Source organism: Staurois parvus, unplaced genomic scaffold, assembly GCF_062004578.1.
Source record: "Staurois parvus isolate SC_StPar_1 unplaced genomic scaffold, SC_StPar_1.0 ptg000410l, whole genome shotgun sequence".
In the NCBI taxonomy this organism is placed as follows: domain Eukaryota; kingdom Metazoa; phylum Chordata; class Amphibia; order Anura; family Ranidae; genus Staurois; species Staurois parvus.
The window spans coordinates 111805-355597 of record NW_028318206.1 but is presented as its reverse complement, the minus strand read 5'-3'; the positions used below and the strand labels follow the sequence as shown (position 1 = coordinate 355597).

General features: G+C 43.4%; 5 protein-coding genes and 1 pseudogene across 10 annotated transcripts in view; 3 read left to right on the top strand and 3 right to left on the bottom strand.

Moving 5' to 3' along the window:
• Nucleotides 1-1822: 1822 nt before the first annotated feature.
• On the top strand, nt 1823-24934 carry LOC149455012 (embryonic protein UVS.2-like). Its single transcript, XM_089686761.1, has 10 exons — nt 1823-1956; nt 5880-5997; nt 8488-8663; nt 10108-10189; nt 15204-15331; nt 15722-15837; nt 17576-17801; nt 20238-20356; nt 23108-23330; nt 24813-24934. The coding sequence occupies exons 1-10, from the start codon at nt 1824-1826 to the stop codon at nt 24824-24826; spliced, it is 1335 nt and encodes a 444-aa protein (XP_089542887.1). The 5' UTR covers nt 1823; the 3' UTR covers nt 24827-24934.
• An 11079-nt stretch (nt 24935-36013) lies between these two features.
• LOC149455011 (uncharacterized) lies at nt 36014-37707 on the top strand (annotated as a pseudogene).
• A 949-nt stretch (nt 37708-38656) lies between these two features.
• Nucleotides 38657-63764, bottom strand: LOC149455010 (astacin-like metalloendopeptidase). The gene is made up of 9 exons (XM_089686740.1): nt 63731-63764; nt 63129-63188; nt 58966-59100; nt 55837-55954; nt 55273-55451; nt 50395-50476; nt 48604-48731; nt 47432-47544; nt 38657-38902 (listed from the first exon to the last, which is right to left on the bottom strand). Exons 1-9 carry the CDS (start codon nt 63762-63764, stop codon nt 38657-38659), a joined length of 1095 nt encoding a protein of 364 aa, XP_089542866.1.
• A 28534-nt stretch (nt 63765-92298) lies between these two features.
• Nucleotides 92299-140527, bottom strand: LOC149455009 (astacin-like metalloendopeptidase). Its single transcript, XM_089686739.1, has 15 exons — nt 140438-140527; nt 134835-134859; nt 132310-132378; nt 130168-130236; nt 126902-127036; nt 123300-123420; nt 122934-123112; nt 121875-121956; nt 121097-121224; nt 119946-120058; nt 117649-117862; nt 116677-116795; nt 114078-114300; nt 94602-94772; nt 92299-92315 (listed from the first exon to the last, which is right to left on the bottom strand). The coding sequence occupies exons 1-15, from the start codon at nt 140525-140527 to the stop codon at nt 92299-92301; spliced, it is 1755 nt and encodes a 584-aa protein (XP_089542865.1).
• Nucleotides 140528-197822: 57295 nt separating this feature from the next.
• Nucleotides 197823-232279, top strand: ACP2 (acid phosphatase 2, lysosomal). 2 transcript variants are annotated; one of them, XR_016314130.1, is made up of 12 exons: nt 197823-198107; nt 208120-208215; nt 211054-211140; nt 215303-215455; nt 215565-215663; nt 215746-215835; nt 216394-216526; nt 218730-218815; nt 223078-223184; nt 227064-227239; nt 229155-230525; nt 230581-232279. XR_016314130.1 is itself a non-coding variant. In XM_089686751.1 (11 exons), exons 1-11 carry the CDS (start codon nt 197985-197987, stop codon nt 229289-229291), a joined length of 1287 nt encoding a protein of 428 aa, XP_089542877.1. In that variant the 5' UTR covers nt 197823-197984; the 3' UTR covers nt 229292-232279. The 2 variants fall into 2 exon arrangements, 1 of the variants encoding a protein (XP_089542877.1); XM_089686751.1 differs by having other exon boundaries at nt 229155-232279.
• A 2559-nt stretch (nt 232280-234838) lies between these two features.
• The window catches only part of DDB2 (damage specific DNA binding protein 2), a 58973-nt gene continuing 50018 nt past the window's right edge, over nt 234839-243793 (bottom strand). For all 5 annotated transcript variants that reach the window (XM_089686746.1, XM_089686747.1, XM_089686749.1 and 2 more), the window contains 2 exons: nt 242282-242327; nt 234839-239073 (listed from right to left, as the gene is read on the bottom strand). In XM_089686746.1, the coding sequence (XP_089542872.1) occupies nt 238859-239073; nt 242282-242327 (261 nt within the window). In that variant the 3' untranslated portion in view covers nt 234839-238858. The remainder of the gene's footprint in view (nt 239074-242281; nt 242328-243793) is intronic.

Sequence of the window (243793 nt, the reverse complement as noted above, 5' to 3'; positions counted from 1 at the left end):
TGGTGTACAGAGCGCCCCCCAGAGATATCATGTCCTGCTTGTGTGATTGGCTCACTGATTTTCCCAGAAGTCGGCACTAAGATACAAGTCAGATTTTGGGCAGATTTTTGGTGAAATAGTCCCAATAGGAAATCACGTCTAAAGGGATGCAGACCCTGCCACTTTCCTCATTAGAACCCTGCAGGTGCAGCATCTGATTGATAATTATAAAGCCACTCCCATACAGATTCACATGGACACAGACAAACAAACAGTTATTTCTTCAGAATAACAAAAGGACGGACTCTGCAACAAAGTTTGTAAAATCCCTGCAATGTACAGAGATCCCCCAGAGGGGAATGTTTTTTCCCAGCAAAAGTGGAGTAATCTTTAATCAGATAAAATATATATATTCTGCTTGTTTATCTGCTAAAGCCAAAGCAAACACGGGGTCACTTTAAAGACCAGTTTACACATGCGTTGTCTGAAGAGCGATCTGTGTTTGGAACGCTCTTTAGAGACATTCATCAGGTGGTGAGGTGGAGTTGTATCGCCTCCTCTCTGCCTGATTTAACCCCTTGAACCCGACAATAGCGTGCTGCAACCTCGTGTGTCACATGTTGTTGCATTAAGTTAAATGGGTCGTGTTCAGTGGGTGGTACTTCCCACCAAATGTGATAGCTGGAATGATTTTTGCCATGCGGCATATGTACTCCCCCCTCCGCTGCCTTTGCAGTTTGGGGGCAGTAATACCACAGCTCAGCCACACATTTTTTCCATTCCCCCTCCCTGCCAAACTCAAGTATAAATGAGGCCTAAGGACAGCCTCACCAGTCACTCAGACTTGCCTTCTATTTGCTCTCCTACTCTTGTATAGGCTTCACAGAGACAGGAAGTGACAGACAGGGTGTCACTGCCAAAAAAAGACTGAATATTTATTCCCCACGCTGTCTGAAACTAGAAACAATAATTACAACTGAACTCAAAACACAAACACTTTAATTGAAATATATTTCTTGGAGCCTCTAAGGATATAAATTCACTTTATGTATCAAATTCCTTAACAAACCCAGATATTACCTTGTAAAAGTAGCAGTGACATCATCACTGTGCTGTACATAGTCTTTGCAGACAGGAGAGCTGTAGGAGGAACCCAGCAGACTCCACCCACTACAGGCTGCCTGCAGAAAACTAGAGGAGGGGGCGGAGACAAGACCAGTCACCCTGCACAAGGAGAGAGAGCAGCAGAGAGCGGTCTTTATGACAGGAAGCTCCTGCACAGAGGTGAAGGTTCACACTGGATTTTGAGCTGCGTTTTTGCCACCTGCCAATTGCCCCTCCTTAACCACTTCCACTCCGGAAGGTTTTACCCCCTTCATGACCAGGCCATTTTTTACTATTCAGCACTGCGCTACTACTTTAATTGTAAAAGTAGCAGTGACATCATCACTGTGCTGTATATAGTCTTTGCAGACAGCAGAGCTGTGGGAGGGACCCAGCAGACTCCACCCACTACAGGCTGCCTGCAGAAAACTAGAGGAAGGGGCGGAGACAAGACCAGTCACCCTGCACAAGGAGAGAGAGCAGCAGAGAGCGGTCTTTATGACAGGAAGCTCCTGCACAGAGGTGAAGGTTCACACTGGATTACTGGGCAGATCTGGCAGAAATACACAAAGCACACCAAGATCCAAGGAAGAATACATATGACTCGTTATTATTTATGTATTTAGACAATATTTGCTGATCCCGGAGCTCAGATTTAATTGGGGGTTGGGCTTTAGTCCCGTCTGTCACTTTTGTTTTGTAACTTCTAGCAAATGTCTTCACTGTTTATAGAGAACAAAATGCTGCTGCAGGAAGGAGACATCGCTGTGGATGTTGAACGCAACGCTTTAAAGTGTGATGACAACTCCTGCAGATGGAGTAAAAACAGCACTGGATTCGTGAACGTTCCCTACACCATCTCCTCCGACTACAGTGAGTATGCTGACTCCTCCCATGCAAACACATGAATCTGCAGTGCTGGGGCCCCTGGGGGCCATTTCCCACAAGGACACTATGAGACTGAAGACTTTGCCTACCCTCTGTGTTGATCCTGAAGGTCCTGTAGAAGAGAGTAAGACAGCCGGCTAGAGCAGAAGAGGCAACACCTGGATGAAATGTCCATTTTCAATTATTTAGGGATTTTTGCAGGTTCCTATGGTTATTGTATGATAGCTTTGTGCAGGAAAGGGGCTTAACTATTCCTGAGGGGGGTCACAAGATTCTCTGCAGCTCAAAAGGCACACAGTCATCTCCTCTTTCTCTTCAGGGTCTTGTACGCTGCAGTTTAGCCAGTTGTCCTGCTCAGTTCAGTGGCAGCTTTGCTTCCAGGTAGCAGAGTGTCTCCCCTAGAGCAGAGTTGGTTTAATTTACATAATAATGTATTGATATAGCGCCATCATCTGCCGTGACAACCTGCAAAGTGATAAATATAACAAGGGAGCATGAAGGGGGGGGGGTAATACAATACAGGAAATATTCCAGACACTGGGACTTACAGCTGTTTAGTAAAATAAAGCAATAAAGCTCCGTTTAGACTTCGTTTGGGGGAGCGGACAAATTTGGGCCGTTGAGCTGCGTTTTTGCCACCTGCCAATTGCCCCTCCTTAACCACTTCCGCTCCGGAAGGTTTTACCCCCTTCATGGCCAGGCCATTTTTTACTATTCAGCACTACGCTACTTCTTTAATTGATAATAGTGCGGTCATGCAACACTGTACCCAAACTAAACTTATATCATTTTTTTCAAACAAATAGAGCTTTCTTTTGGTGATATTTGATGACCGCTGGGTTTTTATTATTTGCTGTAGAAACAAAAAAACCTGAAAATTTGGGGGGAAAAAATTTTTTTTTACTTTCTGCTATAAAACATATCCAATAAAAAAAAATCTAATTTCTTCATAAATTTAGGCCAAATGAATTTTGCTACATGCCTTTGGTTAAAAAAAATCTTCAATAAGCGTCTATTGATTGGTTTGCGTGAAAGTGATCGCGTCTACAAACTAAAGTGTATATAAGCTGGAATTTGTATTCTTTTTATTTATTTATACTAATAGCAGCGATCAGCAACCTATAACAGGACTGCAATAGTGCGGTGGGCAATCTGACACTAACTGACACTGACATTACCAGTGACATTAATACAGTGATCAGTGATAATGCTGTACACTGTCACTGTACTAATAACACTGACTGGGAAGGGGTTAACATCTAGGGTGATCATGGGGTTCAATGTGTGCCTCACTATGTGTAATGTGTGTAAAGTGTGCTGCTTTTACTACTAGATCTCTCCGTTTCTCATTCCTGCTTCACAGGGATGAGAAACAGACAGATCGCTTCCTCTGTACAGAGCTCTGTGTTGTTTACTAACACAGAGCTCTGGGCTGTGATTGCACACAGCCGATCAGCAGGTACTGGTCATTAATCACTGGCTGGGTGACAGGCTCCTGCTGTGTACAATCACATGGGGTACCGGGCGGGGGCGCATATGCGTGTGCCCTAAACCCGGAATTAGGCAGCAATGTACCTTTACCTTCAGCAGCCGCCTGTCCGCAGTACATTGCGGGCGCCAAGTGATTAAGCTGCAATAGGCAGCAGATGGGGATGTTAACACGCTATAGCTGCAATGCTTCCGCGATGCAAAGTTCACCCAGCAAGACCGCCAAACGCTACACAGTCAAGCAAATAGTTAAGCGCTGCGAGCGCCCCCCCCCCCCCCAACCACATGCAGTGCACACAGTTGCGGCATGTGTGTCGGCAAAAATGGTGTTAAAACAGACGGTGAGGAGACTTCACATCACTTCCCTACCACCTGTCTCTGCACCATGATGTGAACATGAGTCGGGATTCAGAGGAAAAGGAGATTTAGACATATCTAAAATCTACCCTAGCAATAACATGGAACATAGCTGTGACAGAGCAGCAAACTGTATTTACATTCAGTACATACTTTGATGTATTCTTGCATTGTTTACAGTAAAATACAACTTTTTTATGTTAGTTTCACATTTTTACATGCTTGTCATTCCATAATTTTGATATTGCATTCATTGAGTAGATAATTGTTATTCAGCCACTAGAGGGAGCCAACGCACCATTTTCATTCAATCCCTTCAACTTGTCAACTATAAAGGCTCATGTACACGGGATGTTTGGAAAACTCTTCTGAACGATGGAAACTGACTACTGGAAAACGTAGGTTAGAAAACGTCAGTTCAGCCACGTCTTCATACCACGTTTATGCGCATTTATTTGCGTTTAGAACGGTTTTAAAAGATAACCTCAGGAGACCTTTCAAAATGCCCAGAATGCACTGAAAAATAGTAAATAATTAACTGTTTCAGACATTTTGAGAGGAATAGAGAGAGCAGAAGCAGAGAGAGCAGTATGTGTTGAGATGACCTGTCTTTTCTGGACGTATTCACTATGGATCCCATCATGAGCATAATGCGGTACGTTGTACCATTTTTTCCTTCACACAAACCTGGAACTGACTGCGCTGGTGTACCGGGTCCATTTGAATACATGGAAAACACTTTGCATGCATTTCGGATCATGAAAAAAGGCACCCGGACAGCATCTGGACATGGAACAGTTAAAAAACGTTTATAAACGCAAACGCTTATAAATGCAAACTCTTATAAACGCAGTTAACCCCGTTTATAAGCGTTTGGCGTATGAAACGCCGGTAAATCTACTCCTGAACATATTCAAAAAAACGACTGTAAACTCAACTGCCTGTAAACTACCTGTAAACGACAATGTGTACATGGACATAGGAAAACATTAGGGAGAGTTCAGGGGCAGCTGAAAAAAATGCAGAAAAGCTGAACGTTAGTTTAGGAGCTGCAGTGTACATGAGCACTAAAGGATAAGTTCAACTTTTGGACAAAAATAATAAATGCACATTTTTTTTGCAGGCAAAAAAATGTGCATTTATTATTTTTGTCCAAAGGAGCCTGGAAAGCTTAGCACCAGCAATCAGTAGATCGCTGATGCCATGCAGGTCTCCAGCTTCAATGAACTACCATGGAGCTCCACAATGCCGTAGTAGTTCATTGAAAACTACAAGGCTGTTGGGACCTGCAGTTCATTCATTCACAGAAGTCTGTGGGCGGAGCCCCGCACGTCCGCGCTGTTTTCAAATTTGACAGACAGTATGGGGAAACTTCTCCCGGTATTATCTGTCAGAGGTGGGGGGGCGACAGGTGCGGCTGAAGCTATGAGAACATGTTACATGTTCCACCCTAAAAACGGGTGGAACATGTAACATGTTCCCAAAGGTGAACTTATCCTTTAACCCCTGGGATGAGATAAATATGGCTGCCTCCGTGTATATACATTTACATAGATATATATGTGTATATATATATACTGTGTATATTGTGTGTGTGTATATATATATATATATATATATATATATATATATATATATATATATATATATATATATATATACACTGTGTATATGTATATACACTGTGTGTATATATATATATATATATATATATATGTGTGTGTGTATATATACTATACTATATACTATACTGTGTATGTTTGTGTATATATATATATATATATATATATATATATACCTATAAAATTACAGATTATACATAGAAGCTTGCCTTTTACAACATTACTTTATGTTGATGAACTAACTTACATGAAACTTTTTACATACACAGTATATCCAAAAATAGTTGCAAACACCATTGATTGCCTTTTTTTGCTAAAAAAGTTTTGCTAAATGAATATAGGAAATAATATAAAAATCTGAATAAAGCGGGTGTGGGGAAAACGCAACGCCAGTATTATTTCACAAGATGTGCCTAATAAAGGGATCTTCTGGTTCCACAGGTTCCTCTGATAAAGCGGTATTTCTTGGTGCCATGCAAGAATTTGCGACTCTCACCTGTGTGCGCTTCATCCCACGCACCACAGAATCTAACTTTCTGCAAATTAAGGATGCCAGCGGGTATGTGAAACATTCCTCTCATCCATCCTCCCTCTTTTTTTTATTTTAATTTGATTTGAATGTAGAGCCAGTACTCATATGTATGCAGCTGCCAATAAATGTAAATGTCCCTTTCTTACAACCATCGCAGATGTAGTTAGTTGAGACGTCCTGGAACTGGCATTGCTTCGCTCCTCTAGTTGTATTGCTCTTTCATGGAACACTTTTCAGAGCTTGAGGCCAAATTGCAGACAGCCGCAGTACAAAAAATGGTCTTCTTCATAATGGCTTTATGCTTTTTGCTCCAGGACACCCTTCTCAAAAGGGTCATTCACATGTGTGGCTATAATTGCGGTCCCTCTGAAAAGCGATCCACGGTGGATCAGGTGGTGCTGCCTGTTTCCGGAGTTAACCCTCAAAATGCCACGTGACTGCACAGCAACCACATGCACTGCAATCTTATTCACTTGAGTGGGTGACATTTGGTGGCAGTACCACCCGTGGAATGCGACATGCCATATAATCGCTTACCTACTGGGGTGATTTTCACACCAGATGCAGTCAAAAAAAATCAGAACATGCTGCATTTTTTTCTGCACTGAACTGTACTGGAACATGGCAAAATGCATCAAAAACACACCAAATCGCATCCAAACGCATCAAAAACACACCTGAATGCATTACAGCAAAATAAAAAAAAACCCAGGAACCTTGGAAAAAAACAAGAGGGGAAAAATATACTGGGATGCATTGAAAACACATCAAAAACACACTGAAATGCATTGAAAACATGCATGCAGAAATGCATCTGGACCAGGGGTGGGCAAACTTTTTGACTTGAGGGCCGCAATGGGTTCATATATTGGACCCGGGGGCCGGACTAGCTGCTGGCCGGCCCAGCCACTACCATGCCATCCATAGTAAGTATAGTAATATTCCCCCATAGTAAGCATAGTAATTAATCCCCCATATAGTAATTCATCCCCCATAGTAATTCATCCCCCATATAGTAATTCATCCCCCATAGTAATTCATCCCCCGTAGTAATTCATCCCCCATATAGTAATTCATCCCCCATAGTAATTCATCCCCCATATAGTAATTCATCCCCCATATAGTAATTAATCCCCCATATAGTAATTCATCCCCCATAGTAATTCATCCCCCATAGTAATTCATCCCCCATAGTAATCCATCCCCCATATAGTAATTCATCCCCCATAGTAATTAATCCCCCGTATAGTAATTCATCCCCCGTATAGTAATTCATCCCCCATAGTAATTCATCCCCCATATAGTAATTCATCCCCCATAGTAATTCATCCCCCATAGTAATTCATCCCGCCCATAGTAATTCATCCCCCATATAGTAATTCATCCCCCATATAGTAATTCATCCCCCATAGTAATTCATCCCCCATATAGTAATTCATCCCCCATATAGTAATTCATCCCCCATATAGTAATTCATCCCCCCTATAGTAATTCATTCCCCATATTGTGTCAATTCACTTACCTTTGCTCCGCGCGTTCCTCTCGCCGTGTTCCCGCGCCATTCCGGTCTTCAGGGCGGACTGTGAGAGGAGAGGAGTTCGTCACGCTGCCCCACCTACATCCTGACAGCCAATGTTTGCCACGCTCCGCGGGCCGGATTAAAAGGTCCGCCGGGCCGTATACGGCCCGCGGGCCGTAGTTTGCCCATTGCTGATCTGGACTGTGTTTCTGTGGTGTGAATGGCCCTTAGGAAAATGATTTATATATTTTCTGAAAACAGATGCCTTGCAGAATCTAAAAATATAATGTTGCATCAAGTAAATAGATACCAAACATGCCAAGGTTTAAAATTTGACATTGCCTTTGAATTGGCGACAAACTACGGTACCTAAATTTGTTCATAGGTTACACTTTGGAAGCCTTTCCAGGTTATCAGTTTAGAGTTAAATATGAGTCCTGGAGCTAGAATTATTATTCTCACTCCAATGTTTGCGGCAATACCTCCCAAGTGTGGTGCAGTTGCTGTTTACATACGTGTGCTGGACCGGTGTGTGGTTTTGCATTTGCGCACAAACACGGGGGCACATAGGTGTTTTTAAATTTTTTTCTTTTTTTTATGTATTTATTTTATTTTAATTTTTTTACACTTTTTTATTTTTCATTTAACTTTATTGCTATTACAAAGGGTCAATAAGCTCCCTTAGTAATAGCTTTGGGCAGTCACAGGTCCTTTTTATGGAGACATCATGGGCCTATTAGACCCCTGATCTCTCCCCTGCCCTCATGTTTGGTCAGATGCTTCTCTGGCTGTAACGGCCTGGCCAAGACAGCTCTGAAAGTGATGAAATCCCCGTTGATTCTGGCTTCATTAGTCACAGAGGAGATGGGGGATCATGGCTGCAGCTGCCCTGACATACACTGTTCCCTACACTTTAATGTGCTCGGCTACTGGTTGCAGCACCTGGCGCATCGCCCGTTGTGATGACATAATAATATGATTTCTCCCGTTCCCCACAGATGTTGGTCCTATGTCGGTAAGGTTGGAGGAAGTCAAACTGTATCGGTGACAAGCAGCTGCATGGTCCACGGCTCCGTCCAGCATGAGCTGAACCACGCTCTGGGATTCTTCCATGAACAGAGTAGGAGTGACCGCGACAACTACGTCAATATCACATACAGCAACATCATGCCAGGTATCAGACTGGGTGATCTCATTACATTACAAGGGGAGTATCATTACAAACATTTGCATAGCTGATCGTCCATCAAAACTGCATGTGAATTTGTTCTGTGCAAATGAGGCAAAATGGAATGTTCTAAGGCTATATTGTCTGCAGATCAAACTTGAAAATGGGGAAAATACTACATTGTAGCCACAAGATGGCGCTGGGTATCATAGGAAATAGGTATGCCCATCAGTGCCATCCAGTGGCCATAATGCAGTATTGTCTTCATTGGCATATTCAGTCTACAGAGAATATAGCCTGAGAATATTAGATTTTTCCCAAGATGCACAGAATGACTTTACATGCAGGGGAGGAGGTGGATCAGTGGAATTTTCCTGGAGCTCCAGCCTATAATTTTTAGACCTCATGCTCAATGGGCATCAAAAATGCCTGTTTTTTTTTTTTGCCTCTAAACTCCCCTTCATGTTAGCCTATATATCCATATACGTTTGGCAGAAAAAAAAATGCCTGATGCACTGAACACGCATAAGTGCATTTAGAACATAAGTGTTCATTCATAAAGTAATATTCTGGCCAATGCAATGAATGAACGCCCGAACACTTGTCACACCTAAATACATCTAGACGCGGCCTTAAGCATTTTTTTTGTGCTGCTTTTTTCTGGCCAGGAGAAAAGGTGTTCGGAAGAAGTGGGCAAACACCCCTGTGTGCCTGAGGCCTTCGTGTTTTGGGTGGAGTGTGGAAAGGCTGGAATGTCATTTGGGTTTTTACAGCTATGCTTGCCTAAGTGTGGGGAGATTTCCCCTTACTTCCTGTCTCAGTGACTACACAGGAAGTGGGCAGACATTTCCTCATTGGTACAAGGGGAAAAAAAGAAGAAAACTGTGGCCCAGTGATTATTCATAGCACCTTTGTTCAGAAGATGCCAGTTGCTGTCTCTTTCATTAAGGCCTCATGCACACCGGACGTTTAGCTGTAGGTGGAGGGCTTAGGCGCACCGTCCAGCTTTGCTGCCAGCAGCCTGTCATGCTTTAGGGGACGAATACTCAGAGTGCAAGCAGTCTGTGTTCTGGGCATTCATCCCTAGGCACCTACTACCCTGAACAGAGGTACCACCGAGGGCACTACCCATCCCCATCCCGGCTGTCAGTCTCTCATAGAGCTTCACAGGCTGCTGGCAGCAATGCTGGACGGTGCGCCTATGCCCTCCACCTACAGCTAAATGCCCAGTGTGCCTGAGTCACTGACCCTGAACAAGCATGCAGCAAGTGTTGTGACGACTCCTGACTCCATGTTTGTTTTGGGTCTTTGAACACTGGATCATCATGGCAGCCAGGCAAGTAGCATTTGTAGGGTGTGAGCAATGGAGGCCAACCCATATCTCTGTGAAGGTTTCCTTTTAATATAATGGAATAATGCGATATAATGCTGCAAATTTTGCCTCCTGCAGGGGCCGAGGGGAACTTTCAGCAGTTTGACACACAGAATCAAGGCATGGAATACGACTATGGCTCCGTCATGCATTATCCAAGGTACAGATGGTGACATTACATAGAAAGAAAAAACTTGGCACTTTGTATTTGCCAGAAACACCGTTTTATTCTCAGGCTTCATTCAGATGTGGGGTTGTGGGGGGGGGCAAAAAAAATGAATGTTTGAGCTGCGTAATTTCCACCCCTCATGCTGAACTAGGCAGCGGATGGGGGTGTTTACATGCCGTTGTGCTTCACACCTGCAGCAAAATATACCTGACGTGCAGCAATCGGTAGACGACAAGCACACTCAAGCAAATCGGGAAGCGCTCCAAACGCGTTTGTCAGTAAAAATGGGTTTAAAACATGATGAGGAGGCATCACATCGCTTCCTCGCCACCTGTCAGTAGCCTCTGAAGCGCGATCCCAATTCGGATCAGGCTTCAGAGGAAATTTAGGCACACAGCTAAATCTACCATTAAACTGCTGCAATATCCTTGTACGCGGCACAGCCGGATCTATTAACATTGAAACATTCACTGATCCTGATTCTTCAACCCCCCAAAAATGTAATATATTGCAGGTTATCGGTCATCAGATTCATTTTTTCAGGATTATTCCTTTATTTTCACCTGGTGATCCTGCCAGTAACACCCTTCCTGTCCTATAGTAACAACGCTGAATCATTGCACTGTATCTATGGAGGAGAAGTGGTCACTCTGGGCTGTTCTGCTGATTTTGATTGGACACACACACCCCCTCTCTCCTCATCTCCTTACATTGGGAGGAGGAATTATGTAGTTCACAGAAGATAGTTGGGAAAGCTGAAAATATTTTTGAGATTTCAGTTCCGGGCACATAGAGTTGCATGGACACTGGATTTCTGTCAGGATCAACAGGTTTTTTTTTTTGGACTTGGACTGGAAAAAAAAAAACGACCGCAGCCACCACATCTAAGTACTAGTAAGCTGCAATACATGAAACGTTTGTTCGTGGATTTACATATGCTTTGAAGTGTTTAAAGCGGGATTAAACTCAAAAGCAAATATTTCAATCTCCATAATAATGAATGCTTGTGAAATCTCGAACTTGGTAATCAGCCAGCAGCCCAAAAGAACCTCCAATCAATCGATTATTAGTATCTCCTACTCCGATCTCCTCCCCATTCAGATTGAGAAATATCAATTCCATATGTGGGCAAAATAAAACAGCCACATAGCGTGATACCGTAAAAACAATAATGTATTGCCATAGAAAACCCCCTTTAAGAAAAGCACTCACATTCCCTCAGAGGAAGTTGGTTATGACGAAACGTGTCAGGGCGTGACCATCCGTGACGTCAGTACGCACGCCGGGACCTCGTGATGAAAGCACTTGATCGTTGTTTTAAGATCTTAGTTACCAGTGTGCGGTGTGATTGTCACTAGTTGCTGTGGTCAGCGGCCATTTTATTGGAAGTATATATACAATGTGCATTACCATGTTACTCAATGTGAGTGATTTTCTTAAGGGGGGTTTTCTATTCTTCCCCTTATATTCACCTGGTGATCTGGCCAGTAAGTCTGCTGTTTTTTAAAATAACAAGCTCTCTTGCAGATGTAGCAGTTGAGGGACAAGGGATGTAGCAGGGATGAGACCAAACCATTTACCACTGACAGGGGTGCTTACAATGATCCACTTGTATTTATTTATGTAATATCTTTATCCCAAAAAGAAAAAAACAGCTGCTGTAACTCATTACAAAGTGTTATCTGGAGTTTGGCTTCAATTTGTTTGTATATCTAAATCTGCTAATCAGGGGCGGACTGACATCTCGTGGGGCCCCCGGGCAATATGGGATCATGGGGCCCCTGTGTCCTTGCCCACACTCAAAGCACACCCAAAAAAGCCTATAAATGTACCAGGGGCATTTCATGGGGCCCCCTACTGACCCCGGGCCCTCAGGCAGTGCCCGAGTGCTCAAATGGTCAGTCCGCCCCTGCTGCTAATACATCTAACACCCCCCTCCTCCCAGATTAACAATGCTGCTTCCAAAAGGTGCCCCCTGTGTTCTTTCATCCAGAGTGGGAGCATGCTAATACAGGAGGTGTGTTACTGGCCAGATCACCAGGTGAAAACAGAGTGAAAAAGCCTAAATTGAAAACTAATGCAGCCACCACATCTAATGATTGGTATGCTGCAATATATAACATTTTTGGTTTTGGGTTTAATACGGCTTTCAGGCATGCTAAAGTGGCCTGCCGACCAATGTTATTGTATGTCATTTTAGCATGCTGAAAATGACTGTCGCTTTACAAGTTCATGGCAAAGTGGCAGTTCCTGCAGATAGCTCCCTCCGCAAGCATGTATACTGAACAGGGGCGGTGGGCTGTCAGCAGACACGGTCACTGTGCTCCAAATATACAAAGTGATGGTGTCTCTTTATGCACAATTTAGCACTCCTTCAGTGATATTGGATTAATGTGACACTAACTCTGGTTTAAAAAAAACAATTCTATTCCTGTCTTCTTAACTCAGAAATGTCCTTCTATTGCTGTCAGCCTCCTCCAAATCAAAAAATTATTTTTCTTTTTGCTGTCATCATCCTAATTCCTATTAGAGGTCCCTCTGTATAGAGGAAAGTAGTCACCTTCTCTTGCTCACTCCTGAGATGGACTATGCACTGTTGGGATTTGTAGTGTGCAGAGAGCAGTACACACAACCATAACTATCATGCACTTATCATTCAAAGCAAATGGAAGTGAGGGGGAAAAGGAGAGGTCTGAGAGCTCTCCAAAGACATTATGAGGAGGCAGAAAAACACTGTACACTGCTTAAAAAGGAACACTTTTTAATAAGAGTCTAGCATCAAGTCAATGAATCTCCTGGATTATTAATCCGGTCAGTTAAGTAGCAGAGGGGGGTAGTAGAGGGGGTTGTCAATCAGTTTCAGCTGCTTTGGTGTTAATGAAATTAACAATAGGTGCACTAGATGGACAACGATGAGACGACCCCCAAAACAGTAATGGTTTTACAGGTGGAGGCCACTGACATTTTGTTCCCTACTCATTTCTGACTGTCCAACTCCTCCAAGATGGCACATCAATACGTGTCATTGCCAGAAGGTTTGCTGTGTCTCCCAGCACAGTCTCAAGAGCATGGAGGAGATTCTAGGAGACAGTTAGTTACTCTAGAAGAGCTGGACAGGGCCGTAGAAGGTCCTTAACCCATCAGCAGGACCGGTATCTGCTCCTTTGTGCAAGGAGGAACAGGATGAGCACTGCCAGAGCCCTACAAAATGATCTCCAGCAGGCCATTGGTGTGAATGTCTCTGATGAAACAATCAGAAACAGACTTCATGAGGGTGGCCTGAGGGCCCGACGTCCTCTAGTGGGCCCTATGCTCACTGCCTGGCACCATTGAGCTGGACTGGCATTTGCCACTGAACACCAGAATTGGCAGGTCCACCACTGGCGCCCTGTGCTTTTCATAGATGAGAGCAGGTGCACCCTGAGCACATGTGACAGACATGAAAGGGTCTGGAGAAGCCGTGGAGAACATTATGTTGCCTGTAACATCGTCCAGCATGACCGTTTTGGTGGTGGGTCAGTGGTGGTCTGGGGAGGCATATCCATGGAGGGATGCACAGACCCCTACAGGCTAGACAATGGCACCCTGACTGCCATTAGGTATCAGGATGAAATCCTTGGACCTGTTGTCAGACCGTACGCTGGTGCAGTGGGTCCTGGGTTCCTCCTGGTGCACGACAATGCCCGGCCTCATGTAGTGAGAGTATGCAGGAAGTTCCTGGAGGATGAAGGAATTGATACCATTGAATGGCCCCCACGTTCGTCTGGCCTAAATCCAATAGAACACCTCTGGGATGTCATGTTTCGGTCCATCCAATGCCGGCAGGTTGTACCTCAGACTGTCCAGGAGCTCAGTGATGCCCTGGTCCAGATCTGGGAGGAAATACCCCAGGACACCATCCGTTGTCTCATTAGGAGCATGCCCCAATGTTGTCAGGCATGCATACAAGCACGTGGGGGCCATACAAACTACTGAGGACCATTCTGAGTTGCTGCAATGAAATTTCAGTAAAATGGACTCGCCTGTTGCATCATTTTTTCATTTTGATTTTTGGGGTGTCTTTAAATTCAGTCCTCTGCAGGTTGATATTTTTCATTTCCATCAAACGATGGGGCATCCTTATGTTCCTAACACCTTACCCAGTCCATATCAGTATAGAGATCCAGCTGGAGATTTTTCCCCATTCAGATCCAATGTGTTTTCAAAGTGTTCCTTTAATTTTTTTGAGCAGTGTATAAAGAGACCTGGTAAGCTTTTCTGTCACCTAGAGCAGGGGTCTCCAAACGTTCTAAGCAATGGGGCAGTTTATTGTCCTTCAGACTTTAGGAGGGCCAGATTGTGGCCAGTGGGAGTAGAAAATGCCTCAGACTTGGTGTTCAGTGGGGTAAAATAATTACATAACACCTGTGAGCAGTAGGAGGTATTGGTATTAGTGGGAAGAATAATCTCCATCGCTGGTGTTGGTGGGAGGAATGGTAACCCATCATTGGGGTTAGTGGGAGGAATAGTACCCCATCGCTGGTGTTAGTAGGAGAAATGATGACCCATCATTGGTGTCAGTGGGAGGAATGGTGCCCCATCATTGGGGTCAGTGGAAGTAATAGTGCCTCATCATTGGTGTCAGTGGAAGGAATAGCAACCCATCGTTGGTGTTAATGGGAGGAATAGTGCCCCGTCATTGGTGTCAGTGGGAGGAATAGTGCCCCATCATTGGTGTCAGTGAGAGGACTAGTAGTCCATTATTAGTGTCAGTGGGAGGAAGAGTGCCCCATCATTGGTGTCAGTGAGAGGACTAGTAGTTCATTATTGGTGTCAGTGGGAGGAATAGTGCCCCATCACTGGCATTAGTGGGAGGACTAGTAGTCCATTATTGGTGTCAGTGGGAGGAATAGGGCCCTAAGGCCCAAGTAAAGGCCAGCAGACCAACTGACCTAGAGCACCCCTTTTAAACTAAATCTATGCTGATGATAGTGAATGTATAACATTTGGTTTTCTTTGTTTCTAGATATGCTTTCTCTGTGGATGGCAGTTCTCCCACCATTGTGCCGAAACCAAATGCCTCTGTCCCCATCGGACAGCGTTATGGACTCAGCACCTTGGATGTTGCCAAGATTAACAAGTTATATGATTGCGGTAAGAAAAAGCAGGATTCCTAGAACTCTATAAATCTGGGTGGTCGCTATGGGGGGGATTTACTAAAACCGGAGCACTCAGAATCTAGTGCAGCCGTGTATGGTAGCCAATCAGCTTCTTACTTCAGCTTGTTCAATTAAGCCTTGAGGATAAAACCTGGAAGCTGATTGGCTCCCATGCACAGCTGGACCAGATTTTGAGTGCTCCAGTTTTAGTAAATCCCCCCTATTTCTCAATCAGACGTATTCTGTGATGACCCTGGAGCATCAGATGAAATCCAATCATACCTCTGTATGTAAATAGCCGGATTCTTGCTGCAGCAGATCACTGCTCTGTCTTGCTCTTTATATCTCCAATCACTTTGAATTCCTAACAATGTACCTTTTTCAGGTCTCTGCCGAACATTGCTCTCCAGTCCTAGAGGATCCTTAACATCTTCCAACTACCCCAATAATTATCCCGCTGCCAGCCGCTGTTTGTGGCTCATTCGTGTTCCATCCAACCAGGTAAGGCCCACAATACTGAACCTCAAAGGGTTAAATGGTTATTACTTAAAGTGCTTGTACACCTTTAGATATACCCAGTAAAGTCACTGGCCTCAGATGATACACAGAGATGAAAAAAATTTTCCTACATAAGTTGTACCTGTTTATCTGCAGTCTTCTCTTCTCTACATCCATTCAAAGTGATGAATTTATAACACTTGTCTGAGAGTTCAGAAAAAAGGGGGCGGAGAGCATCATAGAGATCAGTGAGGAAAGCTCTGAGAGCTGATTGGAGGGAAGGGACACCCCCCCCCCCTTTCATACAGCTCACAGGAACAGAGCTGAGGCTGTCAATCAGCTGGAGGTCCCTCCCCTGTCACCTTTTTTCTCTTTGTGTCAGGAAAACTTGTCAGAAGTGATTTATGCTGATAGCAGAGGAATGAAGCATCAGAAAGAAATGACACTTAGTACTCTAGACTGAGACAAGAACACACTATGGAGGGATAGGGCCCGTTCACACCAGAACGTAATTCGGGAAACCCAGGTTCTGTGCGTGTTTCCCGCACTGTATTCAAAACACACTGCACTTGCAGTGGGTGTCAGTGTTAGCTTAGTGACACCCCAAACGCAGCGCGTTTGCCTGCACTGGATCACATGGTACAATAGCGCCATGTGATCCGGCTACTGTGTGTTTGCATACACTACTTTTGGTGCAGACTGGCATGATTTCAGGCCAATCAAATAAATGGGCTGAAATCGTACTACACCTGGATCGCATGTGAATCGCACTGCAATGCACAGCATGTTCCTGTGCAATTGGTGGTGTGAACCGGTCCTCACTCGACATGACGTATTTTTCATCCTTATGCGGTTAGCGTTAGTAAATAGATAGGAAGGTATATTTTATTTACTTGTTTTAGGCTTTATTCACACATTGCACGGTGACAGACATTTGACTGCATTGTAAAACGCCTATCACTGCAAGGTCACACAAAAAACTGTTGTTTTCTGTGTTTCCCTTTCACATTGCAACGCAGCCTGGAGCTGCAGTGCAGCATGCTGTGATTTTATCGCAGCGCACTGTACAGAATCACATGGCACTGTATAGCAGCACAGCACATTGCGCTTCTGTTCAGCGCCATGAATAAAGTGTACAATTTGTACACTTAAAATAAAGTTTGTCCAAAACATAAAAAAGGGGGGGGGGAGCCATGTGATGTGCTGAATCCCGCACCACACTGCACCTAGCGCAGTAAGATGTGGGCAGCAGCCAGACAAGTAAAGCCAGCTTTCCTCTCTAATGTGAAATGGCCATTAATCTTTTTTTTTTTTTACTTCTTCAGTTGCTTCCTGGTATCTGGCCTAGGCCAAAATGATGTCATACATCCCAGGAGTCTTCATGGACATTTTTTTTTAATGTAATCTGGAGGAGGGGTTTTCTCAGCTAAGCACAACCTTCTGTCTGCTTGCCTGAGCTATGGGCAGATGGATTCCCGAAATTAACAGTTACATGAATCATCTGCCTTTACTCAAGATGGCCACAGCTAGAAATGCTAGGGGATGAGTTCTCAGCAGAATAAAGCACAGAGACCTGGATAGATGGGGGAGTTTGTTTTGAATATTAAAAATGAAAGTAATAGCAGTTTGTCTTTATGGTGCTCAGATACAGTTTCATTGCTTTTTAATAACAGAGAGCCACTATTCACGAAGCCAATGCCCGAGGTTTCCTTCTCTTGCTGACATCTCCTTCTTCCGCCAGGTCTTCCTGCAATTCCTTGCCTTTGATGTGCAGACCTCCATGGACTGTACTTCTGATTACCTGAGGATCTACAATGGGCCCACCACTTCCTCCCCGGTGTTATTGGACAGAGCCTGTGGATCCGGCCAGCTTCCCCCGATGATCTCTACAACCAATACAATGCTCCTTGAATTTGTCAGTGACAACAGTGCCGAGGCCACTGGATTCAAGGCTGAATACAGCACTGGTAAGACTTCACACCACAGTGCCGAGCTTTACCTCATTTTATGATATGAAGTTCTGGAAAGAAAATAATAAAATGTAATAAATGGGAACCTTTAGGACTCATTCACACAAGCTTTGGTCTCTGAAGGGCAGTCACATTCAGATTGCTCTTCAGAGAGCATTTGACAGGCAGCGAGGAGGGGCTGTATCATTGTATCTCCTCATCACTGCTTGCTTTAACCTTTTGAAAACTGCATCCACTTGAATGGGTCACGCTTGGTGGGCGAAAACCAACAGGGGTATAATTCTTGCTACAACCACAAAGCAAAGCATGTGTACAACCCCAGCCTCTGCCTAGGCAGCTAAGAGGGTGCATTTGATTTGGGGGACAGTAAAAACACAGCTCAACTGTGGGGTTTTCTTGCCCCACATCCACTAGTGTGAATGAGCCCCCAGTGAGAGCTTTACATTTTTCCCATTGCTTAGCTTCCTTTGAACTGCTGTCTGTCACTGTCCTGGTCACTGATGTCACCAGCAGGGATAAGCATGCAGATCTGGAAGAGCAGAATGACGTCAGTGCACCAAGGCCCAAAATGGGGTGGGCAGGAGGGACAAGTGCCCTGGGCACAGAGGAGCAAAGGGGCAGAGAATGGACACAGGGCAGTAAATCTATTCTACAGCATGTATTAACAGTGGGGGAGGGGGCGCAGTCCCACATCCTTGCCCTGGGTGCTAGATGAACCTATCCCAGTGCTGAGTGCACCTAATTCCATAATTCTTCTATGTCAGTGACTCAGAAAATGCTGCCTTGGAATCAGATCCGGTAGAAACTAGAATTTCTAGAAGGGAGGGGGCAGCATGTTATATCAGTAAGGCCTCATGCACACAGGATGGTTTTTTCCTTCCCTGGATGCCTTTGCTCCGGGGGAGAGAGAAAATGCAGCTTAAAAGCTCCCAAAGCTGCGTTTTGCATATGTGTTGGGCGTTAATGCATTCTATTGGCCAGAATATTTATTTATTTTGGCCATTAGGATGCATTATTGCACAAACGCCCAGTTGCGCCTAAGTGCGTCTAGTATTAATGTGTGTTTGTAGTTTTTTCTGCCCACACGCACCTCTTTTGAATGTGCAAGTGATGTTGCGCCTAAATGCATCTAGTGTTAATGTGCCTTTTTTAAAAACATGTAGTACAGTTTTTTTGCCGTGTTTTGCATTTTAAATCTGCCTAGCAACAAGAAATTTTTTAAATAGAATAAAAAAAAAAACGCAAAATCACCGCAGAAACAGATCAAATGCAAACTGCATAGGAGTGAACCTAGCCTGAACTGGCTGGAATTCCATCCATCTTTGGCCAGCTGGCACTAATAGAGAGATAAATCCTTCCAGCAGGAACATAGACAGCAATAATAACCTGATGCTTTACAAGTGGACTCTTTATCCTTGGCTGAAGGCTGCACTTTAAGTCTAGGTTCACACCTATGCGTTTTACGTTGCGTTTTGCAGAAACGCAAATCAGTCCATTTACCATGATTCCCTATGGGACACATTCACATCTCCGCGTTTTCACCCGGGGTGTTTTTTGGAAAGGGTCAGGGACTTTTTTTTAAAAACAAAACGTTGTGTTTTTGGTTCAATAGACTTCAATGGAGATTCTGCAGAAATCATGTAGTGCATTTTTGACACATTTTTGATGCGTCTTTTATGCATTTTGTGTTTTAATATGCCCAGCAACAAGTTGGAAAAAAAAAGCATAAAAAACGCATGTGCAAAAACGCACTGCAGAAACGGATCAAAACCAAACTGCATAGGTGTGAACCTAGCCTAAAACCATTTATCAAAAAAATGTATTATATACACATAGGGGAAGATTTACTAAAACTCGAGAGTGCAAAATCTGGTGCAGCTGTGCATGGTAGCCAATCAGCTTCTAACTTCATCTTGTTCAATTACGCTTTGGCAATAAAACCTGGAAGCGGATTGGTTTATCAGCAGAGCTGCACCAGATTTTACACTCTCCAGTTTAAGTAAATCAACCCCATAGTACATACAGTAGGTCATAGTTGCATGTCCTTATAACCATTTCAGTAACAATCTACTGTGATATGTATAATGTCGATCTAGATCTGTCTTAGCTCAAAATGACTGCTTAGCTTCCACTGTTGGCTCTGCCCTTTTGCTGTCTTGGAACACTGGGGTAGATTTACTAAAATAAAAAAAATAATCTGGTACAGCTGATTGGTTTCTATGCAGAGCTGCACCAGATCTTTTACCATGCAGTTTTAGTAAATAACCACCACAGTGTTGCAGTCATTTTTTAGAATGTCTGAAATGTCTTTACCAAGAAATAAGTCTGACTGCAAATATAAATCTTTTATTTCTTTTTATCTTATCTTTGATTTGTTTGACAGTCCTGGTCTGATTGGTTTATATTCCAGTAATGATATTTTCATTATTTTAGTGACTTGCGGCTCAATGCTGACCAACCCGCAGGGAACATTCTCTACTCCCAACTACCCCTCTAACTATCCCACCAATATGGACTGTACCTGGGTAGTGACGGCCCCGGCTGGTTATCTAGTGAGTACCCAGAATGAAAGAGTATAGAAACCCTAACAATGTACTTTTCTAATTAGGTCTTATTTGTTGTGTAGCTGGTGATGGGCTTTATGTAGCACGAGAGCACCTTGTATTAAATGTGAATTTTATATTTATGGTTTTTACAAAAATAATGTAAATGTGCAAAAAAAAGCATATAAGCTTGCAAACTTTAAAATTGTAATTAAAATAAATGATATTTAAAACCACTATACCTTTCCATTAAAAGTATTTTTTTTAATTATGAGGTGGTATCAAAATGTTTAGAGACTAATTTTGTAACACGCCAACAGATGGCAGCACAAGGCTGCATGCACAGTAATAGGGAGCACCGACCTTCATAAGTCAGTGTGGCAGAAGACATCATCCTGTGTAGATCAGAAGCTGTGCAGCTGGTACTATTCTGACCACATGCATTACCACATCTGCTATTTCATCATGGACAGCAAGTTAGAACAAAGAGCAAATGTAAAATTCTGTGTGAAACTGGGCAATTCTGCCACAGAGACGTTTGACATGATTCGGCAAGTTTACGGCGAAGCTGCAATGAGCCATTCGAGGTGTTTTAAGTTGCACGTGCAATTCAAGAAAGGAAAAAAAATCACTGGAAAACGATGAGAGATCAGAAATACCTTCAACAACCTCAACCCCCAAAAATGCCCTCTTCCTGAATATGAAGATCCAGCTCAAAGGTTGCCATTTTCACAACCTTGTGGAGATCTAGTGATTTGCATTATTCACGCAGAATTTCACTTTGTTCTAACTTGCTGTCCATGATGAAATAGCTCTAACTTGCTGTCCATGATGAAATAGCTCTAACTTGCTGTCCATGATGAAATAGCTCTAACTTGCTGTCCATGATGAAATAGCTCTAACTTGCTGTCCATGATGAAATAGCTCTAACTTGCTGTCCATGATGAAATAGCAGATGTGGTAACACACAGGGTCAGAATAGCTCCAGTTGCACAGCTCCTGATGTACAGATGATGCCATTTGGCACACCGACTTATGAAGGTCGGTGCTCCCTGTGACTGTGTGTGCAGCCTTGTGCAACCATCTGTTGGCGTGTTACAAAACTAATCTTGAAACTTTTTGATATCACCTATCTAGTCTTGAACCTTCAGTGGATGACAGTTTCTGCAGGATTCTGGGTTTTCTGCTGTAACTCACCCTAATGATCCCTCTTATTTTACTTTTTTCTGCATAGTAGCGGTGGGGGGAAGGGGTAGCTTTGGTGAACCCTCTCTGAATTGCAACTGCTCAGAGATCTGCCATCTGCTCTTCAAGAAATTGAATATCTGCAGGGCAGCAGGGACACATAACCTCAGCTAAGATGAAACATATTAAAGGCCAATTATCAGTTTATATATAGTTGAACTCATAATTATTATTTTAAATTTAAAACATGTCATCCTACTCAACATAGAAGGGCATGTGGGGAAGAACTGAGCAGGTCCATCACAAGATTACAGACAATAGTAATAAACGGGTCCCTGGTTTATAATTCCAATACTACATGAGAGCTTTAGTTAGGTAACATTATGTTCTATTCATTTTAATTATTTTAAACAATATGGTATAATCTGGAATTACATTTCAATAGATTTGTAGAAGTAGACAAAAAAACAATACAAGTCGTAATGGGTGAAGGTGAGCCTGTTCCATCATGTTCTTCAAAGGAAAGAGTCTGTAGCATTCATTCTGAACCAGGATTCCATAGCACCCTAAGGTTCCATCAGAGGTTGCTAGGGGTTCCTTGAACAATAAGCAGCTTCTGCCTCTCAGTCGAGTAAACGTTGACACCATTGATCTTTTTAGCTATCCATAAGGGGGAAATTCTTCCAATGACCACCAAAGTAATCAGCATTCTTCTTATTGACCACCAATGTAAGAAACATTCTTCCCAATGACCACCAAAGTAAGGAACATTCTTCTTATTGACCACCAGTGAAGGAGAATTCTTCCTACTGGCCACCAATGTAAGGAGAATTTTTCCCAATGACCATCAATGTAAGGGGAATTCTTCTCATTTACCACCAATGTAAGGAACATTCTTTCCAATGACCACCAATGTAGAGAGAATGCTCACTACTGGCCACCAATGTAAGGAGAATTCTCCCTACTGGCCACCAATGTAAGGAGCCTTCTTCCCCCTGACCACCAATGTAGGAAGCCTTCTTCCCACTGACCTCCAATGTAAGGAGAATTCTTCTCATTAACCACCAATGTAAGGACCACCACACTAATGTATCATGAGCTGTAGATATAGTAATATTAATAGGAGTTCCCTGAGACTGGAAAGATAACTTAAGGGTTCCTCCATGTTAAAATGATTAAGAAAGGCTGGTGTGCTAAAGCCAAACATGGGATTGGTCAAATGGAATGGTGGAAGTAGATAAATGTGTTTCTGTACTATGTATTTGGAACCAAAACGTTTGTTGGCAAAAATAGATAGTGTACAGTGTCTTGCTTTATAGATTAGAAAACATATTGGAGATAGGGACTCTCTGGGACTATCCATTACTGTCTAAAGGTGCCCATAGATGTGACAGCAGTCAAAACACTTGTTCAGTCAAGCATACATGTCTATACAAATCTTAAAAGAATGATACAGATTGGTAAGGAAAATCCAACTTTAGTTGATCCATTTAGCCCTTGAAACTATCCAGGGAAGTCCGCCAATATTGCTGAGTGCAAGTATCCAATAATTCTTATGTTTTCATTCCATTACAGGTCTCTTTAAATGTGACGGACTTCAATCTGGAGGTCAACAGCAACTGCAGGTTTGACTATATGCTTGTTTTCAATGGACCAAAGACCACCTCCCCATTGATGGGAAAATATTGTGGGATAAGCACCATACCTACATTAACCTCCACAGGCAATAGCCTTGTTATTCAGGTCCACAGCGATGATTCTATTCAGCTCCAAGGGTTCTTCGCCAAATATGCCTTTGGTAAGTATATCAGAAATGTGTTATGAAACATTTGAATGTGGGGTATTTTATCCTGTCGGTAGAAAAAGGAAGAGATTATTATTACAGATCAGGGCCAGCTAAAGGATTTTATTTATTTTGGAAAGAGAGTGGAATGTGCAGTGCCGCTGTTAGGTTTGTATTGCCAGTGTCCATATTGGAGAGATTTTCCCCCATTTCCTGTCAAGACCAGAAATGATGCTTCAACAAAAGAACAAGCTGTACTGGGGACCCTGTATGTAGATAGCATACTAGTAGAACACAAAGAGGTTGGCTTACAAGAGACATAGAGGCTCTTCACTTTGCAGATTTGTCTTTAGTAAATCAAATCCAAAGCAGTAATGATATAAGTGTGTGTAAACCCTAACAATGTACAACTCTTATTTGTTCACTTTTGGTCAGTTAAATATCCCATTCAAACCATTTCTATTGCAAAAAAATACCAATTGATTCTGCCAGAGATCTTGTCAGCTGATAACTTCTTGTAGGACAGCCATTCCCAAACAGGGTTCCTTGGAATCCTAGAGTTTCCTTGAGCTGTGGTTGATTGACCTCCCATTTGATGATACCTCCATAGTTGTGCGGTCAATGCTACTTGGCAGAGACAGCTGCAGGATACTAACGCTCTTTTTAGGGGGCATTTTGACTACCACCACCACTATTAGGAGCATTTTTCCATTGACCATCAATGTGAGAGCTATTTTTACCAGTGACCCTCAAAGAATTGATTTTAGCAGGTGTTCTCCCAAGACCTAAAAATTGTTTCAAGGGTTCCTCTGGGCTAAAACGTTGAGAAACTCTGATCTAGACTCAGCCTCTCCTGAGTTACGTTGTTCCCAATTATCTCTATGGACTTCATTACCCCTACCCTATATGCCAGCCATTCTCGACCTGGGTTCCTCCATAGGTTGGTAGGGGTTCTTTGAACTATGGGTGACTGGCCTCCCTTTTGATGGTGCCTGCATCGTTCTGAAGCCAATGCCACTAAAATTTATTTCAGGCATTCCTTTTGGCTAAAAAGGTTGAGAAAGACTGCTCTATGCTATGGAGAACGGAAGGTTTCTATAGTCCTGGTATAGGGTGACAACGCTGCTCTTACCTAGTTACAATATGATTAGTGAGTGTTGTCACACAAGGACAGGAAGTGTGTTACTGGTAGGATCACAGGTTAAAATAAAGGAAAACAAAAGCCTAAAAAAAGAAAACCAAGGTAGCCATCAAATCTAAGAACCAGGAAGCTACAATATATTACCTTTGTTTTCCTGGGTTTGGATACGCTTTAATTTAATGATTGCATAGAAATCTTTTGTGCCTTTCAGCGTGGCACAATACTAATTGTTAGCAGCTATAGGTGAAATTTGGAGTTACAGCTCCTAGCCTACGTATAGCCAGTGGGAGCCTCTCTTGATCCTTTATTTAAACGTTGATCAATACTTTAAATCCCTTTATATGTTTTCTTTTTAGTGAAACAAACATAAGAGGAGGAAGCTGAATCTATAGGAGAAGATATACTGCAATTCAGGTTTTGGTATTTTTGTTATTTATACATGCATACTCCTGGCTGTGTTCACATGTTGATAATTAAGTAAATTGTAATGTGATTTTTCAGTGATTTAATAAATATTTAAAAACTGTACAAGTTTTTATGCTATCCAAAAAACTTGAAAATAATTTTTTGGCTGGAGCTACACAGAAAATGTGCCTGTTCCAATGTACATACAAACCTACAGACCCTATTGTGTTTGTAGCCCAGGGACCGACTGTATGAATAAACTTGCCATCTGGAATATGTAGGCATTCAGTGCCAATGTAGCTATGATTGAGATTATTCTGTACAATCCATTTTGATAGGCAGCCCAGGGTGAAGAGTGAGAGATCTTGTGATCCCCCAATTCTCACCAGTTAGAACCAACAACTGAGGCACTTGTATCATGAGCATGAAAAGAACAAGGGGGGCACCACTACCTGTAGTATTGAAACACTCATTTAATGGGCAAGTGATGAAATACTGTCAGGGCAGGGCTGTGGAACGGACAGGTAGGCCTAGTGGCAGGGTAACGCACTGACTGACGACAACCACCACCAATAGACCGAAGTCCCTCAGGGTGCGGAGTCTAAGTCCCAGGCTGCCCTTCACCAGGGCCCCTGATGGTGGGGATGGACTTGACGCAGCCAGGAACCAGGTCGCGGCCCCCGAGACACCCCGGCTGTGGTAATGGCCGCCGCCAATGGCATGTAGCTGGTAGGAATGACAATAGCGTAGTCAGGCAGGCCGGGTCGACAACAACAGGACAAAACGGTACAGAACAGTAGACAAGAATCACAGGTCACGGGCCGGGTTCAGCAACGGAAGGTCAGGTCAAAGGAAACCACAGAGAATGGTCTAGTCACAAGCCGACTCAGATACCAGAAGAGTCACGAGAGTATACACAGAGCTGTAACGACACAAAGACACAAGACACAAGTGCAAAGAGCATGTGCGGATCACAGGCTTATATGTACTCAGCCACACCCCTCTGGGGGATGGACCTCAGAGTCCTGAATGCATAAAAGACTCCCGCCATGCTCTGCAGAAACCCAAGATGGACGCCAGTACATGAAGCCGCACAATCTCTGGGAAAAAGTAGGACCTTGACAAATACACTCACAGAAAGATAAGAATCATTTTGCTTGTCATAGGTAAATCACTGTAATTCCTTCCCAGCCTATAGGATCCATCTGTGTTCCACTGAAGCCTCAGATAGGGGATGGAGAGGAGCCGGGACGATGTCAGGAGACCCTGGGCCGGCTTGAAACGCATACTCAGGCAGAAGTGACATCACAGTAGGAGGATCAGTGCATCGAGAGGCAGGCTACATGCTCGGAGATCTCTGCTCCTTGTACTGGCCTCCCATCTGAGGCTTCAGTGGAACACATAGATGGATCCTATATACAAGTAGTCAGGGCTTTTTTTTCAGTGAGAATGCGGGGGAACACAGTACCTGCACCTCCAGCACTGAATGTATGTAATGGCAAGGGGTACTGGGGTGTGCTGGAGGATCTATTGATGCTGGCTGCTGGGGGATCTATTGTCACTAGAGGGATCTATTTTTGTGTGGCTGTCTGTTATTGCTGGGGAGGTCTATTGTTGTTGGCAGGGGATCTATTGTTGCTGGAAGGGGTCTAGTGTTGAGGGAGGGGTCTATTGTTGCTTGCTGCTGGAGAGTCTATTGATGCTGGCTGCTGGGATATCTGTTGTTGCCACCAGGGGTCTATTGCTGCTCGGATGGTATTTTGTTGCGGGGGTTCTTTTTTTGCTGAGAGAATCTACTGTTGCTTGGGGGGGGTGGTCTATTGCTGCTGGCTAACAAATCCTGTACAAATTACTTAGTATCACAAAATGATAGTTGGTTCTGTATTCTCCAAAAGGGGCAGTACTGGGAGGTGGGCAGAGGGTGGAACCAAGCAATGGTGCTTGGAGGTGGGGAGGGGTGGCTGAGACTCAGAACAGGGGAGTTCCTGCACCTCCTCTATGAGAAAAAATGCCCTGCAAGTAGTATACAGGTAGAGTGTATTGTGTAACGTGTGATAGAGCTGATGGAGAGACTTTGTAGTCGGTGTCGGGACAGATGGTAGATGGTATCCTTCCAGTGTAGGAAGTAATTTGGCTACCGCACATGAGGGTTCTTATCTCACACAAGAAATAATCGTGTAAGTTATCACCATGCATTTCCCAGGTGTCTGTATACATATATATATATGCTAGAAAAGTGTGGAAACTTTTTGATATATTTATATGCAGTATATTTATTTATACACAATATATTAACTACATACAGTCAGGTCCATAAATATTGGGACATCGACACAATTCTAACATTTTTGGCTCTATACACCACCACAATGGATTTGAAATGAAACGAACAAGATGTGCTTTAACTGAGGGTATTTACATCCAAATCAAGTGAACGGTGTAGGAATTACAACCGTTTGCATATGTGCCTCCCACTTGTTAAGGGACCAAAAGTAATGGGACAATTGGCTTCTCAGCTATTCCATGGCCAGGTGTGTGTTATTCCCTCATTATCCCAATTACAATGAGCAGATAAAAGGTCCAGAGTTCATTTCAAGTGTGCTATTTGCATTTGGAATCTGTTGCTGTCAACTCTCAAGATGAGATCCAAAGAGCTGTCACTATCAGTGAAGCAAGCCATCATTAGGCTGAAAAAACAAAACAAACCCATCAGAGAGATAGCAAAAACATTAGGCGTGGCCAAAACAACTGTTTGGAACATTCTTAAAAAGAAGGAAAGCACCGGTGAGCTCAGCAACACCAAAAGACCCGGAAGACCACGGAAAACAACTGTGGTGGATGACCGAAGAATTCTTTCCCTGGTGAAGAAAACACCCTTCACAACAGTTGGCCAGATCAAGAACACTCTCCAGGAGGTAGGTGTATGTGTGTCAAAGTCACCAATCAAGAGAAGACTTCACCAGAGTGAATACAGAGGGTTCACCACAAGATGTAAACCATTGGTGAGCCTCAAAAACAGGAAGGCCAGATTAGAGTTTGCCAAACGACATCTAAAAAAGCCTTCACAGTTCTGGAACAACATCCTTTTGACAGATGAGACCAAGATCAACTTGTACCAGAGTGATGGGAAGAGAAGAGTATGGAGAAGGAAAGGAACTGCTCATGATCCTAAGCATACCACCTCATCAGTGAAGCATGGTGGTGGTAGTGTCATGGCGTGGGCATGTATGGCTGCCAATGGAACTGCTTCTCTTGTATTTATTGATGATGTGACTGCTGACAAAAGCAGCAGCATGAATTCTGAAGTGTTTCGGGCAATATTATCTGCTCATATTCAGCCAAATGCTTCAGAACTCATTGGACGCCGCTTCACAGTGCAGATGGACAATGACCCAAAGCATACCGCAAAAGCAACCAAAGAGTTTAAGGGAAATAAGTGGAATGTTATGCAATGGCCAAGTCAATCACCTGACCTGAATCCGATTGAGCATGCATTTCACTTGCTGAAGACAAAACTGAAGGGAAAACGCCCCAAGAACAAGCAGGAACTGAAGACAGTTGCAGTAGAGGCCTGGCAGAGCATCACCAGGGATGAAACCCAGCGTCTGGTGATGTCTATGCGTTCCAGACTTCAGGCTGTAATTGACTGCAAAGGATTTGCAACCAAGTATTAAAAAGTGAAAGTTTGATTTATGATTATTATTCTGTCCCATTACTTTTGGCCCCTTAACAAGTGGGAGGCACATATGCAAACTGTTGTAATTCCTACACCGTTCATTTGATTTGGATGTAAATACCCTCAAATTAAAGCTGACAGTCTGCAGTTAAAGCACATCTTGTTCGTTTCATTTCAAATCCATTGTGGTGGTGTATAGAGCCAAAAATGTTAGAATTGTGTTGATGTCCCAATATTTATGGACCTGACTGTAAATAATTTTTTTTATACCTGTTCCAGACTTAAGCTTTCCGCACACATCAGCTTTGCATCCATTTTTTTTTAGTCCCCTCAATTATTCAGTTTTGCTGTTCAGCGTATTTGTTTTTGATTCGCTCTGATTGTGCTTTCTGGTTTCTTTCAATTTCATTCAGATGACAAAGGTCTTCCATTTAAACAATTTTTATCCTGCATGCAAACAATTCATTAAAAAATGATTAGATACTAGACATGCCACAACCCTGCAGAAAACGTTCACAAATTTTCAGACCTGTTTCTTTTTTAGTCTGACTTCAGGAGAATGTACTGAAAGGAATTGAATCATGCCCACACACAGGGCTGATGTTAGAAACCATGGGGCCCCTTACAGCCAACCTGACAGGGCCCCCCAAAACCACAGGGCCCCATACAGCCAACCTAACAGGGCTCCCCCTATACCCACAAAAAAACCACAGTTTCCTATGCTTCAGTTAGGAATGAACACAACGAGTGATCAGCACCGATTGTGTTCATTCAGGAATGGAAGGGGCTGGTAAATTACAGTTACCGATCCCCTGTATATTTTTTTCTGCAGCAACTGAAAGCCAGCCAGGAGCAGAACCCAGATTTCAGCTGCTGCAGAGAGAGCCATACAGGGGATTGGTTCCAGTAATTTCCCCGTTCACCCTTCCTTCCCACATCCAATTCACCCAGCTGCCTGGGCCTCCCTTCAGGCCTGGGCCCTGTACAGGAGGACTGGTGGTACCTCCTTATCCACGGCCCTGCCCACACATGGGGTTTATTTACTAAACCTGGTTGACTCAGAATCTTGTCCACTTCTGCATAAAAACCAATCAGCTTCCAGGTTTTATTGCTGAAGCTTAACTGAACATGCTGAGGTTAGAAGCTGATTGGCTACCATGCACAGGTGCCCAAGATTCTGAGTCAACCAGGTTTAGTAAATAAACCCCATGGTGTCATGCACTGGTCAGTGATGAAGGATCCCATCTGTTCTTCCTGTGGGTCATCCGGGGTAAATGTGCACTATTGTCTGATGAAATAATAGTTATGGAATAATGAGCATCAGATATGGATGTGCAGGTTAGCACCTTCATTATGGAAATGACAAGCCCCGGGGAAAAGGATGAAAAGGGCAGCAGATTTGCATCTAATTTTCTGATGTTGATTTGTTAACTTTTTTAATTACCTTTCCCCCTGGAATCAATTATGCAAAGTTATGAGAGTCCTTTCTAAACCTGGCATACCTGAAATGAGGCTTGTAAAACCAGAAAACGATGATGCTTTTCAAGGCTGCTGACCTTGGGTCAATAATGGTGGAAAAGGCAAGCCCCAATGGAGAAATTGCAAAAAGTAAACCTTACATTTTTTTTAGCAGTAAAAGTTTTGAGAACTGACTACCGCTAAACAGTAAAGAACTGATTAAAGTGGACCTGCCATTTGCCTATAATAGCAGGTTTATTGCACACCAGGCCTCACACAATGGCTGTATAATACTATCTCTGTAAACCGCTGACACCATATCCCCTCCATAAACTTGTCCCAAGCTGGGCTCAGTAGGCTCTTTCCCAGCACTAGTTGTTGAGTGTTGTATTACAAACCATATTCCCCATACCTTTTAGTATTGGGGGGGAGGTTTTCAGGGGCCCAGTGATTTATCAAGTTGGCAAGGGGGTGCAGGAAAGGGTAAGCACTTTATGGTGCCCACTGTTCTGCTTTGCCTAGTATGGAAAAACGTAAGTGCGTTTTTGAGAGCAGATTTTGGGCATACAAAATGCTTGATGCGCATAAATGCGGCAATAGGAGCGTTTGAAATTCTCAAGTGTGAATTGATTATAGTGAAAAATGAGCAGAGGGGAATGTTTTGGAAAAAAATGCTGAAAAACAAAAATACATAAAAACACGTGTGCAATATGGGCCATTAAACAATAAATAATAGTGCAGCGCTAAATAAATACTAAATCAATATTAGATCAAACTAATTCATAAATATAAATACTTAGTGAAAACAAGTGTATCAATAATTAGTGCTCACAGATGTAAATATTAACCCCAGCACTAGGGTCATATTAAGTGAATAACATAATTCATGCATGTGTATTAAACACTCAGTGAAACAATTAAATCTATGTATCTATATATATATATATATATATATATATATATATACACACATACACATATATCCACACAATGTCCCAATGATAAAAATAAGTAAATCCGTGCTCCACAGCAATAACTCGTGTGTAAATAATGTGAATCCAGTGCCCACAACTTGTGAATCCAAAAACTTCCAAGGTGGCCCCTCACCTCCCAATAGTGACCACAAAGGTCAGCTCACTTTAGGGAAAATATGAGCCATTGTCAGCATTTTTTCTGATGCTTTTTTTCTGCCTAGTGTTCATGGACCCTTAGGGTTCTTTCATACTATCAGTAAAACTTACTGTGGATTGCATTTTGGAGGGTGGTAAAGCAGTGACTGACAGGCATACCGGAGGTGCTACTGATGCATTGATTTACTTTTTTAAATTGCCGAGTGGCAATTTTACTTTGCAGGACTGGTGCCACAACTGTGAGCCAAGTGTTCGGCTAGCATTTGCATTGTGGCCCCACTGATCTCAATGTGCGAGTTTGACATGTGATTAAAAATGTTGTGGTCGCAAAGCATTGCAACATGTGCCAAGCCCTGTTAGGCTGAAATGTTAGGATTTTGATGGGTGACCATGGGGCAGTAAAACCGTGGTTCAGCCCGTGTGAAAGAGCTGTTATTATTATGAATAAAATACTGTATATTTGAATCATTATAATGATACATGTTTATTAGACAAATTAGAGCAACTTTTAATTGATATAGTAACATATAAAACAAACATTGTTACAAAGTTAGATACTCCAATTGTCTAAAAATTGTAGTCTTATCCATCTTTCTTCAAAGCTTTAGGATGGTATATCTAAAGCCAAAACATGTTTTTTTTGTGTTGTTTTTTTCTTTTTGGATGGGGTAGGCAAAGGTTAAAACCCTGTCAGGTATTTTTGCTATTAGGGTGATTTCTCTTCACTTCCTGTCCTGTAGGCACAAGGGGAAGTGAAAGGAGATCTCTCCAAAGTAATGGAAATCTGTTCTCAGACAGATGTAATTGCAACAAGTGTCCCATTTGAGAGATTTTTCCTCTATTCCTGGTCTAGTGGCAACTCAAAATGTTGAATTTCCCCCTCACATTCTTTCCTAGGAAAATTGGTCCTCAGGAGGGGTGACCCTTCCCAATGGGGACACAGACAGCAATAAGAATGTTAAAATCATCAATCTAAGACACAATTTCTCGAACCACCAAAGAGAAGTGATAGGTGCTCGGCCAATGGTTGATATGCAAGGGTGCTTGGTCACTGATGAACACGCCAGTGTGCTTGGCCATTGGTGCACAAGCCAGGGTGCTTGGCAAATGACGAACACACCAGTGTGCTCAGCTAATGGTGGCCATGCCAGGGTGCATAGCCAACAACGAATACACCAGTGTGCTCAGCCAATGGTGGGCATGGGAGGGTGCTTAGCCAATGACAAACACACCAGTGTGCTCAGCCAATGGTGGACATGCAAGGGTGCTTAAACAACGGCGAACACACCAGTGTGTTCAGCTAATGGTGGACATGCAAGGGTTCTTAGCCAATGTTGAGCACACCAGTGTGGTTAGCCAATGTTGGACATGCCAGGGTGCTTAGCCAAAGACATACCAGTATGTTTAGCCAATGGTGGACATGTCGGGGTGCTTGTCCAACAATGAACACACCAATGTGCTTGGCCAATGATGGGTATGCCAGGGTGCTTGGCCAATGATGAACACACCATTGTGCTTGGCCAATGGTGACATGCCAGGGTGTTTGGCTAACAATGAACACACCAGTGTGCTTGGCCAATGGTGAACATGCCAGAGTGCTTGGCCAACAACAAGCACACCAGTGTGCTCAGCCAGTGGTGGACATGCCAGGACACCTGTATGACATTTGGATAAATGTTATTCAAGTAGGCACCTTTCAGGTAGGCATACAAGCTATATTTGCTTTGATGACGTTTTCCTATTTCTGGTAGTTTTTTTTTACATTGCCAAGGAGTGGATTTAACAGATGCGCAAATGAACGGTCCCAAGTGGATCTTGTTGGTCATTATTTAGTATGTATTTTTTTGGATTATCATTTGTATGTGGTTGTTATGTGTTGTCACCTTGATAAAGAGGATCTTTTGTATATTTTATGGATCTCCATAAAAACGTTGCATCTGCACATGGTATACTGGCTTTTTCTAGCAATAACAGTTAGAACGTAGCATGGGTTCTAATCCTAGCCTAGTCTTTTCAAAGCTAATAAAAAAAATCCTTTACCCTGTCCTATTAAAGAAAGCCTACCAAGTCATTTTGGACATTATACAGCCAAATATTGTATTAGTATTATTCATCAAATGGAATTAAGAAATAATTTGGAAATAACGAGGAAGCTACATTTTCAGTATGGCCTCAGGAAAGGGACAGAGGCACAAAATACTTCCTTATCAGTGTCCTCCAGCAACAGAAGACAGCAGTAATCCACTCAACTTGGTGAACTATCAGTTGTGGATAGAGCTGGTGCATAAGAAGAATTGAACGTCAAGTCTAGCTTGCATTCGTTTGCATAGGCCAAGATACAGGAATTTTCATTAACTGCTGCAGCCATTCCGTCTCCTTTTGTTCAGTCATACTCTTCACCTTGAGGACACTGAAATGAAGATAAAATACTATTCAGATATGCTGGAAAGATTGGAAATTGGGGTTATATTTCGCAGAATATCTTATAAGAACCCATACTATAATGTACCCATACTATAATGACATATATCCATCCACCATAGGTATCTTCTGTTATAAAGTGTTAAACACCGCAAAATATAAAGTGTTGATCTCCACAAATGGGTAACAGCCCCACCTTTTTATCTGAACATGTACATCAATAAAACTTATAGATAAAAAAAATTCATTAGGTCCTTAATTAACACCATAGTTCACTCATGTGTCAGTGCTCATTGCCTGTTCCAATAAACATAAATAATGGTGATAAAAAATGTACTCCATAAATTTGTGCTCCAAAGTTGGAATGGCTTCAGAGAAAGACCACAAAAGGATTTGCTCTCCAGATGGTAATAACCCCTTGTGTTATCAAGTGAGTCAGTCAGGCATGTCAAAAAACTGGATCCCGGCTTGTTCTGATGATCAGCTGTACTTGGTTGGCTTTCATTCAGCTTCCTGGTATAATGTAACATTGCCCCTTTAAAGTGACTCCCAGCTTATCTTCCAGGTATATACACCGAAGATGGAGAGGGAAGCCATAGAGAAAAGGATTCCTTTATTGGGAAAAAAGTATTGCACTTACATCACATAATACGTCAATAACCTTTAAAACAACCTGGAAGAAGCATTTCCCGTATGGCCACCCTATGCCTCAGGCGACCGGATATGATGTCAACCAGTCGTACTGCCCTACGCATTTTATCATAGAGACACAACATCCTCAGGAGCTCTGGGATCCACAAGCCAGGATCCTGTTTTTTGAGATGCCTTACTGACTCATTTGCTAAAACAAGGTGTTATTACCATCTGGTGAGTGTGGTATGGAATCCTTTTGTGGTCTTTCACTTGAGGCATACCTACCTGAGAGCACAAATTTCTGGAGTACATTTTTTATCACCGTTATTTACGTTTGTTGGAACTGGCACTGAGCATTGACACATGAGTGATCTATGGTGGTAATTCAGGACTTATGAATAATTATTTTTGTATGTGTTATGCTATATGTTTTATTGAGGTTCATGTTCAGATAATAAGGCAGCACTGTTACCTATTTGTGTAAATCAACAATTTATTCATTACACAGAGATAAAATTGAACACAGTCAAAAAATATAGTTTAACAAAGGCTTTACATCTAATAAGTTCTGTATAATATATTCAAAATACAGTATATGTAAACCCAATCACTAAACCCTCAAAAGAGCTTAACATATTAATTCTATTTCAAAAGACATTTTCAATATTTCTTAAATCTACAGTTTTCATTAAATAAATACCATGGAGGTCCTTCTTAAAGCGGAGTTCCACTCACTCTGTAAAAACATAAAAGTCAGCAGCTGCAAAAACTGTAGCTGCTGACTTTTAAAAAACAGCCACTTACCTGTCCCACGATTCCGTATTGCCCCCGCCGCAGCCCGTTTTACCGGCTGTCCTGTATTCCAGGCGCCAGCATCTTTAGCGCGGGAACCCGGCTGTGATAGCTTTTGGCTTCACAGCCGGGTGCCCACTGCGCATGTGTGAGTAGCGCTGTGCTTCCTGAATGGCCCCGTCGTCTTCTGGGACCTGTCACGTATCCCACAAGATTTCGGGGATGGAAGGTAGGAAGTAGGAGCGAGTACCCATCAAATTCGGGTACCCGTTCCCCCCCACTCCCCAAAAGGTGCCAATCCTTAATGGGGAGCGGGGGACCAATCTTTAAAACATACCTTCCCCATTTGGGTGGAACTCCGCTTTAACACTTTTTGTTATAGGGTGACAACATTCTGTCCTTGCCCCTTAATTATGCCCCTGCGTTGTCACCCTGTCATATAGGCTCCTGTGTAAATGTAGCCTAATATTATTAAGCCATTTAGATCCACAGAAGTCATGGTTTCCATACACTGGACTGATGATGCCCAAAAATCCTGAAACATCTGTATGCAGTTTGGAATGAATGGCACTATGATATGGGGCTCTGCCCCACTTAGCAGTAAAAACCTATCAAGGGTTTTAATCTATCCATAACTAAGAAAAAACATTAAACTTGACAGATTTTTTTTTTAATCTTGTTTTCATTTTCATGATCTTTTATCTATTGATCTTTATCTTAAAATCAGAGAGAAGCATTTAAACACAATAATCATTGTTGAATTTTACATTATTCAACATTCCAGAAAATTGCCCAGAATCAACGAGAACATGGTTTAAAACTGTCTTTCAAACTTATTTTGAGATGCTACACAGGGGCTCTGTTTTAAGAAAGTTTCAAAGAGGGATCTGGGTACTAATATAATATCAAAACTCAGGTTGGGTAGTTCAATGTGGATTAGGGCTGACATAGAAAGTTTAAATATAAGAAAACAAAATGTTGTGGGTGGATTACTGCAGATATTGCCTAAAGGGGAAGTGTGGATTTTAACACTCTAGCTGGAATGAAAATTGACATTCAGAACATTCACACAATTGCTGAAAATTTGCATAACATTCAAATGTCGAAGAGTGCACTGAATAAAACACTTCAAACCAACAATGTTTTCAAATCTATGGTATGTGGTATTATAGGAAACTTGCTGAGTGAACACCTGAGCCAAGGACTTCAAGAAATTAAACAAGGAGAATGGCCAAGGATAATGAACTCGACTCTATTACTCAGTCTAATCAAAGATAGTGGTGTTACCTGTACCTGGTGTACTTGTACTGTTACTTTGATCTTGCTAAAATAAGGAGTCTGAATACTCTTTGTAATAAAGATCACATCGGGAAGCAGGAAATACCTCCGATGTGGACATCCCTACATGGCCAACAACACCCTTACCTGTGTTAGATGATCATTCTTGGTGAGGTGGAGGTGACAAATGGCACTAACGTACCGAAACAACTGCTACCACAAAGCAGACTCATCGTTAAGGAGAACCAAGTATGGAAAACCATGGACCCCCAACTGCTGTACCAGACGTGGCCAAGCCTGGCTCTGTTCCTGTACTTTTGAGTACATTGATGGCTGTGCTGCTACACATTCTGGGAGCTGCATGGTTCAACTGCAGAAATAGGAACTGGCTTGGAAAAGGATAATTCATGGAGACAACTGGGTGGCCTGTGCATTAGGGGTTCCCTCATTTACCTGGCAGAGACAAGTTCAGTGCCAGACACCTATCACTGGTTGGTGTGTGAACCTCACAGATGGACTTTTGACAATCGTAGATGAGGACATTCGAGCAAATATTGAGATGAATCAAGTATCCGCGGGCATTGAGCAAACTGATCTGGGAAACTATGGCCTCTCCTTTATTTAAGAAAATACCACCATTTACAGTTGAATTGGATACATTATTTAAAGCTGAGTTCCACTCAAAAATGGAAGCCCCCCTTGTTTGCCTCCCCCCCCCCTCCATTGCCATATTTGATACCTTTTGGGGGGGGGAGCGAGTACCTGGTTTTGACAGGTACCCGCTCCGACTTCCGGCTCATATCGCCGCGGCGAAGTGAGCCAAAAGTTCAGCCCCCTCCTTCTTCCTGCAGTCTCCTGGGGACCTTCACAGCTCCCAGAAGACTGCTGGACCAATCAGAATGTGCAGCACGACTTGCGCATGCACAGTGGGCACCTGGCTGTGAAGCTGCCTGTTGCCCACAGTTGTGATGCCAGCTCCAAGGAGAGAAGGGGCAGAGAAGGGATGGCACAGGTGAGCACATCACTGGACCCTGGGACAGGTAAGTGTGTGTTTATTAAAAGTCAGCAGCCAAAGTTTTTGTAGCTGCTGAAATTTAAGAAACACAAAACTGACTGGAACTCTGCTTTAAGAGGGATAATAGGAAAATTACAGAATTACAAGAACTGCTAAAGGAAAATGTCATCCGTTCTAACAAAATTTCAAAAGAATTTCAGGAGCCCTGGTTGAGCATACCCAATAACACTTTTACACACCCGATATTGAGAACTATTTCCATGATTTTTGTGATTATTCAGTTTATATTAGTATGTTTACTGTTTGGTTTATATTGTTGTTGGCAAAGGCAAATAAGAAAAATCCAGGGAAATAAAAGCCTAGAGCTGGCATCAATCTTAAAGCGGAGCTCCACCCAAAAGGGGAAGCTCTGCTTTATACCCTTGTCCCCGGCTCCCCGTTAAGTATTGGCACCTTTGGGGAGCGGGGGGGATGTGACAGGAACCCGCTTCCACATCCGCAGTGATCGCCTAAGGCAATCGGAAGCGGAAGTTGTCCTCCCCCCCCCCTCCTCCCCATAATCTTCAGGGACACATGACAGGTCCCAGAAGACTACGGGACATGCGCAGTGGGCACCCGGCTGTGAAGCTGTCACAGCCGGGTGTCCACACTGAAGATGCTGGGCGCTGGGAAGAGAAGACAGCCATGGTAAGGACTCCGCTGAACCGAGGGACAGGTAAATGTCTGTATTTTAAAAGTCAGCAGCTACAGTTTGTATAGACCTAATTCAAGTGGGGGCACAGTCAACTAATGCGTATTTAATTGTGTGGCCCACAGTCTGCTCAGAGACTATAACTTGATGGACTTTAAGGAGGAAGATGCCGTCTGAGGGTCTCCCCTTCCCCCTACTCTCCGTTGCGTGTCTTTGCCCTTTCAATAAAGCTTCGGGCCTGTCAACTTTGTCTCCCCTCCCTCTGCCCTCCTTCCTACCCCCCAACACACCCGATGCTTATTTGAATTGGGGTTTTTTTCGGTAATGTTTTGCATGCTATGGTTATGTTGCAGTGCCATGTAGGATGTGTGGGACAGGGGTTTAATCCAGGCACTGCACATCTGACATTGCACCGCCAGGCTACACTGGTGGAACCTTTGGGGGCCACAAATAGTCTTGGGGTACGCAGTGTCATGCAAGACGTGATGGTTCAGGGAACTTTTTATTGCCCTGCACACCACGTTAGGCATCATACCAATGAGTGAATGTATTTATGGTATGATTGGAACTGTATTGTTATGTGGTGTGTTTTATGTGCTGCGTCGCAGTACAAGATGGAATGTACCCCAACTGAATATCTTGTTTTTTTATACTTATGTAAAAAAAATAAAGTATATCTATCAACAAAAATGCTTACTTAATCACATAAAATGTACCAGAGTTGGATACATACCTGTGCTATAAGATGCACTGAAAATGCTCAGAGTAGATGGGTCAGTGATATATTCCACCAGCATCAAACTGTCCGATGAGATCAGCTCTGGAAGAGTCTGGTCAGCCCTGACTGTGGCAAGCAGAGGGCTGTTCTTGCTCACCCCATCGTATACATTGATCTCAGCATTACAATTGTTGGATGAACAAACAAACATGGCAAACTGTAGCAAGATCTGTAAAATTGTAAATGAAAACGTTAATGACGTAAAGGGAATCTCCACTTGCATGGAGAGGTTTAAAAGCAAAAACATCCAGGTTAGCTCTGCCTTCTTCAAGAAATTCAGCAAAACTTTATACAGTAGGGAAAATAATAATTTTATCCCCTGCAGATTTTGTAAGTTTACCCACTTACAAAGAAATTAGGGGTCTATAATTTTTATCATAGGTGTATTTTAAATAATAGAGACAGAATATCAACCAAAAATCCAGAAAAAACACAATACAAATGTTATAAATTGAGCTGACCTTCAAGAATTAAAATAAGTATTTGATCCCCAACCAACAATAATTCTGACTCCCACAGACTGGCTATGTGCTCATGCAGTACACAGATTAGTCCTGTCAATTTAAGAAGGTGCTCCTAAGGACAACTCAGCACCCGACGCCTGGCCTCAACAACTCCAGTCACCGAGCCGCCAGCATCACCAGTCGCCGTGCCTACCAACACCCCCAGTCATCGCACCCTACGACCCCTCCGCTCGCCGAACCACAGGACCCACTGAAGACGTGCCACAGCACCCACGGACGCCAGCTTACTGCACCCACAGACTGCAGCCAACCAGCTGCCGCCCTCCACCCTCACTCTCCCCTACAGAAGGACTCAAATGGACTCTCCCACGGTGATACAGATTCCGCACATCACCTTGCCCTGACCTGTATCCCTGATGCCTGACGTCGTGCCGCCGTACCCACGGGCATCAACCTACTACACCCGCAGACTACTACCAACCTGCTGCTGACCCTGCTGCCCTCCACTCTCCCTCTCCCCTCACAGAAGAACGCAATAGACTCCTCCACAGCGCTACAGACGCTCTGCTTTACCATCCCTGACCTGCACCCCCTCACCTCCCACAGCGTTTTGGACACTCTGCTTCGCCATCCCTGACCAGCACCCCCTCACCCGCCCCGACCTTTCCAACATGCCACCCGCGCTCCTCCTCCTCGTCCTCCTCTCCTCCATCCCTAAAACCGCCTCCCTCTACCCACCCACCCCCGCTAAGCAGCTCTATATCGCCCCCTCACTTCTCCCCTCTCCCCACTACGGCACCCACCACCTCCTCCTGCTACTCCACTTCCCCGCTGACCCACTTGCCGCCACTTTCAGACCCACGCGCTCCTACACCTCCCGTTCCCATGCCACCTTCCTCACCCTCCTCCTTCTCATATCAGCTGGAGACATCTCCCCGAACCCTGGTCCCTCACCCCCCCTAGTGACCCCCCTGCTCACGCCAGCCGATGCAATCCCCTCAACCTCATACATGTACCCCTCCTCCCCATATCTATCCCCCCTCTCTCGGTTGCACTCCTGAATGCCCGTTCGGTTTGCAACAAGCTTACCGCCATCCATGACCTCTTCATCTCCCGCTCCCTCAACCTCTTAGCAGTCACCGAAACCTGGGTACAGGCCACTGACTCCACTTCCCCTGCGGCACTCACCCAAGGAGGTCTGGACCCATTCAGCAAGACTGAGCGATCGCAGAGGTGGTGGCGTCAGCTTGCTCCTATCACCGCTTAGCACCTTCCAGGTCCTCCCTAACCCACCCTCTCTATCCTTCCCCTCCTTTCAGGCGCACTGCATCCGACTCTTCTCACCCACCCCCCTCAGGATCGCAGTGATCTACAGACCTCCTGGGTCCATACCCCACTTCCTGGACAACTTCGCCGCCTGGCTCCCCTTCTTCCTCTCCTCTGAGCTACCGACCATCATCCTCAGGGACTTCAATATCCCCATCAACGACAACAACCCGGCTACTTCCCAATTCCTCCACCTAACCTCCTCCTTTGCGCTCACACAGCACACTCAATCCTCCACCCACATCGGAGGGAACACCCTGGACCTCGTCTTCTCCCACCTCTGTACCCTCAACCAGTTCTCTAACACCCCCTTCCCTCTCTCCGACCACCACCTCATCACGTTCTCTATCTCCCCTTCCCCCAACTCCCCCCCCCCAAAAACGCCAAACCATCACCAGCCAAAACCTCCGCAACCTGAACCCGGTCCCCCTCCACTCGGCCGCCGACCGCCTACACGACAGCATCCTCTCACTGTCATGTCCTGACATAGCCACCACCTTGTACAATGACTCACTGTCAGCTGCCCTAGACTCTGGCACCCCTAACCACACGCATCATCAAACCTAGACCACTTCAACCATGGCAGACTGACAGCACTAAACGCCTCAAACGTCGCAGTCGCGCACTAGAGAGACTGTGGCGCAAAACCAGGGCCCCTCATACGTTCTCCCTCTACAAATCTGCATTTCTCACCTACACCTCCTCCCTCCACGCGGCCAAGCAGGCCTACTTTGTTAACCTGATCAACACCCTCTCCTCCTGCCCTCGCCGACTCTTCTCCACCTTCAACTCCCTGCTTTCTCCCCCCCTCCTCCACTCAGTACCTCTCTCACCGCCCACGAGATTGCCACCCATTTCCACAACAAGATTGACGCTATCCGTAAGGACATCGTCAACTTGCAATCTACCTCCCCACCTAGCCTCCCCACCCCAGTCACCCCTTCATCTCCCCCCTCCTCTGCCCACACAACCGCACTGCCCCCCACCTCTCCCAAGGCCTCGCCCACCATAACCCCCCCTGCACTGCACTCCCTCAGCCCTGTCACTACTGAGGAAGTCGCCAAAGTCCTCTCAGAAGCCCGCCTCACTACCTGCCCCCTAGACCCTATCCCCTCTCAACTCCTCCGGCCACCCCCCGCCTCCCTCATCCACTCCCTCATCCACATCTTCAATCTCTCCCTCTCTACTGGCGCATTCCCCTCCCCCCTAAAGCACACGCATATCACCCCCATCCTCAAAAAGCCCTCCCTGGATCCCGCGGACAACAACAACCTCAGACCCATCTCCCTGCTGCCACTCACCTCCAAGCTCCTTGAGCGCATAGTCTACGATCGCCTAAGCTCCCACCTTACTGACAATAACCTCCTTGACCCACTACAGTCCGGCTTCCGTCCCCTTCACTCCACTGAAACTGCCCTCCTCAAAATCACTAACGACCTACTAAACGCCAAAGCCAAAGGCGACTACTCTGTCCTCCTTCTCCTGGACCTCTCCGAGGCCTTCGACACAGTTGACCACCCCCTCCTCCTTAATAAACTACTCTCCCTTGGCATCAGAGATACCGCTCTCTCTTGGTTCTCATCCTACCTATCCCGACGCTCCTTCAGTGTCACCTACAATGGTGCCACCTCCCCCTCCCTCCCCCTCTCTGTTGGGGTCCCCCAAGGCTCTGTTCTTGGACCCCTTCTCTTCTCCATCTACACCTCCTCCCTGGGCAAACTCATACACTCCCACGGCTTCAACAATCACCTCTACGCTGACGACACCCAAATCTACCTCTACACCCCTCTCCTCACCCCCACTATCTCCGCCCGCATCACTCACCTCCTAAACGACATCTCAGACTGGATGTCGCTACATTTCCTCGAGCTCAACCTCTCCAAAACCGAGCTCTTCATCTTTCCCCCTGCCCACCCCCCCCCCATCCTATCCATCATCACCAACAACTCCACTATCACTCCCGCCCCGCAAGCCAAAGTCCTTGGCGTCATTCTTGACTCGAACCTCTCATTCCAACCGCATGTCAAATCACTTACAAACACATGCAGGTTCCACCTCCGCAACATTGCCAAGATACGTACTTTCCTCACCCCTGACACCACCAAACTTCTAGTACACTCCCTCATCATCTCACGCCTTGACTACTGCAATTCTCTTCTCACCGGCCTACCCAAGTGCAGGCTCTCCCCGCTCCAGACCATCCTGAACTCAGCGGTTAGACTCATCCACCTCACCACCCGCTCCACCTCTGCCACCCCCCTCTGCCTCTCCCTGCACTGGCTCCCGATTGCCCAACGCATCAAATTTAAACTTCTAACCCTGACCTACAAAGCCGTTCACAACACTGCCCCTGACTACCTCACCAACCTGATCCCCAAGTACCGCCCTACCCGTACCCTTCGCTCCTCACTGGACCTCCTTCTATCCTGCTCCCTGGTCTCCTCCTCCCATGCACGACTGCAAGACTTCTCCAGGTCCTCCCCCATCCTCTAGAACTCACTGCCCCGATCCATCAGACTGTCGCCTTCCCTCCTCACATTCAGGTGCTCCCTCAAAACCCATCTCTTCAGGGAAGCCTACCCCACCCTCACCTAACGGCCATTCTCCCTCTTTCCTCCCACCCCTCATTCCCCTCAGCCACTTCCTACTGTACCATTACCCCCTCCCTCCTAGATTATAAGCTCGAAAGAGTAGGGCCCTCTTACCCCTCGTACGTTGTTTGTTATTGTTGTACTGTGCCATGTATTGTCCCCCCCCCCTATTGTACAGCGCTGAGCAAACCCTTTGGCGCTATATAAACTCGATGTAATAATAATAATAATAATGTGTATAAAAGACACCTGTGCACAGAATCTTTTTTTTTCCATTCTAACCTCAACACCATGGGCAAATGACCAAAGAGTTGTCAATGGACGTCAGGGACAAGGTTGTAGGCCTGCACAAGGCTGGAATTGGCTACAAAACCAGCAAGTAGCTTGGTGAGAAGGAGACAACTGTTGGAGCGATTATCTGCAAATGAAAGAAATACAAAATAACCATCAATCACCCTCAGTCTGGAGCTCCATGCAAGATTTCTCCTCATGGGGTAAGGATGATCATGAGAAAAGTGAGAAATCAGCCCAGAACTACACGGGAGGAGCTTGTGAATGATCACAAGGCAGTTGGGACCACAGTCGCCAAACTATTGGTAACACAATTGAAATCCTGCAGCACCAGTAAGGTCCCTCTCCTCAAGAAGGCACATGTACAGACTCATCTGAGGTTTGCCAGTGAACATCTAAATGATTGCGAGAAGGATTGGGAGAAAGTGCTGTGTTCATATGAAACCAATATTGAGCTCTTTGTCATTAACTCGACTCGCCGTGTATGGAGGAAGAAAATTGCTGACTATGACCTTAAGAATGCCATCCCTACAGTCAATCACAAAGGTGGAAACATCATGCTTTGGGGTTGTTTCTCTGCTAAAGGTACAGGCTGACTTTGCAGCATTGAGGGGCCAATGGGTGGGGCTATGTATTGTAAAATTGTGGATGAGAACCTTCTTCCCTCAGCCAGAAAACTGAAGATGGGTAGTGGATGGGTCTTCCAGCATTACAATGACTCAAAACATACCGCCAAGGCAACAAAGGAGTGGCTCAAGTAAAAGCACATTAAGGTCATGGAGTGGCCTAGCCAGTCTCCAGACCTTAATCGTATAGAAAATTTATGGAGGGAGCTGAAACTTTGAGTTGCCAAGTAACAGACAAGGAATCTTAAGGATTGAGATAAGATCTATAAAGAAGAGTGGACCAAAATCCCTCCTGAGATACAGGTAAAACTTGAAAAATTAGAACATGGTGCAAAAGTTCATTTATTTCAGTAATGCAACTTAAAAGGTGAAACTAATATATGAGATAGACTCATCACATGCAAAGCAAGATAGTTCAAGCCGTGATTTGTCATCATTGTGATGATTATGGCTTACAGCTCATGAAAACCCCAAATCCACAATCTCAGGAAATTAGAATATTGTGAAAAATATTGTGCAATATTCTAGGCTCAAAGGGGTTTATTTACTAAAGCTGGAGAGTCCAAAATCAGACTCCCTTCTGCATAGAAACCAATCAGCTTCCAGGTTTCATTGCCAAAGCTTCATTGAACAAGCTGAGGTTAGAAGCTGATTGGTTTCTATGCAGAAGGGAGTCTGATTTTGGACTCTCCAGCTTTAGTAAATAAACCCCAAAGTGTCCCACTCTAATCAGCTAATTAAGCCATAACACCTGCAAAGGGTTCCTGAGCCTTTAAATGGTCTCTCAGTCTGGTACAGTAGGAATCACAATCATGGGAAAGACTGCTGACCTGACAGTTGTGCAGAAAACCATCATTTACACCCTCCATAAGGAGGGAAAGCCTCAAAAGGTAATTGCAAAAGAAGTTGGATGTTCCCAAATTGTATCCAATTTAGACAGGAGCCAATTCACCTATTATCGTGTCTTTGCAGCGTGGGAGGAAACCAGAGTACCCGGAGGAAACCCACTTACAGGGAGATCCCTGTCTAAAGATCTTGATATTTTGGCAAGATCGCCAAAATACACACGTTCCTAACCTCAGAAACCACTAAACAGCTCATCCACTCCCTCATCATATCACGACTCGATTACTGCAACTCCCTCCTCACTGGCCTGCCTTGCCGCTGGCTATCCCCGCTTCAGTCGATCCTGAACACGGCTGCCAGACTCATTCACCTTTCCAACCGCTCCATCTCCGCCACCCCCCTTTGCCAATCCCTCCACTGGCTTCCGATTGTGCAACGGATCAAATTCAAAATCCTAACACTGACGTACAAAGCCGTCCACCACACTGCCCCGAACTACATCACTGACCTAATATCCAAGTACCGCCCAGCACGCACACTCCGCTCCTCACAAGACCTCCTTCTCTCTAGTTCCCTGGTCTCCTCCTCCCATACCCGCCTCCAGGACTTCTCCAGGGTGTCACCCATCCTCTGGGACTCCCTGCCCCAACCCATCAGATTATCACCTCCTCTCCTTTCAGTGCACCCTGAAAACCCATCTCTTCATGGAAGCCTACCCCACCCCCTGCTAACTTGCCGACCTCCTCCACTCTTCCTACCACTCCATCCCCCACAGCTATCTCCTCCTGTACCACCATCCCCTCCCTCCTAGATTGTAAGCTCGAAAGAGCAGGGCCCTCGATCCCCTCATGTCTTGCATTGTATTGTTGTTGTTCTGTCACGTGTTCTGTCCCCCTTTGTAATGTACAGCGCTGAGCGAACTATTGGCGCTTTATAAATACTCTATAATAATAATAAAGATTCCCAAAAGCAGAATATACAGCGAAGAAAACTATTATTTGATCCCCTGCAGATTTTGTAAGTTTACCCACTTACAAAGAAATGAAGGGTCCATAATTTTCATCATAGGTGTATTGTAAATGATAGAGACAGAATACCAACCAAAAATCCAGAAAAAACACAATACAAATGTTATAAACTGAGTTGCAGTTCAGTGAGTAAAACAAGTATTTGATCCCCAAGCAAAGCATGACTTAGTTCTTGGTGGACAAACCTTCGTTGGCAAGCACAGAGGTAAGACGTTTCTTGTAGTAGGTTATCAGGTGTGCACATACAGGTGAAACTCGAAAAATTTGAATATTGGGCAAAAGTTTATTTATTTCATTTAATGCAACTTAAAAGGTGAAACTAATATATGAGATTTATCCCAGAAATATAAATAAAGCAAGTGAAGGCCACGGATGGCGTCACTCTCCTACATGAGCGCACACACCGCACCATACATACACACGCCCCGTCTCATTCACATACACACACAGGCGCATGGTGTGGCAGTTCATGTATATTTGATGAGTTCCAAATGGGCAGGGGTAAGGGTAGTCCAGTAGGCACTAAGGGCAAGCTGCGTAGGAGCGAAGCATAACTCTGCAGAAGGGAAACAAAGAAACACAGCGCCTCTAAGTGTGTACTGTGAACGTATTTAGTAGAAATATAAGTAATAGCTCACATCTTAGAATTTAAAAACAGGCTCATGGATGAGAGGGTGAGACGTCTGTAGCCAGAAGTTGTTGTGTGACTGATCCACAGAGATGGATTGAGTCCGCCAGCAGGTGGTGCTGTGCATGTGCACCATGGATGGTAAGCCTGGTGGAATCTCCTGTCTAAATTGGCCCTAGTATGTGTATGTATGAATGTGAGTTAGGGACCTTAGATTGTACGCCCCTTGAGGACTGATGTGAATGTGCAATATATATGTAAAGCGCTGCGTAAATTGACAGCACTATACAAGTACCTGTAGTAAAAATAATAATAATAATATTGACGGACACTTGCTGAAATATTTTTAAAGGTGTGTACGTATGTGTCCGCATAGGAAAAGTTTTCTGTTTGTGCATTTTACTACAAATTCATTAAAGTGTAACTCTAAATCGTTTTTAGGTTAGTACCCATTTCATGTTTATTTAATACTGTCTGTGCCCCCAGTTCACCCTCTCTATTTGATCTGGTGACCACTGTTACTAAGGGTGGATAAAAATGCTAAATTTCTAGTTGTCACCAAATCAGGAAGAGAAGAAATATTCCAATGGACACTTGTTCTGATTATATCTATCTTAGAGGGGATTGCCCTCAGTCAGTCTGACCTGATCTTGTCAAAGTTTGAAAGGCCTGTAGGGTATTTGCACCCTTCCTGTCTTGCCTCCAAGCCCCGAAGGTCCGGTGTCACTTTATTCTTTCCCCCAAAGACAAAACAATTCAGGAGACAGCCAGAGGGTACCAGCTGAAATAACATTCTTTTCGAGTATTAGAAATAAAATTATCAATTCTATTTTTGTTGGTCTGCTCTATGGCTACAGATCTTAATACAGAATGAATTACAGAGCACACAAAAATATACCTGCTTTGATGGAACATGTAGGAGCCATAAACAGTTGTCATCGTTGTTGGTGGGAGTAGCGTCACTGGAAGAGAAGTTCCCCGAGGCACCCAGCAACTTTGTCCTGCATAGATCTTCATGAAAAAAATAACTTTTAGAGCCTGCATTATCAATTCCCACAAATTTCAGTGCCAGAAAAAAGTTAAAATTTGCATCCTCGGGTGGGACTAATTTCCACCTATCTTTTTCTTCATGCAAAACTGTGCTGTGCCCATGCAATGTAAAGCATGCAGACTCTCAGGACAGTCTGAAGATGATGATGACTTCTTTATTGATGAGATACCTCAAATGGCAAAGAGGAAGAGTTTTTAATTTGGGTGACTTCAACATGCCTGACATTAACTGGAATTCCAAAACTGGAATTACAAGCAGGAGCCGGGTGTAATGGAAGCACTGAATGGGGTTTCTCTGAAGCAGTCAGTAGAAAGCCCAACCGGAGAGGATCATATTCTAGCCCTAGTACTGACAAATGGGAATTGATTGTCTGATGTTGTGGCAGGAGAAAATTTGAGTTCTAGTGACTAACAATGTCTCTGGTTTGATATTAAATGCAAGAACTGAAAAATCATAATCAAAAAGTAAAGTTTTTGAACCTTCCTGCAAATGAAAACAACCATGCGGTATTATTCCTCCCCCTGATACCAACAACGGTGCACTATTGCTCTCACTGATTCCAACGATGGGGCACTATTCCTCGCACTAGTACCAACGATGGGGCCTATTTCTCCCACTGATTCCAACGATGGGGCACTATTCCTCGCACTAGTACCAACGATGGGGCCTATTTCTCCCACTAATTCCAACGATGGGGCACTATTCCTCGCACTAGTACCAACGATGGGGCACTATTCCTCCCACTGATACCAACAATGGTGCACTATTCCTCCCATTAAAACCAATAATGGGGCATTATTCCTTCCCTGGACACCAATTATGAAGCTAAGCCAGTTTTTACTTCCACTGACCCCCCAAGCCTGATGCATTGTTTTCCTCTGCTGACCACTGATGTTATTGCATTTGTTACTCTCATTGTCCACAGTCTGGTTCTCTAATTCTGAGCGACAGTGGACTGACCCTTTGTTTAGAAAGTTTGAGGACCCCTGAGTTGGATGAACTGTTTCCTGGAAACTTACTGCAATTATAAAGCAGGTTTAGCCTCTTCACGTCCAGGCTGCTGAGCCCAGTTCTCTGCCCAACGGGTGTATTGGGATTTCCTATTTGTGTGATTGACATCTGCCCAGATGTATTAACAAAAGTTTTGCTAAAAGTAAAAAAATTAAGATGAAGATTTAGGACACCGTAAAAAACAAAAAATTAGATGGATGTACTCTGATTTATTCAATTATGTTATAATTATACATTGTATACCAGGACCAAATAAAATGGATATCGCTCAAATGCCTCAATCTGTTGTCCCAGTCGTTAGGCCACAGTGTTTGCAGGTGCTGATTTGGTTGAATACTGGCTCGTTAGGACCATTGAGGACTACAACAAAATGGCGTCCATAAAAACTGTCTTCAGCTTGATCTCCTACCCATGGGAGAACCCCCTCTAACATGTTTTGTCCAATAGGGGCTTAATCAAAGAGGTCCCATACAATTAAGCCCCTGTTGGACGAAACATGTTAGAGAGGATTCTTCCACAGGTAGGAGTCCAAGGTGAAGCCATTTTTTACTAAGAGGAGCTCACTATATGCTGAGGCAGTGTGCAGACAGGCGCCATTTTCCTATTTATACATCAGTTAAGCAAACTTGAGTGTTTTGTGTATAAAACAGCAGTATGGTATTATAGCTGTATCAGCCTATTATCATTAATACAGTAAAAGCGTAGCAAATGTAGACAACAGCCTTATATTTCCTGGGAAGCCAGAACTGTATTAAACCTCAACTCTACACCAGGCAGACCCCTCGTATTGTGCTATTAGTATAGTTCACACTAATGCTAGCATGTGCTTTGGGGGGCAGCATGCTATCTGTCTATGTTCAGAACTACTTTTTACTTGTACAGGGCAACAAACAAGAGAAAACTACTAATAGGGTTATTCCTTTGATCCCTTTTAACATGCGGGCTTGGTGTCTGTTTTATGCCCTTAGTAGGGTGATGTCTGTAGCATGTTTCATAATGGTTTTCTGTATGTCCTCATGGTGGCTGGCATTGATCGAATGCAGAAAATTGCGAGTCACCACCAGGGGCGGACTGACAACTCATGGGGCCCCCGGGCAATAGGGGATCATGGGGCCCCTGTGTCCTTGCCCAAACTCAAAAAAGCCTATGAAGAAGGTACCAGGGGCATCTCATGGGGCCCCCTACTGACCCCGAGCCCTCAGGCAGTGCCTGAGTTTCCAAATGGTCAGTCCGCCCCTGGTCACCGCACATAGTGTGAATGAGCCATAAGAGTCTTCTGCCTCCTTATAACTATAACATTCCCTGCACCCTTACAGTTGTGCTGTACATTTTAGACAGAGGTGCCCAGATTAAGGGAACAAAATTAAAAAGAAATAGGAAAAATTTTGTCAGTTTTAGGGGTTGTGCTGTCCCCCTTACCCTGCTGCCCTAGGCAGTGGCCCATGAGTGCTCTTATGTTAAATACAGCTCTAAAGGATGCATACATATCCTGTTGTTCTTGCAAATATACAGTACCTCTCAAGGACTATGGTGACAGATCTCTGCACTTGTGTTCCCAACTCCACCCCTTCATGGGGACCCACTTTCCCTGTTGGGGGGTTCTTCTTTTATGCTACAACTTTTCCTGCTGAATCGGGATGCAGAAGGGAGGATCTACTTTTGAACTGAAATGTATGACATACAGGATAGAGGGAACTAGTTTGTGATTCAACAAGCAACCAAATATAAACAGATTCTGATGCTTTGGTTATTTTTTCCCATCTAGAGCCAGAGCAGGATTAAATATTGTCTTTTCTTACCTGCCAAAGTGCATCACCGAAGTATAGTCATAAGTAATAATGGATTTGCTTTCATCGTCTGTCCTAAATTGCTCTTGATCGTCTGTAAAACAAATTATCTGTTAATGAGCGCATTCAAACTTACAGAAGTGAGCATGGGTGGATACTGATATTAAAGGGAGCTGTCAGCACAGGGTCACTTGTGTCTAATAACTTGCTAAAAGAAGATCAAGCATGCTGCATATTGCGCTTTCTGCTGCTGTCTCCTACATCACTACAGGACGTCCAGAGGGAGGAAGCATAGGGTGTGCAGTGGGAGTAATAGGTATTCGAACAAGTCCAAGCAGTCGAATACTTGCAGTGGACAGGGAGCAGCAAATCTGTGGCATTTCAAGACACAGTCCACCCAAAAAATAAGTATATTGGGTGGCGTGGTCTTACGATGGCGGCGTGTGGGCACTCTTTCCGGAGCTCTGCAGGGACCGGGACTGCCAGAGTACATTTTGAGCCTCACCACCCGGCTGCTCTCGCATGCCTGGGGACCGGAGATTGCTGGGAACGTACGGGGGGGGGTGAGATCACCCATTATTTCCTCCACCTGCATTCTCTCGCCTCTCCTGCTGCCTCCCCCAAGGTGGTGCCGCCGCAGCCCAGCTCCGCTGGTGCGGCCTCAGCCAAGAGCCCTCGCAGTGTTCCCCCTAGTGTGGGAGCTCCGGCACCCACCGGGCCAGCATCCCTCATCATATCTCCTCTCCTGCCCTCCCCCCGGAGAGCTCCCTGTTATATATATTATATTTCGGTGCCGGATGCTATGATGAGCCATCTTCGATCTCTGTTTCCCTTTCGTTGGGCTTCTGAATCCATCTGTTAGTTGGGGGTTCACATTACTCCTGACCTGGCAGCTCTCTATTTGGCTAACTTTGAATCGCTTTTTCAGTGTACGAGATTGGACCTGTTGCATTGGCACTCTCTTGCCCTCACGTTGTTTGGGCGCTGCAATGCTCTCAAAATGACTCTACTTCCTCGGATCCCCTTTTTTTTCAAGAAGATACATGCTCTCTATAGGACCTTTGTTTTGTCCCATAGGAAATCTCATCTTCAATTCCGGCTTCTACACCTGCCCCTGCGTCTTGGGGGGTTGGGTCTTCCAGATGTCCGAGCCTATTACAGAGCAGTTCATCTGACAAGACTGGTAGACTGGCATTACCATGCTGAGACGAAACTTTGGGTGGCTATGGAGCTGGAGAATTCTTGGGGTACTGCTAACAGCTGGCCTTGGACTTTGTTGAAATTGCCTAAGACCTTGACAGACCACCCTACCATTGGTAGCACCTTGCTGGTGTCCCGGGAGATTTTTCGGAACTTCTCCATCTCTCCGTTGCCCTCTCCTATGCTCCCCATTTTGGAGAACCCTGAATTTTCTCTGGGAATGGAGGACCCCCAGTTTCTTCACCTGGAGGTCTTGAAGCATCTACATTTCTTTGATTTTTTGGATGCAGATGGTAATCTTGCTCCTTCTGCTTTGCTGATAGATGCAGATCACCCGTTGGCCTTCTGGAACAGTCTGCAACTTTTCTTTGCAAATGCTCAGGGGATCGGCCGCCGTCTCACAGTCTTAGAGAATATCTGTCACAAGAGGGAGCCTGTTCTTCATTGTCTCTCCACTCTTTACTCCACCCTGATCAGTCCTCAGGACGACTTCATACCTACTTTTCTCACTCATTGGGAGCGGTTCAAGCAGTCCCTGACAGCCAGGTGCTCTTTTTCCCGTGAGTCGCACTAGGTACCTGTAAATTTAGAGTCCAAAATGTCTAACGAAAGGTACACTAGTGAAGAGGCCTACAGGATTCTGAGCATGTCAGGTGAGAGCGAAGGGGAAGAATCCCTGAAGCTAAAGTGCTAGGATCGCATTACTTGTCTCATATGCAGCAAAGTGCCAGTACTAGTGCCATACTACCTTTTGGTGAACTGGAGAGCACCAGCAGCCTAGTACATCCTGGTCTTTCACATACCAGCACTACAGTATCACTTGGTGACGTGGCGAGTTCCGTAAGTGCAGTACAAGCTGGTGCCCTGGCAAGCACAAGTAGTGTCCCTCAGCCACCTAGAATTTGCACACAGGCCCGTACAGCCACTAGTGTCCTTCCGGATGTGCTTGCAAATCCTGATTGGCAGCCCACAGATTCTGCAGCACCCGTACTTCCCCCATTCACTGCCCAACCTGGAATTCAAGTGGAAACAGCAAATTTAACTCCCCGTTTAGATCCACAGACCCGATTCATCATATGCCCGTGTTCTCTGCTTCCATGAGCAGGCATAGATATGAGACGATAAAGCGCTTCATGCATTTCAGTGATAACACACTCTGTCATCCTCGGGGTAACCTTGAACATGACAGGCTCTACAAAAATTGTCCCCTCATAAACCACCTCACTTAGAAATTTGCAGATGTGTATATGCTCCGGCAAAACATCTGCGTGGATGAGTCCCTCATTTACTTTACTGGCCACCTTGCATTCAAACAGTACATCAGCAAGCGTGCCAGATAAGGGGTCAAATTGTATAAGCTCTGTGAGAGGGCCACAGGCTATATGTACAAATTTAGGGTTTGTGAGGCAAGAGACAGCGAAGTAGAGCCCCCTGACTGCCCAGACTAAATGTGGAGCAGTGGCAAGATAGTTTGGGACTTGGTATCATCTTTGTTCTGTAAGGGGTACCGCTTATACGTGGACATTCTCTATACAAGCGTGCCACTATTTAGACATTTGTACAATCCTGGAATTGGCTCATGTGGCACTGTGCGACCTAATCGCCGGGGCTTCCTCCAACGGCTTGTAAACACCCAACTTAGAAAGGGGGAGAAAGCCTGCTTGAGTAATGATGAATTGCTCGCAGTGAAGTGGAAGGACAAACGGGATGTTTTCATCCCGTCTTCTTTTCACACAGACGCGACAGTCCAAATTAACACGGTATCTGGCGTTGTTGAGAAACCCCTCTGTGTCCACAACTATAAACTTAACATGGGAGGGATGGACTTCAATGACCAAATGATCAATCTGCACCTTGTTTCTGGAAAGCTCGACACTGGTAAAAAAAAGGTGTCTATTTATTTCAATTGGCTATATATGACACTTTTGTAATTTACAAAGCAAGTGGACGAAGTGGATCCGTCCTAAAATTTCAGGAAGAGATCATCACTGCCCTTTTGTATCCAGAAGGTGCTGTGGCCCACTGTGGCACACTTTTTCTGGCAGAGATTTCTTCTCTTTTTCTCATTCAGTCCACAGGCTGCATACAAGAAAAGAACATAGCATATACACACAACAAGGACCAGCGACATACTGGTATATCACTGGACTTTGAGTGGTTATACCAGGCATCATCCTGGTATTGTTTTTTTCAGCTGCAGGATTGCTTTTACAAGCAGCGGGAGAAGACACCCCCCTCCTCCCGCGGTGCCTTCCACGGCCTTCTCAGGCAGTCCCGTGCCATCGGGGGGAACCTGAGAATGCAGCCGGTGTTTCTGGCAGCTGACCATAGAACTGATTGAAGACCAGAATGGTGCCAATCATCTCTATAGTCTAAGAAATCAGAAGCTACGAGCATTTCATCACTTCAGTTTCGCAGGATATAAACAGCGCCATTTGTAAATTGGGAAAGCATCTGATCACACCGATCTTGGTTTGATTAGATAATGTAAGGGCAGAGGATATATCTAGAGTCTGATGGAACCCAGATTTCTGAAAAAAAAATATATGACAATGCCCATTGAAGTTATAGGGGATATTTGCATTCCCTGTGATAGCATTAAAAGTGATAAAAAAAATGAAAGGGACAGTGTAAAAATAATTTTAAAAAATCAAATTAACTTAAAAAAAAAAAGCACCTTCGCCTCCCCACGCATGCACCTGCATGCAAGAGCGTTGATCCTGTGCCAGTATGTAAACAGCAGTTGCACCTTGCATGTGAGGCATCAGCGCGATAAATAAAAAGCACACAGGTGGTCAAATACCACCGAAAGGAAGCTCTATTTGTGTGAAAAAAAGGAATAACATTTTGTTTGGGTACAGCATTGCATGAATGCGCAATTACCAGTCGAATAATGCATAGCAAAAAGAGGCCTGGTCAGGAAGGGGGGTAAATCCTCAGGAGAACAAGTGTTTAAAATTACTAACAAATGTTGTTATATATTAAAGAAATCATGAATGCATTTTATGTGTGACTAAATGCTAATCATTGTCCAATCACAAACTGAGGGAAAGGAGGTGACCTAGCTGTGTTGTTTAACTGTGGCATAGAATCATCAAATCTCCAGGCTGGCTGTGCTTTTGTCCCTCTGCAAATATATTACATTTTGGGGGATTTAGATTGATTATTTCTTAAATTCTGAGATTCCAAAAATCAGCCCACCCACCAAATGAGTACCTATTTCCACAGATGTCAAATGAGGTCTCTCTAAATGCTCTCTCATTGCTAACTAGTGAGTGACACCTAAACAATAGTATGCATTGAAAAGCTTAATACACACAAATGCCAAACTTTGAGGATTGGTGATTGTAGTATCATACACGCCTTGAGCAGGGGTGGACTGACAACTCATGGGGCCCCCGGGCAATAGGGGATCATGAGGCCCCTGTGTCCTTGCCCAAACTTAAAAAAGCCTATGAAAAAGGTACCAGGGACATCTCATGGGGCCCCCTACTGACCCCGGGCCCTCGGGCAGTGTCCGAGTTTCCAATTGGTCAGTTCGTCCCTGGCCTTGAGTCAGTGGCAACTATTTCTGACAATGGCTGCATGTAACTTGAGTGGTGACCAAATTGATTCTGAACATCTGATGCCTTCTGGCACAGGTTCACACATGGACACCATATCATGTGTATACCTGACCAATCCACCTACCTGGTGAGATGTACTGCCAGCTGATGTCCACATATGTATCCCTGTCTATTCTGTTGTGTTCATGGAAGAAACCCAGTGCATGCAAAATTTCATGTTGAATAATGCCGTAGTTCATACAGGAATCTTGTTTGAGGCTCACTGTCTGTCCACCGTTTGTCCTCCCAATATATGACCAGCATCTGCACATAAACGAACACAAATTACATTTTTAAAATATAATTACTACTTTGCAAACTATATCCTTTCTATTTTTGGTGGGTCATGGATTAAGATATTTTCCTAAATTGACGTCAGGCCACTATTCCAATGTCGGGGTCGGACATACTGCCCGTTCAGGCTTAGTTTGTATACTTGCCCCCAAAGAAGGATCTATATGACACAGGATCGAGGAGAGTACATCCCTTTCATTGACAATCACCTGGATTCCCCTGACATGGGACCTCTAGGACTTTTTTTTTTCTAACTGAAGTCTAATTGATTTTCTAAAAGTTATAGTATGAAAATAAAATTGACGATTGCTGCTAAGACAAAACAGAAGGCCATTTCAATATTCTTGGTGCTTACCCTTGTCCATCTTGAATATTGAGGTAGTTGGACTCCTTGTTTTTCACTTTGAAGATCACACAGCTCATTGTTTGAAGTTCTAACATGGCAGATGTGATCAAATCTTTATATGTATCAGCTGTTGGGATAAAAAAAAAACAGCTAAAGGGCCCATTCAAAACTATGTATTTTATTGTGTGCGTTGTAAGGCATATACAGAGGTTTGCTACAGATTTTAGTGGCACTAGGTCATACACAATAGTGTGCTGGCACAAACACAAACGCCTGTGTCTATTTTTGATGAGGGCTTTTGATAGGAGGGGCAGTACATGACAACGTACTTTCCCAAAGGAATGAAAGAAATGCAGGTAAGGGCAGATACATAGACTTAAAATCATCCTTACCGGTCTGTCAATGGGCATAATGTGAAATGAACACTTTAAGGAACACATAAAAAAACACATGTAGCGGAAAGTTGTCAGCAGGACAGCAAGAGAGTTATGCTGACCATAGATGATGCGATTTTCTTTCCTGCAACCACGGTTTGCAGAAAAGAAAGTCGCTTGATTCCCCCATCAACACTTTCTTCCCTCCCATGGAGCTATTTTGTTCTTCCTGATGGGAAGGCCTGGTGTGAGCCGTCCCCACCGGGAGAACACAGTGATTACTGCTAGCGGCTATAGCTGCTGCTAACAATTGCATGAAAGATCAGACAGGCTGGTTGTACCAAAATTGTACAACAATCAATTTAAGTGCAATCAGCCTGATCAGTTTGACCCACAATCAGTAGTTCGAATCTTGGCCAGTTCCTGCTGAACCGGCCAAAATTCAAACCATATATGGCCGACTTAAAGCTCTTAACCAGCAGGATTGCTAATCTATCCTAACTCCATCAGAAACACAGAAAAATATTTGTAGCTGGACTTAGATGGGTTGAAATACGGCTGTCCCCATTCAAAAGTTGATCATTAATTGATCATTAAAAACACTTACCTATGGCCAGCTTAACAGTGGCCATTGCACTATGCGCTGTGTATGGACCAACCACCCTCAATTCTTGGGAGTGCAGCCACTATATAAACATTGGACCCCAGTTTGGGGCACAGGAAGTGGCATCATCTTTCCCTTCCCTAATTATTATTATTTTACAGGATTTACCGTATTTTTCGCTTATATTTACCTGAATATAAGACGCACCTGACCATAAGACGCACCTAGGTTTTAGAGGCGAAAAACAAGAAAAAAAATATTCTGAACCAATGGACTGCAGACACAGTACAGGGGATGACCAGAGACTGCGGACACAATACAGAAGATGACCAGAGACTGCGGACACAGTGCAGGAGATGACCAGAGACTGCGGACACAGTGCAGGAGATGACCAGAGACTGCAGACAGTGCAGGGGATGACCAGAGACTGCAGACAGTGCAGGGGATGACCAGAGACTGCAGACAGTGCAGGGAATGACCAGAGACTGCAGACAGTGCAGGGAATGACCAGAGACTGCAGACAGTGCAGGGAATGACCAGAGACTGCAGACAGTGCAGGGAATGACCAGAGACTGCTGACCTTTGGGGAGGGAGGGGGAGCGGGTACCTGAATATAAGACGCACCTGACCATAAGACGCACCTAGGTTTTAGAGGCGAAAAACAAGAAAAAAAATATTCTGAACCAATGGACTGCAGACACAGTACAGGGGATGACCAGAGACTGCGGACACAGTACAGGAGATGACCAGAGACTGCGGACGCAGTACAGGGGATGACCAGAGACTGCGGACACAGTACAGGGGATGACCAGAGACTGCGGACACAATACAGAAGATGACCAGAGACTGCGGACACAGTGCAGGAGATGACCAGAGACTGCGGACACAGTGCAGGAGATGACCAGAGACTGCGGACACAGTGCAGGGGATGACCAGAGACTGCAGACAGTGCAGGGAATGACCAGAGACTGCAGACAGTGCAGGGAATGACCAGAGACTGCAGACAGTGCAGGGAATGACCAGAGACTGCTGACCTTTGGGGAGGGAGGGGGAGCGGGTACCTGAATATAAGACGCACCTGACCATAAGACGCACCTAGGTTTTAGAGGCGAAAAACAAGAAAAAAAATATTCTGAACCAATGGACTGCAGACACAGTACAGGGGATGACCAGAGACTGCGGACACAGTACAGGAGATGACCTGAGACTGCGGACACAGTGCAGGGAATGACCAGAGACTGCTGACCTTTGGGGAGGGAGGGGGAGCGGGTACCTGAATTTGACAGGTACCCGCTCCCACTTCCGCGGAGTTGTCCTTCCCTCTTCTTCCCGGGCCGGCTTCTGTGACAGCCGGGTGCCCACTGCGCATGCGCGAGAAGCGCTGCGCTTTGTGAATGGCCCGGTGCCTTCTGGGACCTGTCATGTGTCCCAGAAGACACCGGATCATTCACAAAGTGCAGCACATGCGCAGTGGGCACCCGGCTGTCACAGAAACCAGCGCGGGAAGACTGTGCAGCGCTGGAGCGAGGAACAGGTAAGGCCCTGCAGGAGAGAACAGCAGAGCGGCCGGCCCGGTATTCTGACATGGTGGCGGCAGAAATACCGGACCAGCCGCTTTATATTCGCTCCATAAGACGCACTGACATTTTCCCCCCTTTTTTGAGGGGAAAAAAATGCGTCTTATGGAGCGAAAAATACGGTATATAGAGCCAACAGTTTGCTCAGCGCTTTACAATATAACGGGAGACAATACAGCAACAATACAGATCAATACAAGAGGGTTAGGAAGGCCCTGCTTCTTGGAGCTTACAATCTAAGAGGGAGGGGCTAGTGGTACAAAAATTAGTAACTGTGGGGGATGGACTGGTAGGAGGAATAGAAGATTCCATTATTAGCTGAAGGCAGGATAGCCTTCCCTGAAGAGATAGGTTTTCAGAGAGAGTTCCATAGGATGGGGGAAGCTCTGGAGAAGTCCTGGAGACGAACATGGGAGGAGAAGATAAGGGAGCTAGAGAGCAGGAGGTCATGCGAGGAGCGGAGAGTACGGTTTGGGGGATATTTGCAGACAAGATTGGTGATGTAATTTGTTGCAGAGTAGGACTACGGTCCTATAAAGTGATAAAATATCTAATCGTTCAATTTATAGTGAGGCCAACTTACAAAAAGCAGAAGAGATGACGTAGGGGACAATAGCGAATCCCTGATTTGATTTGTCCCACTGACAATAGTTGCACTTCCATCCACTGCGATCAACCACTACCTTAATGTCACCCTCTTTAAGAAATATAGGGATATCTGAAAAGAAAACAATAATGCGTTGTTTATGTCTCCTTTTTAGTGGTTGTAGGATAACTACAATTTTGTTTTGCTTACATATTTTGTGTGTCTATTGCTCAGTATAAAAATATATACATATGGAATTGTTTCCATTATAATCAGGTTAATATGAAAGTATGAATGTGAACAGTTTATATTTCCCACTTGCAGCCAGCCGGTGGAGCTATGTGCAAGCGATATGCCTTGTGAAGTCTTCTCTATAGGAACCTTTTTTCACCTATGCGTTTTAATACTTTTTAACACATGTACCCAGGTTTGCCATTGTCTTTTTATAGTATTATAAATGATAAGCATGTCTTGGCTTAAAAAAGTACATGGTTCTCTCCATACGCCGGGACGCTCGGTATGCTTTGCTTCATTGCCCCATACCAGGCCTCTTGGCTCGTCAGCAGCGGTTGGCTTCCTATTTGTTTTTATCGGCCACTAGGACAATTGCTCAGGCCTGGAAGAGTCCGTTTGTACTTTTCCAGGGGGTGCGGGATCGTATGACTACTATGATGCTCAACGAACAGATGTCGAGTATATGCAACGACTCTCAACAAAAATTTTTGAAAATATGGGAACCGTGGTTGCAATACGCCTTTCCCACGCTCCCCCTGGCCAGTGTGGGGAGGTAATGGAGTTTTGATATTGGCGCTTGTGGACCCCTGCTCTTTGGTGTTTTTTTTTTTTTTTCTCTCCTTTCTTCTCTGCTCTTCTTCTCTCCTTTTCTGTTTGTTTTGATGTGACAGTGGACAGCTGTCTTTAGTTGCGATAGTCAGAGTCTCACTGATATTATTGTAACCTATGTGCCATTGATAGCCCCTGCGTGGGCATACGTTTTGCTTTATTGGAATTAGAGTGTTGTCTGCTCTATTTTGCCTTTTTTATCAGTGCAATTGATAGCCCCTGCGTGGGCGTGTTTTGTTGCCTCTGTTTTATACTGTTTAAAATTAATAAAAAAGTACATGGTTATTGTTTCATGTGCTAGGGGCTTTTGATGGCAGCACAATTCATTGCTGAATTATAAAAATAAAATAAGAAAATGCAGATGCATAGGCCTGAATCCAGTCTGAAAGAATATAAATATACAATAAAGTTAGGGGAAACTTGCCAATGGGGGCATAAGTAGCAATAAAAACCTGATGGAGGTTCTAAACCTTCTACACCAGGGGTGGGCAACTGTGGCCCTCCAGCTGTTGTAGAACTACAAGTCCCATGAGGCAATGCAAAACTGACAATTACAAGCATGACTCCCAAAGGCAGAGGCATGATGGGACTTGTAGTTCACCAACAGCTGGAGGGCCACAGTTGCCCACCCCTGTTCTACACCAATCATTTTAACATGAAGGAACCCTTGAAATAACTTTCCAGGCTGACGGAACCCTTAATAATAATTACTCTATCTATAGCTCACAGTACTTTAGCGTGATGGTCAACGGGGAGAAAGCTTCTTGTATGGGACGTTGGGAATAATCACCCTTTACAGATAGCTATAAATCTTATTGGTGTCAATGGATACTTATTTGACAGGCAAGAATTGCCTATTTCTCAAGGAACTCTTGGCAAGCTCTGGAGGTCTAAAGGAAACCTGGTCCAGAAAGTCTGTTCTACACTCTATCCAAGATGAAAACATTATGGCTGGTGGTCTACTTTAGGTATCATACTATCATGCTTGAGATGTCTCCAGAGCAGAGATCTGGACAATCCTGAAGGGAACAATGGCTTCACCATTAATGCATTCACAAGCTATACAGCAATTTTGGCTTGTCACATTTCATTGTCAAGATGTTTAGCTCATTGGCACCTGGGCAGATTATTTTTTAACCATCCTTTTCATGGTCTTATACGTGAAAAAACCGACAGGACAATTTTTATGCATTCTATTTACTGATAATTACACAGGATAATCAGTACAATTTTATGGCAGTGTTACGGCACTGTGAATGGGGCCTAATAGCCAGATAGCTCTCTGGCTGACACTCTGCTGCTGGGGACCTGTACATTACAGTCTAGACACACCTTGCCCACCTGCCCCCATGTCATAGTGGCTCAGCTTGATGTGTTACTGCATGCCAGGGACAGGAGGGACTTGTGGGAAAGACCTAGACTGGGAATCAGGCATCATTAGCAGCTACGCCATGTTAATAATACCTTTAGTATCAGGAGCAAGGCAGTGCAGAAATTAGGTTCTATGAGCTATAGGCAGATAGACAAGGGTAAAAGGTCTAACCACATGGGTGGCAAAACCCCCTAAGTGGCAGTATCTGGTGTGGTCTGACCCCCTGCAACTGTTTTTGCCTAGGAACACCAGTGGCAGTCTACGAAACATTTGCACATAAGTGTGGGCAGCCCAGCATTAGATTCTTACTAGCCAAGCTGTAGACAATGTTGGAAGCTGCTGCTTTTTTGATAAGTGAGCACCTGGGGGGGGGGGGAATTAGTTCAGTTTATGCTAGTTTAGAGGCATAGGGAGGGGGCTGGGAGGTTAAAATACCGTATTTTTCGCTCCATAAGACGCACTTTTTTCCCCCCAAAAAAGGGGGGAAAATGTCAGTGCGATTATGGAGAGAATATGGAGCGGCCGGTCCGGTATTTCCACTGCCGCCGTGTCAGAATACTGGGCCGGCCGCTCAGCTCTGCAGCGGGACCTTATGGAGATGACTGCTGACCTTTGGGGAGGTGGGGAGCGGGTACCTGAATTTGACAGGTACCCGCTCTTACTTCCGCGGAGTTGTTCCTTGACCTTACCTGTTCCTTTATCCAGCGGCGCGCTGTCTTCCCGGCTTCTGTAGTGTGGGCGCTGGGCTTGACAGCCGGGTGCCAAGTGCACATGCGCAAGAAGCGGTGCTTTTTGTGAATGGTAAGTCGGTACCTGGGACACATGACAGATCCCAGAAGCCGCCGGACCAATCACAAAACGCAAGTGCTTCTCGTTCATGCGCACTGGGCACCCGGCTGTCATGCCGAGCGCCATTACAGAAGCCGGGAAGACAGCGCGCGGCTGGATAGAGGAACAGGTAAGGTCAAAGAACAACTCCACGGAAGTAAGAGCGGGTACCTGTCAAATTCAGGTACCCGCTCCCCCCCCCTCCCCAAAGGTCAGCAGTCATCTCCTGTACTGTCTGCAGTCTCTGGTCATCCCCTGTGCTGTCCGCAGTCTCTGGTCATCCCTGTGCTGGCCGCAGTCTCTGGTCATCCCTGTGCTGTCCGCAGTCTCTGGTCATCCCTGTGCTGTCCGCAGTCTCTGGTCATCCCTGTGCTGTCCGCAGTCTCTGGTCATCCCTGTGCTGTCCGCAGTCTCTGGTCATCCCTGTACTATGTCCGCAGTCTCTGGTCATCCCTGTGCTGTCCGCAGTCTCTGGTCATCCCTGTGCTGTCCGCAGTCTCTGGTCATCCCTCTGCTGTCCGCAGTCTCTGGTCATCCCTGTGCTGTCAGCAGTCTCTGGGCATCCCTGTGCTGTCCGCAGTCTCTGGTCATCTCCTGTGCTGTCCGCAGTCTCTGGTCATCCCCTGTGCTGTCCGCAGTCTCTGGTCATCCCTGTGCTGTCCGCAGTCTCTGGTCATCCCTGTGCTGTCCGCAGTCTCTGGTCATACCCTGTGCTGTCCGCAGTCTCTGGTCATCCCTGTGCTGTCCGCAGTCTCTGGTCATCCCTGTGCTGTCCGCAGTCTCTGGTCATCTCCTGTACTATGTCTGCAGTCCATTAGTTCAGAATTTTTTTTTCCTGTTTTCTGCCTCTAAAACCTAGGTGCGTCTTATGGTCAGGTGCGTCTTATGGAGCGAAAAATACGGTAAATATATAAACTTGTCCCTTAAGGTGAACCTCTCAGCTATAATATGTGATCAATGAAACATTTGCAACATAATAACATAATAATGCAGCAACATAATTCTTCCCATTGTGCAAATTAATCAGCCCTATACATTGAAAATTTAAGGCTCAGACATTAGACATCAGTTGAATACTTGTCTGGAAAGAACATTTGGAGAGTAATCTTGGCATCACCTTTATTTGTTTGCACGATTTGATCAAAAATGGTCCAGTGGTCATCATCGAAGGCAACTGCTAAAGGGAAAAAAAGAAAAAACAATTCAGTTCAAAACAGAAATTAAAAAGCAAAACATGTGCGTAGATATAAAAAATATTTTTCTCCCTTTTTTTTAAGTGATCTCATACCGTCTGTTATCAGATGCATAGAGAGGTGAGGGAGGAGAAACAGCAGTACACTAGATTTCACTTGAATGGCTGTGCGGGGGGGGGGTCAGGACAAATCTGATCATCCATAGCTAGAAAACTGACCACACTTTGCTCCCATGCCTAGTGTGATCAGTTTTTAATAGGAAAGCAGAGGCACTGGCAGGGACACCAGGGATTTCACACAAAGGAAGCAATACAAAGAGACAGGATATTTTTCATAACAGTACATGGTACAGCAGGCGCATAACCGGAATATGAAATGATGGGATTATGTATTCTTTAAAGCAGACCTTCCCCACTTTTCTTATGGTCCTCCCTCCTACGTACTCCCCCATTACACAATTGCAAACAAATATGTAATTTTTAAATTTTTTTTTTTTTTTACTAAAATTCGTGTCCTTAATTCTCACCTAGATGAAGATGATGTACCCATATCCCTAGCATGCTCACAAACACGATGGGTCACTCTGGAGGTCCTTCCAGAAATCCTGTGCATGTTTGAGATCCTGAGAACGGTCTCCTGGGGTTTTACACCGCAGATCCCAGGTGGTAGTTTGAGGGATCTCACGCATCTGCAGAAGCCTGTTTACAGAGACCAGACATACTGCAGGGATCTGCTAGAACCCATCGACCTGGCAAAGATCCCTGCGGTGTGCCTGCACATACGCCAGATCCCAATTGAAGATGGCAATACCGTCCTACGAGCAGGACAATACTGGACTCCATGGACAAGTAAGTACCGTATTTTTCGCTCCATAAGACGCACCTAGGTTTTAGAGGAGAAAAACAAAGAAAAAAATATTCTGAACCAATGGACTGCAGACACAGTACAGGGGATGACCAGAGACTGCGTACAGCGTACAGGAGATGACCAGAGACTGCGGACACAGTACAGGAGATGACCAGAGACTGCGGACACAGTACAGGAGATGACCAGAGACTGCGGACACAGTACAGGAGATGACCAGAGACTACGGACACAGTACAGGAGATGACCAGAGACTGCGGACACAGTACAGGAGATGACCAGAGACTACGGACACAGTACAGGAGATGACCAGAGACTGCGGATATAGTACAGGAGATGACCAGAGACTACGGACACAGTACAGGAGATGACCAGAGACTACGGACACAGTACAGGAGATGACCAGAGACTACGGACACAGTACAGGAGATGACCAGAGACTGCGGACACAGTACAGGAGATGACCAGAGACTACGGACACAGTACAGGAGATGACCAGAGACTGTGGACACGGTACAGGAGATGACCAGAGACTGTGGACACGGTACAGGAGATGACCAGAGACTGCGGACACAGTACAGGGGATGACCAGAGACTGCGGACACAGTACAGGGGATGACCAGAGACTGCGGACACAGTACAGGGGATGACCAGAGACTGCGGACACAGTACAGGGGATGACCAGAGACTGCGGACACAGTACAGGGGATGACCAGAGACTGCGGACACAGAACAGGGGAGGACCGGAGACTGCGGACACAGTACAGGGGATGACCGGAGACTGCGGACACAGTACAGGGGATGACCGGAGACTGCGGACACAGTACAGGAGATGACCAGAGACTGCGGACACAGTACAGGGGATGACCAGAGACTGCAGACAGTGCAGGGGATGACCAGAGACTGCGGACACAGTACAGGGAATGACCAGAGACTGCGGACATAGTACAGGGAATGACCAGAGACTGCAGACAGTACAGGAGATGACCAGAGACTGCAGACAGTAAAGGAGATTACCAGAGACTGCGGACCTTTGGGGAGGGAGGGGGAAGGGGTACCTGTATTTGACAGGTACCCGCTCCCACTTCCGCGGAGTTGTCCTTCCTTCTTCCCGCGGCGGCTTCTGTGACAGCCGGGTGCCCACTGCACATGTGCGAGAAGCACTGCACTTTGTGAATGGCCCGGAGCCTTTTGGGATCTGTCATGTGTCCCAGAAGACACCGGACCATTCACAAAGCGCCGCGCTTCTTGCGCATGCGCAGTGGGCACCCGGCTGTCACAGAAGCTGCCACGGGAAGACTGCAGCGCTGGAGCGAGGAACAGGTAGGCCCTGCAGGAGAGAAGAGCTGAGTGGCCGTCCCGATATTCTGACATGGTGGTGGCAGAAATACCACACCGGCCGCTTTACATTCGCTCCATAAGACGCACTGACATTTTCCCCCCTTTTTTGGGGGGAAAAAAGTGCGTCTTATGGAGCGAAAAATACTGTATGTTTTTTTTACAGGGACAAGGTTAAGGGTTCATGTACACTGCAGCTGATAAATTCACGTTTAGGAGCTTTTCTGCGTTTTTTCAGCAGCCCCTGAACTCTCCCTAATGTTTTCCTATGTCTCCATGTACACATCGTCATTTACAGGCATTTACAGGCAGTTGAGTTTACAGTCGTTTTTTTAAACACACCAAACTTGCGTTCAGGAGTAGATTTTATTAGCATTTCAAATGCCAAACGCTTGTAAACGCGGCTAACTACGTTTATAAGCAATTGCGTTTAGAAGCATTATTTAACTGTTCCATGTCCAAATGCTGTCCAGAGCCTTTTTTCATCATCAGAAATGCATGCAAAGTGTTTTCCATGTATTCAAATGGACCCGGTACACCAGCGCAGTCAGTTCCTGGTTTTGCGTGAAGGAAAAAATGGTACAACGTACCGCATTATGCTCATGATGGGATCCATAGTGAATACAACCAAAAAAGACAGGTTATCTCAACACATACTGCTCTCTCTGCTTCTGCTCTCTCTATTTCTCTCAAAATGTCTGAAATAGTTATTTTTTACTGTTTTTCAGTGCATTCTGAGCATTTTGGAAGGTCTCCTGAGGTTATCTTTTAAACAACGCTTCTAAACGCGTTTATAAGTGTTTTTGTTTATAAGCGTTTTTTTAACTGTTCCATATCCAAATGCTGTCCAGGGCCGTTTTTCATCATCAGAAATGCATGCAAAGTGTTTTCCATGTATTCAAATGGACCCGGTACAAAAAAACGCTTTTATCCACTTGCCTACCGGGCACTTATACCCCCTTATTTACCAGGCCAATTTTCAGCTTTCATTGCTGTCGCACTTTGACAATTGCGCGGTCATGCAAGATTGTACCCATATGAAATTTTTATAATTTTTTTCTCACAAATAGAGCTTTCTTTTGGGGGTATTTAATCACTGCTGGGCACTTTACTTTTTGTGCTATAAGCAAAAAAAGTGCAAAAAAATTTGAAAAAAAAAAAAAGTTTCTTTGTTTCTATTATAAAATTTTTCAAACAGGTAATTTTTCTCCTTCACTGATGTGCATTGATGAGGCAGCACTGAAGGGCACTGATAGGCGGCACTGATAGGCAGCACTAATGAGGTGGCATGAATAGGCGGCACTGACTGGTGGCACTGATAGGCGACACTGATAATGGGTACTGATAGACAGCACTGATAGGTGGCACTGACTGACATCACTGCTGGGCACTGACTGGCGGCACTGTTGGGCACTGACTGCCACAACCGCTGGGCACTGACTGATGGCACTGACTGGCAGCACTGATGGGCTGCACTGATGGGCACTGGTGGGTGGCACTGGTGGGCACAGGTGGGTGGGCACAGGTGGGTGGCACTACTGGGCACAGGTAGGTGGCACTTCTGGGCACAGGTGGTGACACTGCTGGGTAGCACAGGTGGGCGCACTGCTGGGCACAGGTGGGTGCATTGCTGGGCACAGGTGGGTGCACTGCTGGGCACAGGTGGGCGGAACTTGTGTGTGGCACTGCTGGGCACCGATCATCAGGGCACTGATGATCAGTAACCCTGATGATCGGTGCCGATCCCCGTTCTGACAACTGCCGGTTTTCGGCAGTACTTTCCTCACGATCTGACAGCGTGAGGAAAGTGCAGCCGAGAACCAGCATTTGCATTTCCCGGTGATCAGCATGTCATTGGACACAGCTGATCATGGGGTAAAAGGCCGCTGTGATTGGCCTTTTACCACGCCACGTGATCAGCTGTGTCCGTAGGACACAGCGATCACAGAGATCACCGGGGGCGCGCCCCTGGGGGCGCACAGGAGAGCGCGTTCTGGGAGGACTTCATATGACGTCCACCCAGAACTGGCCGGCCGCAGTGCAGCCGTCATTCGGCTATCTGCGGTCGGCAAGTAGTTAAACGTGGCTAAACAGACGTTTTTTAATCTATGCTTTTCAGCAGTCAGTGTCCATCGTTCAGAAGTGTTTTCCAAACATCCCGTGTACATGGAGCCTTAGGAATATGAAATTTTATTTAAGTAAGGGTGGATTTCCTATTTAATTTATGAGGGCAAGTTTGCACTTGTAGAACAATAGAGAAAAAGCAAAACAGCTCTGGAAGATGCTCCAAGGAGGTGACAGCACATCCTTTATTTCTGCCCTAACAGATCCTCTTTAATATCAACCATTTATTCCTTATCATACAGAAGTAGAATCTCCAGACTGTCATCTTTATACCACACGAAGCATAACACAGACTGAGGGTCCAAGTATACTGGGCTTAAAAAGGCCAGTTATTTTAGCAGAAAAAAAGAAAACCTCATATAGAACGCTTTGTATAGGCGTTTAAGGGCGTTTAGCATTTTTTTTCTGCTAGAAAATTCCCCTCAAAAATGCAAACCAGATGGGGGGGGGGGGGGTTTCTGCCTCTAAACGCTGAGCTTGAAATATGCCTCTAAATTTCCATAAGTGAACTGACACATAGGATACCATTAAGCTGCTTCTACAGGCACTACACAAAACTCCTGTGGAAGCAGCGATTTTTTTAAGCCAGTGTGCATGGACCCTGATAATGATGGACACAAAGTATAACTGATCTATAATATGAGCGAACGCCATATTTTTATGGCCGGTAAAATTCTGAACACTTGAAAGTGCCCAGATCATTTACCATCGAGTATTGATATGTTCAGAAAAAGCAGTAAAATCACTTTAAAACAAACCCTCATTTATCTCTGTATCTATAAACATTGTGAAGAAAATAATTTTCAAAATTCGCAACACAAGGATTGAAGCTCAGGTTTCACAGCTAACTAATACAGTAGTTGTTCAGGTCAGGTTTACATCAGGTTCAGGACCAGATTAGCTCAGGATTATCCTGTTCACACATATGTGGTTTAGAAACAGTTCCCATAGAAGTCAACAGCCTGTAATCTTCACCTAAACCGGACCGCCCTACTCAGAAATCGTTCAGGACTCTTTTTCAAACTGCACTGAATCTGCACCGCCAGTGCATGGGACATATGTGAACAGGCACCATAGGAAGCAATGTTTTTTCACTTGTCATGTGGATTGGATGTGGTTCAAACCGCATCCAATTCGCATTTATAAGGAAACCAGCCAGGGGCGGACTGACAACTCATGGGGCCCCCAGGCAATAGGGGATCATGGGGCCCCTGTGTCCTTGCCCAAACTCAAGAAAGCCTATGAAAAAGGTACCAGGGGCATCTCATGGGGCCCCTTTCTGACCCCAGGCCCTCGTGCAGTACCCGAGTTTCCAAATGGTCAGTCCACCCCTGGAACCAGCACTTAGCTCTTTCTCCATTACAATTACAAGAAGTCCCAGTCTTAGCTGTTAAATAGTCAAGGGATCTGTCAATCAACCAGCAGGAAGTATTGACTGCCTGTAGTGCAGCCAAGAAGATCACCACCATTTGAAACATTGGGAGCCAGTGGTCACTCTATCAAAGAAGTCCTCAGAGAGAGCAGAAAGTGTCAGGATGTACAGGGGTTTATGAAACATTAACTCACACCAACAAAAGAAAAAATAAATTTAAAAGGCAAAAAGGTAACTATACAGTTGAACCCCCGGTTCACATCTGTGTGGCTGTACGGGCCGCGTTTTGCACAGGCACAAGAGCCCATTCATTTGAATGGACTCCCGTGCCCGTGACAAGCAGGGCAGAATTCCCTGCACTTCTTTGGAAAACGCATCCCGTACGGTTGCATTTTCCAGTGTGGGCGGCGTGCCAATAGAGCTAATGGCACCCGTCCGCAGGTCCGCATTTCTCTGTGCGGGTGGTGCGGCTGCACGGATTTTCATGCGAATCCGCACCACCCGCACAGATGTATTTTTGTTCACATAAGCTTTAATTTTGACACCAATCAGCCTTACAGTATGTTTTTGGATTGTGTCAAACACCCAAGACTTCCAAGAGGAAAACATATATTCCCAAACCCAGGACCCCAGTGCTGCAAGTCAAAACTCACACGACCTACATGTGTAATACATTTTTACTAAATATTCCAAACTATTACTATTATTATAATTTCAACCAATATCTTTGCATCCAGAAATATAAAATGCCCATTTCAAGCATGAATATTATAAAATGATATAATGCTCTACTTACGTAAGGTGTCATCCGGGTGGAATGGCTATACAAAAAATAAGAAAATAATATTCAGCACCTCATTATGGAAACACTGCAATGATAAATCTCTCCTCTTTACAATTTTATGATCTGCTTCTTCCTTTTTTTCCACACTATACTAAATATTTTCCCTCTGATAGATTATTATTATGATCTGTGCATTCCTTTTCTGGGGACAACCCAACATTTGGGATTTTGTTTTACTTCCACTCTTGGTGATAATGGTAAACAAGACAAATAAAGAGGATGACTCTCCCTAACAGGGACACAGACATCAATAAAAACCTGACAGGTATTCTAATCAGGGTGGATAAAAATCAATGATTTTTTTAAAAAAATAAAAAAAAATCAGATTTTTTTTTATTTAAATCAGATTTTTTTAAATTAAATCTGATTTTTTATATTTAAATCTGATTTTTTTTAAATAAAATGCTTTTTGAGGAAATATATTACCATCCAAAGGTTATTCCATCATGAAATAAAGATTAGTTTTTTAATTATGTAGAATAAGGCTGTATATAATTTTTTTGGTAAATAAATTCCATGAATCCATTCACAATGTCATGCTCTTCCAGAGGTTTTTGTAAGATTATTGGGCAGTTTCTCTGCCTACAAGATATTATCACAGATGATTGGTTTACTTTTGCAGTTCTCAAAACTGAATTTGACTCAGCGGAGATCACATGCCTCTTCTTCACAGCAAAAATGTTATAACATGAACAGAGTTAAGAAAAAGACCTTCATCCTAACTTCTACAGACCTATGAATACAGAATCAACCCCTTCAGTGCTAAGTTTCAAGAAGTTCAGTAAATAGAATAGAAACAATATTTTTCTGATTGTTTGGAGTGGAATAGATCTGCACAAGAAGAAAGTGAAACTAAGTGTGAGGAGGAAGGGGCTGACAGTCTACGTTTCTTAAAATATATAGATTTTGTTTAGCCAAATTAGTTACCAAACATGGATGTTTAAGCAAATCACATATGCTGGAATGTTATTGTTTCAGTTGAATAAATCTATTTAAATTGTTATTATTAAGGTAATGATATTTTTTCTCCTTCCTAAATACAACAGAAAAGTTGTCCAAATATGAATGATTAACCTATTAAACTGGGGATAAAAAAACTAATATGAAAAGTTGTTATTCTAAAAATCTTCATCTACTTGCATATTAAAGTTATACCAGCAAGAATTAGTCTTTATGTAGAAAACTAGGATTTAAATCAAGCCTTACTGACTAGTGATTTAAATCGTGATTTAAATCGTGATTTAAATCAGTTTGATTTAAATCAAATCCACCCTGATTCTAATCCCTCTCCACTCCATCCAACATTAAAAACGAATGTTTTGCCTTTAGTTATACTTGAAGCCAAACTCCAAGCAAAGCGTTAAATCCAGATATGAAATTCATATAAGGTAGCCGTTTTCATGATCGATTTTGACTCTACCAACATGAATGGCTGTGACAAAATGTTTCTGATCAATCAGAGAAATATCTCCATGAGAACTGATTGAAAATCTCAGCATACACATTATAATTTGACTGCACAATCCCTGTACAATTTAATTTAAATTTACTAAAATTATGCATTATGAGGACCCACCTAAACTATCCAATGAATTTGTACCCACTCAAGCAGATCCCTACATGATCCAGTCATTGGTAGACATGAAGGTAATTGTACAGTTGGATTGTAGAGTGTGTGCTGAGCTTAATACAGATCAATAAAACAATCATTTTTAATAGTTCATTACTTTGTCACTCACAACCGCTTGTACCTAGATCAATCAAAAATCTCTATTTGTATGGACACCATAAGAAGCATTAAAAAAATTGTATTTTCTCTTAAGCTAGCCATATACTTGTTGAATTTTGCTACACATTTTTCATTTTTAGAGCGTTCATTCTACTTTCACAGTTATGAGAATATTCGATGGAGCACAATGGAAATGTTTTCTCGAACAAGTGACTGTAGCTTTCATTTGATAAAGTCCATCTGTTCCAAAATTAAAGGTTTATAGCAAACAAAATTTTGCAATACTTCCGAACGACATTGGCCAAGTCATCTAATGTACTGAGAATTTACATACAACTGGTGATAGAAATGTTTGTTCAAAAATCTACTAATCAGCTTTAGACATCCTTGAAGGACACACTATAGTAGGACACTTACCGGTACCGGTACTGTCAGTCCCGGGGACCAGAATGAAGCAGAGAAAAGGAGGAATAAAGCTCTGGGTACCATGTCTTCTTAGTCTCAGTCAGCGGGTGTGGGAGAATAAACCCAACAGACCATGGGATGGAGCTGGCTTATAAACCTATGGGGGGCTTAGTCTATCCAATCAGAATACAGTATCTGGATTTGGTATGGTAATTCCACCCTTCCTTCCACTCCAGAGCCGAATGAGAGGAGCGTGCCAGAGGCAAGGATCACTACTGTAGTATTGAGATGCCCCTATAGAAAGAATACACATACATAGACTCAATATACATTAAATGCTGCTGACAACCATCAAAGCAAAATCACTAGGACACATATACAGTATATATTATGTATGTATATATATATTATTTATTTATTTAATTAATTAATTATTTTTTTTAACAGTTAATAATAGTGAAAGCTCTTGATAAATGAGTTCATTTCAAAATAATTTCCCTCATTTATGCCTATATGTATTATAACGATGTATGGTTTGTGTAGATGGATGTTACATTTTTTGTTGCGTTCCTCATTTTCTGGAAGAAGTTTCCCTGGTGTTGGTAAATTGGGGCAAGTAGTGTTCAGTTTGGACCTGCTTGGTTTTAGCATGGCAGCTCGTGGTGCAGATTTGTTGAGTGTGCTGGAAAAGAGATTTGGTTGGCATTGGGTGCCAAATTAGGTTATTGTTGGGGTCAGGGGCGTAGACAAGGTGTTTGCCTAGAGCGGCATTTTTCAGGGGAGGGCCCTCGGCAGAAGTGACACATGTGACAGCCAATGACTGATGATGCGGAGCAGGTGAGCCACAGCAGTGGGAGGGTGTCCAACTCTCGTTCCCAGATCAGAAGAAAGATGTCGGACTTTCATTCCTCATGGCTCCCGGGGTGGCCAGTGGGTGTCATTCCAAAGGTGAGTGCTGGAAAATCTCTCTCTCTGTCTCTCTATCTTCTCCCCTCATGGAAAGGGGGAGGGGGGCAATTTTACTCTTGTGTATAGCAACGCCCAAGCAACATACACCACTGGTGGGGGTCAGGGATTAGGGGGTGCTCATGCACCATAATACTTTTACAGTAAATGTATGAAGGAGCAGCATTTTTACCCTATGGCAGGAAAGCTTTTGGGTCTATAGAACACTTTCTTCTTTTCTTGTCTCTATATTATAAGGAGGAGGGAGGTGTTCTGTAGTTTACAAAGGACTGATAACACTGCATAGTGAACAGGACAACACTAGATACATGGCAGGATTAACAGGTATTTTTTGCACATAGTGAACAACAATCAGTGATATATTTAACAGACCAAATGGGATCAAATAAGAGAAGTTAATTGTTGGGGTTTGCACACATTTTTGAATGCCCTTATTGCCCCATAAATGCTGAGTGTGGTGCATACAATTGCCTGTGTTTGGAGGCAGTGCCAGTCACATCTAAGGCCATGCCAGCTACAACACTCGGCTGCCTCTGCCTTCAGTACTTTCTGAGTCGTTGTCGTAGAACAAGCATGGGGCAAATAAAGTCAGAATACCAGACGGTCACACTAGTTTTGCTTCTGCATCAAAATTGTTAGATCAGCATGATGGCCGGACAAATAGCATTTCCTGGAAGTCATTAATAGTAGCCTCCATAGCTATATAGGTTTCCTTTAATGTAAGAGTAAGGGAAAGGGTGACCTCCATACAGTATCAAGCACTCATTTCCCAGCTGATGCTTTTCCGGATGAAGTTAAACCATAAATTCAATTATCTGATATAGGGAACGTCCTCACTGTGACACCTTCACTGACCAGAGGTGGATCATCCACAAGACAACCTAGACAAGAGCCTTGGGTGGATGGATGTTTAGGGGGCCCAGCTACAACCTTCTGCAGTAAACCAGAGAGATGATATGCCTGTCACCTCACATGGAAAGATGTACTTGAAGGCAGTTGATGTTTGATGGGGCCATGCTGGTACAGACAGTGAAAATGGGGCAGCCTTTTCGTGCCTATTGTAATTGCTATCAATGTCAATGGTCAATGGAAGAGGTGGGGGTTCCACAGTTGCTACCTTGCCCAAGGCCCCATTCTGCCTTAATCCATCTCTGATTTTGACACTTTGGTAAATATGTATGATTTGTATCACACAGCAAGGCAATGATAAACAGGACATTGAGACAGATATTTCATAATATTGCAAATTGATTCTTAAATTCCTCCCTCATCTATTTTAAAGTTGAAATCCGGACAAAGTTTTTTTTCCCCATGCAGTGGGGCTGTGGTCACACAATACAGGTAACTGCTTGTTTTATTCAAGGGGAGAGGACAGCAGAAATATACTTAGCTGATTCTCCAATCCTCCTTGCACAAGACCAGTCTGGCACCCCCACGCATCAGTGGTCTTGAAAATGAACTGTTCCTGACATCATCACACCCAGAGCACACTCTATAGACGGGAACAGTCCATGGCTGGACCATGTAGGGGAACATGTTTTTTCAGATGATCAATGGATCAGGTGAGTATAAACTTTGTGCCTACCCCTAGAAAGAATTAGCACAGCCCCACTGCATAGGTTAAAAAAAATTGTCCAAAGTTGGGTTTTAATGTAGTACTGCTCAAAGCAAAACGTGCCCATGAACACATCTGAATTGTACCTCTGGGGTGTTAATCTGTCTCATCTCTAGGGGTCTGTTCATCAGTGTGTTCACCCAAAATTCACACAACACATATTCCACTTTACACCCCAGTCACATTAAACCCTACTTTGAAATTGTGCGACTTACAGTGAAGTCGGATGACATGCCGATTTCAGGTGCGATTTGCAAGACATCTGATACAGATGTCTATGCAAATCACACCAAAAGTAGTGCATGTACTACTTTAGAAATCGGTGCAGCTCTGACCAAGTCGGAACCGCACCGATATGACTGCTCTAATTGGAGAAAATAGGCTGCGATTTGGCATGCAATTTGCAAGTCGCATGGCATATGGCATGCAAATTGCATGCTAATTCGCATCCAGTGTGACCAAGGGCTTAGATTCAATCCCCAAATTTCTAGGGTGAACGTTATGTGAATCTTCGGTGAAAATATAAGAGAATTTCTAACCCCTCAAACTTCTAACGCTACAAAAAAAAAGTTTTGGCTTTCGATTTTTACCTTGAGGAATATTTATAAAGAAGTGAATGTGGCATTCACCAAACATTTAGTGCAGGTGCCTCTTTCAGGTTCATTTATTTTAGCTGGCATTGATTGATTCCCTACCGTAAATGTTTGGTGGAAGTCATATGATCAACTTCTGTCGAAGGAACATATTGGAAATTTGTTTTTAACCAGCTGCCGCAGCCAATTGGTTGTGACGGTTGCCACTGTCAGAATACAATGATTCTTCCATACACCGTGTCCACATAGTTGTTTAACCTCCCTGGCGGTATTCCCGAGTGTAGCTCGGGGTTAACTTTTAGTACCAGAAGTGGTAACCCCGAGCTACACTTGGGATTACACTGCAGCGTTGCTCTGGGATCCCTCCAGCACTTACCTTGTCCTGCGCTCCCACGATGTCTCCCCTGCAGCGTTCCCAGGCCATGTCTTCCGGACAATGCTGGTATCTATCTTCCGGGTTCCGCCCCTGCGACCATCGGTACATATGGGGGGCGGAATGGGCGGGAATTTTAAAAATGTAACATTCATTCAACACACTAAAATCTGACATTACTGCATCAAACCATTTCACATACATTTTGTCCCGAGTACTTTTTCCTGTGCCCTGCCTGCATTTTTACTGTTCTTTCTGCCTGGAAACTGAGAAAAGTCCATGGCGTCCAAAAAGTGTCCCTTTAGTTCAAAAGCGGTTTTAGACCGGCTAGAGAACAGCGATAGTAAATTAGAACTAATTGCAGAAACTGAGTGATAATGATTCGTGGGGGAAATTCGTCATCAGACACTGAAAACAATTTTGCGACTTTGCTCAGCGATGTGCGAACTTGGCGCTATATTTCAAATTTCAGTGCTTTTGATGTGATTACATGATTGAATTAAATTTATTATAATTTTTTATTATTATTTATTATATTATAATTTATGATTTCGTGTTTCAAATTTTATCACACCCGGGATGTTTACTAGACTCTTGTTTGGACAGATTTCAGTGAGTTATTCCTAAGAAATATAGGCCTACAATAAAAAAACAGCATATTTCCATTGAAAACAATGTACCTCTTTGAGCACAGGAATCGTGCGATAATCTGATCATTAGTACACTTTCGACAGCCGATCACGACAGTTCATCCGAAATTATCTGAAGGGACAAACACAAAACGTTATCGAATCGAATGATTTTCATTCAATCAGCACAGTTTTCATCTGAAAATACAATACAGATTGGTTTTGTGAACTTTGTGGCAATCTGATTTTGCGCCTAGTTTTGTCGCTTATTTGCTCAGTACATATCCCTCCAGACATGCTTCCAAACAATGTATCTGTTGTGTGAACTCTGGATGTGTCATTATGTGCATTAACAGTTTCGTCATTATATGCTCTTTTTGTTTGTATCTTTTGATGATCTGTAAAGAGAATGAGAGCTTTTGTGTTTGACAGTGCAGAGTTCCTGTCTATTCCAGTCTGATGCAGAAAAACAGGAAAAGCAGGAGCCTAAGCATACAAAAATTGTCACGTACACCATGGGGTTTATTTACTAAAGCTGGAGAGTGCAAAATCAGACTCCCTTCTGCATAGAAACCAATCAGCTTCCAGGTTTCATTGCCAAAGCTTCATTGAACAAGCTGAGGTTAGAAGCTGATTGGTTTCTATGCAGAAGGGAGTCTGATTTTGGACTCTCCAGCTTTAGTAAATAAACCCCCATGACTCAACCTCAAAGCCAATATTAGGGTTTTGGTATTTTATCTCACGTTACTATTCTTTGGGAACTGCTTCAACCCAACCTGTAGGGCTTGTTAACCTAATGAACTGATAGATTAATCCCAACATTGAGCAACCAACAAACAATAAATGACCCCGGTCAGCTGCTCAGCTCTGACAAATATATCATAAATGGTGTCAAAATAAGATAGCACTTTACTGAAATTGATGTGTATACAGTAATGATACTATAAATTGTATAAAAAAAAACTAACTTTGATTAAACAAAGAAATAAAATATATAACAGTCCAAATTAAATATCAATATATTTTTAACAGGTTAGTGAAGCTATACATATGACAGGCCAAAATCCCTGTACATGGGTCATTCATAACATTTTGTGATCACTGACAAGTAAAGTGAATAACATTGATTGTTTTGTTACATTGGCATCTGAAAGTGGGTGGGATATATGAGACAGCAAGTGAACATATATATCAAACTGTATAACAGTACACAGAGTAACTAAACAAAGCCAGCTGCTATCATCTCTACCCTATACCTCAGGATGAAGAAAATATCTAATAGTGGATGAAGCGCTCAGCTCTGAGGGTAATAAGCTAATTAACCAGCTGCCGACCACAGATAGCCGAATGACGACTACACTGCGGCCGGCCAGTTCTGAGTGGACGTCATATGACGTCCTCCCAGAACGCGCTCTCCTGGGGCGCGCACCTGGCGATCTCCGTGATCGCTGTGTCCTACGGACACAGCTGATCACGTGATGTAGTAAAAGGCCAATCACAGCGGCCTTTTACCACGTGATCAGCGGTGTCCAATGACACGCTGATCAGAGGGAAATGCAAGTGCCGGTTCTCGGCTGCACTTTCCTCACGCTGTCAGATCGTGAGGAAAGTACTGCCGAGAACCGGCAGTTATCAGAGCGGGGATCGGCACCGATCATCAGGGCACTGATGATCAGTGCCCTGATGATCGGTGCCCAGCAGTGCCACCCGCAAGTTCCGCCCAGCAGTGCGCCCACTAGCTCCGCCCACCTGTGCCCAGATCACCCACCTGTGCCCAGCAGTGCACCCACCTGTGCCCAGCAGTGCACCCACCTGTGCCACTCTGCAGTGCCACCTACCTGTGCCCAGAAGTGCCACCTACCTGTGCCCAGCAGTGCCACCCACCTGTGCCCACCCACCTGTGCCCACCAGTGCCACCCACCTGTGCCCACCCACCAGTGCTGCCCACCAGTGCCACCCACCAGTGCAGCCCAGCAGTGCTGCCAGTCAGTACCACCAGTCAGTGCCCAGGAGTTGTGCCAGTCAGTGCTGCCAGTCAGTGCCCAGCAGTGATGCCAGTCAGTGCCGTATATCAGTACCCATCATCAGTGTCACCTATCAGTGCCGCCTATCAGTGCTGCATATTAGTGCCGCCTATCCGTGACACCTCATTAGTGCTGTCTATCAGTGCCGCCTATCCGTGCCACCTCATTAGTACTGCCTATCAGTGCCCTTTAGTGCTGCCTATCAGTGCCCATCAGTGCCGCCTATCAGTGCCCATCAGTGCTGCCTCATCAACGCACATCAGTGAAGGAGAAAAAATACCTGCTTGAAAAATGTTATAATAGAAACAAAGAAACTTTTTTTTTTTTCAAATTTTTTGTACTTTTTTTATTTATAGCGCAAAACGTAAAGCGCCCAGTGGCGATTAAATACCACCAAAAGAAAACTCTAGTTGTGAGAAAAAAATGATCAAAATTTCATATGGGTACAATGTTGCATGACCGCGCAATTGTCAATCAAAGTGCGGCAGCGCTGAAAGCTGAAAATTGGCCTGGTAAATAAGGGGGTATAAGTGCCTGGTAGGCAAGTGGTTAAACTAGATATAAACAAATTAATACATGAAATAAAAATAAAGTGACTAGTGCTCCAAATAAATATACAAAAATATACAAAAAAACAAAACAAAATTATACTAAATAAATACAAAATCTCAAATACAAAAATATTTATATAGTGAAAGTAACTGGTGCTTTGAACCAATCAAAATGTGCAAGCAAAACAAACTACCAGTCTGCCACCCAGTGGCTAAAACTGGTACTAAGTGTACACACACTAAGTGTATAAAAAGTGACAAGTGTCCAAAAAAACTAAATATATATATACAAATACACACATAATCATGTATATAAAAAACCGTAAATTGATACAAAAGTGAACAATCACTGCCTAAAGTGACAAGTGTTGAGTAAAACAAACAATAAACAAGTCCAAATTAAAGTGCAACAATTGTGCTAACACTCTTTTAATGTGAAATAAATAAATAAATGCTTTTCCACTTCAAAGTTTTGTGCTCAAAAAAGCTGACACTCTAGTGGCTAGAGTGCCTCCTCACCTCCTTTATTCGACCCCTAAGGGTCACAAATCATATAATAAGATGTTCCACCCCGATTGGAATCATTAACTTCCGATAATACTGATGACGTCACACCACCTCATCTATCACTCCGATATCCACTCCAAATGTATTAGGCATAGAGAGACTCAGCAGTATAATATCAGGGCCATGGAAAGGTAAACAAAGAGAAATACTTCCATAGTGTAGTATGTCAATATATTTAATCAAAAAATGCCAGATAAATCACTCACATGGTCCAAGTATACAACCCACGGTTTCCCATATGTTATGGGTGTACTAAGGGACTCAAGATGGTGAAAAACCGGAAGTCCGTCACCGGAACTGCGTCGTCAAGCTCCACCCGGAAATGACGTCACTGCGCTCTACGCGTTACGCCCCGAACACGTGGCTTCTTCAGGAAAACCCGAAACCTGACAGATCTAGAGATCTGTGTGGAGGAGTGGGCCAAAATCCTTCTGTTCCTCACTGTATGTATTACATATAAAATACATTATGACCACTCATCATAACCCCTCATGAGATCCAATAGACCTCTGAAGGTATACTGTGGTATCTGGCACTAAGCTGTCAGTAGCAGATCCTTTAAGTCCTGTAAGTTTCGAGGTGGAGCCTCCATGGATCGGACTTCTTATTTTAGCACATCCCACAGATGCTCAATCTGATTAGGATCTGGAGAATTTGGAGGCCAAGTCAACATGCCAAACTTGTTGTTGTGTTCCTCACATCAGACCAGGCCACCCTCTTCCATTGCTCTGTGATCCAGTTTTGATGCTCACATACTCATTATAGGCACTTTTGGATGTGGACACATTGGCTAAAGCATCACACTTCCTCCACCAGCTTGCCTTCTTCATCCTGGTGCCATCTCTTCCCCAGGTAAGCGATGCACTGGCATCTGACCATCCATGTGATGTAACAGAAAATGTGATTCATCAGACCACCACCAGACCACCATCTTCCATTGCTCTGTGGTCCAGTTTTGATGCTCACATGCCAATTGTAGATGCTTTTTTCTGTGGACATGGGTCAACATGGGCACCTTAATTGGTTCACTGCTACGGAGACCCATACGCTGCAAACTGCAATGCACTGTGTGTTTTGCACCTTTCTATCTGAACCAACATTAACATTTTCAACAATTTGATCTAGATCTTCTACTGGTTTGGACTACTTGGGTCAGCCTTTGCTCTACACCAATATTAATGGTGCCCATGACCCTGTTGCCAGTTCACTGGTTCTCCTTCCTTGGACTACTTTTGGTTGGTTCTGATAACAGCAACAACATCCCACAAAACCTGCAGTTTTGGATATGCTTTGACCCAGTCAACCAACCATTACGATTCGGCCTTTGGCAAAGTCACTCAAATAATTGCGCTTGCACATTTTTTCTGCTGTCAACACATCATCTTCAGGGACATCATGTTCACTTGCTATCTAATAGTGGATGAAGCGCTCAGCTCTGAGGGTAATAAGCTAATTAAACTAGATATAAACAAATTAATACATGAAATAAAAATAAAGTGACTAGTGCTCCAAATAAACATGCAAACAAAACAAAATTATACTAAATAAATACAAAATCTCAAATACATAAATATTTATATAGTGAAAGTGACTGGTGCTTCAAATCAATCAAAATGTGCAAGCAAAACAAACTACCAGTCTGCCACCCAGTGTTGCTAAAAATACTTCTGTTCCTCACTGTATATTATATTAGAATATTCTTCAGATTAGTGACTTCAGTGAAGTGATTTAGATCTTTCTCTGTTCTCAAGATATGCCACACTACACTGTGATGTGACCCTTCACCTAAAAGACCAACATTCAGCAGAATTATCTGACCTACAAGCTATAGGCAGGTCAAATATCACCAAATCCATTCCATCAATGGATATAACATAGCTCAAATATATATCCCAGTAATCAGACGATCATATATCCAGAAGTGACCTGTGGAGCTCAAACAATACAGAAGCACTGGATAATAATATTGTTTTATTTAAAATTTTACACAAAAATGATTAGTGAAATACTCCTCTTCCTTCATGGACTGGATAGTAATGACCTTTTTTCGGTGAATTATACCTGACTGCTTAGTATTGGCGCTAGTATAGATTTCAGACACATCCATTTATGACCTATTGTATGAACGTTGACTCAAATGCCACAGCTCCCGCCTCCTGTTCCTCACCCCAACCTACTGTTTTCCTCATTCACCTCACTCCCCCTCCCCCCCTTTTTCTTTTTTTTTTCTCTTTCTCTCTCTCTTCTCTTTTTTTTTCTCCTCTTCCTTTTCTCTTCTCTCTTAGACAGGCTTCTGTACATATATCAGGGTTAGTCATTTTTGGTTATTGTTTATGGAATACTTGGTATGCGGATAGTCTAGCTCAGGGGTGGGCAAACTTTTTGACTTGAGGGCCGCAATGGGTTCATATGTTGGACCCGGAGGCCGGACTAGCTGCTGGCCGGCCCAGCCACTACCATGCCATCCATATTAAGTATAGTAATATTCCCCCATAGTAAGCATAGTAATTAATCCCCCATATAGTAATTCATCCCCCATAGTAATTCATCCCCCATAGTAATTCATCCCCCATAGTAATTCATCCCCCATATAGTAATTCATCCCCCATAGTAATTCATCCCCCATATAGTAATTCATCCCCCATAGTAATTCATCCCCCATATAGTAATTCATCCCCCATAGTAATTCATCCCCCATAGTAATTCATCCCCCATATAGTAATTCATCCCCCATAGTAATTCATCCCCCATATAGTAATTCATCCCCCCTATAGTAATTAATCCCCCATATAGTAATTCATCCCCCATAGTAATTCATCCCCCATAGTAATTCATCCCCCATATAGTAATTCATCCCCCATAGTAATTCATCCCCCATATAGTAATTCATCCCCCATAGTAATTCATCCCCCATATAGTAATTCATCCCCCATAGTAATTCATCCCCCATATAGTAATTCATCCCCCCTATAGTAATTCATCCCCCATATAGTAATTCATCCCCCATATAGTAATTCATCCCCCATTGTAATTAATCCCCCATATAGTAATTCATCCCCCATAGTAATTCATCCCCCATATAGTAATTCATCCCCCCTATAGTAATTCATTCCCCCCTATAGTAATTCATCCCCCATATAGTAATTCATCCCCCCTATAGTAATTCATTCCCCCCTATAGTAATTCATCCCCCATATAGTAATTCATCCCCCCTATAGTAATTCATTCCCCCCTATAGTAATTCATCCCCCCTATAGTAATTCATCCCCCCTATAGTAATTCATTCCCCATATTGTGTCAATTCACTTACCTTTGCTCTGCGCGTTCCTCTCGCCGTGTTCCCGCACCGTTCCGGTCTTCAGGGCGGACTGTGAGAGGAGAGGAGTTCGTCACGCTGCCCCGCCTACATCCTGACAGCCAATGTTTGCCACTCTCCGCGGGCCGGATTAAAAGGTCCGCCGGGCTGTATACGGTCCGCCGGGCCGTAGTTTGCCCATTGCTGGTCTAGCTCCTATATGTTCGTCAGTGGTATTCACGACATCCACATTTACACTTTGAGCTTTCCCTCGTTTCAAGATGGCGTACTGCTTTCGGGGTAGGCATTGAATGTTTCACTCCCCCATGTACAGATTAACACGCTGACACGTACTTGATGGGGATACACTGCTGTTATCCTCCATATCGCATTATAGTGCCGCCTGAGTATCACAGGCCTATTATGGTCGTGACCTGACATGTTTATGTTACCAACAGTGCCGCATTCTGCCTTGTTTTTTCCTGTATTTTGTTCATGATATATACATTCCCTGATTGTTGCTTTGTGTGTACTTTCCTTGTATTATGCTGTCACCTATCAATAAACTTTTATGGAACAAAAAAAAAAAAAATGATTAGTGAAATGCACATTAGATGAGTACAGAAAAAGCATTCTTTTTCAGCACACTCAAATGTATATTGCTATATAACAACAACAACCTCTACAACAGCAATTTCCATGAGTCCGCTTAGTACTGGGTCAAATACAGGTGAATAAACATCACACGGACAGTGTGATGATGCAAAGCAGATGCCACTCTACGCATTTTGTCATTCTGACTTCATCAGGAGCATAATGGAGGCCAATGTTGTTGTATGTGAATTTACATTAAATGTGCTGAAAATCTAATTTTTTGGGCTTTAACCACTTCCCATCTGGCCCATGTATATAAACGGCCGGACAGGAGCAGTGCAGTTGCGAGTTGCCGTTCATAAACGGCTCCCGCCATTTTAGCCTGTGCACGCTCCCTGGGAGCGCACGGCACTGCGATCCAGTGCCCGCTGTGTCCAGAGGAATACAGATTGCTGTATGGGACCTCTGTGTGAGGTCCCGATCATGTGGTCACTGATTGGCCAATCAGTGATCACATGAATAGTAGTAAGCAAGATGTCACTTCTGACATCATTGCTTACTACTTGTGAAATCTGTGAATGATCACAGAGATCACATGGTACAAGGCTATTCACAACAGCTTTGTACCATGTGACAAGCTGTGACCAATCACAGCTCTCACAGTATTTCTCAATGGCTGCAGAATGCAGCCAGAGAGAAAGAGAAATGATTGCTTTTACAGTTCTTATGGGTGTAAAAGCAATCAGTGTATAAAAAAAAAATCTTCATCACCCCCCACAAGTAGTACAGTGTCACTAGGGTGACACTGCACTGCTAGGGTGACAGTATGTTTAAAAAAAAACAAAAAACATAAATAACAATATAAAAAATAAAATTAAAATGTAAAAAAATGTTTTTTAAATTATAATTTTTGGTTATAAACTAATCTGGGTTATTTTTTTTACTAAAAAGATAAGCAAATAAATGTTGGCAAAGATTTATGAAGAAATAATATTTATTTGCAAAATTTTATAAGAAAAACACTTTTTTTCTAAATTTTGGGACAATTTCATTTATACAGTCAGGTCCATAAATATTGGGACATCGACACAATTCTAACATTTTTGGCTCTATACACCACCACAATGGATTTGAAATGAAACGAACAAGATGTGATTTAACTGCAGACTGTCAGCTTTAATTTGAGGGTAGTTACATCCAAATCAGGTGAACGGTGTAGGAATTACAACAGTTTGCATATGTGCCTCCCACTTGTTAAGGGACCAAAAGTAATGGGACAGAATAATAATCATAAATCAAACTTTCACTTTTTAATACTTGGTTGCAAATCCTTTGCAGTCAATTACAGCCTGAAGTGTGGAACGCATAGACATCACCAGATGCTGGGTTTCATCCCTGATGCTCTGCCAGGCCTCTACTGCAACTGTCTTCAGTTCCTGCTTGTTCTTGGGGCATTTTCCCTTCAGTTTTGTCTTCAGCAAGTGAAATGCATGCTCAATCGGATTCAGGTCAGGTGATTGACTTGGCCATTGCATAACATTCCACTTCTTTCCCTTAAAAAACTCTTTGGTTGCTTTTGCAGTATGCTTTGGGTCATTGTCCATCTGCACTGTGAAGCGGCGTCCAATGAGTTCTGAAGCATTTGGCTGAATATGAGCAGATAATATTCCCGAAACACTTCAGAATTCATCCGGCTGCTTCTGTCAGCAGTCACATCATCAATAAATACAAGAGAACCAGTTCCATTGGCAGCCATACATGCCCACGCCATGACACTACCACCACCATGCTTTACTGATGAGGTGGTATGCTTAGGATCATGAGCAGTTCCTTTCCTTCTCCATACTCTTCTCTTCCCATCACTCTGGTACAAGTTGATCTCGGTCTCATCTGTCCATAGGATGTTGTTCCAGAACTGTGAAGGCTTTTTTAAATGTCGTCTGGCAAACTCTAATCTGGCCTTCCTGTTTTTGAGGCTCACCAATGGTTTACATCTTGTGGTGAACCCTCTGTATTCACTCTGGTGAAGTCTTCTCTTGATTGTTGACTTTGACACACATACACCTACCTCCTGGAGAGCGTTCTTGATCTGGCCAACTGTTGTGAAGGGTGTTTTCTTCACCAGGGAAAGAATTCTTCGGTCATCCACCACAGTTGTTTTCCGTGGTCTTCCGCGTGTTTTGGTGTTGCTGAGCTCACCGGTGCGTTCCTTCTTTTTAGGAAAGTTCCAAACAGTTGTTTTGGCCACGCCTAATGTTTTCGCTATTTCTCTGATGGGTTTGTTTTGTTTTTTCAGCCTAATGATGGCTTGCTTCACTGATAGTGACAGCTCTTTGGATCTCATCTTGAGAGTTGACAGCAACAGATTCCAAATGCAAATAGCACACTTGAAATGAACTCTGGACCTTTTATCTGCTCATTGTAATTGGGATAATGAGGGAATAACACATACCTGGCCATGGAACAACTGAGAAGCCAATTGTCCCATTACTTTTGGTCCCTTAACAAGGGGGAGGCACATATGCAAACTGTTGTAATTCCTACACCGCTCACCTGATTTGGATGTAAATACCCTCAAATTATAGCTGACAGTCTGCAGTTAAAGCACATCTTGTTCGTTTCATTTCAAATCCATTGTGGTGGTGTATAGAGCCAAAAATGTTAGAATTGTGTCAATGTCCCAATATTTATGGACCTGACTGTATAGCAAAAAAAATACAAAAATCCCAGCGGTGAATAAATACCACCAAAATAAAGTTTTATCTGTCTCAAAAAAATGGTAAAAAATTAATATGGGTAAAGTGTTGCATGACCGTGCAATTGTCATTTAAAGTGTGACAGCGCTGAAAGCTGAAAAATGGCCTGGACAGGAAGGGGGTAAAAGTGCCCGGACTGGAAGTGGTTAATTGTAATCACTTTACATCAGGGGTCCTCAAACTTTTTAAACAGGGGGCCAGTTCACTGTCCCTCAGACCGTTGGAGGGCCGGACTATAGTTTTAAAAAAAAAAACTATGGTCATCTCCTGTACTGTGTCCGCATTTGTTCAGAGACTGCGGACATACAACAGCGGTGGGAATACTGGGCCGGCCGCTCTATAAGAAGCACAGACATTTCCCCCCAAGTGTGTCTTATGGAGCGAAATAGTGTCCCATCATTGGTGTCAGTGGGAGAAATAGTGTCCCATCATTGGTGTCAGTGGGAGGAATAGTGCCCCACCATTGGTGTCAGTGGGAAGAATAGTGCCACATCATTGGTGTCAGTGGGAGGAATAGTGCCCCATCATTGGTTAGAGTGGGAGGAATAGTGCCCCATCACTGATGTTAGTGGGAGGAATAGTGCCCCATCACTGATGCTAGTGGGAGAAATAGTGTCCCATCATTGGTGTCAGTGTGAGGAATAGTGCCCCATCATTGGTGTCAGTGGGAAGAATAGTGCCCCATCATTGGTATCAGTGAGAGGAATAGTGTCCAGTCATTGGTATCAGTGGGAGGAATAGTGCCCCATCATTGGTGTCATTGGGAGGAATAGTGCCCCATCATTGGTGTCAGTGGGAGGAATAGTGTCCCATCATTGGTGTCAGTGGGAGGAATAGTACGTCATTAGTGCCAGTGGGGGGGGTTGGAATAGTGCCCCATCGTTGGTGTCAGTGGGGGGAGGAATAGTGCCCCATCGTTGGTGTCAGTGGGGGGAGGAATAGTGCCCCATCGTTGGTGTCAGTGGTGGGAGGAATAGTGCTCCGTCATTGGTGTCAGTGAGAGTAATAGTGCCCCATCATTGGTGTCAGTGGGGGGGAGGAATAGTGCCCCATCATTGGTGTCAGTGGGAGGAATAGTGCCTCATCATTGGTGTCAGTGGGGGGAGGAATAGTGCCCCATCATTGGTGTCAGTGGGAGGAATAATGCCCCATCATTGGTGTCAGTGGGAGGAATAATGCCCCATCATTGGTGTCAGTGGGGGGGAGGAATAGTGCCCCATCGTTGGTGTCAGTGGGGGGAGGAATAGTGCCCCATCGTTGGTGTCAGTGGGGGGGAGGAATAGTGCCCCATCATTGGTGTCAGTGGGGGGGGGGAGGAATAGTGCCCCATCATTGGTGTCATTGTTTGGAATAGTGCCCCATCATTGGTGTCAGTGGGAGTAATAGTTTCCCATCATTGGTGTCAGTGGGAGGAATAGTACGTCATTGGTGCCAGTGGGGGGGCGGGTTGGAATAGTGCACCATCGTTGGTGTCAGTGGGGGGAGGAATAGTGCCCCATTGTTGGTGTCAGTGGGGGGAGGAATAGTGCCCCATCGTTGGTGTCAGTGGGGGGAGGAATAGTGCCCCATCGTTGGTGTCAGTGGGGGGAGGAATAGTGCCCCATCATTGGTGTCAGTGGGGGGAGGAATAGTGCCTCATCATTGGTGTCAGTGGGAGGAATAATGCCCCATCATTGGTGTCAGTGGGGGGAGGAATAGTGCCCCATCGTTGGTGTCAGTGGGGGGAGGAATAGTGCCCCATCATTGGTGTCAGTGGGGGGGAGGAATAGTGCCCCATCATTGGTGTCAGTGGGAGGAATAATGCCCTATCATTGGTGTCAGTGGGAGGAATAATGCCCCATCATTGGTGTCAGTGGGAGGAATAATGCCCCATCATTGGTGTCAGTGGGGGGGAGGAATAGTGCCCCATCATTGGTGTCAGTGGGAGGAATAGTGGCCCATCATTGGTGTCAGTGGGGGGGGGGAATAGTGCCCCATCATTGGTGTCATTGTTTGGAATAGTGCCCCATCATTGGTGTCAGTTGGAGGAATAGTGTCCCATCATTGGTGTCAGTGGGAGGAATAGTACGTCATTGGTGCCAGTGGGGGGGGGGTTGGAATAGTGCCCCATCGTTGGTGTCAGTGGGGGGGAGGAATAGTGCCCCATCATTGGTGTCAGTGGGAAGAATAGTGCCCCATCGTTGGTGTCAGTGGGGGGAGGAATAGTGCCCCATCGTTGGTGTCAGTGGGGGGGAGGAATAGTGCCCCCTCATTGGTGTCAGTGAGAGTAATAGTGCCCCATCATTGGTGTCAGTGGGGGGGAGGAATAGTGCCCCATCATTGGTGTCAGTGGGAGGAATAGTGCCCCATCATTAGTGTCAGTGGGAGGAATAGTGCCCCATCATTGGTGTCAGTGGGAGGAATAATGCCCCATCATTGGTGTCAGTGGGAGGAATAATGCCCCATCATTGGTGTCAGCGGGGGGGAGGAATAGTGCCCCATCGTTGGTGTCAGTGGGGGGAGGAATAGTGCCCCATCATTGGTGTCAGTGGGGGGGGGGAATAGTGCCCCATCATTGGTGTCAGTGGGGGGGGAGGAATAGTGCCCCATCATTGGTGTCATTGTTTGGAATAGTGCCCCATCATTGGTGTCAGTGGGAGGAATAGTACGTCATTGGTGCCAGTGGGGGGGGGGTTGGAATAGTGCCCCATCGTTGGTGTCAGTGGGGGGAGGAATAGTGCCCCATCGTTGGTGTCAGTGGGGGGAGGAATAGTGCCCCATCGTTGGTGTCAGTGGGGGGAGGAATAGTGCCCCATCGTTGGTGTCAGTGGGGGGGAGGAATAGTGCCTCATCATTGGTGTCAGTGGGGGGAGGAATAGTGCCCCATCGTTGGTGTCAGTGGGGGGAAGAATAGTGCCCCATCATTGGTGTCAGTGGGGGGGAGGAATAGTGCCCCATCATTGGTGTCAGTGAGAGTAATAGCGCCCCATCATTGGTGTCAGTGGGGGGAGGAATAGTGCCCCATCGTTGGTGTCAGTGGGGGAGAGGAATAGTGCCCCATCATTGGTGTCAGTGGGAGGAATAGTGCCCCATCATTGGTGTCAGTGGGAGGAATAGTGCCCCATCATTATTATCAGTGACACCAATGATGGGTCACTATTCCCCCCACTGACAGCAATGACACTTAACTAGCGGACCCCTGTTCCAGCATGGTGCTGCTGTAGCCAGCATCCTGGTTGTAGCAGTACCATCTGCACGGCACACTTACCGGGCGGTCAGCTGTCCTCCTTCCTTCACTTCTGCCTCCCTTGATTTTTGCGAGGCCGCTCGGCTCCGCCTTCTCGCCGGTGATTGGCCGCCTGTGTTCCTTTCCTGAGCTACAGTACTGGCGCCCAATCACCGGTGAGGAGGCGGAGCCGAGCGGCAGCGCGGACATCGAGTGAGGGAGCGGCCGGAGTGAAGGAGCGGTGCATCGTGGACTGGATCGTCGTGGGATCGGAGCCAGGTAAGAGACAGCAGCCCCCTGCCCGCCCCTGTACTTAGTGTCTCCTGCCGGCGGGCCGGATGAATGTGCTCGGCGGGCCGTAGTTTGAGGACCCCCTGGTTTACATCATCACTTTTTCCATGAGGTTGCTGTCATTTGACCCACTACTTGGAGAATCTTAGAGATTGCTGTTGTAGAGGTCGGCGTTGTTGTTTGGGATTATACATTTGAATGTGCTGAAAAATAATGCTTCTTGTGCACTTGTCTTACTTGAGATTTTGTTATTATTGTCTTTTAAACATTAAAAAGCCAGATAATGCTATAAAATGCTTCTGTGTTGTTTGAGTTACATTACAGGTCACTTCTGGATACATTACAGGTCACTTCTGGATACATTACAGGTCACTTCTGGATACATTACAGGTCACTTCTGGATACATTACATGTCACTTCTGGATACATTACAGGTCACTTCTGGATACATTACAGGTCACTTCTGGATACATTACAGGTCACTTCTGGATACATTACAGGTCACTTCTGGATACATTACATGTCACTTCTGGATACATTACAGGTCACTTCTGGATACATTACATGTCACTTCTGGATACATTACAGGTCACTTCTGGATACATTACATGTCACTTCTGGATACATTACAGGTCACTTCTGGATACATTACAGGTCACTTCTGGATACATTACATGTCACTTCTGGATACATTACAGGTCACTTCTGGATACATTACATGTCACTTGTGGATACATTACATGTCACTTCTGGATACATTACATGTCACTTCTGGATACATTACATGTCACTTGTGGATACATTACATGTCACTTCTGGATACATTACATGTCACTTCTGGATACATTACATGTCACTTCTGGATACATTACATGTCACTTCTGGATTATATGATCATCTGATTACTGGAATGTTTTTTTTTTAAAGTTATGTTCTCTCCACTGATGACATGAAATTGGTGATATTTGACTTGCCTCTGGCTTGGAAGCAGGGGCAGACTGATCATTTGGGGTCGGGTCAGTAGGGGGCCCCATGAGATGCCCCTGGTACATTTTTCATAGGCTTTTTTGAGTTTTGGCAAGGACACAGGGGCCCCATGATCCCCTATTGCCCGGGGGCCCCATGAGTTGTCAGTCTGCCCCTGCTTGGAAGATAAATGATTTTGGTGAGTGTTGGTTGGTCCTGTATGTGGAAGGTCACATCACAGAGTAGGGTGGCACACCTTGGGAAAAGACAGCTGTTAGGCTACGTTCACACTAGCGTTGTGTGCAGGTGGCAGAGAGGCGTTTGGGAAGTGTTTTTACCGCTTCCCAAACGCCTCTGCCAATTCTGCACATTACAGCACATGGTGCTGTTCTAAAGGGAGCGTTTGCGTCGCGGCAAAACAGACGCCTCTGGTCGAGTCAGGAGGCTTTGAAGCTTCCTATTCTCGTCTATGATGCCGCTCCGCAAACGCCCGGCCGGCGTTTGTGGTGCGGTTGTGACGCAGTTGCAGGGCGTTTGCGGAGTGGTAACACCACTCAAACTGCATTATAGGCGTTTGTGGGGCGTTATTAACGCTCGGCAAACGCCTAGCAACCACCGCTAAACCGCGTATGCGGCGTTTGTGGAGTGTTTGATGAGTGTTAAAAAACACTCCGCAAACGCCGGACCAACGCTTGCCTAACGCTATAGGGGCGTTTGGCAAGCGTTGGTAAAACAGCCAAGTGTGAACGAGACCTTATAAGGAAGATCTGGATCGTTTTGGCTGAAGTCACCAATCGGTGGAATATACAAGGATATTTGACTTGGATTGTTATATGTTTTGTGTTTAACTAATCTGTGGAATAAATATGGATGTTCAACTTGCCCCGTTATACATAGGGGTTGATTTACTAAATCTGGGGAGTGCAAAATCTGGTACAGCCGTGCACGGTAGCCATTCAGCTTCTAACTTCAGCTTGTTCAATTAAGTTTTGACAATAAGACCTGGTTCACACTGGATGCGACTTGCAAATTTCATGCGACTTGCAAATTGCATGCCAAGTCGCACCCTATTGTCTGTAATTGGAACGGTTATATCGGTGCGGTTCTGACTTGGTCGGAGCCGCACCGATTTCTAAAGTGGTACATGCACTACTTTTGGTGCGATTTGCATAGACATCTGTATCAGATGTCTTGCAAATCGCACCTGAAATCGGTAATCACTGTAAGTCGCACAATTTCAGAGTCAGGCTTGATGTGAATGGAGGGTAAAACCTGGATGCTGATTGGTTTCTCTGCAGAGCTGCAGAGTGTTTGTGTTTTCCCATTGTGTTTCTTTGTTTTTCTGAAGTTATTTTATAAAATCGTATATAGTATAGTTATTAATGAACTTTTTATTTTCTTCAACTTTTTTCATTGAACGCTACCTGTTGTTTTGTTACAATATTACATAGTTACATAGTTAGTCCGGCTGAAAAAAGACAAAAGTCCATCCAGTTCAACCATAGAAAAAAAAAAAAACTGTTGGGAACAAAACAATTCCTTCCTGATCCCCCGAGAGGCAATCGGATATTCCCTGGATCAACTTTACCTATAAATGTTCTATCCAGTTATATTCTGTGTATCTAGGAAACAATCCAGGACTTTTTTGAAGTAATCCACTGAGCTGGCCAGAACCAACTCTTGAGGGAGTCTATTCCACATTTTCACAGCTCTCACTGTGAAGAAACCTTTCCATGTTTAGAGATTACATTTCTTTTCCTCCAGACATAAAGAGTGCCCCCTTGTCCTCTGTGATGACCTCAGGGTGAATAACTCTAAACAGAGTTTATTTTATTTATCAGAGGTGAGCAGTTAACATCACTCATCTTCACAGGTAGATCCAAATCTGTGTGCTCTACCTGTTCACTTTTAATCTCCAGTTTAATAGATTGCCATAGCCCTTCAGGTAAAGATGAAAATGTGAGATTAAAATACTAAAATTCTAATACAGTGTTTAAAGTGGAGTTCCACCTGAAAAAAAGAACAAAAAAAGTCAGCAGCTACAAAAACTGGATCTGCTGACTTTTAAAATACAGACACTTACCTGTCCCTCGGTCCAGTGGTGTCCTCACCACATCTGGTTTCACCGGCCGTCTTCTCTCCCTGGTGCAGGCATCTTCTGTGTGGGCACCCAGCAGTGACAGTTTGCGGCTTCACAGTCGGGTGCTCACTGCTCATGCGCAAGAATAGCTGTGCTTTGTGAATGGCCCCGCAGTCTTCTGGGCCCTGTCACGTGTCCCAGAAGACTACGGGGGGGGGGAGGACAACTTCCTCTTACGATCACCTTAGGAGATCGCTGCAGACGTTGGAGCAGGAAACTGTCAAATTCGGGTACCCGCTCCCCCCTTGCTCCCCAAAGGTGCCAATTCTTAGTTGGGAGCAGGGGATAAAGGCTTAAAGCAGAACTTCCCCTTTTGGGTGGAGTTCCGCTTTAAGTTCCAATCGGGGTGCCAATGCTAATTGTGAATGGTTAAGTTTGTGCTTTTCCTGTTTGTCTGCATTGGACAAGATTTGATGAAAACTATGCAGCTCTGAATACAAAAGCTCCTTATCTTCAAGGGAGATTGCCAAAGACATAAAATGAGCGCACAATGAAGAGAAGTTCATTTTCTACACATTCTATAGTATAGTTGTATGCAAGCTTTTTTTTGTCTCTGTTTAGTTGAACATTACCTATTATTATAAACTGAAGTTAACATGAGTGATATTAGAAGTACACAAGGAGATCACACAGAATTGAGCCTACCTATGAACATTATTATTATTATTATACAGTATTTATAAAGCGCCAATAGTTTGCTCAGCGCTGTACATTACAAAGGGGGACAGAACATGTGACAGAACAATACCAATACAATGCAAAACATGAGGGGATCGAGGGCCCTGCTCTTTCGAGCTTACAATCTAGGAGATGTGATGATAGTCAACACACCTTCCCAACTGTCGGAGATGAGAAATATGGACATATTACAGCACAAACGTTTTAACCACTACTTTTCCCTTATTTTTTTATTATTATATTATTATTATTATATTATATTATATATTATTATAAATAACTAATGCAATTTAGGTGTAAGAGTTAGTATAGCATAACTTATACATTTTATTACAGATGTGTATTTATCATCGTAGGGGGGTGCTATTCCCTCTATTTTCCCATTCTCGTTGGGAGCCAAGTATGGGTCACACTGGAGGACTAGCCCGGGGTCTATTCTTCTGGGCTATGTTGGGCACCTTGAACAAGGGTCACTGCCTTACACATGGGATATCTTTCTCTTGTGTTAGATGTCATGTACACCTCTAAGCTGTTCTTCAGTTTACTCTCTCGATCCCATGTCATCATGTACCTTAACTTGTTGTATTTAGAGGGACATGCTAAGCCTATGCCCACTCCACCTGTCCAGTGTATTTCCACTCAGGGGCTTATTTACCACAAGGCAAACAAGGCATTTGCCTAGTGCAACATTTTTCAGGGGGGCAGGAAAAAAGGGACTAAAGAAGGGGCACATGCAGCATGGGGACCAGGTGGGATTTGAGAGAGGCTGCAGGTGTACGCAGAGCCCAACTTTTGTTTTTGGAATGCCCGATGCTGTAAAGGTGAGTATTTTTCTCTCTCTCGCCAGGAAGGCTTGTATGTTAGTGGAAGGCTCTCTCGGGTGGGGTGGGGGTGGGGTTGGTCAATGTCATGCTCTCTCCACGGGGGGAAGGTGGGGTGGTGTTGATCAGTGTCAGGCTCTCTCTCTGAGGAAGGGGGGCGTCCAATTTTTTTGTTTCCTAGGGCAGCACAAAACCAAAATACACCACTGCTTCCACTACCTCACTCCCAGTAGTGGAATGAAACCCGGCATGCACTCTGCGTGGGCCCCTTGCGTGCACTCGCTTAACTCTTCCTCTACCATACACAGTGAACAGGCCAGGAATCTCTGAGCCCTGATCTGCTCCCATTGTTATTAAAGACGGACCACCAAGGGAGATATGCCAACAATACTCCCTCGTGTCCCACCTGTAACAGATACATGCTTATCAACAGAATTCTTGTTTGACCTTTGTTATCTTTGGTAATCACTTGTTGTCTTCATAGCCCAATGTGTCTTAACTGACCTGAGCTGAAGGTTATGTTACTTGCATTGCACCTCTTTTGTAACTTTAGACCAGGCTAAAAGCAATGTTTAAAGGCTTTACAAAAAATTCAGAGTTCAGAATACAATACAGTTATTTCCCTACATCCCTAGTTTGTGTGTTGCCCGGGCATACCTGCATAGGTAGAGTCCTTTGTCCCATGGCACAGTCCACAGATGGCAGAATCCAGGAAGCTGGTGTCTGCAGGATGGACCAGCAGTCTCCCTACGTAGTGGAAGGCTTCGAAAGGTAAGTGACCTTGGACTCCAACATCGTTGGTGACATCCAGCTCACGGGTCGGGAACTCTGAAATCAGGAACGTTTGCAATGCATGGTTCAAATACTGCAACAGCTACCACTCTTCCTCCTCCCCTCCACACTCTGGCTCTAGACCACTGTCCCTTTTTATAGGCACAGGGCCAGTGGGTCAGACCCATGAAAGCCCACCAAAGAAAACCTGGGAAATAACATTAACCCTGACCCTCCTGTCCAGGGCAGCATCTATTTAGGCCACCATAAGCAACCTGCTTGCATGTTTATTTCAGACCATATAAGATGGAAAACTAGGGTGGAAAAAAGGCCAGAGGGACCTTCCAAATGAAGGATAGGTCCTCCAAATAAAGGACAGTTAAGAGCTATGGGTAACTATTTCTGGCCTTTAGGCCTTTAGCAAGAAGGCTGTGCAACAAATCCCTGAGTCATCTAATTTACTATTCGCTCCGGAGTGCTATGAGGACACACTGGAGGCCACAATGGAGACACGCTGACACGTTGCATCACGATCCCTGATGAAGTCAGGTGATGCGTGACACAACACGTAGTATGGAAGCGTGGTGACGTCAATCTGCTGAAGTTCCCTCCCCATCACCATTTTTCTCTTGGTGTCAGGATAACTCATCAGAAGTGAATTATGCTGATAACAGAGGACAGAAATGACACTTAGTGCTCTGGATTCAGACAAGTACACACTATAGAGGGATAAGCTTTGTTCATATTTCATGTCTGAGGTTTACAACAACTTTATGTGCTGTCTCTTCTTACTCCAATATGCTACTGTCCCAAAGTTGTAGGAATGTGCCAGTTACTTGCTGTGAGGGACCGCTAGCACTCCACTGGTCAGGCGTGCCCAGAGCGCGGAATCTAAGCCCCAGGGTACTTGTTCACCAGGGCCCCTGATGGTGGGGATGGACTTGTAGTACCCCGAGACCAGGTCGCCTCTACTGAGCACACCTGTCCGTGGTAGGGGTGTCCGCCAGGGGTTCCAACCAGGGAGAGCCAAATGTGAGGAGGTCGGGTGACCCCGATGGGATGGATGGATGGCTGAGCAAGTGCGTAGTCAGACAGGCCGAGTCGGTAATGTAGAGGACGGTAAGGTACAAGGGAGCAGGCAGAGAATCGTCGGGTCGCACGCCAGGTCAGCAACAGGAGGTCAGATCTAATGGGGGGCATCCAGGGAGAGATGTCAGGCAAGCAAGGGTCTGGGCAGGAGAAATCAGCAAGGTCAATAGCAATCCGGGTCAATAACTTACTAGGCACAGGTACAGGAACGCAGGAAGCAGGTAAGACCAGAAGGCAACGAAATGACAGCTCAGGGACATTTAAATATCCCGCCCTGCGCTGCCATTGGTGCCCAGCGGGCGGCCGCGGCTTCTACTGCGCATGCGCGAACTCGAACGCCGCGGCCGGCCCGGAACTAGTGCCCGTGTACTGGGAGGAGCAGTGCGCCTGCGCCGGGACCATCGAGGCACGGAACGAGGGGATCCCTGACATTGCCCCCCCCCTACGGGCAACCTCCGGATGCCCACCCGATCCCTCCACCACGGGTGATCACAAAGAAACCTCCAGACAAGCCTAGGTGCATGGACATTATGGGCTGGTTCCCACGATATGTCCTCAGGGCCGTAGCCCTTCCACTTGATGAGAAATTGGGTCTGGCCCCCCCTTCGACGGCACTTCAAGATCGCCTCCACCTCGAATTCTTCTTCCTCTTCAACCGTTACGGCCTCCGGGGGCCTGGATTCCCGTTCCGGGAAGGCATCAGGGACTACCGGTTTCAACAGGGACACGTGGAAGACAGGGTGGATCTTGAGTGTGTCAGGGAGAACAAGTTCATAGGCCACCTCATTGACCATCCGTTTGATGCAAAAGGGACCTATGAATTTAGGTCCCAACTTTTTTGACGGGCAGAGCATCCTCAAGTTTGACGTAGCCAGCCAAACCTTCTCTCCGGGCTGCAACACCAGGTCCCCTCTTCGCTTTCTATTAAAAGCCCTCTTGTAGTCTTCTTGGGCTTGACGGATGGCTTCCTGTAGTTTCTTATTGTTGGAGGTGAAGAAGGTCAGTGCATCCTGTGTCGCTGGAATCGGGCATTCCGGGACCAAGTCCGGGAGGAAGACAGGATGAAACCCATAGTTGGCGAAGAACGGGGACTGCCCAGTTGCTGAATGGCAAGCGTTGTTGTACGCGAATTCTGCCAAAGGGAGGAGTGGCACCCAGTCGTCCTGAGAGAATGATGTGTAGCATCGCAGGTATTGCTCCAGGGTCTGATTAGTCCTTTCGGTCTGGCCATTGGTCTGAGGGTGAAATGCCGAGGAAAGAGACAGCTTGATATCCAGGGCTTTGCACAACGCCCTCCAAAACCGCGAGGTAAACTGCACCCCTCGGTCCGAGACGATGTCTTCGGGAACCCCATGCAGTCTAACGATCTCTCGGATAAAGACTTGCGCCGTCTCGGCTGCAGATGGAGTCTTCCGTAAAGGGATGAAATGGGCCATCTTGGATAAGCGGTCCACGACCACGAGAATTGCTGTGTGGTCCAGTGAAGGTGGGAGCTCGACTATGAAATCCATGGAGATTTTCTGCCAGGGCCGTTCTCAGATATTCCAGGTTCTTGTGGTCCGTGAAAAGCAGGATGGGATGGGAGGCACCTTCCAGCAGGTACCTCCATTCCTCTAAAGCGGCTTTGATAGCCAGTAGCTCGCGATCCCCAATGTCGTAGTTCCTCTCCGCCGGGGTAAGTTTCCGTGAAAAGAATGCTACTGGGTGAAGTAATTCCTTGGCGCCCTTCCGCTGGGAAAGGATGGAGCCAACCGCGTTTTCAGATGCATCTACTTCTAAGATGTAGGGCAGGGAGGCGTCGGGATGACCCAGAATGGGTGCTGAGGTAAATAACCTTTTTAGTGCTTCAAAAGCTTCCTGTGCCTCGGGCGTCCATCTGAATCGCGTCCCAAGTTTAGTTAATTGAGTGATGGGGGAGACCAGACCCGAGAAGTTCTTGATAAACTTCCGGTAGAAATTTGCGAACCCAATAAAACGTTGGACACTTTTCCTGTCCGTGGGTTCAGGCCAATCTAGGATCGCTGAGACCTTCTGAGGGTCCATTGCGACCCCCGTGGCGGAGATAATCAGACCCAGGAATGTAACGCTAGCCTGTTCAAAACAGCATTTCTCTGCTTTAGCGTACAACCCGTGCTGCCGCAACCGCCCCAACACCTTCGTTACATGTACCCTGTGCTCCCCCAGGGAGGATGAGAAAATCAAAATGTCGTCTAAGTAGACGATGACAAAGATGTCCAGGAAGTCCCTAAAGATGTCGTTTACAAAGTGCTGGAAGGTGGCTGGCGCATTGCATAACCCGAAAGGCATGACCAGGTATTCAAAATGGCCGAAACGGGTGCGGAAGGCCGTCTTCCACTCATCCCCCTCCCTTATGCGAACCAAATTGTAGGCTCCCCTTAAGTCCAACTTGGTAAATACTACTGCAGCTTTTAAGCTCTGGAATAATTCAGGTACCAGCGGTAATGGGTAACGATTTTTAATGGTGACCCTATTCAGCTCCCGATAGTCAATGCATGGCCTCAAAGTCTTGTCCTTCTTTTCTACAAAGAAGATCCCTGCACCTGCTGGGGAAGTGGAGGGACGGATGAATCCCTTTCGGAGGCTATCCTCAATATAGTCCTTCAGGGCCCCTAATTCTAGCTCAGAAAGGGGAAAAATTCGCCCGAACGGGATTTCAGAACCGGGCAACAGATCAATCGGGCAGTCATATGGGCGGTGGGGGGGTAGAGCATCTGCTCCCCGTTCACTGAACACATCAAGAAACTTGTGATAGGCTGCAGGAATCATTTGTTTCAGGCTGTCATCCCCTTCAGAGCACAGAAGAACCTGGGGGACCTCCGGGCCCGAAGTTCGACACAGTTCCCGACAATATGGGGAAGGGAACGAGACAACCCCAGTTTCCCAGTCAATTTGGGGGTTATGGGCCCGCAACCAAGGGAGCCCCAGAATGACTGGGAAAAGGGGTGATGCAATAGCATCCAGGCGGAGGAGTTCCCGGTGCTGACCGGCAATGGAAGTCATAATGGAAGGGGTCTCCTGGTTGACTACTCCTGACTTTATCCGGGAACCATCAGCCAAAAAGATATGAAACCCCTTCTCCTTTGGGCGGAGGGGAATACCCTGCTGGTGAGCAAAATTGATATCCACAAAACAGCTGCATGCCCCCGAATCAACTATGGCCGTCACCTCCACGGTCCTTTCGGAAAGCTGAAAGGAGAGGGGAACAACTAAGTACTGGGACGGAGCCATATCGCCAACAGATAAAGAAGATGAAGTGAACTTACTCAGTTTCTGCGGGCAGGAACGCACCATGTGACCAGCTTCGCCGCAGTACAGGCACAGATTCTGGGAGCGTCTGCGCTGGCGTTCCTCAGGCGATAGTTTAGGCCGAGCCAGGCCTAGCTGCATGGGTTCGGGAGCATCTTCAGGCGGCAGGTTCTGGATGCTTGGCCTAGTATGTTGACCGGATCCCTGAAATGACCCCCAGGGATTTCCGCGACCCTGACCAGACCTCTCCAATCTGCGCTCCCGTAGTCTACGGTCAATTTTAATAGTGAGTGCAATCAAGTCCTCTAATATCTCGGGCACCTCTACCCGGGCGAGCTCGTCTTTCAGAGCCTCAGATAGGCCCATACGAAACTGGTGTAAAAGGGCGAACTCGTTCCAACGAGTGTCACCCATCCAGCGCCTAAAGTCAGAGGCGTATTCCTCAGCCGCCCGCCGACCTTGTCGGAGTGCGTATAATGTGGCCTCGGCCGAGGCCGCCCGTTGTGGGTCATCATATAAGATGGCCATGGCGTTAAAGAAGCTGTCGACCGAAACCAGGTGAGGGTCATTGTTTCCCCTTAGTCGGTGGGCCCAGTCTTGGGGTTCACCCTGCAACAGGGAGACAACAAACCCCACTTTCACTGACTCTGTCAAAAAGGTCCGTGGCTGTAGTTCAAAAAAGAGCAGACAAGAGTCACGAAATGACCGAAAGCGTGTGCGATCCCCATGGAAGCGCTCGGGTAAGGGTACTCGGGGTTCCGCCATAGGGAGTGATGTGGGAGGCCCAGGAGCCGGCTCGTGGGCTGCTACGATTGGTGGTGCAGGAGCCGGGGCCTGTGAAACAGGAACAGATATGGTGCAGGCCTGAAACCGATTCTCGATCTGCAGACATCTGTCCTGTAATGTGTTTACAGCTTGCGTCAGGGTAGCCAGGTGCCTGCAAACCTCGTCCAACGGGGAGAGTCCTCCTCGAGGCTCAGTCATGGCCTTCTGGTACTGTGAGGGACCGCCGAGCGGCACCACTAGCACTCCACTGGTCAGGCGTGGCCACAGCGAGGAATCTAAGCCCCAGGGTACTTGTTCACCAGGGCCCCTGATGGTGGGGATGGACTTGTAGTACCCCGAGACCAGGTCGCCTCTACTGAGCACACCTGTCAGTGGTAGGGGTGTCCGCCAGGGGTTCCAACCAGGGAGAGCCAAATGTGAGGAGGTCGGGTGACCCCGATGGGATGGATGGATGGATGGCTGAGCAAGTGCGTAGTCAGACAGGCCGAGTCGGTAATGTAGAGGACGGTAAGGTACAAGGGAGCAGGCAGAGAATCGTCGGGTCACACGCCAGGTCAGCAACAGGAGGTCAGATCTAATGGGGGGCATCCAGGGAGAGATGTCAGGCAAGCAAGGGTCTGGGCAGGAGAAATCAGCAAGGTCAATAGCAATCCGGGTCAATAACTTACTAGGCACAGGTACAGGAACGCAGGAAGCAGGTAAGACCAGAAGGCAACGAAATGACAGCTCAGGGACATTTAAATATCCCGCCCTGCGCTGCCATTGGTGCCCAGCGGGCGGCCGCGGCTTCTACTGCGCATGCGCGAACTCGAACGCCGCGGCCGGCCCGGAACTAGTGCCCGTGTACTGGGAGGAGCAGTGCGCCTGCGCCGGGACCATCGAGGCACGGAACGAGGGGATCCCTGACACTTGCATTGCACTCCTTGAAATACCTTCAGACCAAGCAGAAGGCAAAGTTTCAATGATTTACTTAAGAAAGACTCCAAACATTCAAAGCCCATAAAAACAATTCTTGTCCCTACATACCTATTCTTAATTCAGACTATGTGCTGCTCTGTCATACCTGCAAAGGTTGAGTCCATGTATCAAAAGGTCCATCAGTTACATACCCCAGTGGCTGGTGTCTTCAGGGTGAACCCCAGGTCCCAGTAACATTATGGCAGGCTCCCAGAAGTTAGTTTCAGGTTCTCTCTGCATATCCCCAGAGGCTCTCGGTCTCTCTTTTATATCACAGGACCAGTGGGTTGGACCCAAAGAAACCCACCAAGTGAAAGACCTGGGAAAAAACATTAATCCTAACCCTCCCATCCAGGACAGCACCTAATTAGCTCAGTTGCAACCTGTTTCACACTAACAGGAGATCTGTACTGATGTGCTTTCATTTCTGACCTGTATTATTAAAAATATTTTTTTCCTGACTAGCATCGTGATCCAATTGTTTCAAGAATTTGAAGGTTTTTGGATTTCATTTGTAGTACCATCTAGTGTGCTAGATAGGTAAATTTAGCCTGGCTCACAGAGTAGGTGAAGTGAACATGTCTGTGGGGGAACTCCAGCTCAGGTCAGGCTGGAAGGCTGTACAGGTCAGGCCTCTTTCGCCTTCCCCTGGTTCTGGAGGTCCATGGAAACTTCTGGAAACTAGTGGGTAGAGGGACAAAAGCAAGAATTTGAATCTGACCAATCCAAGGCAGGTGGCCTGGCAGTGTGGTGAGAAGGACTTATAAATATTAAAGAGCCTAACCAGCTGGAGAGTCTAGTGATTGGGTGGAAGACGGAGTGCTGAGGGCCAAGAGGCCTGGGAGGGGAGCCCAGGGAAGGGGGTTCTGCCTCCAGGCAGAAGCTGAGGAAGGAGAGGAAGCAGGAGAGAGGGAACTCCACTACCTTAAAAGTCCTATCAAGGAGACACCCTGCCCAGCATGGAAGACTAGCACAGCAAAAGGCCTGAACAAGCAGTCTTATCCAAAGCAGCAGGATACAAGGGACAGTGTGAGTACGTTTACACCCCCAGGGCCTACAAGGGAGAAGGCTGCCAGATGGAATATCCAGCATGCTTTCACTGGGAAAGTGTCACATCTAACCTAAATGCCTTGCTCTGGGGCACTTCACAAAGCAGCCAGATGGGCTGGTATTTTCTTACAAAGTGTTGAGGCTTTGTGGGTCTCGTTCAGGGGACATAGAGCTCCTAAGAGAGGAACCTTTGCTACTGATCATCTAGAGCAGTGGTTCTCAACCTTTCTAATGCCGCGACCCTTTAATACAGTTCCTCATGTTGAGGTGACCCCCAACAATAAAATTATTTTCGTTGCTACTTCATAACTGCAGCAGCTCTTCTCATTCCCGCCATACAAGGCATCACACCTCCCCCATCCCCACCACACAGAGCAGCCAGCTCTCTTCACACATGGCCCGCTCTCACCTCCACACCGCCGCCATCTTGGATCCGCACTTCCCTATCCTCCACCCAGTCCCCAGCTAGCCAACTTCCTGACAGAGGCCACACCCAATCTGAGGATGTCAAAACTTCTTCATTGGCGCTTCCCATTGACACGTCACCTCGTCTGGTTGGTCAAGTTCTAGTTTAATCCCGATAAGCCCCGCCTCACATTTACAGCTGGGGATGATGTCGCCGCTCAGCGATGATTGATGATGAGCAGTGCAGACAATAGGCGGGGCAGATGTTGTGGGAGATGATAAACTGGGGCTGAGGGGTCAGGTGTCATCACTGCTGACTGTTCTCTTACTCGTATGTGGGCATATCTGCATGTGGGCTGACCCGTCTGGAGACGGATAGAGGAGCGATGTCTCATTTCCTAAGACCATCGGAAATATGTGTTTTCCGATGGTTTTAGGCGAACCCTGTGAAAGGGTCGTTCAACCCCCAAAGGGGTCGCGACCCACAGGTTGAGAACCACTGATCTAGAGACTGATTATTCCAGAGGGAGTACAGCTCAGGATCTGCATTTTTGTGTACATAGAGACGGAAATATGTCCTCTTGTTGTTCTACCAAATCAACTTGGACATCCCATAATCCCTTATCCCCATCCAAATTGTTTTCCCCCCTCAATAAATCAACAAAAAAATAAGCCCATGGACTAGTCATTGACTGTGGATGCAAGTTGAAAATGCATGTTTCCTGGCTGTGCAAGAATCGGGGGGACCCAAAATTCCAGCGGCCCTCAAGGGGGTAGCGCTACAAATTTAATACTTGCTCGTGCTAGGTCAATGACTCAAAAAGCACCTAAAAGTCGTATTAAACCCTCTGAATTTTTTAGCCTAACACATTGAGCACAATAAAATAAATGTTGCACCCCTCTAGTTAGCCAGGGGCAGCTATCTAGTTTTATTTTAGTTAGAGGCTAGATAGCAGCCTAGCATGAGTCAGCCAGGTTACCTTCAGGTCAGGGCTGAGGGCTCTGCAGGTCAGTTCCCTGATACCTCCCCCTGCTCTACAAGCTTGAGACGTTTCTAGAAGGCATACGCAAGGGACTATGACCAATCCCCAAGCAGGATGCCTGGCATGGAGTCAGGACAGCCCTTAGGTATGAGAGAGCCTGATTGGGAAATGGTCAGTGTCGGGTGGAAGATGGAGTGAGAGGCTGGAGTGTGGAGCCTGGGAGTGGGCCCAGTGAAGGGACCTACCTATAAGTAGGTGCTGGAAAAGGGGATCTCCACTGTACCACGGTCTACCAGGAGGGACAGCCTGAGCAGGGAAGGAGCCAGCCTAGCGGAAGGAAGGACAGTGTGTGTAACCTTACACCCCCTGGGCCGGATAAGAGGAGAGGGCAGTCATGTGGAGAACCCAACTGGCTTCTCAGCTGGGACTGTTAAAGTTGGCAGTTCACAGTTCCTTGGGCACCCCATGCATCCCTCAACCCTATCCAAGTTCAGTATCCCTTAATAAAACTACAAAACAAGCCTAAGGACTGGTTATTGTCTCCAGTGTGCAAGCGTGGAGGAAGAAAATGTGTTTTGCCTGGCTGTGCAGAACTATAGGGGGACTCAAAACTCAGTGACTCCTATAGGATTAGCTATACGTAAACATGTCCCAGTAAATTATTTGTTAAAATTCTAACACAGCATTTGCAGCTTACAGTCTTCATTGCTGCCAGCTACTGCTGTCGCAGTGCTGCTTCCCTGAACATCCAGTCTTCACAGGAAATAATTAGTGCAGTCTCCAGTCAGTCTTTTAGTTTGGAGAAATAGGGGGAGGAGGAAGAAGGAGCGGGAGGGGTGTCCTTGCCATCTTAGCTTATGGGGCTGTGTGTTTCTATTGATGCACACAGTGTAGGGAGACACAGCTCTGCGTGCAAGGGTGGCTCATAGGACACTACAAGAGAAAGGAGTCACCCTGAAACAGGAAGCCTGGGGCAGCAGTCATGACACAGCTTAAATGGGAGCACAGGCAAGGATTAAAAGATGAAGAAGTTGCATACTCAGTAAGTGGTTAAATCAGCTGCTGAAAGAGCCTAAATAGCTGAGGGTTTAATATTACTTTAGACCAGAGACAGCCAGGCAGCCATATTTTCAGCTGCAGATCACCAATTGCAGCCCCTGTATTTCTCACAGTACAGGTTTTCTTAAGGGTAACAATTTCCAAATCTGCCTAACATAGCTGGGGCTAACTTTGTTTGCATTGTGTGCAATAGCTGGTCTGATGTCCTGAAAGCACGAACAGCAGGATGCCATTTGAGATATGCTACAGAGCTTTCTAGGTGTCCAAAACAGAATGGGCTATCAATTCATAATTGTCAGATATGCTGGCCTCAAAATACCACTGCAGGAACCTTTATCTTTTAAAGACCAACATTAAGAATATGTTCACCCTCACCTTGTAAAACAAATAATTCAGTTTAAAATAGAAATGAAAGGAAACACTTTTCTGTATAGATATAAAAAAAACCCATTAAAACCACTGTTTTCCCCTATTTTTATATGTCATCACATCTGCCTCTTTTCTCAGCTGCATAAGAAGCTCAGAGAGCTGGGGGTTGGGGAAACAGCAGCACACTAGTCTTCCTTGATAATGGCTGTGAGGGGGAAGGGGAAGGGGGCGGGGGGGGGGGTGTTTCAGGACAAATCTGATCATTGGAGGAGAGCATGCTGAGTTCCCAGCATAGCTAGAAAACAAATAAAAGGGTCCCCTGCTGTACCTTGTACTTGTATGAAAATTGAATGCCATATGTGACGGTCCAGCTGTGATTCATAAGTGGAAGATTGTACACAGAGGAGCAAGTTACAGTTGTGCTCAAAAGTTTGCATACCCTGGCAGAAATTGTGAAATTTTGGCATTGATATTGAAAATATGACTGGTCATGCCAAAAATGCTCTTTTATTGAAGGTTGATGATCATATGAAGCCATTTATTATCAAATAGTTGTTTGGCTCCTTTGTAAATCATAACAGAACTCACCCAAATGGCCCGGATCAAAAGTATCCCTCCCCTGGAATGTTTGGCCTTGGTACAGACACACAAGGTGACACGCGGGTTAAAATGCCAATTAGAGGTTAACCGCTAGCCTACAGGGCACTTATGCCCCCTTCCTGCCCAGCCCTGTCACACTTTGAATTTGCGCGGTCATGCAACACTGTACCCATATGACATTTTTTGTGACAGATAGAGCTTTATTTTGGTGGTATTTAATCTGAGTTTATTTTTTCTTAAACAAACCAAAAACCACTGAAAATTTTGAAAAAAAAGTTTTATTTTTTGTTATAAAATTTTGTAAATAAGTGATTTTTCTCCTTCACTGATGTGCGCTAATGAGGCTGCAGTGATGGGCACTGATAGGCTGCACTGATGGACATTGACAGGCATCACTGATGGGCACTGATAGGTGGCACTGATGGGTGACACTGAAAGGCAGCTCAGATGGGCACTAATATGTGGCATTGATGTGTACTGGTAGGCACTGATATGTGGCACTGGCACATGGCACTGTTCAGCACTGACAGGTGGCACTTCTGGGGCCACAGTAATCATCAGGGTACATGTCCCCTCCGCAGAATGCCAATTACCGGCTCTCCTCTCATCTCGAGCTGTCAGTGTGACAGTTCATGAGGAGAGAAATGCCGATAACTGGCATTACCGTTTACATGTGATCAGCTGTGATTGGACACAGCTGATCACATGACCGATCCGACATCTTCGGCTCTTTCCGTGGATCGGTGATCCGCTGTGTCCAAGGGACACAGCGCACAGCAGGCACGGTGAGAATGGGAGGACGTCATATGACGTCCACCTGGAACGAGAGAACCACCTTGCGCCCATCATTGGACTATATGGTGGGTGGGAGGTGGTTAATATCCCACATATGTGGCTTTTTATATTGCAGTTCGTGTCCATGTATAAATAGTCAAGGAGTTTGTTAGCTCTTACGTGGAAGCATTGACTAGGCTAGATACTGAGCCATGGGAATCAGAAAAGAACTGTCAAAAGTCCTGCGTGACAAGGTAATGGAACTTTATAAAGATGGAAAAGGACATAAAAAGATGTCCAAAGCCTTGAATATGCCAATCAGTACTGTTAAATCATCTATTAACCACTTGCCTACCAGGCACTTATACCCCCTTCCTTACCAGGCCAATTTTCAGCTTTCAGCGCTGCCGCACTTTGATTGACAATTGCACGGTCATGCAACATTGTACCCATATGAAATTTTGATCATTTTTTTCTCACAAATAGAGCTTTCTTTTGGTGGTATTTAATCGCCACTGGGCGCTTTACTTTTTGCGCTATAAATAAAAAAATTGCAAAAAATTTGGGGAAAAAAAAAAGTTTGTTTCTTTTATAAAATTTTTCAAACAGGTATTTTTTCTCCTTCACTGATGTGCGTTGATGAGGCAGCACTGATGGGCACTGATAGGCAGCACGGATAGGCGGCACTGATAGACAGCACTAATTAGGGGTCACGGATAGGCGGCACTGATATGCAGCACTGATAGGCGGCACTGATTATGGGTACTGATAGACGGCACTGACTGGCATCACTGCTGGGCACTGACTGGCACAACCCCTGGGCACTGACTGGTGGCACTGGTGGGCAGCACTGGTGGGTGGGCACAGGTGGGGGGCACTGCAGAGTGGCACAGGTGGGTGCACTGCTGGGCACGGGTGGGCAGAGCTAGTGGGCGCACTGCTGGGCGGAACTTGCGGGTGTCACTGCTGGGCACCGATCATCAGGGCACTGATCATCAGTGCCCTGATGATCGGTGCCGATGCCCGCTCTGACAACTGCCGGTTCTCGGCAGTACTTTCCTCACGATCTGACAGCGTGAGGAAAGTGCAGCCGAGAACCGGCACTTGCATTTCCCTGTGATCAGCGTGTCATTGGACACCGCTGATCACGTGGTAAAAGGCCGCTGTGATTGGCCTTTACCCACATCACGTGATCAGCTGTGTCCGTAGGACACAACGATCACGGAGATCACCGGGTGCGCGCCCCCTGGGGCGCGCAGGAGAGCGCATTCTGGGAGGACGTCATATGACATCCACCCAGAACTGGCCGGCCGCAGTGAAGCTGTCATTCGGCTATGCGCGGTCGGCAAGAGGTTAAGAAGTGGAAAGTTCGGGGATCTCTTGATACCAAGCCAAGGTCAGGTAGACCAAGAAAGATTGCAGTCATAACTGACAGAAGAATTGTCTGGGATTCAAAGAAAAACCCACAGGCAACCACAAAAGAAATACAGGCTGCTCTGGAAAAAGATGGTGTGGTTGTTTTTAAGGAGTACAATACGGTGATACTTGAACAACAATTAGCTGTTTGGTTGAGGTTCCAGAAAGAAGCTTTTACTGCACCAATGCCACAAAAAAGGTCAGTTACAATATGCCTCACAACACCTTGACATGCCTAACCGGGCCTTTGTGTCATTGATGCAGTAAAGGCTTCTCTTTTTGGTACCTCCACCATGCAGCTTATTTTTGTTCAAGTGTCATCATATTGTGCCCCTTCAAAACAACCACACTGTCTTTTTCCAGAGCAGCCTGTATTTTTCTTGTGGTTACCTATGGGTTTCCCTTTGTATCCCGAACAATGCTTCCGGCAGTTGTGGCTGCAATCTTTCTTGGCTTGGTATCAGGAGGTCCCTGAAATTTCTACTTCTTAGTGGAAGTGATGACTGGCATATTCAAGGCTTTGAACATCTTTCTATGTCCTTTTCCATCTATATAAAGTTCCATTACCTTGTTACTCAGGACTTTTGGCAGTTTTCTTCTGATCCCCATGGCTTAGTATCTAGCATAGTCAGTGCTTCCATGTAAAAGCTAACAAACTCATTGACTATTTATACACGGACACTAATTGCAATTTAAAAAGCCACACATGTGGGACATTAACCTCTAATTGGCATTTTAACCCATGTGTCACCTTGTGTGTCTGTACCAAGGCCAAACATTCCAGTGGAGGGAAACTTTTAAATCCGGGCCATTTGGGTGATTTTTGTTATGATTTAACCACTTCCTGTCTGGCCATTGTATATAAACGGCTGGACGGTGGCAGTGGCCATTTATAACCAGCTTTCCCGGCCCCCTGCTTGTGCGTGTGATCACTGATTGGCCAATCAGTGATCACATGCAGAGTAGTAAGCAAGATGTCACTTGTGACATCATTGCTTACTATGTGTGAAATCTGCATGATCAGAGGTCACATGGTACAAGGCTATTCACAACAGCCTTGTACTCAGTGACAAGATGTGACCAATCACAGCTCACTCAGTTCTCAGTGGCTGCAAGAATGCAGCTAAAGAGAAGGAGAAAAGCAATCAGTGTTCTTAAAAAAAAAAACTTCAATCACCCCACACAAGTAGTACAGTGTCACCATTATGACACTGTACTGCTAGGGTGACCGTATGTAAAAAAAAAAGTTTAAAAATTATAAAATTTTTGGTTATAAACTAATTTGGGTTATTTTTTTTTTTTACTAAAAATATAAACGAAATACATTTTGGCCGAGATTTGAATGAAATATTTGCAAAATTTTATAAGAAAAACACTTTTCAAAATTTTTGGACTTTACCACTGGGATTTTTTTTTGCTATGTAAATAAATACCACCAAAATAAAGCTTTATCGGTCTCAAAAAAATGCTAAAAAAAAATTATGGGTACAGTCTTGCATGACTGCACAATTGTCATTCAAAAGTGTGACAGCGCTGAAAGCTGGAAATTGGTCTGGGCAAGAAGGGGGTAAAAGTGTTGACTTGAAGTGGGTAAAAAAGGAGCCAAACAACTGTTTGATAATAAATGGCTTCATATGATCATCATCCTTCAATAAAAGAGCATTTTTTGGCATGATCAGTCATATTTTCAAGATCATTGCCAAAATTTCACAACTTCTGCCAGGGTATGCAAACTTTTGAGTACGATTGTATGAGATACCCCCACTAATAGGGGAGATTCTTTTCTGACCTGTGTTCACATACAGGTCCATGTAAGATGAGAGTCCACCTGGAAGTCTGTTCACTGTGGTGATTCACGTTTATTGAAAATTTTACAGCACTGGGATTTTGGTTGCAATCACCAGCAGGAAGATATTTCACTCATTTGGATTTTTTGAAGAATTTCATTATTTAGGTTTCATTAACTATTAGTCGCATTTGGCTGTATATTCATATTTATGGTTTTTTGTTAGCTGAATGAATACAAGGTAATGAGCTGCTGCAAACTGCTATTGGCAGTGCACATTGTTTTTCATTAGCTAGAAAACTGACCACAATGTGTTCTCATGCCTAGTGTGGTCAGTTTTTAATAGGAAAGCAGAGGGATTGGCAGGAGCACCAGGGATTTCACACAAAAGCAGCAATACAAAGAGAACTGGATACCTTTTCATACAAGTACACAATACAGCAGGCACATAACAGGAATATGAACTGTTTGGTTTACCTATTCTTTAACCTCTTCACGCTGGCGCCCCTGGCCCTTTAAGGGGTTTCAGACGCCGGGGCAAGGTTGTAGGGTCATGTGACCTCCATGATTCGCTGTCACAGGATCAGAAAAGGTCTCGATCGCAAGGGGAGATCAGGACCTTTCTGTGAGACACCGACATGTGCTGGGAGCACGCAGGGTATGTGTTTTCAAATGTTACGCAAATATGCAGCCGCTTGGCTGCAAGGCCCAGCTGCCGAGAGGCTGCATATTTGCATATGGTTGGAGTCAAGGGGTTAAAGTTTGTTGATTTCATATAGCAAGGAGAGGTTTAAACGCACTCCGGGTTTTACTGTAGTCCAAGTCCTCATTAAAGGAGATTTCTTCTCACTTTCTGCCCCAGTGACAGAGCGTCATTGGGAGAAAGTGATGAAACCCTTGTCCAATGGGGATACAGCCGGCACTGAAGACACATTTCCTTAGTACAGTGGGGAAAGGACTCATACTGGTGGTGCCCTCTGAAAAGCTTTTTAGAGTATTGCTCCTCAGAGGGCATTTGACAGACGGTGAAGGGGAGTTATGTTGCCTACTCACTGCCTGTTTTAACCCCTAAAAACCTGCAAAACCATGCCGCAACCAAGTGCATTGCATGCTGTTGAGGTTGAATGGCAGGCACTACCAGCTGTTGAACCCAACCCAAACGTGACGGTGGGCTGGTCTGCATTGCACTCAAGGCTGCTGTTAGAAACCATGGGGGCCCCCCCATACAGCCAACTTTACAGCCTCCCCCAAAAAAAAAAAGTTAGTTTACTATGCTTCAGTTATGAGTGAACATAGTGAGTGATAAGTACCGATCACTTGTGTTCATTCAGGAAAGGAAGAATCCTATTGTGTGCTTGCAGGTGCCAGTGGGGAGGAGATGAGGGAACCTGGCAGCACTGTGGGGGCACACAGAGGGGTCTGGGCTGCAAGGGGAAATGTATGGATCCCCTGTACGGCTCACTATGTAGCATCTGAAAGCCAGCAGGAGGGATAGGAGAAGAAGCCAGCTTTCAGCTGCTGCAAAGAGCCATACAGGGGATCAGTTCCAGTAATTGCCTCCTGCTGTGCCGATCACCCTCCCTGCCACATCTGATTCACCCCTGCTGTCCTGGGCTCTATACAGGAATACTGGTGGTACCCCCTTTAACCATGGCCCTGATTGCACAGCAGTAAGTTTACAAGCAACGTGGCCATGGCAGATGTACTCCACTATACACTGCCTTTGCAGCTTAAGAGGGAGCGGTTGGGGAGAGGGGGCAGCAAAAATGCAGCTCAGTTTCATATTATTGCCTCTCAACCACAGGTGTAAACCTAGCCTGAGAATTTTATTGCTCACTGTCACCTCCGATTTTGGACTTTACTGGTAAGTTCAAGGGGGCTTAGATAAATCTTTAGGTAAAGAATTACAAAAATGAGAACAAAAAAAACAAACAAAAAACAAAAAACAAAAAACAAAAAAAAAAAACAAAAAAAACAGCAACACACCACGAGATACATTTACGGTTACAAAAAATTTATTTTGATTATAATATGATTACACTAATTACTACAATACATGATTACACCAATTAATACAAGATATTATATTGTACAGGTTTCTAAAACAAAGCAGTTCTAGCCGATACTGAGAAAATCTATAAAACAATTATAAAGTTAGGTACTTCCATCCTTCATACATTTTTAGCGCCCATTTAAATTTTATGTTGTGGTAACACAAGCATTACGACGCATGTTGGTGCAACACTTGCAGCATTGCAGTACCATTTTGAATGGCACCCATCACATTGAGGCAATGCACCATCGGTGTTGTGTTCTGCGATTAGCATGCATTGCCATATACCGCAAAAAAGGGTCATGTGCTATTTTCAGCACAGTAGGGTGCATTGGCAGTCCATTCATTAAATGCACTAATTTTTTCTATGTGAAAAATAAATTGTTAGATGGATGTCAGACATTCACTTAGCTTTCACGAATTCTGTCTGTATTTTGGCTATAGTGCTTTCCGATGATGGCCAGCTCCATTTACTAGCCAGTGGCCATGATGTAGTATTTGCCTAATTGGAAGTTATTTCAAGGGTAACTTGAAATGGCTCAGTCTCAGGAAACCCCTGCCAATGATGATTGTATCTAGAGCTTACTGTACATTAGTGTGATGTCGGTGGGAAGAATCCCCCCTTACAGATAGTGATTGGTGTCAGTGGGAGCTTATATGGAAGGGAGATATTGGTCATTGACCAAGGAACGCTCATCAACCTCTGGAGGAACCCTAAGGCTCCACAGAACTCCGAATGAGAAAAATGATAGTACCTTCTCCCATACTATAGAGACCATCTATAGTATGGTCACTGAGGATCATAGGAAATCAATGTGTTAGGCAAACATGGCTAGAAATTCATGAGGGACAGGCAAATACGTATCTAAGGAATTTTTTTATATCTAAAATTTCTATATCTTAATTATCATTTCTGACAGTTTAAAGTATATCTAAAGCTTAAATCTTTGTTTTGTAGTTTTTGGATTGGAGTAGTTTAACCCCTTGGTGCCGGTGCCCCCTGGCCATTTAAGGGGTTTATGACTCTGGGAGGTGGGGTTTAGGGTCATGTCACCGCTGTAATTGGTCATACCAGTCACATGATCGGAAAGCTCCTGATCACTAGTAGGGATCAGGAACTGTGAGGCACTGGTAACTGTGCCAGGAGCATGCAGATGTTTGTTTACATTGGGTACTCAATATGTGGCCACTTGGTGTCAAGGCCCAGTCACCGGGAGGCCACATTTGCATACTGTCGACCTGACGGAGCTAAAGTGGTTGTACTGGCAGAAGGTTTACCTTAATGCATCCTATGCATTAAGGTAGGAAAAAAATAAAAAACCTGTGTGTAGCTCACCCCCCCCAGCCCCCTCTAATACATATCTGACCCTGATCTAGAGACTCAGCGCTGTGCCCAAGATCAGAGTCTCTCCTCACTGGGCATGGAGGCAGCATTGGGAGCCATTGGCTCGTGCTGTTATCAATCAAATCCTGTGAGGAGAGATCAGGGCGTGGAGAAATGCTTATGGACAAACACAGCCTGGCTTGAGCCCACATGAGTGCTCCCATAGCAAGGGGCTTTCTATGGGGACACTCAGCAGAGGGGGGGAGCTATGAGGGCCTGCAGGGTAAGTATGACATGTTTGTTATAAAAAAAAATATCTTTACAATCATTTTAAACCTGTCAAGTTTTTTTTTGCCATGTTGCATTTGATGAGATTTCCCTTTACTCTGTCCTGTAGCCAAGACAGGAAGTGAGACGAAATCTCTCCAAAGAGAAAAGCTCCCTCTGACAGTTGTCAACGTAACTGCAATTGGAATATTTTCCCTCTATTCCTGATCTAGTGGCAGCTCAAAATTTGGGATTTTCCCAGTGATGATTACCAGGACAAATAGAGGTGAATCCCCCCAATGGGGACAAGCAATAAGAATCTGACAGGGGTTCTAATCCTAGCCTAGTCTTTTTAAAGCTAATAAGATTGGGATTTCAATATATTTTAGGATGCTGATGGTGGAGATGGAGTTGTCAGTCACGGGTCAATAGATGTTTGTGTAGACCAAAAAAACAGGAATCTTCACTATCTGCGTCGTTCTATTTCTCTTGTTCAGTCAGACTATGTTGTGGCTGCTGAAATAAGAATTGTAAAATACATTTCAGATATGCTGGAAAGATGGGAAATTGTAAAATAGAATGCAGGTGATGTTACATGGAGATACAATTGAATACGGACACAATTTATCTTTTAGATGAAGACTTTACATCGGATCAGAATTTCCTAAACTCAGCATGTTAATGTCAGTTCAAAAATCAATTTCAATACGATTAAGTCTGCAGCTGATTTTAAAATAAATATTTGGCGATCCTGCCATGAAAGTTCCCATTCCAGCATTGCCTGTTATAGGGTGACCCAGTTCTGTCCCTGCTTCCCAATAACGCTCCTTCCTGGTCACACGGGGCCTCCAATGGAGGCTACAAGTGGCCATTTCATCACGTTACAAAAGGCATGGGGGTTGATTTGCTATAGGCAAATATACGGTGCATGGAAGTGCATTGGCTCCTGTGCTTAGTAAATGAGGTAAAACTTCATTTTGAAAAGACTACCTAATCACATGCAAGGAAAATTAGACAGAATTTGGTCCCCTGGGATAGTGTTTCGATTGGCTACACTGTTTCCAGGTGGCCCCTGCGGCCACCTTGGGTCATGCAGGATCTTTTTAAGTCCTTGCCTTCAGGTTTTGTTTTAGCCTTTGCTAATAACTCTAAAAAGTATGTCAGGGCATCAACTTACCAAAGTAATAATTTACACTAAATCCTCTTGTACTGAACCAGGCGTTGGTGGAGAACTGGAGCAGAACCACTGGCCCCTTGGATCTTACAACCAAGTTGTACATTAGTCCACAGTAAAGACCAAGGCGTGGCGCAGTAAAGTTCCCACCCTCTCTGATCATCAAGTTGTCATTCAAGCATTGGAAAGATGGCTCTAAGGCAAAGTCGTTGAAGTTTAGGAATATCTGAAAATATAGTATTCATTATTGTAAGACTGAAACATTTGTAGAGCATTGAATATAACATTCACCAAGAATTCACTGCAGGTGTATCTTACTGTTGCGTGTATTTTACGTTAAAGTGATTGATTCACCTATCATCAATGTTTAGTACAGCTTCATAAATATGCCCCAATCATGAAGTCACATTTCATACAGAATATTTACAAAGTAGCAAGGTAGCATTTAAAAGCAATGTACAGTTAAGCCCATGTCACACTTGAGATCTATAAAATGTGTAGGAGAATGGAATAAGGGCTTCCGTGGATTCAAAAGGCAAATATGGGTCTGTTATAATTCGATTATAATTGCAACTGCTGATTCCATTCTTAGAATTCCAATCCAAAAGAAGGCTCTGCACCAGATCAGATATAGAGCCGTTTGGTTATGGTTTCCTTTGAAACCATTTGAGTCCCCATTTCATTTTTCTAAGCCCTGATAGAGGAGGTTTGTTGACCCCAAATGTGTTGGCTGGTTTTATGTGACAGCTAGCCTGAAAGTGCTGGGGACCCCCATTTGTAATATATATAAATATACATACTGTAACTATTTTGGTAAAAAGAATCAATAGATGACAAAGGATTCCCAGAGCAATGTTGCCAAATATGAAATTTAGCTCTTGAAAATTATTTCCACCCTCTTCCATACCTTACCATTGGTTCATAAATATAATGAGCCACCTTACTTTCCAACAGCAGGCTTCGCATCAGAACGAATATTTGGCATTTGCATAGAAAGCTACAGAATAGAACTTTAATCCAACAAATGTTAGGTATCAACCAAACAGGATTGTTTAGCTTTATATGCAGCGATGGAAGAGCTTTAAAAATGAAATCTAAAACACTAGTTAAAATTTTTTTTGTCAGGATCTGAACCCATGACCTCTGCCATGTCTGACAACTCTTCTTGCAAAGCTACCCCAGTTGCTGGACTGCTCCTTGTCTGATTTATTAGACAATCTTGCCTTGTATCTTGTTTTTTGTGAACCTTAAACTCTTTGCTCTTCCCATGAACTTCCTTTTATTTAGGCTCTGCCTTTGCACTTCCTTTTTCCCCCCAGATTATTGTGCTCTCTCCAGTCAACATCTCACCTCTTGTCACTCCTGCTACTGTCTGTAGCTTTACTACCAACAACCTTTGGTGTGTTCTTTGACTTCGCTTCTGCTTGATCCCAACCACTTGTTATAGACCTTTGGGTTGTTTACTGACTACACTTCTACTTGATCCCGAATTGCTATATCTGCTAATGGACCTCGGCTTGCTCACTTCTTGGTGGGGAGATCCTGAGGACCGCGACCTGATACTTACATGCAGCAAAACCCATCTCCACCATCAGGAGCTCCGGTGAATGCCAGTTAGTGCTTACACACCACACCTTGGGCGAACCCACGTCATCTGCCGGGGTGACCCGCTTGTATGCTTATCTTGTTGGTCAGTGGGAGCCTCTACTTCTATAGCTACTGATCTCCAAGCCTGACTGAATTTGAATAAAGCCAGGAGAAAGTAAGACTGTCAGGCTTTATTTACATCTGTGCCACTTTTAGATTTCCAAACACTTCCCGTCTTCATTAGAAGTGAGAGAAATCACTCCAAAAAGGGACACCTTGTTAGTTGAGTGAAGGGTTGAAGTTCTGACAATATTTTTTATTGCCGTCATGCCATCCAAAGATGATATTCCCCTCATTTCTAGCACATTTCAAGAACAGGAAGTTAGGAAAAAAATACTACCAAAATGGTCACTGACAGAAAAAAAAAAACTTGGTAGAAATTTTAACCATTCTAACCAAAAAGTTAAAAAAATTGGAGTTGAGCTTTACATAATACAGAAATTTATTATTTGTAGTTTTAACTTCTGTTGCTATTTGACTTTGTAAAGTAGGACAAATCCAGCATGGTGTAGAAATAGTACTGAGGTTCATGTTGATGGGTGTTCTTGTCAAAAGCTAATTTTCCATTTGAATGCATGCACGCATCTATGTTTGAATAGAAAATGCATGGTTGACAAGAAAAGCTTGGATTGAACCCGCTTTGCCTACAGTTCAAAAAGTTAATGCTGCATCTGAAAAAAATTCAGTGAAACTAAAAAGCAGATTGGATGCTCCTTTAATGTCAATTGGATTTTGCTCACTTGCATTGATGAGTGTTCCAAAAGCACATCAAACTCATGAAAGCAAGGCCCATTGACAAGAGCCCCTACAGTAGATGGAAAGACCGAGATACAGTGTGTTGGAACCCATTGCTCTATTGTGTCAATATATTGGACAGGGAAAAATACTGCAATAAAAAGGGTCTTAACATTTTGGAAGGAAAGTTCTCCATTAATAATTTTTCCAATATACTCACTCGATTTCCTGGAGGAGCAATGATGATATAGGTGACATTTACATTGTTTGGGTAGGAGGAGGGGTAATTTGGGGATGTCACAGTCCCAGCATTTGTGGTATAGGTACCGCCATATGCCACTGTAAATTAAAACCAAAAAAAAAAAAAAAAAAGTACATTAGATACAAAACTCTGCATGATATTTGTAGGATTCACATTGATTGGCCTTTGCCTCTCCCAGACATCTTTGGCAAATCTTATTCTACCTCATTACCAGCATGTTTCTTCATTTACAAAAAAAAAAAAAAAAAAAAAACACACACACCACACGAGAAGGAGAAGAGAAGGAGAAGAGAGGAGAAGGAGAAGAGAGGAGAAGGAGAAGAGAGGAGAAGGAGAAGAGAGGAGAAGGAGAAGAGAGGAGAAGGAGAAGAGAGGAGAAGGAGAAGAGAGGAGAAGGAGAAGAGAGGAGAAGGAGAAGAGAGGAGAAAGAGAGGAGAAGGAGAAGGAGAAGAGAGGAGAAGGAGAAGAGAGGAGAAGGAGAAGAGAGGAGAAGGAGAAGAGAGGAGAAGGAGAAGAGAGGAGAAGGAGAAGAGAGGAGAAGGAGAAGAGAGGAGAAGGAGAAGAGAGGAGAAGGAGAATTACCTTCAGGAGTCTACTTTCATAGAGGGGTATTTTCAGGAGTTTTATACTGTCCTGGCAATTCTCTTTGATATATTTTATAAGAGAAAGTAAAGGAATTTTCTGTTTGTTTTTTCTCCTTTATACAGTAAATATCCATCAGTTATAAATACTACCAAAAAATATTCTCCTTAAAAGAAACTATATAAAATTATTTTGGTACACCATTGTATAAGCAATTGTCAGTCAAATTATGGCCATTGATAAATGGCCTGTCATGAAAGGATATACTGTATAGGCTGGTTCACATGTGGTTAGGGTACAATGAATAAATGTTTGACCATATAATACATACCAGAGTTGGATACACACCTGAGGTATAAGATCCAGTAAAGCTGCTTGGAGAAGATGGGTCGGTAATATATTCCAGCAGCATCGCTGTGCCATTTGCGATGAGCACTGGAAGAGGCTGGCCAGCACTTACTGTGGCTAGCAGACGGCTGTTCTTGGTCACCCCATCATACACGTTGATTTTAGCATTACATTTGTTGACTGTACAAACAAATGTGGAAAACTGCAGCAAGATCTGTAAAATTAAAAAGGTTTATCAACTTAAAAAGAATCTCCACTTGCATGGAGACATTTAAAAATAAATCCTGAACAGCACTGAGTAGATTCACCCTCTATTTATCCTGGTGACCACTGGTATTGCATAAAAAATCCAAACTTTTGAGTTGTCACCAAAAAGGAATAGAGAAGTATTCTTCAAATGGTGACACTTGTTCTGCTTACAACTGTCTTGGAGGAGACTTCCCTCACTTTAGAGAAAGTCAGTTTCGACCAGAGTTCTATGGAACTGTAGGGTTCCTCCTATGTTTGCTAGTGATTCATTAGGCCATTGCAGATTGACCACATATTTGAATGTGCCAACATAATTCCAGCACCAATTTGTATTAACAGAACCAGTGGCATAACGCCAATGATCTTTACAAGAGAAGAGTAACCAATCCCATGTCCAGGGTTCTGGGGAACCCTACGATTCCTTCAGAGGTTACTAGGGATTCCTGTGGTAGGCTGACCTCACATTTTACTGATCATCATGTAAAGAAGCCTTCTCCCACTGACCCCCAATGAATGGTGTATTCTTTCAAACTTACCCCAAACAAATGATGCATTCTTTCTACCAATCTGCAATGTAGGTGAATTCTTCATTTCACACTGCAGAGATGTAAGTGGACACCCCTCCCACTGACAACCAGTGTAAGAGGAGCCTTCACCAATGGAAGGAGGCATTTCTCTATTGACCACTAAAATGTCTTTTTATCTTAAATTTTTACAATTGCTATTGAAAATTTTATCATACAGAGCAGAAGGTGTTGGAAAAATGACCCACCTTAAATGGAAAATACAAAAACTTTGCCACATTTTTTTTAAATTATAATAATGTGCTGTGAGCTATAGATATTTTTTATTAAGGGATCATTGAGAAATTAAAAAATTAAGGGTTTGAGGGTAAAAGGGTTGATATTGCTGCTTTAGAGGGATTTTTTTACTTCCTGCAGAGTTTGATCTAGTTAAAAATGTTTTAAACATTTTGGCTTTGCGTATCATTTAGGATTAGAATTTAGGCTTAGGTTCTTGGTCTGGCCATCTGTTAAAATTTAAAAAGGTCTAGGAGGGCATTTGCACCATTCCTGCCTTGCTGCCAACTAACCCCCCCCTCCCACCTCACCCCAAGGTCCTGCATCACAGTAGACTTTGGTTTAAAGTGAAGCACTTTTTAGGTGAATATTGTGTTAAACGCATTGCATATAGGAGTGTTAATAGTGTGGGAGGTTCACTGCAATATAGTATCTACTAAACAGCTCACAAGGTTCATTGGATTTATATATTCTGTCAACTGACCCCAAACGAATGATGCATTCTTTCCACTAATCTGCAATGTAGGGGAATTCTTCATTCCACACTGCAGAGATTTAAGTGGACACCCCTCCCACTGACCACCAGTGTAAAAAGGACCCTTCACCAATGGAAGCAGACATTTCTCCACTGACCACTAAAATGTGTTAAAATTTTTGCAAATGCTATTGAAATTTTTTTTAACATACAGAGCAGAAGGTGACCCACCTAAAAAGCTTTGCCACATGCTTTATTTTTTTTAAATGTATTATTGTGTACTGTGAGATATATAATTTTTTTTTTTTTTTAGCAAGGGTTCCTTGAGACATGAACATCTTTTCAAGGGTTTTTTGGGGATAAGAAAAAAAAAAAGTTAATTGCTGCTTTAGAGGGATTTTCTTTTACTTTCTATTGAGTATGATCTTTCAAAAATGGTTTTAAAAACATTTTTGCTTAACATATTATATAATTTAGGATTAGAATGTAGGCTTTGGCTCTCAGTCTGGCCCTCTGTTAACAATTTAAGAGGTCTAGAGGGCATTTTCACCATTCCTGCCTGTCCCCCAACTACCCCCCCAAACCAAAGGTCCTGCATCATTTCATCCTTTTACCTAAAATATACAGAAGCTCAGACAGACAGTCCAGTAGGTACCTACCGGGACAAGATTCTTTTTGAGTATTAGTAATGAAATAACCAAATCTGCATATTTCACGTGGTTCTACGGCTAAGTATATTAATACACCATGAACAGAGCAAACTGAATAATTACCAGTTGTGATGGAGCCTGTAGGAGCCATAGACAATTGTCATTGGGGTTGACAGGAGTAGCATCCTTGGAAGAGAAATTTCCAGAGGCACCCAGTAACTTTGTCCTGCATAGCTCTGTGTAAAAAAAAAAAAAAAAAAAAAAAGGAAGGTGATGTATTAATGTAAAACCTAGGGCTTTCCCAATGGCAAGATTTGCTTTGAACCTTTGTATGCTAAAGAGCTATACATGCCTCCAAGGATCATTTTGCCCCAAGCCCACTAAAAGAGGCTGTCCAGCATTAGATCCACCATTAGATCAGCGCTCACTCCTTTGTTCTAGAAAATTTCTAACAGCCCAACATTTATACTGCCCTACCATTTTTTTAAACTGGGGTTCCACATGCTTTTCCCACTCAAGGTTTAATATATGCCAGACTAAGCACAGGGATAGTACAGTGAGGATGCCAATTCAGACAAGAAACACAGCACTCATAGGGCAAAGCATGACCATTACACTTCTATTATTATGTATGCCGTCCTAGGTCCCCCAGTTAAGGTGCTTTCCTTGGTTCCAACCCCAGCATCAGCCAGCCAACTGAGCACCCTCTGAGGCAAACAAGACATTTTTCGTGTCAGCATGGTCAGGGAACAGGACATTGCTGGGTTGAAAACTGACATACTCTGACCTCTGAACCACCAGGCTTTACCCTGTGTCTTAATGAAGCAACAGGTCCATGGAACATTAAGATACACTGGGACCTTAATTTCGGTGCAAAGTGCTTGGCCAGTTAAAGACCAATTTCTCAGATACACTGGTTCTCACGGAGAGTTATAGGGGTTATATTTTATAGTGTCGCTGTCAAGTAACACCTCTTAATTCTGGTATTAAACAGAAGCGTAAATTAGAAAATAAAAATTCTAGTTCTAACACCAAGTCTATCCTGTGATTATAATGAGGTCTAATAAACCCCAAATATTTCTAATCCCATTAGTCACAGGCACTAAACCATTTTCACCAAGCCTGGGGCATTTTTTTTTTTTTTACATCCATGACCACCAATACTAGATCATTCTCTACTTCCACTTGCCTTCTCCCAACTGAATTCTCATGGCCGTTATGTTTAGAAGGTTTAAGGACCCCAAAGTTAGATACATTGTTTCCAGAAAACTTACTGCAATCATAGAGCACATTTATCCTCTTCACATCCAGGCTGCTCATCCCAATGGTCTGACCAATAGGGACATTGGGGTTTGGTATTGGTATGATTGACATCTCCCCCGATGTATTAACATATGATTGCCTGGAAATATAAAAAGACATTCAGATATAGATTTAGGACACAGTAAAACCACAGTAATTATACAGTATTGTGCTATTGTTCATTCAAGCTACCAGTATGTGCTTTTAGAAGCAGCATGCTGTCTGTTATGTTCACCATTTCTCTTTTCTTGTGCAGAGCAACAAAACAAGGAAAATTACTATTAAGAGTCTCACGCCTGTCTGGATCCCCTGCCCCCTACAGTTCTGTTGTATATTATAGCCATAAAGATGGCCAGAATAGAGGAACAAAGCAAGATAAAATAGTATCAGTTTGGCAGCTTTATGGGTTGTGCTGCCCCTTCTACCCTACTGTCCTAGACAACAGCCCATTAGTGCTCTTATGGTAAATACCACCCTATAAAAATGTGTGCATATCCTGTTTAGTGTAGAGTGGTCTATTGGAATCAAACATCTTATATATCTCAAGGACTCTGCACCAGAGTTCCCAGCTTCACTAAAAGGTATCCACTCCTTGTTGGGTGTTCATTTTAATGCAGCAACCTTTCCTACTGCATCAGGATGTGTGAGCATCTACATTTACTACTAAAATGTATGAGATACAGGGTTCTAGTTTGTGATTTGTTTTTATTGTCAAGATTTAGAACAGGATTCCATATTTTCTTCTCTTACCTGCCATAATGCATCACAGAAGTATAGTCATAAGGAATATTGGTATTGTTCCCATCACCAATCTTGAAATAATCTTGATAATCTGTAAAATACATCACCTGTACATGAGCCATCAAAACAGCATGGATGTTTCATACCCCTACATTCTTCCATCCTATCCCCCTACCTTTCTCCCCTCCCACCAAACACTCCCCAAATTGGTTCGGTCTCTTGTATGCGAGATGATCCAATGAGGTCTCACTTCTACACTGTACACCACTCAGCACTGCTGGTTTATTTCAGTCAGCGAGAACCATTTCCACTATAAAATCAGTTAAGTATTTTGTTCTCAAGAATCGCATTCATAGTAACATCAGACCTGAGATACTGTATTCTATTCTTTTTTGTGTATGCAGATTTTCACTTTACTTTTAAAGTCGTTGAATAAGAATGACAGCCAGGTAGTTAGAATTTTTTTTAGAAGCAGAGGTTAGCAGTGGCAGCCTTGTTATTCTCAGCCTTGATATGCAGTCTCCTTTGAAGTCTTTGGGTGGTTATAAACAGCTGCTTCTGGCGGAGATACCAGTCAGAAGTACACATTATTGCATACAAAGATTTCCCAATCCTCCAAGGAGAGGTTGTAAGATTTCAATCTTTGTATCCTCCCTATGCTCAGTTCATTTTGCATTTTTTCAGCAGCCAAAGCAAGCATTCCAACTGCAAGTATGATCTAAAACTGGGTGGTGCCCTGGAAAAATGGGAATTAAACACTAATAAATTAAATGTTTTGGATTTCCTTGGGTTCTCCTAATGTTACAGTATCTCAGCACTTCCTAGGCATTGTTACCTAAACTGCTGTGAGATGAAAAGCTTAATACACGCACATTCCCAGCAAAGTGTCCGCTTCACCATTTACTTGGAAGGTTGGCTCCTGCAGCATCATAAAAGCCTTGACTCTGACACCCATTTTTGTCAATGTCTGCCATAGAAGACCTCCACTTGAATGATGAGAACCACATGGACCATCTAGGATGTTTTACACATGGGCACCATATATTTATAGCTGACCATTCCACCTACCTGGTGAGATATACTGCCAGTTGATGACCACATAATTGTCTCTGTCAGTTCTGGTGTGTTCATGATAGAAACCCAGTGAGTGCATAATTTCGTGTTGGATTACACCATTGCTCATACAGTAATCTTGATCAATGCTCACCGTCTGTTTGCCACCCAACCTCCCAACAAATGACCAGCAGCTGCACATAAAAAAAATATGCAAATTACATTTTTAAAACACAAATAAAAAAGGTAATTCTTTTGATCTAAAGGTGGATCTTGGTCATCAACCCACCGTCTTATAGTTGGAATCAGACAAACTACCGGTTCAGCCTAGACTTGTACACAATTATGAAACGGAAAGCCAATAACAATCTTGGTACTCACCCTCCTTGTTTGTCTTCCAAACTGATGAAGTCAGGCTCTGTGGTCCTCTCTTTGAGGCGCACGCAGGTCATGGTTTCAAACTCTAACATGGCAAATGTAATCAAATTTCTTTTTGTAGCAGCTGTTGAAAAGAAAGCAGTTTAAGGGTCCATTCACAACCACCAATTTAAACAAAACACACTAACAACGGTCCAGCAAACACAAATGCTCCTGCGCTTGGGGATGGACTCGATGCTACAACCACATTAAGAATGTCCTGGAACATGCACACCTTGCTGCCCTCAAATGGACCGGGGGAATCCAAATATACTGAATGGGGAAAGAACAAAAAGAGGGCGCACAGGCCAACAGCTGCTACAAATTTCTTTGTAGCAGCTGTTGAAAAGAAAGCAGTTTAAGGGTCCATTCACAACCACCAATTTAAACAAAACACACTAACAACGGTAACGCATATGCAGAGTTTGCACAGGTGTAACCTAGCACCATTAAAAAGAATGGCAGTGTATGGATATATGTTGGCCCAAAAATGTTTGTCAATTTTTATTTATATAAAAAGGTTTGACTGGAATAACAATTTTCCAAAGTAGTATAATATAGCAGATGCATAGGTGTAAAAATCAGCCTTACAAGGTGTGACAATTTAATTCCCAGAATGCCCCTGGCATAGCACTATGGTGCTGAGTCACACAGCCATTTGCACTCGAGTTTGTTCTGACATGTTCTACCTTGCACTCTGAGTCGCAGACCAGTTGACGTCTTTACGTAGTAGAAGAAACGTGTGCGTTGTGCTGATGGTGGAAAATGAGTGATAGGAATCTGGAGCAGTGGATTAACATCAAAATTTAAGTGAAAAATTGACAAAAGTGTGATTGAAAATTTAGCTCTGCTACAGGGTTGTCCCCTGTCCCCAGCGCTCTTTGTCCTGGCGCTTGAGCCGCTGGCTTTAGCGCTTCGGACCGATTGCAATGTATCGGGGGTTCCTTACGCGGGACAGGAATTCAAACTGACTCTTTTTGCGGATGATGCCCTCCTGACTCTTACTAACCCCCTGACGACGCTTCCTAATTTGCAACAGGTTCTTGAGCGCTTCTCCTTGATTTCGGGTCTCCGTATCAACTTGGATAAGACTATAGCCCTCAATATTACTTTGGCTTCGGATTTGGTTTCGCGCCTACAATCCCACTTCCCTTACAAATGGGCTTCCTCTTCTCTTGAATACTTAGGCGTTCGCTTGACCCCCACTTATGACTCCTTGTTTGCTGCAAATTATTATCCATTGCTTAGCTCTCTATCCTCTCTTATGCATTCTTGGCAATTTCCGCACCTGTCTTGGATAGGACGGGTTAATTCGGTGAAAATGACCATCTTGCCGAAATTGTTGTATTATTTTCGCACATTCCCGGTGCGGGTTCCCCCTCATTTTCTTCGGTTGCTTCAGGCGAAGTTAATGCGTTTTATCTGGGCCGATAAGCACCCCAGAGTATCCAAAAGTACGCTTTTTGCCCATAGACTTCAGGGTGGTCTTGGGGTGCCTAATGTGACTAAGTATTATCAAGCGAGCCAGATTGCCCCGCTGTCTATGTTGCACGCCTCTTCCGACGTCCCCCTCTGGGTCCTGTTGGAACTACCTAATTGTGCCCCTATCGCACTGTCGACGCTTCTATGGCTTCCCCCTGCCCCCTATGGCACTGAGTCCGATGTTACTTCATGGCCTACAAGTTTGGGACTCGGTACGTTATTCTGGTGGTCTGATGTCACCTTTTCTGCCTTTGCTACCTATTATTAACAACCCTCTTTTCCCGCCGGGTTTGGATCACCCAGGGGCGTTTTCTTGGTGGGTGACTAATGGTTTTTCGCAGGTGCGACACTTTTTGATTTTTCGGTCCTTTCCCACCTGGGACTCTCTTCAGGAATCCCGGAATATCCCCCCAGCGGAATTTTTTCGATATCTTCAATTGAGACACTGGCTGCTCTCGCTGCGGGGTACTTCTGCGTTCCCGTACCAGAAATCTGCCTTTGAACAGCTTTGCCAACAGCGTCCAGGCCTTATATCCCTTCTTTATGCAGCTCTGAACAGACGCTCATCGCATACTTCTCTTTCATATGTTGTTCAGTGGGAGCGCGACCTGGGAGTGGCTGTGGATCCGGAGGACTGGAATAAGGCCTGGTCACTCATAGCTAAATGCTCATTTAATACGACCACACTGGAGGCAGCCTATAAGGTTTTGTTTCGTTGGTACTGGGTTCCGGCTCGGTTGGCCCGGGCTAACCCTGCCTGTAGTGATCGATGTTTTCGGGGTTGTGGTCATCGTGGTGATGTATTGCATATCTGGTGGTCATGCCCGAGACGGTTTCGTTTTTGGTCTCGTGTATTTGGCCTCCTTTTCACTTTGTTCCATCTCTCCATACGCCGGGATGTTCGGTATGCTTTGCTTCATTGCCCCATACCGGGCCTCTTGGCTCACCAGCAGAAGTTGGCTTCCTATCTGTTTTTATCCGCCACTAGATCAATTGCTCAGGCCTGGAAGAGTCCGTTTGTCCCTCTTCAGGGGGTGCGGGATCGTATGACCACTATGATGCTCAACGAACAGATGTCGAGTATCCGCAATGACTCCCAACGTAAATTTTTGAAAATATGGGAGCCGTGGTTGCAATATGCCCTTCCCTCACTCTCCCCGGCTAGTCTGGGGATGTAATGGCGTTCGGTGTTGGCGCTCTTGAATCCCTGCTCTTTGCCCCCCCCCCCCTTTTTTTTTTCTTTCCTTTTTCTCTCTCTCTCTGTTTTTGGTGTGACTAGGACAGCTGCATTTAGTTGTTATAATCAGTTACATTAATGTTTTGTAACTTATGTGCCTTTGATAGCCCCTGCGTGGGCATACCTTTTGCCCTGTTGGCATTAGAGCATTGTTTTTCCCCTTTTTTATTTGGCATTTTGTTTATCTGTGCAATTGATAGCCCCTGCGTGGGCGTGTTTTACTGCCTCTGTTTATACTGTTTAAAAAATTTAATAAAAACCATTGAAATAGAAAATTTAGCTCTGCTACAACAGGCTAATGGCAAACATTCCATGAACAAGTCAAATCTTTTTGAATGGCATAAGCGGTTTAAGGTGTGGGAAGATGTCCACGATGAATCAAGATGTGAGCAGCCAAAAGTGTAAAGGATGGATGCAAACAGATTGTGAATCCACCTGAACTCAGATTGAAGATTGAGTGCGTGAAAGATGGCAGAATCATTGAACATGGAAACAGTGCAGCAGATTCTAATGGAGGATTTGAGAATGAGAAAGATTTATGCAAAGATGGTGGTTTGAATCTTAACAAAACATCAGAAAGAACTTTGTCTTCAAATTTAATCCAATCTATTGAAGAGTACAGAGGTGTTTGATAGATTTTTCCCTCACTTCCTGCCTGGTAAACAGGTGTCAGGTGCTGTATATGGACCAAATAACCTCACTCACCAGGACTGCAGTCACTACATAGGACCCCAATGTGGGCACAGGAACTGACATCTTTCCCTTACATAATACTTATGGATAAGGACTACAATCCTATAAGGTGATAAATGATCTAAAAGTCCAATCTATAGTGAAGCCAACTTACAATAATTAGCAGATATGACGTAGGGGACGATAGCAAGTCCTTGCTGTGATTTATCCCACTGACAGGTATCGCATATCAGTGCACTGCGTTCACCCATCACTTTAATGTCACCTTCCTGTAGAGCCACAGAGGAATCTGAAAGAATAAACAGCAACATACTATTTATGTCTCTATTTTATCGTTTAGAGAATACCTACAGTGTTTTCTACATATTGTGTTTCTTATGCTCAATATAATTATATATTACACACATTGAAATCAGGTTAATATAGAATATTGAATGTGAAGAGTTCATATTTATCACTTTCAGTCAGCAAGCGGAGCTCTGAGCAGCTATATACTTTGCGAAGTTTTCACTAAGGGCCCTTTTACACCCATGCTCTGTAACACAGTCTAGTGCATGTACCCAGGTTTGCCATATATACTTTTTATGGTGCTGGTTTACATATATGTAATATTCTGATATGGCCCGGCAGTTCGCCATTATGAATCACTGCATGTTGGGGTGGATGAGAGTGTGGGGAAGACCTAGATTGGGCAGAGGGCATTGACGGCCTTGCTATACTATTAAAGGCAGGAAGAAGGCAATACAGAAGCTATGCAAAAGATCTGACAGCCTTGGTGGCAGCACCCTAGTGTGGACTGCCTTCCAACCCCCCCCCCCCCCCCCGTTTCCCCCAAGGTACACCACTAGAAGTATATTGGACATTTGTGTACAAGTGCAGGCAACTTAGCAGTAGATCTTTGCTAGGTAGGGTATAGATAAAAAGGACGTTGTCACTCAGAGTAAGCACCTGGGGGGTGGGGGGGGGGGGGGGGGGGGGGAGTTAGCTTAGGATGTTTAGGGGACTAGGGAGGAAAGTGGGACATTTAAAGTAAATTCATGAATTTTTCCTTTAAGTGAAATGCATGAATAATGACTAAAATGTGTGATTATTATAATACAGGATTTATAGTATATAGCGGCAACATTTTACACAGCTCTTTACAACATCAATGAAACTTTTTAACTGTCGTAGCATAATTCTTCCTGATGTGCAAATAATCAGAATTATACATTCATGCATTTAAGACCTAGATCAGACAGTTAATTATTTGTATGGAAAAGATTAAAGTATAATCTTGACATTACATTTATTTGCGTTTGCTATTTGATCAGAAATGGTCCACTCATCGACCTTGAAGGTAGTTTCGTTAGCACCTGCCAAAGAAAAAAAAAAAAAAAAAAGTCACTTTTCTATGGCTAACTACTCTTATGTCTGTAAATAGATTTATTGTGAAAGTGTGTGCTTCTACAAAAAGGAATATTAGAGAGAAAGGAAAACGGTTCTGGAAGTTACTCCAAGTAGGTAATAACAAATCCTTTATTTCTGTCATAATAGATCCTCTTTCATATCAATCATTTATTCCGAAGGATGAAAGGTTGGAGATTTTATTCCTGTAACACACCAAACATAACACTGACTGACGATGACCACTAAGTAACTAATCTACAAAGTGAGCCAAAGTCAAACTTATATGACCAGTACAATTATGGACTGTTAAAGTAAACCTGTGCCCAGATCATGCACACTAAAGTATTTACATGCTCTGAACAAGCAGTATCACTTTAGAATAAGCCCCCCATTCATAACTGGGTCTATAAACATTGCAGAAAAATTAGTTTAAATTTCACAACAGGCACTGAAATCATAACTTTCTAAATTACAATTACGGAAATTTACCCTCAGCTGATAATTGTTAGGGCACTTCCAGCAGGAAGAATTGACTGTAGAGGATTGAATGAAAATATAGGTTACTATATACTGAAAATATGGGTGTATATGGACAGCCAGCTGACACTTACAAGTGGTCCACACCCAAAGATCTAAATTAAAAAACAAAGCGAGTGCAGAGCTATCCAAAAATCTCTCAATAAAGTGTAAAGAGCATAAATAACTAAGAATGTGTGATCAATAAAACTTTTAACTGTGGCAGCATAATTCTTCCCAAAGTGCAAATAATCAGCCCTGAACATTTATGAGTTTAAGACAGATATTAGACAACAGTTGATTATTTGGATTAAAAAGAGATTAAAGTGTAATCTTGACATTGCCTTTATTTGTTTTCTCTGTTTGATGAGAAATGGTCCATTCATCGCCATTGAAGGTAGTGGTGTCAGTTTTCTCTGTTTGATGAGAAATGGTCCATTCATCACCATTGAAGGTAGTGGTGTCAGTATCTGCCAAAGGAAAAACAAAAAAGGCTAATTTTTCTCTCTTATGTCTGTAAATATATTTAATATATGAGGGCAAGTGTGTACTTATACAAAAAGGAATATTAGAGAGAAAGGAAAACAGCTCTGGAAGTTACTCCAAGTAAAAACAAATCCTTTATTTCTGCCCTAACAGGTCCCCTTTCATATCAATCATTTATTCCTTCTAGTACAGGAGAAGAATCTCCAAACTTTCATCCTTATAACCCATCAAACATAACAGACTGACAATGATGACCACCAAGTGTAACTAATCTACAAAGTGAGCCAAAGTCAGACTTATATGACCAGTACAATTACGGGCTGTTAAAGTAAACCTGAGCTCAGATCATGCACACTAAAGTATTTACATGTTCTGAACAAGCAATAAGAGCACTTTAAAACAAGCCCCCATTCATCTGCGTCTATAAATATTGCGAAAAAATTAGTTTAAATATCACAACACAGGCATTGAAATCTTAACTCTTTCTATATTACAATTACGGAAATTTCCCCTCTCAGCTGATAATTGTCAGGGCACTTCCAGCAGGAAGTATTAACTGTAGAGGATTGAATGAAAATACAGGTCATTGTATGTGTAACCAAAATATGGGTGTATATGGACAGCCAACTGACACTTACAAGTGGTCCACACCCAGGGGCGGACTGACAACTCATGGGGCCCCAGGGCAAAAGGGGATCATTGGGGCCCTGTGTCCTCACCCACACCCAAAAAAGCCTATGAAAGGTACCAGGGGCATCTCATGGGGCCCCCTACTGACCCCAGGCAGTGCCTGAGTTCCCAAATGGTCAGTCCACCCCTGTCCACACCCAAAGACATCAAATAAAAAAGTGTAAACATTATAATTAATAACTAAGAACGTGTGATCAATAAAACTCCTTTTAACTGTGGCAGCCTAATTCTTCCCAAAGTGTAAATAATCAGCCCTGAACATTTAGGAGTTTAAAGACAGACATTAGACAACAGTTGATTATTTGGATGGAAAAGATTAAAGTGTAATCTTGACATTACCTTTATTTGTTTCCTCTGTTTGAAGAGAAATGGTCCACTCATCTCCACCTAAGGTAGTTGTTTCAGTATCTGCCAAAGGAAAACAAAAAGTCTTACTTTTCTATGGCTAGCCTCTTATGTCTAGGTATAGTAAATGTGTGAGGGCAAGTGTGTGCTTATACAAAGGAATATTAGAGAGAAAGGAAAATGGCTCTGGAAGTTATTCCAAGTAGGTAATAACAGATCCTATATTTCTGCTCTAACAGGTCCCATTTCATATCAATCATTTATTCCTTCTAGTACAGGAGAAGAATCTCCAAACTTTCATCCTTATAACCCATCAAACATAAGACTGACAATGATGACCACTAAGTGTAACTGATCTACAAAGTGAGCCAAAGTCAGACTTGTATGACCAGTACAATGACGGGCTATTAAAGTAAACCTGAGCTCAGATCATTCACACTAAATTATTTACATGCTCTGAACAAGCAGAAAGATCACTTTAAAACAAGCCCTCATTCATCTGTCTAAAAACATTGCGAAAAAATTAGTTTTTAAATATCACAACACAGGCATTGAAATCATAACTCTCTATATTACAATTACGGAAATTTCCCCTCTCAGCTGATAATTGTCAGGGCACTTCCAACAGGAAGTATTAACTGTAGAGGATTGAATGAAAATAAAGGTCACTGTATGTGTAACCAAAATATGGGTGTATATGGACAGCCAACTGACACAAGTGGTCCACACCCAGGGGCGGACTGACAACTCATGGGGCCCCTGGGCAAAAGGGGATCATTGTGGCCCTGTGTCCTCACCCACACCCAAAAAAGCCTATGAAAAGGTACCAGGGGCATCTCATGGGGCCCCCTACTGACCCCGGGCAGTGCCTGAGTTCCCAAATGGTCAGTCCACCCCTGTCCACACCCAAAGACATAAAATTTAAAAAAAACAAACCAAGTGTGGAGCTATCCAAAAATCTCTCAGATAAAGTGTAAACAGCATAAATAACTAAGAACGTGTGATCAATAAAACACTCTCCTTTTAACTGTGGCAGCCCAATTCTTCCCAAAGTGTAAATAATCAGCCCTGAACATTTATGAGTTTAAGACAGACATTAGACAACAGTTGATTATTTGGATGGAAAAGAGATTAAAGTGTAATCTTGACATTACTTTCATTTGTTTCCTCTGTTTGAAGAGAAATGGTCCACTCATCTCCAAAGGTAGTTGTGTCAGTATCTGCCAAAGGAAAACAAGAAGTCTCACTTTTCTATGGCTAGCCTCTTATGTCAGTAGGTATATTAAATGTGTGAGGGCAAGTGTGTGCTTATACAAAGGAATATTAAAGAGAAAGGAAAACAGTTCTGGAAGTTACTCCAAGTAGGTAATAACAGATCCTATATTTCTGACCCAACAGGTCCCATTTCATATCAATCATTTATTCCTTCTACTACAGGAGAAGAATCTCCAAACTTTCATCCTTATAACCCATCAAACATAAGACTGACAATGATGGCCACTAAGTGTAACTGATCTACAAAGTGAGCCAAAGTCAGACTTATATGACCAGTACAATGACGGGCTATTAAAGTAAACCTGAGCTCAGATCATTCACACTAAAGTATTTACATGCTCTGAACAAGCAGAAAGATCACTTTTAAACAAGCCCCCATTCATCTGTGTCTATAAACATTGCGGGAAAAATTAGTTTAAATTTCACAACATAGGCATTGAAATTATAACACTTTCTATATCACAATTATGGAAATTTCCCCTCAGCTGTGAAATTGTCAGGGCACTTCCAGCAGGAACTATTGACTGTAGAGGATTGAATGAAAATACAGGTCACTGTATGCGTAACCAAAATATGGGTGTATATGGACAGCCAACTGACACAAGTGGTCCACACCCAAATATATAAACTAAAAAACAAAGCAAGTGCAGAGCTATCCAAAAATCTCTCAATAAAGTGTTAAGAGCATAATTAGTAACTAAGAACATGTGATCAATAAAACCCTCTCCTTTGAACTGTGGCAGCCTAATTCTTCCCAAAGTGTAAATAATCATCCCTGAACATTTATGAGTTTAAGGCAGACATTAGACAACAGTTGATTATTTGGATGGAAAAGAGATTAAAGTGTAATCTTGACATTACCTTTATTTGTATCCTCCGTTTGATGAGAAATGGTCCACTCATCTCCACCGAAGGTAGTTGTGTCAGTATCTGCCAAAGGAAAACAAAAAGTCTCACTTTTCTATGGCTAGCCTTTCTCTTATGTCTGTAGGTATATTTAATGTATGAGGGCAAGTGTGTGATTATACAAAAAGGAATATTAGAGAGAAAGGAAAAGAGCTCTGGGACTCGCTATCCTGGAAATGGGCTTTCCTCTTGAGACCGGACAGGCAAGGCCTGAACTTCACCCTCTGGAACAGATGCTGTATAGCACCTCTCCTCCACCACATCTGACTACATTGAATTGTTAGTTATTTCCTTAGCAGCGTTCTCCCGCCAGGGTGTCAGTAATGTTGGCATTCTGCTCAATACAAGTTCCAAGGTTTACTGCAACAGGACTCTGAGTATTTACTGCCCCCACCTTGCCACAAGATCATGCACACTAAAGTATCTAGATACTCTGAACAAGCAGTAAGATCGCGTTAAAACAAACCCTCATTCATCTGTGAGTATTAACATTGTGGAAAAATTGCTGAAAGTTCCCATCTCAGCTGTTAAGTTGTCAGGGCACTTCCAGAAAAAAGTATTGACTGTAGCAGATTGGTTGAAAATACAGGTTACAAATATAGAAGGTTACTGTACGGACAACCAAAATGTATGAGTGTATATGGACAGCCAGCTGACACAAGTAGTTCACATCTAAAAATATAAATTGAACAAAGCAAGTGCAGGGCTATCTCTCAATAAATGAAGTGTAAATAGCAAAAATTTATATATGTGGCATCTGAATACAAACTTGTGATTGCAACGGGAACACCACAAAAGGTTGTGCCGTAAAAAAAAAAAAAACCACACACACACACACACACACACACACACACACACACAATGTGAAAAGAAAACACAGTGCAAAACAAAATAAAGCCAAAGTCCCAAATCATACATTCCGTAGATTTTCATTATATTTTTATGTGATCTGGGAATTTGGTTTTAGTGTTATTTTTCAATTGCACTGTATGTGCAGCCAGCGTGATGTCACAGCTCCTCTGATGCGTTTTGTGCTATGGCACATAATCATAAGCAGGCACACCCCCTATGATTAAGTGCAATAGCACGAAATGCTTCAGGGAGGAGCTGCAATGTCATGACGTCATGCCGCAGGAACTACGTATAGGCCCGGTGGCCATCTTGGAAATTCTCATATGATGCTGTATAATGAGAACGGCAGAGGTATTGCTGACTGCAGATGAACCAGAGAGGGAACGCCAGACCAGGCTGCACAGAGCCTTAAAGGGACCTCCAGCTGACTACTGAGCGTTTATATCTCTAAATGCGCAATTTAATTGCGCATCTGGTGAGTGCAATTCTTACATTACTTATTATCTAACCAACGATGTGGTGATGTGACATCGATCACCAGTGTTTGAGATCATAACTGGATCTTCCATTTATCACTTTTTGGACATAGGTTTGTCACTATTGGCACTTTATTCAGCACCAGTGGTCACTTTTTAGTGACAATATATAGTGTCATCACTTGATCACTTTATGGACATGTTATAAATATAATACCACTCTTTGCACACCTTCAGTCACTTTGAATTTAATTTGATACGGATTTATTTATATGTATTATTGCATTGGCGCTTTTCATATTTATTTGAAATTATCATGTGTGATATTCATATTTTAAACGCTGCATCCTTATTTATATTATTACTTTGGAAGGTTTTTTGGTACCTTTTTGATGTTTCAGCAGCTAGCCATTTTAGTGCTCACTTACCTCCCTGTGTTTTCTATTATGCATTATTAGCACTGATCACTGTATTAGTGTCAGATTGCCCTCCGAACTTCCACAGTCCCACTGGAAATAAAATTCCATTGTTTGTAGACACTACAGCTTTCATACAAGCCAATTAATCTATGCTTATTGGGATTTTGTTTTTTTAACCAAAGACATGTAGCAGAATACATTTAGACCTAAATATGAAGAACTTTGATTTTTTTTATTAATTTTTATTGGATTTGTTTTATAACAGAAAGTAAAAAATATTTTTCTTCAAAATATATTGAAAAAACAAAAACCCAGTGGTGAGCAAATACCACCAAAAGAAAGCTCTATTTATGTGAAAAAAAATTATACAAATTTAATTTGGGTACAGTGTTGCATGACCATGCAATTACCAGATAGAATAGCTCAGTGCTGAATAGCAAAAAAATAAAACAAAATGGCCTGGTCATGAAGGGGGTAAAACTTTCCAGAGTTTGTGGTTAAGTCTGATGACCATCAGTATGTTTTTGGGAAAAGTCAAGGCTAACAGAAGGAAAACATACTTTCTGAAGCTCAGGAACCCAGTGCTGTAAGTGAAAACCACATTCAGCCCTACTCAGGTAATACTTTGAATACATTTTCCATATTATTACCAGTATATTTACATCCAGAAAAAAGTTTTACATATAAATGCCTAAATTCAGTAAAAGTATTAATGATATAATGTTGTACTTACCAAAGCTGTCATCTGGTTGGACAGTCTATAGGAAAATAATATACATTAATACAGACATGGCAATGACAAATTTGTCTAATTGTACAATTTACTCTTCCTTTTCCCACTCTACACTAAATAAAGGAAACTGGCTGGGTTCAGTTGTACTGAAAACCACAAAGATGCAGCAAGCAGAGATATATCACACCCAACCCACAATGCACCTAACATGAAGATGGGAAAAAAACCTAATTATGTCCACCAGGGGCGGACTGACAACTCATGGGGCCCCCGGGCAATAGGGGATCATGGTGCCCCTGTGTCCTCACCCACACTCAAACCACGCCCAAAAAAGCCTATGAAAGTTACCAGGGGCATCTCATGTGGCCCCTTACTGACCCTGGGCCCTCAAGGCAGTGCCAGAATTTCCGAATGGTCAGTCCGCCCCTGCTGTCCACACATGCACCAATATGATCATTAAAACAATCATGCAAACAAAAGACCCTTTATGCAATCTAGTGAGCTCTTGATTGATTTTGATTCTGCAAAGTCGATCACATGTGATGTATTTTGATCTAAAGTAAACAAATATCTGAATGAGAGCAAATTAAGAAGCTCACCCAAACACATTAGTTACATAGTTAGTCTGTCTGAAAAAAGACAAGTCCATCCAGTTCAACCATAGAAAGAAAAAAAAAAAAAAAAAAAAAAAAAGTTATAATCCTATACCCACAGTTGATCCAGAGGAAGGCAAAAAAAAAAAAAACCCAGCAAAGCATGATCCAATTTGCTCCTGCAGGGAAAAAAAATTCCTTTGTGATCCCCCCGAGAGGCAATCAGATATTCCCTGGATCAACTTTACCTATAAATGTTATATCCAGTTATATTCTGTGTATCTAACAATACAGGACTTTTGAAGCAATTCACGGAGCTGGCCAGAACCAACTCTTGAGGGAGTTCATTCCACAGCTCTCACTGTGAAGAAACCTTTCCATGTTTGGAGATTAAGTTTCTTTTCCTCCAGATGTAAAGAGTGCCCCCTTGTCCTCTGATGACCTCAGGGTGAATAGCTCTACACCGAGTTCACTAGATGGACCACTGATGTATTATACATGGAGATCATATCCCCCCTTATGTATTATACATGGAGATCATATCCCCCCCTTATGTATTATACATGGAGATCATATCCCCCCCCCCTTATGTATTATACATGGAGATCATATCCCCCCCCCCTTATGTATTATACATGGAGATCATATCCCCCCCCCCCCCTTATGTATTATACATGGAGATCATATCCCCCCCCCCCCTTATGTATTATACATGGAGATCATATCCCCCCCCCCCCTTATGTATTATACATGGCGATCATATCCCCCCCCCCCCCCCCCTTATGTATTATACATGGCGATCATATCCCCCCCCCCCTTATGTATTATACATGGCGATCATATCCCCCCCCCCCTTATGTATTATACATGGCGATCATATTCCCCCCCCCTTATGTATTATACATGGCGATCATATTCCCCCCCCTTATGTATTATACATGGCGATCATATTCCCCCCCCCTTATGTATTATACATGGCGATCATATCACCCCCCCCTTATGTATTATACATGGCGATCATATCACCCCCCCCTTATGTATTATACATGGAGATCATATCCCCCCCCCCCCCTTATGTATTATACATGGAGATCATATCCCCCCCCCCCCTTATGTATTATACATGGCGATCATATCACCCCCCCCCCCTTATGTATTATACATGGTGATCATATCCCCCCCTTATGTATTATACATGGAGATCATATCCCCCCCCTTATGTATTATACATGGCGATCATATCACCCCCCCCCTTATGTATTATACATGGCGATCATATCACCCCCCCCTTATGTATTATACATGGAGATCATATCCCCCCCCCCCTTATGTATTATACATGGAGATCATATCCCCCCCCCCTTATGTATTATACATGGCGATCATATTCCCCCCCCCCCTTATGTATTATACATGGCGATCATATTCCCCCCCCCCCTTATGTATTATACATGGCGATCATATCCCCCCCCTTATGTATTATACATGGTGATCATATCCCCCTTATGTATTATACATGGAGATCATATCCCCCTTATGTAGTATACATGGAGATCATATCCCCCCTTATGTATTATACATGGAGATCATATCCCCCCTTATGTATTATACATGGTGATCATATCCCCCCTTAATCTCCTCTTCTCAGAGAACTATTTCAGTTCCTCTAATCTCTCCTCATAGCTGAGCTCCTCCATTCCTCTTATCAGTTTAGTTGCCCTTCTCTGTACTTTCTCCAGTTCCCCAATGTTCTTTTTGTGAATTGGTGCCCAAAACTGAACTGCATATTCAAGATGAGGTCTTACTAATGATTTGTACCAGGGGAATATGATATCTCTCTGGAGTCTATACCTCCTTTAATACAAGATTTTACTCGCTTTAGAAACTGCAGCTTGGCATTGCATGCCATTATTAAGCTTGTGATCTACCAGAACCCCCAGATCCTTCACCATTGATTACTCCAGTTGTTACCCCCCCCTCAGTATATATGATGCATGCATATTCTTAGCCCCCAAGTGCATAACCTTACATTTATCAACATTAAACCCAATTTGCCACATAATTGCCCAATTAAACAGTGCATTGAGGTCGGCTTGTAAATTGAAGACATCCTGTAAGGACCTTATTCCACCGCACAGCTTGGTGTCATCTGCAAAGACTGAAATGGGATTTTTAATCTCAGACCCTATATGGTTTATAAATATATTAATAAGTAAGGGTCCCAGCACTGAACCCTGGGGTACACCACTGATGACCCAAGACCATTCAGAGTATGAATCATTAACCACTACTCTTTGAATACGATCTTTTAGCCAGTTTTCTATCCATTTACATACAGATTTTTCCAAGCCTGTAGACTTTACCTTACACATTAGCCGTGTGTGGGGAACTGTGTCAAACGCTTTTGCAAAATCCAAGTATACCACGTCCACCGCCACCCCTCTGTCCAAGGCTTTACTCACCCCCTCAAAAAGAAATCAGACTTGTTTGACAACTTCTGCCTTTCATGAATCCATGCGGTTTGTGGCTTCATGTTTTTTTCCCCAGCAAGAACTCATCTATGTGGTCTTTTATTAAACTCTCCAGTATCTCCCCAACTATAGAAGTTAAACTAACAGGTCTATATAACTACTTGGTAAAGATTGACCCCTTTTTAAATATTGGCACCACATTGGCCTTACGCCAATTTAACAGTGCTATGCCAGTAATTAAAGAGTCCCTAAAAATTAGAAATAGCTTTGAAATGACAGAGCTCAATTCTTTAAGGACCCGTGGGTGTATGCCATCCGGTCCAGGTGCTTATTCACCTATATACAGTCTAAATATTTTTTGGAGCATATCAGTTGCGAGCCAATGTGGATCAGCTGGAGCTGTGCCAATACCATGCCCATTATGGACAAGAGCTCCCCCGTGCTCCTTCGTATACACAGAGCTGAAGAAGGTATTAAAATACATTTGCCTTCTTTGTCCCCAGTGACCCACTCTAGATTATTTTGTAAAGGGCCTACATGCTCGGACCGAACCTCTTTATTAATATATTTGAAGAATTTTTTGGGGTTGGTCCTGCTTTCTTTTGCAATCTGTCGCTCATTTGCAATTCTTGCGGCCTTTAGTTCCTTTTTGCATATTCTGTTATATTTTTTGTAATGTTTAAATGATGATAGCGTTCCTTCATTTTTATATTCAATAACATCCCTTTTCTTATCTATAGCTTTTTAAACTTTGGCCATAAGACACATAGGTTTGATTTTTAGCCCTTTAAACTTGCTGCCCATGGGAATATATTTTGCAGTGTGTTCACATACAGTCTTTGAAGAACTCCCATTTCTGTGTTGTGTTCATCTATGCCAATATTCCCTCCCCTCCCAGTCTAAGTGTTGGAGAGTAGCTCTCAGCCTTGGAAAATTAGCGGTCTTGAAATTCAGAGTTTTTATTTTTCCTCATAGGTGCTTGCTGTTTACAGCTAACAATAAATTAAATCATGTTATGGTCACTTCTACCCAGATGTTCTTTTATATGGACATTCGTAATAAGCTCTGCATGGTTTGAGATTACAAGGTCCATCAGAGCATCATTCTTAGTTGTGGCCACTATGAACTGTACCATAAAACTGTCCTGTCGTAGGTTTAAAAATGTTTGCCTTTTAACTGTTCCTGCAGTACCATTACTCCAGTCAGTTTCCAGGTAGTTAAAATCCCCCATTATTATAACTGTCCCAGCCCTTTCGATCTGTGCAAGGAGCAGAGTTTCCATCTCCTCTAACACTGGGAGGCCTATAACAAACTCCAATGATTACCTTTATAGTATGCACCCCCATGTGCAATTCCACTCATAATACTTCAGACTCACACTCTCCATCAACTAGGTCCTCTTTCACACTCGCTCTGAGATCACTTCTCACAGACACCACCACCTTTCCTATTTACGCTCTCTCCGAAAGAGAACATAGCCAGGAATATTAATGGCCCAGTCATGCGAAGAATGAAGCCAAGATTCAGCAATACCAATTAAATAATAGTTCTGTTCATGCACCAAAGCTCCCAACCCTTGTTCACATGTATTTTGCATATTTTTTTATTTTCATACAAATGGTACCAATTCCACTGGTTGTTTGTAACATGGGAACCTTATCTGGCATAGCCTGCTTCCCCCCCCATTCCATCCACCAATAAGTAATGACCCCGTCTGATCTCCCTCCCCCCCCTTGATTCTAGTTTAAATACTCCTCCAGCCTTCCCATAAGCCTTTCCCCCAGCACAGCAGACCCCCTTCCATTTAGGTGCAGACCATCTCTAGCATATAGGTTACACCCCAATGAAAAGTTGGCCCAGTGCTCTAGAAACCCAAATCCTTCCCTCTTACACCAGGTCTTCAGCCATGTATGGAGTTCTCCAATCTTCCCGTCTTTCCTGAGTTGCGCATGGCACAGGTAATATCACCTTGGAGGGCCTTCCCTTCAACTTGCAGCCTAGTTCTTTAAATTGAGTCTTAAGGAGCCTCCACCTTCCATGTATTCTGTCATTGGTTCCAACATGAACCAAAACAGCTGGATTATGCCCAGCCCCTCCCAGTAATTTATCAACGCGGTCTACCACATGCCAAACCCTGGCACCAGGGAGACAGCAGACCATTCAGTTGAGGCGATCCTGGCAACAAATTATTCTATCAGTCCTTCTGATCATAGAATCCCCTACTACCACCAGCTGTCTAGGCCTTCCTGCACTACCCTCACCACCCCTCCCAGATGGTCTGCCCTCCAGGCTGTTAGGGTTAGCAGTGACATCCAGGGCTACCACCCCCACATCTTCACCCAACTTGGCAAATCTTTTTGGGTGCCCAAACCCAGCCTTACTTTTCTGTGAGCCCCTACCACTCCCTCTCATTACAGTAACCCATCTTCCTACCTGACAATCCTGATTAGCCCCTACGCCCTCCACATCAATCCCATTAGCTACCTGCTCAGAGCAGAAGACCCCTTTTAAGTTTGTCAGTTCTGCCCAGTGTTGTAACTTGCTCCTCCAGATCTCGAACACAAGATTCCAGAAGGGCAAGCCGCTCACATTTGTCACACCGGTATCCATCCTGGAGCTGTTGCTCCATTGCTGCATAGATGCAGTACACTGCACAAAACCTAACACCCTGCTAGCACTCATATCCCAGTTACAATATTAACAGGAAATATCAGTTGTCACTTACAGGTCAGTAGACTCCTGTTATACTCTCCTGTTTTCCACACTTTAACTCCACTTAGTCAAAAGGTCCAGCAAGCAAAATAGAGGCATGAATAAGCAAGTTCAGAGTGAGCTCTGCAGCAAGTTACATAGGACCTGTATCACCTGTGACCAATTAACCCCTCCCCTTAAATTAGTAGACTAAAGAGGGGAAAAAAAAAAAAAAAAAAAAAAAGGGGGGAAAGAGATTTAAAAAGTGACAGAAAAAAAAAGGGATTAAAAAAAGTAAACCGCTTTTAGCAAGACCCAAAGAGAAAAATAAAACTACAAGCACCAGCAATCAAAAGTAAAATTTTGACATTTCCCAATCTTTCAGTGATCAGCCAGCAAAAAAAATGCCAGGCACAAATGTGTGCTCTATAGCAAGTTATATAAGACCTGTATCACCTGTGACCGATTAACCCCTTCCCTTAATTAGCAGATTGAAGGAAGACAAGGAAAAAAAAAAAAAAGGGGGAGCTATTTAAAAAGTGACAGAAAAAGGGATTTAGAAAAGTAAACACTTTTAGCAAGACCCAAAGAAGAAAATAAAACTACAAGCACCTGAAATCAAAAGTAAAGCTCTCAAATTTCCCAATCTTTTTGTGATCAGCCAGCACAAAATGCCAGATGTTAGAGTTCAATTGAAATGAATGCAAAACATGTCAAAACCTCATCCAAAACACACCACAGTTGCATTTGTGATGCGATTTTTGAGTCATATGTCCATGCTTCACAGGTGCATTCTGGGAGTCAGGCAACCAGAAATGCATCAAAAATGCATCACATATGCGTTCTGATGCATTTTTGAACAGAGCAGTGTGAAAGTAGCCTTAGAATAAAGGGCAAAACCAAATGTATAATACTTACCACAACTGGCACTGTCAGTCCCAGGGACCAGAATGAAGTAGAGATCAGGAGGACTATCGCACCAGGTACCATGTCTTCTTCGCCTCAGTCACCAGATGTACAAGAACAAATCTAACATACCATGGGATGGGGCTGACTTATAAACATATAGAAGGGCTGATTTCATCCAATCAGGATACAGTAGCCAATCTGATCTGGATTCAGCTGGGAATTTCCACCCCAGAGACATGACAAGGGGAGAAGGGTGACAAGTATCACTCTTGTAGTATTAGCATGCCGCATTTGCACCTTCTAAGGAGAGAATACACATACAAAGACTCAATATGCACCAAAGGCTGCTGACAACCACTGAAACAAAATCACCGAGAGCTTTAACACTTCTACAAAATAAACTGTATAGAAATGTGAATTTCTATATACTATATTATTATATATATATATTCATCTTTATTTAAAAGACATTAACAATTAACAGCTGTTATACTTTAAAGCTCTGAATAATTAAGTTTAAGAATTCCCGTCTTTTATCCTTTTGTATTATAATGATGTGTACATTTGAAGCTGTATTATAGTTTTTGTGCATTCCTCATTTTCTATAGGCTTCCCTGGTATCTATAGCCTGGTGCCAGTAGTTGTCAGTTCAGACCTGTTTGGTTTGAGTTGCCAGTTTGGCGAGTATGCTGCAAAGGGGGTTGGGTTGGTTTAAGGGTCAAATTAGGTGATTATTGGGGTCAGGGATTAGGGGGGTTTCACTTTTATGCACCTTACTATCTATGAATGAGCAGCATTATCAACCTAGGAAGTGTGTAAGGACTACAGAACACCTTCTACTCTCATCTCTGTAACATAACACAGAGGTGTTCTGTGGTTTATAGAGGGCTGATAACACTGTAGAGTGGACAAGACAGCACTGTGTTCCTGACAGCATCAATTTATTTATTACAGGTACTTACATAGCAACATCAATTTACACAGCGCTTTACATATACAGTATATTGTACTTTCGCATCAGTCCCTGCTCAAGCAGCTTACAATCTAAACAACATTTATATATATATATATATATATATATATATATTAGGATCACTTTAGACAGGAGCTTATTAACCTACCAACATGCCTTTGATGTGTGGGAGGAAACTGGAGTACCCAGAGGAAACCCACACAGGCACAGGGAGAACATGCAAACATTGTGCAGGTAGTCCTGTGGTTGGGATTCTAACCAATGACCCTAGTGCTGGCAGGCAGAATTCCTAACCACTTAGCTACGGTGCTGCCCATGTTTAAACAGCTTTCAATGGTGTATATATATATACTGACATTTTAGTCTTAAATAAATATTAATTAGTTGATATATTAACCCCAACTCTGAGCAACATCCAATGAATTACTCTGCTGTCAGCTGCTTACCTCTGATAACAAAATTATAAATTGTGTAAAAATAATAGGTAGCACTCAACTAAACAGATAATAAAAAAAACAATTGTTTATAACTCTAGTGCTACCCCCGCAGGAGCCGCTGGATAGGATGGGTCCTCTGTTTTTTACCTTGACCTTCTCAAGAACCTCAGCCCCTCTGACATACCATATCCACTGGCAAAGTGTAGGGTTGGTGGTCAGTAGGAGGAGGAGTAATGCCCCATCATTGGTATTAGTAGGAGGAATATAAGGTGGGTGATAATAAAGTTATGGCTGATCTTGATCCCACTAATTAGCAAAAAAAAAAACAACTTATTAAAGTCCACGTTAAATGTTCTTGTATTTTCCACCAACTAGTGACTTCAGTGAAGTTGCCCAGATCTTCTTCATAACAGCCATTTTTTTCCCAAAGTGTGCCAACGCCATGATGTGACTCTCAACCTATAGGACCAACACTTGCCAGACTTATTTGACCTGCAAGTTATAGGCAGATCAAATGTCACCAAATACATTCCATCATCAGATATAACATAACTCAAGTATATATCCATTGGATGTAACTGAACTGACTTGCAGCGCTCAAACAACACAGAAGAACTTATAGTTTATTTTTTTATGTTAAAAGGAATACATGACTAAAAATTAGATGAGTGCACAAATAACAGTATTTTTTCAGCACATTCAAATGTACAGTATGTGGATTTTTAATTTTTCTTTGAGTTAAGTTTTTATACATTATATAATATAAAATATATAATTATATATAATATAATGTATAAATGTATAGCAGAGGTCTCCAAACTTTTCAAACAAAGGGCCAATTCATTGTCCTTCAGATTTTAGGGGGCCAGATTGTAGCCAGTGGGGGTACAAAACATCCTGGGCCCAGCATCAGTGAGAATAAACATGGCCTCAGGGTTGGTGGTCAGTGGGAGGAGGAGTAATGCCCCATCACTGATATTAGTAGGAGGAATAGTGCCCCATCATTGGTATTAGTGGAAGAAATAGCACCCCATCATTGGTATTAGTGGAAGAATTAGCACCCCATTGTTGGAGTCAGGGGGAGGAATAGTGCCCCATCATTAATACTAGTGGGAGGAATTATGCCCCACTGTTGGTATCAGTGGAAGGAATATTGCCCCACCATTAACCACTTTGCGCCGACTGCCTCCTAGCCCTTTAAGAGTTCTAAAAGCCGAGAGGTGGAGGTGGGCATTGGGTCATGTGACTGTTGAGATTGTCTGTCGCAAGTATACATTGGCAGCTTACTGATCCTTGTTGGCTACCGTGCTGGAACAGTGCAGGGAGCACACTCTCAGCACAGTAAATTGTTTTAACAGGGCCTCATATATGGGGCCCCTCGGCATTACATGTGTATGGCTGGTGTGAAGAGGTTAATACTAGTGGAGGGAATAGTGCTCCATCATTGGTATCAGTGGAAGAATTGGCACCCCATTGTTGGAGTCAGTGGGAGGAATAGTGCCCCATCATTGATGTTAGCGGGAGGAATAGTGCCCTATCATTGATGTTAGTGGGAGGAATAGTGCCCCATCATTGGTGTCAGTGGGAGGAATAGTGCCCCATCATTGCTGTTAATGGGAGGAATAGTGCCCTATTATTGATGTTAGTGGGAGGAATAGTGCCCCATCATTGATGTTAGTGGGAGGAATAGTGCCCCATCATTGGTGTTAGTGGGAGGAATAATGCTCCATCATTGCTGTTAGTGGGAGGAATAGTGCCCTAATATTGATGTTAGTGGGAGGAATAGTGCCCCATCATTGATGTTAGTGGGAGGAATAGTGCCCTATTATTGATGTTAGCGGGAGGAATAGTGCCCCATCATTGATGTTAGTGGGAGGAATAGTGCCTCACCATTGATGTTAGCGGGAGGAATAGTGCCCCATCATTGATGTTAGCGGGAGGAATAGTGCCCCATCATTGATGTTAGCGGGAGGAATAGTGCCCCATCATTGATGTTAGCGGGAGGAATAGTGCCCCATCATTGATGTTAGCGGGAGGAATAGTGCCCCATCATTGATGTTAGCGGGAGGAATAGTGCCCCGTCATTGATGTTAGCGGGAGGAATAGTGCCCTATTATTGATGTTAGTGGGAAGAATAGTGCCCCATCATTGATGTCAGTGGGAGGAATAGTGCCCTATTATTGATGTTAGTGGGAGGAATATGCCCTATTATTGATGTTAGTGGGAGGAATAATGCTCCATTATTGATACTAGTGGGAGGAATATTGCCCTATAATTGATGTTAGTGGGAGGAATAGTGCCCCATCATTGATGTTAGTGGGAGGAATAATGCTCCATCATTGATGTTAGTGGGAGGAATAGTGCCTCACCATTGATGTTAGCGGGAGGAATAGTGCCCCATTATTGATGTTAGTAGGAGGAATATGCCCTATTATTGATGTTAGTGGGAGGAATAGTGCCCTATTATTGATGTTAGGGGGAGGAATAGTGCCCCATCATTGATGGTATTGGGAGGAATAGTGCCCTATAATTGATGTTAGTGGGAGGAATAGTGCCCTATAATTGATGTCAGTGGGAGGAATAGTGCCCTATCATTGATGTTAGTGGGAGGAATAGTGCCCCATCATTGATGATAGTGGGAGGAATAGTGCCCTATCATTGATGTTAATGGGAGGAATAAAGCCCCATAATTAGTATCAGTGACAGGAATTATGCCCCACTGTTGGTGTCAGTGGGAGGAATATTGCCTCATATCAGATAAAGGCTAGCAAAGGGCTGCAGATGACTGACTCATAGTATATAATTATGTATAGAATACACAATGTTTTGTATCTGTGTGGTTGAATACTGCCTTATAACTTATTTATCAGGGGTGAGCATGTAAGGGGGTCCCAGCTTATTTTGACATGGTGTCATGTGCAGTTGGGACTCCACCTTTACCTACAGGATTGTAGGGCATAACACAGGTGTTTAGCCCAAAACCCAAATACTATCCGTGTGCATGGATGTCAGTCCTGGGACTCTCCTTCACATTCTCCAGGTAACTTCACATAATGACACCTTCAGGCATTGAGTACTAAAAAACTGTGGTTCAGATAGAAGCTCCAGAAGCCCAACCATATGCCCGGGGTCCATGAGACATAGGGGCCTGGGCCACCTAACACTTGTAACATGAGAGGGTTATCTCTCACCATCAGACAGGGGACAGCCTTCCCTCTATCACCACCCACTCCAGAGCCAACCAGGACTTCACCAGTACAGTACACAAGTCTTCGCCCCCAGGCATTGGCTGTACTTAACTCATTACTTCTGTTAGAACATTACATAGAGGCTACTTGTTGTTCTTGATCTTTATTTGGTGATATAGCAAAGAGTCCATAATAATGGTAATACATTTTTCAGATAATGTTGCGGAAGATCATATCAGTTTTTTACATCATAGCATCTTATAACAGTAGTAGAACAATAAGGTATTCACAACAAGCTAACAGTCCATAGCTTAGTGATTATAAACCCTTACATATACCCACTGAAGTGACTGGCCTCAAGTGATACACAGAGTTGAAACAGATCCTCCCAAGTTGTACCTGTGCATCTGCAGTCTTCTCTTCTCTACATCAGTTGAAAGTGATGAAATTATAAAGCTTATAGAGCTGTCAAAAACAGGGGGCGGAGAGCTGAAGGTACACTCTGTAGAGCTCAGTGAGGAGAGCTCTGAGAGCTGATTGGAAAGAAGGGACACACCCCTTCTCCACACAGCTCACAGGAACTGAGCTGAGGCTGTCAATCTTCCGTAGGTCCCTACCCTGTCACCATTTTTCTCTTGGAGTCAGGAAAACTTGTCAGAAGTGATATGTGCTGATAGCACAGGAACAAAGCAGCAGGCAGAAATGACACAGTGCTCTGGATAGAGACATGTACACATTATAGATGAATATGCTTTGTTCATATTTCATGTCTGAGGTTTACAACTTAATTCTTGTTAGATGTTAGATAAGGACACCTCCTCTCCGAAAGGGGAGCACACCAGAAACCTCTCAGTTGTCCTCTCCTTTCTGTGGCACCTGACAGCTCCTCCACCTTAATAAAAATGGCAGAGACATGACCACGCCACACAAGCTCCTAACTACTCCACTACAGGCGACTAAGCCCAGGGTAATTTATTGTTGGGGTTAAGCTAGCCATAGATGCCATATTTTTTATTTTTTTCATCAATCAGTCAACTGGCTGATCTGAAAAAAAAAAACGGATTCACCCATCCACCCAAACCTCCCCCTGTGCCACTGTATTCTGCAGTCACTGATCCGCAAAAAATTTCCAACGGTCCTATTCAACAGAAGTTGATCATCAGATGGACTTCTGTCAAACAGGAAAGGCCATAGATGGAATTAGATTAGGCTGTTCAATGCTGAACTGGCTAAATTTTGATCCCTGGGCAGCACAGTGGCTAAATGGTTAGCTTGTCCACTCAGCAGCACCAATATCGTATGTTTGATTCCCACCAAGGCACTACCTGCCTGGAATTTTCATGTTCTCCCTGTGCTTGTGTGGTTTTACTCCACGTACTCTGGATTCCTCCCACACTCCAAAGACAGGTAGATAAATTGGCCCTAGTATGTGTATGTATGAATGTGAGTTAGGGGCCTTAGGTTGTAAGCTCCTGGAAGGCAAGGACTGATGTGAATGTGTAATAAAAATGTAAAGTGTTACATAAATTGATGGCGCTATATACTATAAGTACCTGTAATAAATAAAATCTACGGGTAACTTAAATCTGTCAGTTTGTTAGATTAATAATGTGAGATTCAAATACTAAGATCCTAATGCCATATTTAAATTCAAGTCATGGTGCTGATGCTAAATTAGGCTGGTCAGGGTTTTGCTTTTCCAGTTTTTCTGCACCCATCCTGAATAGACAGAAAGTCTGCAGCATGAAACTGGAAGGTGCTCATTCTGTCAAAAAAGAAACAACAAAGACAATGCTAAATATATGATAGCACATGGAGAGTTCACAGAAGAGGCATACTGTCCTCAGGCATCTGCTAAACACACGGAGGACACGTAGCAAACAAATTAGCATCAAAATAGGTGCAGATTAGGAGAGGTCTACGTGACAGGTCTATACTTAACTGACTTCATGGGAATTTTTTTTCCATGTATAAAATGGCAAATAAAATATTTATCTTTATCTTATTATCTTTATCTTAGTTAATAATAAAAATGAACGCACATTTAATCCCACCTATGGATTCGTAATGACAGCATCCACTGAGTATAAAGCGAGTCAAATCTAAAATTGAAGATATTTTGCAGTAAAACAAAAAGTTTGGTTCAAGTGTTTTCTTAGTTATTTCCCATCGCTAAACTCTTTTCTTTTTGTGTTCAGCCATTCTTTGGTTTCATTAGTGTCCTGGAAGAACAATTTGTCCCAGTAGTTCCATTAATGTCCCAAATGTATATGATCAGTCCAAGTAGTGCCATTAGTGTCCAAACACTGTACAATTGGTCCCAATATATTTATTACTATCCTAATAGTCTATATTTAACTGGTTTAGCCCCGCCCTATAGGAGGATTACTGCTACAGGGTGGACTCTCCGCGCAAAACCACGTGTATATATACGTGATTCGCACTCCCGCCGTGATCGCGGACCGGGGGGCGCATGCATAAGCACCTGCTGACCCAGTGGTGCCATGATTCGGTGCTCGACTAATCAATCAGCAAATGCAGGCGAGTGATGTTCGGCCTGGATCTGATGATTGATCCCTGCCCTATCACAGATATTCCTGTACCTGTGCTCTCTGGGCACATTCTGTCCCAGAGAGAGAAGAAAGCAGATACACATGAATAAAAACAGCATGCTTTTACAGTAAAAGCACAGCTAGGTCCCATTTAGCCCCCTGATTGCCCCCCAGTTAACCCTTTCATTGCCCTGTCACCAGTGTCATTAGTACAGTGTACAGATTTTTTTACTGATCACTGTATTCGTTTTACCAGTGATTTCAGATAGCATTAGTGTCAGTTAGCGTCCCTCCTAGATAGCATCAGATTGCTGGTCACTACACTAGTCATCACATTTAACCCCTTGATTGCCAGGAACATGTTCACATACTCATTAAACCTCAATTGCTAGTATAATGTCTGAACGGATCAATATCTTTGGTCAGATCAGCACTATACCAGCGTTCACATTAGTATAGCATCCCCAAAAATTAAGCATTAATCAGCCCCGACACCTGCCAGCACCTGTGTTTAGCCCCTACACTTAACCCCCACCTCCCCCTTCTCCCCCAGCAAGTGCAGTGTCAGTAGATCACTGTCATTTGATACATTGCACACAAAACCGCAGTGTTAGCAGAATCAGGCCTACAATTTTTTTGTAGCGGTTCAAGCAGTCCCTGACAGCCAGGCGCTCTTTTTCCCGTGAGTCGCACTAGGTATCTATAAAATTTGGTGGCCAGAATGTCCAACAAAAGGTACTCTAGTGAAGAGGCCTACAGGATTCGGAGCATGTCAGGTGAGAGCGAAGGGGAAGACTCTCTGACAGAATCCACCTCAGAATACGAACCTGTAGACAGCAGCGGCACACTGACAGGCTCAGACTACAGAGAAGAGGTCCCTGCTAAGGTCAGGCGTTCCTGACCCCGTTCCCAGGTTTCTGAAATGTTACAATCGCATGATGATTCTCATATACAGCAGAGTGCCAGTACTAGTGCCGCAGTACCTTTTGGTGAACTGGTGAGCACCAGCGGCCTAGTACATCCTGGACTTTCACATACCAGGACTGCAGTATCACTTGGTGACGTGGCAAGTCCCATACGTGCAGTACAAGCTGATGCGGTGGTGAGCACAAGTAGTGTCCCGCAACCACCAAGAATTGCCCACTCACTAATGAAGTCATGTGGGTAGCGTGACGTAACGCGTTGCTGCGCGGTAACGGACTTCCGGTGCGTGGCGACGTCATTTTCGATGTGGGCGCCATCTTGGTACACCAGGATACCCATGCAGTACATCCATTACATGAGGAAAGGCTGATTGTTCCTAGATCTATATGTGAGTGGGCAATTTTGGTGTTTTTTCATTTATTTAAGCAATAAACTGGATTACACTATGGAGGATCTTCTTTGTTTTATTATTATGATCCGCTGATGGAGTAAGAGCGATATTGCGAGTACTTATATCTGGAGTGGACCCAGGAGGAGTAAGTGCTATTACTGATGAGACCCAGTGCGGTGATTTCCCCTGCGACGTAATAGTTCCTGTAAGGATCGTGGGTGATCCTAAAAGCGAGCTGGCCCTTGTGGTCACCATAAGGAGGTGAGGGGGCACTCTGGCCATTGTTGGATATTTACACCTTTGCTGTGAGCACGAGTTTCACTTCATCACGTGCATGATCTTCGTTTGTGGATCACGTGTATAAGTTCACATGTGATTTTTTGAATTGGACTGGTTTTATGTGGACTGGAATTTTTTAATGTTATGTATGTTCAATTATTTGTTATTATCATCATTTAAAGGTGACTTATCACTTTTGAGTTATAGTTTTATCCCCTTGTCAGGGGACACTATTTATTATATCTGATTTTAGGGAATGCACCTTATATTCACCATTTATATAATTTTTTTTTGTGATTTATCCCCCATTTGGGGATATGGGGTTGTATATATTTGTGGATTCACTTCACAGTATTTTGTGGTACGTTTCACTATAGAGAATATTTCACCATTGGATCCAGATAGGATCCTACCACTTGGTATTTATGTTTTGTGTGGTATGCACATATATTTATTTATTTGTTTATCATTATGTTTATGGTATAATATTTATCAGCGCTACACCATTTTTTGTTTATTTGTTTTTTCACCTGTTTTTTCATTTGGTTTAGGTTTTGGTGTGAGCAGCTTAGCTATAGGGATCATCCATTTAAGCGCAGGAGGATTTATATTTATTTGATTAAGATTTTGGCTACTGAATAGAAAGTGGCGAGGGAGCAGGGGCGGACCGACCATTTGGAAACTTGGGCACTGCCCGAGGGCCCGGGGTCAGTAGGGGGCCCCATGAGATGCCCCTGGTACCTTTTTCATAGGCTTTTTGAGTTTGGGCAAGGACACAGGGGCCCCATGATCCCCTATTGCCCGGGGGCCCCAGGAGTTGTCAGTCCGCCCCTGCCTGGTACCTTTTTCATAGGCTTTTTTGAGTTTGGGCAAGGACACAGGGGCCCCATGATCCCCTATTGCCCGGGGGCCCCATGAGTTGTCAGTCCGCCCCTGCGAGGGAGTGAATCTTACCTGCGTCCTGTTCTTCTGGCAAGTTTGAAACTTTCAATTTTCCTTCTGTTTATATTTAATTGCAACTTTGTTTATCGCCTCTTAAACCTCTCTCCTGCACAGCAAAGAAATGCAATGCCCTTTGCAGATGTGCACAGGTACCATGATGCAAACTTAATTGCACCTCCACACGTCTAGTAAACACAGATGCATTCACAGCCACCAAAACGCATGGCACCACACTACTGTGTGGTTAGGTCCAACACACTTTTAAAATAATATGTCTGCAGTATTTTTCAATGTTCCCACACGTTAGGCAGCCCATTGAAATTAATGGGCTGAGGAAAAAAAGGTAAAAAATGCCACATTCACACAGGTCCTCTGGCCTGTACAGCATGAATGAGTGGGTTGTTCATGTGGTTGGAGCCACCTGTTACACTATGGGGACACAACAGCTGTATGAACACAGGTTTTAATCTGACAGGTGTGCAGGCGTGGGGAAGTGGCCCTGAATGTTCACTGTCTGTGTTCAGGGCTGTACACCTGCACCCACATGCCTGTCAAATTAGGAACTGCGGTGTTTACATAGTGTAACATATGTTGCCTGCAAACGGCGACAGCCACAAAAACAAACCACTGATTCACACTCTACAGGCCACAGCACCCATGTGAATGAGCCCCAAGACTTCAATTACACACACAGTTTTATTTATGAACTCATTTATATTTAAGAGGAATTTGGTTGGGATTGTGTCCATTAATAATATTTTTGGTGTATTTTTACCATAAATATAATTTTGATATTTTTTCTGGTGGTGTGGGGCCTGTCAGGTAGGCTGTACGGGGCCCCGTGATATCTAACAGTGGCCCTGGGTGTATGCTTGTGTCTGTGCCACCTGTATAGTTAGGAAGAACAATAACTTCTTCTATGGAATACCTTGAACCTCTGCTATGTATCTCAATGTATCTAGGAATCAGACACGTTTTCTACTGAAAATACAACAATTATTAGTAATGTTTCCCTTGAAGCAAGCATGAACTAACCCCTTAGTATTATAAAGCATCCCGAATTCTCATTTTCCAGAATGTACCCAATTGGGCATAGGTCAGATCTGTGTGCCCAGATAGGACCTCCCAGTGGCTATTCTATGGACAAGGTACACTTTTCTTTATGCCTGATCTATGTTGAGCTGCATTAATCAATATGTTGCAATGGACGGAAATATTTGGACCCAAACCATGAGCTCAGGTATCCAAACGTGAATGTTCCTTCATAGCAAACCTCCATTATGTACTGTATGGGCCTGGCCCACTCTACATGAATGCATTGTTCTGGTAGGTACTCTTATTACAGACTTTAGCTACATGTTGAGGAAATTGCACAGACTTTTCATTAGATTGCATATTATCTGGCCATCTTAAGTCTCAGAAATAAAATCAAGAGGACATGACACTGCTTTAAGGAACAAAAAATAGTCTTTATTCGACAAAACCACAAAAAAGGCAAATACATGGCCTGATGGAAAGATATGGCTGCCAGCTCCCAATTTGTGTGCAAACCAAAAACTGGCTCCGCTGTTTGCCAGCACACGGCTCCAACATATCTGGAAAATATGGGGACTCCGATATCCGGTGCAAGTTGATTCAGGAACGAAAAGCAATTGTGCACCTCCAAAAGCAGCATAGAGGAAAGGGATGGTCAAGTTGCTGTGCTGCTTCCAAACCACCTCTGGCATGCCAGGGTGTTTATGCAGGTCCTTGATGTCAGTTCTTGCCTGGTGCCACAAAATATCCTCTGGCCACAAATGAAGGCAAGTGGAGGACATGAAGATGGCTTTCTCCAAGATTGACCCGCCAGCAGGACCACTCCTGTAAACTGAGAGTAAAGAATCCTTGACATTTCATCATGACAATCACTTCTCAGTTCAGGCTAGCTAGAGTATCTTTTTCATTTGTTACCATTTCAGGAGGCAAGTGGAGGACATGAAGGTGGCTTTCTCTCATTTTGAACCGCAAGCAGGACCACTCCTGTAAAATGAGAGCAAAGAATCATTGACATTTCATCATGACAATCACTTCTCAGTGCAGGCTAGCTAGAGTATCTTTTTCATTTTTTACCATTTCAGGAGTTGAAGTAAACATTCTTGGAGCAATTACCGTATTTGGAAAGTCACAAGGTCCCCCCTCCCCCAGGCACACTAATGCTTACCTGAAGCAGAGCCCCATCCTGATTCCCTGATTTGCTTGAAAAGCTTGACTTTCTGGGCTCTTGCCTTGCAGCGCGCCAAGTGACATGCTGCTAGCCCCCCAAAAGCTGCACATTAGCTGTTAAACCCAAAAAAGCATCAAACTATCACATCACCCCCACATTCTATGAACATTGTTGCAATGGCCACACTTACTTTGCAAATGAGGATCAGCTCCTCTGTAGAGAACAGTGATCTCGCCATTTTCAGATGTGCTCCCAGAAATTAGCCACTTTCACAACTCTCCAAATCTCCAACCTGCTCTTCTAACCACCGACACTCCCCACTACCACTTCTGGGTGCGCGCAAATGTCCTTCCACAAACGTGATGACGTATTTCCGGTTTGATAGCCACTCTAGCGCCTCCTCCGACAATCGCCTTGGCGTTTATTTGTGCGCCATAGGGATTTTCCATGCAGCTCGATTGAGCATATGGCATTGGCGAATATATGTTTGCCGGTAAAGGCCCAAAGTCAACATAAATTGGGGGCCTAATTGATTACTGTTAAGAGGATTGTTGAAAAATAATAGCTAACTGCACATTGAACATTACCTATTTATTGGTACATAACATTGTCTTGTGGTGCCATAGGGGGCTTTTGGTTTGTTAGTTTGGACATACTTGCACATGTGCGCTCTAACAAGCTAGATTTGGGCATATTATATAGCTAGCAAACAATAAATGTTATGGGTGCTAGTATATTGAACTAGAACAAGAAATAACCCCCCCAAAAAAATACATAGTCCAAACGTTTATTGATCAAACACATATTCCACATTCATTTGGACTGCAGCAACAAGTAGGTACATTCAATTTCTTGATGTAAAAAAAAAAAAAAAAGCAGGATGGATGTTGCTAAAATAGAACTGTCTTGCTCATAAGAGCTTACAATCTAAAAGATTTTACCTTCTAATGAACAGTGCTTTTACAGGGTACAGCAGCAAACAAATGGTTAATATGAATCAAGCAAAATTTTCAGGGCCATAAAATTAACACACACCATCAATTATTTACACAATTATTTATTCACAAAACAGGCTCCAGATCAAAATATCAAGATTAAAAAAAAAAAAAGTCTTTCCCCCCATTTAAAAAAAACACCTCCACCTCCCCAAACAGGTTTGTCCTAAAACTGCATTTCAGTCTAAATAAGCAAATTATAGCCAAGTGCGGATTTGGAAGAGCTCCTCCTCCATCTGACACCATGATGTCTATGCAAATCGCCACAAAAGTAGTATATGTACTACTTTAGAAATCAGTGCGTCTCCAAACAAGACAGAAACGCACCCATATGACGGCTCTAATAGCCGAAACTAGGGTGCGTCTTGGTATACGATTTGCAAGTCGCATGTCATGCAAATCACATGCTAAGTCGCACTCGATGGACTGCTATTAGAGCGGTTATATCGATGTGGTTCAAACTTGGTCGGAGCCGCACCGATTTCTAAAGTAGTGAATACACTACTTTTTGTGCGATTTGCAGAGAGATCTGTGTCAGATGCAGGGGCGGACTGACAACTCATGGGGTCCCCAGGCAATAGGGGATCATGGGGCCCCGCTGTCCTTGCCCACACTCAAAAAAGCCTATAAAAAAGGTACCAGGGGCATTTCATGGGGCCCCCTACTGACCCCGAGTGCTCAAATGGTCAGTCCGCCACTGGTCAGATGTCTTGCAAATCGAACTTGAAATCAGCATGCCCCCGAATTTGAAATCATGCGACTTCACTGTAAGTCACACGCTTTAAAAGTTAGGCTTGATGTGACTGTGGTGTAAGTCGCACGACTTCAAAATCGGCTTGGATGTGACCGTGGTGGCCTCCGGTCACATTGGATGTGATTTGGCATGCAATTTGCATGCCAGGTAGCTTGCAAATCTTAGGCCAAGTCGCAACCTATTGTCTGCTATAGGCTCCGTTCACATCAAATCCAATGTTGAAATTGTGCAACTTCACAGTAAGTCGCACCACTTCCAAATCGGCTTGGATGTGACCATGGTGGCCCATCGATGGTTCACATTGGTTGCGATTTGTCATGCGATTTGCATGCCAGGCAACTTTGCAAATCGCAGGCTAAGTTGCAACCTTTTGTGCACTATAGGCTCTGTTCACATCAAATCCAATGTTGAAATCCTGCGACTTCATTGTAAGTTGTACACTTTCCAAATCAGATTAGATGTGACTGTGGTGTTAGCCCCCGGTCACATTGGGTGCAATTTGGCAAGCGGTTTGCAAGTCACGGGGCATGCAAATCGCACGCCAAGTCGCATCCAGTGTGAACCAGCCCTTAGGGCTGGTTCACCCTGCCACGATTTCAAGTGCGATTTGGGAATTCAAATCGTACCTGATATCGGATCTAATGAATGTGAATCTGAGTGTCTTAACATGCGCGATTTGCTGCAGCACAAGTAGTTCTTGTATTACTTTTTCTGCAGTTTGTTGCTCTTTCACATATAGACTACAATAGAAATCACAATGCAAAACACAATTGAAAACGCAATAACCAAACCAATGCCAACCAAAAGCGCAATTTTAAATCGCATCTAGTGTGAACCAAGCAGGCAATTCAACAAAGGAAATAAATCTTTAAAGGCATGCAGTATCTGTATGGTCGGATAAGGGTCTGTTATGGATTTTGGGGTACCCCATACTCATTCACATGGGGGGGCGGGATCTGAGGGCCCCCTTGTTAAAGGGGGCTTCCAGATTCTGATAAGCCCCCTGCCCGCAGACCCCCACAACCACAGCCCAGGGTTGTGGTGAAGAGGCCCTTGTCCCCATCAACATGGGGACAAGGTGTTTTGGGGGGGAGCCCCCCCTGCCCAAAAGGACCCCCCCATGTTGAGGGCATGGTTCGGGGGGGGGTGCTTACGCCATTTTTTTTTTTTTTAATTTTGGCATAGGGCTTCCCCTCTAAATCCATACCAGACCCGAAAGGCTTGGTATGGATGGGAAAGGGGACCCCACACAATTTTTATTTTATTTTTTAATTGCTGACCTTTATTTTTAGATTCAGCTGTCAAAATATATATTATCTAGATCTTTGAAATTTGTAAAACCATTACAGAAAAGCATTATAAAGGATAAGAAACAAAAATAGAATCAATAGAACTAAGGAAATCAAATTAGAATACATAAAGATATGCCTGGCTACAAATAGTGCTGTTTGTTAAACACAGTAGATGCGATCGAGTGCCGAATTGCAGAGGACTCCACACTGAGATTTACTATTAAACAGCGTCTAAAAAGAAAGCGCCCACGGTAGACGACTAAATTGCATCCTGCACATGTGCATTTATATCCCTGCATAGACGTTGGAAAAGTCATGAATTCTCTAAAAAAAACTATTTTTTACCCATTGAAACTTTTTTTTGAAAAGTAATATATTCTTTAAAGTGAAGTCCAGATATTTGGGAAAGCAAATTTCAATGTGAACATGTTTCTACAGTGATTTCTCAATCTGTTAGACGTTCTTCTAGGGCGTGTTTTTTAGATGGATTCCTGTATTGTGGCTATTAGTAAATTCGCTTTCGCATCTATTTGTTAGACGTTTTCTTTAGTAAATGTCTTTGCCATCTAAAAGTAGACAGATTACAATGAAAAGTGGACTTTAAACCACGGAAATGCGCCTATGCACATTAGTAAATCAGGGTCAATTTTCTGAATACTTATGCCAATGCGATTTTTCAGGTTTTCTTTTATCACACATTTGCAAACCTTTCTAAAATTTTCACTTTGTCATTATGGGATACTGAGTGTAGATGAATGAGAAAGAAATTAATTTAACCATTTGCCTACCGGGCACTTCTACCCCCTTCCTGCTCAGGTCAATTTTCAGCTTTCAGCACTTTCGCACTTTGATTGACAATTGCGCTGTCATGCAACACTGTACCCATATGACATTTTTATCATTGTTTTCACACAAATAGAGCTTTCTTTTGGTGGTATTTAATTGCTGCTGGGTGTTTCGGTTTTTGCGCTATAAACAAAAAAAGAGCATAACATTTGAAAAAAAAAAGTTTTTCTTTGTTTCTATTATAAAATTTTGCAAACAGGTAATTTTTCTCCTTCACTGATGTGTGTTGATGAGGCTGCACTGATAGGCAGCACTGATGGGCACTGATAGGCAGCACTGATGAGGTGTCACAGTTAGGCAGCACTGATGGGCACTAATAGGAGGCACTGATAGGCGGCATTGATAGGCGGCACTGATGAGCTGGCACTGATTGGCAGCACTGCTGGGTGGCACTAATGGGCACAGGTTGGTGGCACTGATGGAAACAGGTGGGTGGCACTGATGGGTACAGGTGAGCAGCACTGATGGGCACAGGGGGGTGGCACCGCTGGGCACTGATCATCAGGGCACTGATCATCAGTGCCCTGATGATCAGTGCTGATCACTTCTCTGACAACTGTTTGTTATCGGCAGTACTTTCCTCATGCTGTGACAGCGTGAGGAAAGTGCAGCCGATAACTAGCAACTGCATTTACCGGTGATCTGCTGTGTTATTGGACACAGCTGATCACGTGGTAAAAGGCCGCCATGATTGGCTGTTACCGTATCCCATGATCAGCTGTGTCCGCGCAGGGGGTGTGTTCTGGAATGACATCCATAGACATTGTCCCAGAACCAGACAACCATGCTGCAGCCGTCCTTCGGCTATAGCGCGGTTGGGAACTGGTTAAACAACTGTAGTATCAGGCTGCAACATTCCAAAATTGAAAAAAGTGAAAGGGGTCTGAATACTTTATGAATGCACTGTATTCTCAAACAAGAGAAATATTGTATGACTATTTGACTAGAAAAATCTGAGTTAGTGGGACAAATAAAAATGCAACACCTATATATTGTGAGGATTAGCTCCAATGGAGAGTTTTCCAAGGATGCATTCCACTCAGCGTAATACATATTAGGCTCCGTTCACACCAATACGTTTTGTAGTGCTTTTTGCAGAAACGCACTACAGTGCATTTAACATGGTTTCCTATGGAACACGCTCATATCTAGGCTTTTTTGAGCTGCTGCGTTTTTGGAAAGGGTCAGGGACTTTTTTAAAAGCAAAAAGCAGCATTTTTGCTACAATAGGTTTCAAAGGAAGTGGTTGGTTTGCGTGGGCCTGACATAGCCGCTGTGTTTAGTTTGGGGTCTGTCTGGGCCCTTGGGCGATAGGCATGATCTGTCTTATCCTGTTTTCTTTATATGTTCCCCTTTCTTCCGGTCTTTCCTCGTCTGGTTCTTCTTTGGTTCCCTTTCTTTCCTCTATTCCTTTCCCAACGTCTTTCTCCTTTCCCGTCTCTTTTTTTTCTTTTTGTTTTTTAGTGATCCCTTTTGTGCAACCACAATTCCCAATGTTAATTTTTAATTGACGGGGATCTTTTGTATTCAAATTGTTATTTCAGTTTGTTTCTGGGGGCCTTGGGAGGGGTTTTCTTTCCCCAGTCTTGGACTCCGTGAAGGTCTGGATCTTATTGTGACCTGTCCAATTGGATATTTGTCTGTGCAACATCACTATTTCTACTGCTGGGGTCCACATAGTACCATGTAGCGGTTCTCTATATGTTCCTGCCTACTCTGCCCTATATTGTATTGACGATTGTATACCTGACTATTGGTCTCTCTTGACCTGTCTACTGCCATTTACTTTGTAGTCTTTATACATTTTTATGTTGTTTTATTTTTCTCTGGCTATTATGTCTCAAATGCAAAATACCATAAATAAAGGAATTACAAAAAAATCAAAAGGAAGAAAGAAAGAAGTTGCAAAGAGCAAGAAAAAAAAAGAAGAGAAAAAAAAAGGAGAGTAGTGCATCCTGTCCAGCCAATAGGACTACTATCGTTCCATTCTCAGACAGAAGTTGACAGATTTGTGATCCAAGGTTCCCAGGTGTGATCGAAGAATTCCAACCTATCATTCAGCAGTGCCGAGAGCTGTTCGTTAACCATGACCCATGATAGCTTGGCCTTCACTAACTCAACAGGGATCGTAGGAGCTCTTCAAGATCTAGCAATGGAAATCCTGGCAGCCACAAAAATAAAAGCGATCAATCTCCTAATACCCTGTTTCCCCTAAATTAAGACCTGCCCCAAAAATAAGACCTAGTACTATTTTTGGGACTTGTTAAAGTATAAGACCTACCCTGAAAATAAGACCTAGTTGTGATCAGGGCTTTTTTTTCAGCTGAAACATGGCAGAACGCCATTCCGCCACCTCCGGCACTGGCCCTGCGCACACCAATATCTACTGTCTCTTATAAACACAGAAGTGCAGCTGAAGTGACAGCACCATCCGCTCCCACAGAACCTCCCTACCTCTGTACCTCTGTACTCCCTGTGGGACAGGGAAGGAACAGATATCTGCGGGTGCAGTGTGCAGTGTGTTTAGGGGCATCTAATCCTGCAGCCTAATGCATGGAAGCCGATGCCCCAGGGGTGATCGCCGGCCGGTGGGGAAGAGGCGGAGCGGTGAGTAAGTGCGCTTGGTGCAATGTGTGGGAAGATAGAACCCAAAACGGAAATTACTATAGAGAGGGGCTGGCTGATGACAACTGTGTTTTGCAAAGCTAGCTAACCATATGAGGGCAGTGGAGGGGGAGGGGGGGATATGCAAAGGTGAGCTGCAGTCAGGTGTTGCAGAGGTAATTTGAGTCAGGTGAGTTGCAGACAGGGTGCATAGGTGAGCTGCTGCTGGGGAGGTGCAGAGGTGAGCTGAGTTGCCACCCATCTCTGCACCTCCCGGCCACAGCTCACCTCTGCACCCCCTGGCCATAGCTCAGCTCTGCACCCCCTGGCCACAGCTCAGCTCTGCACCCCCTGGCCACAGCTCAGCTCTGCACCCCCTGGCCACAGCTCAGCTCTGCACCCCCTGGCCACAGCTCAGCCCTGCACCCCCTGGCCACAGCTCAGCTCTGCACCCCCTGGCCACAGCTCAGCCCTGCACCCCCTGGCCACAGCTCTGCACCCCCTGGCCACAGCTCAGCTCTGCACCCCCTGGCCACAGCTCACCTCTGCATCCCACGTCTGCAACTCACCCCTGCTCTGTGGCTCATCTCTGCACCTTGTCTGTGGCTCATCTCTGCACCCTGTCTGTGGCTCATCTCTGCACCCTGTCTGAAACTCACCTGTCAAGTCACCCCTGCAACAACTGCCTGCAGCTCACCTCTGCACCCCCTGTCCACACCTGGACATTTAAAAAATAAGACCTAGTGTGTTTTTTTGAGTCAAAAAAAAATATAAGACAGTGTCTTATTTTCGGCGAAACACGGTATGTCTCGGTAATCTTTAATGTGCGTCCCAATAGGGCCTGCTGAGGAAATGTTACCAGGTTCACTTGTGTAAGTGAATAGACAAAATTATACTCTAATTCAAAACCTCCACACTTTCCAACACGATCACCAAGTTTGAAAGGCAGTTCCCTCTGGTCAGCAACCTCGAAAACACTGAGAGGATACTCTTGGGACACACTTTGCTACTCGTGCTGGTACCATGTACCACCTCATAAGTACTTTATAGTTAGCCTCTACGTGAGAAGTGTTAATAAAAGATTTGGAAGAGCTTTGAGCAAACTTGCACCACTCCTCCATCTCCAACTGTTCATTCAAATCCTGTTCCCATTTTTCCATAAAAAAGAGTTTTGTGGGATTATTTGTTTACATACTATAAAGCTTAGATATGTGACCAGTGTGCTTGTCAAAGTTCTTACAAACGTCTTCCATTGAAGTGGAGGAGGTGAGATCTGACTAGCATTTTAGGATGTGCAAAAAGTGTGACAACTGTGCATATATAAACAATTTCGTATTCGGGAGATGATACATTTCTCGTAAGCAAGTTTGCGACATAACACCTCTATGGTCACATACATCTGTGATGCAGAGTAAGTCTTTGTTCATCCACCATGAGAAATTATGGAGACCCAGGCTGAATGCTGGATTTCGCAAGAATAGCGCCATGGGAGTATGTGGGAACTTAAAACCATATCTGGCTGCCAATCTATCCCACAAATTAAGAGAAAATGATAATGTAAGGCACAAAATAAGTGGTCTATCTTTTGGACGCAGCCACAAAAGATGGCTTATTGGCCTGTCCGAGTGCAAGGATTCCTCCATCTTCATCCATAACGGATGGGCCAATTATACAGCATGACAGTATTTAAGTAGATTTTTTGGCCCCTTTCACACAAGGCGGACTCGTTTTAGTTCAGCAGGAGATCTGTCTGCTGATTCCCTGCTGATCGGAGCAGAGCGGGAGGATGACCAGTCCATGTCTGTTCAGTTTCTGCAGAGCGGACACAGACAGAGCTTGTTCTACTCTATGGGCAGTCGGGTGTAAATGGACTCCGCTGACCGTTTAACCCAGCTGCCCTTAATCCGGTACGCCTAGATGGAGGGGGTGGACCCCCCTTTTTTTTTAGCAGACCAGATTGGTCCATAAGAGTGAATGAAGGGTCCAATTAGGTACGCTTGAACAACTCACAGAAGAACCTGATTGGACCCTTCATGTGAAAGGGGCCTTAACGCTGCTTAAAGGGCAACATTGCACATCTACAAATTATTTAAATAACATGCTTTGGAGATACCTAAACATGTGCGTGAATTTGCTTTTTCAATAGGATGTATTCTTTTAAAAGTGACATTTTGTGTTTACAAATATTGGCCGAGTAGTAGCACTCCTGCCTCTAAATGACAGAAGCCCACCAGCTTCTCCTTCTAAACAAACCAGTGGATCTGTCACTAGTTGTGGTCTCACTGTTGCCTCCAAATAACAGATCCCATATGGAAGCCTGGGTGATGTAACACGATCTTTGTCTAGCTTCAGTGGGGGGGGGGTTAATAAACCCCTGATGTCTCAGTAAGTCCTCATGCACACTTGATGTTCTGATAACACTGGTAACGTTAGCTGTGTAACGTCACGTTATAAACATGAGTTTTTCAGCTTTTCATAGCGTTTGTGCATTAGCGTTTTGCTGCATTTTTCTGCGTTTGCATTTTTAGTGTTTTTTTCAACCCAAAAAATATTTTTCTTGTTGAAAAAAGTCCAAAAACGCTGGTTTGCTGCGGTTTACCGAGTTTTACCGCGTTTTTCAGTGTTAGAGCGTTTTTACAGATAAAAAACTCCTCTAGAAACTCACTAGTCCTGGGTTTTTTTCCAGCCAAATGCCCCTGCCAAAAAATGTTGATTACAGTCTATGTGTGCATGGACACATAGGATAACATGCTGGGGGGTTTACTGGCTGTAGACAAAAACGTCAAAAGCCAAAAACAGCCGCTGTAAGAACATCCAGTGTGCATGAGGACTAAAGAGGATCTGTCATCTCACCAATGCTATCACATCGGGGGACCCTTGTGTTGGCAATGAAGTTAAATACAGAAAAACAATATAAAAAGTGTAAAAAATATATATGAAATAAATAAAAATATTACTTAAAAAGTTAAAGCACCTTTGTCATCCCTGTGCATACCCTTTTTCCCCCCCTGGGAAGATTTCCCTTCACTTCCTGTCTCTCCGGGTGTCATCAGAGTCACCAGAACTAGTGTCCCCATTGGAAAATTTCCCCTATGTCACTGTTATGATGACAACCCAATATGTGGGATTTATTTTACTTTCTTTTTCAATGATAACAGTAAACAGGACAAATAGAGAGGGTGAATCTCCCTACCAGGGGCACAGACAGCAATAAAAATTGATAGGTGTTCTAATCCCTCTCCAATCTATCCAAAACTAAAAATAAAAAAAAAATAAAAAAAGTTTTGGTCTCAGCTAGACTTTAACTCGAATTGTTAATGGACAATTTTGGGTAGCAGCTTTTTTTTTTAGTTTTCATAGGGATGTGCAAGTTTAAGGCTTGACAGGTCTGGTATCTATCTTGAGGCAACCCTATCTTTTATACTTTACAGAAATTAATATTGTGCTTCTTTGAACTAAAAATCATTTAGTGTGTGTTTTACTGACAATATGAGTTTCATAGATAGTTGTGTAAATATTTGCAACATAAAAAAAATGCAACTACCACTGTTTTATTCTCCAGGGTCTCTGCTTTTAGAAAATGTCAGGGTTTTTTTTTTTGGGGGGGGGGGGGTAGCGTAATTTCTAGCAAACAATGCAGATTTTAATGTGTATGAAAAAAAATATTTTAGATAAATCAATATTTTTTTAATTTCTTGGATTGGTGCATGTCTCTGATGGCAGAGCTTGGCTCCCCATAGCCTTTTTTTCAACAATAGATTGCTTATTAGCCTTTAAAAAGGCCAGAGACAATAGCTAGTTTTGGCTCCCATAGATGTCATTGGGAGCCACCACTAAATCTTGTTTTCCCAGACCTTCTGCTGAGCTTGCTGAACCTCCCACAAACTGAACATGGTAGGGTTTGCTCACCCCATAATAATCACAGTAATTGCTTTTAAGATCATGCATGTGAATAACATTTGTACCAGCAAACTGAATTGTCATTGGATTTATCAGCTATTTTATATTGTTACAAGGGGCGGACTGACCATTTGGAAACTCGGGCACTGCCCGAGGGCCTGGGATCAGTAGGGGCCCCATGAGATGCCCCTGATACCTTTTTCATAGGATTTTTTGAGTTTGGGCAAGGACACAGGGACCCCATGATCCCCTATTGCCCGGGGGCCCCATGAGTTGTCAGTCTGTCCCTGATTGTTACTGATTTTAGAAGTTTGTGTTGACACTAAACCTAGAACTATTACTCCTATCTGGTATTCTGCTGCCACCCGGTGAACAAATAGAGGAAACACAAGACCATATTGAAAGACATTTTTATTCTATGCGGTATGTTTTATGATTTAAATTGCTCTGCCTGGCAGGTGACCCCGCCATTTCCTTTTGAAACTTACTGCTAAAAAATTGGTGTTGGTGAGCCGCCAGATCTGACCATGACCTTGAGCCTGACAATGATCCTAACATTAACCTAGATCATATCCTGATGTAGACATTTTATTTATTTTTTATACACTGCTCAAAATAATTAAGGAACACTTTAAAAACACATCAAATCTCAATGGGGAAAAACCTCATGCTGGATATCTATACTGATATGGACTGGGTAATGTATTAGGAACGCAAGGATGCCCCGTCGTTTGATGGAAATGAAAATGATCAACCTACAGAGGACTGAATTCAAAGACACCCCGAAAATCAAAGTGAAAAAATGATGCAGCAGGCTAGTCCATTTTGCTGAAATTTCATTGCAGCAACTCAAAATGGTACTCGGTAGTTTGCATGCTTGTATGCATGCCTGACAACGTTGGGGGAGGCTCCTAATGAGACGACGGATGGTGTCCTGGGGTATTTCCTCCCAGATCTGGACCAGGGCATCACTGAGCTCCTGGACAGTCTGAGGTGCAACCTGGCGGTGTCGGATGGATGAAAACATGATATCCCAAAGGTGTTCTATTGGAGACAAGTGTGTGGGCCATTCAATGGTATCGATTCCTTCAGGAACTGCCTGCATACTCTCCCCACATGAGGTAGGGCATTGTCGGGCACCAGGAAGAACCCAGGACCCACTGCACCAGCATAGGGTCTGACAGTGGGTCCAAGGATTTCATCCCGATACCTAATGGTTGTCAGGGTCCCATTGTCTAGCCTGTAGAGGTCTGTGTGTCCCTCCATGGATATGCCTCCCCAGACCATCACTGACCCACCACCAAAACCGTCATGCTGAACAATGTCACAGGCAGCATAACGTTCTCCAAGGCTTCTCCAGACCCTTTCACATCTGTCACATGTGCTCAGGGTGAAGCTGCTCTCATCTGTGAAAAGCACAGGGGGGACCTGCCAATTCTGGTGTTCAATGGCAAATGCCAATAGAGCTCTATGGTGCCGGGCAGTGACCACAGCGCCCACTAGAGGACATCAAGTCCTCAGGCCACCCTCATGAAGTCTGTTTCTGATTGCTTGGTCAGAGACATTCACACCAATGGCCTGCTGGAGGTCATTTTGTAGGGCTCTGGCAGTGCTCATCCTGTTCCTCCTTGCACAAAGGAGCAGATACCGATCCTGCTGATGGGTTAAGGACCTTCTATGGCCCTGTCCAGCTCTCCTAGAGTAACTGCCTGTCTCCTTGAACCTCCTCCATGCTCTTGAGACTGTGCTGGGAGACACAGCAAACCTTCTGGCAATGGCACGTATTGATGTGCCATCTTGGAGGACTTGGTCTGCCTGTGCAACCTCTGTAGGGTCCAGGTATGGCCTCATGCTACCAGTAGTGACACTGACCCTAGCCAAATGCAAAACAGTCAGAAAAGATGAGTAGGTAAAAAATATCAGTGGCCTCCAATTACAATTACAGAGAGGCAGATTGAAAAGGAAAGGTCATTTTTTAACCACTTGCCCTCCAGAAGATTTACCCCTCTTAATGACCAGTCCTTTTTTTTGCTATTCGGCGCTGCGCTATTTCAACTGCTAATTGTGTGGTCATGCAATACTGTACACTAACAAAATTTATGTCCTTTTTTTTCACACAAATAGAGATTTCTTTCGGTGGTATTTGATCACTTGTGTGCTTTTTAGTTTTACTTTACATTCGGCTATAAAAATATATAGTAAACTCAAAGTTAGTCATAAATTTAGGCCAAAATATATTCTGCTACATGTCTTTGGTAAAAAAAATCCCATAAAGTGTGTGAAAGTTATAGCGTCTACACAACTATGGTATAGATACTGCAATTTACGCCGCTTTTTGCTACACGGCGCTGCACTAGATTAACTGACAACTGCGTGGTCAAATTTCGTCATACATTTAGGCCAAAATGTATATTACTACATGTCTTTACTAAAAAAAAAAAATACCAGTGGGTGTATATTAATTGGTTTGTTTGAGAGTTATAGCATCTACAAACTATGATATAGATACTGGTTTTACACAGCTTTTACTTTCTGACTGCCATTTCTTGAGGTTCTAAAATACCAGGACTGTACAAACACCCCTAAATTACCCTTTTTCAGAAAGTAGACACCCTTTGATACCTGCTGAGAGGCATGTTGAGTCCATGGAAGATTTATTTTTTTCCCACAAGTTTTTGGAAAATTACAAAAACATTTTTTTACACAAAGTTGTCACTTAAATGATATATTGCTGACACATGCCATGGGTATATGTGGAATCACACCCCAAAATAAATTCTGCTACTTCTACCGAGTATGGGGATACCACTTGCGTGAGGCTTTTTGGGAGCCTAGCCACATACAGGAGTCCAAAATCCAATGACCACTTTGAAAGCCTGAAGGTGCGTAACTTCCTCATTTCACTTCCTCACTACCTATCACAGTTTCGGAGGTCCTGACACACCAAGGATTTTAATAAGAGGCATGGTGAGTATTTTGCAGATCTCATTTTTTCTCACAAGGTTTTGAAAAAGAAAAAAAGGAAAGAAAAAATATGTTTTTGTTTTCTTTCTTCATTTTCCAAAAACTTGTGTCAACAAGCAAGATCTGCAAAAAATTCACCATGCTTCTTTCTTATGGGGTGTCTACTTTCCAAAAAGGGGTCATTTGGGGGGATCATACTATTCTGGCATTTCAGGGCCTCCAAAACTGTGATAGTCAGGAAGTGTAATGAGGAAATAAAGCCCTTTAAATGTCTGAAGGTGCTTATTGGAATTTGGGGTCCTGTGCGTGGCTAAACTTCCAAAAAGTCTCTCACATATGGTATCCCCATACTCGAGAGAAGTAGCAGAATGTATTGTGGGGAGTAATTCCACATATACCTATGGCATGTGTGAGCAATAAATCATTTAAGTGACAATTTTTTTTTTTGTAAAAAAATAAATTCTTATATTGACTCAACATGCCTCTCAGCAAATAGTTTGGGGCGTCTACTTTCCAAAAAGGGGTCATTTTATGCCCAGCATTAGAAGTTTATGCCACACATCACTCACTATTCTAACCACCGGAAGACCAAGCCTTTTCTGACACTTTTTGTTCACATGAAAAAAATCAGTATTTTTTGCTAGGAAATTACTTTGAACCCCCAAACATTATATATTTTTTTAAAGCAGACATCCTAGTGAACAAAATGGTCGATGCTGCAATTTTTTATGCCACATAGTACTCGTGCAGCAATTTTTCAAACAATTTTAAAAAATATATATATTTTTTTTACTTTTAACCACTTGAGCTCCTGAGGATTTACCCCCCTTAATGACCAGGCCTCTTTTTGCTACTTGGCGCTGCACTAATTCAACTGATAATTGCGCGGTCATGCAATGCTGCACCCAAACGAAATTTACGTCCTTTTTTTCACACAAATAGAGCTTTCTTTCGGTGTAATTTGATCACCTGTGCGCTTTTTATTTTTCACGCTATAAACAAAAAAACGCCAAAAATTTTGAAGAAAAACAATATTTTTTATTTTCAGCTATAAAAAATATATAGTAAACTCAAAGTTGGTTATAAATTTAGGCCAGAATGTATTCTGCTACATGTTTTTGGTAAAAAAAATCCCAATAAGTGTATATTGATTGCTTTGTGTGGAAGTTATAGCGTCTACAAACTATGGTATAAATACTGCAATTTACACCATTTTTCTGCTATACAGCGCTGTGCTAGTTTAACGGACAATTGCGCGGTCATGCAATATAGTACATAAATGAAATTTACATCCTTTTTTTCCCCACAAATTGAGCTTTCTTTCGGTGGTATTTGATCGCCTGTGCGGTTTTTATTTTTTGCGCTATAAAAAAAAAAGGCTGACAATTTTGAGGAAAAAAAACAATATTTTGGACTTTTTGCTATAAAACATGTCCAGTAAAAAAAAATGCAAAAATCAAATTCTGCCAAAATGTATTCTGCGACATGTCTTTGCTAAAAAAAAAACCCAATACGTGTAAATTAATTGGTTTACGTGAAAGTTATAGCGTTTACAAATGGCGGGAAAGATACTGGGATTTTAAGGGTTTTTTTTATTACTAATAATGGCGGCGATCAGCGAATTATGGCGGCGATCAGGGACTTATGGCAGCGACCAGCGACTTATGGCGGGACTGCGGCGGACATTCTGACATTGGGTGGTACTGACATCCCCAAAAACACTAATACAGTGATCAGTGCAAAAAAAAACTGACACTGTACTAATGGCAATGGGGAGGAAGGGGTTAACTTTATTTAGCAGGGAAGGGTTATAGGAGTGAGGGGAGTGTTTTACTAGGGGGCGGGGGTGTGTACTGGGCGGGACAAGGCTGATCGAGAAAGTGAAACTATTCTTTCTCGATCAGCTCATCCTCGAGCTCATCCTCGAGCTGACAGAGAGGTGACAGACAGCACAGCTACTGCAGCTGTGCTCTCTGTCACCGTTTACCGCCGATCGCCTATTTGTTTACAAAACACGTTTTAAAACGTGGTTTTGCCTGTGAGTGCCGCCCTGCCACCGTATATGTACAGTGGCTGGGCGGCATGCGGTTAATGCACAAAAACACAATATATTGGCCAATTATTTGGTAAACTATAAAAGATGATCTTGTGCCAAGTGAATAGATACCAAGTATGACGTGCTTTAAAACTGCACACACTCCGTGCAGTGGCAACAAACTGCATTACTGCCCTCAAATTACTGCCCTCGATCTGACTTTTGCAGTGATACCTTACATGCATGGTGCAACCACTGTTTACATACCAGCACAGGGTCAACGCTTGCGCACGCAGTTGCGTGCGTGGGGGGGGGGTGCTTTTTTTTCAGTTAGTTAGTTATTTTGATTTTTTTTAAATATTACTGTCCCTTTCTTTTTTTTTATCACTTTTATTGCTATCACAGGGATATTTCCTTTGACTGCAATAGGCATTGACAGGTATTCTTTTTTGAGAAAGCTGGGGTCTATTAGACTCTAGATATCTCCTCTGCCCTTATATCATCTGATTTCACCAAGATCAGTGTGATCAGATGCTTTTCCAATTTAAAAATGGCGCTGTTCATATCCTGCGAAACTGAAGTGTTGAAATGTATTTATTTATTTCAGCTACTTATATAGCGCTGTCAATTTACGCAGCGCTTTACAAATATACGCAGCGCTTTACATATATATTTATGTAAATGCTTGTAGCTTCTAATTTCTTAAACTATAGAGATAATTGGCGCCATTCCGGTCTCCAATCATCTCTATGGTCAGCTGGCAGAAACATTGGCTGCATTCTCAGCTTCCCCTGATGGCATGAGTCTGCCCGAGAAAGCCTTGAAAGGCATCTTCTACAGCTGCTTGTAAAAGCAATCCTGCAGCTACTTAGCCACTAGGATTTCTTTTACATGAAAGCTGTTCGCCGGCTGAAAGAAACGATACCAGGATGAAGCCTGCAGCTTCTGTTGCTGTCAGAATAAACAGATCGCTGCTGCAGCGAATGGCATTCCTACAAACAAATCAGCAATGGTAAACAATAAAACAGTAACTCAATCAAACAACATTTTTATTGAAATATGTGCCAAAAAATATTATAAAATATATATGCCGAAGCACTTATGTATATTCTTAAAGCAAAACCCTGTTGCTGTCAGAATAAAGAAATCGGTGCTGCAGCTGTATGGCATTCCTGCAAAGAATACACAATGGTTAACAATAAAACAGTAACAATAAAACCGTAAATAAAGCAACTTTCTTGTTAAAATATGTGCCAAAAAATATTTGTCACGTACCTTACTTGTGAGCCTGATGGCAAAGGAATGGCCTCATGTACGGCTCCGGCTCATGGGACACTGGAGGTGGGACAGCAACCACAAGAGCACGGCGGGGTATGAGTGCCTGGTCAGTCCTGTAGTCTGTGCGGGAATTGCTGGCACTTCGCTGCCAGATGGGATGGCTGGACTGGCTGGCAGCAGAGTAGGCTGGTAGCAGGCAGATGTCACATCTGGACTGGCTGGTGGCTATTTGAGATTCTATAATACTGATCTAGATTCTTTATTTATAGATACATAAGATGGACTGGAGAAGTAGTGAGTGAAGTGTGTCATTGTACTAGATTCCGGACTTTTATGGGAATTCTTTGACATGTAAAACTAACAGGTTGTGCTATGCCAATCCGATAAAGTGTACTTCACATCAAGGGACTCATTCAGTATGACTGACTACAAGGATAGCATAGAGAGAAAAATTGTGTCATGACAGCGTAAAAAAAATTGGGTTGAGTATAGAGGTATACCTAATCCACAATGGTTTAGAGGTAAACTCCGGGAAAATTTAAAAACTACCCTTGCAGTGAAGTTTACCCCCCCCCAAACTGGAAAGATTAAAGATGAATTCCAGGTATGGATAATCTTACCTTGTTTACATTGGTCTAGCCTGGACCAATGTGACTATGCATGTACCATACTTGTGAGGCCCCTCTAAAAGCTAGAAATCCTGTGGACTGAATGAAAAAAAAAAAGAACCTAACAGATACCTCCATTCACATCGACCAATGTGGATGAAGAAATATCTACCAAAAAAAGTAAAATACATTAAAGAAAAAAAAAAAAAATATATATATATATATATATATATACAGTTGCAAGAAAAAGTATGTGAACCCCTTGGGATTACGTGGAGTTTTGCATGAATTGGGCATAAAATGTGCTCTGAACATCATCTAAGTCACAACAATAGAAGAACACAGTCTGCTGAACATAATACTACACAAACATTAGATGTTGCCATGGTTTAATTGCACATAACATGTAAACATTCACAGTGCAGAGAGGAATAAGTATGTGAGGCCCTAGCTTAATGACTTCTCCCAGAGCTAATTGGAGCCAGGAGTGAGCCAACCTTGACTCCAATCAGTGTGATGATATTGGAGGTGTTGCTGACAGCTGTCCTGCCCTTAAAAAACACACACCTGTTTTGGGTTTACTGGTTTCAAGAAGCACTGTCTGATGTGAACCATGCCTCGCAGAAAAGAGCTCTCAGAAGACCTACCATCAAGAATTGTTGACTTGCATGAAGCTGAAAAGGGTTACAAAAGTATCTCCAAAAGCCTTGATGTTCATGTGTCCATGGTAAGACAGACTGTCTACAAATGGAGAAAGTTTAGCACTGTTGCTACTCTCCCTAGGAGTGGTCGTCCTGTAAAAATGACTGCAAGAGCAGAGCGCAGAATGCTGCATGAGGTAAAGAAGAATCCCAGAGTGTCAGCTAAAGACCTACAGAAATCTCTGGCACATGCTAACATTTTTGTTGACACATCTACAATAAGGAAAACATTAAACAAGAATGGAGTACATGGGAGGACACCACGGAGGAAGCCATTGCTGTCCAAAATGAATATTGCAGCACGTTTGAAGTTTGCAAAAGAGCACCTGGATGTTCCACAGCACTACTGGCAAAATATACTGTGGACAGATGAAACCAAGATTAAGTTGTTTGGGAAGAACACACAACACTATGTGTGGAGAAAAAAAGACACAGCACACCAACATCAAAACCTCATCCCCACTGTAAAACATGGCGGAGGGAGCATCATGGTTTGGGGCTGCTTTGCTGCCTCAGGGCCTGGACGGATTGTTGTCATTGATGGGAAAATGAATTCCAGAGTTTATCAAGACATTTTGCAGGAAAACGTACGACCATCTGTCTGCCAACTGAAGCTCCGCAGAGGATGGGTGATGCAACAGGACAATGACCCAAAGCATACAAGTAATTCAACAAAACAATGGCTGCAACAGCACAGAATATGCCTTCTGGAGTGGCCCAGTCAGAGTCCTGACCTCAACCCAATTGAAATGCTGTGGCATGACCTTAAGAGAGCGATTCACACATCAGACATCCCAAGAGCATTGCTACACTGAAACAGTTTTGTGAAGAGGAGTGGTCCAAAATTACTCCAGATCATTGTGCAGGTCTGATCTGCAACTACAGGAAACGTTTGGTTGAGGTTATTGCTGCCAAAGGAGGGTCAACCAGTTATTAAGTCCAAAGGTTCACATACTTTTTCCTCCCTGCACTGTGAATGTTTACATGTTATGTGCAATTAAACCATGGCAACATCTAATGTTTGTGTAGTATTATGTTCAGCAGACTGTGTTCTTCTATTGTTGTGACTTAGATGATGTTCAGAGCACATTTTATGCCCAATTCATGCAAAACTCCACGTAATCCCAAGGGGTTCACATACTTTTTCTTGCAACTGTATATATATATATATATATATATATATATATATATATATATATTCTGAAGCATAGGGGCGATCCACCCACTGACCACCTGTCAGATTAAACATATCAGTGCTGCAGCTGATTGGCATTCCTGCAAAGCAAATTTTTTGCACTATAAACCAAAAATTTTGATAAAAAAGCAATATTTGTGCTATAAAACATATCACATTAAACAATAAAAAATGTTATCTATTCGTAAATTTAGGTCAAAATTTATTCTGCTACATGTTTTTGGTAAAAAAAAATTCCAATAAGTGTATATTTGGTTTTGAGTGAAAATTATAGCATCTACAAATTATGGTATATATAGTGGAATTTTTTTTCTTTTTTTACTAATAATCAGCGACTTACAAGGGTACTGTGATAGTACAGTGGGCATTCTGAAACTGGCTAACTTACACTGACATGACCAGTGTCACAAATATAGTGATCAATGCTAATAAAATGCAATGTCACTAATGTCACTGGGAAGGAAGGGGTTAACATTTGGGACAATCAAAGGGTTAACTATGTGCCTAATGATGTGTAATGTGTGCGCTGTGTACTGTTGTACTAGGAGGTCTGACAGTTTTTGTCTCCCTGCTTAGCAATTGTCAATATCAGAATACAAGAGAGATTGCGGATGGAGCAAGAATAATACTGAATGTCGATGACAAAATAGCAAGGATTAGAAATATAAAGAGAAGGTGCCTGTACCATCTAGAGGAGGGATCATTACCACCATAGAGGACTACCTGGCTGACCTTAAGGGGATCTCTGGACCTGTATTGGAGCAATGGATGACCCACCATGAGAAGGATGCCTACCACCTGGTCTTGGATCTAACATCTAGGATGATTATTCCTATATGCGCATAATCCATGCGTTTCTGGTGAGTGCGCACTTCTATCATTTGAGGCAGACAAGCTCTGGAGATTTTCACCACTTTAGAGAGCACCATAGATATTTAATTGACTTTTATTTGCTGCTTTGTTGCTGTTCTTTGCTGCATTTTTTGGTTTTATCTTTAAGTGCTGCACTATACTACTTACGTTTAAACAATGGTTAGCCACTTACCTTCTGGAAGAATTACCCCCCTTCAAGACTAGGCCATTTTTTGCTATACGGTGCTGCACTACTTTAATTGACAATTGCGCGGTCATGCAACCCTGTACACAAATGAAATTTCTATAATTTATTTTCACACAAATAGAGCTTTCTTTTGGTGGTATTTGATCACCACTGGTTTTTTTTAAACTATAAACAAAAAAGGCTAAAAATGTTGAAAATAAAGCAATATTTTTTAATTTTTGCTATAAAACATATCACATTAAACAATAAACAAATACAGTTTTTTTCATAAATTTAGGTCAAAATGTATTCTGCTATATGTCTTTTGGTAAAAAATCCCAATAAGTTTATATTAATTGGTTTGATTGAAAACTACAGCATCTACAATGACGGCATATATACTGGATTTTTTTTTTACTAGTAATCAGTGACTTATAAGGGGACTGTTATAGTACAGCGGGCATTCTGACACTGGCTGACACTGACATGACCAGTGACACTAAGATAGTGATCAGTGCTAATAAAATGCACTGTCACTAATGTCACTGGGAAGGAAGGGGTTAACATTTGGGACAATCAAAGGGTTACTATGTGCCTAGCTATGTTTAATGTGTGCACTGTGTACTGTTGTACTAGGGGTTCTGACAGTTTTTGTCTCCTTGCTTTGCAGGAAGACAAAAGCCAGCACATCCCCACTGTCATTAGAGAGATCTGTGTTGTTTACCAACACAGATCTCTCTCCTGTCACTTTCTCTGATGATCAGCAGGTCCCTGCGGTAAATCATTGCCTGGGACCTGATGATCGGCATGTCAGGGAGACAATGACTGCAAAGGTAGGCGCGTGCGCTCGCCCCCTACCTGAAAGAACAAAATCACGTATATTTACATGATTATGAGCACCTGACTCACACTGTAGCAGCAAAGCTACAGTGCGCCAGTTATTAAGTGGTGAAATAATGGTGGTAAAGTCTATATTACAGTCAAAGTATTTCTTTTATTTTTCCTCTCATTTTGTTTTCTTCTTTCTCCCTTTTTATATGAAAGAAAAGAGAATAGCTGTATATAGTGCATTATTTATAAATGGGGTTTTGTAAACAGCAAGTAACAATAAACAAAGTAATAATAATAAAAACAATACCAATGTAATTTTTTTTAACCACTTGCCTTCCTGAGGATTTACCCCCCATCCTGACCAGGCCTTTTTTTGCTGTTTGGCGCTGATAACTGCGCGGTCATGCAATGCTGTACCCAAATGAAATTTACGTCCTTTTTTTCACACAAATAGAGCTTTCTTTCGGTGGTATTTAATCACCTGTGCGCTTTTTATTTTTTGCGCTATAAACAAAAAAAGACTTCAAGTTTTGAAAAAAAACAGTATTTTTTACTTTTGGCTATAAAAAATATATAGTAAACTCAAAGTTAGTCATAAATTTAGGCCAAAATGTATTCTGTTACATGTCTTTGGTAAAAAAATCCCAATAAGTGTATATTGATTGCTTTGTGTGAAAGTTATAGTCTACAAACTATGGTATAGATACTGTAATTTATGCCATTTTTTGCTATACAGCGCTGCATTACCGTATTTGCCGGCGTATAAGACGACTTTTTAACCCATGAAAATCTTCTGAAAAGTCGGGGGTCGTCTTATACGCCGGTATACGGTGAGCCGGTGTCAGGGCGGCACTTTTTCGAGGGGCGGCGCGGTGGCGGAAGGGACACTAAGTACAGGGGCGGGCAGGGGGCTGCTGTACCTTACCTGGCTCCGGTTCTGGTCCCACGACGATCCGGTCCAGGAAGCGCGGCTGCTCCTTCTTTCAGTTCGGCTGCTCGATGGTCGCGCGGCCACTCGGCTCCGCCTCCTCACCGGTGATTGGGCGCCAGCACTGGAAAGGCACACAGGCAACCAATCACCGGCAAAGAGGCGGAGCCGAGCGGCCCCGCGAAAATCAAGTGAGGGAGCGGCCAGTAAGTGTGCAGCAGCACCATGCTATGACACTCTTGGCACTATTCCTCTCCCCCACTGACACCAACGATGAGGCACTGTTCCTCCCCCACTGACACCAACGATGAGGCACTGTTCCTCCCCCACTGACACCAACGATGAGGCACTGTTCCTCCCCCACTGACACCAACGATGGGGCACTATTCCTCCTCCCCACTGACACCAACGATGGGGCACTATTCCCCCCCCCCCACTGACACCAACGATGAGGCACTATTCTCCCCACTGATACCAATGATGGGGCACTATTCCTTCCACTGATACCAATGATGGGGCGCTATTCCTCCCACTGACACCAATGATGGGGCGCTATTCCTCCCACTGACACCAATGATGGAGCACTATTCCTCCCACTGACACCAATGATGGAGCATTATTCCTCCCACTGACACCAATGATGGGACACTATTCCTCCCACTGACACCAATGATGGGACACTATTCCTCCCACTGACACCAATGATGGGACACTATTCCTCCCACTGACACCAATGATGGGGCACTATTCCTCCCACTGACACTAATGATGGGACACTATTCCTCACACACTGACACTAATGATGGGGCGCCATCATTGGTGTCAGTGGGAGGAATAGTGTCCCATCATTGGTATCAGTGGGAGGAATAGTGCCCCATCATTGGTGTCAGTGGATGAAACAGTGCCCCATCATTGGTGTCAGTGGGAGCAGTAGTGCCTCATCATTGGTATCAGTGGGAGGAATAGTTCCCCATCATTGGTGTCAGAGCGAGGAATCGTGCCCCATCATTGGTGTCAGTGGGAGGAATAGTGCCCCATCATTGGTGTCAGTGGGAGGAACAGTGCCTCATCATTGGTATCAGTGAGAGGAATCGTGCCCCATCATTGGTGTCAGTGGGAGGAATAGCACCCCATCATTGGAATACCATACTGAAATAGCATACCATATTGAAATCAAATCTGATGTTTTTTCATTTTTATTTGGTGTGCGTTGGAAGAGGGGTAGTCTTATACGGCGAGTATAGCTCAAACCCTATATTTTAACAGGAAAAGTAGGGGGTCGTCTTATACTCCCAGTCGTCTTATACGCCGGCAAATACGGTAATTCAAATGATAATTGCGCGGTCATGCAATGCTGTACCCAAACAAAATTTACGTCCTTTTTTTCACACAAATAGGGCTTTCTTTTGGTGGTATTTTATCACCTGTGCGCTTTTTATTTTTTTCGCTTTAAACAAAAAAAACACAAAAATTTTGAATAAAAACAATATTTTCTACTTTCAGCTATAAAAAAAATATATCGTAAACTCAAATTTCGTCATAAATTTAGGCCAAAATGTATTCTTTTTTTTTTTTTTTTTTATTTAAATATTTATTAAGTTTTTCATGTTAATACAAAAACCCAAAAAGGGAAAAAATTCTCAAACAAATAAACATTTATAACATTTCTATCTTTCCCTTACTAAAAACTCTTTTCTTTCCCATCCCACTACCCCCCCTTCCCGCCCCTCATCCCCCCTCCTCCCCCTCTGCAGACTCTAGCCCATTCTACTCTCTTGAGGCTTATTAATTTTTTGCTAACATCCTAGTTCATATTTTCCTATATTTCTCTTTCAATCCTGCTCTTTCCCATTTTTCCCATCTCCTGAAATAAACTCTCATCTTATCTTCCTGTATATGGTATGATCTTTCCATTCTACCTATCTGGTTTACTCTATTAATCCAGTCTTCCTCCTTCGGTACCTCAGCCTTCCGCCAAAACTTAGGTATCAACCCTTTCGCCGCATTCAAGAAATACCAAATACCTGAGTCTTTATATTTATTTACTGATGTCTCCACATTGTGTAGGAGGCACGTCGTTGGGTCTAAGCCTATGTCAATTTCAGTTATTTCTTTAATCAATTTGACTATTATCTTCCAAAAAGCCTGGATTTTCGGACATTCCCACCATATGTGAAACACCGTGCCCATCTCTCCACATCCTCTCCAACACTTATTTGAATTCTCCCCATTCATCTTGTGCTCTACACTCGGTGTAATGTGCCATCGTGTCACGCACTTATAATTAACCTCAACCTCTCTCATACTCACATTATCGTGTATCAATCTAAACATCTTTCTCTGTCTATCTTCATCAAACACAACTCCCATATCTCTTTCCCATTTTGTGATAAAAATTGACTTTGTGTTTGTGTCTAATTCTGTGAGTATTCTATACACTTTTGAAATACCGTGCTTCCCATCCCTTCGTGTCTCTAACAACCTTTCCAACATATTCCACTCCTGTTTTACTCTCAGGGGTTTCGGTAGAATTCCAATAAAACATTTCAATTGATGATATTTCCACTCATCTATTCTAATAAAAATATCTCCCTTATTCTCTATTAAATCTTTAAGTGGTCTCAATTCCCCCTCCACCAGAACATCTCTCAGTTGGGTATCCTCCTTTCTAAACCATTTCCCTGATATCTTATTTTTTCCCGGAGGAAAGTAATCAGTATTTGTGAGAGGCATTAAAATAGAATTAAATTCCCATTTCATGTTTTTGTGTAAATTGTCCCATATCCTAAGAACATTTAGAGTGTAGATACTTGTGCTTTCTTTGATTCCCCTAAACTGTGGTGGAACCCATATCATCTGGTTCAATCTAACGCCACTAAGATCATTTTCAATTGTTACCCAACTTTTCCCCTTATGGTTAAATGTCCAGTCATATATTCTTGCTAAAACCACTGCTTTATAGTATCTCTTGACATCTGGTAGACCCAATCCCCCTTTCTCTTTAGTCCTGCTCAATGTTTCATATGCTATTCTGGGTTTTTTATTCTTCCATATGTATCTTGTTAACATTTTTTTCATTATCTTAAAGAAGGCTTCTGGGATTTTAATTGGTACCATTTGAAATCTATACAGTATTTTAGGCATAATTACCATTTTGACTAAGTTTATACGTCCTATCCAGGATGGATTTCCACCTTCCAGTCTTTTTAAATCTTCCCTGATCTCATTTATCAAAGAGATATAGTTTAATCTATACAGATGCTTAGATGAGGCAGTGAGTTTTATTCCTAGGTATTTTATCTCTTTTTCTCTCCATATAAAGGGGAATTCTTTTTGTAGTTTTTCTTTTTCGTTCTTTGATATATTAATATTCAGGATCTCTGTTTTCGTTGGATTAATTTTTAAATTTGATAGTTCACCGTACTCCTTCAGAATCTTCATTATATTTGGGAGAGTTATTCAGGGGTTCCCCACATAGAACAATAAGTCGTCCGCAAAGGCCGCTACTCTGTGTTCTATGGATTCTATCTGAATTCCCTTTACCGATCCACTATTTCTTATTATTGACAACAAAGGTTCGAGTGACAATACATATAGCAGGGGGGATAGTGGGCAGCCTTGTCTTGTACCATTAGACATTCCAATGGGTTCTGATCTCTCCCCATTTACCGTGATGATTGCAGTAGGCTCCCTATATAATTTACTTATCCACTCTCGCATTCTATCGCCTATCCCCAGTACTTTTAAGTTGTCCATCATAAAGCCCCAGTCCACTCTATCAAATGCCTTCTCTGCATCAATTGACAAGAGCACCACCGGGGCTTTCCCTTTTCTACTTTTCTGAATAAGCATGAGGGTTCTCAAGCCGTTATCTCTACCTTCTCTCCCCGGTACAAAGCCCACCTGGTCTCCATGTATCCATTCAGGCATCAAGTCCCTCAACCTGTTTGCTATCACCTTTGCATACAGTTTAGTGTCAGTGTTCAATAATGAAATAGGTCTATAGCTGGAGCACTGAGATGGATCTTTTCCCTCCTTATGAATAAGCACTACATGGGCCTGTAGGGATTCTCTCCTCACTTCCATCCCACCTCCCAGAGCATTCATATATTTCTCCAGCTTGGGTAACAGTACTTCACTAAATTTCTTATAGTACTTAACTGTATAACCATCCGGGCCTGGGCTTTTCCCCCCCCCCCTGTGCCCCTTAATGCTGTTTTAATTTCTTCCTGGGAAATTTCTGCGTCTAGGGAGTTCAACTGTGCTTCACTTAGTTTTGGTAATCCCGCATTTTTTAAGTATGTCATCTTTTTTTTATTAATTCCCTCTTGAGTTTCTTTTAGAGGGCCTTGGGGACTAATATTATATAACTTTTTGTAATACTCCGTAAACACTTTAATAATCTCTTTATTTGAGTGGACCAACTCCCCCTTTGAGCTTTTTATCTTTTCTATATAGTTCCTATTTTTCTTTTTATTCAAAGCTCTCATTAGATATCTTCCTGGTCTGTCTCCCCATCTATATCTCTCGTTCAAAACCCTGTTGTATACTCTTCTCTTCTCCTCATCCATCAACCTCTCTAGTTCATCTTTTTTATCCAATAACTTCTGTCTCGTATCTTTTGTTATTTTCTTCTTATGTATCTGCTCTAAGTCCAATATTTCTTTTAATAGCCCACTGACCCTCTCTCTTCTTTCCTTTTTCTTCCTTGCTCCTGCCGCAATCAAAATTCCTCTTATGAATACCTTATGGCTTTCCCAGACTGTGGCTATCGATACTTCCTCTGATTCGTTCTCCTTAAAGTATACCTTAATCTCTTTCTCGATTTTCTGAACTACCTCCTCATCCAGAAGAAGAACCTCATTTAACCTCCACCCTAATCCTCCAGTCCACCTTCTTCCCCATTCCATTTTCATTACGACCGGAGCATGGTCCGAGAACGTCCTTGTCTCTATGTCAATTTTAACCAGGTGATCTATAAGTTGATGGTCTATTAAGATGTAATCTAATCTCGAGTATATCTCATGTGCATTAGAGAAGAAGGTATAGTCTCTGTCTTTCATATGCGTTATTCTCCAGGTATCCACTAGTTGACATTCATGCATCACTTTCTTCAAAGCTCTCAGAGACCTACTCCCCTCTCTCTGCACAGAAGAGGTATTATCCCTTTGTGGATCCATACAGAAATTTAGGTCTCCAGCTACTATCAAACGCCCTTTTTTGAATTCCATTAATTTTTTCAACAGACCCTTCATATATATCTCCGGGTTTTTATTAGGGCAGTATATATTGGCTAAAGTACACTCTATCCCCTGAAGTCTACCTTTTAAGAATAAAAACCTCCCCTCCGGGTCGGCTCTTCTATCCTCCAGCTCAAATCTCATATTCTTTGCCAAACCTATTGCAACCCCTTTTGCTCTTTTAATTGGAGAATCTGCATAGTACCATATTGGGTAGTGTTTGGATTTCAATTTCACGTTTGCCTCTATCTCAAAATGCGTCTCCTGTAAAAATACCACTGACGTCGCCCTATGATGTAACTCATTAAACAACCTAAATCTCTTCCCTGGACAACTCAGTCCATTCACATTATAAGTTATAAACTGTATTTCTTCCATCTTTCCCAATTAACTCCATCTCTCTTCCAGATTGCCTCTTCCTCTTTGTCCCTTCTGTCATGCAGAGTATTAACCCAATACCTCCTCCCCTCCCTCCCACCCAACTCCCGTCCCACCCAACTCCCATCCCCTCCCCCCTCCCACCCATTTTCCCAACCCACCCCCCTTCCTCTCCCTCCCCTCTTTTTAGGCCTATTGATTGCCTACCGATCATTTGTGGTAATACTATCCACTTTTGATTTAATCTATAGGGGAAAAACTCCAGCCCTGGACAGCTTTCCGCCCTTCCCCCCCTCCCCTTTAACCCCTAAGTCCTACCAAAATATCTCAATAACAGTGGTTTGAGGGCGGCAGGGACAAGGCGGAGAGAGACAGGAGGGTGAGAGAGAGAGACAAAAAAAAAAAAAAAAAAACTATTTCTCTCCCTCTCTCCCTCCCCCCCCCCCGCCCCCCCCCCCCCCCACCAACCAATTGCCAGTCCTCTTTTCTTTTCGTTCTAATTTCCCAGTGTTCTTCCCAGCCAGGAATCTCCATTCTTTGTAGATTGAGTCTGTCGCAAAAATTTTTCAAATCTTCTGGGAACCTAAGATATGCTGTAGTTCCATTTCTCCATCCTATTAGGCACTCAGGGGTCCCCCATCTATATTGCACCTTTTGTTCTTTCAATCTTTCCAATAGAGGTCTAAGGGTTCTCCTTCTCCATAAAGTCTCTGGTCACAAGTCCGCATATATCTGTAAGTCCTTTCCTTCATACATAATTACTGCTTTTCCCTTTATCCTCTTCCAAATTTTATCTTTATCTAGGAATTCACAAAATTTGACAAGTATATCTCGTGGCCTATCCTTTCCCGAATTTCCTTGGAATTTTCCTTGTCTAGAAATTCCTTCTATTTTATATTTTTCCATATTAGTACTGTCCACTATGGAATTTAATATTTTACAGACCATCTCTTGCAAATTTTCTCCTTTAGAATTCTCTGGGACTCCACGTATCCTAATATTTCTCCTCCTATTCCTATTTTCTTGTATCTCAGCCTTATAAAACAGTTTTTCTTGGGCTTTCCCCATGTTAACTATTTCTTTTTCCAATTCGGCAATAATTTGGGACTGATTTTTGACTTTTTCCTCCGTTTCTTCCACTCTCACCAAAAGGTGTCCCAAATCATTTCGAATATTTACAATTTCTTGTTTTATTGTTTTCTCCAGATCTTTGAACATTTCTGCCATTTCTTTTTTGTTTGGTATTTGTAGCTCTGTCTCCATCTCTGTATTAGCCGATATCTGTTGGCTGCTAATGTCAAGGCCTAGTGATAGTCTAGGGCTACTTTCCAGGCTTAGATCTACTTCACCTTTTCCACTTTTGCCCTGAGTCCTTTCTGGGGTTATATTTCCCTGGGAAGTGTATTTTTTAATAGTGCCAGTCTGAGTCCCTTTTAGCCCACTTCCTTTTGCGCTTTTATTTTTCATTCTTCTATTGCTCTTATTCTTCTTTATAGGCTCAGGGGTTAAGGAGAGATAACTATTAATATATACGTCACTTCTTATCCACTCATTTGATTTTCAAGCTTTTCATTCATCTTTCCTCTTCTCCGTTTCACTGCTTTATATTTCCCACTCAAGGGGATCCCCTCTCTTCTCTCACACACTGCCTCTCCCAACAGCCCACAAGAAGCACGTAATTTTATTGAGACTCGGTCAGAGTCACTCACCCTGCTCGTATCTCTCTTCTTCTCGGGGCCCGACCAGCATTTCTCTCTGTCCTTCAGCTGGGCAGTGTGTTCGTTTTAGGGGTTCCTCCAGAAAAATCCTCCTCCTTTCTCTCTCCAATCCCCCGTGTCTCTCCTCCTTCAGAAGCAGGACTCAGAGCAATGGGCCAACCATCAGAGCCCCAAACAACGGACCGACCAGCACGACCCCCAGCAGTCCAGCAACGGTCAAGGTCCCAGCCAAGAAGCCGGCAGACAGAGCTCCGGGTAGAAACCGGCTGACAGGGTTCTGAGCACTGGGCTAGGATGCAGAGCTCCGAGCAGTGAGCCTACCAGCAGGGCACCAGACTATCGGCGCTAAAACAGGGGACCAGGTATTGGGTCGGCAGCCGTGCTCCAAGGGGTAGATCCGCAAGCCGATCAGCTCCTCTCTCTCTGCACCAAACACCGGCCGGCTTCCTGGTTTCCCAGTGGTGCTTAGCGGCCGGCCACGTGGCTGCACCGCTCCACCTTATCTCTCCGCTGCCCGACACACCTTCACCCCGAGCACCGGAGCCGGATCCCTTCTCACAGATCAGCTCTCCCGCAGGGTTCCTCCATCCATCCAAGGGGGATCACCGCACCGCAGCTCCACATCACAGGTAGGGGTTTGGGGAGGTGGGTGAAGGAGCTTGTCCGAGAGCTCCTACATCTGGCTCTCGTCAGCCGCCATGGTTAGGCTCCGCCCCCCCTCAGGCCAAAATGTATTCTGCTACATGTTTTTGGTAAAAAAAATCCCAGTAAGTGTATATTGATTGCTTTGTGTGAAAGTTATAGCGTCTACAAACTATGGTATAGATAATTTGAAATTTACACAGCTTTTACTTTCTGACCGCCCATCACATCTCTTGAGGTGCTAAAATACCAGGATAGTACAAACACCCCCAAATGACCCCTTTTCGGAAAGTAGACACCCTAAGCTATCTGGTGAGAGACATATTGGGGTTTATTTACTAGAGCTGGAGAGTCCAAAATCAGACTCCCTTCTGCATAGAAACCAAACAGCTTCTAACCTCAGCTTGTTCAATGAAGCTTTGGCAATGAAACCTGGAAGCTGATTGGTTTCTATGCAGAAGTGAGTCTGATTTTGCACTCTCCAGCTTTAGTAAATAAACCCCATTGTGTCCATGGAAGATTTATTTTTTTTCCACAAGTTTCTGGAGAATTACAAAAACTTTTTTTTTTTTTTTTTTACACAAAATTGTCATTTAAATGATTAATTTCTTGCACAAGCCATGGGTATATGTGGAATTACACCCCAAAATACATTCTGCTACTTCTACCGAGTATGAGGATACCACACGTATGAGACTTTTTGGGAGCCTAGCCACATACAGGAGCCTGAAATCCAATGCCCACTTTGAAAGCCTGAAGGTGCGTAACTTCTTCATTTCACTTCCTCACTACCTATCACAGTTTTGAAGGCCCTGACATGCCAGATAGAACCAATCCCCCCAAATGACCCCTTTCTGGAAAGTAGACACTCCAAGGAATTTAAAAAGAGGCATGGTAAGTATTTTGCAGATCTCATTTTTTCCTCACAAGGTTTTGAAATATAAAAAAGAAAAGAAAAAATATGTTTTTGTTTTCATTCTTCATTTTCCAAAAACTTGTGGCAACAAATGGGATCTGCAAAATACTTACCATGCATCTTATCAAATTCCTTGGGGTGTCTACTTTCCAAAAATTGGTCATTTGGGGGTGTTTGGTGCTATTCTGGCATTCCAGGGCCTCCGAAACTGTGATAGGTAGTCAGGAAGTGTAACGAGGAAATAAAGCCCTTTAAAAGCCTGAAGGTGCTTATTGGATTTTGGGGTCCTATACTTGGCTAAACTGCCAAAATGTCTGTCACCTGTGGTACCCCCACACTCGGGAGAAGTAGCAGAATGTATTTTGGGGAGTAATTCCACATATACATATGGCTTGTGTGAGCAATAAATTATTTAAATGCCAATTTTGTGTAATTTTTTTTTTTTGTCATTTTCCAAAAACTTGTGGTAAAAAAATAAATTATTCTATTGATTCAACATGCCTCTCAGCAAATAGTTTGGGGTGTCTATTTTTCCAAAAAGGGGTCATTTTGGGGGGTGGGGGCATTTTATGCCCAGCATTAGAAGTTTATGCCACACATCATTCACTCTTCTAACCACCTGAAGACCAAGCCCTTTCTGACACTTTTTGTTCACATTAAAAAATCTGTATTTTTGCTAGGAAATTAAAGTGAACCCCCAAACATTATATATTTTTTTAGAGCAAACACCCTAGTAAGTAAAATGGTGGGTGCTGCAATTTTTTATCTCACATATTACTTACACAGCGATTTTTCAAACGCAATTTGTTTGAAAAATATACACTTTTTTTAATTTTAATGCACAAAAACACAATATATTGGCCAATTATTTGGTATGATATAAAAGATGATGCTATGCTGAGTAAATAGATACCAGACATGACATGCTTTAAAATTGCGCATGCCCTGTGCAATGGCGACAATCTGCATACATTTTTATTACCTATAGGCAACGCTTTAAAAGCCTTTACAAGCTACCATTTTAGATTTACAGAGGAGGTCTAGAGCTATAATTACTGCCCTTGATCTGACGTTCATGGCGATACCTCACATGCATGGTGCAATCGCTGTTTCCATACTGGCACAGGGTCAACGCTCACAACCGCAGGTGTGCGCGTGCGCGGATGGGCGAGGGTACTTTTTTTTTTTCTTTTTCTGATTTATTTAATTATTTTTACACTGTCCCTTTAATTTTTTTTTTTAGCACTTTTAATGCTATCTCAGGGAGGGGGAAGGGGGCAGCATTTTCTCCCGCTGCTTGTAAAAGCAATCCTGCAGCTAATTAGCCACTATAAATGCTTTTACATGAAAAAAATGATACCAGGATGATGCCTGCAGCTGCAGGCATCACCCTGGTATAGCCATTCAAAGTCCAGTGATGTACCAGTACGTCGCTGGTCCTTGTTGGGTGTATATGCTATGTTTTTTTTTTCTTTATGCAGCCTGTGGGCTGAATGAAAAAAAAGAGAAGAAATCTCTGCCAGATAAAGTGCGTGGTATGCCCACCATTAGAAAACCTCCCTGCATCCACCCACTTCTAATGGTGGGCACACATGAAATGTGCCAACAAATATAAAATATATATGCCGAAGCATAGGGGCCATCCACCGACTGGCCACCCCAGGCCCCCATGCTTCGGCATATATTCTCTTTTTTTTAACTGTGGATGAAAAATCTCATCCGACAGCACTGCACACACCTACGTATGTCTATTCTGAAAGCAAGACCCTATTGCTGTCAGAATAAACAGGTCAGTGCTGCAGTTTGACATTCCTGCAAAGAAATCAACAATGGTTAACAATAAAACAAACTCAATAAAACAACTTTATAAGGAAAAGTGTGTGGTGGTATGCCCACCATTAGAAAACCTCCCTGCATCCACCCACTTCTAATGGTGGGCACACATGAAATGTGCCAACAAATATAAAATATATATGCCGAAGCATAGGGGCCATCCACCGACTGGCCACCCCAGGCCCCCATGCTTCAGCATATATTCTCTTTTTTTTAACTGTGGATGAAAAATCTCATCCGACAGCACTGCACACACCTACGTATGTCTATTCTGAAAGCAAGACCCTATTGCTGTCAGAATAAACAGGTCAGTGCTGCAGTTTGACATTCCTGCAAAGAAATCAACAATGGTTAACAATAAAACAAACTCAATAAAAACAACTTTATAAGGAAAAGTGTGTGGTGGTATGCCCACCATTAGAAAACCTCCCTGCATCCACCCACTTCTAATGGTGGGCACACATGAAATGTGCCAACAAATATAAAATATATATGCCGAAGCATAGGGGCCATCCACCGACTGGCCACCCCAGACCTATAAAGAGATTGGATGCCGCGCTCTATTAGTTGTTTTAAGATGAAAAGAATAAATATATATTCTCAATTAACACCGTGAGTAACCGCTGCTTTTCCTGCCCTGATGTTCTGACATATCTCCCAGGTCAAGATTCTGCTATCAACATCTACTGACACTCGTGTTCCTCCTGTCCCTTGGCACTATCTGTTTCACTCCCAGTGGTGCCTGGGCTGAAGATAGAAAAGAGGCCAACCCCGTCACTTCAATTTCCTATCAGCGTAACACGTAGGGGAGGGGCAGTGACGTCACCACGCATCCGCAGTCGGACACGGCGAGTATTGACAGTGTGCGCAGGCACACCAACAAGGCTGACCTCACCGCTATCCGCGGTTGTGTATATATGTATATACGAAAAGCGCATTATATTTTACCTACATGTGAGTGCAATATTGGTGCACATTAAAAGTTTCTTACCAAGGATAAGAAACTATGTATCTTTTCTTCTTTTCCTTATGATCCATGGGAGGAGAGTTGGATTAAGGAGAGTGCTGGGGAAGGAGAGATTTCGTCTATTACAGTGATTCACAGTGCAGCTCTTATTGTTAACCAATTACAGCCACACAGCACAGGCTACTACAAAGGAGAGTATACTGTATTCATCTTCTCTGTTGAACTCATATGAAAATTGTCATCATCTCAGTGAATATGGGACTATTCATTTATATTATATTTTATTTTTAATCTGGTATTAATATCATTTATTATAATTTTTTTTTTTTTGCAATTATTGGCACAAGGTGCATGAATAGTTACTCACGGTGTTAATTGAGAATATATATTTATTCTTTTCATCTTAAAACAACTAATAGAGGGCGGCATCCAATCTCTTTATAGCTATTTTTCTAAACGCACATCACGTGAGGGTAAGCAAGGAAGCCTGCAACATTTTTGTTTATATACACACAGATATTTGTATTCCTCAGTGGCTCACAAGTACATTTTACACAAGAATTATAATGGCCACCCCAGACCCCCATGCTTCGGCATATATGCTCTTTTTTTTACTTCGGATGAAAAATCTCATCCAACAGCCCTGCCCACATTGATTTATGTCTATTCTGAGAGCAAGTTCCTGTTGCTGTCAGAATAAACAGGTCAGTGTTGCAGCTGAAAGCATTCCTACAAACAGAAATGATTAACAATAAAACAGTAACAATAAAACAGTAAAAGTAGAACAATCACAAAAAATGACAACAACAAAAAAAACTATAATTATTTTTGGTTTTTAAATTTTTTTATTTTTTTGGGGGGATTTGTATTTTTAATTTTTAGTGAGTCTTCACCTTCGCTCTCACCTGACAGGCTCCGAATCCTGTAGGCCTCTTCACTAGAGTACCTTTGGTTGGACATTTTGGCCACTAAATTTATAGGTACCTAGTGCGACTCACGGGAAAAAGAGCGCCTGGCTGTCAGGGACTGCTTGAACCGCTACAGAAAATTTACCAACACGTGCTAACAGAGATCAGGTCTGATTCTGTGAACTCTGCGGTTTTGTGTGTAAAGTATCAAGTGACAGCTATCTACTGACACTGCACTTGTTGGGGAAGAAGGGGGGATCGTAGGGGCTAAACGCAGGTGTCGGGGCTGATCCCGCTAACGCTGCATTTTTGGGGACACTATACTAATGTGAACGCTGGTATATCGCTGATCTGATCAAAGATATTGATCCAATCAGACACTATACTAGCAATGGAGGTTTAGTGTGCAAGTGAGCGTGTTCCTGGCAATCAAGGGGTTAAATATGATTAATGGTGTACTAGCGGGCAATCTGATGCTTTCTGGGATGGGCGCTAACTGACGCTAACACTATCAGAAGTCGCCAGTGACACTAATACAGTAATCAGTAAAAATCTATGCACTGTAAACAATGACACTGGTAACAGGGCAGTGAAGGGGTTAACTGGGGGGGGCGATCAATGGGTGAAATGTGACCTAGGTGTGTTCTAACTGTTAGTGTAGTGCTTTGTACTCACGTTTTCTGTGTCTTCTTCTCTCTCTGGGATGGAATGTGCCCAGGCAGAGAAGATTTACATCATATCCTGTCCTGTGTAACTGTCAACACAGGATAGGATAGGACAGACGCCGATCATTCAACTTCAGCCGGACATCACTGGCTGAAATTGAATGATTGATCCCTCAGGGATCGAATCGTGACACCCCCCTGCCCGCGAAAACATCGGGAGTGTGAATGATGTTTATAAATGTGATTTTGTGCAGCGGTGCCGCCTTGCCGCCGTATATGTACTGTGGCTGGTCGGCAACCGGTTAATAATAATAATAATAATACAAACAATACCAGTGTAATTGTTTTTAAGGAATCAACTACTATAACTATTACAATAAAGTAAACTAGTACAATAAAGTTGCAAAGCAAACCGACAATCCCCGCAGGATGGATCCGATCCATCCTGTGGGGATCGTCGGCTTTCTTTACAAGGTACCTTTTCTTGGAGCGAGTCCAGTGTCACCCAGTATAGGTTGCATGCCGGCGATCCCGCATCCTGCGTGGATCGTCGGCATGCAACCTATACGGGGTGACACCAGACCCTCTCCAAGAAAAGGTACGTTGTAAAGAAAGCCGACAATCCCCGCAGGATGGATCGGATCTGCAGATTGAGCATAATGGATCGGAGTCCGATCCATTATGCTCAATCTGCAGATCCAATCCATTCTGCGGGGATCGTCGGAGGGAGTGTCACCAAGTGTTAGCGCACCCGGTGACACTAACCCTAGGGACTCCTCTGGATGGGAGATCAGCAGGGGAGTGTAGAAGAGTCAGTGGGGCAGTATACAGAGGTTCAGTAGGGCACAGGATAGGGGTCAGCATCCCAGTAAAAAACCCTTTCCCAGCACAAATCTTTGCAGCCCAGTCCTGTCTCCAATGCCCCCAATTCCCTCATCCTAGCACAAATCTCCCTCACCCAAAAAATCATCCCTCCATGCACACATCCACCTTCCTCTCAAATTTCCCATCCAAGCACAAATCTCCAAATTCACCCCCCCCCCCCAGTCCCCCCTTAACCCAAATTTCCTCACCACCTCCTTGCACGACCCTCCTCCCCCCCCCCCGCTAATTCCTCTTTCAAGCACATATCCCCCCAATTCCCCCTCCTAGCACAAATCCCTCCAATCCCCTCTCCTAGCGCAATCGCCCCCATCCCCCCTTCTAGCACAAATCTCCCCGCTAATCCCCCTCCTAGCACATATCCCCCATCCCCCTTCTAGCACAAATCCCCCCTCCCCCAAATCCCCATCCTCCAATCCCCTCTTTATGACAAATTCCTCTAAATTCCTACTCCTAGCACAACCCCTTCCAAAGTACCCTCCCAGCACAGATCCTCTCCCTTTCCAAATCCTCTGCCCCCACTTAGCCCAAATCCCCCGTTTCCTCTTAGCACAAACATTTCCCCCATGCCCCCTCCTGGCCTAAATTCCCTCAAATCCTTCTCCTAACAGAAATCCCCCCCCCCAACCGCCATTACCCTTTCCAGCACAGCCCCTCCTCATCCCAAGCACAAATGACTGTTTCCCCCCACACCTCCCCCCTCATTATGTACAATTTGCCTGTAAGCCCCCCCCAACTTACAGTCTGGAAGAGCGGTGCTGTGCTCTGCCCCCTCCTCCTGTCAGAACAGAGCTGCTCCATATAGCTGATGACACAGGATCGCTCTGACCATGGGGCTGTACACAATTTCATTACCCGCCCCGATCTACATTTACTGCTGTGGGAGATAAGCGGTCCTTGGAGGAGATAGGGGCAGGTATTGAAACTGTGTACAGTCCGATGGACGGAGCGATCCTGTGTCATCAGCTATATGGAGCAGCGCTGTTCTGACAGGAGGAGGGGGCAGAGCACAGAACCGCTACTCCTTGCTCTGTCCTCACTTTCAGGACTTAACTCCAGGCTTCCTTTCCTTTGTCCCGCCTCTAAGTGTGGGGATGGGGGGGAAGGAGCTCAATAATCTGGGGGGGGGGCACAAGTGAAATCTAGGGGGGCGCAGCCCACCCCAGCACCCCCCTAGATCCGGCCATTTTTTTAAAGCATTAAATACTATAACTTCTACAATCATAAAATGGCTAATAATATTAATAATAAAAATACTAATAATAATTATTTTATTTTTTTTATTTTTCAAAGTATTAAATATTACAACTACTACAATCATAAAACTGCTAATAATATTAATCATATTAATATTACATTTTTCATATCATAAAACAGCTAAGAATATATAATAATAATAATACTAATAAAAAAAAGAATTATTCTTTTTTGGCTTTTTTTCATTTTTTTTTTTTTTTTTTTTTTCAAAGCATTAAACTATAACTACTACAAGCATGGTTAAAACAGGTAAACATGTATAATATATAATAATACAATCATAAAACGGCTAATATATATATTAATACTATTAATACTAATAATAATAATAATAATAATAAAAAGAATAATTTTTTTTTTTTGGGTTTTTTAATTTTTTTTTTTTTTTCAAACCATTAAACTTAACCATGCTTGTAGTAGTTATAAACAGGTAAACATGTATAATATATAATAATACTAATAGTAATATATATCTTGGAAAAAAAAAATATTACATACACAACAACAGTTGTCATATACATTACCAACACAGCTGATGTCATCCAGGCATTTGAAGCAAGATGATCAAATTATGGAGCACAATATAAGGAAAGGTAATAGCACCATCATCACCAATTACATAACATAACAAAGGTAAAGTAATGACCTCGTGCATAAATGAACATAGTAAGGAGTCCTTATTCTATTCTTTTGATATGAAAAAATGCAGTTTGTCTGGTCCGCTATCAGTGCCAACTTCACACACAAGAATGTGTATATAGTGCATTTCCTCATATTTTATATATATCATTCTATCTATGATACACACATTTTATATGCCTACACTAATGTGACTCATTCAAGTGAATAGGGCCAGGCCACAACTGCATGCAGTGTACATGATTGCAGCGGGGTGGTGCAGTCTTTTTAGGGTTTAAATAAGGCCATGAGGAGACAACCTAATGTCTCCTCATTGCCTGGCAAAATGTCCTCTGAAAAGCAACCCATCACATCTCTTTTCAGAGTGCTAAAAGGGTAGAATGAGCCCTTAAGTAAGGAACTGCTGTAACTTTTGTTATTTCATGTGTCTCTCCTGAGGGAGATTTCCCTTCACTTCCTGTCCTGTAGACTCAGCAGGATGTGAGAGGATATCTTTCCAATGTGAGGGAAATCCCCTTTTAGACAGTTGTCACCGGAACAAGTGTCTCCATTGGAACATTTTCTCTGAATTCCTGTTCTGGTGACAACGTGAAATGTCATGGCACATGTGGTGCTGTACCCAGCTTTGTGTGTTACGACGACATGCGGGGAAAATGCATTTTCCTAGAAGTGACAGCAATGCTCCGGTGTGAATGGCTCCTTCTAGTTGGTACTTCAGAGCTGAATTGCTGGACTGAATGCTGGGGAATTGGTAGAACTTTGACTTGCTGTGATCTTCCCGATACATTTCCCTGATGTTCCATAGAAGTACAGAGCCCACACTTCAGAAGGGCTTGTTCACACTAGTGGTTGAGGGGCAGTAAAACCTCCCGAATGAGCTGCATTTTTCCTGGCCCCCAACCCCTCCCCCTGTAGCTGCAGAAGCAGTGTCCCAGGGTGTAGTCATGGCATGGCGGCAATGTTTGGCTTAGTGGCTGCAGCAGGAATCTCCCCCCTGTTGCTTTTGATTGGCCTAGTGCCTGCTGAGTGTGACCCATTCAAGTCCACCAGCAGCATTCGGCGACCTTGCCCAGGTACAAGGCAGTGTGCTCCATGTCCGAAGGCTTCACCTCCCACCAATGTCCTGCGTTGGGGGGTGCACACAGAAAATCCCCCATTTCTGTGCAGCGTGTTCTTTCCCTATATTGTCGCAGCACAGATCAATGACATCCAAGTTGGGGGAAGAAAGCAAATGCTGCAATGCATGCTAAGAAGGCATTGCCAGGATGACACAGGCCAAAAGCTGCTAGACCCGCCATTACTGCCCGTACCATAGAGGCCCATTTCACCGCTGGTTCCCATAGCAACGCGCAGCTCCTTCATCTCTATGGTCAGTCCATGGATATTATCATTCAGTCTTTTCCTCTCAGATGGCTGTACCTGGGGCACAGGCAGAATGACATGGGGAAGGCAGTGACAGACGCGAGATTGCTGCCACCAATATGCGGCGATCCCAGGATCGCTGTCACCAATATGTGACGGGCGCGGCGTTAGACCCCAGCCCTTCTCAGCAAACTCGTAACCGAAGGACTAGCCAATCTAAAACCGCGCTGTCGCGTGCGTAACAATGCCACACTCAACTGCACCCTGCACAACGATTTTCCAGCTAATTGGACCACAATCGATGTATCGGCAGCCTGAATGCGATTATTACTGGGTCAGGTTAATTATGCAATTAACCCTTCACACTGCCACCACCTCCTTTTGTACAGAGAAAGAGGAAACTCAGCGATATCAGCTATAACACTATAATGATTGAGATAATCGTCTGTATAAAACGTTCACCGCAGGCCAGTTATACAGAGGGTTAAACAAACACAGTAGCGTTCTCTTTAGAGGCAGGAATTTGTAAATTGCAATTAAGAGCTATAGAAACAGTTCAACACTTTCAGAAGGAAAGATTTATTGCTAAAAGGTCAAACGGGTGCAATAAAAATATTTACAGAAAAAGATGTAACTAAGATATATATATATAAATATACAGAGACCAACAGCACAGCAAAGAGATATCAGAGAGAGGTGATAGGGTTAAGGTACTTGCCAAAGTCCTGTGTTAGCAGATCCAAGTTTCAGAGTGAAAGGGCATGGGTCTCCCCAGGTGGTACTAATGTTAAAAAGGGAGATGTCTTTTTTTCTCTTATGCCTGACAGCCCAATTTGTAGTTCCCCGGCAGGGGGTGTCTCTGAAGTCAAGGACCAATACCCCGTTTAGGGTGTGGAGGTCTGGGCAGATACCTCAACCAGAGCCAAAATCTCTCTTAACTCATATTTTGGCCCATCACTTTCCATCTGCACAAGTGACATTCCACCCGCGGGTAGATTATTATGCAGACACGTCTGAGGATTGATTAGATATGAATTATGAAATTATACACTGAATGATTCACAAGATCTACTTTTCGGCTTTCCTATGTATTCAAGACAAGGAGAGTGACCTACCAAAATGTTCGTCTTCTCTTGGCCAATCTGACGATTTGCCTGGTTTTTATGTAAGTCTCTCATATTCCAAGATATGAGACATAGGGGAAAAATGGGTTTTTAAAAAGGTTATCTGGTTCCATGTCTTTTGAACTCTTGGGAAGGCTGAGTTATCTTTTTACGAGGTGTTAAATGGCACAGGTTGCTCAGACAGCCAGGCACCTTGCTCAGAGAGGTGTTTTATAGCTCTGGACTCCCGGCTGTGCTCTAGCCTGCCTGTGACCCTTCCAACACACATATGTCCCTGTGGATTAACAGAGAGGAAAGGGGAGAATGAGGGGGGGGGGGGAATATGGAGAACTATTAACAAAATGGAGGTTGCGTCCTTCACTGTGTGTACGCTGGTTACAGAGGCGTGTTCTGTGTACACACAGTGGATATATAAAGTCTACACCCCCCTGTTAAAATGTCAGCGTTCTGTAAATAAAAATGAGACAAAGATAAATCATTTCAAAACTTTTTCCACCTTTAATGTGACCTATAAACTGTACAACTCAATTGAAAAACAAACAGAAATCTTTTAGGGGGGAGAAGTAAACATAAAAAACTAAAATAATGTGGTTGCATAAGTGTGCACACCCTCTTTTAACTGGGGATGTAGCTGTGTTCAGAATTAAGCAATCACATTAAAAATCATGTTAAATAGGAGTCAGTACACACCTGCCATCATTTAAAGTGCCTCTGAATAACCCCAAATAAAGCTCAGCTGTTCTAGTAGGTCTTTCCTGACATTTTCTTTGTCGCATTCTACAGCAAAAGCTTCCAAAGCATCAGAGGGATCTCATTGTTAAAAGGTATCAGTAAGGAGAAGGGTACAAAAGAATTTCCAAGGCATTAGATATCCCATGGAACACAGTGAAGACAGTTATCAAGTGGAGGAAATCTGGTGCAACAGTGACATTACCAAGAACTGGACGTCCCTCCAAAATTGATGAAAAGACCAGAAGAAAATTGGTCTGGGAGGCTGCCAAGAAGCCTACAGCAACATTAAAGGAGATTCAGGAATATCTGGCAAGTACTGGCTGTGTGGTACTTGTGACAACAATCTCCCGTATTCTTCATATGTCTGGGCTATGGGGTAGAGTGGCAAGACGGAAGAGAAACATCCAAGCCAGGCTAAATTTTGCAAAATCACATCTGGGGTCTCCCAAAAGCATGTGGGAAAATGGGTTATGATCTGATGAAACCAAGGCTGAACTTTTTGGCCATAATTCCAAAAGATATGTTTGGCGCAAAAACAACACTGCACATCACCAAAAGAACACCATACCTATAGTGAAACATGGTGGTGGCAGCATCATGCTTTTGGGTTGTTTTTCTTCAGTTGGAACTGTTCCAAATACCAGTCAATATTGGCACAAAACCTTCAGGCTTCTGCTAGAAAGCTGAACAGGAACTTCATCTTTCAGCATGACAACGCCCCAAAGCATACATCCAAATCAACAAAATTTTGCAAACAGGTAATTTTTCTCTTTCACTTATGTTCGTTGATGAGGCTGCACTGATAGGCAGCACTGATGAGGTGCAACTGCTGGGCAGCACTGCAGGGCACTGGTGGGAGGCACTGCTGGGCGGCACTGCTCATCAGTGGCGATCTGCTCTGTGACAGCTGACGGTTATCTGCAGCACTCTTCTCACGCTGTGAGAGTGTGAGGAAAGTGCTGCCGATAACCGGCAACTGTATTGGACACAGCAGATCACGTGATAAAAGGCCACTGTGATTGGCCTTTTACCTCATCACGTGATCAACTGTGTCCATTGGACACAGCGATCACGGAGATTGCTGGGCGCATGTTGCTGGGGGTGCGTGGGAGGGCGCATTCTGGGAGGATGCCATATGAAGCCCTCCCAGAACTGGACAACTGCGCTGTAGCCGTCATTTGGCTATAGCGCAGTAAGCATGTGGTTCAGAGTGACAAATGAGTGAACAGTCCCCCCACTAGCCTGATTGGAAATCCAAAAACATCCATGGGGTCCCCAAAACAGCCATATCGGACCCTTTAGGTATGATTGGATCCCCCCCCAAAAAAAATGCATGGGGCCCCCCTAGGAGCCATACCAGGCCCTTCAGAGTTGGTAGGGCTTTTAAGGGGAACCCCACTGAAATTTTTTTGCGTGGGGTTTTTTCCCCCAGAAGCCATACCAGACCCTTCATCCAAGCACACTGCCTGACAGACCAGGAAAGGGTGGGATGGGCATGCAGCCCCCCCTCCTAAACCTTACTAGGCCACATGCCCTCAACATGGGGGGTCCCTGGCAGGGGTGACACCAGGCACAGTAGCCAGCCCCCATGTTGACTAGGACAAGGACCTCTTCCCCACAACCCTTGCCCGGTGGTTGTGGGGTGCGGGGGGAAACTTAAGAATGTGGAAGCCCCCAGATCCCGCCCCCTCCATGGAAGAGTATGGGGTACATAGTACACCTGGTTACTCTTTCACAACCATCCAATCCAGAAATAAAGAAAGACATCACACGGGGAAAAAGTCCTTTATTAGGAGGAAAACCCAGACACAGGAAGAATCCAGTCATTTCATGGGGGACTGAGGGGGACCGATCCCGGCTCGGTGTTTCCGACCACGCTGCCACATCACAACCCACCGACCGATCGCTGTGTGTCCATTTTGTTGGAGGAAACTGAACGTCCACACAGCTGGGTGAGGCTCCACCCCCTATCACATCATTCTTTTCTGAAGTCACCCCCTATCACGTGTCTCTCTTTTCCTAAGACCCCCCTATCACGTCTGTCTTTTCCTAAGTCCCCCCCTTCACGTGTCTCTCTTTTCCTAAGTCACCCCTATCACGTGTCTCTTTTCCTAAGTCACCCCCATCACATCTCTCTTTTCCTAAGTCACCCCCATCACGTCTGTCTTTTCCTAAGTCACCCGCATCAAATGTCTCTCTTTTCCTAAGTCAACCCCCTATCAAATGTCTCTCTTTTCCTAAGTCAACCCCCTATCAAATGTCTCTCTTTTCCTAAGTCACCCCCTATCACGTGTCTGTCTTTTCTTAAGTCACCCCCATCACGTCTCTCTTTCCCGAAGTCACCCCCTATCACGTCTCTCTTTCCCGAAGTCACCCCCTATCACGTGTCTCTCTTTTCCGAAGTCACCCCCTATCACGTGTCTCTCTTTTCCGAAGTCACCCCCTATCACGTGTCTCTCTTTTCCGAAGTCACCCCCTATCACGGTTCTGTCTTTTCCCAAGTCACCCCCATCACGTGTCTCTCTTTTCCTAAGTCACCCCCTATAACGTGTCTCTCTTTTCCTAAGTCACCCTCTATCACGTGTCTCTCTTTTCCTAAGTCACCCTCTATCACGTGTCTCTCTTTTCCTAAGTCACCCCCCCTATCCCGTCTGTCTTTTCCGAAGTCACCCCCTATCACGTGTCTCTCTTTTCCTAAGTCACCCCCCTATCTCGTCTGTCTTTTCCGAAGTCACCCTCTATCACGTGTCTCTCTTTTCCTAAATCACCTCCTATAACGTGTCTCTCTTTTCCTAAGTCACCCCCCTATCTTGTCTGTCTTTTCCGAAGTCACCCCCCTATCTTGTGTCTCTCTTTTCCGAAGTCACCCCCTATCACGTGTCTCTCTTTTCCTAAGTCACCCCCTATCACGTGTCTCTCTTTTCCTAAGTCACCCCCTATCACGTGTCTCTCTTTTCCTAAGTCACCCCCTATATCGTGTCTCTCTTTTCCTAAGTCGCCCTCTATCACGTGTCTCTCTTTTAGTAAGTCACCCTATATCACGTGTCTCTCTTTTCCTAAGTCACCCCCCTATCACGTGTCTCTCTTTTCCTAAGTCACCCCCCTATCACGTGTCTCTCTTTTCCTAAGTCACCCCCATCACGTGTCTCTCTTTTCCTAAGTCAGCATTCTATGTCTCACGTGACCCAATCAGCTGACCCTGCTTTCACACTCTGCCGGATTTCTACATAGGAAGCCTCGGACTGCCGCCATATTTGTACTCTCAGTCAGGGCTCCTTGGTGGGCGCTGTGTTACTGCTGTTCCAGTCCCCCCAGGAAGTGGAGCCCGGAATAAGAGGTTCCGGGGCCGGGCATAGTGATAGCTATGGCTGGAAGAAGCGGCCCGGGCTCAGTTCCCTGGCTCGGGGCGGCGGTGCTGGTGTCGGTCCAGGTTCTCGTTGTAGCTGTACAGACCACCCAGGCTCATCAGCTCCGCTTTGTCACCGTGGTAAGTGACGTCATGTGTATCTGCACTGCCTGGGTTAGGAGATTATTGTGGGAGACCCGGAAGTGGCAAGGACAGGCTGACTCCAGATTAGTGCCAGACATGGCTGACAATACATTATATAACAGCCATAGCTGACGGTGTGCCTTTCTAGGTTTGACTTTGCAAATGGGTTTTTTTTTTTTTTTTGTGTCTTTTGGATCAATAAAGCTGTATGGTGATTTGAAAGGTGATGTAACCCATAGCAACAAGAGGTCGGCTTATTGGGGGAAATAGAGCCCTTGGGTCACACAGGTGGCAGGGTCGCACTCCTATGTTGTGTTTGCATGCACCCCTAACAAAATCTCAGAACCTCTCTTTACTCGCTTGACCCATAAGCTGGTTCTCACAGTTCTCCCCACTTGTGTGGTTTTTTTTTTTTTTTGTTTTTCTTTTGCTAGAAAATTCCTTAGAGCCTCCAAACTGTATCTTTTAAGTAGAGGCCCTAGAAAATAAAATGGTGGGTGTTGCAACCTTTTCTGCCCCATGGTATTTGCACAGCACGTTTTCAAACACACTTAATACTTTTTAAAAGGTATTTATTATTATTATTATACAGGATTTATATAGCGCCAACAGTTTGCTCAGTGCTTTCCAATATAACGGGAGACAATACAGAAATGATACAAGGGGGATAGGCGGGTCCTGCTCCTTGGAGTTTACAATCTAAGAGGGAGGGGCTAGTGGTACAAAAGGTAATAACTGTGGGGGATGGACTGGCTGGAAGAGTAGAAGATTCCATTATTAGCTGATGGCAGGATAGGCTTCCCTGAAGAGATAGGTTGTCAGAGATCGCCTAAAAGTGAGCAGAGTAGGCGATAGTCAGATAAATTGGGGTAGAGAGTTCCAGAGGATGGGGGAGACTCTGGAGAAGTCCTGCAGACAAGCATGGGAAGAGGAGACAAGGGAGCTATAGAGCAGGAGGTTGTGGGAGGAGCGGAGAGTACAGTTCGGGTGATATTTGGAGACAAGATTGGTGATGTAATTTGGGGCAGAGTTATAAATGGCTTCATATGTTATTGTTAATGGTTTGAATTTTATCCATTGGGCAATGGGAAGCCAGTGGAGGGATGGCAGATATGGAACGGTTAGTAAGGTGGATGAGTCTGGCAGCAGCATTCATGATAGACTGAAGGGGGGGATAGCCAGCGATGAGGTAGGACAATGAGGAGGGAGTTACAATAGTCAAGGCGAGAGATAACCAGGGAGTGAATACGTTGCTTAATAGTTTCAGAGGTTAAGAACGGGCGTATCTTGGAGATGTTGCGGACGTGAAGTCTACAAAATTTGGACAGTGATTGTTTATTTAGTTTTCATAAAACCGTTACAATAACAAAGAAAAACAAACAACAAAAGGAGTCTCAAACTAAGGACATAAGAGTAAGGGTTACATAAAAAGGGAGTAAAAAAAACAATAAACGGGTTATTGCCAGGGCTACCTTGAACCCATCCAAAAAAAAAGTGACCGTTACATATAGAAACATTCCAGAACTAGAAAAGCTACAATTTCTGGGGAAATTGTGTGAAGTGTTCTTGCCTCCACCAGTAGTCTACAACTGGAGTGGGCAGAGTAACTGGGTGGAGTGGCTTGAGCAGGGGTGGACTGACAACTCATGGGGCCTCCGGGCAATAGGGGATCATGGGGTCCCTGTGTCCTTGCCCAAACTCAAAAAAGCCTATGAAAAAGCAACCAGGGGCATCTCATGGGGCCCCCTACTGACCCCAGGCCCTCGGGCAGTGCCAGAGTTTCCAAATGGTCAGTCCGCCCCTGGGCTTGAGTAACTGTTGTGTGGTTGGAGTGGGCGGAGTAACTATTGTGTGGTTGGAGTGGGCGGAGTAACTATTGTGTGGTTGGAGTGGGCGGAGTAACTATTGTGTGGTTGGAGTGGGCGGAGTAACTATTGTGTGGTTGGAGTGGGCGGAGTAACTATTGTGTGGTTGGAGTGGGCGGAGTAACTATTGTGTGGTTGGAGTGGGCGGAGTAACTATTGTGTGGTTGGAGTGGGCGGAGTAACTATTGTGTGGTTGGAGTGGGCGGAGTAACTATTGTGTGGTTGGAGTGGGCGGAGTAACTATTGTGTGGTTGGAGTGGGCGGAGTAACTATTGTGTGGTTGGAGTGGGCGGAGTAACTGTTGTGTGGTTTGAGTGGCTGGAGTAACTGTTGTGTGGTTTGAGTGGCTGGAGTAACTATTGTGTGGCTGGAGTAACTGTTGTGTGGCTGGAGTAACTGTTGTGTGGCTGGAGTAACTGTTGTGTGGCTGGAGTAACTGTTGTGTGGCTGGAGTAACTGTTGTGTGGCTGGAGTAACTGTTGTGTGGCTGGAGTAACTGTTGTGTGGTTGGAGTGGCTGGAGTAACTATTGTGTGGTTGGAGTAACTATTGTGTGGTTGGAGTAACTGTTGTGTGGCTGGAGTAACTGTTGTGTGGTTGGAGTAACTGTTGTGTGGTTGGAGTAACTGTTGTGTGGTTGGAGTAACTGTTGTGTGGTTGGAGTGGCTGGAGTAACTGTTGTGTGGTTGGAGTGGCTGGAGTAACTGTTGTGTGGTTGGAGTGGCTGGAGTAACTGTTGTGTGGTTGGAGTGGCTGGAGTAACTGTTGTGTGGTTGGAGTGGTTGGAGTAACTGTTGTGTGGTTGGAGTGGCTGGAGTAACTGTTGTGTGGTTGGAGTGGCTGGAGTAACTGTTGTGTGGTTGGAGTGGCTGGAGTAACTGTTGTGTGGTTGGAGTGGCTGGAGTAACTGTTGTGTGGTTTGAGTGGCTGGAGTAACTGTTGTGTGGTTGGAGTAACTGTTGTGTGGTTGGAGTAACTGTTGTGTGGTTGGAGTAACTGTTGTGTGGCTGGAGTAACTGTTGTGTGGCTGGAGTAACTGTTGTGTGGCTGGAGTAACTGTTGTGTGGCTGGAGTAACTGTTGTGTGGCTGGAGTAACTGTTGTGTGGCTGGAGTAACTGTTGTGTGGCTGGAGTAACTGTTGTGTGGCTGGAGTAACTGTTGTGTGGCTGGAGTAACTGTTGTGTGGCTGGAGTAACTGTTGTGTGGCTGGAGTAACTGTTGTGTGGCTGGAGTAACTGTTGTGTGGTTGGAGTGGCTGGAGTAACTATTGTGTGGTTGGAGTAACTGTTGTGTGGCTGGAGTAACTGTTGTGTGGCTGGAGTAACTGTTGTGTGGCTGGAGTAACTGTTGTGTGGTTGGAGTAACTGTTGTGTGGTTGGAGTAACTGTTGTGTGGTTGGAGTAACTGTTGCGTGGTTGGAGTGGCTGGAGTAACTGTTGCGTGGTTGGAGTGGCTGGAGTAACTGTTGCGTGGTTGGAGTGGCTGGAGTAACTGTTGCGTGGTTGGAGTGGCTGGAGTAACTGTTGCGTGGTTGGAGTGGCTGGAGTAACTGTTGCGTGGTTGGAGTGGCTGGAGTAACTGTTGCGTGGTTGGAGTGGCTGGAGTAACTGTTGCGTGGTTGGAGTGGCTGGAGTAACTGTTGCGTGGTTGGAGTGGCTGGAGTAACTGTTGCGTGGTTGGAGTGGCTGGAGTAACTGTTGCGTGGTTTGAGTGGCTGGAGTAACTGTTGTGTGGTTGGAGTAACTGTTGTGTGGCTGGAGTAACTGTTGTGTGGCTGGAGTAACTGTTGTGTGGCTGGAGTAACTGTTGTGTGGCTGGAGTAACTGTTGTGTGGCTGGAGTAACTGTTGTGTGGCTGGAGTAACTGTTGTGTGGCTGGAGTAACTGTTGTGTGGCTGGAGTAACTGTTGTGTGGTTGGAGTGGCTGGAGTAACTGTTGTGTGGCTGGAGTAACTGTTGTGTGGCTGGAGTAACTGTTGTGTGGCTGGAGTAACTGTTGTGTGGTTGGAGTAACTGTTGTGTGGTTGGAGTGGCTGGAGTAACTGTTGCGTGGTTGGAGTGGCTGGAGTAACTGTTGCGTGGTTGGAGTGGCTGGAGTAACTGTTGCGTGGTTGGAGTGGCTGGAGTAACTGTTGCGTGGTTGGAGTGGCTGGAGTAACTGTTGCGTGGTTGGAGTGGCTGGAGTAACTGTTGCGTGGTTGGAGTGGCTGGAGTAACTGTGAAAAGGTTGGACTGGGCAGAGTAACTTTATGGAGTGGGCAGAGTAACTGTGTGGAGTGTTTGGAGTGAGTAAAGATAGTAAACATTACACTAACCAATTGATTGATCAAATTTAAAAAGTGCACATGGCAAGCTTGATAGAGTGAGAAATGCATTTCAACTTTTAATTATTTATATGGCACATTTAATTGCAATGTTGTTGCCCAAAGTGCTTCACAGTTACATTAAAACATACATTTCTAAAAACATTAGCAGCATTATCACCTCAAATACTCTCTACTGTAGAAAACTTATTTCCAAACCTTTAACCAGAAGCCGGCCAAACTGTCACCAATTCAAAATTAGATTTCAAATAGGGCAGAGAAGAGCGGTTAAAAACAAACTGCTCCAAATTGCTGACTTCACTGGCGTCTTCAAATGGTCATAGTTTTAAAAACTATAAATCCTACAGCAAAGAGCTTTATATTGTGAGAATCACAAGACCTACATTTCGATGCATAGTATGTCTCTGAAATATTAAAAATGAAGGCACAGTCGCAGTTTAGAAATTGCCCATCAAATTTGAGGTGGCTAGAGTGGAGTTTAAATGAATGTCAATGGACAGCGTGAGTTGCAAACAAATGGTCATATTGTGAAAACTATCTGGACTATGGCTTAGCCGTGGACATTTTTAGTGGCAGCAGGGATAGCTGAACGTTTTGATATAAGATTTGTGTGGGTGGGTTTGAAAATGAGGGAGTGATGGCAGTTTAGAAATCATGTCCTGATTTTTCAGCTCCCACTCTAGTTTTGAACATTCCGCCATTCATTCCCATGGGAACAATTTCACCACAAAAACGCCGATATTTCGTGAACCATTTGGCGAAACGTTCCAAGTAATAGCTCACCAATCGGGAACAATCCGCACATTTCAGTATATTACTGTCTATGTAGTGTGAAAACTGTGGGAGGAGTTAGGGTGGTAAATTTGGCTATAATAATAAGAATATATATGTGAGATAACAGTAAGTGGTCTTGCCATGCAAGAACACTTAATAAAAGAGAAACCAAAAAGAAACAAACGAATGCAGTCATGCACAAATTCACAGATCCGCCACCTATTCCTTAACCCCTTCCCGCCGGCGCCTCCCGGCCCTTTAAGAGTTTCACAAGCCGGGAGGCAGGCCAGGCGGGGTTTAGGACTCATATGACCGCCGTGACATGTCATCACGGTGGTCACATGATCGGGAAAGGTCCTGATCGAAAGATCAGACCGGGGCCTTTCAGTGTGTACCGGACATGTGTGCTGGGTGCGCGCTCTCAGCACACATGTTGTTTGTTAATTGCACACAAATGTGCGGCCACTCGCCGTCTAGGCCCAGATGCCAGGAGGCCGCACATTGTGTGCTGCCGGCGTGAAGAGGTTAAAAACGACACTAGAGAGAGCCACCACTACAGTAGCACCAAAAATAACCTCTCTCAGGATATAGAACCCTGCGACAGTGAGTGTGATAGTGGAATATCCCCCCAGAAAGAGTCTGTCTAGCCAGCGTTGGACATATTTTTGTAAACTTTTTAGGGCAGGTCTGACTTTTTGTAGATCAGCTTGTATTTAGGCAGGTCAAGCTTTAACTATTCGGTAGAATACATTTAATACCTTAATTCCAATGCACAAAAACACAATATACTACTGAATTATTTGGTAAAATCGAAAGGATGATGTTACACCGAGTAAATGGATATCTAACATGTCACACTTTAAAAATGCTCACGCTTGTGAATTGACGACAAACCGTACTTAAAAAAAAAAAATCAGGCTTTTAACCCCTTTTGCTGGCAGGAGAGGGGAATTGACCAGTCAGCTGTCACCCCATCGCGTCCACGCACCCGCAGAGCAATTGTCCCACCCCCCACTGTTTCCCAGGCTCCACTCTACTATCTGCTAACCTGGAACCAGCATGGCGGGTTCCACCTGGTAGAGTGCAGGGAGATCTGAGACCATCTCTTCCACTAAGTAAGAACCTGGTTCCTGCTGTCACTTTTCCCAACCGCTGTAGCAGAGGAAGACACTAGTGGAACACATTATGTGCTCCATTAGCTTCAGCGGATAGCAGGTCTAATTGTCCCCTGATGCCTCATTAAAGTGGAGGTCTAGTTGAATTAAAAAAAAAAAAGTAATCGGCTACAAAAACTGTATCTGCTGACTTGTAAAATACAGACCGTTACCTGTCCCTCTGTCCAGCGATGTCCTCACCACGGCTAGTTTCACCGGCCATCTTCTCTCCCTGGCATCTTCAGTGTGGGCGCCTGTCTGTGACAGCTTGCGGTTTCACAGCTGACTGCCCACTGTGCATGCATGAGTAACGCTGCGCTTTGTGAATGGTCCTGTAGTCTTTTGGGACTTGTCCTGTGTCCCAGAGGACTACGCTGCGGGAGGGGGGAGGACAACTTCTGCTTCCCATCGCCTTACACAATTGCACCTGAAGTGGGAGTGGGTACCTGTCAAATGTGGTTACCTGCTCCCCAGAGATGCCAATCCTTATGTGGGAGTGGGCGACAAAGCCTTAAAGCGGAACTTCCCCTTTTGGGTGGAGCTCCGCTTTAACGAGAACCTGTCACACCAAAATAGTATCGCATAGGAGACTTAGTCCCCCATAAAGCTTAGTGAAAAAAGTGGAAAATATTAATGTTACATCCAAGCACTTAAAACTCCCCCCAAAAATGTTGAGCCAAATGAATCAGGGGCGCCTATGCACAAAAACATCGACAGCGCAACACATATGGCCGTGCACGCTGGAGCGAGAGCAATGATTCTTCCTCCATTACTCACCAATGACTCTAAAGTGAACGTGCACCAAACATGCAATACAGATCATTTCTGGAGTTCAGCTTTACAAAGTATTACCAGGAGTCAGGCTTCAAGCCAAAATTTGTGTTTCCTGTCACTTTAAAAAGTTTTATTGTGCCAGCTTAGTTCAAAAGAATGTGTACTCTTAGACTGCTGTCACACGTTTTTCTTCCGCTTTTGCATTTAAATAGGCAGAAGAAAAATGTGTGACCATGGAACTCTTACACTGATCTTGTTGTGGTTTGCTGCGTTTTTTAAAATCCTGTTTGGTGCCGTAAAAAAACACACCTCCCCATTGAAATCAATATAAAACTTGGCAAAAATGCATTAAAAAGACACCCACGTTGCATTCTTGCTGCAGTTTTTGAGTCGCATGTAAAAAAACGAAAAAAAAAACCAGCCTAACAGAATGGTCTGACCACTGTGGATACTATTATATACTACAAAAGCTTGTGCTGCATACAGCAAGTTATCTTCCTGGCCGCGTCCTACACACTTCCCTTTTGTGCCAAGAAGAGAGTGGGACATATGTCATCTCATCCATTCAGGAACAGCCTTGTATTGTTCTCTGAATACAAGGCGTTGTCTGTTTCGCTAAGGTGAAGAGGCGGATGGATGACATCATAATCAATCTCCATCTCAGTCAATCAGAGAGCGCTTTTGTATTTATTGTTAAAAATACAAGGCTCTTCCTGAATGGCTGAGATGCCATAGAACCGATTTTTTTTCTGGGCACAAAAGGGAAGTGTGTAGGGCTCAGCCAGGAAGACAGCACAGCTTACTGTATGCAGCACAATCTGCTCTGCTGTATTACAGCCTCTACAGTGACTGTCCTTGGGTGGCTTTGTGGCTCCTCCATGGATACAATGTAGGAATGCTTGTAGCCTTGCTAAGACACATAATGTGGTTCAGCTGTGCATGGTAGCCAATCGGCTTCTAATTTCAGCTTGTTCAATTAACCCCTTGACGCCTCTCGGCGTCTGGGCCTTGACGCTGAGCGGCCGCATATTTCCGTGCAATTAGAAAATACATATATGCTGAGAGTGCGCACCCTGTGCCTCACGGAAATGACATCACTAATCTTGTCTCTAAATATCACCCAAACCGTACTCTCCGCTCCTCACACGACCTCCTGCTCTCTAGCTCCCTTGTCTCCTTTTCCCATGCTCGTCTCCAGGACTTCTCCAGAGCTTCCCCCATCCTCTGGAATGCTCTACCCCAATTTATCAGACTATCACCCACTCTGCTCACTTTTAGGCGATCTCTGAAAACCTCTCTCTTCAGGGAAGCCTATCCTTCCCTCATCTAATAATGGAATCTTCTATTCCTCCTACCAGTCCGTCCCCCACAGTTACTGCCTTTTGTACTACTAGCCCCTCCCTCTTAGATTGTAAGCTCCAAGGATCAGGGCCCTCCTAACCCTCTTGTATTGAACTGTATTGTCACTGTAATGTCTCTCCTTATATTGTAAAGCGCTGAACAAACTGTTGGTGCTATATAAATCCTGTATAATAATATGAGAATATCCCCTTCTCTCTTGGAGACAGCACAGGGAATAAAGCCGATATCCCTAAAATTGAGGGAAATTGCAATCTATGAAGTTTTCATTGGATATTTTTTCACCTTTGGAAGGGAAGACCTCTTTGCTACAGTTTTGGATTTCCCCTCACTTTGTTTCATTAGCAATGATCACCAGGGTTGTAAACTGACGGGGGAAACGGGTTGTAAACTGACGGGGGAAACGGGTTGTAAACTGACGGGGGAAACGGGTTGTAAACTGACGGGGGAAACGGGTTGTAAACTGACGGGGGAAACGGGTTGTAAACTGACGGGGGAAACGGGTTGTAAACTGATGGAAAATTAGTGTAAATTGATTCGTTTTTGCTTGGAAAATACGTGACTGAACTGAAAAAAAAAACAAAAAACCGGAACGCCCGTGTGAAAGGGGCCTTAAACTTTGAATCTGACTGATTTCTTTGCAGAGTTTCACCAGATTTGGCACTCCCCAGTTTTAGGCTCCGTGCACATGAAGCGTTTTAATCACACTGGTAGCGTTTAGCTGTGTAAAGTCATGTTTAAAAATGTGAGGGTTTTTTTTAGCATTTTTGCTTTAGTGTTTAGCTGCATTTTTCCGAATTTGCATTTTTTTTACTCAAAAAAGGGTCCAAAAACAGTTTTGCGGCATTTTACCACATTTTTCACATTTTAGAGCGTTTTTACAGCTAAATAACTCCTCTAGAAACTCACTAGTTCTGGATTTTTTTCCAAAAAAAAAAACACCCCTGCCAAAAAATGCTGATTACAGTCTGTGTGCATGGACACATAGGATAACATGCTGGGGGGTTTACTGGCTGTAGAAAAAAAACGCCAAAAGCCAAAAACAGCCGCTGTAAAAACGTCCAGTGTGTATGAGGACTAAGTAAATTGCCCCCAGGTGTCTTGTGGTGAACAGGTTCCTTCCTCCTCTTGTTCAGCTCTCAGTGCTGCAGAGAATGACATGACCCTGTTCTGTGCAGCATTTTACTGTGAACCCAAGCCGGCAACTCGCAGGTAGTAGGTTGAAATGATAGGCATCATTGGAAGGCCACCATGGAGGCCAAGCTGTCTTCAGCCCGTGCGAAGAATGTAAAGCCGTGCATGAAGAGTCTTTAAACAATGCTTGTTATATGGCCGATATGAATATCAATTCAGCCCCGAACATAGGCTGTAAGGCTGCGCAGGCTCTTGACTGACACATCTGCTATGACGGGGAAGAATACAAGTATAATAATACTTAGTAATAATAAATCTCCGATAATCCCTGTAAAGTAAGGCTTCAGTTATTACAAATCATTGGTGACTGTTCTCTTTACACCCTGTGCATAGTTGTGTGAAGGGGAGGATCTGAGGCCATTCTATGTATGGGGGGGGACAATGATTTTGGAAATCCTGAAAACAAACTGGAGTTCATTGCTGTGTCCCGTTTCTATTGTCAGTGGGTGTACAGTATATTGGTGTGGCTGCTTGTAGATAAAGGACTGTATGAGATGGACTGAGGAGGTGTTTATCTTTGTTTTTATGAATACACCATCTTTTTTTTTTTTTTTTTTCTCCTGCAGGTATATCGTCATGGTGACCGGTCCCCAGTCAGGACTTACCCGAAGGATCCTCATCAGGAAAGTGCCTGGCCTCAGGGATTTGGGCAGCTCACACAGGTAGGGTAAGATAACTGGCTTTCATGGTTCTGCAGATTTGAGCTCATTCACTTCTTAGATTGAATTCTCCATGTTATTACATAGAGGTGCCATCTTTTATAGGCTACTTTTATACCAAAGATTTTATTTAGCGTGTTAAAAAGAAACATACAAACCATAACAAATCGTGTGGTACAAAGGACAACAAACCATAGAGGACAGGGAAACATCACACAATAAACACAGAGATGCACATACAAGACTTACACCGCGGTTCAGGTAATACTATGAAAGGCAAAGGGCTGCAAGACCCTCAGCCACTTTCAGAAATATAAAGGCTACACACAAGAAGGCAACAAAAAGAAAACACTTTTATGGGCTACTTTAAAACACAGGCAGGGTCTTTTATACACACAGGGTCACGTATACAGAATAATAGGCCTGTAAGAGAAGAGGAAATGTACTTACCGTATCTTTCACTCCATGAGACTCACCTGACCATAAAGACACACTTAGGTTTTAGAGGGAGAAAACAAGAAAAAAAATATTCCGAACCAATGGACTGCACACATAGTACAGGAGATGACCAGAGACTGCGGAGGTACTACAGGAGATGACCAGAGACTGCGGAGGTACTACAGGAGATGACCAGAGACTGCGGACATAGTGCAGGAGATGACCGGAGACTGCAGACAGTGCAGGAGATGACCAGAGACTGCAGACAGTGCAGGAGATGACCAGAGACTGCAGACAGTGCAGGAGATGACCAGAGACTGCAGACAGTGCAGGAGATGACCGGAGACTGCAGACAGTGCAGGAGATGACCGGAGACTGCAGACAGTGCAGGAGATGACCGGAGACTGCAGACAGTGCAGGAGATGACCGGAGACTGCAGACAGTGCAGGAGATGACCGGAGACTGCAGACAGTGCAGGAGATGACCGGAGACTGCAGACAGTGCAGGAGATGACCGGAGACTGCAGACAGTGCAGGAGATGACCGGAGACTGCAGACAGTGCAGGAGATGACCGGAGACTGCAGACAGTGCAGGAGATGACCGGAGACTGCAGACAGTGCAGGAGATGACCGGAGACTGCAGACAGTGCAGGAGATGACCGGAGACTGCAGACAGTGCAGGAGATGACCGGAGACTGCAGACAGTGCAGGAGATGACCGGAGACTGCAGACAGTGCAGGAGATGACCGGAGACTGCAGACAGTGCAGGAGATGACCGGAGACTGCGGACATACTACAGGAGATGACCGGAGACTGCGGACACACTACAGGAGATGACCGGAGACTGCGGACACAGTACAGGAGATGACCAGAGACTGCGGACACAGTACAGGAGACGACCAGAGACTGCGGACACAGTACAGGAGACGGCCAGAGACTGCGGACACAGTACATGAGACGGCCAGAGACTGCGGACACAGTACATGAGACGGCCAGAGACTGCGGACACAGTACATGAGACGGCCAGAGACTGCGGACACAGTACATGAGACGGCCAGAGACTGCGGACACAGTACATGAGACGGCCAGAGACTGCGGACACAGTACATGAGACGGCCAGAGACTGCGGACACAGTACATGAGACGGCCAGAGACTGCAGACACAGTACATGAGACGACCGGAGACTGCAGACAGTGCAGAAGACGACCGGAGACTGCAGACAGTGCAGAAGGCGATCGGAGACTGCGGACACGGTGCAGGGGACGACTGGAGTGCATGGAATATATGCTTCCCCAGCACATGCTGTAGTTTCTCTAGTCGTTGGCTCATGCACTACACTACAGGATGTACAAGCCTCGAGAGCAACTACAGCATGTGGCGAGGGCAACAGATATTCAAGCATCCCAAAGGGTCAAATAACTTCTGTGGCCAGGTAGCCGTGAAGCGGCAGCATTGCAATATGCTCTGCTGGAAGGTTGAGTACATTGCATTCCCCAACACGCTGTGGTTCCTCCTGCCGGATCATTTATCACTTTGGTGTCCTGTAAGGAGGAACCAGAAAGTCCAGCAGAGGAAGCAGGCAACAAACATGCCCGAAAGTATTTATTATTATTATTATTATTATTATTATACAGGATTTATATAGCGCCAACAGTTTGCTCAGCACTTTACAAAATGAAGGTAGACATCAGTTACAATAAAATTTGGTACAAGAGGAAACAGAAGGCTCTGCTCGCTACAGCTTACAATCTGCCAAATGTGAAGAGTCCTCTGATGACGGAGCTGTCACTCAGCTTATCTGGTCCGGCACCCATTACTGCAAAGCCTCTCCTCCTCCTTTTTTTTTTTTTTTTTTTTTTTTTATTTGGCTAGAGTGGTGAGGGGTTAGAACCATTGTCAGGTTTTCATTGCTGTCTATATAATCTTGAGAGAGATACATTTATCCTGATCATCAGTGTCATAAAAGGTAAATGTATATCCAGAATGAAGTCACCACCAGAACAGGAATACAAGGGAAATCTTCAAATGAGAAGACTTGTTACTGTGACAGCTACCTAAAAGGGGATTACCCTCACGTTGGAATAGTATCCCCCACGTTCTGTTGACTCTGCAGGACAGGAAATGAAGGAAAAATCTCTCTAATTAGACACAGATGGCAAAGAAAAAAAAACGACGGGTTTTAACCCTCCCCTACTCTATCTAAAATAAAAAAAAATGGCTGTAGATCTACTTAAACAGTACTGTACTTTGTGCTCTAAGCAGGAGACTGCCCACCTAGAGTTGGGCTTTTGCAATGTGTTAAATCGTTTCACAGGTATGGTTGCCAAGCATATACTTTTATCAACGATTTGTTACTGTGTGATGGCCAGTCTGATGCGCACAGTTTTTGCACTCTGCTTTCAGATTGGGATGCAGCAGCACTGGGAATTGGGACAGGCACTACGAGAGCGATACAAAGGATTCCTTAATGAATCGTACAACCGACATGAGGTAAGAAATCTCCCGAAAGGACAATAATATATTTACAATGACCACATACTATAACTTTTATTATATATCTGAAAAACTTTCAAGTAGATAAGACAACCTCAGCTCTGTTCCTGTGAGATGCGTAGAGGAGGGTGCGTCTCTTCCCTCCAATCAGCTCTCAGAGCTCTCTGCACTGAGCTTTGCAGTGTGTAATTTCACCTCTTCACACCCCCCCCCCTTCCCCCCTCTGAACGCTGACGAGCTTTATAAGTTCAGCACTTTGAACAGATGTAGAGAAGCGAAAACTGCAGATAAACGGGTACAGCTTATGTAGGAGGGTTTTTTCATCTGTGCATCACATGAGGCCAGTCACTTCACTAGGTATATCAGAAATGTTCGATTCAGATCGCCTGATGCCTGGGACATATTGTTCCGGGCAGGTAGGTTTTTTTTTTTTTTTTTCTGCCTTTAGCCCTTCTGTCCCCATTAGCAGATATTGAGGCCGGGAAAGAATGTAATGCAGTGTGACATCCACTGCATTACATTCAGTGTAGTACAATGAGAACCTGTCACCAGAAAATCATCACATAGGGGACTTTTTGTCCCCTATGTGATGGAACTAAAAATGTCAAGGCCCCTCCACCCCCACATATGTACAAATGTAAAAGCACACACTGGGGCGCCTATGCATGAAAAAGACTATTGCGATACACATTACTTATCGCTGCGCACGCCAGAATGAGAATATTCTAGCACCAGACTTTTACGTAACGCTAAACTGATTACCTACAGTGGGGCAAAAAAGTATTTAGTCAGCCACCAATTGTGCAAGTTCTCCCACTTAAAAAGATGAGAGAGGCCTGTAATTGGCATCATAGGTAGACCTCAACTATGAGAGACAAAATGAGAAAAAAAATCCAGACAATCACATTGGCTGATTTGGAAAGAATTTATTTGCAAATTATGGTGGAAAATAAGTATTTGGTCAATATCAAAAGTTCATCTCAATACTTTGTTATATATCCTTTGTTGGCAATGACAGAGGTCAAATGTTTCATGTTGGTCTTCACAAGATTGGCACACACTGTTGCTGGTATGTTGGCCCATTCCTCCATGAAGATCTCCTCTAGAGTAGTGATGTTTTGGGGCTGTCGTTGGGCAACACAGACTTTCAACTCCCTCCAAAGGTTTTCTATGGGGTTGAGATCTTGTGACTGGTTAGGCCACGCCAGGACCTTGAAATGCTTCTTACGAAGCCACTCCTTTGTTGCCCGGGCGGTATGTTTGGGATCATTGTCATGTTGGAAGACCCAGCCACATTTCATCTTCAATGCCCTTGCTGATGGAAGGAGGTTTGCACTCAAAATCTCACGATACATGGCCCCATTCATTCTGTCCTGTACACGGATCAGTCGTCCTGGTCCCTTTTGCGGAGAAACAGCCACAAAGCATGATGTTGCCACCCCCATGCTTCACAGTAGGTATGGTGTTCTTTGGATGCACCTCAGCATTCTCTCTCCTCCAAACACGACGAGTTGTGTTTCTACCAAACAGTTCTATTTTGGTTTCATCTGACCATATGACATTCTCCCAATCCTCTTCTGGATCATCCAAATGCTCTCTAGCAAACTTCAGACGGGCCCGGACATGTACTGGCTTAAGCAGGGGGACACGTCTGGCACTGCAGGATCTGAGTCCCTGGCAGCGTAGTGTGTTACTGATGGTAGCCTTTGGTATGTTGGTCCCAGCTCTCTGCAGGTCATTCACTAGGTCCCCCGTGTGGTCCTGGGATTTTTGCTCACCGTTCTTGTGATCATTTTGATCCCACGGGGTGAGACCTTGCATGGAGCCCCAGATCGAGGTAGATTATCAGTGGTCTTGTAGGTCTTCCATTTTCTAATTATTGCTCCCACAGTTGATTTGTTCACACCAAGCTGCTTGCCTATTGCAGATTCAGTCTTCCCAGCCTGGTGCAGGTCTACAATTTTGTTTCTGGTGTCCTTCGACAGCTCTTTGATCTTCACCATAGTGGAGTTTGGAGTGTGACTGTTTGAGGTTGTGGACAGGTGTCTTTTATACTGATAACAAGTTCAAACAGGTGCCATTGATACAGGTAATGAGTGCAGGACAGAGGAGCCTCTTAAAGAAGAAGGTACAGGTCTGTGAGAGCCAGAAATCTGTCTTGTTTGTAGGTGACCAAATACTTATTTTCCACCATAATTTGCAAATAAATTCTTTCCAAATCAGCCAATTTGATTGTCTGGATTTCTTTTCTCATTTTGTCTCTCATAGTTGAGGTCTACCTATGATGCCAATTACAGGCCTCTCTCATCTTTTTAAGTGGGAGAACTTGCACAATTGGTGGCTGACTAAATACTTTTTTGCCCCACTGTATATGGGGCTTTGAAAGTGTTACTAATAGAAAATATATTGGATATCTATTTACTCGATGCAACCTAATTTTTTTATATTTTACGAAAAGATTGGATAATTTATTGCTTTTTGTGCAATAACGAGTTTATTTTTTACCGAAATTCTGCATTTCCTTGATCTTTGTGATAATATCATGCAACATAAAAATTGGAACTACCGCTATTTTATTCTCTAGGGTCTCTGATTTCAGAAAATATATCATGTTTGGGGGTTTTGTGTAATCTTCAATCCTAAAATGATTTTTTAAACGTGTGCAAAAAACACAAAAACAGCTCTGGCAGCGAAAGGGATAAAAGATAGGCCTGACAAACACCCAATTGGTGCTCCTTACACTGCAAGGTCTATCTCCTCCCTGTTAGTCCCCGGGTGCAGTGCAGGGAGGGGAGGAGGCGATAAACAGTGCAATGTTAACAATATTAGAGGTTTAAGTCGCCATAAAGCCATTTTTGCTTTTAAAAGCCCCAGACATTACTAACAGCACCTCAGATTTAAATGCAGTTTTGGTTAAAATCAGGGTGGATTTGATTTAAATCACTAGTCAGTAAGGCTTGATTTAAATCCTAGTTTTCTACATAAAGACTAATTCTTGCTGGTATAACTTTAATATACAAGTAGATGAAGATTTTTAGAACAACAACTTTTCATATTAGTTTTTTTATCCCCAGTTTAATAGGTAAATCATTCATATTTGGACAACTTTTCTGTTGTACTTAGGAAAAATAATCATTACCTTAATAATAACAATTTAAATAGATTTATTCAACTGAAACAATAACATTCCAGCATATGTGATTTGCTTAAACATCCATGTTTGGTAACTAATTTGGCTAAACAAAATATATATATTTTAGGAAACTTAGACTGTCAGCCCCTTCCTCCTCACACTTAGTTTCACTTTCTTCTTGTGCAGATCTATTCCACTCCAAACAATCAGAAAAATATTGTTTCTATTCTATTCACTGAACTTCTTGAAACTTAGCACTGAAGGGGTTGATTCTGTATTCATAGGTTTGTAGAAGTTAGGATGAAGGTCTTTTTCTTAACTCTGTTCATGTTATAACATTTTTGCTGTGAAGAAGAGGCATGTGATCTCCGCTGAGTCAAATTCAGTTTTGAGAACTGCAAAAGTAAACCAACATCTGTGATAATATCTTGTAGGCAGAGAAACTGCCCAATAATCTTACAGAAACCTCTGGAAGAGCATGACATTGCGAATTGATTCATGGAATTTATTTACCAAAAAAATTAAACATATACAGCCTTATTCTACATAATTAAAAAACTAATCTTTAGTTCATGATGGAATAACCTTTGGATGGTAATATATTTTCCTCAAAGCATTTTATCCAAAAACATCCGATTTAAATAAAAAAAATCCAATTTTAAATCAAAAAAATCAGTTTTGTTTTTTTTTTGTTTTTTTAAATCATTGATTTTTATCCACCCTGGTTAAAATGTTTGTTTTTTCTTCTTAGGTCAAGTAGATTGTAATGAGGGACTAGTAGATTGAGACCCTGATTTAGCCCCTGGACAAGTAGTTTTTTCAAAACTTTCTACACCCCTGATATAATGTAAGGGTTTACAAGCGTGTTAAGGATTACCACAGGTATTTGCAGGAACCACAAGCACTATATCACTGTTGTGCATTTTAGGACAAGTCTGGTTCGGTTTAAGTAAGCCTTCTTTATTATTCCTAGCACAGAAATGTGATGTTGTGGTTCTATTCATCTACCCTACTGTCTTTATTCAGATCTATGTGAGGAGTACAGATGTGGATCGGACACTAATGAGTGCTGAGTCCAACCTGGCAGGTCTGTACCCACCTGAAGGCTCCCAGGTATTCCATCCGAACCTCACCTGGCAGCCTATCCCAGTGCATACAGTTCCAGAGTCTAAAGAGCGAGTAAGTAATGATACACATGGGACTTGACAATACAGAGTACAGCCTAGCTGTATTTGATGCCGCCACTCAACCACTTTCACTTTAGTGTTTTTTTTTTTTCTTTAACTAGCTCCTGAAGTTTCCATTACTTCCATGTCCAAAATATATAAAACTGCAGGAGGAGACACGGCACTCCCCAGAGTATATCAACATGACAAGAGACAATTTGGTAAGATCATGGAGTGGAGGAATTATCTAAGCCAGATAAACAATCATATTTTACTGCTCATAAATTATATATTTTTAAATAGGAATTCTTGCAAATGGTAGCAAATGAGACCGGACTGTCTGACTGCTCATTGGAATCTGTGTGGACAATCTCCGACATCCTCTTTTGTGAGGTCAGTGTACAAAATAATTTTGCTAATGTTAAAGCTGAACTCCGGGCTGAAAAAGGCCACCGAGGATATGAGTCCAATGTGTTTATACCAAGCACCTTTGTGAAACCCAGATATGACCATATTGGAATAGTGACCTAATCACTGTGTTGTACATAGCCTGTGCAGAGCTGTAGGAAGTAGCCAGTAAGTCTACCTGGTACAGACCCCTATTGGTGTGGGGTGGAGCTGAGACCATTTACCCTGCACAAGGAGAGCAGCAATGACCGGTCTTTATTACAAGACACTCCTGCACAGAGGGAAAGTTTCACACTGTATTTCTGCACAGATCTGGAGGAAATCCATAAAGCCCACCGAGAATAAAGTAGGAATACACAATGTAGGCAATATTTGCTCATCCTGGAGTTCAGCTTTAACATTTTGCAAGTGAATACATTTCCTTGTAAAACACAACAGTGAAAATAGTTTTCTGCTGCCATTGCTATTTTAATATTGATCTTGGCTTTATTAAAGTGGTTGGTTGTAAAGGCTCAAGGTTTTTTTACCACCGTGCATTCCTAGGCAAAGCATAACCTGAGTCTCCCCTCCTGGGCAACACCAGAGGTTGTGAAACGACTTGGTGAATTGAAGAATTTCGGCTTCAGGTTTCTGTTTGGGATTATTGAACAGGAGAAGAAAGCTCGTCTACAGGGAGGTAAGCCTTAGAATTAATTTTGACCTGGCAGTTTTTTTTGTTTTGTTTTGTTTTGTTTTTTTTTTTGGCAGCAGTTGAAATCTGAACTCCGGTCAGATATGAGACAGAAATAAATGGAGCTCTGTAATCATTTGTACATAAAAGTATGTACAAAAAAAAATGGAAAAAGCATACAGATTACAGAAGTGAGCAGAGTGACAGAGATAAGCTCCTTGGTCTGCTGCTTCTTTCACAACCCTGTCAGACAGGGACAAGTGCTGTAAATGTTTCACAACTGCATAAAAATCAGATCCTGGATTCCGTAGAAGGTATGGAGGACTCATTTGGCGCAATAAGGGGGAAGCGAAGGTTATGATAGCCTTAGATGGTAATAATCCATACAGAACACATAAAATGGTGTTGCGCTAATCTCAATAGTACTAAGGACACAATAATTCAAAGAATGGGGAGACAGAAAAAATAACCCCAAAACAGAGGTGATAAGTATAAAGGCCAGAATCCAGACCTAATTAGGTGTAATATGAACTGTGAGTAATAATCAGCAAATGACTATAAATAATACATAAAAATGTAAAGGCCTGAACCCAGACCAAAATAAGTGCAATATAGATTGTGATGAAATACAACGTGAGCAATAGTCGCCAAGTGAACATAAATAATGTATTCAACATAAAAGGACTAACACATCCTAAGTAAAAGTGCACAAAAAGCACCATGCAAAGAAAACTGTGCCAAAATCAAATGGCAAAACTAATCATACAAGGTACATGAAACTATAAATGCATCAATAATAATACATAAAAATGTTAAGGCCTGAAACCAGACTACACTAAGTGCAATATGGATTACAGTGAAATCCTTCTATGTTCCGAACATACTTGCACATCAGGCATGCAGCTTTGTGGCACTGCTACATGCCTTTTTATTGCGCAAAAGTATACTGTAGGATTTTTATTGATCTGTTGGACTTGTATTGGCTAGGGGCTGCTAAGCTTTTGACATTACGAGACTGTGGGTTTGGATGTAAGAGAGGTCTTCAAATGGGTGTCCCCGGGAAGAAATGACTAATGTTTTTTTGAATGTGTTCCTTTTTTTTTTTTTTTTTTTTTTTTAACTGTGAATGAAATGCTGTAGTGAATCTGGTCATGTACTAAAAATGGAAAAATGTTTGTCATTATTGTCAATGGGGTAATTATTTGTAAGATAGAAACAATGAGAATCATCGAGGGATTTGGGGTAGCATATATCTATAAATTTGTTTCAGTAATGTGCTCTGAGCTATGTAATCTATCTCACGAGTGCAATTGATCTGCAGACAAGAAAAACTGACTTTTGTGTATATTGGAGATCCATCTGGATCCATCATGCTTGTTTTCATCTGTGAGTGTATTTATCTTTGACCATTAAAGCTGTTTTACTTGCTTATGCTCCCTCCACCCCCCACTTAGATTCCATAGAAGGACCTTTTCTTCAAGCTTGCCTCACTTTGGCTTTGGCCCTAGATTTTGCATGTGGGTCACTGTTATGTATGCCCATCCACACTCCAATATATTTAAATGGTTTGCTATCCCCCTCATTGCAGCTGCACAGAGGTACCCGACTAAGGTGCTCATTATCCCCACTCCTTTTTAATGACTGTTAGGATTCCCCAACTGGATAGATTTAGGGGAATCACTTTGGGAAGTAGAACAGACCACATGAGCTTATACAGAATAGAGGGCGCAGGATTACAGATTATAAAGGTGAATACATTTATTGGAATAAAAACAATGGCACACTCACACTGGAGAAGCTCATTTCCATCACAGATGACATTACCAGAGCAACAATGTAATACCAGCCAAAGGTAGCCTGCTGCACAGGAAGGCTTAAGGAGGCAGCTGCTGTGATCTGGCTAGGCTCGCTAGACCTGTTGTGTGGCTTTCAAAGCTTGGCATCTGCAGCTTCTCTGGGAGCTCCTAGGGCAATGGCAATACGTGAGGTCAGACAACTAGTTTTAAGGTAACACCCCGTGTACAACTTCTGTGAATGGAGGAGCTGGGCAGAAAGGACGGGCATAGCCAGGCAATTTTATGACGTGCCTGTCTCGGCTCTCTCCGTGCTATTAACCTCCACCACCCTGGAGGTGGCTTTAAGGGAAGTCATTCCTCATAGCTCACTGAGCCTGTAATTTTGTGTTTTTCTTTTTTTTTTTTCTTTTTAGGAGTCCTGGTGGCACAAATCCTGAAAAATATAACGGCAGCCGCACACAATTCCACTGGTGGCCTTAAGCTCATTGCATACTCCTCTGTAAGTTTTATAATGGCAATGGATGGTACCTTTTTTTTTTTTTTTTTTTTTTTTTTTTTTTTTTTCTTTTTTTTTGTTTTACTGTGCATGTTTCTTGTAACTATAAATTTACATTCTGCTTCACTTTTAATACAGTACTTTTATCACTTGTTCATACATATAGCTCTTTGAAAAGACTAGAATACTTTTCACTCAACCTGCTAGTTCTCTATGGTAATGTTTATGAAATTGAATATGAAACTCTTTTTCTTTTTTCCCCCTAATAAAGTTTTACTAACCTTTTATTCTATAGAGAGAACAGAACACATAAATCAAAGTAAACGCCATGTACTGTGCAAAGTATGGAAGTAGTATTGTGTTATAGTATACAATATATTCACACATGTATAGTACAAAGAAAATGGGGACACGGGGGATGTTTGTCTGCTGGAGTACCTGGGTCACTATTCATGTTGTGATCCTCGTAGGGTGGCCCTACACATATTCATCTCAGTAGGTCCTTCATGTGCAACATTTGGTTATTAAAAGCAGTGATATTGTGTATGTATATGTATATATGTGTGTGTGTGTATGTATGTATGTGTGTGTGTATGTATGTATGTATGTATGTATGTATGTATGTATGTATGTGTGTGTATATATATATATATATATATATATATGTATGTATGTGTGTGTATATGTATGTATGTATATATATATGTGTGTGTGTATATATATATATATATATATATATATATATATATGGGCAAAAAAGTATTTAGTCAGCCACCAATTGTGCAAGTTCTCCCACTTAAAAAGATGAGAGGCCTGTAATTGGCGTCATAGGTAGACCTCAACTATGAGAGACAAAATGAGAAAAGAAATCCAGACAATCACATTGGCTGATTTGGAAAGAATTTATTTGCAAATTATGGTGGAAAATAAGTATTTGGTCACCTACAAACAAGCAAGATTTCTGGCTCTCACAGACCTGTACCTTCTTCTTTAAGAGGCTCCTCTGTCCTGCACTCATTACCTGTATCAATGGCACCTGTTTAAACTTGTTATCAGTATAAAAGACACCTGTCCACAACCTCAAACAGTCACACTCCAAACTCCACTGTGGTGAAGACCAAAGAGCTGTCGAAGGACACCAGAAACAAAATTGTAGACCTGCACCAGGCTGGGAAGACTGAATCTGCAATAGGCAAGCAGCTTGGGGTGAACAAATCAACTGTGGGAGCAATAATTAGAAAATGGAAGACATACAAGACCACTGATAATCTCCCTCGATCTGGGGCTCCACGCAAGATCTCACCACATGGGGTCAAAATGATCACAAGAACGGTGAGCAAAAATCCCAGGACCACACGGGGGGACCTAGTGAATGACCTGCAGAGAGCTGGGACCAAACGTAACAAAGGCTACCATCAGTAACACACTACGCCGCCAGGGACTCAGATCCTGCAGTGCCAGACATGTCCCCCTGCTTAAGCCAGTACATGTCCGGGCCCGTCTGAAGTTTGCTACAGAGCATTTGGATGATCCAGAAGAGGATTGGGAGAATGTCATATGGTCAGATGAAACCAAAATAGAACTGTTTGGTAGAAACGCAACTCGTCGTGTTTGGAGGAGAGAGAATGCTGAGTTGCATCCAAAGAAAACCATACCTACTGTGAAGCATGGGGGTGGCAACATTATGCTTGGGGGCTTTTTCTCCGCAAAGGGACCAGGACGACTGATCCATGTACAGGACAGGATGAATGGGGCCATGTATCGTGAGATTTTGAGTGCAAACCTCCTTCCATCAGCAAGGGCATTGAAGATGAAACATGGCTGGGTCTTCCAACATGACAATGATCCCAAACATACCGCCCGGGTAACGAAGGAGTGGCTTCGTAAGAAGCATTTCAAGGTCATGGAGTGGCCTAGCCAGTCTCCAGATCTCAACCCCATAGAAAACCTTTGGAGGGAGTTGAAAGTCCGTGTTGCCCAGCGACAGCCCCAAAACATCACTGCTCTAGAGGAGATCTGCATGGAGGATGGGCCAACATACCAGCAACAGTGTGTGTCAACCTTGTGAAGACTTACAGGAAACGTTTGACCTCTGTCATTGCCAACAAAGGATATATAACAAAGTATTGACATGAACTTTTCATATTGACCAAATACTTATTTTCCACCATAATTTGCAAATTCTTTCCAAATCAGCCAATGTGATTGTCTGGATTTTTTTTCTCATTTTGTCTCTCATAGTTGAGGTCTACTTATGATGCCAATTACAGGCCTCTCATCTTTTTAAGTGGGAGAACTTGCACAGTTGGTGGCTGACTAAATATATATATATATATATAGATTATATATTTATTTTTTTTGTATACGACTTTGTACGTGTTTTGTTTCTTGCATACCCCCCCCCCCCCCAGTAATTCAGCCACACCCAAATCAACATTAATCTCATATTTTTTTTATATTTTGCAACTAATGTGTTTACAGCATATCTGAATTGAAAAAAAAAAAGCTGCAGCTTACCAGCCCTAAGATGTTTTGGCAGCATTAATTTTCTTTTTGCGTCAGCATAGATATAGCTGCTCTGCCTTAGAGAAAGTACAGTGAGTGAGTGTTGCCCCAACAGAGGGGTTTACCGTGGGATTACTAGGTGAAAATAATAGAAAATATAGCCTGGAAAGGCAAACTAATGCATCCACAGTATCTAAGGAATTGTATTCAACAATGGATTACTTTTTTGTTCTCGGGTTTAGAAGATCTTTTGACCATTGTCACTAGGACAGAAAGGGAAAAATCCTAGATGTTATGGAAGCGGTTTAGAGAGTAAATCCTCCTATGGGGAGAGTCCTCATATGGGGATAACTGTCTAAAAAGGATTTCCCCTCACTTTGAGGTTTCTTCTCAAATCCTGTTGTTTCTAGGACCCAGGGGAAAGGATATATCCCCAGTGGGACACAGCAAAAAGAGAAACCTGACAGGTGGTTTAACTTTTCCATAATCTATCCAAAAAAAAAAACTGGTTTATTGAGTGAATATTCTCAATGACTTTAGACTATAGACCTTAACCACCAGAGGATTTACCCCCCCCCCCCTTTCCTGTTTTGCAGTACGGCACTGCATTACTTTAACTGACAATTGTGCGGTCATGCAACACTGCACACAAATGAAATGTACGTTTGTTTTTTTTTTGTTTGTTTTTTTGTTTTTTTTACCACAAATAGAGCTTTCGGTGTAATTTGATCGCCTCGGCGGTTTTATTTTTTGCACTGTAAAAAAAAAAAAAATACCGACAATTTTGACAAAAAAAAACTTTTTGACTTTTTGCTATTAAACATGTCCAGTAAAAAATTTTTTAACTTTAAATTTTTGTCAAATTTAGGCCAAAATGTATTCTGCTACATGTCTTTGCTTAAAAAAAAACTGGTTTACATGAACGTTGTTATAGCGTTTACAAATGGCGGTGTGTTTATATATACACTGGAATTTTTTTTTTTTTTTTACTAGTAATGGCTATCAGTGATTTATAGTGGGACTGCGGCGGAACTGTAGTGGAACTGTCTTGGTGTCACTGACATCCCCAGTGACACCAATACAGTGATCAGTACTAATAAAAAGCACTGACACTACTAATGGCAATGGGCAGGAAGAGGTTAACATTTGGGGAGATCAAAGGGTTAACTGTGTGCTGTTTCACATTATGTGCTGTGTGTGTGCTTCACTGTAAGCACACTGGTTTGTATGGCTCTGCTATGCACAGCCATGCAAAGCAGTGTGCAGGAGCTGGCAGTGGAGAGAAAGGTATTGTTTACATACAGTTCTCTCCCACAATCAGTATTGCTCGACCATCACTGGGTGCTGGCGAGTAATCACCGGCTGGGACTGTGATTGACAGCCAAGGCCATGAATGGCGGCTAGGGTAGGGCATGCGTGTGGCTAGCGTGCCCCCTATCCAGAACTGTAAAATCACGTGTGTGTATTTGTGATTTTCGCCCTGTAGCTGTATTTCTGCTATAGGGCGGAAGGCAAGTGGTTATTGCCTGGCATTAAATTTTATACTCATTTGTTATGCCTGCAGATAGGTGCTGACCTAGGAACCCTGACTTTGTAGCTCTTTCTTACTGCCAGGCAAACCAGTATGCTGATATCTGTCCTAAATGGAAATCTGTTTTTGGTAAAGGGATCTTTTCAACTCCATACCAGAGAAACACAATGGAAGAAAAAAAAAGTGTCTATAAATATGCTTAATTTTCTACTTCCCTTTTCTGTTTTAGCATGACACCACACTGGGTGCTTTACAGATGGCTCTGGATGTCTACAATGGGAAACAGGCTCCATATGCATCGTGCCATATATTCGAGCTGTATGAAGAGAACTCTGGGTATAAACACAAGTGTTTTTTATCCTTTGTGTGTGTTGTGTCACTAAACCAAGTACAAAAAAACTATTCAGTACCTTCATCTGATGTCATCTTTCCACATTGTAATAGTATCAGTCAGCACATCCAGAAAATGCTGTGCTGAAACTTCCATTATGAGGTTCGCTACGTTCAACCTTCATGGTGTCACTGTATGTGGGAACGTAGCCACCTTCCTCCCACGATGGACTACAGTAGTACATGACAGCCAGCATCGTCACTTAAAACCACAAAAAAATCTCCCACTTATAAAATTGCCACCCGTACTGCATTGCCCATGGGTTTCTGGAGTGATCAGAAGATTCCAGCATGAATTACTGGAAATTGGGAATGCCCACACAATGATGCCTGGGATTTGTAGGAGGAGAGCATGTTACCACAATGTTTGCGCACTGCTAGTCAAAACCCGTTGAGGGTAAACATTCTTCGTGAATAGCGCCGGGGAGAACACAGTGAGGATGTAAAACCTTTGTAAACATGATTTGCGGATTCAAATAGTGGTGATGTTCAGGATATTTTTTATTTAGACGGAGGGGAGTTTAGTGACAGTTTAAGTAGTAAGTAGTTTGGCTGTTATACATTGTCATAGGTGGTGGATATTGGACACCAGTCAGCTTCCAGCCTAACTGAACAAGCTGAGGTTAGAGCAGCGGTTCTCAACCTGTGGGTGGCGATCCCTTTGGGGGTCGAACGACCCTTTCACAGGGGTCACCTAAGACCATCGGAAAACACATATTTCTGATGGTCTTAGGAACCGAGACACAGCTTCTCTATCCGTCTCCAGGCGGGTCCACCCTCATGCAGATACACCCACATACGAGTACCCGGTGTGATGACATCATTGCGCCAACCCCATCACATACACCCCATACAAATACAGGTGTATGTGACAGGGATGGCGCCATAATGTACTTATCTGGACCAGTCACACACGTGTAAAGAGCAGCTACTGTGTAGAATGCGGCTACTCTGTTAAAGCAGCAGTATTGGAGGTAAAACGACACTCATGACTTATAATTACTGGGTAAATAATTTTATGGTTGGGGGTCACCACAACATGAGGAACTGTATTAAAGGGTCACAGCATTAGGAAGGTTGAGTACCACTGGGTTAGAGGCTGATGGTTATTATGCAGTAGTGAGCCAGATTTTGCTCTCTCCAGCTTTAGTAAATAAACCCCCATAGGTCATAGATGTGATACTTATTAGATTCAGTTCAACATTGTCCTGACTCACCTCTCTTGCAGTTACCTCTCTTGAGGGTACTAGTTTAGTAACCCCCTAGATCTGCTGATGGAGGGAACCCCAGTTTGTCCCTTTTTATTTTAATACCCTGATCCTCCCACCCTCAGGTTAATGTGCTCGCCCTATTTTTACTGTCTTGTATCTTCCACTTTGAAGGCTGTAACTTCTTCCATGTCTACAGATTCCAAACTGCCAACATAGATTTGTGCTTGTCCAAAAGCCTAAAGCATATTTTATTTGATTATTTATTACAGGTACTTGCATAGTGCCATCAATTTATGCAGGGCTTTACATATATATTGTACATTCACATCACTCCCTAACCCTCAAGGGGTGTACAATCTAAGGTCCCTAACTCACATTCATACATACACATACTAGGGCCAATTTAGACAGGAGCCAATTAACCTACCAGCATGTCTTTGGAGTGTGGGAGGAAACCCACGCATGCACAGGGAAAAATGCAACATCCACCCAGGTAGTGCTGTGATAGGGATTCGAACCAATGACCCTAGTGCTGCTAGGTAGAAGTGCTAACCACTAACCAGTGCTGGCCACTGTGTGTATGAGGCTATGGTCAGGACAGCTGCTTGCTGACATAGCTAAGGTACCCATCCAGTGCAGGGCAGGCATGTCGCTGTGTGTGATGCTGAATAAGTATGCTTTTTCCCAGGGCAAGCACTGTTTCAGCCATCTCACAGGTTCTTTTGAAGTTCTGTGCATTTTACCTTTCCCAACTAGAGGTAGTTCTTTACCCACATCCTCATCAGAATTTTCACCTTCAAACAAGCCTCAATGTATTACATAGTTACATAGTCTGGCTGAAAAAAGACAAAAGTCCATCCAGTTCAACCATCAAAAAAAAAAGTTATATTATACCTGCAGTTGATCCAGAGGAAGGTAAAAAAAACGCAAAGCAGATCCAATTTGCTCCTGTAGGGAAATAAAGTTCCTTCCTGATCCCCCGAGAGGCGATCGGATATTCCCTGGATCAACTTTACCTATAAATGTTAGTATCCAGTTATATTCTGTGTATCCAAGAAAGAATCCAGGACTTTTTTAAAGCAATCCACTGAGCTGGCCAGGACCAACTCTTGAGGGAGTCTATTCCACATTTTCACAGCTCTTACTGTGAAGAAACCTTTCCGTGTTTGGAGATTAAATTTCTTTTCCTCCAGATGTAAAGAGTGCCCCCTTGTCCTCTGTGATGACCTCAGGGTGAATAGCTCTACACCGAGTTCACTATATGAACCACTGATGTATTTATACATGGAGATCATATCCCCCCTTATGTATTATACATGGAGATCATATCCCCCCTTATGTATTATACATGGAGATCATATCTCCCCCTTATTTATTATACATGGTGATCATATCCCCCTTATGTATTATACATGGAGATCATATCCCCCCCTTATGTATTATACATGGAGATCATATCCCCCCTTATGTATTATACATGGTGATCATATCCCCCCCTTATGTATTATACATGGAGATCATATCCCCCCTTATGTATTATACATGGAGATCATATCCTCCCTTATGTATTATACATGGTGATCATATCCCCCCTTATGTATTATACATGGAGATCATATCTCCCCCTTCTGTATTATACATGGTGATCATATCCCCCTTATGTATTATACGTGGAGATCATATCCCCCTTAATCTCCTCTTCTCAAGAGAGAATACATTCAGTTCCTCTAATCTTTCCTCATAGCTGATCTCCTCCATGCCTCTTATAAGTTTGGTTGCCCTTCTCTGTACTTTCTCCAGTTCCCCAATGTTCTTTTTGTGAATTGGTGCCCAAAACTGAACTGCATATTCCAGATGAGGTCTTACTAATGATTTGTACCGGTGTAATATGATATCTCTCTCTCTGGAGTCTATACCTCTTCTAATACAAGAGAGGATTTTGCTCACTTTAGAAACCTCAGCTTGGCATTGCATGCCATTATTAAGCCTGTGATCTACCAGAACCCCAAGATCCTTCATTGATTCCCCCAGTTGTACCCCCCCCAGTATGTATGATGCATGCATATTCTTAGCCCCCAAGTGCAGAAACCTTACATTTATCAACATTAAACCTCATTGCTACATAGTTTCCCAATTACACAGAGCATTGACTTAATGTAATTGACAAGAGGTTAACCTGCTTCCTGAATGGTGACTGCTGGAAGATGATTGGTTCTTATTGTAAATCTACCATGCTAGTAGTCACTACCACTGCTGATCTCCTCCTGATTATAGTAATTGACTAGTTGTTATACTGGGCCTTTTGGCTTCATAATGGCATTTTTGTTTCTTGACAATACTTAGTAGCTGACACCTGGAACGAGCGTGCTGAGCACAGAGGTCAGAATAAAGTTTGACACCATTACCAATGTATTTAGTCTTACTCAGCGGCTTGGTTTTGAAATCAGAGGTTCAGCATGACCGCCTAGCAACTAGAATTTTTGAGATCGGAGTGGCAACTTTGAAGTTTACTTTGTCATATGTTGCATTATTTCGTCTGTCTTGGTTCCACTTCTGTCATTCTTTCTGTAATTTTTTTGTTTTTCTTTCTGTATCTTGCCGTTTTACATCACAGGAACTTTACGGTGGAGATGTACTTCAGAAATGACAGCCACCACCCACCTTACCCATTAACGCTCCCAGGCTGTGTACACAGCTGCCCCCTAGACAAGTTCCACGATTTGTTACAGGCGGTGATCACGAAGGACTGGGAGAAAGAATGTCAGCTCTCTAGCTCAACCAAAGACACGGGTGAGTGACACCACAAACTAAGAATACACGGCTTGACCGCTCAATAAAAGGCAAAAAAAGCTCAATTTACAAAGCTTTAATACAAAAATAAGGACACTTATCCTGGTGTGTTCAGCTTTGTGAACTGAGATTAGATACTTTTGTCTTTATTTATTTAGCATGCTAGTGTTCACAAATTGAAGGTATAGAGGGGTGGCAAAGAACTTGTCATCCTGCTATGTTTTATGTAGAGTTTTTGGGTTTATAAATCCACACTAATTATTAGTGAGACGGAGATATTTATATGACACATATCTACGTGTCATGTTAGGTGGCTACCCCCTTCTTTTTTCCTATACGCTTAGCTTGAGCACTTTCCTCCCCCAGAGTGAGATTGGGAGATGGAGAGGCATCTGTTGATTAGCCCATCACTATGCTTTTTCCTGCTGTCAGTCTGTACACATACAGTATGCACTGTTGGAGAGCCTGACTGGCTCTTAGTGCTGGCCATTTCTATTTCCAGTCTTATGCTAGCCATACACTAGTCAAAAAATCATTTCAATGTGTTTTAAAAAAAAAAAAAACTTGGTTGTGAGAGCAAGCGATATTCCCATCATGTAATGACTGATTTTTCGAACAATAAATCACTTGTTTTGTTACATATTCAAAGCACAAACACATTTTTAAGGGCAAGAAAAACCTTAATCTTTCAGTTTATCGTTTTGTTCGGCAGAAGTTTTCTAACTTTCTTAGACTTTTTTTGGCTCAAAGTCGATTTGTGCCGCTTAACCACTTCCCGTCCGGCCCATGTACATAAACGACCGGATGGGAGCAGTGCAGGAGCGGGTTGCCGTTCATAAACGGAGCCTGCATATACAGCCTGTGCGCACTCCCTAGGAGTGCGTGGCACCACAATCCGATGCCCGCTGTGTCTTCCAGACACAGAGGAACACCGATCGCTGTACAGGACCTCTGTGTGACGTCCTGATCATGTGATAACTGATTGGCCTGTCAGTGATCAAATGAAAAGTAGTAAGTAAGTTGTCACTTGCTGACCTCATTGCTTACTACTAGTGAAATCTGCGAATGATCACAGAGGTCACAAGGTATAAGGCTATTCACAACAGCCTTGTACCGTGTGACAAGCTGTGACCAATCACAGCTCACTCAGTATTTCTCAATGGCTGCAAGAATGCAGTCAGAGAGAAGGAGAAATTATTGCTTTTACAGCCTTTATGGGTGTAAAAGCAATCGGTGTAAAAAACAAAAATCTTTAGCATCCCCCACAAGTAGTACAGTATCACCATGGTGACACTGTACTGCTAGGATGACAGTATGTTAAAAAAAAATTAATATATAAAAATGTAAAAAAAAAACTTTTCTTTTTTGAGAAGAGATCACAAAAAGATGCTTTAATCAGATAAGTGCAAAATAAAGACACGGACACAAGCACTATCGCATGGACTGTATTTATTGAAGGACTCACATTACTAGTTTTATTTTATGTACAATATTTTTATTATTGTTTTGTATTGGATCAACTGTGGGTATAGGATCTTTTTTTTTTTTTTTTTCTTTTTCCTGTGGTTGAACTGGATAACTGGATGAACTTTTGTCTTTTTTTTTTTTTTTTCAGCCAGACTAACTATGTATTTGCACTGGGTAGCAATGCTGTGATTATAGCACAGCACTGGTTTAATATTTCAATATCGGTGAACAAATATGGGAACACTACACAATATAGTGTCAGTGTATGATTCACACATTCAGATTAGTAGGTAGCACATGATTGCACTAAAGGTGTTTTTTTGTTTTTGTGGGTTTTTTTTTTTGGTTGCGTCTTTTTTTACATTGGTATGCTATATTATAAGTTCCACAGTGAGTGAGAATCTGATTATCTATGCATGCTGTTCTTCTTTTTTTTTTTTCCTTTCAGAAGTCATTATCGCATTGGTCGCCTGTGGATGTATCCTCTTTCTGCTCATCGTCCTCTTGCTCACAGTTCTCCTCCGACAGAATTCACAAACAATTGGCTATCAGCATGTTTCAGATATGGGGGAGGAACACAGCTGATGGATAGGCAGTGCTCTGCTCTAGTACCCGTGGCCTTTCTGCCTCTCAATCCTGATGATCCAGTGACCATGAGAGGAAACTGAAGGATTCTTCTTTTAAGCAGAATTTTAATATTTACAAGATTTTAGGCTCTGGATCAACAAAATACGTTGATTTTTACTTTTAAAGACTGATAATGGGAACAAGACAATGCAATGAATAGGATGGACATCAGATGTGTGCAGATAATTGTATCATGCTAAGTGAGATGTTCAGGATGATTCTAATGCCTCGCCTGTCCTTGTGTAGAGTACACTGTGGGTGTATTGTAGTCCCCAGGCCGCTATTCTAAGGAGATTAATCTGTCGGTTTTCTTTTACTTCTTTGTGCTGACTGCAGAAGAGGAAGGTACAAGGCTTGATGCATCTGTGAGCAGCACAGACATAATCACTCGATCATGAATACCGTTGATGTGGTGTCTCTCATATTCTTGCACTCATTTGCAAAATCTTGAACAAGGGAATATGGTGGTGCTGCAATAGGTAAACTTGACTTTTATTATATATACAGCTGGAATCCGATCAGCTGCTTCTGATCACAGCTGCAATTCCTGGGATATCTTCCCTGACGGCACCCTTGACCTCAGAGATGATCCTGCTTGCCTAGTCGTGAAGGACTTTTGAGGGTTTTAAGAAGCTTGGTCTGTGTTTTCTGGCCCCAAGACTGACTCTTGAGATCTGCTTCCAATTCATATTTACCTGTTCTGCTGCCCATGCTGACTTGTTTTGAAGAGATAAACTTGCTGAAGAGTCTCCAGCATCCTGCACACTTCAGGTGTCAGATGCTTAATTCCCTGCTGTGTTCCTTTTTGCAGGCTATTACGCCATTACTGCCTCCTGTACTGGTTTAAAGGCCAGCAGATGAAACCACAGCAGATTTTCAGCAGGTTTATGTCTTAGAGACAGCAGCACGATAGGTAAGTATTGTTTTCTTTAGATTGAGTGAGTGCTTTTATTTAGCTTTTTTTAAATGTTGAGCCGCTTAAATGGTGTCTGAAGGAACATAACCTGGAAATGATTTTCTAAAAATCTTCCAAAACACACTGGTTAAATCCCGTTATATATGTTTGTGGCCTTTGTCACATCTCTATCTTGAGGCTTAGGAAAAAGTAAGAAGAGAGCTGGGCATAGGTGTTGATTCCTCTTAGCTGAAAGATGTTGTCATGGAAGAGTTCTAGAAGTGCAATCAGGGGTAGGTCTAAGCTGAAAGATGTTGTCATGGAAGAGTTCTAGAAGTGCAATCAGGGGTAGGTCTAATCTGTTATTTCTCTTTCTCCAGTTTTATTATTTATGACCTCATGTCCTTTTCTGATATGTTGCAAACCATGCAATGGACCTATCTAGTGGTAAAGAATATTGTGGTGTTTATCCATGGTAGTCGTTTATAGACCAGCTGTATATCTGTCCTGCCCAGGTAACACTGCTCCTTTTTACTCGCTTTTTGTATTTTTTAAATGTCTCAATGTGTGTTTTTAGCTATTTTAGACTTGCACTGTTTTTTTGTTATCCCATTGCCAGATTCTTGAATAACTTCATTTAAAGTATAACTAAAGGCAAAAGTTTTTTTTTTTTTTTTTTGGACAAAGTGGAGAGGGATTAGAACACCTGTTAGGTTGTTTTTTTTTTTTATTGCTGTCTGTGCCCCCATTAGGGAGATTTGCCCTCTCTCTTTGTCCTGTTTACCATTCTCATCAAAATTGAAAGTAAAAGAACCCCCAAATTTTGGATTGGTCTCCGAACAGTAATATACGGGTAAATATTACAATGGGGGCACTAGTTCTGGTGACCTGGGGGGGGGGGTCCCCAAGGAATTCCCTTAATTTGCAGAGATTTTCTCACTTTCTGTTTTTTGGCTATGGGACAGTAAATGAAGGTAAATCTCCCCAATGGGACACAGATGGCAAAACTGACAGGGTTATAACCCTCCTTTGCTCTATCCAAAATGTGTGTATGTGTGGGGGGTTGCCTATAGTTCTACTTTGTGTACTGTTGGCATTATGATCATGTATTGGGTTCATTTGCATATTCATTTTAGTTGAAAATTGTTCATCCCTGTCACCTGGAGTGATGAAAGGAAGGTAATATGTGAACAGACTGTTTCAGCTAATTTTTCAATAGCAGTAATATTACATCACCTGGAGGCAGTGTATGATGATAATGAAGTGATAGCCTGTGCCTTGGTTCACCTGTGACTGTCTTCATTGTGCATTGGTGACCGGTACACCTTAAAGGGTTAATCTGGCCAGAACTGATTATTTTGGGTATGTGATGAGCAGAATCATCCACTGTTGTCTTGATCATAGTAGCTAGATCCAAGCAATAATACTGGTTTTAGTAATTGCTGGAATTTTATCTTTACCACAGCTATAAGGGTACATGCACACAGCCGTATCTGGCCATAAAGTGTACATTCTGGCATTTTGTTTCCCCACCAGGGAGGGCACAAGTGCTGCATACAATCACTATATAGAAGTCAACGGCTGTTCGCAGTTGTACACAAATAATTGTGTAAATATGTGTATGGGCGTACAACTCTCACACCAGTACACAGTGACGTGTTTACTCAAGTAGCAGCGTATAACTGCACACAGTCATCAATTGCTATGGCTGGTTACATTCAACCCCTTTGGACTCCCTGCTGAGGACACGAATCAGAATTTGCGGTATTCGGTTAGATTTGGCCACGTACAAGTACCCCATTCTGTTTAGTTACTAAGGGGAACACGTACACTTTCCCGCTTCAGAGAGTACCAGTACCCTTCCATAGGTCCACCAAGTGGAACACAATCTGCAGTAACCTTTACTTCTGTAAAAATTGTTATTTTAAAGATGTTGGCTTATTTTGCACATTACCCTAACTTTTTTCAATGTTTCCATTGTCTTTAATCTTTGTCAAATGACCAAAATTGAATGTGACATTTAAGAAATAAATTGGAAGGTGATAATTAAATATGCTTGTTTTGTAGTAATATCTTGTTATTGTCAAAGGGTAGAATTGGAGAGGAATACTGATTTTGTAGGCCATCAAGACTCCTAGAAATAATGTATATGTGAAGGCCACCCATTTTTAATTTTTGATAGAGTATAGAAAAAGTTAAACTGCACACAACAGGAAGGTAAAGAAAACCTTTACAAAGCAAGGGGAAAATTCCCCTCCCCGTAACAGAAAATGTTCCTATTCCTGTTCTGCTGATAACTTGAAATGTTGAATTTTCCTCTCTTCCAGTCCTGGTGTGAATGGTTGCCAGTACAGAGAATGTAAATCTGCCAAACAGGGTTAGAGAGCACATTAAAAAAACAGAGAGGGATTCTAACCCCTCACTGCTTTGTCAGAATCAGAAATGGGGAACACCAGATGTCCCTTGGCCCTGTCCAGATGGATGTATGCATTCCCTCCACTGCAGATTCAACCTCAGATACTCTGCAAAATTGAGGACGAATAGATTCTGGTGATCCTCATTGCTCTGAATTGGCTGCAGGAGAACTTGCTATACAGATGTTTAGCAGATGAGCCTTGGCCTTCACCAAACAGGCCAGACCTCCTGGCACAGGGTCCACTGTTCCACCCTGATTTATTGGCATAGCAGTTGAAACCCAGGTTTTAAAGGACAGGCGCATCCATGACAATGTCATTCCCATCTTTCTCAAGGTGAGAAAATCTTTTTTTTTTTTTTTTTTTTTTTTTTGGCTGGTGTGAAAGCAAGCGCCTTAATGCCCAGGAAAGGAAAAAAAAATCTATCCCTCTCATTCTGGTCATCCTCCTCTAATATGGACCAGCATCTAGTTTTAGTACTCTAATGGATGAGGTTTCTGCTTTGTACACTCTTCAAGTAATTTCTACAAGAAATTGCTCGTGTTAATCCCCCACCTTCAAGCATCCATTTCACAGGTTTGCAAGGCAGTCTCCCGGCCTTCTGTTTATACTTTCTCAAAGTTTTACCGTGTAGATCTTCAGGCCTCTGCTGATGCAAGCTTCAATGGCAAGCAATCATGAGTGTTTCAGGTCTGCTGCCTCTTGGTTTTTGTCATCCTGTTTGCTGCCCACCCCTTCCTTTTTTTTTTTTTTTTTTTTTTTCTTTTCTTTTTTGCTTGTGGAAGTCCCCTGTTCTATGTTCTTCCTGTCCAATTAAGATAATAGGAATTTGGACTTCTAAGTAAATCTTGGCGCACAGTTCAGGACACGCAGGTCCATTCCCTTCTGTCTCTTTATTGCTTGCTATGAAACTGGGGTCCTAAGGACTGGTGAAGGTTATAAGAGGGTGCTTTGGGGGTGTTCCCAGCAAAGCTTTTACCAGTGCCCAATTATCTGAAGGGAGCAGCAAATAGGCTCCATGGCCTATGATTTCCTGTTCAGTACATTTTCATATCTTGAGTACAGTACAGAAGTCAAAAGTCCAATTTTTTTTTTTTTTTTTTGCTGCAGTAACAAATAAGAAAAAAAATGAATGGTGGGCATGATTGAGAGAGGGAGGGTTTGGGGTCAATTTGAATAATTCCTGGACATACACTTAAGAGTAAGGATCTGTTAAGTATGGCCATAGATTTACTTTAGAGTGTTTTTAATAAAATGTTTGTTATACTTTAAACACACCCCCACTACTTATGACATTAGCAGATCATGCTAATATAATCAAAGAGCTCCAAACGGATGTTTTGTATCCTCAGTTCAAAATGGAGGGCAAGGTTGTACAATTCCACACATCTACCTTTTGACTATAATGACTTTGTCATAGATCTGTGTTTAAATTGTATCTAATATTTGTGGTAATGTACCGTATTTGCCGGCGTATAAGACGACCCCCAACATTTCCACTCAAAATATAGAGTTTGTTATATACTCGCCGTATAAGACTACCCCCTCTTCCGCACACCTTCCACACACCAAATAAAACGTAAAAGAACATCAGATTTGATTTCAACATCTTAATTTATATTCGCAGTATACCCCTGTGTGCATTTATTGTTACCGGTTTCACATGAGTGCCATTAGTATTAGTGCCACTACAGTACCTGTCATTGTCACCATTGTACGCGACCGCAGCGCCTCCGGCCAGTCCCTGCATCTCCCTGTAATTGGCACTAGTGCGCATGTGCGAGCTCTGCATAGACAAGGGGCGGGCCAGAGCGCCGCTGCTTCCCGCCGAGGAGAAAAGGCTGGCACCCCTGTATCGCTGCTGATGCTCGCCGCAGCCACGCTGATGACCCGCTGCGGCCGCACTGGATGGTATGTAGAATGAGGTGGGCATCGGGAGGCCACTATGGCAGCTATATCTATCCCAACTGAAGTGCACCCGGCGTATAAGACGACCCCCCCACTTGGAGGCATGTTTTTCAGGGCAAAAAAGTCGTCTTATACGCCGGCAAATACGGTAGGTTGTTTTTTTTGTGTGTTTTTTGTATGAATTTCAGTTCTTCTACAATGCAAATTTTATGCATGCCCTGCAATGGAATTTTCATCTTTCCTGGAGAAAAAAAATGCAATTGAAGTTTAAGCATACTATACAAACAGTACAAAAGAAAAAAAACATTTATTCAAGCTGAGTTTACCAAGCAAACATTATATACACTGCTGGGTCCACACATTTCTAAACATAATAGCATGAATACATATATACAAGGTGCTGCTCTATATATGTTCTTGAAGAGCCTATAGTGCCTTCCTTTAAATGCAGACTGTGAAATCCATCCAACAATGGCTCCACCCCGGTACTGCTCAAGTGCAAAGTACTGCAAGAGAATCCCAGCAAAGAAGACATGGCTATTTTTTAATTTTTTTTTTTTGCCCCATTTTCACATATTGGTCCCAGGTAGAAAATGGCAGCTGTTGACTCAATCAGGTTTAAATTACTTGTTTTTTAAGAAGCAACTTCTCTGGTTCCTTTCCTCCTCCTTACAAAGCAAATACTGCATTGATTGGATTTTCTATCATTCCCACTACTCAGCTCTTGGAATCAGCTTACTGTCTGTTGTACAAGTCCGCACCACGCTTGAGATCAAATTATACACATACCCCTCAATGGTTTTAGTTTTTTTTTTTTCTTTGTGCACTGAGAAATGCATCTTGAATTTTAGACAGATTCTGTGGGGGGGTCAGCATTTTAATTAACAACATGGGGACTAAAGAGATATGATTACTGCGAAGGTAGCTTCAATTCTATGTGAAGGGCCGAGGAATATTTTCTGATCTATGTAATGGAAGCATTTAATAATACACAACGTTCTTGTACTGTATAGTGCTAATCTAGGGAAGGGTTTCCCTAGAAAACGGCATTTTTCATTTCAGCCAAAAGTTAGACGTAGGTCAAACCGTAAAAAAGGACCCAGGAGACTAACACTCCCCGGAACTGCGAAGGACGAGTTTCAGTGATCGAAGGGGTCATAGTCACTGCCTACTTTGACAAGTAACTACGTTTTAGCACAACTTGTTGAGGACTGGGGCTAGGCACAGGTTATAAAACACTACACTTTAGTAACCTCTGGAACACTATCCACACAGCCAGATACACAATTGAGGCTCATACAGTTGCTGTTTTACGTGCCAAGGATTTGTATTCTGTACAGCCAGCCTTGTGATTTGCACACTTCAACCCTTGGCAAAGCAAGGCAGATGGCAATATTTTTTTTTATGAGTTCAAGTCCAAAGCCACCTCATGGATTGTTTATTGGGTGTTATGGGACCCGCTTCTAACAGTGCGCTTGTTCTCCTTGCTGCAAGAGATATCATGTTAAATACTCCACTCTGATCCTGTATTTGACATTCACTTACAGAACGCAGGACCCATTATGAAGCCTTTGATTTGCTGCAGTGGATTCTTTTACAGTTAGAGAACATTTGTCAACAAGAGGAGAGCCGCCTCTGCCAAAGAGATATAACAGACTGTCTTCTCCCCAGGCCTTTTTTTTTTTAATCTTTTATTCATATCTTGTTCAACCAGGGTTACGCCAGACATTGCTAGGGGTTTCATACGCAGCATAAAGCATGCCTTACAATGGTGATCAGTGGTAGTGTTCATTTCTCTTGCTGATCACCAATGTATGGGGGCACTCATGCTGCTGCCAGCAAATATAAAGGGTGAACGTTTCTAACATGGGTGGGGTACCTTCATACTGACCACTAATATAAGGGGCTCTTTTATTGATCATTATTGGAAGAGGGCATTTTTCCACTGGCCACCACTGTAAAGGGACACTGCCATGTGACCTTTCTGCATTTCTTTTTCGGCCATTATTATTTGTTTTCTTTTACTAAAAGTCTAGCTGTTGTGCAGTGATGGGGGAGTATTAATATATAGTCCACTCCAGGTATCAATTATGCTAGATACACCTCATTACCTATTCCTTTATATTATATTTATCACCTACTGATGATGCTAATGGACTATGAGCTTGTATAATCAATTTTAGCAGGGGTTCATTGAGGACCATAATTTATTTAAAGGATTCATCCATGGTTTAATAAATAAGTGAGAAAGGCTACAATAGAATGTTATAGATTTTGCTAGCCCACAGCGAGGATAAACTGTAGTTAGAAAGCACACAATGTGTTTACAGATACCCTAGAGAAGCTTTTATTTGACAAGCAGCAGTATATGGGCACAGCAGTCCGCTATTTTAGAAGCGGGCCCTTAAATCAACACCATAACCTGTATCCATATCCAATCGGTAGGGAGCTGATCCAAGAAACAATGTATTTTAGTAGGAGAGAGGCTGCTTGGACTCGAGCTCATGGCACATACTAACAACGGTGATCTTCCTGACTGCACAGCATGGCAGGCCTTAGCTCACAAGTTTTTGATGACCTGATTTATCAATCCTTTGGCAGACAAAACCATGATATATGTATTTCAAGTGTGTAGATTTCTGTTTTAAAGCTCTGTTTAAAATGGTACTAAAAGCCTTTTTTTTTTTTTTTTTTACCTCCTTCATACATTCTATGCATGAAGGTATAAAACCTTCAGCAAACAGTTCCCTCTGACCCCCAACTAAATACTTAACTAAGCCTAATCTCACTATAGCAATGTGCTTGAAAGCAGTGGCTCACCCGCTTCTCTCCCTCCTCATTGGCTCCAAGTGCTGTCAATCACAGCCAGTGAGGCAGGAGTAGGGCAAAAGGGGGCGGGACTCAGCAGCAAGCAGCTGCTTATGGATGCATGCAACAGACCTGAGAAAAAGAGGATTGGGGCTGCTCTGTGCAAAACCACTACACAGAGCAGGTAAGTATGACTATTTTTTAATTAAAAAAAAAACATTTTCACAGTCACCTAAATATTGGGGGTTATTTACTAAAACTGCATGGTGCAGCTCTACATAGAGACCAATCAGCTTCCAGGTTTTATTGTCAAAGCTTGATTGAACAAACGGAAGTTATAAACTGATTGTCTACCAGATTCTGAGTGCTCCAGTTTTTGTAAATCTCCTCCATTATTTAAATACAAGGGGTATGTGTTGTATTTTTGCTTGAGGCTTGATGTCCTTCATGTATTCTATCCAAACCTGTACAGTAATCCACTCATAAAACTTCTGTACTTTGTCTCTCTGCAATTATTCCCTATAATAAAGGCCAGTCACTACTACTCCTTGTCCTTGTGCAGGGGGCCGGTCTTGTGTCCGCCTTTCCCTGTAGCTTTCAACAGACAGCCTGTAGTTGGGGGGCCAGTGATGATAGCTGCCACTTAGCAGCAGAAAATGTTTAAAAAAAAAAAAAAAGCATTAACATCTCTTCTATGTAGACAATATTTGTTTAGCCCTTATTTCAGTTCTCAAGATGATTTCCCAAAATGCACATAAACTTCTGTTGCTTCTCCCCCAAGACATTTATCCTTCTGCTCCCCCAAAACATTTACCCTTCTGCCCCCACGCGACATTTACCCTTCTGCTCCCACACACGACATTTACCCTTCTGCTCCCACACGGCATTTACCCTTCTGCTCCCACACGGCATTTACCCTTCTGCTCCCAGTACCAAACACTGTCCCAAAAATCCTAAAAACTAAAAAAAAAAGTCATCAACGAATCAGCTGGTAACACCTACCATTCTTGGTTATGACCAATTAGTGGCAAGAAAAAAGTCCATTGGATTTTCTCTTGGGCTTCAGAAAATGAGGAATCTTGATTTGACCCAAGAAGCCCTGATGTGGAATCCCTCTTAACAGCTGCCAGAGGAAGACAAAAATATTTTTGAGAACACCTAAAACAAAAACTGTAATTAACAGGATGTGCTGTTCAAAGCCGACATTGTGCCTCCACCTTCCTTCCTACTCATCTATCCATGGTATTGCTCCCACACTGTGGGTACCATGCTGCAGGAGGTCGCTGCCTGTTTTTTTGTTTTTCCTTGCATACATATGACAGGCAGATCAGGACAGGGCAATAGGAACTTGTAAACTTCAAAAAACACAACCAGTATATGCCCGTCCGGATGTAACCGTACCCTCTGCTGGATGAGGTCAGTGCAATAAGGCACTATAGGAGTTTGGTTACTGCAGCCACAGCTTAGTGTCATGCCATAGGCCAGGCCTTCCATGACCGCTCATTTGTCTTTGTTTTTCCCTCGTGTGCTAGTTGACTCTTTAGCAGCAGTCCTTGTTTTTTTTGTCTCAGATTTGTCCTTTCCAGAATTTGAGGATCTGCTGCTTGGATCATCTTTTCTCCCCACTTGAATCCCCTTTGCCCGTAAGGCCCTCATCATCTCCTCCTGCTTCATCATTAAGAGAATCTCTCGACTCCAGATCAAGATATTAAAACCTGTAATGAAAAAAGGACAGCACAGTGTCAGGGACTGTAGAGCACTGCCATAAGCAGCTACATTCATGTAAAATCACTCCAGTCCTGCCCTAACCAAGCTGTTAATTTATAGTGTCCTCCCTGGGGAGATGTACCCCTCGATTTGTCCAGGGGAACATCGTCACCAAGAAGAAAAGTGGTTGGATTTTCAATCACTTTCTTTTTTGGATTTTCAAACATGTAGGTAACAGGCTACAAATATTAATTGTACCTCTAGCTTATACACAAACACAGAATATTTATTGCATCTTTGTCATGTTGACCCTGAGGTCATCACAGAGGACAAGGGGGCACTCTTTATGTCTGGAGGAAAAGAAATTTAATCTCCAAACACAGAAAGGTTTCTTCACAGTGAGAGCTGTGAAAATGTGGAATAGACTCCCTCAAGAGTTGGTTCTGGCCAGCTCAGTGGATTGCTTTAAAAAAAAGTCCTGGATTCTTTCCGAGATACACAGAATATAACTGGATACTAACATTTATAGATAAAGTTGATCCAAGGAATATCTGATTGCCTCTCGGGGGATCAGGAAGGATATTTTTTTCCCTGCAGGAGCAAATTGGATCATGGTTTGCTGGGGTTTTTTTTTCCCCTTCCTCTGGATCAACTGTGGGTATAGGATTATAGCTTTTTTTTTTTTTTTTTCTATGGTTGAACTGGATGGACTGTTGTCTTTTTTCAGCCAGATTATGTAACTATGTTATTCCTTTGTAGACCTGATAAAGAAGGATCTACTGAGCCCCCAGATTGCACTGGCTTTTCTCCTGTAAGGAACATGTCTGGACCTTATTGTTCAGCTTGCAGTACAAGCAGGAATGCGTCAGACAGAACATGTAATACAAGCAGACCCACCACCGTCTCTTCTGGGAGAGCTTCCCAATAGGAAAAGCTAGGAAAAAAACATGTTTTAAGTATAAGTTCCCCTTTAAAAAAAAAAATTCAAATTTTTTTGCAGGGTAAAAACTTTTTTTCTTAGGAGCCTGGAAAGCATTTTACCCACGAACATCAGATTGCAGGTGCCGTGTCAAGCTCCTGCAGACTGTCAGTGTAGTAAGATCCATGAACTACAAGGATGCTCAACAGCACCCTCACAATTCATTGAGAACTACAAGCCATCAGCTGCAGCTAGACTACACAGCTAGACAAGGTCTCTCTGGCTGTTGGTAGTTGTACTCCATATCAAATATAGGTGCAGTGCTAATATAAAGGTAATACCGTGCAAAATGCTAAAATGAATATCCAGCAATATGAATCATTGTTAGTCCATTGATATATAAAGTGAAAGTAGTGCTGATTAAAGTGACCAACATATTGGTATTAATAAATATATTCAGTAAGGTGAGTATTGGTGTATAAAGTGCAAAATATATAAGTTCACATATATTAGTAGACATGAAGTCCCAATACAAAATATCGGGTTAGAATTGATCCCTTTTAAATCTTCTGGTGATAAATCAAGTAATAGAATTGCGCACTCACCAGATGCGCAACAACATCACGCATTTGAGAATACAATCTCTCAGGTGGTCAGCTGGATCCTCTTACAGGGCTTCTACAACCTGGCATGGATTCCTCCCTGGGCTAACCATGGATAGCAGCAAATTCCTTCTCCTCATCAAGTGACCCTGTGGGTGGTTAGACTCATCAAGAGCCCAAGAAAGGATGCCACATAGTGTGATACTGCTTTCACAGGGTTTATTATCCAGTCACAGGTAACAACAAAGTAAACAACCAGAAATAACTGACCATATGTGGACTTTTTTGCACTTTATACACCAATACTCACCTTACTGAATGTCACTTTATATATTTATTAATACCAATATGTTGGTCACTTTAATCAGCACTACTTTCACTTTATATATCAATGGACTAACAATGATTCATTATTGCTGGATATTAATTTTATCATTTTGCACGGTATTAATACCTTTCTATTAGCGCTGCACCTATATTTGATATATTGATTTTGGAAGGTTGTTTGGTACCTTTTATTGGTGTTGCAGCTGCTTATCTATAGCACTCACTTTTGTGTTTTATGCTCATGGTAGTTGTAGTCCATTCATTCACAGAAGTCTATGAATGAATGATAAAACCCTGTGGGCAGAGTCCTGCACGGCCAAACTCTTTTCAAATTGTGACATCGGCTGCAGAGAGAAGATCTCTGGCTCGCTGTCACAGGCAGGGGGGATCCAGGGGAGAACTGCAGGAGCTGAAACGTGATACATGTTCCCGAAGCTGAACTTATCCTTTAAGAGGAACTGGGATTTCATTACTTATTAAAACAATCAATCAAACACGGGGGATTTCAGTGAAGCTCACAGATTCTGGTAAGGCAGCTCTCAAAATAAAACCTCAATGGGTACCCAGAAGCAGCTGAAAGCATGGATACACATAAGGGGGTGCGTGTGTGTGCACGCGCGTGTGTGTGTGTGTGTGTGTGTGTGTGTACACAACCCAGCTTGGGATTGAGCCCGCACATCTGCACTTGCTATGGGTGCAGCCACAGAAGAGGAGGGGCCAAGATCACCAGGAGGTGCTCCCAGAAGAGGAGGTTCAGGGCTGCTCTATGCAATACCACTGCACAGAACAGGTGAGTATAACATGTTTATTATTTTAATTTAAAGTGATTCTAACGGCTTGAATTTAAAAAAAAAAAAACCTGCTGTGTGCATTGGTTTTGCACAGAGCAGCCCGGATCTTCCTCTTCTCAGGTCCCCCGCTGGTGCTCCTGGCCCCTCCCTCCTGCTGGGTGCCCCCACAGCAAGTAGCTTGCTATGGGGGCACCCGAGCATGCGCAATCCCCAGCCGCTGCTTCGTGTGTCCTTTCACACACGGAGCCCCGACTTGACCCCCTCTCTCTTGGCTCACGCTACTGTCTCAACCAATGAAAAGAAAGAGACCTGGGATAGCCGAGACTCCAGTGCACATCACTGGATCAAGAAGGGGCTCAGGTGAGTATTTGGGGGGGGGGGGGATGCTGCGCAGAGAAGGTTTTTTACCTTTATGCATACAACGCACAAAGATAGAAAACCTTGAGCCTTTAAAGCCACTTTAAAAAACTGCCTTTAAAACTGCTTTAACTGTGAAGAACAAAGTATACAAATGTGTTATTGGTGAAATGAGAACGTTTTTACTACAATTTACAACAAACCAGAAGAATAAGCGTACCCATTCCTGATGCCAACAGATCTCCCATTGGGTTAAATTTATTGAGCTACAAATAAAACAGAATGGAAAAAGGTCAGATATAATATGTAAACTACAATACACAGAAATATGTTATTACAGGAAGTAATCCTATCAAATTTGTTATATCCCAGTCAGATTTGGATCTTCACCACACCCCACTATGTACCCCACACCCCTACTCCGCACTTCAGATAGTGAAAAAAATGTAAAAGTAAAATAAAACATGAAAAAATCCCCCCCCCCCCCCAAAAAAAACCAAAACATTTTTATGCAGCACACAATACACTGTGGTGTATAGACTTGCATGCAGTGTCTTTTTGTGACATTTTAATAAAGTTTAGATTTTAAAAAGAAGCAAACAGTCGGATGCATTGTAACAACACATCTCACACCCCTACAAATTGCAAACCAGCACACAAGCATTTTTACTTGCAAGGTGATGTGAATGAGCCCTTACTCTAGGACTTATTTGTCAGTTTGACAACAGGGGGTCTCAGACTTGTGCATTTCAAGCCTTCCATTGCCTTATTACTATTCTCACTGCATAGAGCGCTGAACAGGACACCTAACAAGGTGCATTATGGTCACAAAGTGGTTTAACCCCTTCACGCCTAAGGGGAAAACAAATCTGAACGCCTAAGCACAATTTTCAACTTTGATCTGTGTTAGTAAAACCGTACATATAACTACTTTGAGCATCCAGGGGGATTATACCTGTTTTTTTTCATGAAAAATTGGGATTTCATTTGGTGGTAAATGGTAATGAATATCTCCTGATTTTTTTTTTTTTTTTACCTAAAGGAAAACTGCCCCAAAATAGTAAAAAATAAAAATAAAAAACCCTTTTTTAAATTTAGCTGTATATTTCTTGGTACTACCATAACCTACCACCAAAGAACAACCCAAAATAACTTCTGCTTCTGACGATCGCAACAATACCACATGTGTGTATGTTAGTTGTTGTTTGTACCCGCAATACGGCCCAGAAACCGTTGTACACAATTTACTTCTTTTTTTTTTTTTTCAATTTTGCCACTGAAACTAATTAAAAAAATACATTACACCCAAAAAAAAAAAAACAAAAAAACCCTGACCTTGACCAAAACACTAACCCTGACACAGACCTAGGTCAAACCTTGATCTAGGGATTTTTGTTTAATTTTTTATTATTATTTTTATTTATTTTATTACTCACACTTGTTTTTTATTCTCTTTGAAAGGACAGGGAGATATACAATGTATCTCTCTCCTCCATTCAGAGAGAGAGAACAAGGGGGGTGGGCTTCATAGTGACTGATCACTGTGATAGCCAATCAGAGACTATCACAGCGATCATGTGACCCGGAATCGGGAGTTCCGGGTCCCGAGGCTCTTAGTGACACCCCGGTCTTTGTGCATGGCACGCTCCTAGCAGAAAAGACAGGTACGCAAATTAGTGGCCCTATGGAAAAAAAACAGCTATGAGAGGCTGCTAATTTGCGTGCGCTCGGC

What these genes read in the sequence shown, in the direction of transcription:
- LOC149455012 (XM_089686761.1), top strand. Translation starts at nt 1,824, where the DNA reads ATGCTGCTGCAGGAAGGAGACATCGCTGTGGATGTTGAACGCAACGCT. An exon ending in TCCGTCATGCATTATCCAAG is followed by an intron (nt 10,190 to 15,203) that starts GTACAGATGGTG and finishes CTTTGTTTCTAG; the next exon opens with ATATGCTTTCTCTGTGGATG. An exon ending in TTCGTGTTCCATCCAACCAG is followed by an intron (nt 15,838 to 17,575) that starts GTAAGGCCCACA and finishes TTCTTCCGCCAG; the next exon opens with GTCTTCCTGCAATTCCTTGC.
- LOC149455010 (XM_089686740.1), bottom strand. Translation starts at nt 63,764, where the DNA reads ATGCTAGGGATATGGGTACATCATCTTCATCTAG. An exon ending in AATATTCAAGATGGACAAGG is followed by an intron (nt 55,452 to 55,836) that starts GTAAGCACCAAG and finishes GTTTATGTGCAG; the next exon opens with ATGCTGGTCATATATTGGGA. An exon ending in TCGGTGATGCACTTTGGCAG is followed by an intron (nt 48,732 to 50,394) that starts GTAAGAAAAGAC and finishes TTTTACTTTTAG; the next exon opens with CAAAACTTTTGTTAATACAT.
- LOC149455009 (XM_089686739.1), bottom strand. Translation starts at nt 140,527, where the DNA reads ATGGAGCAACAGCTCCAGGATGGATACCGGTGTGACAAATGTGAGCGG. An exon ending in TTCGAGATCTGGAGGAGCAA is followed by an intron (nt 134,860 to 140,437) that starts GTTACAACACTG and finishes ATTTTCCTATAG; the next exon opens with ACTGTCCAACCAGATGACAG. An exon ending in TCTGTGATGCATTATGGCAG is followed by an intron (nt 121,225 to 121,874) that starts GTAAGAGAAGAA and finishes TTATATTTCCAG; the next exon opens with GCAATCATATGTTAATACAT.
- ACP2 (XM_089686751.1), top strand. Translation starts at nt 197,985, where the DNA reads ATGGCTGGAAGAAGCGGCCCGGGCTCAGTTCCCTGGCTCGGGGCGGCG. An exon ending in ACATGACAAGAGACAATTTG is followed by an intron (nt 215,664 to 215,745) that starts GTAAGATCATGG and finishes ATTTTTAAATAG; the next exon opens with GAATTCTTGCAAATGGTAGC. An exon ending in GAAAGCTCGTCTACAGGGAG is followed by an intron (nt 216,527 to 218,729) that starts GTAAGCCTTAGA and finishes TTTTCTTTTTAG; the next exon opens with GAGTCCTGGTGGCACAAATC.